The sequence below is a fragment of the Poecilia reticulata genome, chromosome 15 (genome assembly GCF_904066995.2).
Source record: "Poecilia reticulata chromosome 15, P_reticulata-male-v2, whole genome shotgun sequence".
In the NCBI taxonomy this organism is placed as follows: domain Eukaryota; kingdom Metazoa; phylum Chordata; class Actinopteri; order Cyprinodontiformes; family Poeciliidae; genus Poecilia; species Poecilia reticulata.
In genome coordinates, this window is record NC_088844.1 from 12,986,298 (window position 1) to 13,269,072 (window position 282,775).

General features: G+C 38.3%; 8 protein-coding genes and 2 long non-coding RNA genes across 17 annotated transcripts; 3 read left to right on the forward strand and 7 right to left on the reverse strand.

The window, feature by feature from the left end:
- Window positions 1–12,148: 12,148 nt before the first annotated feature.
- Window positions 12,149–13,790, reverse strand: tex36 (testis expressed 36). Its single transcript, XM_008429311.2, has 4 exons — window positions 13,622–13,790; window positions 13,402–13,536; window positions 12,761–12,838; window positions 12,149–12,665 (listed from the first exon to the last, which is right to left on the reverse strand). The coding sequence occupies exons 1-4, from the start codon at window positions 13,670–13,672 to the stop codon at window positions 12,360–12,362; spliced, it is 570 nt and encodes a 189-aa protein (XP_008427533.2). The 5' UTR covers window positions 13,673–13,790; the 3' UTR covers window positions 12,149–12,359.
- Window positions 13,791–16,517: 2,727 nt separating this feature from the next.
- LOC103476758 (autophagy-related protein 16) lies at window positions 16,518–19,885 on the reverse strand. Of its 2 annotated transcripts, none has more exons than XM_008429312.2 (7): window positions 19,632–19,885; window positions 19,504–19,567; window positions 19,333–19,417; window positions 18,781–18,854; window positions 17,538–17,789; window positions 17,244–17,365; window positions 16,518–17,025 (listed from the first exon to the last, which is right to left on the reverse strand). In XM_008429312.2, exons 1-7 carry the CDS (start codon window positions 19,807–19,809, stop codon window positions 16,892–16,894), a joined length of 909 nt encoding a protein of 302 aa, XP_008427534.2. In that variant the 5' UTR covers window positions 19,810–19,885; the 3' UTR covers window positions 16,518–16,891. The 2 variants fall into 2 exon arrangements, 1 of the variants encoding a protein (XP_008427534.2); XR_014091141.1 differs by having other exon boundaries at window positions 16,887–17,025; window positions 17,244–17,382.
- Window positions 19,886–20,534: 649 nt separating this feature from the next.
- Window positions 20,535–32,813, forward strand: edrf1 (erythroid differentiation regulatory factor 1). Its single transcript, XM_008429313.3, has 26 exons — window positions 20,535–20,642; window positions 20,935–21,089; window positions 22,008–22,216; window positions 23,389–23,455; window positions 23,545–23,670; window positions 23,761–23,885; window positions 23,985–24,132; window positions 24,256–24,357; window positions 24,471–24,592; window positions 25,110–25,221; window positions 25,461–25,608; window positions 25,697–25,808; window positions 26,268–26,379; window positions 26,554–26,838; window positions 26,924–26,995; window positions 27,083–27,224; window positions 27,320–27,511; window positions 27,760–27,960; window positions 28,470–28,688; window positions 28,819–29,045; window positions 29,131–29,289; window positions 29,779–29,928; window positions 30,041–30,194; window positions 30,294–30,409; window positions 30,499–30,671; window positions 30,754–32,813. Exons 2-26 carry the CDS (start codon window positions 20,991–20,993, stop codon window positions 30,881–30,883), a joined length of 3,702 nt encoding a protein of 1,233 aa, XP_008427535.1. The 5' UTR covers window positions 20,535–20,642; window positions 20,935–20,990; the 3' UTR covers window positions 30,884–32,813.
- A 967-nt stretch (window positions 32,814–33,780) lies between these two features.
- On the reverse strand, window positions 33,781–43,457 carry dhx32b (DEAH (Asp-Glu-Ala-His) box polypeptide 32b). Its single transcript, XM_081616277.1, has 12 exons — window positions 43,028–43,457; window positions 40,950–41,347; window positions 40,657–40,850; window positions 39,746–40,121; window positions 39,432–39,665; window positions 38,508–38,601; window positions 37,845–37,994; window positions 36,912–37,103; window positions 35,897–36,037; window positions 35,594–35,784; window positions 34,734–34,924; window positions 33,781–34,212 (listed from the first exon to the last, which is right to left on the reverse strand). Exons 2-12 carry the CDS (start codon window positions 41,229–41,231, stop codon window positions 34,041–34,043), a joined length of 2,217 nt encoding a protein of 738 aa, XP_081472403.1. The 5' UTR covers window positions 41,232–41,347; window positions 43,028–43,457; the 3' UTR covers window positions 33,781–34,040.
- A 3,821-nt stretch (window positions 43,458–47,278) lies between these two features.
- On the reverse strand, window positions 47,279–143,232 carry adam12b (ADAM metallopeptidase domain 12b). 2 transcript variants are annotated; one of them, XM_008429319.3, is made up of 23 exons: window positions 142,454–143,232; window positions 127,944–128,065; window positions 122,641–122,714; window positions 99,500–99,578; window positions 96,346–96,422; window positions 95,417–95,606; window positions 93,654–93,719; window positions 92,788–92,859; window positions 92,238–92,407; window positions 91,928–92,012; window positions 89,812–89,960; window positions 74,686–74,863; window positions 71,926–72,015; window positions 70,876–71,071; window positions 70,672–70,780; window positions 70,066–70,264; window positions 67,139–67,216; window positions 64,576–64,684; window positions 64,203–64,341; window positions 59,829–59,937; window positions 58,056–58,310; window positions 49,078–49,253; window positions 47,279–48,823 (listed from the first exon to the last, which is right to left on the reverse strand). In XM_008429319.3, the coding sequence occupies exons 1-23, from the start codon at window positions 142,794–142,796 to the stop codon at window positions 48,775–48,777; spliced, it is 3,114 nt and encodes a 1,037-aa protein (XP_008427541.2). In that variant the 5' UTR covers window positions 142,797–143,232; the 3' UTR covers window positions 47,279–48,774. The 2 variants fall into 2 exon arrangements, with proteins under 2 accessions (XP_008427541.2, XP_008427540.2); XM_008429318.3 differs by having other exon boundaries at window positions 64,203–64,389.
- On the forward strand, window positions 51,478–52,989 carry LOC145555033 (uncharacterized). The gene is made up of 3 exons (XR_014091086.1): window positions 51,478–51,797; window positions 52,287–52,401; window positions 52,496–52,989. It is a non-coding gene; the product is annotated as an uncharacterized LOC145555033 (long non-coding RNA).
- A 2,729-nt stretch (window positions 143,233–145,961) lies between the features above and the next one.
- On the reverse strand, window positions 145,962–163,405 carry LOC103476762 (uncharacterized). 4 transcript variants are annotated; one of them, XM_008429322.3, is made up of 8 exons: window positions 162,152–163,303; window positions 159,476–159,538; window positions 156,156–157,153; window positions 153,104–153,267; window positions 151,999–152,173; window positions 150,463–150,526; window positions 149,855–149,954; window positions 145,962–147,232 (listed from the first exon to the last, which is right to left on the reverse strand). In XM_008429322.3, the coding sequence occupies exons 3-8, from the start codon at window positions 156,874–156,876 to the stop codon at window positions 147,203–147,205; spliced, it is 1,254 nt and encodes a 417-aa protein (XP_008427544.1). In that variant the 5' UTR covers window positions 156,877–157,153; window positions 159,476–159,538; window positions 162,152–163,303; the 3' UTR covers window positions 145,962–147,202. The 4 variants fall into 4 exon arrangements, with proteins under 4 accessions (XP_008427544.1, XP_008427543.1, XP_017164296.1 ...); XM_008429321.3 differs by having other exon boundaries at window positions 159,476–159,587; XM_017308807.2 differs by lacking the exon at window positions 159,476–159,538 and having other exon boundaries at window positions 153,104–153,264; window positions 162,152–163,405.
- Window positions 163,406–172,029: 8,624 nt separating this feature from the next.
- LOC103476763 (uncharacterized) lies at window positions 172,030–175,291 on the reverse strand. Its single transcript, XR_535547.3, has 2 exons — window positions 173,305–175,291; window positions 172,030–172,903 (listed from the first exon to the last, which is right to left on the reverse strand). It is a non-coding gene; the product is annotated as an uncharacterized LOC103476763 (long non-coding RNA).
- A 4,771-nt stretch (window positions 175,292–180,062) lies between these two features.
- On the forward strand, window positions 180,063–187,083 carry LOC103476765 (indoleamine 2,3-dioxygenase 2-like). The gene is made up of 10 exons (XM_008429325.3): window positions 180,063–180,424; window positions 181,897–181,992; window positions 182,146–182,265; window positions 182,926–183,044; window positions 183,665–183,679; window positions 183,775–183,874; window positions 184,967–185,084; window positions 185,178–185,229; window positions 185,388–185,536; window positions 185,716–187,083. Exons 1-10 carry the CDS (start codon window positions 180,335–180,337, stop codon window positions 186,084–186,086), a joined length of 1,230 nt encoding a protein of 409 aa, XP_008427547.1. The 5' UTR covers window positions 180,063–180,334; the 3' UTR covers window positions 186,087–187,083.
- Window positions 187,084–189,821: 2,738 nt separating this feature from the next.
- Window positions 189,822–225,744, reverse strand: insyn2ab (inhibitory synaptic factor 2Ab). Of its 3 annotated transcripts, XM_017308766.2 has the most exons (6): window positions 225,193–225,744; window positions 224,813–224,975; window positions 213,721–214,885; window positions 203,794–203,865; window positions 191,875–192,324; window positions 189,822–191,751 (listed from the first exon to the last, which is right to left on the reverse strand). In XM_017308766.2, the coding sequence occupies exons 3-5, from the start codon at window positions 214,878–214,880 to the stop codon at window positions 192,141–192,143; spliced, it is 1,416 nt and encodes a 471-aa protein (XP_017164255.2). In that variant the 5' UTR covers window positions 214,881–214,885; window positions 224,813–224,975; window positions 225,193–225,744; the 3' UTR covers window positions 189,822–191,751; window positions 191,875–192,140. The 3 variants fall into 3 exon arrangements, with proteins under 3 accessions (XP_017164255.2, XP_081472482.1, XP_081472483.1); XM_081616356.1 differs by lacking the exon at window positions 225,193–225,744 and having other exon boundaries at window positions 224,813–225,186; XM_081616357.1 differs by lacking the exons at window positions 203,794–203,865; window positions 225,193–225,744 and having other exon boundaries at window positions 224,813–225,186.
- Between the last annotated feature and the right edge of the window lie 57,031 nt (window positions 225,745–282,775).

Consider the following 282,775-nt stretch of genomic DNA (forward strand, 5'->3'; position numbering starts at 1 on the left):
ATTATTATTATTATTATTATTATTATTATTATTATTATTATTATTGTCTGTTAACATGTTGATATTTCAGTGCCTTGGAATTTTATTCAAGTGTTATGTGTTACAAAAGGTTTAAGACCACTATTGTACAGCCTTCAGACAACCTTCAGGGAATATAATCCATGATCTCACATTCAAAGGAATTCCCCCAGGTTCCCTGAAGGTTACACTGTTAAAGTTTCATCTCATCTTCAGATAAACTGCAGGAAATGCGTTCCCACAGTTACAATGTAAAAACTTTGTGCTTTATTGGGTTTTTATTATAAATAACACTTGTTATAATGTCTTTTCTTGTTTTTTTTTTGGTTCTTTTTACTGTGGTAGTCCCATAATGTCTAGTTATTTATTCTGAGAGCATAATAAAGATCAAACATCCAACATCAAGAAACTAGCTGCTTTTCAGTCAATGATTAAATCCTACTCCATACCTTCTACTCTTCTGCAGCCTTTTCCTCGCAACAACAAAACTGTTATTGACTTATTAATTTTCACAGCAGTACAAGCCATACACTTTGACACAAATAGCAATGCAACATTTCTCATAAATCTTTTTTTTTCTCTCTTTACCTAGACGCAGGGTTCCTAACACATTTGAGTTCTTATTGAAATTCAAACCTCAATGCATTCATGCTACATGGTAAATGGCTTTGTATTTGTATAGGTTTTTTTTTTTTATCAAGTCCAGAGGACCCCAAAGTGCTTCACACTACAGTCAGTCATTGACCCATTCACATACACACACAAACACTCCCACACTGATGGTGGCAAGCTACTGGATTGTAGCTACAGCTGCCCTGGGGCAAACTGACAGAGGCGATGAAGTGTATGATAAAGTGAATTTCTTGACAACCCTCCAACTAGATTGCCCCAACGCTCTCTCCCCTTTCAATCTTTTTGAATTTGTTTACTAATTGGAAACAAAGTAAATAAGAAATAAAATATTTAAACACCACTTGAACCATGTCAAAAGTTGAATAAGCGAATATTCAATGGGAGCGAGATTGTTTCTTTATTATTTTTGCTCAGTTAAAATTGCCATTCCTCTAAGCCACATATGTCAAAGTCAAGGCCCGCGGGCCACATCCGGCCCGCAAATCAATTATCTATGGCCCCCTGAATGATATTTAATTACTATGAGAACCGGCCCGCAAGCCAGAGCCGCCCGCTCGTGTTTTGCCTGCAAACACTACATTTCCCATAATGCAACGGTAGCCCGCGAAGTGACTACAGCGCGCCCAAACGGCTTCATTATTCATCAGCTCAGAGCCTCACCCCGAACATTGATGAACTTGTACAAAAGATGAGACACCTCCAAGTATCAGGCTCAGCCTCAGACAAGTGAGCATCACAGAGCAGTAACGTATTTTCAGTTTATAAGTTTCAGTTAAATTTTTACATTTGTTTCTACAAGACGTGATTTTTCTTTGAATGAAGTATTGTTTTGTCTTTGTGCCATATATTTTTGTATTTTATTTTATTGTATTTATTTTCAGTTGAATGGATTCAGGTAAAATTGCAGATAAGAGCCATGAGAAAGAATACAACTGATTTGATTTATTTTTTTACTTTACTATTTGAAAGCAGTGATCGGTAGGATCATAGAGCAGCACAGTAATGCATTTTCAGTTTATAATGCATGCACTTTGATTTATGCATTTATCTTGATATTAAGAAACATATTTTGTTTTTAAAAACAATTAAATTTGTTGCTGTTTGCCTCTTGAAAAATGTTTTCCCTTGAAGTTACTGACAGAGCCATAACAAAATATTGCTTTATTCATTTAATCGTTAAATAATATACACTCTGTTAGGTCTTGGTTCAATAGGCTATGTGCAATCATTTCAATATGTTTTAATAAACATTAAACCAGTCCGGCCCTCGGCTTGTAGCAAATTTGTTTTTTTGGCCCTCTGTGTATTTGACTTTGACATCCCTGCTCTAAGCAAACAAAGGAAGCCCAGATGATGATGGCAAGCTTTAGAAACTTCTTATAGGATAATTCAGCATATTTCAGTTAAATGGAGGCATATTTGAGGATATATTTTAAGTCAACTCCTCAAACACTGCCTCCTTGTGTGGCATCATGGAGAAATCAGCATTAATCAGTAAAAGAAAGATGAGACCTCCAGAATCCTGAAGGTACAACATTCATCTGTTCACACAAACATACACAACAATAAATCGCGTGGGAATGTCCTGTTATGCTGCAATTTAGTATGGAGATGGATTTCCTGTGACAGTGATTAATGTGCTTTGTTTGCAAATACTCCTATTAGTCTTAGGGAAAAAAAAGCAAAAGATGCAAGCTGGAGCTGGTGAGAAATTGGCATTACAGCACCATTATAAGTAGATCGCAGTTTACAAATGCATTAAGGGACAAATACCTTAGATTTTTCAGACATGGTCTTGAGTGGCCATTGCAAAGCCCTGGTCTCAGTCCCATATGCGTAAAACTAACCTGGTCTGTGTTAGCAAGGCAGCCTGTACAAACATGACTCAGGTACAGAAGATCTGACCAGAGGAATGGAGGGAAATTCCTGCAAACCATTGTCGGCTTGTCGAAGGACGCCCAAAAACCCAAGTTATACAGTTTAAAAGGAAATTGTACAAAATGCTAAGGGAATGTGTGTGAACTTGAAGAACTTCAGGAAGGTTAAAAAATATTTTAAAAAGTTCTCTCCTTCATTAATCTTGCATTTCACAAACAGAATTAATTTAGATCATATATATATATATATATATATATATTTGCATAAAATCTGATTTCTTGCTTTTGGCGTCTTCAACAGATTGTGTAGAAATGTTCTAAGCTAAACAAACCTTTAAAACATTATTGAAAAACTGATCAGTGTTGTGTTGTGTCACACTGAACTGGTTTCAGAAAGAGAGTTAGAGGTAAAAATAGATGTTCTTCTCTTTGAATAACTAACAATCCCCTGCTGTACATGTAACCTTGACTCTACACATATGGACAAAATGTATCTTAACAGGTGACACTGAGGGACAAATTATTCCTAAAAGCCATGCATTTAATTTATCTGAAGCACTGCAACTTTCATTTTAGACAGTTCTACCTCAGTGGCTTAGTTCAACATCTTTGTCAAATATATTAAACTTCTTTATTTATTTTATTTTATTTTTTTACAAATCTTCTTCTCCTTTTGTTAAATAATAACGTGGCAATGAGATATTGGCACTGCTCATCATTGTAGACCCCATTACCTTATTGCATAAACACAAACCTTCTGAAAACTGTAAAATTTAACTCAAACATGTTGCTTGAAAGTGGGTAAAATTACTCATAATACTCATTTCCTTGATGTTTTTCTATTTGCGTGAATGAAGCTTCTGTACAAAGTGTTTTCTGTGTGTGTGGTCTAGAGAGGTTGGTGGATCTTGGACCTGTGCTGAGATCCTTCCTTTCCTGTAGCCATTTTGTCCCAAACACAGTGTAATACTGGGCACAGGCCCAAAATCTCCAAAGAGCAGGACCAGCCAGCAAGGCACGCCAATGGGAGCATATGTTCACACTGGTGACAGAGAGGAAGGACAGCTTAAGAAGAGAATAAAGAGCCAGAGATCAGAGTTGGATGATGACAGTGAAATTTTACTGTATGTCGTGCTTGATTTTTGACTTTCCTTCAGATCCTGCATGGGGATCTAGATTACACTACTGTACAAAGATTATTTAAAACACAACACGATATTAATGTGAAACTTTTTCTGCTTGAGAAAAACAAAGAAAGGAGTATTTAATGCCTTCTTGGCATTAGGGCAAGCTGGGATGAAACAACCTGATTTAAATACATAGAGTGATCAAACCTGGAAGCAGAGGCGGTCCTAGCCTGTTTAGCGCCCTGGGTGAACCACCTTACCGCCGGGGGCCACGGGGAGTAATGTGGTACATTGTGTTTTGCAGTAGGCACTATTGACATCCAAATCCTCTGGTTGTGAGAGTGGGCGGGTGGATCCCCCCCACGAGATGCTGCCCTGGGCGGTTGGCCATGTCGCCCATATCAGAAACCGCCACTGCCTGGAAGTGAGATAATAGTGTTTTTGCAGATAGGACTTGGTCTTGGGTGTGGGTTTGTGTTAGCCTGTGTGTGTGTGGGGGTGTGGAGTGGCAGAAGGAGGGGCTAACTCAAGGCACTGTTAATGCAAAAACCACCACTGAATGATGTTACGTGTTTTTCTGCAATTTAGCCGAAGTGTTGTTTAAAATCCGCTTTAGAGTCGCAGATTACATCCGACAGAGGGGTTTGTTCTCTAATTATCGGCTTATCCTAGTTGTGTTAATTGTAGGTCACACGTTGCTGAGTAAAACAGCAAACCCAGCTGAAAAAACAAAGCACACTGCTTACAGTGCACGCCTCACACTGTAAATTCAAAGCGCACTGTTGCGTAATTATTAAAACACTCTTCACATTGATGTTTAGGAAAATGATCTGCTGTTGTAGAAACACTTGTTGTCGAAGATGTCAGTCAACACACACTTCTAATCTGCTCACTATACAGTGAGTCTTTGAGAGGATCAGCAGTGTGTGACTGCATATTTCTCCAAAGAGACATTATTTTTCCCTTCAGTTCCTCTTGGCAGAGATCTGAGTGTTTGACCTTTTTAAAATGCAAAGCAATTCTTCTACTCCAGAGATTGAACAGGAGGCTCATGATTGTGCTACGAAATTTGAGCGACCCTAATGCAGTAACTCATAGAGAGGGAGAGCTGTTCTGCACCTGCTGAAGTCTCGACTCGGTTATGGGGATACAATAACACCTCCAAGGGTTATGTTAATCTTTAAAGACGGGTTATTCTTATGCTACTCCACTCTTTACTTCATTTGAATGAATATTTCACCGCAACCTTGAGTCGGTCCCTCGAATCATGTCTCATTGCATGATTGTTCTTTAAGCTAGCCGCTGCATACCAGCTCTGATTAAACTAAACGCTCATGGTCAACATTCGCTAATGTTATACGGGTTATCTGTTCATCAAGCAATCATTTAAAAAAAAAAAAAAAAAACCTCGTTTAACCCCTCCATTAATGACATGCTGTACGGTTTTAAAATAACATCGCACATAATTTGTCGTTCTTGAATCAGTGCAAACAGGAGTGCAGCTAATTTACCAGCTGGTAATTCATGATTCTCCTCGGCTTGAAAGTGCAGACGATGTGAAATTGAGAATTGAATAACTTTCTGAATATAGGATACAATGCTGAGCAGCTCGCGGGAGAGTAATTTACATTTGATAATGACATTAGATTGTGTGCCATTGTTCTGAACGTACCTCCTCCATTAAAGCCACGTATTATGCAACAGCAGAATCTGTTTTACTTTGGACATTTTATAGAGCATCTCATACAAAGCAGCCTCCTCAGAAACACAACTACCAAAAAAAAAGAAAAAAAAATTCATTTAAAAAAAGGTCTGTGTCATTTTTGTCAGCTTTGAGAGGCACTTTCTTTTCTTTATATTTCTACAAATGCCCCCAATAGAATATGATAGAAAGTTAGCGATTAAATTGGAAGGTAAGTATGAAAACAGCTTGTTGGTCTTGCTGAAGCATCTTTAGCTGTGGCTGCTTCCTCCTACAGCTGGAAATAGATTACCGAAGATACTTACGTTCAGCCAGCTGCCCGGACTCATTATTTAAGCAGAGTATGTGCTTTACGTTAGAGCCGAAAGCAGGAGATATCCAAAAATAACAGCAGTCTCCACAGCATTCAGCAAGAAACATAATTTAAACGTGTTCAGCTGCGTGTGCATGTTCCAATTAGAGGAACATGTCAAACGTGATTCACTTCACTCTCTGACATGTTTCTAATCATCTTTCCTGAATTAGCGGCCTTCTCTTGCTTGGGTGAGAGAAAAAAATATAGTGTAATGAAGCTCAGAGAGCTGTGAGGTCATCCTCCTGACTGCAATGCATAGGTGCATGTTAGCTAATGAGATTACAATTATCTTATGGTGTCGTTGTGAATGCAATTGCTGTCGATAAAACCAATAACATGGAGTTTATAATGCACAAATGATTGACTTGAAGCAGAATCTATCGCTTGAGACATGATGTGTTTCTAAAACAACATCCTTTTGATAGTGTTTCTCAAGGCTTTTTGAAAAATGTCCAACTCTTTCAAAGAAACTTTTCATTTACTGATCTGGCAAATAAATAGACATATGAATGTAATCGTTGTTAGTATGAAACAGGGAAGCACAGATGATAAGACACCCGCTGGTTTATGGCATCCAAGAGTGCCTTGCAAAAGAACAGCGAGGAGAGCTGGTAAGGTCACTGGAGTTTCCCTGTCCAATGTCCAGGTTCAGTTTTTAGACACTCCGCCAAAAAATGGTCAACTTAAGAGGTAACGTTTGAAGGAGCTGCAGAGATCCAATTTTGAAAGAAAGTCACATGAAATCTTCTTTACAAAAAACATGGGTAATTCAGCAACCTTCGCTTTAGTTAAATCAAGAATCCTGGTCAGAAAAAAAACCCTTCTGACTGCACTTTTTGATGTCATCTTAATTTACAAATTTAACAGAAATACATGGATGTAAATTGCATGCATTCTTTAAAATCTCCTACATTATCTAAAAAAAAATGTTCAACAATTAGTTTGTTGTAGTTTGGTAACAATTGTAATTTTGTTTGAACATTGTCTAACATTTCCTACACCCTCTTCACCTACTTTTTCATATTTCTCTTTTATTTCCCCTTTAATCATTTGATCACGTTGATTTGTTGAAGGATCCCAGAGTAACAACATCTTACTTTCTCCTGAAATTACAATAAGACGAATAAAACTGACTGCACAATCACAGTATAAAATGTATTCCTCCATTGCTGCAACGGCTGTGGTTGTAAATCCACATCAATTTCCTTCATATATAAACAATGAATTATTAATTCGGCTATCCTTGTATAAGCTATTATCTTGTTATCTCCCTGGTGGGATACTTTAGCAGACTGATGACTTTAAGGTCTGTGTGTACAGAGGTCTAATGTGATTGTTCTCACCACCTACACTCAGATTTGTATTCAATCTGTATATAAGGCTTTAAAAATACATGAAGGAATGTGATTTAATGAAAGGGTAGATCTGGGCTTCCAATACAGTTTGTTCTGTACCCCTTAAAGTCAGACTGGCAGACCTCACAGCTGGAACATGGACAAGGCTACAGCCAACACACTCCGAAGTACTCTGTTTATGCAACACACACACACACACACACACACACACACACACACACACACACACACACACACACACACACACACACACACACACACACACACACACACACACACACACACACACATGCCCCAGCACACGTACAGTCTCCTTGTGAAGTTTTGGCAGGGGAACTCTTATCTCTATTGGACAAACTCCTCGAGTGATGGGAATGTTCTCAGGATGTTATCTAGTCCTCTGTGGAAACGAGATAGCCAGACACCTTTATCACCACCCTCAGACTCTGGAGGGTCTCTGACCACTATGGTAACAAGGACTGTTCAGCTGCTATGGGACCCCAGCCAACTTACGGCCAGAAACCCCCCCCGCAGACTGTGCGGATTTGGAGTGATTGAAAGAGATTAAAGAGAGTCTCCTGGTTTGAGTTTAAACTACCCATAGGAATCAACTCAAAGACCATTTTGGACTCTGCAATTTGAAGGTCTGACTCTTTAAAGCCAGCTACAATAAACAGAGTCAAAACATTTTGATACATTTTTCCACCTTTTTTGGACAAAGTATCATGATCTTATTTGTGATTTTCCAAATGGATAAATTCTGCTATTGTGGAATAGTTTATTTGAGTGAAGTTAGACACTTTTACATATATTCTATTCAGCACTGTTTCGGCTGTTGAACTACAGAGACATTCATTGTTGCTCTCCTATATGTCTGTTAACAATAAAGAATCTGGCAAAGAACACACTCATTCATCCTTTAGTTGTTCAAGACATGCCTAAAAAAAGACACAAATATTCAGGCTAAAACTTTTTACCACGTTACATTTGACATTTACGATTTTTTAGGACTGTAGTTAATGAGGTCGCAGGTAATGAAAAACAATTTAGCTTTTGCTTGTAGGGTTAAATTATATCAAGCATACGTCACTTTGGATAAGTATTTGTCCCTTCTCTACAAAACATTCATTTTGTCTATTTAGTCAATTGGAGAAAGATTTGCTGACTTGCTTTCAATGATTGTCCTGCTGTGTAACAGAAGTATTAGTATATCATGAACTGATAACTGGACATTCTCCTTCAGGATCTTGTGAACTAATCATTGCTCCAGACCATTGTCCTACCAGAGCCATGTTTCACTGTTGGACTTTTCCTATAAAGCTATTTCAGTCTCAAGCCTGATGGAACAAGATGCTAATCAGCCCACAGAATAATTTTCTAAAAGTCATTTAGGAACATGTTTGAGGAAATGTGAGATGGGCCTTAGCAATCTTTTTGGTAATTTGTTGAATTTCTTTAGACCCAGGTATAATAACTTAACACAGAGTGGGTTAATTTGTTGCACAGTAAATTTTGTTCGACAAAGGAAATTATTCAAACGTGACGAGGACAGTAAGTTGTGACAGCAAAAAATTAAAAAAATAGTTGTAATTGGCAGAAAAATAAAGAATAACCACTAAATCGCCAGTCCAATTCTGCTACAAGTCCTATCATTATTGAATAGGTGGATAAATCGCACAACCTAAATCTGTCATATTTGACACAAGTAATTCTGCTGCATACAACAGAGTATGTCAAAACAGCACAGCAGCCTTTTAGAGAGGCACGCACACTAACACACACACACACACACATGCACGCACACACGCAATGTGCCATGGCAACACAAATCTTCTTTCTGTTGGTGTTATTTTGACTGTCTGGCAAATCCACCTCTTGTTTTCAAAGCATTTTTTGTCTCCCTCTAACAGGTGCAAAACCTCTCAACTCAGCACATCAAAGAGGCGCATGCACCTGCGAATAAATCACAGCAAATGGGAAGAATCCAGAGTAGAACCTCCTAACACCAAAGAGGTAGTATTCAAAGTGCCTGATTTAATATTTATGAGGTACAAGGCTTTGGTGGTTGAATGCTTGTTTACTGAGATGTGTCTTTTGTCCTTGGAATGAGGTTTGATATTCCACCAAGTAACTATATTTACATATACTCTTAGTTTCTGCCTCTGGATAACATCACACACACACACAAACAAAGGGAGAGAGAAATATTGAGATCTCACAGAACATATTGCATGCTGGTCCGTATTGACACGTTGTTTCAGCTCTCCAAAGAGCTCTTCTTCCCTTGAGATGTTTTAAAAGCCCTGCTGTTATTCTGACAAAGCTGCACGGTTACTTATAGTGATTTGTTGGAGATTTCTGTGCCAAGAAGAAGTTCTAAGTTACTCTAAGTCCATTCTACTTCACAATATTTCTCGAAAAATTATTTATAACATTTAACTTTCTTACAATTGACAGTCTTACAGCCACAAATGTTAATGTACTTCATTGGGATTTTATGCGATAGACTATCACAAAGTAGTGTATGATTGTTAAGTTGAGAAAAAAAAAAAGAGTTGTACTTTTTCATTCTCCTACACCAAATGCGGAAATCACCTCATTTCTAAATCAAGTTCACTAATCTGTTATTAAATGTAAATGTAAACACAGCTGTTCTCTAAATGTGATGAGGTTCATGAGAAAACATTATAAAGACAGGCTGAAAGGTTTGGGGGTAATGCAAGAATCTATAAAGCAGGGGCATAGTTAGATTATACAACAATTAGAAAAAATGTTATTTCTGAAAGAAAGCAATAAGCAATCCTGTTCACAGTTTCCCATAAGCCATCTGCAGAACAACATTAACATGTGCTCTACTTGGAGGAGACCAAAATTAAACAGTTTCTTGACAACAAATGGAAAATGTTGTGTTGTAAAAAACTAAGATAGTGAACCATCCTAAACACACTGTTAGCTATGGCGGTGGCAGTATCATATTGTGGTGATGCTTTTCTTTGTAGGTTCAGAACAGCTGGTTTAAGCTGATGGCCTGAGGTAATTACAGGGAAACCTTGAAAAATAAATCAGACCTTGCAGACTTCAGACTGGGGCACAGGTTCAGATACACTCACATACACAAAGCATTTTCATTTTGTTAGCATGGCCCAAGCAATGTCCAGATCTAAATGTAAATTAGGAAGCTGTGCAAAGCTTAGAAATCTATCTTTTCATGTGCTTCAAAGACCGGCAGAGTACAAAGCTAGCAGAGACCATAGAAAACTTGAAAGATGGCTACCAAAGATGGCCAAATTAGAAAATGTCACTTTTGTTTTGGTCTGTTACACAAATGCCAAATAAAATGCAAATGATGCTTGTGACTGTAACAAAAACTAAGCAAGTTCTAAAGAACATTTACATAAAATATCTATTTTGCTAGGCAATGTAATTTGCCACTCTTAAGGAGTGATTTGGCCAATGGAAATAAAATGGACATCAAGAGCAAAGCTGACTGATGTTGTCAGTGTTATGATCATTGTCGTACTTTCACTCTTGAGTCCCATGGTAGTTGTGCAGCTGCATTTAGGAATCACTGTTTGGCTCTTCTGAATTTACAAAGGGTCATAGTTCAACACAAATGTAGTTAAATAAAGCTAAAAAAAATTGTCTTAGTGTTTTGTTCTCTTATAGCAAAACAAGCTCCTACAAGGTTAATCTAGTACGCGGATGAGCTAATTACATCAGCTGAAAAAACACTGGTGAGAAAAGCCACCATCCCCAGTGAGCACTTAGAGAAAGAAAGCAGCTGGTCGTAGCGTTCTCTAAAGAAAAGGACTGGTCACAGATTCTTCTGGTTTTTCTTTTCTTTTCTTTTTTTTCTTTTTTCTTTCTTTTTTTTTCCTGTGGAGTGTTTTCCATAACTCTCCCACACTTCCTCTCCTCTTGTGGGAGCTGCAAACATATCCATCCATTTGATCCCCAAGGGTGAAACAAACCCATCCATTATGACTCAAATCAGGCCTAATTTATTTCACATGCTCAAATTTAATGTCGTCATGTTGATACACATTGAATTAAAATAGCTACATTCTTTTGGTAATTATTTTCCACACATGTTCCCTCCCAAAGCGGGCTCATTTCACACAGAGGTTTTGGTTATTAGATCTCTCACGAAGCAAAGGACTTGTGTGCATGAGCACGCCAGATCAGGACTCATGCATATCTACTGCCCCCACCTGGCAAACATGGAAACTATCAACGTAACAGTGTTAAAAGATTATATTATAGGCAGGCTCTTATTTGCTGGAAGTACATTTTGACACTTCCAAGATGAACTTGGGTTTATGGGCCATAAAATAATAAAGAGGGAGAGAGAATGAATTGCTCGGCAAAGGTAATTTAAATTACTGTAAATATAAAGGTGTGTTCAAGAGAACTTTGCATTTTGCACAAGTTTGAAGAAATTAGTTTTAGTGGTAAAAGTGTGAAGAGGTTTATTGCTCATACGTAATTATTCAAGTGACTTTTCTGTGCCCTTTCCAGCGTATTTGGGTAAATGTTTTGTGGACTTTGGACACCATTTAAAGGCTTCAGGAGAGGCCTTAGATTAAAAGGGTATAAGAGATTTTTGGTACATGGGGATTCGAGCAATATTTGAATCTCAAAAGTGTAATGCTATGTAAGATACATTTTTTTAGTAGTTTTGTCAAATATTTAATTATTTACAGTATTACAATTCGGGGGCTGCACAGTGGCGTAGTTGGTAGAGCTGTTGCCTTGCAGCAAGAAGGTTCTGGGTTCAATTCCCAGCCCCTGTCTTTCTGCATGGAGTTTGCATGTTCTCCCTGTGCATGCGTGGGTTTTCTCCGGGTACTCCAGTTTCCTCCCACAGTCCAAAAACATGACTGTCAGGTTAATTGGCCTCTCCAAATTGTCCCTAGGTGTGAGTGAGTGTGTGTGTGTGTCTCTGTGTTGCTCTGCGACAGACTGGCGACCTGTCCAGGGTGTACCCCGCCTCTCGCCCGGCACGCCAGCTGGAGATAGGCACCAGCACCCCTCCTGACCCCACTGAGGGACAAGGGTGTAAGAAAATGGATGGATTACAATTTGGTTCAATTTAAACTTTATTAAAAGACATGGAGTCCTGGTCCATAGTTGAGATAAAATGACACAATAACACATATTTCTTTCTTTGCTATCATCTGAAGTTGTGTTTTTGAACCAACACTTGGTCTGCGTGTCCTAAAATTAAAACTCACTTAATCTTTTATTCCAGCCACCCAAACGTTTTCATCGTATGTCTGGAGGTTTTCACCTTCAGCGTCCTGAAGGTGGCGACAGGTTGGCAGTTATCAGCACATCCAGACCAACTGGGACATGGGCTGTGTCTTGTCCAAACCACATGAATTGCTCCCTTGACTTCTCAAAGGCCTCTTCTGACCTCAGTTTGTGGTTTCGAGGGAACCTCCTGTTCTTGGTAGGTACACTAAAGACCTCCACTGAAGTAAAGTCAGGTTGGCTTGGAGAGAAGCTGCATACAGGCTCTTCACCTGAATCGTGGGTTAGACAGACCTGAGTCTTGGTTTGCATATGATCACCAGAATACTTCCTTCGTCCCACACCCTGATGTACACAAACACAGAAAAGACACACATGTGGAAAGGACATTAGCGTATAGAAGCGCATCCTTCATGTGCTGAAACTAAATAAATACTCACATTAGAGAAGACTGAGATGCTACTTTTTAAGGTGGTCTTATTGTCATGACATGATAATGGATAATCCTCCCTGGAACGCTGGAAAGCAGCAGAAAAAAATCAAATTCCTGTGTTTGTATCGATCGCTGCACAGTTTGGAAGCTTTCCTTTCAGCTTCCAAGAAGAGTAGCTAAACCCCAGATCATTTTTTGCTTGATAAGCTGTCTAAATTGTTATGGGTGCTATTTTTTATGTTTGCATGGAAATTTAATAAAAATTTCCTGTAAATTTGCTTAAATCTTCAATATTTGCCATTCAAGCTTTAATAACATAAAAAAAAGTTGCTATTCACTTTTTTGAGAAACTTGTGAAAGGGGTCTGAAAGGTCACAAAATATAGCAATCAAGTGTTAAGCTGGAAAACAAGATGGTGAGGTTGTGCTTTCCCTGGGGAGTTAACTACACTTTATGTGTCACATCTCTGTGACACATGAATTTCCTCAAACTTATTTTCTCTTGTACATTTTCAAATCGTCTAAGGGAGTAACAGCAATAAACGAAAATATTCACAACACAACAGAACTCAATGTCAAAAATCTGATTTCATTGGCTAATTTGGACAGAACAATGTATTTCAATTCCTAAACACATGAACACACAGACCTGGTGAAATTTACATTTAGGATAGCGCTTCACATGCCAATCCTGAGGCAACAATGTATTAGTCTCACTCAGCATAGCTCCAGTAGTCGTACAGGCTTCACGAGATGCTATCTTTGAACAGTGTGGATGGGCAAACTGAGGACAAAGACAAATAAAACCAGAATGCATTTAGTTTTGAGTGTTTTGCTGCATAAGGTCAATCAAATGTACAGTTCCTTACCCACTGGCCATCCTTGTCCATACCACGGTAGCGTTTTCCACCTTTCACCATTTTGACACAGTTTGAGACGTCACTATTGAGTGGTTTCAGTGGAACCAAACACACACATTATGTTCAGCTTAACAGCTAAATAAAATTGCAGTGACCATGGAAACCTGGAACAGGCAACATGCAATCTGATACCAGATCGCCACGGAGCTGCAGATCTGGAATTCTGACAGCAATACAGAACGGGGAAAGTAGTCCAGTTTATTTGCTCAGGAAATTGAATAATAGCTTGTACAATCTTCTCTCTGAAGTAGTGCTAGCGAGCAATCTGGGACACTTTGCTGTCAAGAAACACATTAAACTGTGGGACAATACAGAATAAAAGATATTTCTATTCTTAAGCAGTTGCAAAAGTCAGAGCAATGTGTAAAATGCAAATGAGAGGACATTTACAAATAATGTTCATAAAATATTGAGATGTGTTTTGTCATTTTCTGACATTAATATAAACACGGTGAACCAAGTGCAGAATTCTGAAACATTTTTACATTAGACAAACTAGTCACTGATTAAATACATTGTATTATTGTATTATTATCAGGGGTGAAAGTAAGAGGGTACGGCAGGGTACTGCGTACCCCTAAAAGAGTTAGAGGGGTTACGGAGTACCTGCAAGAGAGAGGAGCGGCTGTCAGCTGTAAAAAATCAGTGGGTTCACTGTGCAGCCGTGAGTTCACCCACTAATTAGCCGTGACTGATTAGTTTTTCAAGAACAATCTAGAACAGACTTAATCAGTTAATAAATAACTTTTTTCCCATGTCAAATGGTCTCTGAACTGTTCGTGCTTTGCTAGAGCAGGGCTGCAACACGTCGATCGAAGAAGGTTTTGAGTCGATCTCAGCATTAGGTGACAAACTGAACGCTGCCAGGAGGCTGAGAGCAGCACGTCCTCCTCTTACTCCTTATCAAAATGTTAATAACTTTATTAAAGAACAACAACAAAAAATCAACAAAACGTGTTCAAATTAATGATTCAACAACAATAACAATCTCAGTAATTATTGTTTCAACAAGGTGTTGCGCAATTCTGTGCGTTTCGGTTCCATTATCAAAATAACGAGCAGAGCAGGAGTTTAAAATTAAAACTAATCAACCTCCACTGTGTTCAGGGAGCGCTTATTAATACTCGCAAAATAAATATCAAGCCTGAAAACCTGATATCGTAAAGGACTGAATGTTATGTTTTTAACGTAATATTGCCATGGCAACGGGTGTGCTTAAATGACAGAGAGAGACGGACAGTAAAAAGGTGCGAGTGGTTTAGAGTTGATCACCTGCTCGGGTAGTTTTACCTTTGTCTTGGCGCATCACAGCCGCTGTAGTTTCTGAACATTCAATAAACTACAGACTTAGACTAATTACCTCGTTCTTTGTGAGTAGGCCTATACGTCAATCACAACAAACATCAAACACGGTAAATATGTTTCATTAAGTATTTAATAAGCACATGTCTTCTACCGCGATAATTGTGTGAAAATAAATTAATTGTCTAATATAAAAAATTATTTGGTGCTGTCAGGCTCAGAGTCTGAGAGGCTTTTCCTTTATCAAACAATTTTCTTTTTTTACCTCTTATTTAGTGGAAATATTGATGTTGATGAGACTTTCTCCAAAATAATAACGTTTTTCAACCTTTATAGCTCCACTGTTGAAAATGAGAAGCTAACATTTACAAATGACATTGAAATAAAATCTAGTCCAACATCTGGTTTGAGGTGATTCCTCTGGAACCTGTTGGAGGAAAAATATCCCAACTTCAGAAGATGAGCTTTAACCTAACAGAGCTCTGTGGTTCCTCCTATCAGTATGAGAGTCAGGGTGAGGAGGCGCCATGTTAGGAAGAGAAGTGGAAGCAGCAGGATCTTCAGAACAAACAGGTCATGATGCTGGGCTACTGATTGTCCCTCTGTCTGGACACAGGATCAATATAACCAGTTTAAAAGCTAAAATGAATGGTTATATGCCAGACATGGAAAACTGGAACTGGGATGCACTCCATGCCATGATGTTCAGAATTTAGGTCTCATGGCATCTCAAGGTGTCAACATTACAGCCAGTGGGCTGAAGGAAATACAGCTTTATTTTGTAGCAATTCAAGAGCTACCCAACTCATATATATATATATATATATATATATATATATATATATATATATATATATATATATATATATATATATATATATATATATGATGACATTTCTTTAAAAGTAGCTAAATTTCGCTTGAGCACTGACTTTTGAATGTGTGAGTGTTTTATTTTTTTAACAAGATCATTGCCACAGTTACATGCATTTCCAATCACTGCAAAATGATTGGAGTGAAGCATTTCTGGAATTGATATTTGATGCTTTGGGCTAAAACTCTTTTTGTTTACAACTGCCTTTGATTGACAATTGTAAAATAGACTTTTTCTGACATGCTTCACAATTGGACTATTAATTTCCATTATTTCTCTTTATTCTGCCACTGCAATTTAATGCGTTCTTTATTTGCTGTTTTTTTATGCAAAGCACTTAGAACTACCTTCTTGCTGAAGTATGCTACCCATAAACTATTGGTTTCAAAGGTTTTATGTACTGGGAAATGTGGGTTTCTTCCCAAATTTCTTATTTTGTAATTATGTTTATCTTTACTCATTCCTTATTTTATTATCCTAAGTAACAGAATATACACAACCTACATGAATCTTTAAAAAAATATATATATTTCTATTTTCATGCATTAGAGCAAGGGGAAACAATGTTCTATGAAAAATAATGAAACATGTTTGGAAAGAAAGTTTCATACTCATGGTGCGTTAAATAGAAAAAGCACGTGTTTATGCATGATGACAAAAAGAAAAAAAGTATAGCATGTTCCTTTACTTTTATTATGGCTTACAAATAAAAACCCACCAGAATATAATCAATTTAAATCTGGTACAGTTTTTCTGTTTACAAAGCAAGGTTCCTTTTACAAAGACTTAAAATCCTAAGAAGAAACAAAACAAAACAAAAAAAAAATACCAGCAAACAAAAAAATATCATCCTATACCTCTTAAAACAAGAACTTGCATTCAACTAAAGATTTTCAGTGTTTTTATAATTATGTTGAAACACACTTAGCTGAGAATCTGCTCATAATTGGATACTATATTTTAACAAACACATTTTGCAGCTCATAGCTGATATTTAAATACAGCAGACATTTGTTGTCCCATGCATGTTCCATTTTGTGTTATTATTGATGCCTTCCTTTAAACAAACACAGATTGATAAATGTCTCTACTATGAAGTCAGGGTTAGCGATACCAGACATTTTCTGAAGGAGAGATGCTGTTTTAATCTCAACTTCCTGTCTAGAGTCTTGAACTCCTGAGGACAAGAGAAGAAAGTCCACAGTTTAAAGGGCATGTTAAGTGGGTTACCATTAAAACATAGAGTCTGTAGTCCAACATGTTTGGATCAATGGAAGGTTAAATATAAATTTTAACAATATTGAGAATTTTAAGTGAAACAACCAAACGGAAGAAAAAAAAAAGTGAAAACATTTTATATATAAATATACGCATCTAAAAGGAGAGAACTCTTACCCTGAATGACAGACTGAGATGTTTCTCTCACACCATCCGTAGCGTCTGTCACTAAGTGAGTAAAGCGTTTTCCTCTTTCCCCGTGGAAATGCTTCTTCAGCTGTTTGTCCAGATGTTGCCACCTGGTAAAAAGAAGTAACTTCAGGGGAAAAAAGAAACAAAGAAAGAAAGAAAGAAACAAACAAACAAACAAACCAAAAAAACCCATTGACCGCCATTTCATCCTTTCACAATGACTAGATAATTGTTTCTCAAGCTTTGATTACAACATTGATCTCACTTTAATGCTCTTACGTTTGCATTAAGTTGTTGTGTTCATTCAGTCGATCTGCTTCAGCACTCTTTTCCTCTATCCATCGCTGCACGAGTTCCTCTTTGTCTCTGTGGGCCTGCTCCAGCGCCTCCTTCAGTTTGGTCCGCTCCGAGCGCAGGGCCACCAGCTCTTTGGACTGACACTCCATGGTGAACTCAAACTCTTGGAGGACAGCCTTTAAGTTGTTTTTCGCTCTAGCCAGAGTAAGCGCCTCTTGGCGGTGTTGTGACACACTGGAACAGCAAAGTTGTGAAACGGTCATCATGCATTGATCCCTCTGTAGTTCTGTTCCTAAACGCAGATATTTGATTTCAAAGTACAAGTTAAAAAACCTTAACAAGCTTTTTTTTTTCTTAAATGGGTTCAGATGTCATCTCAACCAATTTTTCTGAGTAATATTAAGAAGACACACAGACTAACTCTGATCATACTTGTTCATAGTTCAATATTCTAACCAAGAATGCTCTGAAAAAGAAAAGCTGGTTTGAAAAAAAATAGAAGCCTAATATAGATGTTAAAGTTAAAGGAAAACTAGAACACCCTGTTAAACATTTATTTTTTTTAATCCTAAATGGAAATCCTCTGGTTTGTGTATTCTTCTAAGAGCTGAGTTGGCAATAGAGTGATAAAGAGCGATAATGACGAGATGACCTAAAGAGCCAAAGAGGAGGACAGACTGCGCACGTTCCAAAACAAGATATTGTGCCTTGGTTCAACTTGTTTAAAATTCAATTGACTTGGTTCTTTCACAGAAGCCACTCTTCAATCTTTCAGCAAGAGAATCTTTAAGATTATTTAAAATTCAGTTCAAAAATAGCCAAACACCCAACAACCCTCTGGCCTCAGAAAGTAAACTCCACATTTAAGCCACTGCTGGTGATCCTTGGGCGATTGATTCTGAAAATAAATCAGAAATGTTTTCATCATACACTCCACTCATGCAGTTTAGGTTCCCTGAAACAGAGAACAAACCAGTCCAGATAGCTAGAATGTTAAAAGACATTTTTTGAAACGGATCATTTGTCCAATGAGACTGATATGATTTTTAATAGAAACAGATGCTTCTCATGCATAGTGCTCAAGCTTTAGTAGTCAGATAGTAATCTTAAGTGAAGTAAGTTATTTCATGCAATTTCTGTGCACGTTTCTTTTGTCTAAGAGGCAAAAAAAAAAAGCCTAATATAGATTAGGCTTTTGGTAGGGAATTGCCAGGATGTACGTTACCGTGACTGGCAGTACTGGACCTCAGCTTCTTTTACATACAAGACTGAGGTCATGTCGGAGACAGTTTGAGACAGCTGGGGAGACAAAAAAGGGGATTGGATAATTGAATTATGAGAAGATATCATGAGTTTAAAGGTCAGGAACCGAACAAATCAAATAGCAATGACTTGAAGAGTGTAGTTAGTGCTGCAAGCCGTATTCCATAATAATGCCTGTAAATGATGAAAAATGTGCCCAAACCTTCTAACTTGTGCCCATAGAATATACAGCAGTTCAAGCATTTATTTCTCCCTTTTTTTAATGGATATGACATATGACATAAATTTCTCAGGAGAAATTTAAATATTACATAAACCAATTTCTAATACTGAAATACTGAAACTACTTGTCAAAATGAACAGAACTAAGCTCCGTCTGTAATGACTACATAAATGAGTTTTACTTGCTGAACTCAAACAGCCTAACAAAGAATAATCTTTGGATTTTATGTTAATTTACGCATGTCTACCTGTAGGTTTCAGAACTTTTTAATGCGTTTCCCATTAAACTCACCTTCTCTGCCAAGTGTTCACTTTCTCTCAGCTGGAGTTGAAGGAGTTTGGCGTTTATGTCAACTTCTACTCCTGCTCGTTCCAAACTAAAATAAAATAACAAATACATAAATAACTAAAAAGATAAATGAAATACAACGTCGATGTCTCAAAAAGAATAGGTCATACTAACCTTTTACATTGAAGATCCTCCAAAATCCCTGTGCGAATTTCAAATTGGTCCTCCAGCTGAGAGACTGGAGGGACAAAGCAGTGATTATCATAAACGAGGATCAGTAAATATGTTGAAATTGTTCTTACATCTATTGAAAACGCCAACATATGGTAGTTTTTCTTTATCGTCTCTTATAAGAAGTTGAGATCGCACGTGATTCTTCCAGCTCCCCATTGTTACACGTGAACTGCTCCTCAGTTTATTCCTGTTCAGAAGCCTTGAGCTGTCGACTCTGTTCTGCGGAAAAAATGAACTCTTAGTCATCACCAGGAGAATTTGCGTCCAGCAGCGAAGTGTCGCAACTCGTCCCTGTTCAGTCAGCAGCGTGACATTCCCTGAATGTAGGTTATAATCTAATATAATATAATATCAATGCATCAATGAGCGAAATTCGTTTTAAACTGGATATAAATACATTAAATTAATACTTTAAATTACAAAATACATATTAAATGTGGAAAGATAATTCATTACATGTGTATTCATCATTTTTTAAAAATGGATATATGAGTTTTTATTTTAGTTTAAATGTTCAACATTCCTGTGTTGCAACATATGGACTCTTTATATGTTTCAGCTGTCAGGCTCACCAGCTGAGCGGGGATAATAATGCCACAGGTTATTGGTCTGCTTCGATCCTATGGTGTGTTTTACGAGCGCAGTGGTGGCTTAAGTTATTTAATGACTTAAACCTGCAGCACAAATATAGTAATATTTGTTAAGCAAAGTATGTATTTATATCGAATTGTGGTCCTTGAAAATATAAAAAAGTGTCAAACTGGCCGTAAATTTCAGAATAAAAGCCCTCAGAATAAAAGAGAAAGCGCTCCATTTTTCTAGAAAGAACTCTTCAATGTATTTCCGGTTCACGCCTCTTTTCAAAATGAGGTTTTAAATCAGATATTCTTATTCATAAAGATTGTGTAGCATATTAACAGTCTGATTTTTTTCTTTTTGCTCAATTTCCAAACAGGTTTATTTTTATAAATAGGAAATAAGAATAGTTTTGCAGTTCGTTTTACCGTTAAACAGGAAGTCGTCATTAGCTTGTTGTCAGTGCGAGAACTGCACACAGAGTGACTGCAGATGGGAAAGAGGTAGGCTACAGGCATCTAAAACGTGTTTATTGACTAGTGAGTATTCATTATTTAGACTGTGAAAAGTAATAGCAAGTTGTCATTTGACTGTGGGTTAGCTTTAGTGCTATACTCGTATTGTGAAACCACTTTTTTCCACGTTTTTTCCAGTCAGTTTTTCCACGTTGACTGCTGTTTTCTTGAGCTAGCTTGACAGTCTGAAGTTGCCACTGACTTTGTCTATGCAATTGTGTGTTTACGTACCTTATAAAGCCATTACTTGTGTCGCCTGAGATATATGTTTGTTTTTCAGTTGTTAGAAATAGGTAGAAGACAGCAGAGAGAAGTGGAAAGACTCACTTGTCCAGTATGAGCTTGCCACCTGAGGACAGAGAGCCTGGGGTTCCCATGGATAATTCAAAAGAAGATGTTGGTGGTCCCTCTTGCACAGGAGATTACAGCAAACATGCAAGTTACCAGGCTGATCAGTATTATATTGTATTTGTTGTGTTTAAGATTACATGTTTATTGTCGTGTTTTAATATGCAAAGTGTGTACGTTTGCTAAGTTTCCTGGCGTTATGTTAGTTTAATCACTTATAAAATAAGTGTCGAGACATCCCTCAAAATCATAAAAATCTAGTTTCCTGCGGCCACAGCTTCATTGATAAAAGTATATTAAGAGTAGTAGGTACCACAATTTATGTCCTGCTGTTCAATTTAAAATCTGATAAGTTGCAACCCAGTCACCTAAAACATTTTAATTTAGTAAATTGTTTTAAATATTACCATTAATATTTGAAAGTCACATACACATTTTTGATGTTCGTTTTTCAGTGGCTAGAGAAAATGCAAAGTAATTTACCTATAACTGTTCATTTAATTGCCCCAAAAGTCATGCTTCTCAGGGCACAAACTGCGATACTCACTATGATAAGCAGTTTTAAAGGGTACAACAAAGACAGCAGCAGAAACATGTGTCAAGCTATTGGAGCGAAATAATTTAAAACTGACTACACTATCTTGTTAACTCGCAAAATATGTTACTGTCTCTAGATGGTTTACCCTGTAATATCTTAAGAAATATCTGACATCTACAGAATGAAATTACTCATCATTATTAAATTCATACATTTATTTTGTAAGATTTTCATGTTGCTTTTAAGTTTTTCAATAGTCTGGTTCTATCTCTGTGAAATCTTCCTTTTACTTAGTGACTTTTGACTCAAGTGGACGTGACGTCAAAGTTTTATTCTAAAATCAGTTTGGTTGCTTTGTTGTTTTATTTTTATTAATTGTGTTAAGTAATAAAAAATTAAATAGACTTAGCAGTAACATGACTATTATTGCTAAATTATAATCTGCTATCTAATTGTCTTGTTTACAGGACATGACAGTATGCTTAGGGAATGGAGAAGTAAAGAGCTGCGCCGTGGTCAAGTACTCTGCTGCCCCACCTCCGACCACCTACGCCCTCCTGCAGGAGAAGACGGACCTGAAGCTTCCACCTGCCAACTGGCTGAGAGAAAACCCCCAGCTGGGCAGTGCTGGCACCACTGTGTTAGGCTCCAGCAGCAAGAGCAAGCCGTTCTCTAGGTATTAGCATTCATTAGTGTACAGTGAAAACGCTGCAACTTCACTTAGTTCGAACAAGCAAAATGCGTTTTGAAATTTTCTGTGTGAAAATAACTCTTTAAAATAGGTGAAACAAAAATAATTTCTCCCTGTGCCTCTAAAACATAAAAATCAGATAGAGATCAGTCAAGGGAGAAATAATAATTAAATAAATCATAACAAAGACACCCAGTGCAGTTTGTGTGGAGTTATGAATGACACGAGAGATGCCATTAAGAGGTGTGAAAAAGTTTTGTTTAGTTAGAAGCAGCCTTAGGGGTTTATCCACCTGGCGTCACTTTGACCAATTTGGTTAGACCTGACACACCTTACATAACTATCCTGACAGTGTCAGAATACAGAAGTTTTCTGCTAATCTGAATTGCACATATCTCTTTGATGCCCCTAGACGTAAGCACCAGTTTTGTCGCAGACGCATGAGAAGCAGGGATAGCAAATCTAAAGATGCGGTGCCCGTGTAGCAGCAAACATTCATTGTACATTCATTGAAGAAAAGACTCCTGTGTGTTGCAAGTTTCCTCAAGAGTTGTAAATGCCATTTCCTGTTCTAATTAAGGGTTTAACTTGACCTTGATTTCTGTTAGATGAGAACTTCTTCTGCACGTCTGAGGAATAATTTGGTGCCAGCTCCCTCTTCTTGCAACTAGCCAAACCCTCCTTTTAGCTCATTTGTGTGAAACAAAGTGGCAGAAAACTGTCCTTTGCGATTAAGGTCTTTAATCTCAGTATCTTGAAACTTTTGCAGTAGGCCACAATAATGTAATATTTTGAGCTAAATATTGTATAACTTGTAAGTACTGAAAGTTCCAGATTTAAAAACTACATTACAGTTCTAGACATTTGGTATTTGGGATGATTTCTCTCTGAAAGAAATAAAATGTCTAGGAAGCTCTCAGAAAGACTGATTCCAACATACTGGATTGCCAGTTTCTCCACAGTATGACTTGCCCATAATTAGTTGCAATTGGCATCACTGCAGAACTTATTATTGTATAATTCCAAGAGCATGTAAAGATCTAGCAGCCATGTTTAATAAATTGCCTCAGAGTGGGTGAAGCTTTGAATAAGTGGAGAAAAAAAAACATAAGTGAAAAACTGTATTGGGATCTTTTTTTTTTTTTTCATCCTTACAGTTTTGGGATGGCCTATGACTTCATTGACTGCATTGGCGATGACGTGGATGTCGTATCAGATTCTGAGGTTGGTAGCTCTTTTCCTTATCCTTATCTTTCTAACTTGTTTCTGAAGTATGAACATGGTCAAAGCTTATTCTTTTCTGTTTTCTGCAGAACATCAAGAAGCTTCTGAAAATCCCCTACAGCAAGTCCCATGTTAGTATGGCTGTTCATCGTGTCGGAAGGACGTTGCTTTTGGATGAGCTGGACACTCAGGAACTCCTAAGAAGATCTTCTCAGGTACAGGGAGACGTGTTTTATTCAACTCTGTCAGAACAGTTATACTAATGACAACTTCTGTTAACTAAGTACTGAAATGTTTTGTTGTAGACAGGAGACTGGACGTGGCTCAAAGAGATTTACCAGCGCCTAATAGATCAAAAGTGGCAGAGAAAGAAGAAGAGCAAAGAGCACTGGTATCAGAAAGCCATCCTGTCAAAGTTCCTCTACTACAGGTGAGAGTTTGGGGTTTTTTTTCCTGGCCAAATAAGTTTTGATATGCAGTTTAATTTGACTTCTAAAGATGCTTTAATTTTCACTATTATATTCTGCAGTATAAATGGTGATGGGGCTGCAGAACCTGTAACAGAAGACATGATAGAAGAGGATGAGGAGAATGGAGCCGAAGAGTACAGCTCTTCATGGCCTGCTACTTTCACCAGCGCAATGTCTGAAGCAGAGGAAGCAGATACTCCCAAACGGGTAACTTAGCTACCATGAGATTAAAGACGGTTCCTCAGCTCAAAGTTGGATTTAGGAAGCTTTAAGATACATTTTATAAGGGATGCCTACACAAATTAAGTGCTTATTTTGTTAAATCTTCAGGAAAATGTTCCTGTGGACAGAAACTTTGCTTTAGGTCAGGTGACATCAGTGCCTAAAGAGCAGAATCTTCCTACTCTCTTCAACGAAGGGGAAAACAGTCAGGTAGCATATTTTACTCTTCAAGAATGTAATCGTGCTGCAGCTGTTTACTTGTTTACTTATATATGTATTATGTTTTATATATATATATATATATATATATATATTCCTTACAGGGTTTAAGGAACGACTTTGTGCGAAACATCATGTGGACGTTTGAGGACATCCACATGCTGGTTGGATCCAACATGCCTATTTTTGGAGGTGGTCGATATCCTGCTGTTAGTCTGAGACTAAGGTTTGATGATGAATTCTTATCTTGGTGTTATCTTAGTAATGCATTGCTTTGTGTTGGTATATCAAGTTACATTCCAATAAAATATATTGGAGTTTATGTTTGTAACTTAACAAAATGTGTAAAGTTGAAGGAGTTTACGTCATACATGTTTGTTTGAGCAGGTTTTATACTAATTTCCTTTGTTCTTGTTAAAAGGTACAAATAAATAAAGTTTGAATTCTAATTCGAGTGTTTTGAACAAAAAAACCACAAACCTTTTCAAACATTCATACAGTACATTCAGAGCAGTAGTTGAGTTAGAATAATTGAAATGTGTTCAATTTCTTGCTGACTTCTTCTGGTGTTTGCTAAGATGTGCAGCCTTTGCAAACGACAACAACAACAACAAAAAAACCGAATCAATTTACACAAATGTTTGTTGGACTGCTTCCAAAGATTGCTGCGTCATATTTTGATTTAATGGCCTCAGCGTTGAGCCCAGATTGAACCCTTGCTCTCTGTTTTTTTTTTTTCCCAGGGACAGCAACAAACCAATCAACATTTTAACTGGTATCGACTACTGGCTCGACAATCTCATGTGCAACGTCCCAGAGCTCGTCATGTGTTTTCACGTCAATGGCATTGTTCAGGTAAATTGCCAGAGAGTTAACACATTCAATAACACAAACTTCTAACTGTTTAGAAATGGTGTGCACACTATTACCATGTTAAATCTGGGCATCCAGGACACAAAACTTGAAAACAATATTAAGCTGAGTTTTTTTTGTCTGATTTGTTGGCTTGTGGGGATTTTCGTTCAAAATCACAGCCCCTTGACAATTCTTGAACATTTTTTCAATACTTTTTGCTTTCTTGTGTTTTCATTCAGAAATACGAAATGATAAAAACAGAAGACATCCCTCATCTGGAAAACTCGAATTTCTCTACAAGGGTGGTAAAAGATATTGCCCAAAATATCCTCTCCTTCCTAAAGTCTAACTGCACTAAAGAGGGTCACACCTACTGGCTTTTCAAAGGTGGGGGTGGGGGGGGGACTTCTATTTGCTCTAATTGCTCTCTTTTTGTGGCTCTAACGTCTTCTTCTGTCACATTTTCAATCCACAGCTAGCGGGAGTGACATAGTGAAGCTTTACGATCTCACAACTTTGTGTGAGGAGGCTGAAGAAGAGAAATATCAGAATCCCTTCACTCTTCCTGTTGCTGTTTTACTGTACAGGTGAGTAACTTTATTATTCTATTTATTTATTTATGTATTTATTTATTTATTTATTTATTCATTTATTTTTGTATTTTATTGCTACTTTCTGGATAGGAGCATGTTTGTGGTGATGTTTGGTTCATAATATGGAACAAAAGAAATCTACATAAATTGTAATGTAAGAAATGGGTAGAATAAAGCAAAAGAAGAAAATCTTTCAGTCAATGCGAGGTATGTCAGAAGGAAGGTTCCATCTCAACGTGGCCCAAAGTGATTGATGTTCTGAATGAGCAAATTATGGTAAAAGTTGAATGTTTGAAACAGCACAACGTATGCAGAAGTAGTTAAGTGGTGAAAAGTGTAAGGGGGGAAAAAAAGCAGAGGGACTCAATAATGTGTAAAGTTGAAATATATGTGTGAAGGTAAAATACTAAGAGTTGAGATGAGATTCTGTCGTCGTTTGTCTTTGTGGCGCAGAGTGGCCAGCAACTTGATGCTGAAGGCAAGTCAAAACAGAAAGCACTATGGCAAAATCCGAACTCTGCTCCTAAACTGCGTCAAACTTCTTGATCCAGAGAAACATCCTCAGGTATGTGAAAGAAAAATTCCACTTCCATTTTTACCCGCAGCTTTCAGAGCCGGCGTTTGGGCTGCGCAGTGTGAAACCTCTTGATTCAAAGGGCAACAGCTTTTGGCCTCAAGGAACCCAACCCCTCCTTTGATTGCTTTTTTTTTTTTTTTTTCCCTGATTGCTCGTGCTCAGATCATCGCCTCGGCCTACTACATGCTGTCAGAGCTGTTCCAGCTCGACGAGCTGCCCGACGAAGACGGAGGGGAGTCGTTGCGGGCCGGTGGCTCCGAAGACAGCTACAGCGACGAGGACAGGGAGGAGGAGGGCGACGACGACGATCTGACAGAGGACGGCGAAGACATGGGTTCCTACGGCAACCGCTCCAGGCCTCAGGACGACAGCAAAGCGGTAGCCGTGATCCGCTCCGTGGGGGAGCTGTCGGTCCCTGAGAAATACAAATCAACTCACCAAATCAGAGTAAGAGATGACTTTTAGTTGTTTTCAGATCAAAGCTGGAGAAAGTTTCAAAGCATAAAGCATCGATCTGATTTTATTTCCGCAGCCAAGTTGTGCTTTTCCTGTTTCTCAAGACAAAGAGGAGCGATGCAGACATGTCCTGAGCTACGTACTGAAGGCGAGTTCTTGCATAATGTCATGTCACAGTCTTACTGTTCAGAAGAGCCAAATCAGAGCCGTAAATATGGTCATAATAAATCCACAGGGGTTGAAAGCGGTGGATGGCTGCATCAAGAAGGAGAGCGATCTGCCCGCTGCCGACCCCAACACTCCCATCCCGCTAAAATATGAGGATGGAGGCGCTAACGCAGCTTCTGAGAAAGGCATCTCTCTTCTTATGGAGAGAGGTGAGACTACTCTGCTCACGTCACAAAAAGAAGTTAAAAATGGAAAAACACCATGCCTTAATGGTGAACTTGTGGATTTTCCTGCATGACCCCAGCGGGTGCAGGGCAGGCTGACCAGAAGCACCCGACACGCTCAGGAATGATCCCAGGCTCCTGGCAGCACCGTATGAAACTGCAGCTCTTCCTCAAAGCCTCCAAGGCGTACTACGTCCTGTCGGACGCTGCCACCAACCTGCTGAAGTACGGACGAGCCCTGCGCTACATCAAGCTCTCCCTGCAATGTTACGGTAAGAGGCTTTTCCCTTCTTTTTTTTTTTTCCAAAATGTGAATTTTGAAAATGCGTAGCGTGTAATTTGTATCCACTCAATTCTATATTAACCTAGCATTAAAGTGTAATAAAAAAAAACTACAGCTGAAACTACATTTATCAGATTAAGCAATACCTTTTTAACACCCTAATGAGAATTTTCACAGTTCTTGACCACAGGTCTCTTTATGTTCCTCATTTATTTTGTATTTTATCACCTCCCTCAGATGCTTACTGTTCTGTGAGCGAAACGCTGCACCCGCATTTGCTCCAGTTTCACAGCCAGTGCCTGTCGCTCTGTGGAGACATTCAACTCATGCTGGCCCAGAACGCCAGCAACAGGGCAGCGTACCTGGAGGAGTACAGCTACCAGACCAAAGAGGACCAGGAGATCCTGCACAGTCTGCACAGAGAGAGCAGCTGCCAGGGTTTGTCTTCATTCTGTATCACCTAAACTAGACGTTTCACAGCAGGCCAAAATCACCAAGTCAAAAGAACTTGAGGACAAAAAAAATAAGGGGCAAAAAGGGAAAAGAAATAATGTGTTTTTTTTTACCTGCTCAACTAAATAAACTCAAATAAATCAAGCTGAAATACTTTAATTAAATGAGTTGTCAAATTGTTTGTTGGAAAGGGATGTGTCAATTATTATAGAAAATGGATTGCATTGATTTGCTTATTAAAGGAAAGGGGCCCACTTTGCAAATTTTGAAAGGTCTGAACAATAGACAATAAGATTTAAGTCACTTTTATTTAAAAGCATATAGCCGTATTTAATGGATTCCCTAAAAGCAGATGTGGATGCACCGAAGCCCTGGCCAGACTGACTTAAACAAGAATATAAAAATGATTTTAAGTTTTTATTGTGATTGTTTTTTTTGTTGTTGTTTAATTGGTCTTATTGCTTATATTAATCATCTTTCTTTCTTTTCATTAGACTTCAGCATGGCAACAGATCTGGCTATGGACCCCGAGTACCAGCTGTTTGTTAGCTGCAGATGCTACGAGGCGGCGCATGAGATGCTCACCACCGAGGTGTTGAAAGATCAATCCTCCGACCAGCTGTCCCAGGTCCTCAAGCGGCTGGGAAACATTCGCAATGAGATGGGGGTCTACTACATGAACCAGGCAGCAGCCATGCAGACAGAAAAGCAGGGTAAATTATCAGACCTTCTAGATTTTTTAAACGTGTGTATTTATTTGTTTAGCATTCACGGCATTTTACAGGATCTATTTTCCTAGTGGCGAAAATGTCAAACTAAGCTGCTGTCTTGTTTCTGTTCTAGTGAAGAAGTCTGTGTCTGCAGCAGAGCAGGACTTGTGGAAGAAGAGCTTCAGCTTCTTTGAAAAAGGAATGAAGGACTTTGAAGCCATCAGGGACAGCACCAACACGGCCTTACTGCTGTGCAACACGGGCAGGCTGATGAGGATCTGCGCTCAGGCCCACTGTCCTGCCTGTGCCGACGAGAGCAGAGGAGAGTTCTCTCCAGATGAGGCCCTTTACTACAACAAGGTAATATATATCAAGGAGTTTTTAATGTATCTAATATAAAATAGTTTTTTCCATTTCTCCTTTTTTTTTTCTTTTTTTACCTCAGGCCGTAGACTATTACTTGCAAGCTTTAAGAGCGCTGGGTAGCAGAAAGAGCCACCCAGCTGTATGGGACAGTGTGAACTGGGAGCTGTCCACCACCTACTTCACCCTGGCTACGCTTCTGCAGGACTACGCACCACTGTCCAGGAAGGCACAGGAGCAGGTCGGTCCACACACACACGCACACGCACGCACACACACACACCACAACATTTCTATCATCAAACATCAAAAGTTAATTTATTTAAGGTGCTTTTATTCAAAATGTGAAACTCAAATAATTTATAGATTGATTACCTACCAAAAAAATAAATAAAATTCAATATACATATGTCCTGCTATGGTCAACACTGGATTTTAATGACCGCTGTGGTTGGTTTGCCAACATATTGATCTGACCAAATTAACTGAGAAATTTTAGTTCAATTTTAGTTTTTCATTGGCAGCCATCCATTTGTCCAATTATCAAAATGAACAGAAAGGCAGAGGGTGGAAATTTATGAGATTCACTCTTTGCATTGATACTCTGCAATGATTCAGTTCAAATGATATTCTGATTTATTTAGGTGCACATATTCAGTGCCCAACTTGCTCCCACAACGTTGCGTTTCCTCCACTTCAAAAGCTGCGTTTTTGCGTTTGGATTGTACAGATTGAACGCGAGGTGACCGACGCCATGATGAAGTCCTTGAAATACTGCGACCTGCAAACCGAGTCGGCCCGGCAACCGCTGTACCAGTACAGAGCTGCGACCATCCACCATCGCCTGGCCTCCATGTACCACAGCTGCTTTAGAAACCAAGTGCGACTCAGTTCTGATGATCTTATTTATCTGAAGAACTCCTTTCCTGTGTTGCTGTGTCATCCTTTGCCGCATTTGTGTTCTGAGAAAACCGGCTGCGCTTGTGCCGCAGGTGGGGGACGAACACCTGAGGAAGCAACACCGCAGCCTGGCGGAGCTTCACTACAGCAAAGCCGTCTCTCTGTTCCTCAGCCTCAAAGACGCGCCCTGTGAGCTGCTGCGCACGCTGCTGGAGAGGGTGGCTTTCACCGAGTTCACCATGACGGGTGGGGGGAACCTTTCACCTTCAAAATGTTTTGGACTCGCGTGTGATTATTTCTTTTCCAAAGCCTTCCTACAGTTAGCCACGTTGTGTGTTTTTAAAGGTCAGAGCAGCAGCGTGGCTAAGCTGAAGAGCCTGATTGGAGCGATGGAGATCATGTCAGAAACCCGCCACGCTTTCCAGCTGATCCAGAAGGAGCTGTTGGAGGAGCAGGAAGAAGTCAGTAAAAAACTTGAAATCCCTCTTCAGGTTGCTCACTCTGACCACATATTGTTGCTCACAGCGTAACGCTCTCTTCCTCCCCGCAGCAGACGGAACCATCTGCCGCCGAGTCAGCAGACTCTCCCGATAGGGTCGGCGGCTCCACGTCTGGATTGGACCTCCAGGAGGTGCTGAAGTTAATTGGCGTGTTTGAGCCAAGTTTCTCCTTCCTGCTGTTACAAGTGATCAAACTGATGACGACGACCAAGCGGAAACCAAGGTGAGCGGCGGTCTAAAACCCTGCGTGCGATCTTTTTCGTCCAGCTCATCGCTGACCAGCTCACCTCTGTTTTGCTCCGCAGCAATAAAGACGAGGACATGTTGAAAAACTACAAAGCCGTGTACTCCAAGTTGCTGCGCGCTGAGAAAGACGCGCCCCTCCTCAGTCGTGTTGAGCTCTACATTGAGCTCCTGCAGCAGCTGACCCCGTAAACAGGAAGTGACCACACAGGAATAAATGGAGCTTAAAGCACAGAGAGGACGAGGGGAGTACAGTGTATAGCAACTTTGACTACAATTGTCTCTGCACTCTGAGGTTAAGAGTGTTATGATTAGATGCCTTTTCCACTCAAAACGTACCAAGCAACCATGCGGTTCTTATGGAGAGCAAACCCCTACTTTATCATGACAGAAAGTTTGCTGCATCTATTGTCAAAAGCAGTGGGAGAACATAGCTGGAAATTTGGAGTTTTGTAGTTCAATAGCTACTGTTTAGGTTATGACATAAGCTTTTGAGTTTTGCCTCCACACAGAAGGGTTGATTTATTTATTCTTGCACATAAAAGTCTCAAATCACGTTACTGACCAAGAGCATCGATAAGTTAATTTATTTCATTATGAAATGAAACAGAAAAGCTCGCAACATAACTTATTATACACAGAGTGATATATTTCATTCATTTACTTTTGTTCATTTTAATGTTTCACTCACAACTGATGAAAACCCAAAAATCTGCTTTCCAGAAAGTTGCATTGAATTATTTTTAAACTGAGCTTAATATAATATTGACAATTATATTCATGGAGAACTTCACGGACATAGTTGTCAATATTACCTTAAGCAGTCAGCAGTCTTCATCGTGACATGTAAGCCATAACATTTTTGTATTAAAAAAAAAAAGTATTTTCTGGAGGAAAAAAGTAGATTTTCATCAGACATCAAAATAATCTAGATTTTAAATGCATCACTTCCTGTTTAAAATGAAAATTCTCAGATACTGCAATATATGGAAATACTGAAGTAATATAACTAGCTAACTGTTCTAGTGTACACTAATAAATCTGCAAATGTAGATATATTTTCCAATCCTTGTTAAAATTAATGGAAGTTTGGCATCAATTCTCATAAAATAATAATAATAAAAAAACTGCCCATTTGAAGAGATCAATTTCATTTGCTGTTCGGATGGTGACGTGATGCACTCTGCACTTTTTTCTTTTTCTTTACCTGCCGTCACCAAAAACTGGAGGCTTTTAGATTGAATGCAGTGAGTTATTTATTCTTGAAACACTATGAGTGTCGTCAGGGTTGTTGTTTTTTAATAGTCAAACCAAGAGCCTTTACTTTATGTTGAATTGTAAAGGACTTTAAATACTTCTCACAATGAAAGCCCTAAACTGGACCTCCTCTGAAGCGAAACGTGACTCTTCTGGATAATGATCTGTTGATCTGGTGTCAAACAGATCCACCATCATGATACTGAAAACTCTGACATTCATCTCAATACAGCTGGCTAGGCCATTTATCTTGCTTTGTAGTACAGCCATATGAGTCAGTACTTTGACTAGACCTTCTGAGAAGCATTTAAGTAATCTGTCATTTACAGCTTTGAGGTGTCAGATAACAACAAACTCAGGCAACGCTGTTAATTTATTATTTTTTTTCCAAGGGGCAGGGACTATTATTGTCTCATTTATTTTTAATATCTGCATCGTGGCAGTGGTTTCTGCATCACCACTTTTAAACTTTTTTTGATTAAGGTATTGTACATTTGAATATTTAAATTTGTTACCTAAATACAACCAGAGTGATAGACATTTCTAACTTTCTAGCTAAGAAATAAATTGTTTTCCTCGAGGCTGAGAGAAATTATTTATCATTGGGGTCAGATCGGTTTCAGGTTGTGTGGTGTTCGATTTTTTTTTGTTTTTTTTGTTTATCAATAATGCTGTGAAAAAACAAAAAGTAAAGTGATTTTGGTTAAGTTACAACATTTGCTTTAGAAATTTGTGCAATAGTTGAGCAACACCCAATGCAAAAATCAAAGAGAGCTGGTTGTGTCCATAATGCTGTATGTAAGAAAGTGAATCTATTTTTGGTTTTGCATGGTTGCTCAAAGAAGTAAAGGACTTTTTAATTCTAGTGTGCTGTATTTCTTCAAAGGTCTGTGTTCTCTATGAAAGCGTTAGATCATACATTTAAAAAAGATATGCTTCCTTTGCATGTGAATAACTGATATTTTGATCTAAAATGACTGAATGCCCTTTTTTTTTTTTTTATCCGGGTTTTTAAAGGTACCACCATGTTCTCACAAAGCCAGCAGGTGTCCTTGCACATGCGTTTTGTAGCTGAAGAGAGGACGTCGTATTTACACTGTGGAGCCGGCTGCACTCCGTGACCCTGCTGTCATTAAAGCGAGTCCACAGCAGATGGAGCTGCAGGCGTGTCCAAACTGTTCACGCACCTCATTAATCAAACTCGACCTTCTGTGCTGCAGGGTATAGTTGGACAGTAAGGGCAGAAAAAAATAAAAATGGGAACCGGAGAATGGTTTACTATTTAGAAAATAAACAGGAAAGACACACAAACCATGGCGATATGCTTAAATACACTCACGGGTGCAAATGTAGCAAATTTCAATCTTTCATAGATGTACTTTTTTTTTTTTTTGCATCAATTTGGGATGATATTCAGAAGCATGATTTATCATGAGAGCATGTTTCCAAAGCTCCAGAGTCCAGTGCTGGTGTGTTTTACAACACTGCATTCACCACCAGCTATGGAGACCCAGTCCACAAATCCCTCTATGCACAGCAATTTGCTATTTGACAAACTGCTGTGAATGCTGTCTATATGCTAAGGCTCTGGATGTTATATACTCATGGCCATGGAAGTGATCAGAACAGCTGAATTTAATTGTCCGGATGATTGTCCCAATACATTTGGTAACATATATATTTGACCCTGTATATAGAAGTTTTACCCTAATTAAATTCAAACTTGTGCACCATATTGTGCTTTTTTAATAACTGTATTGTCATTCCACCCAGTAAAAACAATGACTCAAGTGCGTCTTTAGTCTTAAAATTATAACAAATGTATGCAAATATCTCATTTGTACTGAGCAATAATGCCAAGCACATATGTTAAATATTTTATTTTTATATTAGTGCACTGTACATTACTATTTAAAATAAAACACTGACCGATGAAGAAAAGGATGAGGGGCACACATGGAGGGAAAAGTGAATGCTAGAAATGAAAATCGAGGACATTGTGACAACAGCTCAGCTATCCAGATGGTGTCGATGCTAGAAGTGAAGACAAGCTAGTTTGTCCAGCCGTGACTGGCGGCGGCGGGTCTGACAGTCACTGTATGACGCAGCGGTCAGACGTCCGGTCTTCCTGGGGCTCCTCGCTTGACGAGCGCTTGTTCTCCTTATTCTGAGACGCTCCGCGGTTCAGGATATTCTGCAGGAGGTCTTTGCTCTCACTCGACGGCAAGTTGTAGAAAAAGTACTGTGGCGTCATTTGAACAAACCTGCAGTCAAGGAGAACGACGTTAGGTGCTGTGATTCATGAAGTGATTCAATGACACACATCTTCAGTCTTGAGGAATGCCCACTTTTGATGGACTGAAGACACAGGACACCTCTCAGTTTCAAACCCTTAAATCAACATCCAAAGATTATGAAACGCAGAGGAGCATCGGTAAGTCAACAAAGCTTTACATTTACACTCTAAGCTGCTGCTCGGCATTCCTGTGGATCTGGGCAATCCGTAATCCTCTCTCCAGCAAGCAGACACTAAAGAACAGGATTTGTAATTCCTCGCTCCGAACCAAGGCCCTAAATATGGTTCAAAGAGGTCAGAGGAACGTGGCTGTCTGATTAGGTTTGAGCCAAGATTACCGCAGGGTTTCTGCAGGGTGCTTTCAAGCAGTAAGAGAGGCTGCTGCTTGAGTTGCAAATCTGCTACCTAGCCAGTTTTTGGAAAAAATTGAGTGCATGAATAGAACTGCTCAAGGAGGGGGGCTAAAAAAAAAACGCTAACAGGGCTTACTCCTCTGGCGTTATGTGGGTGACGGTACGGAGACAGTTGTCCTCCGAGAACGTGTGCTGGTGGAAGAGCACCCACTCCGGCAGGCCCAGCTTGGGGCTCTTGGCTCCATATCCAGACATCGGATGGATCTGTGCCACGTGTTTATGAGTCAGAATGAAATAGTTCCCCGATCCATCAACATCCCGAGCCACCTGAGGGGAATCGGAGCCAAAGCGAGAGTCACTCTATTGGAAGATTTATGAAGAGAGAGAGAGACATGGAGTATGCAAACAGAAAAGTGCATCATATGATTTTTTTTTTTTTTCCTTTGAGTGGGAAACAAATAGAGGACAAATCTAAGTCAATAAGAAAAGACACGCTGGAATAAAATCCCTGACAGCTGCATCAATCGGGCTATGCCGTGCAGCACCCTAATGTCTGAAGCGTGATTGAATCTCTTAGTATCGAGGTGAATTTGTTGCAGCGGTGTGACAGTAATCAGGCCTGGGCGGCGCAGTGTAATTCAAGTCAGCCTTCCAGAATATGTGGTTAATCACAATTTTTTCATGATGTAAAAGAGAGGCAATTGTGTTGTAAGATATGCTTAGGTTGGTTTTAGACGGACAATGTAAATCTATAAGGTCAGTACTCCTTTACTGCACATTACCTACAGCCAAACCTGAAAATATAGAAGGGAATTTCACTTTGTCCGTCATTTAATTGGTCAGGAAGAGATCATTTAACCTTCCTTCAAGCCAGAAACACCGTCTTATTGCAGGCCAATAAAGAACAGTCAGTATAATTGTGAATGCATACATTACATGAGAAGGTAAATATCCCACAGTGCACCCACCAAGGCAACAATATCTGCAATATCTGACCTGCATGAAAAACCCTGCGAGCAGGGCTCTCTTGATGTTGACCGTGTTGCCTCGGCAGCCAAAGGCGGGCGCTGAGACAGGCAGCTCGATCCTCCTCAGCGTGTCGGTGAGCTCGGTTCGAAGAGCGTCGGCCGTCAGCAGGGCGCTGTGGCTAAAGAAGAAGTCCTGACACCACTTCTCCTCGTCGCAGTCTGACACAGCAGGGAAAGAAAGCGGCGAGGACGGATTTAGAGAGTTAAATGGTGGAATGGGACATGATGCGGCCTAATGTCACTGTTTCATGTTTTCTTTCCCTGCACTGACATTCGTCCTGCTGACACTGTTTGAAAGCCTTGAAGATGTTGATGAGGGTGAAGTGGTCTCCTTCTGGGTGCTGGAACTTCATGCGGCACTGGGCTGCCTCTGGCTTCAGCTCCACAGCTGGGACCGAGAAGCAAGAGGGTGCTGAAAAGATATAATACTTACTTGTTAATACAGTTGGTGCTCAATTAAACATGCTCACATAAGCTGAATGTTTACACATCTGATCATATTTCAAACCACATCAGTGGATTTCATACTGATTTTCTGTGACAGACCAACAAAATAGTCCATCCATCCATCCATCCATCCACGTTGTGGTGCCTATATCTGACTGCTAATAGTGAAGTGAAATTATACATGGTTTTCATATTTAATAAGAATCTGAAAAGTGTTGCATGCATTTGTATTCAGTCCCCCTCAGTCGATACTTTGTAGAAACACTTTCTGCTACAATTACTGCTGTAAATCCTTTGAGATGCGTCTCTGCCAACTTTGCACACCTGAGATCTTTGACAGTCATTCTTTGCAGAATATCCCAAACTCAGTCTGACTGAATGGAGAGTGTCTATGAATATCAATTAAAAAATTTCCACATGCATTCTGACTTGCATTTAGGCCAGAATTTTGACTGGGCCCTTCTGATGCAAGCACTTTGACATGAACTGTTTCACCGTTTCTCTGGCTATCAAGAGACTGTCCCCTCATCTGCAGGACGTGATAAAGTGATAGCCGGTTGCAAATAAATGTATTCAGGGTTTTGAATCAGGTGGGTTAAAATGCACAAGACAATTTTCTAATCCGTCATGCATTTATTTGTGTTGGTATATTTTATCAAATCCCAGTAACATCCATTGACATTTATGGTTGCACTGGAGCAAAAGAAGAAAACTACAGAAAAATACGTTTTTTTGTGAGACTCTTTAAGTGACTGCACGATTTTGCACGTGCCCATTGTTTTTGTTTTTTTGTTTTTTGTTGTTTTTTTTTAGATTGGTGTTAAAACGCCATACATCACCTGTCAGCATGGCTGCAATGATGACCACTTCGTTGACACAGTCAAACTCACAGGAGGCCAGCAAAGTCTTGGCCATCTGAGGCTCCAGTGGGAACTCAGACATGATGATGCCCATCTCAGAAAGGTTCCCGTCGTTATCCAGAGCTGCCAGGTAGTCCAGCTCCTCCAGTGCCTGCATCAGGCCTCCGGGGTCTGGAAAGAGAGATTTCAAAGGAGGCGTGTGGGATAATGTTCAAAATGTCAGACACGAGCAAAGGAAAGTGGATTTATAACTGTATTTAACCGTATTTAAACTGGGTGATCATTAATTCCACACAAATCTACTTTAAGTATTCAAAGTCTAGCACCCTGCTGGGAATGGTGAGAACGAAAGGGCAGCAGCAGATTACAGAGATGTAATCCTTGCCAACATCTGCCTCATACCGCTACGCAAAATAAAAAAAACTGGTTCATGTTATGAGTTAGTTTTCTTTTTTTTTTTTCATAGTGTCAAATGAGAAAGCCGAAACAAGAGGGAAAGAAAGGTTCCCTATTATCTGCTCACCCTCACACCGGCTCAGCCATGCCTGTGCTCTAATCAGCTAATGAGTGTGTGTGCGTGTTTTGTGGTGCTTTGCTGTGCATAAATCCGACGAGAACAAAAGCACACGGAAGGAGGTCAGCGCTGAAAGGATGCTCACAGAACAGGAGCTGTCGGCTCAGCTGAAGCATGGCTCACTGCCTTTCAATAACAACAAAAAGAAAAAAAAAAAAGTTCCTGTCTGCTGGAGCAAAGAGAGAACAAAACCGATTGGATCGAAAGATTCTCTCGTCCAACACTACGTGAATTTTTAGGGATGGACAGAGGCTTACCTGTTGCAAAAGCCTCAGAATATTCAGTGTTTTTTTTTGTATTATTTGTTTGTTTTAAGCCTGTGAACACATAAATCTCACCTGGCCTGTCGATAAAGTGACAGTGACCCAGCCCGGCGATCTCCATCCTCTTTAGGAACAGCACGGTGGAGGTGATGTCAGACTCCACAATACGGGGACGAAACTTAGCAGGAAGCTGTCTCTCTTTCGGGTAAAGGCGAAAACACTTGCCTGCAGGACAGAACGGTAGTCTTACACACAGCTGGATAATCACAACTACAGATTTACATTCGCTCGCTGGCCACTTTATTAGACGCAGATAGATCATTTAGCTGACTAAGGAAAAAACTGGACAATAACAGACTGGAAAACACCGGACTGATGCAATTTGGTTCTGGCTGTTCGCTCAGATGCCGGGTTCATGATTTGGCGTAAACAACATCAGTCCAGTTTGGGTTTTGATGCAGTAGTATGGGACATTTCCTCTTGACACGTTTGAATTGTTGATAAACGTGTACGTTGTTGAAAAGCCGCAGTATGCTCATCTACTTTTATCAATTTGCAAAGTTTAAATGAACTCAAACTGGTTTTATTGAACATGGAGGTACGTTCACTGTCCTCTACTGGCTTGCACAGTCGCCATATCCAAAACAACACCTCTGAGATTTGGCAATCATCGATTCCAGCAGATTTTGAAGGCCAAAAGGTCATCTAACCAGCAAGAAGTACCTAAAACACGCTCACCTGTTGGACCAGCCAGCTGTTTGCGGCACTCGCTTTGACCTGAGCTGATTGGCTGGATGACGACAGAGTTTGTTCGGATTCTCGGGTTGTAAACCTGCAACACAATGACAAAGAGGAGTTAAAAAGATCCACAACTATATATTTATGTCTTCAAAAAAAGTTTTTCTTTTCCCTGCATCACAGAAGCAAGGATATATTTTTTTTCCTTTTTCTTTGATGGATTTTCTTTTAATACACTTGGATACACAAACATACACTCTGACAGAGCATCTCTGCTGAGGCTGTTCGCACAGACATCAGCAGATAACAGGAAGCTAAACAAATGCTGTACGGATAATGCTAGAGACATATAAACAATAATACAGAATGTATAAAATAGCAACTCTGCAATTATTTTTTCTAGTTTAGAAGTAAAAATAAAATACTGTTTAACAGTGGAGATAAAACAGCTGCTACCTCGCTTCCTCACACGGAGTGAAGGTGTCTGTTCCTTATATGAAGAACATTAGATATTAGGATGAATCGAACTGTTGCTTTGTGATATGGTGCATGTTACCGTACATTTTGAAATGTACAGAAAAACAGAAAAGAAAAGAAATTGTGAAATATAATTGAGTTGTGCTGGAAGTTTCCGCAGTTGGATCCTCACCTATTAAAACACCTCCGACCTGAAGCCGGGTTACTTTACTGAAGTTTTTGAGTTTCAGGAATGCAGCTATGCGACGTTGGATGTCTTTTGATATTTTTCTTTTTTTAATTATCGTTTTATTTTACAACAAACTTTGTATCCTTAAGATGTCCAGATGTTTTAAATAGATTCAGAAAGTAGAAAAATAAAAGTTTATAGTTCATAAAGTGCAGCTGGCTGAATTGGCCACACATATCTGATCGATGCGAGATCACAAGAGATAATGCAAAACTTACATATCTTTTTTCCACTCCAGCGTCAATAACAAAGTTAACTGAGCTATAAGCCCAGAAAAAGTCCTCATTTGGACTGCTTGTGAGGAAAACTCGTCTGGTCTGACCCGCCTCCTCCCCAATCGTCGGTAGACTCCCAGGTTGGTCAGGATGTACAGCTATGGGCAGCAGCTCACCCAGACCAGGTGGCAAGCCTCGCTTTTCATGACACAGGATGTCACGGGCCAGATCTATTTCCTAATAGAGGACATACACACAGATAATTCAGCACCAAAACTGCTTTTCGTCAGACTTAGGACAGCGGGGTTGCGTCTTACCTGCATCGTCACCAGAAACACAACCACATCCCCCGGCTCCTTGGAGCGATGGATCTCCAGCACGAGACGGAGAGCAGAACAGAAGTAGTTGTCACCCGTGCCGCTGTACGCCACCTCCCCAACCTCTGGGGCCTCCAGGTGGATGGCTGGCAGTGTTGACCCAGTGAAGAGGTTCAGCTGCTTGGGGTCCGGTTTGGTCGCAGACAGGAGGACCACGCGGAGCTCTGGCCTCTGCAGGGCGACCTCTTTCAGCAGACCCAAAAGCACATCGGTAGCAACGGTCCTCTGGTGGGCCTGGTCTACGATCACCACACCGTAACGCTCAAGCAAAGGGTCTGACATCATTTCCCTCAGCAGCATATCATCTGTGCAATACCTGAGGCAAAATTGATGAAAAAAAAAAAAAAAGTTTGTTTAATCCTTTATTCAAGTTTGCCGTCCAGATGGCAGATCTCGAGGACTGTTGAAGGTATTTTCAGGTCTGCATTGTTGTAAAATAACACAATAAAAGACACACTGCTCACATTTGAATGACCTCCTAATAAGAGAGACTTTATTACCATTTCAGGTTCACTTGTGGTATTTAATTAAATTTAGAAACAGACTTTTATCGCGTTTCTTTTACTACCCCTTGTTTATATCATCTACCAACCCCCCCCCCAACAGGGCAGAGTTCCTTTGTCCCCCGTCTGACTTATGAGGCACCAACATGGAGACTGTGACATATGGGTGGACAGGGAGCGGGGCAGCTGTGACGCACCCGCTGAAAAAAGCCCCTCTAGCCTTTTGTTCTCCTCTCGCCTGAGATTTAATAAAAAGGCCAGTTGATTTAGCAGTGTGTGTAATGAAAAAAAAAAAAAAAGTTGGTCTGTTTTTTTTATTTTCATTTAAAGTACCACTTTTTTCATTACCTGAGGAAAGTTTCACTGGTGCAGCAAGTTTCCAAGGGGATGGTGTACCCGACCTCGTGGCCGATGTTGATGTCCATCTCATCGGCCACTCTCAGAGCGAGGTCAACCGCCTGCTGTGGGTGAATCTGGGTGCACACCACCATCCCGTGCTGGAACCGGACCGAGAGGCAGAACTCGGCACACCACTGAGGAATCTGATGCAAAACAAAAGTGGGATGGATTATACTCCCCAAATGAACATGCTTCACTAAAACTGTGATTGCTTATAGAGAGAAAAGATGTGAGGTACTCACTTGAGAGCTTCTTCCAGTCTTGGCAAAGCCACTAAGAACCACAAACTGTCCTTTGGTCAAAGAATCCATAAATTCATCCTTTGCTCTCCACACCGGCAGCTCTTTCCTTTCTTTTAGCAGTTTGTAAAACCTCGACGAGTAAGGAAGGCCATCAAACTGATTAAGCTCCAGGATATCATCGTATTCTTTGTCTCCCTGACTCAAAGTCTCAGAGTCCGAACAGCACGGGGACTTCCCCTCGACGCAGTATTCTCCACTCAAACTCAGCATGTGTTGCTCCATCTCACTTGAGTTTTCAGTTTTCCTGACCGCCACCTCATGTCCAGGTCCGTACAGGTTTCGCTTGGAGAGGTCCCCGGCTCTCGGCACCCTGCTGGACGGCAACAGAGACCGCGGCTCTGCAAGTGAAGCCAAGTGAAAGGCTCAGTGGGAGCCCAGCCCAGCCCAGCCCTGTCATGTGGCCGTTAATCCCACAGAAGTAGTGTGGTCATCAGCACACGCACACACACACACACACACGCACACACACACACACACACACACACACACACACACACACACACACACACACACACACACACACACACACACACACACACACACACACACACACACACACAGAGAGAGATTGGTTCAGGGGGCCTGGTGTTTACAATGAACAGTATAACAACAACCGCCACAATCTGCCCATTGTGGAATTACACAGTTGTTTTAAATGTGGTGGTATTTAGGAATTGCTCTTTGATGAGAGTAATGCTGGGTGATAAGGTTAAGAGTTAGCTCTGATCTGCTTTTATTCTTTGCCATATTTAGACATAAGTTCACCCTGTAAAACTGGTGTAAAAATACTTCACTGTCTTGGTTTTGTTGACATTATGAATGTTTTTGTGCTCTCATTTGTTGTTGTTTTTCTCATTATTGGATTATTGTATGTCACATCACGTGACCTGTCTAATTGAACACACTCGTGTATAATAAAGGGTGTGTCCTTCAAACAAGGGGGAACAACACGAAAGCAAAACGGTTTGAGTCTCATGATGTCACGTTGAACGCTGTGCCGAAAAGCGATTCTGCTAACAGGTTATGGGCCCAGAATTAATTATGAGACAAGGAAAATGACCACACGAGAAAAGGACATGGCACACAGCCGCTGGTCAAGACTTCTCTTTGATGGAGACGAGAAAAATTACGAACTGTGGGAAACAAAGTTTCTTGGACACCTTCGATTGCAAGGGCTGAAACAGACAATTTTGACAAGCCCCTCTGATGAAGACGATGAAGAGGAAGACGCACAGAAAAACGCCGAGGCTTATGCAGAGCTCATTCAGTTTTTGGATGACAAGAGTCTATCACTAGTCATGCATGATGCGGCAGATGACGGACGTGCGGCGCTTGGAATCCTGCGGGCCCATTACGCCGGCAAAGGAAAGCCCAGAGTGATTAACCTATATACTGAGCTGACTTCACTGCAGAAATCACCCTGTGAGTCGGTTACCGAGTTCATCATCAGAGCTGAAACCGCGATCACCGCTTTAAGGAGTGCAGGTGAGCAGCTGAGCGACGGACTTCTGATCGCCATGGTTCTGAAAGGACTTCCAGAGACATTCAAGCCATTTGCTGTTTATACTACTCAAAGCGAAGATGGTGATAAATTGACTTTTGCAGAGTTTAAGACTAAACTCAGAAGTTTTGAAGACATTGAAAATATGCGTGGCACAGTATCTGAGGACAACGTGATGAAAGCTAAAGCACATTCTGGCTCCAAATGCGCACCAAGAGGCGTAAATGATCCCGGAGCAGGAAGTTCTGAGATCGTATGTTTTAAATGTGGGATGAAAGGCCACATAAGCAGAACCTGCCAGCGGAAGCAGTGGTGCAGTTACTGTAAGAATAACAGTCACAGCAACGCGACCTGCAGACGGAGAAAACAACGGGACAACGCGCGGAAAGTAGCCGAAGAGACGGGCGGCGACAAAGAGTTTGCTTTCCGGGTGAGCGACGCGGACAAGCGAGTGGACGGCATCAAGAGGAGAGGTCTGATGGTGGACGCTGGTGCGACATCGCACATAATCACTGACATCAGTAAGTTTCGGAAGTTTGATGAAAGCTTCCAGGCCGAGACGCACTGCGTGGAATTGGCTGATGGATCCAGGTGTTTTGGAGTTGCTAAGCAACGAGGAGACGCGGAAGTGTGTTTGATCGACAGCAGAGGTCGACGTCTTAAAACAGTGCTGAGGAACGCACTGTACATCCCTTCATACCCGCAAGATATCTTCTCAGTGAAAGCTGCAACATCCAGCGGAGCAACGGTGATTTTCAAAGAAGGAAAGAACGTTCTTCTCAGAGACGACACCCAGTTCCCCATTCACGTATGTAACAAACTGTATTACTTACAAACGATGGACAATGAATGTGGTGATCAGTGTAAAAAATGCTATGACTTACAAAGTTGGCATGAGATTCTTGGACATTGCAATTACAGAGATGTACTGAAGCTAGAAAATGTCGTTCATGGCATGGAAATTAAAGGGAGAAGTTTATTAAAACAGATGTTTTAATAATCGCACAAAGCAAACGCCCTACTTTATGTTGACAGGCAGGAAGCCTAACATTTCTAGGATGCACAAGTTTGGATGTGTTTGTTACACTTATAAACGAGAGAAAGGGAAGCTGGATTCAAGGTGTGAAAAAGGCATTTTTATAGGGTATGACAAGAATAGTCCAGCCTATATGGTCTACTATCCAAACAGCAGGAAAATCCAGAAACACAGGCTTGTGGAATTTGTATCCAAAGAGAAAAATGAGACGGATGTAACTTTGGATGATGATGATGATATGATTAGAATTGGTTCTAGAGCAACCAAAAGTTCAGATGCTGATCCAGTAAATGTTTCTGACCATAAACTGAGGACAGAAGAAGAACCAATAGCGAGTACCAGTCAAACAACAAAACGTGAAGAACCTGAGAGGCGATACCCTGTCAGAGAGAGAAAGAAACCTGGTTATTTAGATGACTATGTATGTAGCATTGATGAAGAGCAGATGGGTAACATTGATTATTGTTACAGACTGATAAGTGGAGTACCTCAAACCTTCCAAGAAGCTGTAACATCTGTGAATGCAAAAGAGTGGGTTACAGCCATGGATGAGGAAATGCAGTCATTAAAGGACAATGTTACTTTTTCCCTGACCAACTTACCTGAGGGTAAAGCTGTAGTGGGGGGTAAATGGGTCTATGCAATCAAAAGGAACAGTGATGGATCAGACAAATACAAGGCTAGATATGTTGCTAAAGGATTCAGTCAAAAGAAAGGTGTGAACTATGATGAAACCTTTTCACCAACTGCTAGCATGACGAGCATCAGAGTGCTGATGCAAAAGGTGGCACAGGAGAACATGTTTGTTCACCAGATGGATGTAAAGACAGCATATTTACATGCCCCAATTGAATGTGAACTTTATATTGAACAACCAGAGGGCTACAAGAAGGAATCCCAAGAAAAAAGACTGGTGTATAAACTGCAAAAATCTCTTTATGGACTTAAACAGTCAGGCAGAAACTGGAACAAAATGCTGCATGACTACCTATGTGAAAACAAATTTGTTCAAAACCCTGCTGATCATTGTGTTTACACAAAGATTACTGATACTGAAACTGTGTTTATCATTATATGGGTCGATGATTTGATTATTGCTGCCAGTGATACGAATATCCTTAGAGATGTAAAAGAGAAACTTGCATCCAAATTTAGGATGAAGGACTTAGGAAAGTTGATACATTTTCTTGGCATTGATTTTGAGAAAGATGCTAACAGTATTAAAATGTCACAATCGAAGTATGTGAGGAAAATACTGGAAAAGTTTGACATGCAGAACTGTAAGCCGCGAACTACCCCTTGTGAGCAGAAACTTAACTATGCTGATAATGCTGAAATAATGAGTGATGCCAGAAAATACAGAGAGGTAGTAGGAAGCTTAATCTATTTGTCAACATGTACAAGACCAGATTTAAGCTATGTAGTAAGTAAACTGGCACAGTACTTTGCAAACCCAACCACAGAGCAGTGGAATACTGTAAAGCATGTTTTCAGGTATCTAAAATGCACACAAGATAAAGAACTATGTTTTAAAAGGGGTGCCTGTGATAACCTTATACATGCATACAGTGATGCAGATTGGGCAGGTGACGCATCAGATCGAAGAAGTACAACAGGTTACTGTATGAGTCTAAATAAAGACGGTCCGTTAGTCTCATGGAAGACTAAAAGACAGCCTACAGTAGCTCTATCTACATGTGAAGCAGAGTACATGGCACTAGCTGCTACTGTACAGGAATGCTTATACTTGAAACAACTGTTGTTCAACATGGATGGTATGGATTACTTAGCTAAGATTTATGAGGACAATCAGGGTACCATATCCTTAGCCAAAAATCCAGTGTATAGACAAAGATGTAAACATATTGATATTAAATATCATTTTGTCAGATCAGTTGTAATAGAAGGAAAAGTCTCTCTAGAGTACTGTCCAACTAATGAAATGGTTGCAGATGTATTAACGAAACCAGCAACAAAGACTAAGTTAAAGAAATATGAAGTGTTTATGTTTGGTGTATCATGAATGTATTTAGGTTGAAATGTTAAGGGTCAGGAAGTTACCCAAATGTGAGCAAGTGGGGGTGTTGACATTATGAATGTTTTTGTGCTCTCATTTGTTGTTGTTTTTCTCATTATTGGATTATTGTATGTCACATCACGTGACCTGTCTAATTGAACACACTCGTGTATAATAAAGGGTGTGTCCTTCAAACAAGGGGGAACAACACGAAAGCAAAACGGTTTGAGTCTCATGATGTCACGTTGAACGCTGTGCCGAAAAGCGATTCTGCTAACAGGTTTTCTCTTATATTAAAGCTATAATAATAATAATAATAATAAGTCAAAAATAAGATGAGTTACGAATACTACTATAAAGAGCCCCGACATGCCATGTATATTTAAACATTTAAAAAAACGATTTAGGTAGATGAACTTTATGACAGGTGCGCCTCAAAATATATGTCATTATAGAAAAAGGAAAGATAATTGCTTGGCGTTGCCAGTAGATGGCGCTGTGACCATGTTGTGTTGAGAGATCAGCGAGAGACAAATGGCGTTTGTTCTGAGTGGAAAAGGCAAGTGTTGTCAAGACCAGGTTTTCTAACCTAAGCACAAAATTCACTTCTTGGTTGTACCTTTTGTTTAAAGACAGTAATATAAAAAAGTTAAAAATTCCTGTCATACACACACCTACCTTGAATAACTGCATCAGAGAAAGCTAATTCTCCATAACAATGTAGGGCAGTATAAATCCGTCTTCATATATTTGTTTTTGTTTTAGCCAAGGATTCTGGGAATTGAAAACTCTAAAATCAGTTCCCATTTTTATTCCTGAAGGTGGGGTCTCTGTGTGCAGGTGAGGTTTTCTGAATCAGGTTACTGTGGGACTGACCACCTGTCTGAGCTCAGGGACGTGGGAGGGGCTCACGGCAGCGTGGGAATTCTGGCTCTTTTTAGAAAACCGGTGTTCTGACTATCAGTGCAATAAAGCTTTGTAAAATTCATTTTTCTTTATCTTTATTTATTTATTCATTTTTTGCAAATATAAGTCAAAAGATCTTAATTAAATGTTCAGCTTGGATGTAATTTAAATGTAAATCATGAACTTCTTGTCGTTTTGATGTTTCTGAACTAAATAAACTTTATTTACTGGTCAGAATCAGGAGCTGTTCAGATCATTACCAACTTCAGCTGTGATCTCTACAGAAACAGAGACGCTCGGCCTTCAGCGAAACCACCAGTCAGATCCACTTTTCTGTCGAAAAATAGCATTTTTTTTAGAAAAATTGTACCAAAAGTACTATTATCTAGTTTAATGACCATGGCATCAAGGTGCTCGATTAGCTAACAAATTCATCTGATTGGAATCCCACTGATAACATTGCCACGATCACAAAATGTATTATTGTTCTGTTAATTCACTTCTTCAACTAAATTAAATTATAAATAACTCAAGATTTCAAATTTTGTAATATTTCACATTGTGATACATGTCAGTGCCTGTGATTTGACTCAAGCATTACAAATTTTAATGTTTTTGTAAATTTCCTCTGTGGCAGTATTAAAATGTAACAGGGTCTTTAGTTGTTGTAATGACATGTATTACCCAGCAGGTGGCAGTATTAATCAACCAGGGTCAAACTTTTGCAACTTGTGGACAGAAACAAGTTATTTGTTGCAGCACAGTTTATGAGTTAAAAATAAAATAAAACCATTTTTTTTTCATTATCACAAAAAAAAAAAAAACTTTATTTGACCTCTGAAATCAACAGTCAGGCCTCAAAGTTCATTTGCGACGCTCAAGTGTTAAATATCAGGTTCTCACTGAGAAGGATAAATGGGGCTCAGCCGCAGAGCAGTTCTTACATCTCTGTGCTTGTAAAACAAAGAGATGAGAACAAAATGAAAATGGCAACAGACACAATAGTTACACTTTACAGTAAACTCGGTGAACAGTCCTTACAAACACATTTACCACATAATTCACACAGTTTTAACGTTTATGTTCCAACAATGAGCCGTCATTCCAACTGTTTCACACTTTAACCAGATCAACACATTTTATTTTATTTTTTTCTTGTAAAGAAACACAAAGCAGGACGTAACTGACTTCCATTGTGTTGCTGTGGACTTTAGGATGAACTGGAAAAGTGCCCGTAAGTGCAACACCGCACTCTAAAAATCCCATGATTAAGTCTGTAAATACACATGGAGAAACAGCAAAGCAATACAAAAATCAAAACTCGTAAAAGAACAAAAGAGTGGGGGGTGGAAAAAACAGCAACAAAGGAACAGTAAAACATGTTGTTTGACTTAGAGTGTGGAACTTGGAGAGCTGACAGCGCTGAGGTCATCTGGCTTGGATCTCAGGAAGGAGGGCGAAGTGAGCGTGAACGTTAAACATACAAACACCGGCGTTAATACTGATGAATTGGTTGCCGGAGGAATTCGCTGGAACGCGATCAGTCTGTGGAATCTGTCAGCGCTCGGTTTCCGACGTCTCGTCTGAATCGGTAAAACATGTTGAGCATCCAGCACTTGTCAGAGCCAGTGAAAGGGAATTTAGGTGCCTTGACGTGAGCCAAATCAGAATCATCTTCCATCTTGGAAATCGTGTTTTCTCATCAGTAATTGCTTATATTTTTGTTTTTTTCAAGCACAATGGCAAATAGAATACAGAGAAAGTGTTGTGATATTGAAAAGCCTATGAACAGAACAACTAAATAAATAACGCTGTTAAACTGACTTGTGCCCCGTTTCCCTTCATCTTTATTCAAGTTCGACTTTGTCTACAGTTCCATCGCTCAATTAAAACCAATTGCTAAAAAACAAAAAGACTCTTCAATTTAAGCACATATTTTTTAAAAAAAGTACAAATAATGTAAAACAAATATTAAAAATGACTCTTGATTTCTCCTTTTGCTCAAGTCATCCTTGTGGAAAATCCTTCCTCATTTGCAGACAGGCTTATAATGTCAGAGTTAAATAGTTAAATAGATAAATAGTTCATCGGTACCTGAGAGAGGACAGCACCTTCTAGAGGCGTAGCACCACGGTGTGACGGTCATCCTCGTTTCTCCCCAGAAACTTTGCAACTCTTCCTGTGGTCCAACATGTCCAACAGAGTCTCGTCTCAAAGATTAGTGCAAAACAAGAAAGTCTTTGTAGTTTCTTCCGTTTCTTTTTTGTGAGATTTTCTCTTTTGATTCATCTGGAAAGTCGACTGCTCAGCAGTCCTGATTCTTTGGTGGTCTGTAGGGCAATGCTGGCACAGGTCTGAAACACAAATAACGGTCTCCGTTTTTAATAAGGCAGAACTAGGTCAACGTGATCGATCAACACAAAGCGTCACATAACTAATAAAATGTCTACACATTTTCCTTAATTTTTCATATTTGGTGGTTTATCAGAAGATACACCACCACTCACCCATTAACCCGCCAAATATACGCAGGAATAAAACAGCCAAAATGTGAAATGAACACTTGAGATTACGCCGACAGACGGGCTTCATTTTGTGTTGAACAGACCTGTTTGGTAAAGGGATGCTGGGCGGCGGTCTAGGAACCTTGGGGATAGGTACTGGGATCGCTCCGGTCCCTGGGATGTGGAGCCCCGACGGTGTGATGCTGTACCCAAGCCGAGAGCTCCGCCCCAACGGATCAGCAGGCAGAGGTTTCTGTGGTGGACTGGGCTTCTCAAAATCCTGAGAAGGAAAGTGAAGATGGATCTACATACTTGATACTGAAACATTTGCTCGGTGTTATGCATACAAACAGAACAAGACCATACAGGATTTTCTATTTTATTATTTTTTTTTAAGGATTTGATGCTCTAATAATGTTTCACTAGAGGGCAGTGTGTTCTCAGCATCTTCTCTGAACAGACACAGCAAACATATGATAACCCCACCTCCACATTCTTTTCTCCGTCACCTCCATGGCAGCGCTGTGTGACGGTGGAAGGTTATCTGGATGAGGTGCCACCGTGTGTTACTAATCTAAGCGAGGAGGCGAGAAAGCGATAAACTTCAGCTACGAGCTGTCCAGCTGCTGTCACGCACACGAGGCTCAGGCTCAAAAATATAAAAATAAATCCCGACATGTACCCAAGACAAAGAGTTTGACAAGCCTAAAGTGATCTGCACTCACACAAAGAGCAACGAAAAATAAAGCTCAACCAAAACAGGGTGATTCTGTCAGCTTGAAAACCTGTTTAGGACCCAGAGGACTCCCAGCACGGCCATGTTTCTGCCAGTAAAACTTTGCCAAGTGATATACGTCTGGGGGATTACTGTGCTTTCCAGATTTCGTGATACACCCATATTCTACTTATAACAGAAGATCCAACTATGCGGCTGCAGTAAACAAGGAGCCTTTCGTGATTCAGATCGTCCCACGTGAGGTTCATGAAGAATTTCTTTGCAGAGTTTAGCGTGAGGGAACCTTGCTGGTCAACACAGGGCATGACCTTAACCTCGCTGAGCCGCTTGGTGATAGAAACGCCAACTCACTGCAAAAACTGAAATCTTAGTAAGATTAAATATCTTAAATTAAGGAGATTTTTCTTGTTTTCTTTCTGACAAGATAATTTTTCTCACCAAGAGGGATTTATGTTAGAATATTTTTCTTATTTTAAGTGTTTTTGTACTTAATTATCTCAGTAAGATATAAAAGCTTAATATTAAGAAAATATTACTTATTATGAGTAAATATGTGCTAGAATCTAGAATATCAATATTTACCAATCAAACTTCAAGTCTAGAACTTATTTTATATAAGTAAAAATTTCTTATTTCAAGCACATAAAGCAAAATCACATACTTAATGAAATGTCTTCAGATAATTAAAACAGACTATGTCCAAATGGAATCCTTTGTGTTTTTGTCAATAAAAAATTTAAAAAAACCCCATGAACTTATACTCTTGTATAAGTTGGCAGAGTGTACTGGAAATTATAATTTAATATTTAAACGGTTGACATTTAACACAACAATTTCAGAGACAATATCAGTTTATATATCAAGATAATTCTTGGCATGTTTCCATCTGCTGTGGACCTTAATCTGATCTTCTTGATGCAAGATGTGGGACCTCTTACTGACATGTCATGACATTTCTATTGATGTGTGATTTGAAATGGCTGGTTTTCCACACAATGAGATTAGAATCAACAATATTGATTAGCTCAATGTCATGATAAATATTTTAACTTTTGGTTTATATTTCAAATTCTTACTTTATATGTTATTAATATTAGTTTGAACAATATTTTATTGTTCAAACTAACAATAACAAGTAGTCCTTGTTTGATTTAATTATGACATCATACAATCCAAATGGGAAAGCGCCCAAAATGGCAGTGAGATAGTATTAATGTTCGATACAACAGATTTTCTTTCCGATCCAATACCGAGTAAAATTTAAGCTGGTATTGGCAATACAGATCCCATACTTTGCGCAAAGACAGTTAATTTGTTTCTTAATTAAATAAAAAAATAAATGTAATCCATATCTTGGCTTCATAAAAAGAACACAATGTACTCTGATGCACTCATTTTAAACTCAGAAGTACATTGAGAACAATCTCGTTTACTATAAACTATTTTAATTAAGCTGAAATATACAAAACATGTGAAAATCGAGTTGCAAACTAAAAAAAAGAAAATTAGTAAAGTAATAACCCTACTAAACACATCCTTGTTTAATTATTAAAACTACTATAAAATGACAGCTGAAATGGCTCCATGTCACTTTTTTAATAATCTGTCAACATGTTCATTTCTGAGTGAGTGAGCGTCAGCAGCACGCTGCGCATGGGCATTACGTCCTTACACATTACATACTTACCAGGCGGAAGAAAAAGTAGTTCCCATTAACAACGTTTCATTTAGGCAAGATCTCAATAATTTCGTTACTTTTTAACTTGCTCTTGTTAATCTACATTATCTCAAATTACTAAAGTGTTGAAAGTATTGATCCTTGGATCTGACAATAGATTTTAAAGAATTAAGTTCTGGTATCGGAAGAATCGATATTTCAGTATCAATCCGCACATCACTAACGGCAACGCCAGAGATCATTTAACTGCCCTGATTAACGGTTAATTCAGTTGTAACAGCCTAACTAAGCTTTTATCTACTGTACTTTTATAAGATTTTCTTTTGGCAAATTCTCTAATCTCGGTTGGACATGAATGACGATGGAGGACTTTTTTACGTGTATAGACCCTACAGCTGCTGTACTGAGAGGTAAGTTTAAAGTCTGTCTTTCTAAGATAAACTAACTGAAGCTAGTTAGCATGTCGTGAAATGCCAATTTTCATCCGCGGTTAAAGAGCCGCTCTTGTGAATATGAGCTTTGAACAGTTATTAACCACAATAGCTGTGGCTTAAAAATAATATCGACACGAGTCTTGGTAGCTTCCGTTTTTTAACATAGCTAAGGTGGCTTCTCATTTAGCTTCTGATTCGGGAAATGGTTAAAGGCCAATTCCGCCTAGTATTTCACTCACTGAGGGTGTTTTATGTGCTGTAATTTAAAAACTTAAATGCAATGAGTCAAAAAGCCTAGGTTAGATATTCCACACTGTTACCAGGATATTTTAAACACTATTTTTGATTGGTGAATTTAAGTAGTCCTTGTTTGATTTAATTAAAATAACTTTCTTGCCATCTTGAATTCATGTAATATTGTAATTGAGCACATAAACTAAAATAAGACTTGTTTTATTTTTCAAGTAAACCAAACTGTTGCCATGGTGAAGCCTATGCCAGACACGTCTCCAATCACGTATTGCACCATCTACAAGAAACTTCGGGAATTGCAAGTGACGCTGTCCTTCACATTCTTGAGGTAAGAAATGTATGATACTGATTCATCATTACACTGATTAGACCCTAAAACATGGTTTGTTTTGTGATTGTTTTTTTGTCTGTGCTCCAATTAGCAGATGACCCAACAACTTCAAACAAGACCACTTTTCAGCTCTGTGGTGATCGTGAAACCAACTTTCTACTGGCCATTGGAACCATGCCTGCCCTGATCTTCTGAAAGGAGGACATCACAGCTACTACACCTTTCAGCATCCGTGTCTGTGGCCACTCCTCTCTGTGCTGCTGACAGATGTCTTGAGAACAGCGTCCGTAACTGAGGCAAGACTTCCACATATAAAAGGCTATGGCTTATTGGAAGAAGTTCATTGTGGAGGAAGCTCCTATTGTTGACATCTAATCCCAAGATTTTTTTTTCCTTTGGACAATTTGGTTTGCTTGACTCTTAGGGCATCTTATGAGTGTGGCAGATGTGTCAGATCGTCATTGTTCTGTCATTTTACAGGATTGTTTCAGAATCAGATGCCCATCCAGACTTTAAATTCTGACCAGTAGTCATGTTTTATTGTGTTTATGTGAAACTTAAACGTAATAAAGATCTTAAAAGTAATTGAACTTATGTCTTCATTTCAGCAAGCCAATAACATCTCTTGTTCCAGTATTCACAGGATAAATTTTTGGATTTTTGTCTTAGCATAAGAACCTTGACTAAAGCTGTGACAAAATATATATTTTAATCCTATGCAACAATAAAAATAAACTAGATTTAGGTATATCACTGTAAAAAGTCCCCTTTCAAAAACAAGGAAAAAAAGTACAAAAATAGGGTATAATTTTCTTAAAATAAGAAAAATTATCTGCCAACAGAACAAGAAAATTTATCTTGTCAAGATTTTCCAAAACAAGAAAAAATATCTAACCAAGATAAACCTACAAATATCTTAAAATTAGTGTATTTGTACTTAAAACAAGCCAATTTTACTAATACAAATAGAATATATGAGATTTATTTTCTTAATACATAGAACATTTTTCTTAAAATAAGAAAATTTTACGCTATTTCAAGAAATTCAGTGTCAAGTAACATTTTCTTTACTTGAGATAATTTTTCTTAAAATAAGATAATATATCTTACTCGTATAAGTAAAATTGGCTTGTTTTAAGTAAAAATACACTAATTTTAAGATATTGTAGGTTTATCTTGGTTAGATATTTTTTCTTGTTTTGGAAAATCTTGACAAGATAAATTTTCTTGTTCTGTTGGCAGATAATTTTTCTTATTTTAAGAAAATTATACCCTATTTTTGTACTTTTTTTTCTTGTTTTTGAAAGGGGACTTTTTACAGTGTGTGAGTCAGACGTTATTGGTGGGTGCTTGTGACTGATTCATCGAAGTTCCCTGGAGGCAAAAGACCTTTACTCCTCTTCAGGTTGTTCACCGAAACGCAATAATCTTGTTGTGGTAGGTTTAAGCAAAAACAGGAATGCAGCTGATCAATTTTTATATCCCTCTATCTGATTCTCTTGATTAGACATGTAAGCCCCCTTTTCTTTTTTGTCACATTTTTTTCTTATTACAGGTAAAAAAAAAAAAAAAAAACTAAACAAAAAACATCAATATATTTGATTGGGATGATTAAAACTGTATGTTCAGGGTTGGATACTGTAAGTTACTCATTAACAATGAGAAGTTTCCCATATTCAGGTACACAGATGGCTAAAAAATAAAAAGTAATGTTTCAGTCAGAGTGAGCTCCATTATCAGCCCAGCAGGTTTGTTTATATATTTTTTTCTCTAAATCTACATCACAGCAAGTGCGCAAGTGGGGAGATGAAAGGTAAACAGTGGGGGTATTCCAGTAATCCAATTATAAAAATCTGTGGAAATATTAACTCGACCAAACAGCAAACAGTATCCCCGGCCCCTGAGTAGGTGATGTAGCTGAACAGATACATCTATCTGAGCGCATTAATTCAAGACCTGAGCTCGTAGCAGCATTGCTTGCTTAAAGCCTCATACGCTGAGAGAAATCTTGGTAATGTTTCTGTATATGTAAATTCAAAATCAGATATTGCATTGTCATCTGAGTAGCTGGGCTTCAATATAGAGAAAATGCAGCTATTTGGTTTGAGATTTTGTTCAACGTTTTCTTTTTCTCCTCAACAAAAATACAGCTTATTTTAATTTATATTTCCAGCATCTGATAAAAAAAGAAAAAAAAAAGAAAAAAAGAAGCATGATAGAAAAAACAGGTCTTTTAGATTCCCTCCCAAGCAGTTTTCTTTAAACTGTAAGAGAGATTTTATAATTTTTTTTTTCCTTTTCCCAGTAAATGCCTTGATATCAGTGGGGCGCAGTCAGTTCGAAGACATTCAGGCAGAACCAGCGGGGGAGCTTGTAATACGGTCTTAAAAATTGATGTTCTGTTTGTCGTTGTTAGCCTGCTGTTAAATACCAGCAGAATCCCTCATGTGCCTGTGACCTACATATGCCGTCTCTTCCCTCTCAATCTGATTAATCGCTACAAAAAATGGCTTCAAGATATTAGCAGGTAACAGGGTTTTATTGTTTGGGCAGCTGGGGAGCCGTCAATGTTTACGGCGCACAGTCACCCCACAAATTTCATACGGAGACGTCGTTATGGGCACCCAGTGGCAATTATTGAGATGGTTAATGTGGCTCACTGCCCAGGGCAGCATCCTGTCAGGGGACAGCAGAGAGGATCCCCCCAAACAAAACCTGTCAGTTGAGTCCAAAATAAGTAATTTATTATCATGCTCATTCATCGGGGAGGAAGGCACTATTAGAGGCTGCTTTACTAGAAATCTGGGCCGCATTTTATCATCTAGTGAATGTACATTTATAACATTCTTTGTGGGGAAAATTAATAATTTTTTTTTGTATTAACAAAAAAAAAAGATTCATTTTTTTTATCAAAAAGTTTAAAATCTTGGCTCATTTCCAAGATCCATTAATTTAAAACCTGTTTTAATTGTGCTTTAACATAATCAGCTTATTATGTTAAAGCACACAACATAATATTGTGTCAAAACATAATAACTTCAGGGAGTGGTTTATTAATAATTCAAGGCACTTTGGCATTAAAATAGAAAGAAAATGCAATTTAAGAGACTAAATTTGGCAGAGTTATTTAGTTATTTCAGCAAATCTGTTGATTTACTGAAATCCTGGACAAAAATGTCTTACCTATAGGTCAGAATTGTTCAACAGGATATGGAAACTACTTTTTTTTTTGTCAGTTTAATCTGTCTGACGTGCTGATTTAATAATAATCATAAAACTGCGCACAGTTGGGCTTAGCCAGAGAATAGTCACGAATGGGAGTTTCGTGGCAACAGCTCGGAAATGCATAACACCTGCATGCGCTCACATTCGGCTGCGGCCGCCAGCATTTTCTGCTGTATTTCACCCGATTCATGGGGAGTGATGGAGAGAGATACAGCGCTGCGTGTGAACAACAGGAAAAGCTGATTCAGACTTGGAATCGTTTTCTTTTCCTCCCCATTGCTGTCTGACTGCATTGATCATGTTGTGATTAAGAGGCTTTTATTTTCTAATGAGTCTGTGGAAGCCTGGGTGGGCTAAACTGAACCAACCTGGAGAAGATCAATTATTTTACTTTTTTTATTTGGGTTTTCTAGTTAAAACAGGTAATACGTTTTTATTTTTATTTTTAAATATTTCATAATTTGTGAGACTGCTGAGAGATTTTTAACATTTCTTTAGTCTTAACAGTATTCAGATTTTTGATGCATTTTTCTCTAAACTGCACTAAAACTACTAAATACATTGGCTTGGCTGGTTTAATGAGGGTACATATAAAATAAAAAGGTTTAATATTGAGCTACCAGCTCTGTTTCACTCTACAAAGTTAAGGTGACCCCATGTGAGCAGTTGTCATTGGGTCACAATATAAAACTAATTAGAGTTTAGAGTCTAATTTAAAGGCTAATTTCCTTTTAGTGGACTGAAATAAAGCCAACTGAGATGTCTACAGGAAAAGTCGATGTTGCGAAGACGCTAACAGAGAAATCCAAAGTGATAATTGGACCCAAACTCCTCGTTTTAAATCCATTAGGACACTCTGTTGATATTTTGCGATATCAACCTTCATTAGAAAATAAAAAGCTAACCTCATGTAATTTTTGGAAAGACTATCTTGTTAAGTGACCATCTCCCTGTGGAAAGAACTCTTTGGATCTCTACTGGAGAAGTTTGGTGTATGACAGAATTGAAGTTGTTATAAATTACTTGTAAAGACCTACTGCTGCTTCCCTCGGACGCTTACGGTGTTTAAAAGAAAAACGGACGTAACGCAATTACGATAACTTTTCCTCTAGTCCCACAATTTCTGAAACGTGTAGCATCACAGTTAAACAAATAAACATTTATTTGTTTAACTGTTTAACATCTGGACAAAATGTAATATTTTTCTATTCCTTTTATTTTATCCTTGGTATCCCACTTAAATTACACAAACACCCTCCTCCAGATGTTATGCTTATGTTTTATAATGGAAATTATTTGCAAGTAGAGTTATAAAATATTTATGTGAGGCAAGAATAATGAGTTAACGCCGGTCATCTGAACGGTTGAAGCCAAACATAAACATAAACAGCATTAATGCAGCTCTAAATCTCATTCGCTGGCCTCACAGCTGCAGCGCTGTTCGGTTCCTTCGCCAAAAGTGAATTAGTTTTGTATCTTCTTTCTTTCTTTCCTTCCTTACCCCAAACCCCCCTCCCTTTCCTGGCATCCAAAGTGTCTCTTTTTGCAGCGTTGGTTCAGGAATGCCTGGTCAAGATTTTGGATCCACCACCTGAGCAGACAGATGGATTTATTATCTCCTCTGCCTCCAACACCACCCGACTCAACAGAAAGCAGAGCTTCATTCAGGAGATGGGGCACAAAGAGGGACACAGATTGAAAATTTTTTTTTGCTGTCGCTGTGCGGGCGGGCACAAACCAACCGCAGCGAGCTTTGCCGCAGCCTTTTAGAAATGGACACACACAGGTGGCAAGTTTTAGATCATTAAGTACAATCTGCATATATTTTACATTACATGGATGTTTTAAACTGCAGCAGCTTTTTAGATTAATTAATACTTTCCAACCTACCGGTACTTGTTACATTTTAGGACATGAAAAGCTGAAGTCTGATGAAATGTTGAGCTTCTACTGGCCTTAGATGATGTTAATATTAAGTTTTGTCATATAATTAAGCTGTATGTTATAAAGAACTTTGTGTACAAGGGGGATAAACCCACATTATTGCTTGAAAAGATTGTGAATTTTTTATCTGTTGTTAATTGCGCTTTGATCTTCTTTAGCCACTAACTATTTTAGGAACTACTCAATTTGAAGATTTCATAGGGAAGGTGTTCATTTAGCTGCTGAATAAAATCTGAGATATACATTAACACTAAACGTTTACTGAAAAATCTAATCTAAACAGGAAAATTAACAATGTTGACATTTATTCTGGCCTATTTTAAGACTTAAACTTTATGGTGGATGGATGGATGTAGTATCTGGACAACAGAACGGAACAGATTCCTTTTCACCAACCTGCAAAAGGTTACATTTCAGAGGATGCTCAGAAACCCAAAGAGATGATCCAATTAATTCACATCGCTGATGTTACTCAAACATACCTGATCCATTCTGTACAAAGACTGCTTGCGCGGCAGGCTGAGGAATGGCAGCACTGGAGCGGGTGAGACCGACGAGTGGGTGGGCAGGACTCGGTGGTCGTGGGTTGGCAGAGGAGGCAGGGCGGGATGGCCCACACTCAGAGACACAGGCATGGGCTGGCTGATGTGCAGCGGCTGGTAGAGGGGCAGCCGGCGCAGGCTGTGGGAGTGGAAGTTGTGAGGAGGGAGGAGAGGCTCTGCGCTCAGGAAAGACGGCTAAAAGGAGAAACGAGAAGTAGCGATATTAAATTAAAAAAAGCTAAATGTGCCAGCATAAGCAAAGATAGTAAGACTAAGCTAAAACATACACATGAGATTAGACGTCTTACCAACTACCTGATATGACTTTGAACCCTCATGAGGACACCGATGTCCTGGTGGACTCAATGATTAACGTGGAAGAGAGTTTTTGGGGTGAGGCATAAGAGTTGAACGCATTAAGCATTCCTGGCTTAATCCGTGGACATTTAGCCGTGTTTATTTCCTGGACAAAGTCATTAACAGAGTTACTGCTGTCATTAACGCCGTATTCTTTGTGTTTTTAGCTCACTGCTTCTGTGTATAGCACTGTTTTACTACTGGAGGAAGCCACTGGCAAGCTGTTGCTCATAGCAACTGTGTATTCTTTGTTTTACGTCATCTAGAAAATACTTTTGACTTTCGCATTTGGCAGTGTTTCTTTCCTGAAAAAACCCCGCCTCAGACAGAGCCTTTTTCCTGCCACTAACTGCATACTTTGTTTTTCCCTTCCACAGAAATTGATCCCAGCTCAGTGTTTTTATGTTTACCCTGTTTTTTTTTCCAAGAGGATACTCCTGAAGGAGCTATTTCTGCCATTAGCTCGGTGTGTAATGCTGATCTCATAAAGCCTGAATATTACTTTGTGGACTTGTAAAAGCCAGAGTCTGGCCAAATGTCCTGACCAGCTGTCACTTCTTCAGTCCAGAGCTTACCAATAAGCATGTTAAATGGTCAGAAAGGATTTGGCTGCCGGACAAAAATTCATAAACACAAATTGCAGCAGTGGAGATGCAGTCAAAGAGCGCTGCTGTGATGCAGGCTGACATGTGCGGCTGGCTGCAAATGTCACAATAATAAGAACAGACAGGCTATTTCAGAGATTCACTCTGCTGAGCTATAAAAAAAGATCAACTGGATGAACTTCTACACTTGATTATGACGTTGGATAGAAGTTTCATTCTCAGCGGTCGCCAACGGAGGCGAGCACAAACTCATATCAGATCAACGCACACTCATGCATATAAATGTCCGCTCCTTTATTTTGAGGCACAAACACAACAATAGGTAATCTCCCTCTGCGCTTATCATTTTCAGCAAACAAATCAAACCCTATTTTCCTCCACTGCCTGAATCAATCAGCTGCGCTCCCCTCGCAGGAAAAAAGAAATCACAAACATTAAAGGGGTTCGAGTTTCGACATCCTACATCTCATTTCTGTGACGCCATCTCTCAATTACAGTTTGGCCATGTCCTGTCAACAACAACACTGTAATTAATATCTCCACCTTCCCGAGATATGGTGAGGCTGAATCAATTTTGCATCTCGCCGTGATCTTATTTGATCAACAAGCCCCGATGCAATAAGACTCAGAAATTAGTTTTGGCTGTGAGTTACCGGAGAGCTCCAAGGAAAAGTTATCAAAAAGTTAAAAATATCCTCAGCTACACGGTCGTGTGCAGTAATTAGGCGAATAAACAGAGTAAGTGACTCACCTTATAAATATTGGCAGTGGAAGGTTTGGGTGGAGGCTTGCGCTGTGGTGTGGGTCTGTACCTGGACTCGGTCCTGATGGGGCTGGTTGGTCTGGTTGCCTCCACAGATCTTGGAGGAGAAAAGAAATTGACTTAATTTTCGTTTTACGTTCAATGTGTGTTTGATTGAATTTTCTTTTCCTTTTAAAATTTTTGAAAATTGCACATGTTTGCACTATCTTTTAATTTGGATAGACTCTTAGGGGATGGAAAAAAAATCAGATATTTTTTTTATTTTGTAAATGCATCAATGACCAGCAGTTTCTATAGTGCTGTTCTTGGTAAAAACGTCCGTCTTGTGAGATAAACACTTCTCTTGTTTGGTATTTTTAGTTCCTTTCTACTTTTCGGGTCATGGTGACCTGTTACACACACGCACGCACGCACGCACGCACGCACGCACACACACACGCACGCACGCACACACACTGTTTGACCAAAGCAACATATACAACATAATTATTTTTTTCCATAATCTCTGTTAGGAAAGCTTCACTGAGTGTCTTCTTCAATGTTTTGTTGCTTAAAACTGGACGTTGGCATCAGCTAGTAAAAGCCTGATCGCTCCTTCGGGAGTTTTAAAACAGTGAGGAAAAAAGTATTGGCAATTTTCCATTTTTTTCTGAAACTGTAGGTGGGAATCCATTTGCCGATAGAAGCTCATGATATGATATGGGTCGGATTAGGTTAATATTGTGTATATTGAGTAATGTCTTAAGATGCAGCAAGTAGCTCTTTTCTTGCTAGTATTTTCTGACTTATGGAGATTACCTGCCTTACTTGAATGTTATGATTTTGTGTCCTTACTCAATTAATAAGATCTGCTCATACACATACACATACACACTGCTGCACACTTAGATAACCATAACCTCATCTCTTAATTTGTCAAGGTTGTGTGAACAAATATAACTCGTGTCTGGTCTCACCTGGAGTAAAGCACTTGGGGTTGATGCAGTAATAAAATATCCAAAAGTAACCTCCTGATTTAAAGACTGGACAAATGGATGGCGATGGTAAACTGCTACAGATGTCATTTGGCAAACAAAGACCACTTTGTGTCATCAAACAATTCTATTCACGACCAAACAAAAATCACATTCACATTGTGATGACACTTTTATTTAACATCTTAATCATTCCCCCTGATCAGACTGTGGAGTAGTACAAGTCTTTTAATATCTATGCTGATGACATGCAACTTTATATTTCTGTTTGACCTGATAGAGATTTTATCATTTTGTTGTTACTTTAGTTCATATTCAGGTTAAAGTGTTCTCTTGTTTAAACTGTATGTGTGAACTGACCTGGAAGTCACAGCTGCCTGTTATCTTCATGTGAAACAGTTTGACCGAGATTTGAACCGGGCTCAGATCAGGGGCCAGATGTTAAATTGTTTTACGACCTTTGCTTTGTTTAGGTAAAATGTTTTACGACCTTTGCTGTTTTTCCTCTGCTGTCTATCTTGCCTATCCTCCCTCTTTGAAGTTTGAGAATAAAAGACAAGCTGTATCCAAAGAGAAGCAGAACGCTCTGTGAACAGCTCTGAGAAGCAGTTGACAGAGTCTTCTCCTTTTGCTTGCAGAAGTTTAGTCATAAATTCATATACGTTGTCTGTGGTTCTTTTATGTAGGTTCTAGGAAAATACCTATCAGACCGCTTGACTACAGTCCATTATTGAATTACAGCACGCAATTTTAAAATGTATTTCCTTTCTTGGGATATGACATTTTACTGTCTTTTTTTTTATTAATGCATTTTGAGTAGTTTATTGTAATTGTCCTGTAATTTCTGGTGAAACACTTTGAATTAACTTGCGTGTGAACGGTGCCATACAAATAAACATGCCTTAGACTAAAACAGTAAAGTATGAATATAAAAATGGCTTAGGTACATTTTTGTTTTATGCTGGACCTGGTGATTATGTTGATAAAAAGGTTCTCAATTAATTGTTTAACTCTTTGCATTTTTTAGTGTGAGATTATACTACGACATAAATAAGGGGGAACAATCCTAATCTTATAGAGTTAAATTGCTGTTTGCCTGTTGACTTTAAGTTCAACATTCGCACTGCAGCCGTGTGAACGTTGGGTGTCTGTGCAGCTGCAGTGGGTGGCACCGTGAGCCTGTGCTATTTATATTCTGGCCCATATGGATTTAAGTAAGGCACATATGCTGAACTTTCTGCTTATTGGTAAGAGAAACTAATGAAATAGATATGTATGACAAACAGAACAGGATTACTTTCGTGTCAAAATGCATTCTTAAAGGAATGAAATCTGTAACTGGATTTAAGTGTGATGAATTTCCTGCCAACGTTGTAGCCAGATCATGATAAATGTTGATTGCTCTGGTCTCCCTTTTTCATTGTACGATAAAATCTTTTCTCATCACCCATCCTTTTACATCAGGCTGTGCAGTGGCCATAAAAAAGGCAGTGAACCTAGTGAAACGATCAGCCTGCTCCACCTTAAGATCTAAACGCTGCTGTTTGTATGCAATGTCAAAAAAGCATTATTTTTTTGAGAACTTCAAAATCTTATTGCAGCTACTGTTACATCACATTGCATAAAGTCTGGTGCTAGTTTTGTTTAAAGCTACATTTTGAGAATAAGCAAATAATGTGATAACCAAAAACACCCCAAGCTTCTCATCATTAAATGTATTAAAACAATCAAAAAAGATCCATATTTGCAAGTCATAAATGCTTAAATGTTTATGTGAAAGAAACATGTGGTACAACAGAAAACATGTTAAGAAGCTGACCATCTTTTATCTGCTACATCTTGAAGACGATCCCCTGTTTATTTGCAGAAAAATATTCCAAACAACTATTTCATTTAGTAATATTCAATGCTTCTCTGTTTTACAGCAGCAACAGAGAAAACATGCAAACAACAGAGAAAACATGCAAACAAAAAAAGAGACGCAAACAAAAAGCAAATGCAGCAAACAAAAAAAAAAGACGCAAAGAAAAAGCAAATGAAGCAAACAAAAAAGAGACGCTAACAAAAAAAAGACGCAAACAAAAAAAGAGACGCAAACAAAAAAGACTACAACCACAAATGAGATGCAGCAAACAAAAGAAAAGATGCAAACAAAAAGTGCTGAAAACGGAAGTGCTCCAAAATCCCGCAGTGCTGATGAGGCATCTTCTGCTGTTTTGGTCAAGCAAAGCAGGAGAGACTTTTGTTTGCGTTCATTTGCTTTTTGTTTGCGTCTCTTTTGTTGTTTGCTGCATTTGATTTGCTTTTTGATTGCGTCATTTCTTCTTGTTTGCTGGATTTCATTTGTTTGCGTCTCTTTTTTTGTTTGCATGTTTTCTCTGTTGCTGCGCATTTGCACCTGTCGGCCACCGTACTGTTTAGATAGGGAACAATTGTATTTTAAGTAAGCAATGCAAATTAAGTTAAAGGCTTATGAAAAATGACCATCTGCAACATGAAAAAAAAAAAAAATCAAGATCATCCATTTGACATTAACGCCTTCTTTACTTTTACTTATTCTTCGCTCGTCCAGAAGTTTAATACGTTGGAAAGAGAAGAAAACAGAAATGATAGCGTCCCCCTGTGAGTCAACCACTATTGATTTGCTACATCTGACAGCTTAGACCAACTGTTACCAATTTTGGCTTCAAGTTAGACAGTCATTTTAAATTGGACAATTGGAGCACTTGAAAAGTCCTGCTTTTATCTCTTGAGGCGGATGGAAGAAGTGGATATTTCTTCTGTCCAGGCAGCTCTTTGAAACACTGATCCAATCTTCCTTTTTTTGTTCTCGTACTGCTTAGATTACAGTAATGGACCTAATGTTGGCGTGAGTCATTCTTTTTCGCTCTCCTGTCTTAAGTTGGTTTAAATCGCTGCTGCACATCTTTTAGCTCACGTAGCTGAAACCACATATTTACATGCACTGAATAAAAATACACATGCATTTTTTTTTTCCACACTGTCTGAAGTTAAATCAGACCAAATTTTTCTTGTTTTGCTTTAGTTAGAGTTGCCAAAATTATTTTTATTTGCAAATTGGCCAGAAAACTTGGCAAGGACATTTATTAGAAATGATTTTGTAACTTTCCTCGAATTCAAAAGTTTACACACATACGGTCAGTGTCAGGGATAACTGTGTTTTAAAATGCATGGCTTGGACCAAACTTTACCGTTACATTACCATTCATTTAATTTCCCTCTGGGATCAATTAAATATTTTTGGATGTAAATTTGAATTCAAGTTTCAAATTTACATTCAAAATTACAGCTGCATTTGCTTTAAAGATCTCTATAAATAAAAATGTCATAGTGTTGTTATATTTCTTTTTTGTCTGAAAGGTATTACCTGAGTTTTTCCAGAGTGGTCTTTTTGTGGCTGAAGAAGAGACGCAGCAGAGTTTTCCTCTTCAGAAAGACGATCACTGTGGCCACCAGCAGACTTACCAGGGTGACCAGCACCACCACGGTAATGAGCACACTGTCGGCTGATGCCACATACGACAACACGCACATTAATACACACACACGCACATCTACAGCACAGAACAGTGACAGGGAATACAGCTGTTACAGCTGGATAATGAGCACAAGAACTACAACATACTTTTTGTACACCTATCTGTCTGCCTGTCTGTCTCTTTGTCTGTCATGTTTTGTTGAAAATGTTCTTGTGATCATGCATATATAAGCAAAGGCAGAGATTAAATTGCCCACTCTACCTGCCAGTCTCATTGGCCCGCTGTCAATGCTCCCTCCGAAGCCAGGTTCCTCGCACAACGGAGGAGCCCACTGCGCTTCACAATGGCAGTTCTTCTTGTTGTTGCACACCTGCAAGAGTGATGGATGTTTATTATGCTATGCATTACACTTACGCATAGCATAAGTGTAATGCATAGCATAAGTGTAATGCATAGCCTCCATCTCTGGAGGCAAACTTATTTGTTTGCCTCCAGAGATGAGCAGAAAATCAACACATCTCGTAACCGTTGCAATCCCAAAAGTTCTAATACCCCGCTGAACGTCTTTGTATTTCCTCATATTAAGGTCTGAAACTTGAATGTGTTTTATTGGTACTTTATGTGACAGATCAAAACAAAGTATGTAATGGAAGGAGATTAATAGGGGACTCTATATCAAGCAAGAAATCCAATTAGCTCAGATGTTTCAGCTAATCTATAGGACGACATCATCATGTGGGTTTTCTCCCGTTGTTTAAAGAGACAGTAATTAATCTGTATGAAAGCTCCTTAATTAAAAAAAAAAAACTCTAAAAAAAATGTTGTCGATAACTTTTCTGGCATTTAGCAAATAGTAATAATTTTTGTGATTTTAACTTAACATTCTGAAGACGTTTAGCTTGATTTAACTTTAGATAACGAGAAAACACGTGCTTGTTTTTAGTCAATGTATGCAAATGTATTTGGTTTCAACAGTAGAGGGAAATCCTGGGAGAAAATCTGTTAGACGCTGCAAAAAAAAAAAAAAGTCGGAGCGGAAAGCAGCACCTGTAAAACTACAGAACCACAACAGAACGGTTTCCATCCGAGGTCCTAAACTCAAAATCCTTGAAGAGTTGGCGTGTCTGCTTCAACACACCTCAAGTGAATAATTAACAGGACTTAGTAGCACTTGACTGCACACTGAGGAGGGACTTCAGCCATTTGGGGTGTGTTGAAGCAGAAACAAATGTAAATGAGGTGGCATGCACTTTTTATCTGCAAAAATAAATAAATAAATAGATAAATAAACGAAACATCAAAACTAGGTATTTTTCTTGAACATCATGGGTATGACCTACTTTTTTGTTGTTCTATCTCAAAATCCAATTATTGAAAGCTTTTTGGTTGTAGGGTAACAAAATGTGAAAACATTCCAGGAATACAAATTGAGTACTTTTTTTTGCAAGACTCTGTTAAAAGTGTGTAAGAGCCCATCCAGCTCTTGCCTCGGGTTTCTGGTCAAAGTATTTTATCCAAGTGGGTTCTCCAGAGAGGCATTAAAATGCAGCTGTCAGTACGAGGGAGAACAGAGGAGAAGGCAGCAAAGCAGATGTGGAGTGGAGTATTTACATTTAGCACAGATGCACAGCCTGAGTGTCTCCCTTGCCTCCGGCATATAGCACCATATCCACTAGGTGATGGGGTTAAGAGGCACTTGGAGGGGATTTCATTGTACGTTTGCTAGAAGAGAAATGTAGCTGACATGAGCGAGCACCGAATCAAATTTAGTTTGTTGGAGAGAAAATCGTTTTTGCTAAAACAGCCACGTATTCCGAAGACATTTAACGTAATTTAGTCTTTATGTAAATAAAGTGATTTTTAGTATCTAAAGTATTTTACGTACTAAAAAAAATTGAAGATGAGACTCACTCAGGAGCACAGGATTTAAGCACATAAGAGCAGGTTACATTGTAATAAAAATGAAATAACATTTGTTGTAGATTTAAACGGTGTTTAAATATACTTTAACGAAATCAAATTGGTTTCATTAAAGTTTATCAAATCTCTTCCAAGAAAAGGAAAGGAAAGTAATGCTGATAATCCCTCCTTTCCCGTCATACGCCACACCACATTGTCAATTTATTTCTTTTCTTGCATTTATTCCCGCTAGAGGAAAGATACATGAGACCACTTTATTGCTCTAAATATTCTTGCAAAGGGAATTCTATTTATCTTTTGGCGGACAGCAAGAGTTTCTTATCGATTGGCTTTTACATTGCAGAAAGGTTTAATAAACGACACAAGGGGATGACCAAGACGAAAGTTTTTGATTTCTCACTGGCCCCCTCGACTTAATGGACGGTAAAGACGAGCGGTCAGAACAGACCGCTTGTCTGTTCTGTAGCGAATGCTGCAATTACAGCACTAAACAACAGAGTACATAAAACATGAAAGTGTCCTTTGTTGAATTATTGAGAAGAGACGCCGAGAGGAATAAAGGTGATCGTTTCGGAGGAGGGAGAGATATAGTGCGGCTGATTTACTGTTCCCATTTCCTTTCTTGTGCAGTTAAAAGAAAAAAAAAAGGCAGAAAACACTTGAAGTTAACATTAAAGTATTGCGGTGGAACAATGAAGACTGATTGAGCGGGCTGCATTGCAAATGCACAGCTACTCTTTTATTATTTACAATTACAGCGTAGAGAGGGAGCTCACCTGATTGTGCGGCTCTTTAGTAAATGTGAATGAACAGATAAATACACAGCCCCCCCACCCCCCTTCGGGCTTTGCTATATTACATAATTTAACACTGAGCGCTGCGCTAAAAGGTACTTTGCACTCACCCCTCGTCCGCTGCATTTCCCGGAGCACTCGAGCACGCCAAAGACGCTGACATTCTGACACTGCCGGTTCAAGCACACCTATGAAGAGAAAAGCATCGTTAGACATCTGCAGAGGAGCTAGACTGCAAACCTCAGTGAAGGAGAAATGCATGCATGTTCTGGGTGAGGACAGCTGTGCTATAACGTAGCAAAACATGGTTATTTATTTTTGCAGAGATAGCACAAACATGTTCCTGTTGATTTGTATTTGCTTAACTATGAGTGAATTCATCAAAATGTTTTGAATTCAAGTTTTGACACACTGAAGCAATGGAATCAGGGAATACACGGAAATCTTTAAATGAAAATAAAGTGAGCATTTGTACTCAGAATTCCTTACTCTGATACCCCAAAATAAAAATGAAAAAAAAAAAACTAAAGTAAATAAATAAATAAATAAAAAATTCAAAACACAACCAACTACCCTTAAAAGTCACATAATTTATAAATCGTGTCCACCCGGGTGCAATAATTTAATCCTAGCTAAACGACTAACTAACAATTTGTGAAGAAATTTAAAACAGACTCAGAGAACTATTTCCTAAGGTTTGAAGATCAAATGGGTCATTGCTTAAATGAAAAAAAGATGAAAACCTACAGCACCATCCAGTAAACTGACAAGCCAGGCACTGTAGCATGTTTTGTCTATAATCCTTAGCTCTATGAAAGAGTGACATGAATATAGGTATTTTTTTTATATAGAAAGCCAAGGAGGTCCTTTGTGGACTTTCCCACACGCCGCGTGGGAGACCGAACAAACTAAGGTTGTTCTGCTCGGACGAGACCAAACTGTAACTTTCTGATTTGCACCGAAAAGAGCAAAAGTATGTGGAGGGAAATGAACACAAGGTGAAGCATGTTACGAGCTGCTTCTCTTCAGCGGCTACGGGAAAGCTGGTCAGCAAAGACAGAGCAGAAGATGAAAGGAGCGAAATATCAGATATTCCTTGAAGAAAACTTGTTAGATGCTGCAATTTGTCTTTTGACCGCGGGGGGAGGTTCACCTTACAGCAGGACGGTAATCGTGAAGATAAAGGCTGAGCTACAACAGTGTGTTTTAGATCAAAGCTTGTTCATGTGTCAGAATGGCTCAGTCAAGGTCTTAACCGAAAGGCAATTCAGAATCTGTGGCAATGGTAACAAACTAATGTGCACTGATGTCCTCCATCCGACTTAATAGATGCGGAGGAATTTTACAGTGAAGAATGGACAAAAAAATAAATCAGTCTCTGGATTGCGACTGATTGCGATTATGTATCCCTTTACTTTCTCATCATTGTGATCTAGTACTTTGTCTGGTAAAGTTCTGAAATTAATATCTGTAATGTTGTAAATAATGTCTAAAGGGGTACAGATACTTTCCATGGATTAAATAAAAGAGGAATTTCAATTAATGTTACAATTTCATAGACTGACAATATGGTCCATAAAATAATTTTCACCAAAGGTTATATCAGAGGTAACCTGAAGTGATTAAACTGTAGTAGTTTGCCACAAACGAAAGAAAGCGCTGCAAAAATGTTGCAAATTTTTAAGAACAAAGAAACATTCCAGTGAAAAACGACTGCATTAAGCAGTGAGCAGCGTTCAGCTCCTATTTTCCCCAAATTACCACAGAACAGCAGGATGTCTACTGTCAGCCTAATGCTCTGATTGATTAAAAAAAAAAAGCACAAAAACCTTTCTGAAAGAACAAGGATGTCAAACACACACCTCCAAACCATTAAAATTTCTAGATAATGGGGTCGTGCAAATTCATGACTCGGGAGTCAGTGACCAGGAGACGAGTCGGTCCGCTTGATGACCATTTCCTGCATGAAGAGGACAAAAGCAGCTAAACACCAGCTATGAGAGCGCTGGTTTGAATGAAACTGACCATGAAGCTCTTGTCACTCGGTTCTTCAATGATTATAATTACACTTTTAAAATCACTAAAGAATTTTAGAATTACTGTTCAGTTTCTGACGTTTTAGCGCCTGAACGGGACAGCTTGTGGAATATTACTGCATCAACTCGACATCTGAGAAACCTTTTCTTACAAACTAATCATTTTCATACTCCGGCTCTTAAATATCTATTCAAGATTAGAAAATCCTTTTTTTTTTTTTTTACAAGCTAGACTCCTAGCCGTGGTGGGCAGGAGGAGATGGGTTGATCTGCATGTCATTTGCACTATAAGGGAGAAAACAAGCAAGTACTTTTGTAGAGCTAATTAAGAGGTAAATAGTTTCATTCCAGGGCCCTTGGCTCTGGAGAAGAGGTTGGGAGGCACAGCTAATAAAATAACTGATCCCACCGTAGAGCTGGCTCAGGCAGAAGCACAAAGTGTACAAATAAATCACCGAATCCACTCAGGAGTTAACTTTATTAGATGCTCTTCTCTGTTCTCGAACCTCCTCAGTGCCTGAATTGATACTAGAGAAGTACACATATTCCTCTTTTATGACAGCGATTCAGCGCTACAAACACTCCACTGCAGATAATGGGAGTTCAGAGAACCAAATAAGAGATCCACCGATCGGACGTTTCCTTGTCTACACAGAAATAAAAGACTTAGCGGCAATTAATGAGGCTTCTTGTTTGAATAAACGAGACAGACGTCAAAAGACACAAAATGATTACAAGTTAATTAATTGAGATTTTACTCTGATCACTAAAAAGGCTGTTTATTCATTCAAGACTGTTTGCTAAAAATTGAAGGCCATGCTTAAAAAGGTTTACTGTTTGATATGGAGTCACGACAACATAGCGAACAATATAATCAGGAAAATGTAACTTTCTTTCTTCGCCACTAAAGCAAACGGCAGAAACACAGTACTGTGACAGAGATGCGCAAATCTAAACTTTTTTTATTATTATTATTATTTTTTGATATATGTGTCGCTCACCATGTTGTCTCCACACTTTGTCCCCGCTAGAACAAGCCCGGGGTCTGGCATGTCATCCCCCAGGTACACGTGTGTGCCCCGACACAGAATGCGTCCTCCTTCCTGTAGCGGGATATTGGTTTCTATGGAGACAGCGTTTGTGCCAATCACTGGCCGGTTTGCTCCGCCTTGGCACTGAATTTTACCACACTTTGCATCCCTGCAGAAATTCAAAGAAATATGCGGTAAGGAACTGTTTGTCTGTCAAGTCACAGACAAACCGAAGTGACTGCGAGGACGGATGAAAGCCCGCTGCTTAGGACGACTGGGCGTCGTTAACGCAATTACATCAATTAACAAGGTTTGATTACAGAATTCCCCCGACGGCAGAATAGTCTTATAACAATTAGATGACAATCCAGCATTAAATTATTCATAAATAACTTCTTAAGGAGTCATTTAGTGCTATCTTTCACAGATTGCAATTTTTCCCAATGTTTGAACACCACACGTCCTTCGCAGCAAATGGATAATGGCAAATGATGCAACTTAAAGCGGATTTCGTTGTGCTTCGCATAGCAATTTCTCTCTACCTTCACTTCCTCATCGAGGCAACAGAATCCTTACCTTGCGTCACATTTGGCGAAGGAGCCTCTGGAGTCCTTCCCACAGTTCCCGTAAGGATCCCCGGCAGAGTTGACTCTCTCGAAGCAAATCCCGGGAGCAGGTTTAGCTCCTGCAAAAAAAAAAAACAAAAACAGCCGCCATATTTTGATGAGGAATTACTCGGTTTGAACACAGACGCGCTTCTTTTAGCGGCGCTTGCTCCACCTGGTCCCCACAGAGTGATGCACTGCTGCTCGTGAGTCTGGCAGATGCCGTTGTAGCAGTAGCCGTCCACGTTGTGGCAAGCGTGTCCGTCATGCAGGTAGACGTTGGCCGGGCAGTGCGGACTGGATCCGGTGCAGAACTCGGGCAGGTCGCACGAGTTGCTGGACTCGCGGCACATGGTGCCGGCCAGTTTGAGCTGCAGACATGCACAGTCCAGTAAACCACTTCCACGTACCCAAACCCTGCTGACCCTGATCTGTCTCTTCACTTGGATGATATTTGGTACGAGTGAAAGCATCTCAGTGAGTGTTTAAGTTTTTATTATCTTCAGATGTCAGACAGCTGTTTCACGTTGGACTAAAATGTTACAAAGGAAAAGTTTGCAGTTTGTTGAAAAATAAATTTGACAGATCCTTTACTGTCTTTTATTTGTAAATGATTAAAATGAGTATTGGTATGAAAAATACCCCATCTCAATATATTTTTCTAGATAAAGTTACATAAAGTTTTTATTTCTCACATTTCTGAATAAACCGGTTTAAGAAAAGGCCTTTGCTTATGCCAAAAAATATCTCTCATGACTGACCTGATTAATTTAAATATGAAAGGTTGAACGCAGTTCAGAGACTGAAAACAAGCATGATGTGTTTTGCTAAGTAATATCGCATCTGTGGGATGAATTATAACTTCATCCTTCACATGGCAGTGAAGGATGAAGTTCCTCCATCTCAGAGATAAAATGTAGTTTAAATTGATAAACTCATACATGTAATAATAATCTGTAAACATTTCATTACAAGGAACTGAATGTTCAATGAGGCGTCATATTTTATATTCAGTATGTGAATGTGTGTATAGCATGACTGAATTTATTTATAGTACTATGAGTGTGTGAAAAACCTTTTCAAGACCATTAAGTCAATTACAGAATCTTTCAAAATGCATCTTTTCAGAATTTCCTTCCATCCAAAGGATTTTTTTAAACATTTTTTTTAGTCGAAATAAAAGTTAAACAAGGTCCAACGTGGAGGGAGACCTAAAACGCGTTACCTTGCAGTCTTCACAGCATTGCCCGTGGGCGCACACAGCATCTCCTTTGAGGGTGCATGTGGTGGCGTTGCAGCAGGGGTTCATGCATTCCTGGAGTGCAGAGAAAAAAACAAAAAAAACAGCTGACAGCATGTGGTCCTGATCACAGGTCTGAGGTTAGCCAGTCCCTGTCAGATGGAGCGCTCCGGGTCATCGGAAAGCACTTCCTGTCCACAGATTCCCACCCTGACCTTCAGATCTTAGTGTGTTTTAGATTTGGCAGTTCTCAAAGACTTTCAGCTTATCTAGTGATGAAAAAGAAGGCTTAGAGAGAAAACAAATGTTGTTAATTACGACCTCTGTGAAGAGTCTGTAGAGATAACAGGAAAAAGGAAAAAAAAAAAAAAAAAAAGAGTTGAGGAGTTCATCCGCTAGTCTTACTGAGGTTCTCTGCAACTTCCGTATGGAGGCATATGATTTGTCAATGCCGTTTAATGAGTCTGACTGTTTACTCTTTGTCTCCCTTTTTCGATTTCTTGTTTATCTCCAGGTCTCCGTGGGTTGCCAGATCAAACAAGCTTTGTGGGGACACCGGGGAGGTCATTTTGAGGTATGGTCAGAAAGTCTAAGCTGCATGCTGGTTCGCTGGTGGTCAAACAGAACGACTCCAACAAAATACCACCTACTGATTTCCAAACAATGGAGTTTCCTTGCTCTGCGCACATAAACAATCATGGATCCTGCTCAGTTTAGCCAAATTGCAAAATCTAATTTCATTTGAGAGGAAATAAACAAACAGCCCTCGACTCCAGCGAAAAGACCGCGCAGCTTTGTAGTTTTAAAAGAATCAACAGAGTGACACGTCTCTCCAGAGGAACCGATCGCATCTTGTTAACGTCAGGAAATCTACATGTTGGCTTTCAAGTTTTATATTTCAGCTCCGTGCTCTTTCAGCGTGACAGACCGATGCTGGTCTCTCAAGAGTACGCGATGCGGGGAAGATAAGTATTAAAATTCATTAGCTTCTAACTGCTATTTAAATCTATCAGATTCATATTTAATCAACTCTTTATATTTTCTGAAAGGCTGTAGCTACAACTGCTAAATGTTAATTAGTGTCAGATCTGCAGCACGCAAAGAGCAAACTCGTCTCCGAGTCTGTTCATCCACTCATTCTAATTTATATGTAAACGAATACAAATTAAATATAAAAGACCACGATTATTTTCAGAATAACAAAATAATCAGTAACAAATAAGAATATTTCCACTGAGTGTGATTCGATTATATTAGGGTTTAAAAGTTGCATTGATCGCAGGTTTTTCTATATATATATTTTTTATTTAGGGTATATGATAAATCCTAATCTAGTGGCTGGACAGGAGTAATTTTGATTCCATGTGATTCTCCGGTCACATTCCGAGGTGTCCCGCGGTGTGCACAAGCGGGAAGGCGGCGGGAATGGATATGTGCTGCAGAGTTTGGAAGGCAAAGCCAAAGAAAGCTGGTTTAAGCTACGACTGCATTCCACTTGTTTGCTTGCTTTGTCACACAGTCGGGGCAGCGGTTTGATTAATGAGCCTCCAAACATATGAATTCACCATGGCACCTGGTCAAAGAAAAACAAGATGTAAACAAAATAAAACACTACCTCAGTGGGGTTTCCCGTTTTTTTATTTTTTTGTGGTAGAATATTCTTGGCTTCATTATGATTTAGTGCTTTAAAATTACAAAAACATTGTCCACAGACGGTGGGAGTTTTGAGTTTGAGGCTGTTATGTTCGGTAGAGGGGATTTTCAGTGCTTCAAGTTGATTCCTTGCTGAACCAGAACCACTGTATTTTTTTTTTTCCCAGATTAAAGTTTAGGCAAAGCTATGGACAAGGACAGCCGCATGTAACTGCAAACTCATTCATAACCATTGAACTTTTCACATTTTGTCACATGACAGCCACAAACCTTTTTGAATTTCAATGGGATTTATTTGATAGACCAACAAATTGGTTCATAATTGTGAAGAGGAAGGAAAAGTATGTTTTTTTAAGGAAGAACAACAATAATAGTTGCATAGTTCTATGGGACAGAAGGAAAGCATTTCTTCAGCCGGGACAGAGAAGGTGGTCAGAGATTATAGGAAGACTGATGGACCTTAAAACAGGACAATCCTAGAGGAAAACCTGTCAGAGGCTGAAAAAAGGCTTAAGATCAGAGCAGAAGTCTACTTCTTAGCAGGACAATAACCCTAGAAATACCGTCACAGCTCCAATGCGATGGTTCAGATCTAAGCATATTCACGTGTCAGAATGCCCCAGTCAAAGTGCAGACCGAAATCCAAATGCAAATTTGTGGCAAGACTTCAAATTGTCGTTCACAGACACTCTCCAACCAAATCCGACTTAAGCTTAAGCTGGTGTGCAGACAAATATTGTAATAATATTGGTCTCTGGAAAGGTTGCAGGAACATACCCCAAATGACTTGCAGCTAAAAATCCACAAATACTGAGTGACGAGGTACAAATACAATTGTATCATTTGCACGCAATGAAAATTTTATCTACAATTTGAAAAACCTGGGTTATTTTTTTTCCTTTCTTTTCACAATCCACTACTCTAGGATTAGGTTACCACACAAAATCAGAACAGAATACTTCAAATTCAAATTAATTTTTTTCTCAGCCACAGAACATGCTTATGTTGTCACACTGAGTTGCACATAAAGCTTCTCTGCATGACCACGGACGAAGAGCGGGTTAAGATGAAGCCGTTTGCTGTCAACTTTACCTCAGGCTCCCCGCAGTCGCACTCCTCTCCCTCCTCCACGTAGCCATTGCCGCACTGCTGTCCGCCGTAAAGCACCTTGACCTCTGGCATGTTGTACAAACACATGCCCACACCTTTCTCCAGACTGGCTGCAAGGTCCTTCTTGCTGCAGGTGCTGAACACCGTCGGGAACGGATACCTTCAAGGTAAAAGGAGGAAAAGAGTGAGACAACTAAAGAGATGTGGTCTTAATAAAGCTAATCTTGCGTGATTATTAGATTTGACAGTGGACAGTAGAAAAATGATGCAAAAAGGTGAACAGATAAAGAACAGAGATAACTTTTACAACAATGACAGACAGATTTGCTCATTCAAAAGGTTTTTTTCACACAAGTTTAATGTTCTAATGGCATTGTACGAGGCGCGCTTCAATGGATTTTCTGTCCTACGCAAAACACAAATGGCTCATTTTCGCCAGCGGCTGCATTTACAAGAGTCGTAATCTGGCTGGACAAGAACAATTTAAGCAGCTCTCTGAACAGGGTCATTGTGGATGAAGGTGATTTCTGAGTGTGTCCATGTATATGTGAATACTTTAGAAAATTGCAACCATGAAAGCAAAGGAATTTCCAATTTAAGTCTTTCCCATATCACTTTTCTGCAAGGCTGACTCATCTTTTGTTTAAAGTGGGAATAAAAATAAAGTCTACACTTATAGAAAGTAATGCCAATGCTATTTTCATTAGCATTATTACTAATAGGTGGAACCTTTTGAAAAGGTAATGAAAACCAAAAATGGTAAAAACTATTTTATTTGTTGGGAACAAATTAAAGCAATAAAGTGATGCAATTTTGATATTCAAAATTGATATTTGATATTCATTCAAATAATACAAATGAAGGCCAGAGAGGAGTTGCCTAGAAACGATGCAAGAAGTGGGGAAAAACGGTCGCCTCCAGTCAGTCAGACCCCAGAGGAGAGCGAGGATAGCAACAGGTATTCGAGGTCCTGACCTGGACTTTTCACACTCAAGCCGACTGCAAAGAGATGGATAAAGACAGCTTTTCCACTTGAGACCACTGAGACAGTTCAAGGTCTCTGATGATGGTGAAACATATTGATGCAGGGGACCACAGAAAGCTCAAAGTTTCTCTTAAAACGTGTGTGTGAATGGGAGAATGCCTGAAAGACTGAATGTAGTGTGACTCATTCTGGGATCATATGGACTTGATGGAGCGTAAGCTATTTACCGTTTCACCGTTAAAGAGTGACTGCAGTGCCTTTATGCCTGGCTGCACCAGAGTCATCAAGGTCAGTTTTCTTCTGTATAGATCCTGGCATCTTACGTCATTGAATCACTTCATATTCAACTGTGACCAGTTACAGTCCATAAAAGATAGATTATCTTCTTTTTCTCACTGACATTACATCAGACTGGATGTTTTCATTGCTTTCTGTTTTGGTTATCCTCACAAAAACGTTTGAAATAGTTTACTGGAACTTACAAACAGAACTGGTGTAATTTAGTGAAGTACGTCAGCCTCCTTTGGTTGGACGCACCATTTCAGTATCATCTTTCTATGGATGTAATTTTGACGATCACTCCAAAATGTGGCCTTTTTATGTCCTTAAGCCACTTTGTACAAACTTGAGAGTACGCTTTGGGGTCTTGCCTTGTAAATCTTTGGTTGTCAACACCTTATCCAATTGGCTGCAGAGAGTTGGGCAGATTTCAACACAGACAGCCAGAGAACAATTGACTGTTAACAGAGGAAGTAAGCCAGATGGAGACAAAGGCTTGGAAGATGCAAGCCTTTGTCATAAAAACAATTTTCTTTTAACAAAGAGGCAATAAGGAGGAAAGAAAGACCTTTAAAGACTCAAATTATTACTAGCAACTTAATTATCTCAAGAGCCGCACCTACCAACAGGTGACTGATCAGTAATCCTGAACCTTTTGAAATTGTTTCTTCCTTTTTATGTAGTTGGACTAATTGACCTTTAACTTTGAATTTATAAAACATAAAGTATATATATGTATATACCCCAGCTTTTATGAATAATTTAGCTTTAGTTAGTAAAAACCAACAACTATGTGGCACCTTAGACTGGAGACGATAGACCAAGAGCTGATCCTTCTTGTGAGCATTATTCAAGACAACCAAGCAGTGCTGCTGTTCTGTCAAAATGCTTAACTAGGACAGGTTCATCTGATGCTTCTCAGGTCAGATACAGGCTGATGGGGATCACTGTAGCACTATTCTTTTTTTATTCTGCGCATTTGGGGTTTTTAAATTACCTAGATCATTGGGTGAAGGAGTCTTCAGGTTATGTCATAGGCTTTAATCACTTTGAATTTCAATTAGACCAAACAGAGGTCTCATCCTAAAAATAATTTGCATATTAATGAGTTGATTCTTAATTCCCTCAAAATGAATCGTTTGCTATTAACTCCCACAGTTTCTTGTTGTACTCGGATAATAAGGCAATAGGTTGCCAATTATAATTCTATCTTGGCAACACACTGGCTGTCAAGGCAGATAAAAACTAAAGAGACAAGTGATAACGCCATGTTCACTTTGGATAACCCAATAACGTAAATATAGCATTTCTAACCTCGTTATCTCTGAGTTGGAGCAGCATATTAATACTATGCTGGCTGGGAAAATATGTAAGTATATAAATTGTATAAATTTCATTAGTGTTAAGGTGGTAGCAGACTGGGAGTCAATATTGTAATCTTAAAATAACTAAGATTGCTATCAGGGAGGAAAAATCTTAATTGGGACTCCGCTATTTTCATTCAACATGCGCATAATGTAGAGAATGTGAGGTGGCAGAGAAAGACGGCAAGACTGGCAGGACGGAGATGTGACATTCAGGTGCTTGGAAAGTTCAAATTCAGACAAAAAAATGTCACACACGTACTTATGAGGTGATGCACTATAAGGTCTTCAAGCGTATTCGGGTGTCGAGACTGCAAAGCCCGAGGCTTGGCAGGATAGATTTGTGAAATTTCTGCACCACACAAAATATGTTTGTTGAGCTTGATGGTGGACAGAGGTTGGGGGAGTTGAAGGGGGAGATGTTTGATGTTTTTTTGCCTTTGCCTAAGGGGGATTTGGTTGCAGCAACTGCATGGATATTTCACTGTTGTTAGTGGACTATAGTCGGGCTTCTCCTGAGGCTGCTAGAGATAATGGTGGGAGCATTCAATGGGAAAGAAATCCTTTTTTCCAAAGGAAAACAGATTTTCAAAGCACACACACAACACAAAAATATCTTCTTCTGACAGCCACTCTTGGGTTAAAGCAGAGCCCCAACTTCAAGCAGATTGTCCATCTCTAAATGTCGACCGCTTTCATCTTCCCGCTGACCAGAAGCCAATCCAACCTGTCCCTGTCCAAACGTGTCCACTCACATAATCCACTGTTAAACCACCGCAACAGACACTCGCACAAAGGAGTGTGTTATGGTCCTCAGCTTAGAGACCCATGCATAACATCGGGAACAGACCATGCAGATTAAACCACCGCAGGGAGCAGAGTGAGGCTACTGTCGATAACACGAACCGCTGCTGATAAGAAACAAAAAAATAAAACATAAAAAAATCTGGTACATATCAGGAGGGGAAGGTGGATTGTCCATGAAAGGTAAACACGGTGCATTTCCAACAAAACATGGTTTCACGGTCCAAAGGGGGGATGCTTGTAGCTTCTGCTGAACAGATCTGCTTTCTTTTGGACATTGTAGAATCAAAAAGAAAACATTCGGAGCATTAACGTGGACATGAATTCGATGTGTTTAAAATCAATATGTATAAAACAACACTGCTTCGGGCAAAAGCAGCAGGCGGCATGTGTCTTGAGGTTGTTGAGAAAAATTATTATTTTGAGTGTTTAACACAGTTTAAACCTTTTAGAACGAATTTCTTAAGTTTGAACAGGTTTGTGTTAGTGATTTAAAACCCAAAGAACTATTGCTCGGTTAAGTATTTAAAGTACAAAGGAGAATAGAGGATTCTGCAAGAGAATTTCGGCTCAGACCCCTGGAGTCTTATCATTAAAGACAGGAGGTCATAAATTAACATATGCAGGGAGGTGGAGGACATTATCACTTGAATTACTCTGAGAAAGGGAACTTTGGTCGGTTCACGTAACCAGGATGAGTAGTCTTCCAAAACTAACATCTGACATGGTGCAAAAAACTGAATATAACATAAAATGTTTTAAATCACTAACATTTAATTTGTAAGACATTTTTCTTAGTTATTAATAACATGTTTTGACTAAAAATTCTATTATCTTGTTTTAGAATTAATTTAGTTAATGATGAATGTATTTGAAATTGTAATATTCCTGACTATATTAGATTCGCATGAAAATGTTTTGTTTAGTATTAGAAAATACTTAGGTTTATGGTGAATGAATGTCTTAATTCTTATTTGTTTCTAATTCCTAATTAGAAACAGGAATTGTACTTCATTATTTTCTGTTGATATTATCTATTGCTTTGGTTTGATATCAGGACTAAACTTTGGAGATGCTGAGTGCAGAAGAACAAATTGGGTTTGTGGAGAACTTTACATTGAATTAAAATAAAGTATTAAAGGTTTGTTCCTGGCAGAGCAGAAGAGAAACCAGAATTTCACAGCTACCTGTGAGGTTTCTGCATCTGTTTCTCTTGGCCCAGATGGCTGTAGAGCCACAGGAGGCCGGATACTGTTAAGAAAATAAATTTAAAATAAGTTAGTTTTAGAATTTATTATGACTTGATTGAAATACCATAATTATAGTTTTAAAATTTATAACATATTCTGACCTATTGATATATTTTACTGTAGTTAAAGCAGATTGTTTGCCAAGATCTTCTGATCTGCTCTTTGTCTGTTGGGAAACAATCAGTAGGAAGTTCTAGCTTTTCACACTGATCTGTGAAAGCCATAAACCACCATGAATTCGGAGAGTCTGCTTCCACCTTATTTAACAAAAGGTGTTTGAACTTGCGACCAAACTGCGGGACTTTTTCTAAAATTTAAAAGGGTCAGAGATGCCTTCCAATTGGTCAAGTAGAGATACGCCTTATTTGAATACATTAAAGAGGTAAACACACCTACAGGTATAAAAGTTTGTGCACAAGGGAAACAATTCAGAAAAAAGCTGATTTATTTTACTTCTGCACCAGCTCTTTCTCCAAGGACGTCCTTGATATTTCTTTGTCTTCTTGTCTCAGGTAACAATGTTTGTATCTGTCTTTCTTTAGTTTCCTGTACTATTTTATATTTTCTTCTGATTGGATTAAATCCTGTAATTCTGTGACGTCAACACGCATTGTTGTGTTTTTGTCCCCGCACGTGGCCACGCGAGAAAACCCGGGATCAAAAGGAAGTATCAGAGCCAGAGTTTTGCTAAATTTAACAGTAATATAAATATTCTTCCTTAACAAGGTGTAACTCCCTCCCTTTTCTTTAAGACTATGCACCTATTTCCAGCATAGCGTAAAGCGAAAGCATGTTTCATCACGGCTTCTTAAGGTTATCCTCTTAAAGCTTGTGTTCTCGAATGCTGTGGTGGTGCAAGGATAGATATAAGTAATTGAGCATGTACATGTAAATGTGACAACCCCAAATTAATGTGGCATGCATGTTTATGGCGACTACATGGTGACTATCGACTGTAACTGTGTATCCTTAATCATCCAAAGCAGACTATACCTCAGCCACGGTGAAACTCAACATACAACTTGAATGGACGTCTGCTGCAAGGCGGTAATTTTGTATCAGTAGAGGTTTGGTGATTGAGCTGCGTCTCTAATCTAAGGCCTGCATTCCTCCAGGTAACAGCTGCTCTCACAGTCCTGGTAACAGATGCGGCCTCAGCCTGCCTGTGTACCCAGAGATGCCGTGACGATCTCTCTGTTGTTGCTGGCTGCAATTTGTCTTTTCACGAAGACAAACCAATACGCAGGAGAAAAATCTTTCCCAAACCCACGTGACGAAGCATCGTCATGTTTTGCGGCGAGCTTTTCTTCCATTGGCTGAATGTTGGCAGTGGTCAGCAGGAAAACACATTCGAATCGAAACAAAGAGTTCAAGGCAAAAAGTTTGATTTAAAACAAATAATAATATTGACATTGTCAATATTAATAATAATAATAAAATAGAATTCTCAGATGACTTTTCTATAAATCTGTTCCAGAGACAACTCCAGAGATGCACAGATTTTAAAGTACAAGAAGCACAATAATCAGTGTGTGTTATCACAGCTGCTGCTACACGGCTGCCCGGCTGTCCAGGAAATTAGCTGAGCGGAGGGTGTAGGATTCCCAGGACGATATTGGGTCTAGAGCTCTGCTCCCTCTCCAGGTATGGTTTGCTGAGGTGGAACTAATTTGACTACGCTCAACAGTTACACAAAATTTAATTAGTCAGACCCATTCTGCCTGTCGTATCTGTTTGAAAGGCAAATAAGTCACTTTTATTGGAAACAACACCCACAAATAAAGATGTTTATCTCATCAGTGATGTATGGGCTCATAAATTTGTGCTCCATAGAGAGGAAAAGCTTTGGTGCCACCTCGCTAACGAAGAGCTTAGTGGAGCTACCATTTCACAGAGAAGAAAGGAAATGATCTATACGTCATCTAATGAAAAACTTAAAATACCCGCGTCCTTTAAATACATTCTTTTAAACGTATCCACAAGGTTTACATGATTTTAGGACATACACAAAAAAGGAAATGATAGTAAAGATCTAACCACTTACTAAAAATTGCCATTTCTGTGTAGGATTGAAAATATGTAACTGTAAAAACCGACATTTAGGGATTAAAAATGTCTAAAATGGCTTTTACATATAGTGAGGACTGATGCTAAAAAGGGCATTTATAACATTTGTGTGAATCTATAAGTGCTGCTTTTTAATCATGTATTTATTTAACTGGTTCATTCAGAGATAAAACACACTGACTCGAGTTGAAAAGCTCAAATTATAAATTTATGATATGCAGTCTATACAAATATGTCACAAATGTAATTTTATAGAATAAAAGACAAAAAATGATGTCTGATTAAACCCTTTTTTATTGCCATTAACGATTTATTACAGGCCTTTGATGTGCATTGTGGCATTCCCTGATGCCAGCTGTGCAACTGAGCCTTATTCTTCTATTGCGCCAAATTACCCCCATCTCTTTTAATCCCAAATTTGTTTTGGTGCAATCTGCATAACACAAAACAGTTTTGTTTTTCAAGAGGTGATTTCCATTACTATACAGTAAAATGAGCTGGTTTTTCATTTAATGCATCTGTAATGTGCCATTTAAATACAGACAAATTGCATCCGTGCAGCGTGATGAGGTATTTCTGAAAAATATCTTCCCTTCTGTCTAGTTTCAGCATTAGCTGCACGCACAAATGTTTCGAACCTGCTAACAGCTTTGTACACCTGTGCCCTTGTGTATAATTGAAAAAAAGAAATGCTAATTTATATTAAACGCTAAAAGATTTAGTCTTTAATTCAATAATTTAATCAAATTTATTATTTATTCATATTAATTTATTCCTGCTCTCAGTTACGTTAATGAAAAAATTGACAACTTTGAAGAACTAACAACAAATGTTTGTATAAAAACACAAAGCTATGTTGGCATTCTTTCTTAAAAATACCAAGTTTTTATCAAGTTAGCAAGACAAAACAAGATCCAGGAAGGTTGGCCCACATGGAAATATGATGCTGCGTTCTTGCTGACTGATTGATCCGGCAACTAAAAGAGGCTTTCTCTTCCTAGTGACTTAGAACCCAATCGTAAAATGTACCGGGACGGAGAGACCAGGCATCTTGTCATGGATTTCCTGTCAGTATCATTTAGAAGCTTAATACAAGTGGGTTGAGAAGATAGGGGGAAAAAAAAATTAGCAGTTTGGATAAAGAGTGGAGCCGCATTGTGAACGAGGCAAGGCACCGAGTACACAAGGGCTATAAAAAGCTCCGCTCTTTGCAGTCCCTCAAACTGACATCAGACTATCTCTATTGTTCTCCAAGACTCACCGCAGACTGACATGCTTTTAGTCCATGCTAAGCAGCCGAGACGTCTGACCTTTTAGCGAAATGTCAGCCTGCAACTCTTCCAGAAGCTTGTAGTGATTAAACATCAGGGGAAAAAAAAAAAATCAAAACAGAACACAAGTTAAATTTTCTGCAAGCCTCTAGTACTTTGCTAACTCTTTAGTTTTTGATAGGAGAAATGAAAACAGTGATGTAGTTTTGTCTCTTACGGCCAGAAATGTTATTGCACTTTTTGGATATTTTTATGACAGGCCAACACAACACAGGGCACATGGTGTAAGGAAAAAGGTAAAATATTTATTTATTTTTACAAAAACAAGTGTGTATTGATTTGTTATGTTTGCAGTGACACCACACACTGTCATTACAGGTGCAAGTCTTCAAGGGTACATCCTACTCATTTTTGCTCATCTACAGACTTAAAGTTTTATCCTTTCATCTTTGAAAATGGATAAATCCCAAGAAAATTGGATGTAAAATTTCTGTGCCACATGAAATTTTTCCAATCTGAACCATTCTTTGGCTGCAAGTAAAAAATTTTTTAGGATGGTTTAAAACTCAAATCTCTAACAGGCCTTCTATTAGGATTGCTTTGTATCTACCTGTATTCATGTTTGTAATCAACTCTGAACAGCTTCCCTGTCCATGTTAATAAAAGACATAATCTCTCACATTAAATCCATGTAAAATAAGCTGAAGTTTGTTGCTATAAAAATGTATTAATAAAATATTAAGTTCCAGAGGTAACTAGCTCCCTGCCTGCTGTTCTTTGCGATTCCACTCGGATACCGAAAAAGACACAGGAAGGGTTTTGTGCTTTTCCTTTTTTTAAACTCCAGTTCCCACTTCAAAATATGTTTGCATACCATTCTTTTGCAAACAATGCAAAAGTTTCCACCTGTTGTTCAACGAAATCTCCCAAGACCAGTCTTTGTGTCTCGCACACCTGTCACCGTTCTCCAGATGAACAAGAAGCTATTCCTCCGCAGCTGATAGCGTTCTACTGTTTTTCTCCCGGTACCACTGTCACCCCTCTTTGTGTTTCTCCTCCCGCGTTGCCATAGGAGGAGATAAAAAGACAAATGAAACCACGGCTTCCACGCTCCGCCTGTCTACCGAGGCACAAAGCACCTCTCTGCGGAACTCTCTCAGTGCGCTCTGGCCCTGATTGCAGCTGGCAGTGTCACTGATAATCACGTCATTTAGATGCAGTCTGTCCTCCACTCCATTAGCAAGTCTAAGCTCTGCGTCTCCAAAATACACACACACACACACGCACACACACACACACACGCACACACACACACACACACACGCACACGCCGTCGAACGAGCTACAATGCTTCACAACTACGTGTTTAACATTCTGAAGACATCTGGACAAAAGAGGGTGGGTCAAAGGGGGCTGCCAATATCAAATAAATACATTAAAAAGAAATGGGGGAAAAAAATGAAAGAAATGCTATTTGTGATGGAGGGAATGAGTCCTAGATTGGATTGAAAATGATTGTTTTTTTTTGTGTGCGTGTGTGTGTGTGTGCGTGTGTGTGTGTCTGTGTCGACAGGAAAGTGAAAATTAGGGCTGATGGCTCTAGAAATTCAATTTTGGAGATACTCGGCTAAGTCAAGCTTGAACCTGTCATGTCCAAAATATTTTATTTTTGAGATAGTTCAAGGGGAAAAAAGTACAGACATGAACCTCCAAAACTAACACGATCCACACACTTGATGAATTGAACCTGTTCACATAAGACCAGGATAGTTTGGGTATTTAGTCCCTTAGTAAAGGAAATAATTTTTTATTCTTTTCCCTGTGGTTTTAATGGGCAATACGGGATCTGGAGACAAGGATTTGCCTCACAACCAGTGGGTTCCTGGTTCAAACTCCTTTTCCCTCCATCTCAGTCGCTTTGTTGTTATGTCATTGTTGTTCACCTGCCGGTCAGAGGAGCCCCATGGTGTGAACTGCAGGTTACATACTAGTTACTTTTGTCTGATTAAAATCTGATAGATGATTTGAAACTTCTAAGTCTGACAAAAATAAATAAAAGCAATTAAGGCGCTGTACTTAAATCTGAGAGCGGACTGCAAGGTAGAATATTTGTTAGCATGGTTATCTTGAGCAAGAAGGTCCTGTGTTCAAATTCAATCTTGCGCCTTTCTGTGAGAGGTTTGCATGTTCTCCCTCTGCATCAGTGAATTTCCTTTCACAATCAAAGAAACGTGCATGCTAGCCTCTCCAAATCGCCTTTGGGTGCTTGTAGTTTGACCTGTTTTGTCTCTGTGTTGACCTGTGATTATATGTCCAAGGTTTACACTGACAACTGGAAACAGGGAACAGTTGCCTCCCCCCTACTCAGCGAGAACTGAGCTGATGTCGAAAATTGATGGATGAAAATCTGCTGCTAAAAAAGTAACTATTTACTGAAAATTATGAAAATTAGGCATGTAACTCTTATCAAACGGCTTGCCTTGTTTCACCAGCTGAAACAAGCTGTTTACATGATCATTATAATCTCGTAGAACCAGGATAATTGTATATTGATTACTGGCCTGGTTGCTGCAATAAACCTGATCAGACCTAGTTTTGTGCAGCATTTCATCATTGTCCTACTTTAATACTTTACTTTCAGAGTTACACATATGCACTTCAATGTGTATTTTATTTCCAGACATGACTAAAATACAAATGAAATGTCAAACAGCTAGAAAATGCAAAGGCTGAAGTAACTTAAATCTAAAGTGGAGTTTAACAGCAGAGTAAGATGATTAGGAATCGTGATTCCCTTCTGATTTGTATCTACCTCTTTTTAAGACCATAAATCAGGAATTTCTATGTCTCATGTAAAGGACATTGGATGTATTTATTTGTACAGAGTAGACACAAGCATTTTGACATTGGCAATATGAATATTTTATAAGCTGCTATCGACACCACTCTTGGGTGTCGATCTCTTCAGAATAGTAATAAAATCCCAAACTGTTGTTTACTACAAAAAAATATGGATAACAGGAGCTGCAAGAAATAGCTTTAGTTTGAATCAACAGACAGGATCAATAATAATAACTGCACCGAAATGCATAAGATTGCGCGGGTTTATATGCGCATAAACATAATAATAAAATTCTCATTTTGTTTCCCTGCCTGGTATGCGGCTGAGCAATGCCAAAACTCAATAAAATCCTGATATCCTGCAGACTGAAATGAACAAATATTGAACATACAATTAGAATGGTATTAGATAAATGGGGAAATATTGATGTTCTGTGTCAGTGTAGAAAGACAAAATTGCTTGCAAAATGTCAGAGCATCATGGCACATTGATTTATTTAGACTTTTTTATTAAGAAACTGTGGAGTGACTGAGAATAAAAGTTCACTAATCATCTCTTTCGGGTGTTATCATGTCTAAACTCTTGATAATGATGCAAAACCAGCAGAAAAAAATGCCCTGAACCTTATTAACCTTTTATGTTACAAAGAATTCAATACCAGCACAATTTATTGTATCCAATTAAGATAGAACTGTCATTTTTCTGCTCTTTGTGCGTTGCATTGTTTGCATTGACCCTGCACTAAAATGAGTGATGCTGCTGTTCAACATTTTCCTCCAAGTCTCTCTGATGCTTTTGTTCAAATAAATGTGCTTCTATTTAAAAAAAAAAAAAAAAAAAAAAAACGGAAACAAAAAGGACTGTTGCCATGGCTGCGAAAACAAGATGTTTTTGACAGCCTATTAAAACACATATTTTAAGAAAACAGCAATTTCTTCTATATTTTTGTTGATCTCTCCAAAAACAACTTTTGGAGTTGTAAATTGTAAATTAACACCTTTAAAGTTCCCATTACATTTGAGGATTTTATGTATGTATATCAAGAGGTATTGTTAGGGTGTTCTTCATTGTTAACAAACCATTACATTTTGCTTCTACCTTAAACACAAATGACATGATGGTATTGTTTGATTAAGGTAAATTTTTTAGATTTTTACAACCCAGTACAGACCAGTAAATGTTAATTTCCAGTGATAATATCCTATGTTGGTTTCATTTGGGTTTCCGTGTTGATCTTTTTTTTTTTTTTTTTGCCGTTTATCAACCGTCTCAGATCTTGCCACATTAGTTAAATCCTGTGTCTTAGTTTGTTCATTCATTAGCTTTGTTCTTTATGATTCTGAATTTTGTTCTCTATGATTAGTGTCATTCATTCCCCCTGATTTATAACTCCTCTATTCCCAGTTCAGCTCTCTGTATTTATCATTTCACCTCCCCTCTGCCTGCCAGTTCGCTCTCCTTCGCAGCTGTCATCTATCTCCTGATTCCTCTCTGCCTGCATTCTCCATCCGCTGTTTACATTTGCCACTGATTAGTCCTTCTGGTTGCTTTGTCGGTTCCATTCTCTCTCCATATATAAGCTCATTGATCCTCACTGTTTTTCGCTGTTACTTTGCCCTTATTATTATTAATTATTATTATTATTATTATTATTATTATTATTATTATTATTATTATTATTATTATTATTATTATTATTATTACTCTGCCTGTTTCCATTCTTCACTCCATGGCCTGGTCTTTGTATGTTTTCTTTTTTAAATTATCATTAAAGAAAACTATTTTATTTAATTTTTTATAAGTTCAAATGGATTCACTTTTTAAAAGAGAAACAACAACAACAAAAAGATCAACTGATTGGTTATGATTCTGGTCCCTGTTTGGTCCAGTTGACTCATATGAAATGTGACAAACAAAAATAACTAAGTTAAAACAACTCCAGTAGTTTGAAATACTGAAATATACGACAATCTATCAACGTGGGTACAACATAAACATTTCATATCAGTCGAAACTGATAATTATTGATTAGTTCTGTATTTTAAATATTTGAAGCACTGCCACACTGTTGGCGTGACCTTTTCCTGTTTTATTCAGCTTTTTCTCTGCACTTCTGTTAATTTTTAAGCAGTTATGAGGGGAAACCTTACTCAACAGGCTGCTGCTGGGTAGTCAGAGTGAGTGAGTTACTTCATGCCACCCACCTGGTTTAACTGGCCATGAGGTTGAGCAAGATAATGTCTGCCTACTTCCCCCAGAACGGTGTGCAGTTCTATATCGGTGTTCAGAGAATATCCTATGTACTGAATATTTTAACAGATGTATTGTTGATATTGATTACAAGTCCATTGCAAGACACATTGTTATTGATTGATTGTCCAGCCTTAGTATAAAATATTACGAAGGTAGTTGGAAATGTAAACATCTTGAATTGTTTTTGGCAATGAAAAAAAAAAAAAAAGCAAAATAATAAAATGTAAAATGACTAGCATCCACTAAGAGTCTGTGCAGATGTCTGTGTCCAACCCTGATTAATCCACACCAAATGTTAACAATAAACTGCAAAGGTGGGGCAAAACTAGAACAGATAAAGTAAGCTGAGCGTCAAAAAGCAGAAACATGCACAGTATTTACATTTAGATTTCTTTAAAAAAAAAAAAATTTTTATGAGTTGCTGTGTTCTCACTTTGGGTTATCTATCCCTCAGGGAGCAAAAACACCACTAAATCTGCACGGTGTAAAAATCACTTTATCCTTTTCTTCATTGTCTTCAACCCCCTCAATTATGCAGCTCTAATGAATCATTTCCTTTCATTACGGCGTGTCTAAGCAACCCTGTCAGGTGTTTCCTATTGTTTATTTTCACAGTAGACGATGGCCCTTAAGATTGCATCTGTAGATCAGAACTGTGGGCAAAGTCTAAGGCTTCACTTTGAGCTAAAACAAAAATGAAGTTTAGTCGGAACTAATGGACGGCTTCAAGACGGGCGAGAAAGTGTAAAATCTGGAAATATTTTCCCCATATGTGTTCCCAAAATTATACAAATCCACAGCTGTGCATGAAATGTGAGAATGATTTAATCCCCCAGCGACATGATTAATGTGTGGGACACATGTAGGCTGAGGTTTAAAGAATACCAGTAACCGTGCCTCTCAGTTTTAGCTTCATGTTCCCTGTGTTGTGGAAATCCTTCTGATTGCCTGCATCTGTGCCTTGCAGGACCCACCAACAAGGCCAACATTACTGGCGTCAGACCAAGGGTGAAATCTGCTTTCTCTGCTGCGGGTTCGTGTTATCTGCTAGCCGTTTACGAGCAGTCACACAGTCCATCGCTCGCAGCAGCCCTGTTATCTTAGAGACCCAGACAACGGGCGGAGAATGCCACAGCAGCTACTTTGTTCCAGTTCCAAACCATGTTTTTTTTTTCTTTTTTTCATTTTGCTCTGTGTGTTCTGAAGCATTCTTTCATACATCAGCACAGAAACTATATGAATTTGTTCAAAAAATGTGATGCAAAATCAGCACCTACTGAAGTTTTTTTTCATTATTATTATCTGTTGCAACACAGCATAAGACACCAGTATGAAGTTATGTAGACATTTCTCTTCGCAAGACATTGTTTGGCCTCGTGTGATATTCTAGATTTTTTTTTAAAGCTGTCAAATAGTAGTGAACAACTATTAAACAAAATGAATTTTCCAAAGACTGGTAGCACAGCAGTTACAGCAATTTTTGTCATGAAAGCGAGTTTCATTAGGGATCTTGCAAATGGAACCTGTTGTTCTGTGTTGTGGCCATCATGTGTAAACAGCAGCCACACAAAACAAAAGTTTTTTTTCCTCATGTTTTTGAATAGCTGGTGTTTTTAACTCATACAGAGTCTTGTAAATGTATTCAAATGCTTTTACAGGGAAAACGTTCTGATTTTCTTGCACTTCAACCACAAACTTCAATTTTATTGGAACTCTGTGTGATTGTACACACAATGGAGTAGGACGGAAAGTAATAGTTTTCATAAAAAAATAAAAACAGAATGTATTCAACCCCTTTTCCATCTGATAGCCCAATACCTTTAGAAGTTACTTTATTTCATCTCTGTGAATTGCCTGGAAGACGAGTCCAAACAGCTTTGTTAATCTTTTCCTCTTAACGAATCATCAATGACACTGACTCCACCTTCCACTTTTGTCTTTTCGCCTCTTGGGAACTTAAAGTTGTAGATGAAAAGCGTGACCGGACCCTTACCCTGTGGAGGGGGTCATGATGCAGCCTCCACGGTCCACAGTCATCCTACAACCACAGCCACGCTCCGGGGTGTCGTGGTTCATGCCGAAGTTGTGTCCCAGCTCATGTGCCAAAGTCACGGCTGCACCCAGCGGGTTCTCCGAGTGATCCTGGTAGAAGAAAGCAACCCAACGTGTCATAAGTTACAAGCTGAAGGACACGAAAAAAAAAAAAAAGAGTGTGAAAATGTTATGCGAACAAACATTTTAAGAAGCGTACAGTTCGACCCTCTCCTTTCAGTTTTCTGCTTTTCAGTTTCTTTATGGAAACTGTATTTGATCTACCAGTTCACTATCACTGCAGAGCCAATCAGTCTGACTTCCTGTAGAGGCAGCTACATAAACCTCTGCATGACTCCACCGATAAGAAAGACAGACGGATAATGACCAAACTGGAAAAGAAACTTCATCTGGACAGTTTTACAGACCGAGGCTGGGAATAGACAGGAAATGAACACAGCATAGTATATATGTGTTGTGCTGCAGTGATTATTTAAACATCCTTCTTACTAAAAGACGGATGGACGGAGTCAGTCAGGATTCTCAGTCATCCTTCATTCCCCCAGGCGGGGGTTCTTCACAGTACCTTAGCCGTACCTACGACTGCCCTCTTCTGGACTGAGGTGTCAAATATGTCTCCAGGTATTCGTTGGCTGGTACTGCCACAACTTTAAAAGGCTATTAAATTTTTTAAATTTTTTTTATTGCGATAGGTCTGTATTTGAGCCTCACTTTTTCAAAAATGAGCCAGTCGTGAAAGGAAATTTCTTTCACGGTGACATTCAGAAAATCCGTACAGAAAGAGGTCTCCTTCGCGTAAATGCAGTATGTATTGCATGGTTTTGCAGATTAAAAACTTAATCTGCAAAACCACGATGGAGAGGGGCAAGGGGGGGCATCAACCCACTGCTGTATATCTTACTGTATTGTGGTTCTCTGGGACTTACATGAGAAAATCACATGCTTCCTTTGAAAGCACAGTCATCAGTGAAACGCTGAGGCCAAGCTGAGCCACTTCCTGCTCTGATTAAAGAGCAGCGTCATGGGAGCTGCACCCCGCCTCCAAACAGGAAGGATGGGAAAACTCTCTGCAGCCTTTGTCATGTTCGTCAGGGTGGCGTGCTTCTAAGTTGCATGAGACTGGGTTGAGTACTAATAATAGTCAGATGAGTGAAATGGGTAGAAAGATTCTATGATCACTATAAAGCAGGAATCCGATCCTTTTTTGATGGTGAATGGTCTAACCATATTTGTGACATGATTTCTATCCCCTTGGGGTGGGGGGGAATAAATACAAGATCCGGGGCAGAACACATGGTGCAGTATGGCTTGAGAAATAGATCATTTCCTCCCTGCCCTCACACAGCTTATTTGGCCTTTTAATCCCAATACAGACCATCTGCTGCATGCAAGTAATGGGGGGAAGACAAACATCTGGAAAAGCCTCATCACAGCGAACCAACCAGCAGAAATCCCACTCATTGATGGGGTGTACACATCTGGGCTTAGTCATAATGGCATTGGGCTGATAACCACTTTACGATTTGGCATCAGTCTCAACAGCTAGAAGCAAATTTACATTGTGTAGTGACACTCCGGTAGAGGTGACGCACAGTTGCGTATACGAATCCATTTTGATTCCAACGCTGCGAAAGAGGCAAACTAAACAATTCATCAGTTCTCATAAAAATGGAAATGCAGTCGTGTTCAATAGCCGCCGGCTCTAATTTGCCAAAGTGCTCCGCGAGATCGACATCCGGCCGCTTGTCTGCCCGCCGCTCCGACACAAAATCCCACCCATTTCCGGGTGACCGTTGCTTTGCTATCTCGCAGCCCGACCGAAGGAGTTCCAAATTAGCGCTTGTTCTTCCTGTATGTGTGGGCGCGATAATGTCAAAGCGGTAAGCCAGCACGCAAATCATGACGTCCTTCAGAACCCTAAAGCGCCTCTAGCAAACGACGAACACCTCGGCTCGTGTAAATCACAGCTGGATCGTGTTAGGCTCTGGACAAAGCCTCCTTCTGACACAGACCGTGCAGAAAAAAGTTGGGGTCAAGGGACAGTGCTTTATACTCACCATGACAATGCCTCCAGACTGCTCCACTGTGCACATGCTCATAATGGGCGCCATGCCGATGGTGGTGCCCTGGAAGTAAACGCCGCTGCAAAGTAACATAGAAGTAGAGACGTGTGTTTTAGTGTTTTGCAGAGCAGATGGTGTTTACACAGGCCTAATGTGCTTAAAGAGCCAGAGTTTCTTGTAATCTCTACTCACTGCATTTGTCTAATTCTCACCTTTGTTGGACGGTTTTTTGTTCTTATAAGGCTTTGATTATTGACTGAGAATTAACATTTTTTCCCACCTTTAATTTTAGGGTTAGGGTTACCTTATGAGCTGAGCGTTGTCGTGAGGCTTCTGGGGCAAAAGCTTCACCTTCCTCCAGTCTAGGAACTCGTGTAAGGTGGTGAAGGGATCTTGAGTGATGGGACATTTATCAGAGTCACTCCACACCTCCAGACCCACCAAAGCCACCCTGATGTTGAGCGCCCTGTAAAACTGAGGCGGAGGATGGCGCAAAACAGAGTCAGATTTAAGTTTTCAGTGTCCTAAATGCAATAATTCATGTTTGCCTTTAGTTGCTTATTATCTAAATCATAACATTACATTTTCTTTCTTGTTTTTTTTAATTTTTTTTACACAATCAGAGTATGTCTTTTCTATTTCTATATCAGTGCTTCCCTAAAATAAACCCATCTGCCTACTGCGCGTTCTAGCGATAGATACGCAGCTCTGGCTCAGGTCGTAGGCAGCTGCTTTAATGAGAAATTAATATATCACGCCATCCCTTCTCATTAATCTCTGCTGCCAACAAAATTTCTATTTTAAAAAAAGTGATTTATTCCTCACCCACAAAGAGGAGGGAGCACATGTTTTACCTTGTCCACATAATTGGCTATCTCTGCAAGCCGCTGTTTGACTTTCTCCAAGTCTCTCCCCTGTTTCTGGAACTGAAAAAAAAGAAAGATATCATGTTAGCCATGGGACAAATTTACATCCGCAAGAAGCCGACGCTTTGTGACAACATAATGGAGGACATCGTTTTATGATCTAAAAACTCTGAAATAAGACAGCACACACTCAAATGCAGGATTTCGCATTAATGGTTGCTTTAAATATTCCAAGTTTGTGTTTTTTTTTTTACTCTGTGTGTTAGGTATGTTTTCAAGCTGTGACCATCTGGATCTAGAAAAATCCCCCAGCATTACAGAGACGAATGGCGCGACTGCAGGGAAGCAGGTCTACTGGCAGACGTAACACGGCATTAAAGCTTTGGACGCAAACTGGAGAAAAGTCCCACCGTCTGTTTCCACCCTGCCGTGGATCCACCTGCACTTCAAATCTGAACAGCATGCTAAATCCCTTATAGTTTTTTTTGCAATTCCCTTTCTTTCCATTCAAGTCAATGGCATCAGCAGAGAGATAAGAAGAGGAAACCACCACAATGAGCTTCTCCGAGCTTACGGGATACTCTCCTATATCCTTGTCCTGTTTCCTGTCTGCCCTGCTGAGGAACTGAAAACAGACGTTCCTGCTGGCAATAAAAAAAATTTAAAAAAATCTGCTGCCACAGGACCACAGTGGGTTGTTGCATACTCACCACATTTAGCAGCTTCCAGAGAGAGACCTGCTCTGCAGCTACAGCAGCTTACTGTGCTTCTTTATGTTTATGGCATGAGGGCATGCTGGGTTTTCAAAGCATTGTGGCTGAACAGTGTCAGGCAGAGAAGAGTGGGCACATTACCTCTCTGTTGTCTGCGACGATAATCAGCTCCACGTATTTGGTCGTCTTCTGAGCATGCCTTTTATGCTGAGGGAGAACAATGAAAGAGGAATGCTAAAAGTTAGAAAAGCACTGCAATTTGAAAGTTTGGCGTGCAGGCTACATCTCAAAGCCTGCAGCATCTGAAAAGCCGTTTCTGCATGAATAATTTGATGATCTATGGAGTTACAGTTTTTGGCTTTCTTGTTGCGAGAGGACTGATATCTGTATGTAAGGGGAACATGACGCTAGTTATTGGGGTGAGTCTACATAGGTGAATTTGAAAAATTATAGCGATTTGAGCTGCATCTTTAATTTCAAAAGTGATAACATGCTTTATATATATTTTTTTTTTTTCATTCAATTTTTGTATAGGATTTGCATACAAAACATTCATGGAACAATAAATATCTTCATTTATTTCGTCTTACTTTCCATAAATATGAACTGGTTTATTTCTAAACTAAAAAAAAATACAAAAAAACAGTTCTTAGATTTTAGTTTGAAAGAAACAAATTTATTTCCAAGGAGCTCAGAATACATTCCTGTTTTGACGACTCAGTTAGGTTTTGTGGCTGTTAGACACACACGTCAGTGTAAAGACGAGGGCAAAAATGTTGCTGCATTAGGTAAAGCGCAAAATCTGTGGGACGGTTGGCGTTCCTCAGCAGGTCTGACTTGCTCTGCATTTGCTGTAAATCCATTCATTTGCATTTGAGTACCAAACATGTAGAAGCCAGGCTGGAGTCCAAGCAATTAGTCTTAGGTTTAAATTGGACATAAATGTTGTAAAGGTGTAATTTCTTTTATCTAAATGAGACACTAAAGAGGAACTGGCTGGGATATAAGGCATGTGCTGTGCAATGTTTTGCATTATGTCCTACTTGTAATTCTAGGAAGATTCTTCAAGGAGTTCCTAACGTTACAAGGAAATTGTCGAAGTTCTTGAAAGCTCAATGGTTGCTTCCATTGAGATCTAAGCAATAAAAATCAGGTCCATTAGTGTGAAACAAAACTGCTTAATTACACTGCATTGGGAAATAAAGAAAAAACAGTGATGAACTATTAGGGCAAGCGACAGGTAAGACTGGAAACAATTGGTGTAAGGAAGCTTTAATCGAGGTTGACAGCAACTGGTTGAGATTAATTGCTTTGCTCTTGAAGAAAGTTCCCTTAAAGTTTTGTAACTGAGAAAGGTTTCTACTCCTGGATTATGTTTTTCATTGATGCCAAAAATAGTTTTAAACTGTATATAAAAAAAAAAAAGCTCAAACGTAAATGGAAAAATCCTAAAGTTGAACTCATTTCCACACAAAATCCCATATTTTCAAGCAGACCCAGTTCTGTTCTATGAACCCCTAAACTGAGATACTGTATAACTCTGGGTTCATTAAGTTCTGCACGAGGGTTAGCCCCACTTCCTGCCTCAAATGGAGTTTTTAATGTTTGGAAATACAAGCAGATGGATGCTGCACCTGCTCCATGCAAATTATCAGCCAAATGTTCTGCACGGGCCCTAGATTCTGGGCTCTTAACACGAATGAAATGAGTGTCAAATCCAAAGCTATCCCCAAAGGAACCTTTCCAAATCCATGTGATAGCCAACACGCTCGTCCTTGGTCAAATGCCTAATATTTAATCATGAGCTCAATAGTAGTTTTGTCAGGGATATTTGATGATGAAATGCTACAAAAATAATGATTTAAGACCTTTGGTTTGCAATAAAAACAACACTGTGAACTCACCCTGGTGTGAAAGGACTGGAAAGGGCTTTTGATGTGGCTTTCAGGGGCAACAGAGGACAAATTAAAGCCATGGCCGCAGGCTCCAGGGGTCACTTTGAGCTCTTCCACTCGGTAAATGAAGTGGGCCCCAGCGTCGTGGCCAGACACGGGCTCGATAATAAATGTCTTGTTTTCAAGTGCAACAAAGCCTCTGTAGAGAGAACATCCCAAGTAAGAAAACAAAACTTCAAAGCACGAGCACTTTCTCAAATGCCGTAAATGATTGAATGTGGCTGTCTCTAATGGAACAACCGAGGCAACTCTGTGTCTACAATCTCACTTTTCCTGAGGCTACAAGGAGAAAAAAAAATTTAAATCTGAATTGTGTTTTTATTGAGCCACATGTTGCTGTGGTTAAAACTTATGACTTTGTAGATAAAAGCTCCAAAATACAAGCAAATCAACTCAGATGCAGTAAAACGTGGGATGCTATATATAAACTTTTTTTTTTGTTGTTTTTACAAATGTAATTTCAACTCTCAAGCTGACACGCAAAACGTTTCATGTTCGTGAGCGGCTCCTGTGTTGTGAAAAGCAAACAGTCTGTTTCAAAGCTAAACGATTCGAGGGAGAGACAAAGCTGTGAATTTTACAACCCGGTAAAACGCTCCTTACAAAGAGACTGCAGAGAGCGATTCATCATTAGCAACAGGCAGATGCAAATTACTGTCAAAATGAGAGCAAATACACCATAAACGCCTCAGTGACAAACACGTTTGTGTGACAATTTTACTCCGTAGTTCACCGACAACAGCCTTAAGGGAAGCTTAAGAATGATTGGCTGCCGCGCTGAGTGACTTAAGTAACTCCAAACTCTGCAGCAGTGCACATTACTGAAAGGGCAGCTTTAAGATGCATCTTGAATACAGAACGATTCAAGCGTCGCTCACCGGAGTCCCAAGCAGGCACTGAGGGTTACATCAGAGTTGGGATGCTCCCGCACTTCGCCGTGGTAGTAGCAGTTGTTCTAAAAAGAGATCGACAGACAACATTTTTGGAGAGAAAACACTTTGCACAAATCCCAACGGATAACATGAAGGGTGTTCAACTTTTCCACATTTGTTAGACAAAACAAAATTATACATGATTTGAAATAATAAGACCAGATTCTCCTACGTGAGCTACAACTCGTGTAGGGATCCATGAGTGACATGAGTGTCAAATCCATTTTGTTCTGTTGTCTCATCTTAGTTAATGCTGTGAGTAAATGCGCCTGAATACTTAGGAGGAGTTGGTCTATCACAACAGTGATTTTATAAACATGGTGTTTGCACTTAAAGCTTGACAAAATGTGAAAGAGTTCAACAGGTAGCAACGAGAGTTGCAGCTCATGTAGGAGAATCTGGGTTTGTAAGTATTGGAGGATTGAGACTATTGGGCAGTGGTTTATTTTCTAACACGACATTGACACTGAGCTGCAATGGAACAATCTAGATCCAACTAAGCTAATCCATTGCAATTCCATTGTAAAGACTATTTTCAAATCATGTGCAATTTTGTTTTGTCTAATAAATGTGGAAAAGTTCGACGCCCTTTATGATTCACTTTTGGTAAAAAAAATTAGAACGATCCTTCAGTGATGCGGTCGCCCCTGCTTGACTTCAAAAGAGCAAAAGACAAAATGACATGATGCTTATGCTGCCATACTCTTTTGTCCATCCTCTCGATTAGTCTGTTCTGTAAAACAGTCTCTCTCCTTCTCCTCGCAATCAGGCACTTTGAAATTAATACAGCCAACACAGTCGAAGGGAGGAGCAGGAAAGCTGACATGCGTGTGAGGCGACAGTAAATATGCTAATAGTTTATCCTGCATCAATCATCCAGTGGAAGCAAAAGGGCTTCCCACATCAAAGAAACAATGTTTGCTTAACATGGAGACAGAAATACGATTTAATGTCTCACCTGCAGTAAACAACTATCTTTGTGTTTTTTTTAACTTTGAGTAAATCCAGATCTGTTTGGAGGTTAAACCTGACAGCTTGTGCGAGAGGGACTGAGACCAAAGTCCACTTCTGCCATTTGAAACCAACCCCAGTGCTAAAAGCATTATACCACTTGATGTGAGTGTTGTTTTATGAACCAATAAATCAGACACGGGCTACTTATTTACAGAATGGATGCTGGGGTTTTATGCAGGAATGCAACGTCAATGCTCTTCCTGTGTGAAAAACGTACTAAAAACCAAAGGTGCCAAGCATTTCTAGTGAAAGTAGAACATAAAAGTAAGACAATTAACATTTTTTGTTCACATTATCTCACTTTTCTATTAGGCAACTGTTGGTACCATTACCTCCTATCTCTGTTTACTGTGTAAGTAATAAATGACTTTGTATAATTAATGTCTTAGTGAAAACATGACAGTAGTTCAAAGATTCATAGAATGGCGTTTGCAAAAACGGAAAAGATATTTGTTGTTTTAAGATGGTAGAAGTTTGCTTTAGTTTTGACCAACTAATCTGAATTTATTCTTAATGTCGACATCAGGAGCAAGTAATTTATCAGCAGCTTTTTAACTGAACTATCCGTCTAACTTCTGCCACCATTTCCCCGTCTCAGACACTGACCTTCAGAGGAAACACTTCTGTTTGAAAAGCTAAGCGGAGGTTAGTGATGCAGGTGCTGCTGTAATGACACCCATTAGTATAAAAGTATTACAGCCACAAAGGCTCTGCTCAGCTTGACCCAGATTAGCTCGGCTCTCCAAATGAAGGAGAAGAAGAAGAAGTAAAAAAAAAACATCAGGCAGATTGTTTTTCAAGAGGTGCAAAAGGAAACTTGACCTCTGACCCCCATCTTGGCTCAACCTTTTTGAAGTCAGAGCAGGAGGATTTTGGATAATTACAGTTTCTTCTTACATCGGACCAGTTCAGACTGAGGCTGAAAAAAAAAGTCCAAGCGGGGAGCAGGATGTGATGGACAAAAACGAGTCTGGCGCAGTATGAATCCCATCATTAGAGGACTATTTCTAGGACATGTTTGAAACACTGTTTTGTAAGGAGAAGCTTTAAGAAATGAAGGCTGCAATTAGACCGCTGCATTGTCTTTGCGGGTGAAATATTTCCGTTAGTTTACGGATATGTTGTTTCCTTTTACTGATTCCTAAAATTGATATGTGACTGGTGACTTCTGCTGAAAGGTTGCGTTTTATGAAGGCCATTTTATACAACACAGCATGTCCAGACGCTGGCACCATCCATCAATTGAATATAAACTGCGAGAGAGAGAGAGAGACAGAGAGAGAGAGAGTATGTCTCTGTGCGGGTAAAAGAAACTCTGTGTATGGCATTCACGTCTAAACTACAAAACTGGCCCTTCAAGCTGTGAGCGACCTGTTAAAATGTCCTCACAGCTGTTCGCTCAAACACTGTCATTTCAGTCCAACTGAGACACAAAAGGCCAACAGACAAATGTTGTTATAAAGAAGGACTTTTGAATGCCATAAATCACAGGTTTCTGTAACGGCAAGGAACTGTTTCTCCCCCGTCGGATGGTGTTTAATAAAAGCAATCTGGAGCCAAGCAGGGTGAAATATCACCAGAGAACAATAGTCTGGCTCCATTATGTGAGCTGATTTCAATCAGCCAAGTACCTCAGTGAGTAAACTTGACAAGTACCATCAATTCAAAATGAAGAACCATCTTTTATATTCAACCTCCCCAAAAAAAAAAAAAAAACCTCAGTCAAGCAGAGCAAAAAACAAGCGCTTCGAGCTAAAAGAGGATTTCATGACAAATCCTGATGGCGATGCTGGCTGAAAAACAACGAGCACGAAACGCAGCTTATCGTCAAATAGGCCACACGATATCTACACCGTGTCCGGTTTGCAACAGCCGGGATGTTAAGTCCACTTGAATTAAGAATGCAGGATTTTTAGTTTGCTTTTATCTAAAATGATTTCCTTCAACCGCCCCTCACCACCAAGATAAAAAAAAGAAAACAAACGAAAAAAACATCTGTCTTTTTGAACATTTTTCGACAATGTCTCTACCGAGCATTGCACCATGTCAACTTGATGTGACCACAAGCCCTGGAGTTTCAGCGTACCGTGAAGTTGTGAGTACCAGTGACTGCACGTCCATCCTCCCTGTAATGTGTCTCGGTGTAGTGGCTCGCAAAAAGACCCCTGAGAAGAGAAGGGAAGAGAAAGAGAACAAAAATAAGATGCTAAGAATTTAAAGGTGAAATTACCAGGAATAACATCATTCATTTTTTTTATTTTTATTTTTGTTCCAAAAATCATTTTACTGATAAAACAGCATTTAGAAAACACAAGTGAATCCCAATTACTCTTTCCATTGGTTTTCAAAGGGCTAGAGTATTTTTAAAAATATGTATTTTTTTTCTGTTGCAACAAAGTTTTTTAAGGTGCACCTAGTTACACATGGTAACATGGCTTCCATAATATTTTGTGAAATCTTTCACAAAATTACTTTTGCAGCATAAAAAAAAAAATAAAACTCATTAATGTGAGCATGCCGAATGGATTTGTGTTTTCAGTGACACAGAAAAGGAATATAATGAGCCCTTTACCTATGGGAAGCTAATCTATGTAGGAAGCACATCAGAGCTCAGAGGAGCTCAGATACAAAACACAGTCACATTGAGAATAACAATTTAAAACACTGTGACTATAAAATGACTCGAGTCTTGGATTTAAGAGACTAGCGACCTGTCCAGGGTGCAAAGCCCCTCTCACCCAGTGAGCACTGGAGATGAGCACCAGCCCACCTGTGTCCCTGCAAGGATAAGCAGGCACAGACAATGGAAGAACCAACCCAAACCTGAAGGAAAAGGACACGACGCAGCTTATGCTTCAGCAAAGACACGTGGTCCAAGCACTGAGTAAACAACCAGACCCCTGATCTGGTTGTCCCAAATAACTGCAGCAGTTATTTGTCCCAATAAAGTTTACCAGGTGAGAAAATGTTTTCTTGTACACCTGTACATTCGCTGATGTCTGAACATCTTGTTAAATCAGTTATCTTCAAATGATCCTCCTGCATGTTTAGCCATAATAATTACCAAATGAAGGAGCTTTTTTGACTGCTTATGGTGCACCTATGGTCAGAAATTGTTGCAAATCATTTTTCAGTGTTTACTCCAACCTTAACTTGTGTCTTAGGACCGTATGGCATGCTGTTGTGAAACAAAGTTATAGAGTTTGATATTGCTAAACTGAGCTAAACAAGGAATGAAGATGTGTAGAAAAATGAGACTTTCAACGTCGGACAGCTTTTAATCCAATTATTTTGGCGAGACAGATGTTGTAACAAATAGGGCTGATATATCTGTGACCATCAGGTTAATAACACTCTACATATATATTTTTTTAATCACTAATTGTGTTTTAGCAATGCAGTGAACTACAAGGTTCACAACAAAGAGCTTTTCAACGCCTCTGCAGGGTTGCGGTTTGTTACGTCTCCAAGCTACTGCGCTCAGACAATTTTTTTTTCTGACTTCTTCCTTCTAACTGGATAAATGAATGTGTAAATCTGTATAGCATAAAAAGAAAGTCAAATTAAAGACATAACTTAATGCTGCAACTCTTCAAATTAATCTTAGCAGCCTTGTGCTATTTTATTTTGCCACACTTTTGAATTTTAGTCATGTAAATTAATTTAACCACGGTGACCTAAAAACCTGGACACAAATGCAAAGTTGTGAACATAATGAGATACGACCTTTAGTGTGCTTAATTCTCAGCATATTCCTTATGTGTTCTTGAGTCCTATCTGGCCTTCAGCAAGAGTCAAATCTTCGCTTTAGCAGTAATCTTGTGCATGTGCATGTCTGTGGACAAACTGTAAAGCCATGTTTATGTATTTTCTCCCTCCTCAGGGCATGAACAGATGGACACAGAGAGCCCCACCCCGAGCGTTGGCAACGGGGCTGGAGGAACACCCATAGTTTGCAGCTGCATGATCACAGTGACATCAGGCATGATGATTTCCGGATGTGTGCGTTACTGACAAAACACATAGAAGAGGTGAAAAAGAATTAAACAACAAAAGATGGACAACCAAAACTTGACCGAAGGGGTTTCCGAGGGAAATTATGCAGTCAGTTGTAGTTTGTTGAGAGCTAAGCAGAACTCACAGACAGAAGAGGAGTTGGAGAGGATTTAGGAGCTGGTATGCAGAGGGAATCACAGATATCCCTCAAAGCTGCTTCATCCAAAACAGCTTCAGTGTCCAAAAAAAAAACAGCATCAGATGAAACTAGATTATTCCAACAAATCGCTTTTTTTAGACTTCTGGACCGGTTAATATCTTTGCTGTATATTTAAAGCTCAATTTTAAGCGTCATGTTCAGAACAGGATCAGTCATTTGCAGTCCAAGCATTAACACATTTAACTTTATTAAATACTTAGTGTGACCTTAATGGGCTTTATCGTCTCATTAGCAACCCCCTAAACCAAATCTGATAAACCTAACAGCCAGTAATCACTTTGATGAGCACTGTATATGTCTCATTAAAAATACATCGACACATCAGAGCTTAGGCATAGATTTAAAAAAGACCAACGCCTAAAAATAATCCAGTTGAAAATAGGACATAAATAGAGCTTTGACAACAATTACTCATGGATATTTAACCTAAAAAAAAAGGGGAAAATCAGAAACCTCTATTAGTAGTAAAGACGGGATTTGTGTCACTTTGGTTAATTCCAACCAAATGCTCATGTTGGGAAAGCCAGCTTAGGGCAGCACGGTCCGTCGTGACAGACTACCAGTCGTAGAGGCATGGCAGGATTTACACGATGGAATCTCCCTGTAATCAACCCCTTGGCAAGGGTACACAGAGTTTATTGGGGCCACAGATGTCTTCGGTGGGTTTGTAAAGAGTTTCCTCTGGCCTCTCTGCTTGTACTCCAGCTCTGTGGTGTGGAACTGTGTTTTATGTCGCTGGGGATCAGATGTTTATGGTTTCCATTTGCTCTAATGTTGCCCCTATCCAACACTACTTGTAGACATTATTAAATCGGGAGTTGCTGGACCAGTGCAAACCTTTTAAATGGGACACGGTTTTCGTTGCAGTTCAGCACGTGTTTGAAAAAGAGGAAATAAGCAAAAGTAACAAATCCAGAGTCATCCACACTTTAAATCAGTATTGCTTTCTTTAAGGTGCTTTAAGAAACACTCTCTCAATTTCTGATTGGTGTAAAGGTAACTACCTGCCTGCATATCCGTCTTTGTCAAGATAAACATGCAGCCAATCAATTCTAATTTAGACTGAAGACACACTATGAATAAAGGCCTGAAAATTACCCAATTTCTCAGCAGAAAACTTGCATCATTTTAATTTACTTTGAACTTACTTTTTTTTTTTACAAGAGACAGGTGATGGAATTTATGAATAGCATTAAAATCCTCACGGCTTGATGGATTTGCAAAGCTTTTGCTTCTTGTTTATTTGTGTCAACATCACTCTATATTTTGTTATTGTGTGAACTATATAGTAACTAAATCTCAGTTATTAGAGTTGTACAGCAAAATATCGTCATACAAATTTTGTGCAAAGCTCTTTTACTCTGTAGCAAAGCTCACACTGAACATAGTTGAAAATCCAATCTTTTTAGTACACAAAAAACAAAAATATGCTATTTAATTTTCTTATTTTTTAATAAAATGATGGATGGATATCTATAATTCTGTTGTCGAAACTGTGCAACACCAGGCTGCCAACAGGATAGAACTTATTCTTCTTCAATAAGATTTCACAAGGTTAGAGCAAACAGAGAGGGATGTTTGACCATTCGTTTTTGCATAATCTCTCCATCCTCCTCTCTCTTTAGCCACCCACAGGTTTCTAATAGGATTTTAGTCTGGAGACTGTAGTGAGTCAGAAAAGAAGGTTGACTTAGTTTCTGGAAAAAATTGCTTCATTGCTCAACTGGTCATGTGTTTCGGATTTAGTCGTTATCCTGCCGAATGACCAAATGACGACCCGTTTCTAATTAAAAGTGGAGTTTATGACTGTTTTTGTTTAAACCTCACCATTTACATCTAGTATTACATAGAGTTCACAAAGCAGTGTGGGAAGCAGGCCACGTCAACAAACTTTCTTTGATTATATCTGTGATGGTAGTTTTTTTTTTGTTTTTTTTTTCGGACATACCTGTAGAAAAGCTGCCTGGTCTGTGGTTAATCTAGTGCAAGGGTCCTCAAGTCCGGGGCCCGAAGGCAACGTTTAGATGTGTACCTGGCCCAAAACACCTGAATCAAATGACTGAATCACCTACTAAGTGCAGTCAAGTCTTCCTAATGGCATAATTATTTGACTCGGGTGTGAAGAACGCACACGGTTGGAGGTACAAACTGTGTTTTTGCCAACTGAATCAATGCACTCAAATTAAATGCTGGATTTTTCCAGAGAGTGACATAATGCTGCTGTAAATTAAAGGCACATTTCTTGAAGTTGATTTTCACATCTTTACAAACGGACCAATTAAATTGCATTCTCATTTCAACACAGGAAGTCCTCCCTTTATTACTGTAGCTTCTCTTCAATAGCTACAACAAATTTTCCGAAATGACACAAGGAAGCGAATGTTAGTCCACATTTCTCATCAAGCGATTCACCTGATCAAGGTTAAGCTCTAACTTAAATTTGAAGCCTTGAAAGAACTGTTTACACATGCAGAGCAGGGTCACCAGATCAGGGTTAATTTTACATTCCCTACGTCTATTTTGGTTTTGCTATCATGATGGCAGTTCTTTGAGTTTTTTTTTTCAATATAGTAGAATATTCATCTTTCAATGTCTTTTTTTCAAAAAGATCACTCATTGGTGTTGTTTTTAAAAGCAAAGTGAAAACCAAGGTAAGTTGTTTCTCTTTTTGCCTCGGACTCGCCATAAGATGGAACAGCACAGCCTTCAACATTCTCTTAACGTAATGGATGAAATGCTTTTCATTAGGTAAGAGCTGAAGATTAAAAAAAAAAAGAAAATCATCATCAGATAGAAGCATTTATCAAGACGCTCTATAAAATATTCAGAATTTTTGCCTACTGGCAATTAATGACTCGTTTTGGATGATGACTAACGGTTATGGTTTAATTTAAAAGCTCCTGCTTTTCAACACCATATAGACTTGTCATGCTTTGCTTCCATGTTTTCCAAGGGCTATCCACTTCATTCCTGAAAAAAACGAATGGCGACACATTTGACTCGATAAATGCAAACAAAACAGATCTCCGTCAAGGTGAGAGCATGCGATCCCTCTTTTGCCAACAGTCATCCTCTCTTTGGACACAAGTGGTTTGGAGAGATAGTGAGACGCATTTCCTTACATCCAAACATCTTAAAGCCTTTAAAGAATCAGCAGCTCATTTGGATTTCACTTAAAATTCTTCATTATTTCTCTGATTAATGCTCTATTTCCTAGGCCTGTGAGTTCAGGTGAACAGCTGTCTCTTAGTAGGTTTGCAAACTCTTGGCAGTTTTATATGATGGATTGAACAGTTTTCTGTAAGATGGAAGCTTAGAAGATCGGTTGGTTGGTTGGTTGATTGATTGATTGATTGATTGATTGATTGATTGATTGATTGATTGATTGATTGATTGATTGATTGATTGATTGATTGATTGATTGATTAGATGCAAATCCACAAAACACTTAAGTTTTTAACACGATATATAACATTCCCCCCATTAGATAAATATGTAAAACTTTGTTGTGGTCTATCATATAAAATCCCTGATAAAATACAATGAGGTTTGCAGTTGCACTGTGATAAATGTTAATAACACTCTCATGATATTAGCACTTTTGCAAAGGCGCTGAAACTAAGCACTTTGGGTCATAAACAAATTATAAAATCTGCAGGTGAGTCATTTCTCATGCATAAAGAATTTGAATCATTCCATGCAAAAATACCCCCACATTTATATAATAGTCTCTATTTATCAATAGGACTCATTGCCTCTGAATGTGCACATTGTTCATTAAGCATGGTCTCGCGTCTAATTAACAATGCACCATTAGTGGCCCAGGTTAATTGTGATAAATGGCAGGCTCATTAGGAGCTTCCTTTGGGAGGCAGCAAATGCAGTTATTTGCCTTAAAAATAATCTCCCATCTCTTTAGTTCCACACCTCACAAATAGCTCCTCAGAGCTCATTTACCTTCTCTGGAAATTTATTTACCACATAAACTATTGATTGTTTTGCAAAAAAAAAAAAAAAGATAGTGGCTAGTAAACAGATGATACTTATGTCATCTGTTTATACATTTAAATATATTTGGAGGCAGATACATCATCCACTCCCTCTGTGCGGTGAAATTCGCAAAGTAACTTAAATGGTTGTTGCAAAACCGCTTTCCTAACTATTAATACTAGGAATGCTAGAGCTCACACTATTCAGCATCAGGGTAGCAAAAAAAAAAAAAAAACTCATTAAAGCGGAGCAGAGTGAGTCCTCCTTCCCATCTCTTTTGCATAAAACAAACTGACAGATCTGACTTGCTGCCATATCCAAAATTATGGCAGCAAGAACTGAACAAAACACATGCTTTTATGAGTCCAATTTGAAGAACACATCGAATCTTGTAGACACTGATTCGCTACAACAGTATAATCGTTGAAGCTTGCTTGCTCAAACGCATCAGTGTGCCTCTCATCATCTCTCTCTCTCTCTCTCTCTCTCTCTCTCTCTCTCTCTCTCTCTCTCTCTCTCTCTCTCTCTCTGTCTCTCTCTGCCTCCCTGGCATTCAGACTGTACAATGTTCAGTGCACATATAAGGTGCGGAGGCATATTTACATATCTGTGGAGCTGCACTCCATGTAATAATTCACCATTACATGAATCTCTTTGAGCATGAAACCATTTGAGAGGAATGTGACTCCTCTCTGCTTCCTTTGAAGACTGTTAACTTCAGCGATTTCATTTAAGCTCCTCTTTCCCCCCACAAGCCTAACCCAGAGCCTTCCTGCATGGCTGCTGCTACTGATGTTAGCATATGCCATTTTAAAATAAGTCTCCCCTAGTACAAGGGAGTGAGATCAAGAGGAGAGGAGTGTCTGAAGAGGTGTGGCTGAAAAAGTCTAATTCTATTTCCGCATACAGCTGCACTCCAAATTGATTTACATACAGCTCAGTGTCCTCTCAGCTTATCCTCAACTGTGGTGGGTGCACCAGGGTGGGTAAAGCCGGCCAAACCACAGCAAAGTGAAAAGAGACAGGGATGAAGACCAAAGGAGCAGAGGAACTGAGACAGAAAAAGAAAACTAAAAATGTAAAGGCATAGACATGTGGTAGTGCTCTACTGCTTGAGTCAATGTTCAACCTTTTCTGTTTCTTTAATTATATGTAAGCAAGAGGAAAATCAGATTCTAGGATGCAAGACTTCCAATTAGATTTGCTCATACAAATAGAAAAAAAAAATCCAACATTGTTTTTGTGAAACCGTTGAGGTTTGGGAAATCTGGATGTAGTTCTTGGTATAAATGCAGCGTAATCCCCCACCTTCACACAGAACCGCACTGCATACTGTAAATGCTCAACACCCACATCCACCAAATGGAAAAAGAGGACCTTTAATGTTTTGGCTTATTTGTCTGTGTGTGTACACTGATGTGTAAGCGTGTGTGTTATGTATTTGGAACAACAGGAGTTGCTAAGCAAGTTGCTAAGTTGCAGCAAAATGCAAGAAAACTTGCCTGGGGTGTAACTGATCTAACTGTTTTCATCCTAACAGGAACCTTCAAGTCATGACACCCTGGGCAGAGAGCCATACTGCTTATAATCAAAAACACTGCCACTGCAGCGATCAATGCAAATCTGTCAAATATATGTTAATTTCTGTAAAAAGCGTCGACCAAATTAGCTGACCAGCTGACTGACCAAACAAGCGTCCTGGCTGCTACCAGCAAAGCTGAAAAGTCACATTAATGAGAGCAGAAGAAAACTCATTAGAAACCCTCCAGCAGGCAGCAGATGAATATCAAACAAGCAAGCTGCTGAGGGAAGCTTATTTAAATACTAACCAAAGCAAAGTTACTGTAGCCCCATAATGAGTTGGGATCTCTTATTGCTAAGCTGAAAGTCACTGAGAAAGTATGTCATTCAGTTTTAAATCCTTCAGCAGCAACTTCACAAAGGTCCAGATTATGATGCTTGTCCTGAAATAACACTTGGATACCAGGAAAATCAAAAAAAGATTAAACCCAGAGAAATGTCTATTAAATTTGCTTCCAGCTATATAAGAAAATAGAAGGGCACTGCGGATATTAATGTGCCAGTGACTCTGTTTCAGCCTGATTATGTTAAATTCAGATGATCAGCAGCGGAGCTCTAACTTGACCTCATTCTACTGATGCTCATATGCAAATAGAAACTTCCCTTTTGCCTTTTTTAGTCCCCAGGAAGGAACAAGCCTGTTCACAAACTTTAGTTTGTCTGTGTGTATAGGCTCAGGCTTGTGACTTCCATACGTGATGCTTTGCTATCACACACAAATCAATTAGCGATCACGTTGATACGGAAATCCACACAGGGAGAAAGGAGGTCCTCTTCTCTAAAGGAACAGAGATGAGTGATAAGTCATGGCACCATGAATACGAGTGACATCTGTCCAAAAATAACAACATCCCAAAGAACAAAACTGTATTTGATAATAAACTGCAGAGACATTTGCTGCATCACTGAGAATACAATGTCTTCTTAAATGCTTGACTTGTTGCCGCAGAAAATGAAACTCTAGGTTGCTGTCAGTTTTGATCGGTGGAGGCTCAATATTGAATGGGGAAGTATGACAATGAAATCAAGGTTGACGTGGCTTTATTTCTGTACTGCAGGCCATGTGCACACCAACACCATTACATGCTGAAGGTCAACTTTCTGCTGTTTATACCCCTGAGTGGTTTACAGGAAGAAATAATGAAACAGGGGATACCAGAAATCAAGAGAGAAGCAATAATTTACACAAACCAAACACCAAAGACAATATATAGTACTAGGGCTGGACAATAAATCAACAGCAATAGATATCACAATTCACAGTGTATCGGTATAAATAGATAATACATCTAATAGAATATTCAATATGGAATATTTACTGAACTCTGATCTAGAACCGCAAAGCATTCTGGGAGATGCAGGCAGAGGAGAGCTGCTCAACCTTTCACAGTGATCAAAGCAAGGTCAGCCAACTCACTCTCTTACTCTTTGGTTACCTAGCAACAACTGCTGAGTAACTTGCACCACCGCAGTATCAGGTTTGGTCACTGTGCCTCATAGCTGCTTAAAAACAAAAATAAACAACGGCATGGAGCAATAATCAATAATTATCAATACTGACAATTGATACTGACTGATACGAAAGAGTTATATCGTAATAAGTTTTTCAGTCCAACCCCATATGGTCAAAATAAATATTTACATAAACCTTACATAAATCAGTCAAAATAATAAAATAAATGTAGCATAACTCTTCCAAGCATTATCCCTCCTAATCTAAGAAGGGATGTAGATGTATAGATGTAGATGCCCATGTAGAACATGTCTCCATTTTCCTGCCCCGCCTTGATGAGGATACGGACCAGGAAGAAGTGAATGCCTGTTCTACTAAAGACTTGATTTGTTAAACTCAAAAGTTAAGCCAACAAAAAAAAATAATTAAAAATTAAACACAAAGTTTTTACAACATTCTCTTCATACAGAAAGGATGCCTAGTTCCTCCACTTCTCAAAAATGTCTCTCCAAATATCAAATAATGAACTGAAATAAATATTTTGTCTGTAACTCAATATCTATTTCAGGAATAACTCCTGTTTTCCATTGCAATTTTTGAGGTACTAAAAGCAGTAGACACCGTGTGACTAACACAAAATGACAGCATCCCTATTAAAGGAGATGCTGGGAGGAAACTGATCTACCGTTGCTATTAATGCTGGACTGCAGCTCCTAACTGCTCACTTTAAAGTCAGAATTAATGCAAACATTTCAATCAGTCCCAAAAGCATGAAACACAAACTCCACTGAATACTAAAATCATTTACAGAACGTCTCATCTAAGATCTGCAATGGGTCCCGGAAAATATTTTTCTAATACATTTAATTGTCAGGATTAACTACGACCTTCAGTATGAATACCATAATAATAAATGACAATGAAAACAAGTACACCATGACACAATTAATTTTAGTAAAGCAGTTACAGCAGAACAATAAAATCATACACATATTTAGAATTACTAAATTCCATGCATATATTCAAGTTATTATTGGCATCCAGGGGCATGTGTAGATGTAATACATTGTGGAAACAATGCTGCTTTTGTTCCAGGACTGAATGAAAATATTGCCAAAAAGAAAAAATTGTCTTTAATGTAAGCTAGGGAAAAGTGTAGTAGCTGCAAACCAAAACATTTTTACTATTCTTTTCTGTAAATGTAAATAGTGGTAAACTGCAGCTCAGAATAGCTGCTGACATTGGTTGCAATAGCTTTTCATCCAGTAATGAAGTCTTGGTGGTCAGTTAGACATCTGCATTTAATTTCATTGTGTCCTCCCCCACTGGTATACAGTCTGCCCATAAAAAGAAACCATCCACTGGTTCCCCCCCCTCTTATTGTGGTAAGAGTCATTTTATTCATGTTTCCAGGTGTGTCTATATCGGCAGTACTTTTATTTTATTTTTTTACGAGCACAGTCTTTTGCTGCTATAAACTGCTTAAAAGTCTTAAAGCTTGACAGCAAAATGTTGATAAAAGGTAGGAGTTCCAGAAAACAAATAAAAATGCCACTAAAATACTGAACTTTTAATGCTTCAAATAAAAGCAAACTCCAGACTGAGGGTGAAGCACTGCAGTTTGTGCGCTAGTGACATCACTATTGCTGATTTCCTTTGTCCTAAGCACACAACAGCAACAACCACCACTGCACAGAGGCGCAGTAGACTTGTTAAAAAGTGAGACGTTTCTAAGCTGCTGGCTGGAATATTTACCATCTTCAAATGATTCCCACTCTGAATATACTTTCCCTTAAAACTGTAAAAAAAAAAAAAAAAAAGAAGTGATGTCATATTTCCCAGCTCTTTTCAAAAGCGAATGTTTTGTCAGAGCAGTAAGAGAGAAATGGCCTCATTTAAATACAGCGCCAGGAAAGCGGCACACAAATTCTGGTTTACCTTCTCACTGCATATGTCTACGGTATTTATGCTGACTCAACCTGCTCATCTAATGTAAAGCTAGCCCCTGGCAATTGTGTCCTGTACACACAGTGCACCACCAAGGCTGTCGTATTTACAGCTCAGAGCTTACGCAGCTAAATGCTACGCTCCTGGTAATATAAAACATGCAGCCATTGATGGGCTGCATGAATTTTTATCAGTCAAACAACTAGGCTCAGTATTTTGTTGCGGCGCAACGTGATGGTGGGAGTAACTCAATAATCTTGGAGGCAAAATCAGCAACGTGAGCAGGCAGTGAACCATGAAATCTTAATATTGTAAGCTATTAGTGTAATACTCACTCGATGCGTGTTTGATCGTTGTTGTCACTGATGCAAACGCCATCTTCGCTCATGCGTGAAAGTCAACCTAAACAATCCCTTGGTAGAAGGATGGAAAGTGTTCTATACTTCTATGGAGAAAGAAAACCAAACATTTGCAGGTTCATCTATTTGTTTTTGTATTTCTAGAATATCTAGGATGTTATTTATTATTCTGCAATGCCACAGGTGCAAGCTTAAATTTATTTTATTTGGGATTTAATGTAATAGACCAAAAAGAAATAAGTTGCTGTGCGTAGTTGTGAAGTGGAAGGCCATTCATACATACATTTTTTACAAGACAGTAAAAGTGTGGGGCATATGGCATATTCGGTCCACTAATTGTGAGGGTACATCTTAAAATGTTAGAACATCATAAAAGAGTTTAATATTTTTTGTCAGTAATTTCAGAAAGTGAAGCCCATACATATATAAATTAATATGGCATGACATATTTCAAGCCATTATTTTTTTGTAATTTTGATCATTCTGGGTCACAGATGTGGAATTGCTTTCTTTGAACTTTCCCACTCTTTCATAAAGGCCAGATTTGTGGAGTTTACAACTTAGTTTTTTTGACAATACATTTCCCCACCTGAACTCATCAAGTGTTAATATGCGCTTCCTGTCTGTTTCTCTCTTTGACCAATCAGCTTATTTTTGGCTGACATGTTTTGGTAGGCCTTCAGTTGGGCCATGCTGTTCCCATTTTAGTGAGATGCTCAAAACATGGGATATGGTTTTGTAACATAACCCTGTGCACATAACATTTCAAAATGTCCCTTTTACGTCACAATTATTGTCTCCCTTGTGCTGGTCTATCGCATGTTTGTTGGTACAACTTGAGAAAAATATGAAGAAGTTCCAAAAGTATACGTAGGGATGTGTCAGAGATGGAACCCTTTACCTTAAAATAAGACAGAAGAATAAGTGTATTGTTCCCTGGCCTCCATCTTCAAATACAATAATGTTCAATGAATTGTTGAATATGACACAACTTGCCAAAGCTGAAGAAACACAGCGATGTTATACCACCTAGCTGCACGTCTTCATTTTACTGTATATTAGCGGCAAGCAAGTTCCCCGTTCCATTTCTTTTCTTTTTTTTTATTAAAATTTAAGCAGTAGCAAATTATCAGCTGCAAACTAATCTACAGCAAAGACATACAACAATATTTCAGGAAAGATGTGATATTTAAGCCTAATTAAGATAAGGTAGCTGGCAGACTGACTTTTATTTGCTGCAAGTTGGAACCATCTGTTGCATTATTTAATCGGGAGTTTTATTCAAGCTTTTTTAAAAATAGCAAATAATGACACCCACATATTACAGGGAAACGTTTCAAAACACCACATTTTCTACATTTTGTGCAATTACTCTGTAAAATAAAATTAAGAAAAGTGTCAAATTACCAACCATAAGGCTCATAACGCAATATTACACATGCAAAATAACTCAAATAGTGCCTGAAAATTGTGCAAAAAAAACCTTTTCTAACTGATTTTTTAAAAATAGTTCTTCTGTTGCAGCACAAAAGTAAAATGTTTATTTATTACCATCCATAATAAGCTACAAAGCGGAACTAATGAGGGACTTGGAATCTTCGAGGGAGGTGGTCTATTATTATTCATTGAAAAAGAGTAAACAAATGCATAAATGTTAATGTCAGAGGGTTTCTATCGGTCCAATTAATCTATGGAAGCTCCCTTGGGCAGGTTCATTGTTCACCCATAGTGTTTGTCTGCAGGGGAAATATGCAATTAGAAGCCAAGCAGAAAAGACATTAAAGTTGTCTTTCATTTTTCTTCCTGTCACGTTTATTTGTGTCCCAATCCGTTACTGTTGTTGGCTTTTTATTTTTTATTTTTTTTACAAGTAGTAATATTTTGGACTTTTTATAAACAGTACACGCAGACATTTTCTAAAACCTGTCCAGAAAGAAAAGTTTTCTATGGTCATAGAAATAGACATTCGCTCTGATTCAACACAAATAAACCTACAGTTTTCCAGCTGACCGCACGAAGCCCACTTCCATTCTTCTTTAAAATATTGCTTCACATCATTAAGCACTCCCTTTACACTTTCACGGATACTGCACTGATTCCCCAATAAGATAATAGCACACAATCTGTCATTCCCCAGCCCATTACCCTGCAAACATGGTGGAGACGGAAGCCTTCACTTGGCACTGATGTATCCGTTTAACATTGGGATAAGGGTGAGCAATCTGTCACCACTGTTGATGTAGTGTAACTTAAGTCATGGCAGTAGAACACAGAGTTGGAGATATTAATTAGTGGATAGGCCACAGGTGGGAATATAAAGTGCTTTTGACTAAATAAGAACTTTAATTTTGAGTTTAATATGCGAGAGTCTGGAGGATGTCACTATCTGGACTATATTTATAATCCCAAATTCCCAGAGACCTCTACATTTTCATTCATCTTCTAGATGTCATTTGCATCAAACTACTTTTAAATCAATACAGTCAGATTAGGAGCTTTATTTTAGGTTGATTCCAAAAATTGACAATGAGATTCAGTGAAACTGTTATTTATTTTCTCTCCGATAATGGTAATTTGAGTTGCTGTGAGTCTTTCAAATATTCTGCTGAAGTAACAGTCTTTTTAAGTTAAATATTGTATCAGAAGTATTAAATTATGCAGAATAACCACTGCAATATCAATTGCTGTTGTGTTGATGGGCTATATTTCATATTCATTCATCAACCAGAAGATAATTTATTTAAATAATTCATGTAAAAAGAGGAACTCATATTAAATTATTCAGTACATAGAATTCTATTTCAAGTTTTTATTTCTAATAATGTGAAGATTATGCCTCAAAGATAACTTATAGCACAAATAAAGTTTCTCAGACAATTTTAATTTTCTAAAAAAGACCTAGAATTTTATTTTTCTGTGTCCATCACCAGCTGGATTCTCAATGGGCAGGCGAGATTAAACCCAAACGCCTAGCGCACTAGTATGTCTCATGCTGGTCTCAAGCACTGATGCTTCTTCTGTTACTCAACCAACAAACTGTGTTATTTGATGCCAGTAGCTCTGACCATATCATGCCATTGTCATATGGACATATATCTAAAGGGGGGGAACAGGGATGCTGTGATACGGATCGGTTGCATGGGCCACATTTACCATGGAAACAAACAAAGCAAAGTACCAAACTGCACAGGCCCATGCTGCACTGCTCACTGCTCAAACGACGCATATGGCATTTGTACTCAAGAGGCTGGTTTGTATGAGTTACTGCTGCGTGTCATCATCTAAGTGATTGACCTGTGGCTCGAAAGGAAGGCCAGGTTCCTTCAGTCCTCCCAAGAATGTGGTCAATGACATTTGTGCTACTTTTTCAACCACATTTTTTCCTTCCCTTAGCGTTCCACAAATATGCGACCCACTAAAGCAAAACCAGGAACAAGTTGCTCAAGCGGAAATACAGAAATAACATAAAACCTGCAAATTTCTGATAAAGTGCAGATGTTTCTTTTTCTTTTTCTTGCTAAATATACCAGTTGAAGTCAGGGAGAAACCTCCCCGTGAGTCGATCTGCAGCGTTACTGATAATGTCAGTCTAAAATAATGCAGCTGCAGAAATCTCAATGCTCTCTCTAATCTGCCTCCATTGACAGATCACATTGAAACTTAACCCAGATAAACACCAGCGAGACTCTCAAAGAAACTTTCCGGGCACAGGTGGAAAAGTTTTTCGTTTCTCGGCTTACTCTTTGTGCTCTGATACCAATGGCGGGTTATGAATCACGCACAAGGGCAGCTCTCGTTTGGAGTTTCTCATTAAAACTTTTACAACGTGGTTTTACTGCTAAAGACTGTGTGAGGCTGAGCGTGAAAAATGATTATCTAACACTTCTTCAGGCTCATTCCTTGGCAGCAGACTGTATATTAACAGCTGCATCTTTTCATAGATAAATGCATTTGGAGAAGGGCGGGTAGTAATGCACCGATCACATATGTATTTTATTATTCATAAAAAGGATTATGCACAGCCACAATCACACCCTGCAGAACATGCTTCTCTGCAGATGACAATAAATGACGCCAACTAAGATCTACAGGTATTACGAAGCATTTAAAAACTCCCCACACATGTAAGATACTTTTTACTCACCTATAACAGCACAGTAGTTCATTTCACTGACCCCATGCTGAGCACATCAAATAGCTTGATGCTAAAAAGCTTTAGCCTTTTAAAGGGAATTTGTGATCAAGGCGGTAAATTAATTCATTTGGTAACTACCAGCTAAAAGCTCCTAAGAGTCATACAAACCTGCACTCCTGACAGTGGGGTGGGTGGCAATGTCTGTAAAGTATATATCAGGTTAAAAGCCGGTGGAAAATGTTCCGACCTGGAATGAATGAGAAATGAACAAATGTGTAGAGAAAAAACATAAAAAAATCCTAAAGTGCAATCTGACCATAGTGGATAAGTGCTGTGGTGAATTGTGGCAATTATTTGTACTGCTGTAGACTAAAAACAGAAGAGAAGCATAATTGATGGCATCTTGATGGATGCCATCAGTGCATCAGTGTGTTGATGCATTTTCTCGAAAATAAATTTCCCTAGTATTCATGTTACATGTAACGCAAAAAAATATCCAAACAAGCATCATGGTTAAAGCTACTTAAGCCCACATAAAGCACCATTCAAATTTATTGATAGGCGTGTTAAGATGTGTTACAAGCTCTTTAAAACACTTAAACATTTTGATTCAAAAATCCACTTGAAAACAAAATATTGGTAATTATTTGTCCACCTGGTTAAATAAAGGTCGCAAACGTACAATAGCACACATTTGGGGTATTTGCTTAATTTTACAGGGATAATTGAAAAAAGTTTGCTTTGGTCAGATGAGACCAAGATTTGATGTTCTGCAACAAATACTCCCTGTGGGTTTGGTGTAAAACATTAGTTGAATTTGTGGAAAACCAACTCATGCCCTCTCTTCCAGCCTAAGCCCTTTACTCTGGGCTTGTGTGTAAATGTGTGTGTGCGTGTGTGTGTTTCAAAGCTCCAGCTAAATCAGTGCTGATTGGAGTTGGAGGAAGCTGGCCACTTTCTCCATAGAAGAGTATAACATCAACCACTTCCTGGGAGAGTCTCTCTCCCTCCCTCCTTTCCTTCAAACAATTAGGTTTTTGTTTGATTTTTGCTTAATAAACCAAATTCTAAGTTATTCCTGTTACCGTTATTTACTTTGGTCTTTGAGCCAGGGCATGACAAACTGGGTGCTCGTCTGGGATCTGGGTGAGGATGATGGTTGGGAGAGTCTGAATAACCTGGAGCAGACATTATGATCTATGGAGAAATGGTGAAGAAAATAGCACCACATTTCTCAAATCCCTCCCAGAGTTTCTGTGGAAAACAATGACTGTGTTTGCCTACTGGCAAAAGGGTAGTAGTAATAACAAAGGTGCTAACAAGTGTGGAACCATTGCTTTCGTCAAAAACAGCTATTCCCTGCCGTACGTTTTATTTTCTGCTGATAAATTATCAAAGGTTGGTTCGTTCCTGCATCTTACCTTTTGCAAACACGCAGCTACAATTAAAGATTAACGTATTTCAAGATATTTTCCGCATCTTTACCAGGGGTTTCAATCGAGATCGTTGTCTGATTTTTATAGAACATTCTTAGCCAACAACTTGGTGAAAAACTAATAATCCCTCTCCCCAGCAAAAAAAAATAAATCAATGTCACATTTAGGGAGTTACGGATATAAACAGAAAAAAGAGAGCAAATGGAACCAAGATGGGTGAGATCTATCCTAAGAGATATTTTGAAGTAATTTGGCACTGATCCCTCTGATCAGGAAACCTCAGACTCTAATCTCTCTTCTAACAACACCTGAGACTATTTTCTCTCTCCCTTGACGTCCTTCAAGGTTGGGCAATATTCCCCAAGGACACTGCATTTTCCTCAAAACCCTTCGGCCAACTAATTAAAGGTGCCAGAAAGCGGACAGTGATTACTGCGTGCTCTCAGCTTAATAAGAACTACAACTACAATGACATCCTGGAAAGAGAGGAGAAATTCACCATAAAATGAATATCTGAAGAGATAAAATGTGTGCTCATGGATTGAAGTCTCAAATATTCTTGCTTCAGAAAAAGAAAATGGGAAAAAAAGTGAATATTTCTGCAGAGTTTAGAGCTTCAACACACAGTAAAACAGTGGGGCAAACAGCACTGGACACAGTGAACCCATGTAAAATAAATAACTGTTTTTTTTTTAGGTAACAGTGCTATAATTATTGGGAGTAAAATGAAACTGTTGCTAACAATAATGCACAGAATCTCAAAGAAGTGACATGTGCATCCATTCACTGTCTGTATGTTTTCAGCACAGCTTCTTGACACATCAGAAAATACTGAAGACGCACGGAGAAGCTGATTTTGTTTGAGACAGAGCCTGACTGTTTGAGACAGTGCTTTGATATTTTTGCCAAATCAAAAAAATCTAAGCACTACTGGGTACCACTGCTACCAGGCAGCACCGACAGCTGCCCTCTTCAATACATTAATTTAACTTCTTTACTGAAACACGCTCAAAATTAGAGGGTCAATCTTGTACATCAATACCAAGCCCATTACCAATGCTGTGCCCAATCAATAGCAATCAGGAGAAAACGACACAATCCGAAAACTCGTAGAAGCTTGGAAGACATGGCGCACCATTTAAACTCCTCCTGCTGTTGTCTCGACTGCTCACCCACATTTTTCTTCAAGAAAGTTTTGCTTGTCGTAGCATTTCATCGAATTCAGACGTTGAACTCGTACGTCACCAGGTGCTTTTCCTCAACTTCAAAGAACAGCAGTTATCAAACCGTTGCTGAAGAAGAATCAGGACATGTCAGGGTTACAGGTCAACCTCCAACCTTCCATTCATTAGCAAATATGCTGAGAAGCATATAAAAAGAAAAAAGACCAATTACTTTGACGTTTTTCAGTCCAATTTTCAATTTTCAGTGCTTACCACTGTAATGTGTTTAATAAAATGAGTCACATCACCTGTTGGTGGCTGAAATGCCGTTCTTATATCGTCTAGGTAGCTGTCATGCATTCAGTTTTCCAAAATGTAACTGTAACTTGACATACAGAAGTACACTAAGGCCTTGCCAAATAAAAAAAATAAAAAAAATATTTGGAGTATGTAGTGAGGCACAGTCCAGCATGATCTGACTCTCCCATGGACACCAGATATTTAGTCTAATAATGCATAAACTGATTGTGACAGCCATAAGAAAAGTTATTGGCATCTGGAGAAAATCCATACAAAGACTTGGCACAGAAGTCCAAGTACACATGGGTTGGCATCAAACACAGGTCCAATGTTTCTCCCGCTCCCTCATCTGGCTTTGACAGGGTCTTAAATTGACAAAAGAGCTGCAGTGACAAAAGAGCCGCAGAGGAAATACACAAGTGCCTGCGTGGAAAGCGTGGGCGGAAAGAAATATATGTTACAGGGAAGGAACGACAGCAAGAGAAAAGGGACATAAGGAGTAAGAAATGCGTAGAGGCATAACAAATAAGCTCAATACCGTACAAATGTACTGGTAATGAAGGAAGAATTGATGCAGCGAGGGGGTAAAATAAGGAAATGTCAAAATGTTGCTTGTTAACTTTGATCCAGCTAAACAAAGTAGAATTTACATGAGTTTATAACTGATAAATCTAGCCTGTACATATCTGCTAGAATCCACATCAAACACTAGTATTGAGCGAAGAAGCGCCTCTTGTCAAGCTTGACAAGGCATCAAAGCCGTTAGAATACGCAACCAAAGAAATCTTTTCATCATGCAGTAAATAGAGTGGCTGAAATTGGGTTACATGCAATTCATTTCATCCCAGCCTCCTAAAAGATCCAATTAAATTCCTCAGAAATCTTAAGATCCTCCTCAGTGTAGCCATCGACTCAGATCCCTCCCAAACAAACTGATTAATAATACTCTCTGCGCAACGCACATGCAGGGACCTGTTGATGTTGTCGGCTCTATTATTGAGATGGGGAGCATCTTCTTCTCCTTAAAAAAAATAAATAAATAAATAAAGCACACTGCAGACGTTGCTATGGGGATTTCTTTTTTTTTTTTTGTCAAAAACATAATGATGTTAGTTAAAAGTGGCCATGGGTTTTCAATAGACCTCTTTCCTCTTTTCTTTCCTGCCACAGAAGAATGAAAGGAAATGTTCTCACTGGGAAACACATGGTCATTTGTAGCAAGCTAGGTAAAGTAGGAACACTACAGTTCTTTGTATTTAGAAAGAAATAATCCTGCATTTTACTGGTTGCAATCTGAACAGGGATTGCAACCAGTAATCCCTGCTGTCTAAAGTGAACAGCAATGACGATGTGTTTTGTTTATTGGGAATTTTATTTCACAAATTTTTCAGTGAGCTCAGACATGGCTGTGATTCAGAGAACGATAACGTCCTTTACTTTGCTTGTACTAATTAAAATAAGAGTATTTTAAATAGTCAAGTATCACACACACAAAGAGAGAAAGAGAGGGAGGGAGACAGTGGAAATATAAAATAAATCTCTAACTCACAGGTCCTTCATTCTTTTTTTGTCACTGATAATATAGTTTTTTTTCTCCTGGAGAGTTCAAGTTAGAGTTTAGATATGTCCTTACTTTCTTACCCATTTGTATAAACAATATTTACTTTGAAATGTACCAAAATGATAACAAAAAAAATCTTTAAAAAAAAATTTTTGGGGGGTCTCATTGTTTTATACTAGGATGCTTCATACCACAAAAACTACGTCTTCAGAAAAGTGCTCAAACTCAGTGGAAACACTCAAAAGCGAAACTCATGCAGTAGTATACATTACTGAAGGCTAACACTGTGTCGTGCAAAGTTAGGTTAGCAATTTCTTTAAAAGTTAAATCCACATATGCATTTATTTAAACTTAACCAAACAAAAAAACATATCAGTCAAGAACCACGTCAGCTATACCAAGCCTAAGAGAAATTATTAAATTAACTTTAATCCACTAAGGAGGATGAGCTGTACATCTTTTCCACTTTCTCTGTCTTCCTTTTCCTCCTAAAACATACACACATAAAGACCTTGGTCGCCCCCCAAAAAATAAAAAATAAAATAATGCTACAGAACTATTTAATCAAGACTAATGTGAAATGTCCCATGCCACCACTATTAATCATTTGAAGTTTGAGGTTTCTGCCACAGATCAATGCATTACTTCAAAGCTGCAGCTGCTGGCACAGTTCTGAATGTCTGTCTTACTTTGTTTGTACTGTACAATATGTCAACCCTTAAGGCATTAAACATGACATGACCATTTCTGTTGGCCTCCTGAAACTAGGAAATGTTAAGTCAATAAATGTAATTATCCAAACAGCAAAGAGGATGACATGAAGGGTGGAGGGCGGGGGGCTAATTGACTTTCTACATAAATCTAAATCACAATTAAAAACATTAAAAAAAACCTGATAGCATAATTTCCATGCTGAATTCTTTGGCTTAAACATTTACAAGCTCTGTAGGGTACTTTGTTAAAAAAGCTGTGGTCGCAGCAGTTGTGGCTAAACGTTGTAAAAGAGAAAGTATGTCAGTAAACTGTACTGGCAGCTCACCCTATAAGACTACATAAAACAGTTTAAGAATGGAATATGGCCCAAAAAGCATAAGGAAAAACCCTTTTTAACTGAAATGAACCCACGACAAAGCCCATGTAAATGGGTAATGAATTTAAATGTATATAATGCATGGAAAAAGACTGATAATCAACCAATGAAAACAAACCTTATGGACCCCAAGTGAATACTTTATTCACTGGGTTTGGAACAAGGGGGCTCCAGTGCAAACTACAGCAGCTCAGCAAAGGCATTCAAACATAAAAACAGTAAATGTAAAATGAACAAAACTTCTAAGTTTTGTTTACATCACAGACCCATTCACCCAGACACAATCTCAAGGCTCACACACACACACAAGGACACTAAGATTGCAAGTTTCTTATCCCAAGACACACCCTGGTGTGGTGGGAGGAGCCAAAATTAAACTAACAACAAAGGATGAACTGCATCACTAATATAATTCACACCCAAGTCAGAAAGTTAAAAAAACAAACAAACCTGGCACTGACTAAATGTCTGTAAACTTTTGAATTTGTGGGAAGTTACAAATAATCTCTAAGGAACGTTCTCGCCACGTTTTCTGGAATCTAGCAAATAGAAATAATTTAAATAATCCTAACTAAGCTAAAACAAGACATGTCTGGTTGGATTTAAATTCAGATAGTGTGAAAAAAAAATGTGTATGTGCCTTTTTATTCAGTGTGTGAATAAAAAGGTATCTGGTTTCAACTGCATGTACATTTTCATAACCATTTGTTATTAAAACGTCAAAACATAAAAATGTTAGAGCAGCATAAAAAAAAAATGTTTATACCCTACACATTGTTGACCCATTGTTACCAAACTGAAAATATTACTGCTAAAACGTATTCTGGACGTTTGCTGTCACGCACACTTTTCCTCCCTCTTTGCTTGCGACTGGACGGATGCGGCCTCGGCACAACAGACACACAGGGGTCAGAGACCACCTGTTCGGCGCTGGCTGAACCGATGAAGCGGTATCAGAGGACACATCCGGCCTGACAGCAAACAGGCCGGATAGGGATGGTAGAACGCTCCCAGGCCGGTGACGCCTGGTGACGGATGACTCATGGCTGATGCGGCAGTCACTTCAGGTGACATGCAGAGCAAGAGGCGGAAGTGTTACCCTGTACCAATGTGTTATGTTTTTGTGTAGTTTTTTTTTTCTTTCTGTGTGATATCAGGCTTATTTTGAGAGAAAAAAAAAACATGGGACTGGATATGAGTGAGTGGAAATGAGACAGGGATGGATTGGAAATTGAATTAATCTACTCTCATGTTACCCCGTTCTTGAATCTTACAAAAAGTAATTTTTTTCTTTGTGAAAATTCAAACTGTACATCCCAAAAATTGTCGGTAGCCGGTGTGTTTCAGCAGTTGCGAATTTAAGTTCATTAATTAAGAGTCAACGTGTGCATGCCGGAACATCGGAGGGAAACATTATGCTTGAACTCCGTCTGAAAAAGAAACGCCGAGAAACTAAGAACCTGAATCGTTTCAGCTTTCATTTGCTTTCACATCAGTGCTTCTTATTTTCTATGACACAGTACGTGCATAAGTGTGTAAGCTCCTATGAATAACTATCAGCTCAACGTGATTCCTATTCCTCATTCCAGAGTTCATTGTGTTATTTTCCACAACATAGAAAGGAGAGAAGTAATGAGAAGTTCAGCAAATATGCTTTTTTTTATTTATTTCTGAACTTGCTTCATCCTTTCGTTCTTTTATCAGCTTTTATCTCTCAGCCCTTCAGAGAGAATGGACCATGAAAAGAGTCCAATCACTATGGGACATATTATTTCTCCTTTCTCGAATGTGCTATCTCAGAACCTAAATCCGCATAGCTTTTCCTCCTTCTCCTAAATTATCTAAACTTTTTTTTTTATAAAAAAATAAAAAATTAAAAAAATAAATAAATAAGTGAGCAGAGCTTTCATCTAGCTTTGTTGAAAACCACGCAGCAGTCGTGATCAGTTTGGAGGAAACCTTGACATGAATCACACAAAATCACAGGAAAACTCACTCATTCTTCTCCAGTGACAGGATCAGCTCTTCACCTTCTGCAAACACCACCAGCTGGAGTGACGCAGGATAAATCTGGAACACAAAACAATACCAACTTTGATGAGGTGGCGCCCTGACCTGGATTTTTTTTTTGGGGGGGAAGCTTTTAAAAAAAAAAAATAATAAAAAAAAAAATAGGCTGCACACGAGAAAGGAAGTGACAGGGCACAATAGTGGAGGAGGAAAAGGAAGAAAGCTTCCACATCCTTCACTTCCTCAGGTTGTGTGTGTCACAAATTAGATAAACTGAGCCCAGACTCTTTCCTTTTATGAAATAAAAAAAAAATCTGTTACAAAAAAAAAGAAAAAAAGAAGTCATCCAAGTCGAAATGACAGCTAGGTACATACCTGTTTTTTTTCCTACAATCTGGTGGGTATTTAATTCAAAGCTGTGTTTTTGCTGCTAGATCAGAGAAGAGACAAGCTTTAACCAGAAATTGTGTCTAAAACTGGCAACCAGTATCAGAGCAGAATTTCGCTGCAAATGTAGCTTCCTTTATAGTCTTTCAAAGCATGTCTGTTCCAGTCTAAAAAAAAAATCACCATATTCGCAAAATAACTCACGTAGAATGGATGGTGAGCATCTGTGAACAGCAATTTTGAAGTCTTGCGAAACATTAACAGTTTTTTTTGTGGGCATAACGATCTGCTGGGCCATGTTATAGCATAGAGAATGGATGTGTTTTGATCTAAACCAGGTAGAGCTTTGGTTGGATGTTCTGGTCTGTTGTTCTAATGAGCCGCTGATGTCGTCTCAACTGTGAATCATTTTCGCTAGTTGGTGTTTGTATGGATAGTTGTCTATCTCTTATGCATTTTATCATTTATTATTTCAGGTTTGCTGAGTAGAGAGCTTGCAGCCTCATCTCAGGTCTTAGAAAGTTTACACCAGGATACCATAAAATTCTCAGAAGTGCCTATGAAAGGAGTTTATTCTTCTGTTTGTAAAGTAAAGCTGAATAATACATCCATCATATTGCGAATCAATACGTTAGTTTATTATCAAACTAAAAGTATCTTCTTTTTTTTCGTATTTCCAGACTTTGCCCTTATTTAGACCAAGGACATCGATCATGAAGCAACAGTGGGTCAGAGCTATTTATAAGCTGGCACACATGCTGTACATGAAGTCTGCACACCATTAAAAACTGTGTGCTCCTGACTACATGTGCCATATGTCCTGCTCTGATCAAGCAGGGAGGCTGGTGTATGCTCACCTTTACCATATGGCTAAGAGAAACATCGGGAGTTTTTCAATGTCAAGATAAGAATTAATAAACAAAGACAGCAAATCTACAGCAGACAAAGAGTTATTTCAGGCTGTGCACTGATGCTCATCATAGTTGGGTCTTTCACCAGCTATTTAGGGAAGAGTCCGGTCTCCTGCAAAATGTCTATATATGATGGATGTATTATTCAACTTTACTTTACTGAGAATTTCATGGTATCCTCGTGTAAACTTTCTCAGACCTGAGAAGAATTTAGCAACGTAACGTTTGCTGTTAAACATAACCTTTTTTTTCCTCATTGGATTAGAATGAAACTGATGTAACTTAATTTTGTTCTGCATTGTCTACTTTGTGGCTAAATGACAGTAAAGCAAATCTTCAATCTCTTGCCCATATCAGAATAATTTATAAAGAAACTCTTCAAAAATATTCTAATTTAATGAATGTGGTTGGTTTGCTTTTTGAACTGAATGACATGGTTCAAACATTCGAGTATCTTTTTCACAAGCTTCTCATGATATGTTACTGCAGTGGTTGTTTTGTGAAGATGGACATGTCTACAACAATCTGTCCCGCAGATCATTTGCAATCTATAATATTTTCCTTTCAGTGGATAATGACCCCCTTTCACCAACAACCTGTATCCTCACCATGCCTGTTTGTATGTCTAGGAGTTGATATGCACATTTACTAACGCAAAACTTTTGTCACTAGAACCTGTCTAATTCCTGGGCAGTGTGATCGCTGAACTGTCCAGTGCAGTTTAAACTTCCACATAAGTCTTTGAGAAGATACATTGTATTTTTCAAGCATCTGGAAATTGTATACAAATATGATCTACAATTCTTGTCCGGATGTTTTCTTTGAGTTATTTAGATTTTTCCATGATGTTAAAATGTATCCACTAGTGTGCCTCCTTTGAACTCTACTGTTATGGATTGTAAAATTCAGGATGTTTTGTGTTTTCTTTATTTTCTATTTTTCTGTAAACTGGTTGAAGTTTATTTCCATGTCCTAATGGAAACAACCCCAAAGCTACAGTGGCTAACTGAGGTCATTCTAGTATGACCTGGTATATTTTAGTCAGTACAGCACCGCACACACGATGCCAAGGTAACTTCCAAGACTCAGACATTCCCACTCACAAAAAAGAAGAGCGGTATTCAACTATTTGGTGAGATGATATAGTAATTCATTGTTTGAGATCCAAATAGAGATTCAAACATAATCAGCTTAGATTTTAGTCCAACTGTTTTGCTGCTTTGCCCTTTGTAAAAGTCATTTGTTTTCTTGTTTGTGTGTATACGGCTAAAGGAGAAGCTATGTGCATTTTGTCCTCCATCCAGCAAAGACAGCAAGTAATGATTCTGCCATACTTCACGACTCACCGATAACCTGCTGGCACACAAAACAAACTTCACAGTATAAATCTGTTCTCCAGAACGGTTTACTGCTATTGCCAATAAGACCATCACCAGTTGCCCTTGTGGTCAGCTTAATTTAGGAGGAGGGGAGGGTCAATTTGTAGATAACCTCCCTTAAAACAAATGTATCCTCTTAACAGAAATGCCTTATGTCAGCAGTGGCCAATGGGATAACACGTCTAATGTAGTGGAAAATGTGTGCATAATTAATCTGTGAAGCTCAAAGTTTCAATTCCCTGCTTGCCTACGTGACATATTTGTGATGTTTATGTAATTAACATCACTAGCCTTCTGCTGCTGTGACAGAGGAGGTTGAAAACAAACAGCTCTCTCAGATGGGGACTTCCCTTCACCAGGAAAAAATCTCAGCGCTCAGGGAGTTCTCAACACCTACACGTTTCCCTTCTGAGCAGAGTTTTCAAAGTGACGAGTGGCAAATGTAAAACTTATTCTTAAAGTGGCAAGAAGCCGGACAGGAATTTAACTGCCAGCAAACAAATCTAGAGATTTTGGGTGAGGAATATTTGACTTTCTTGACTTTTTTTTTCACATTGTTTACACAGGGCATGCAGGTTCCCAGGTTCTCTTATTGTCTCTTCCTACATTGAGCTATTGTCACATAGCTAGGCTGACCAGTGATTATTTGGTGATGAAAGTATTACACTGTGTTTAAAAACTTCAAAATTAAAATTACAGGTAAATAATAAATTTTCCTAAAAATCCAGCGAAAAAGTTTTGAATGAAAATTGTTTTAAATAAAGATTTGAAATAAAATCCAATTGGTTAAATTTTAAAATTAAACTGATTACAGAAATTATTTAAATGGCAGATTACGATCTGCAAAAATTACACATTTTGTGCAAAAATATTTCAAAAAGCCTCTCTCTCTTCTTCCTAATAAAATCAAAGCTGGCACTTGTTTGACAGGGCTTAGTGGCTTCATTGATTATATGCAGTAGAATAATATGTCTAGCTACAATGCTTTTCAGTTTAAGAGTTTAAAGCAAAGGGATACACATCTCTTTAGTCTGACACCCATAAATAAAATCCATAATAAAGCCGTTTTCGCACTGCAAGGAACGGAACGGAATGGAACGGGTTCAAAGGCCGACCGTGTTTGCATTAGAACTTCCGACCCGGTTCCATCAGGCTCCTTGGAACCACAAGAGCTGTGGTTCCAATCGGGCCAGCCAAGCGGTACTACTTAGAATCAGCAGCTGATTGGCTTAGAGTCAGCCGTTGGTTGTTTTGCAGTCAGACGTTGATCGGTTCTAGCTGGCTCTCACTAAACTGTTCTTACTGTATTTTGTAAAGAGTGCTCTTTTTAATATTTTTATTATGATTATGATTATGATTATTATTATTATGATTATAATTATGATTATTATTTTTATTATTATTATTATTATTAATTTGCTATGAATTCCCCTCAATATTCTGCTGTTACCTGGTCCCATGATGAGGTAATGTTTTTCCTCCGCTTACTCGCTGATGAACGAGTACAGAACGAGCTAGATCGGTCAACGAGGAATGAGAAAGTTTTCCGCCGCATCTCTGAGGAAAAGGCTTCGGCCTCTGCATAGAAAAAAACATCGGCCGCTACATTAGTTTAAAAAATAATGACGTTAGTTAGTGGAAATGGTTCCACAGCAAACACAGCAGGGCTGCAGTACGGGTGGAAAAGGACCGAAGCGTGCCGTACCGTTCCATGCCGTGCAGTGCGAAAATGGCTTAAGTAATAAATATCACCTAATCAGTAAAGAAAGTCTGACTGTGTATGATTTAATCTAAATATAAATGCAGCTTCTCTGTAAAATCGTTGGAGACTTTTTTAATAAGTGAACAAACCTCATTATGAAAACCAAGTAAATCTGTAAGACAGAACTGCAGACCTACCAATAAATGGAAGTACAACTAAACTGACAGGTGAAGAGAAACACAACCAAACAGGGTTCAGTAACTCAAGAGGAGCTGCAGCAATCAGGTAGAAGATTGTGTCACCAGAACAATTATTAGTTGCGTACTCAACAAACCCGGTCTTCACTGAAGAGTGAAAAAGAAAGCGATTGTTGAGTAAAAGCCATAAGAAGTCCCACTTTCAGTTTGTCACAAGTTATGTTGCAGAAACAGCAAACGTGTGGAGAAAGGTACTTCAGTACAAAGTTGGCATTGTGCTCTACTTAGTATAGCTCTATGTATTCACAAGCAAATACATTCCTGTTTGTAATTGTAACGAGACGAAACATGGACTGAATACGGTCGCTAAGTGTTGCATGCCACCAAGTCAGTGAACTTGGGAAAACTACTCCAGGACTTAAATTTGTCAAAAACTTCAGAGAGTGCATATTGCCTTCAGGGCAGCACGCAAACAAGAGAACAAAGGGAGCGAGGGTACAGAATAAAACACAACAGGAGCGATAAAACATATCAGGAGCGATAAACAAAGCAAAAAATGAAGGGGCTGTTTGAAGGAACCAATCAAGCGTGGAAGCAATGAGCAGTAGAGGGAATCATCTGCCGCGGCTATAGCAGACAAAAAACGCCAGGCAACTGTACTTGGCTCAGCTTATTGCCAGGGAACATGCGCTGCTAAACAATATTGTGTTTACCCCAGGGGTGAGCTGGCTGAGAGGTCTTCGCTCTTTGCCCTTCAGTATCAGCGGTACCGTGGTCTCATGGTGACGTGGTTTGGCTGCATCCTCCTGCCGCTTAGCCTTGTCTGGAGTACTTCCTGTAAAGAGACGATCTAATTAAGACAAGGTCAAATGTAGAAACACATTGCGAACAATTTGGAAACAAAGCCCTGGCCAGCAATACGGTTCAACAGTATCTCTAAAACGCCCGCAGGACTAATAAAAAAAAAAAAGAAAAAAAAGAGTACTTTGTGGCACTCATGCAGTGAGGCCAACAAACATGAAGAAGGTTCAGACACATTTCATTGCACTATTAAAAATTACAAACACACTGCTGGGGAAGAGTAAAAAGCTCTCTCTTGTTCCTGGGAGTAGATGTGTTGCACCCCACAGGACCTCTGCCACAGACACAGCATCAATAATAGATGTTCTCGCGCAGTTTATAAGTAACTCAGCCACGGTTACATTTCTGAACCGAAATGTTGTTTAGAAAAAGCAAGCAGTATAAAAAATGTCTGTCCAACGCCTTTTTTTATTCTTCCCACTTTTATTTCATGTAGTAAGTAATAAAACACCACAGTTCTGCAAAACCTTGCATCTTGTACTTAATATCCTTGCTGCTTATCCTTCGGCTACTCGGCTTCTACTCTCTATAAAATAAGCAAAGTTTGAAGCCCTGTGTTGTAATTAGCACATAAAAAAAAACTAATCACTTGGCAGGGGAATCCTAAGGCACCTACACAGTATTAAAAAAGGATGAAGCACATTAAACTGAGTTGGACCTTTGGGCAGGATGTGGGAAATGTATTGAGAATTCCCAATCCTCCCTCGACTTTTCTCTCCCACTGACTGCTGGCGATGCCCCTAATGCTCCCTCGACTTTACTGAGCATGTCTGCATTACAGCAGGCTTACCGGGCTTCCTCTGAAGCCCAATGAATGATAAAAAACCCATGGAGCAGCAGTGGAGATGAAGTACTGAGGAAAAGTTGAGCTCAGAGGGAACCAGGTGATGAGATTCTACTCTCCTGCTATGACAAAAGTAACAAAAAAACGAAGGGCAAAGAGAAAATCTGTATATTTAATATCAGCCCACTTATTCTAAGCGCTGGGAGAAATGCAGATGCAGCACGTGAGAGTTCACGCTATGTAGGGTTGCAAATATCAGTTAATTTCTCCAATTAATCAATGAAAAATGTGTTAGATCAATCAGACTTACCAAATACTCCTTCTATTTTACTGCTTCATTATAACAAACTTCAGTAATTACTGCAGAAGCTAACAAAGATTTGCAGAGTAAAGGATGTACTATATAAAGTGCCACATAATTAAATTAAACAATAGCATAATTCTTTTTTTTTAGAAATGCAAATAAAAAAAGCTGACATCAAATATGATGAAATTAAAGAGGAAAAAAAATCAAATATACCTTTTCAATAAAGCATCTTAAGGAAGCTACAACATTTGCACAACTGATTACATTTATGAACTGTTTGTGTAATTTCTGAATTTTTCTGCTTTAAATAGTGGTAATTTAGATATCAGCACCAAGACAATAATATGTGATTAAGACTGGATAATATCAAAATTGTTTCGCTTGTAGCATAAAACCAGCACATTAATGCATCATAAAGGCATAAACACTTATTCAGGGATGAGAACGTAGCATACAGGCAGTGTGTTTAACTTCATTTGTCTCTAGTGTTCGCTCATTATTAGACCCTAGAGGGTCGTCTCTTTACATCCTGATCATGTCTGCCACTACTATGGTTCTGTTGAAACCTTACAGAGCACACAAACGCCGTCACCGGCTTTACACTGATTGAAAAAAAAAAAAAGACATTCCTGAACTCATCTCACTACAGTTGTACTAACCACCATGTTTACTGTAAAGCTCCAGCTCAGACTGAAGCAGAAGTCAAACGGCCATATGCAGCCAGAGGTTTAAGGAAAACAGCTGTTAGTTCTGTTTTAGCAAAATTAAGAGTAGATTAAATATTAGATGTTGATATATTACATTACCATTTATTTAACAAAGGCATATTTACAAAAATGAAAGTTGAGAAGTGTTGTGCATCCAAAGAAAAGGAACATTAAACAAACTTTTTTTTTTTTACCCACTAAAAATATTTATTTCCCCTCCTTTTATAAACTACAACTATTAGAGACAACTAATTAAGAGGCTTTTTTACAATGTTCACCTGTGTGTTTTAAGCGAGATGATGGAGACGATGCAGTCCTCACCTCACAAAACACTTGAAAGCCAAAAGCATGTAATCAGGTGTAAATGGGTGAAAGCAGTTTGTTTATTGCGAGAGCGAGGCTTCTAGTTCTTTGATGACGAACTTAGTCCTGTCGCCCATGTCATCGCAACTGCATTTGTTACGACATCAAACAGTCCGACAACGGCTACCCACTACTCTCGTTTTTTTTATTTTAATCTTCTTCTTTTTCTTTTTTACAGACTCTTTTCCACAGTGCATAATAAGCTAACAAGGGCATAAAAGGGACCTCCTGCATTTTAATGGCAGAACAGAACATGTGCCAACGCTGTTTTCTTGGTTTTAGCAGTCCATGAAAACCACATTAGACAGATGGAACAGCGTGACTAAGACTAAAGGCCGTGGTTAGAGCTTTGCAATAAAAGAGTTACAAAAAAGAAAAGTCAGAGCATCATTATACCGTCCACTTAAAATACTGCATTAAGTGTTGGGTGCTTTTCAGTTTCATCCTTGCATAATGCATACTGTACTGTACTCTGTTCTCAACTACACAATAGAAAGAACGATTGATTAACTACATAAATTAAACAGCGAGTCACATTAAAGAGTTTAAGTGACCGTTGCATATTAATACACGGATACATGCTACTGTGAATGGATGGGGTTTGATACATGTCAGTTGTCTTTTATAATGAGGTGGAGCCCGCTGAGCTGACATCCTGTCCAACTGACTTATGTTTAGAGCTCAGATACTTAATAAGCTTCTTTGCAATTAAATAGCAACATAAAACACAGAAAACACATCAGATCTGACCTTTCACACACATTTAACTGCTCTCACAGTCGCTGTTACAGTTCACCTACATGACTTTCTCTCATGTAAATTGCATCCTGGACTTTTTAAGACCTTGCTATTCCGTGATAATCAAAAATAAATGTTTTGCCTGCCTGTGAGAATATGCTAAAGGTGCCCTTTAAATATTGAAGTTTAAGTCTAAACTATGACAGACTGATTACACAATATTTTGAATGTGGGATGCAGCTTCAGTCAAGGAGGTATGATGCAGTGAAAAAGTCAAGATTTATTTCTCTGTTGCTTTTTTTGGTTACAGTGTAATTCTTCAAATCATTAAGTACATTTCTCTCTAAGCTGGGTTAATAAACAGTTTTTAAATGATAACACCATTTCTAAACCAATTTGGCCCCATAATTATGATTGCCTTCTAAACCTAACAACTGCTTGTGCCCCGCTTTGGCAGAAACGACTGCCGCCAAGTGTTAATGATAATTGAAAATTAGTCTTTCAAATCGCTGAAGGGGAGTTTTGCCCACTTTTCTTTCCACTATTGTTAAAAATCAACCACACTGAAAGGGTTTACAGTATGAACAAACCGTTTGGGGTTTTTCCACAGGACTTCTAGTCAGTCTAAACCACTCCAAAATGTTTTTTGTTGATTTGCTGTTGTGCTTCGGATGACTGTCCTCCCTCATAAACCAAGTGTGCTTACAGTAACTCACACAAGTAGCCTGAGAATGTTCCTCTATCGCCACCAGGTCTGACTGTGAGCACGCTGTGTGAGGTTTTAGCTGGATGAAGCCGTAAATCCACCTTTGAAAGGTTTTACTGTTGTCTAGTCAGTTTAAAAAACGATTTCCCATAACTCTCAGGAGTCATAAGGATTGGAAGAATGAGAGGAGCAGGTTTTTTGGTTTGTTTGTTTGATTTTCTTTCTCATTTTTTTTTTCTTTTTGAAACACTATCCAAGTGATTTGTTGATCCTACAGGTCTGGCAGTAATCAGGTCTTGGTGTGTCTATTGAAATTGAACTCAGCTTACCACCACCACCACCCTTTATAAATGGAAATCTCATTTTAAAACTGCTTCCGGCTTTTACTCAGGTGACCCCTGATTGTTTCTTTAAGAACTAAAACATTTTGGTGAAACAATAAAGCAAAAAGAAGAAACAGGATAAAGACTTTTTTAGAGCACTGCTTTTTTAAATCAATAATGACAGCTTGTTTGCATTCTACTCTCTGTTTGGTTTAAACAATATGGTAAAAAAAATAAAATAAAATTTATAATAATAATTCCACCATTTCTTTCACTGTCTGAGCAGTTCTGATGCCGTCTCCTCTCGTGAAAGCTCCGGCTGCCAGTAGAGCCAGAAATAATGAAAATAGAGTAATTACAACCAGAAAGAGCCTGGCCGAACCAGTCAGAACCAAAACAAATCACCCTCTCAAGAGTTAATGGAAATAAATGGTTTTGGTTGGATCATATGAGGCTACATGTTTAACTCACCACCAAGCACGCTTTCACCTAATAATTTGGTTCCGAATCCAATGTGAGGAACCACCGACATTTTCCAAAAACAATGATAGTGGTTTATTAGGAAAAAAAAAAACTTCTTCGGAAGATTTATTATTATTATTTTTTTAAATAGTTAGAAAATTGATTAGTCTTACAACAATAGAGATAATATTCAGAAAGTTGAGGTGGTATGAAAGTTTCAGTCTCTTTCTACAGAGAGCAACCTTTTTACACAACTAAGCTGTAACTACACCTGTTGCACGGAATCAAGTACACATTAATAGTGGCAAATGCAGAAATCACTGGAGAATTAGGTCTTAAGTTAATCTTCCACTAAGTGGGAATATGTGTGACTTTCTGCCTCTCAAAGAATCTTCTTACTTGAAAAGACACAAGAGTTAAATGAAGTGTAAAATAAAATAATAAAAAAAAAAAAACGATGGTGTATTTGAGAGCAAAGTTTCATCGAGTCAGCTCCCTTTTCTCTGCACCCCGCAGCACTTGCTGGTTGAGGTAAGTGTGCTTTTACGGCTTCGGATCATTTTGGGGGTTTCAAATGCTGTTTGATGTTCAGTTTGTTTGATGATTTATTTATTTTTATTTTTTTTGTGGGAGGGGGCAGGGAGAGGTGTAAGCATGGGGATAGTCATACCAAGCTCTTTAATACGTGTGATGGTAATTATTCTGTGCGTTTGTGAAGTTCAGGTTGACACACCTGTATCAGCTGCCCAAAAAGAAGAGCCGACCTTTCAAAGAGCAAATGCATCCAACATCCATGACCGCGTTGCAGTCAGCTTCATCTTTGTTATTTGAAACCAAAACTGGGTAAACACCATCTGCTTTCTGGAAAGGACAGTAGTTGCCAAGCCAACCACAATTATATTCGACACATACTGCACATGATAGAGGGGGGGGGGGAAATCAGCTGCAGGTCAGACATTTAAAACCCCAGCTCATCTGCCAATCAGATGGTTTCCCTCCCATTTATCAAATAAATACACTGCCGACCAGGGTTTTGCAATAATCACATGTTCTCGTGAGTTCTGCCATGTCAGCAGCGCATCAAGACAAAAAACTGTATTATTCACAAACTCCTGTGAGCTCCAATACTCACTGATTATTACCTTCCCTGGTCCATACATGACACAAACAAGTTGTGAACATAAATTTTAAAAAAACTTACGTACACATTTCAAAGACTGTTCCCCACTAATTTCTTAATTTGTATTTCTCTTTGTTTAGTTCCTGTCTCACAGTGTGAAGATCATTTCTGAGAGCAAATCAGACGAAGAAAATAAAGGATTCAATAGAATAGTAAACAATAATTTGTCAGTCAATTATGATGATTTTCTTTCTTTTACAGCAAATGAAAATAATAAAGATTAAAACATTACGCCCGACTAGTAAAATAAAGTTTAACGGGAAAGGATGTTTAACATCTGCTCAAAGGTTGTCATTTTCAAAATGTACTTCTAATCTGAGAAACGGGCGTCATCAGAATGCATATGCAGATTTACTGAATGCAAATAAAAGCGTGTGAGGAAAAAAAAAAAGCTGAAAATTGAATGAAAAGAAGCACTGAAGTGTTGCTCTTGGAGGAAATCTGAGGATTAAAGGCTCTTTAATATTTCATAACGCTCCATCAACACCTTCGTCAAGGATTCCCATCCGTGGACAAATTCGGTGTGCAAAACACACGTCAGCTAAACGCAGCAGCGGCATGCGTCTGAATTGTACCCTCGAACATAAAAGGCGTCTTAAAAAAAAAAAGAGAATGTCGAATGAGGTCACTTTGAAATGCAGTGCAGCTCAGAGCTGTTCCTCAAAAGCAAAATGAACATATGTAAATGTTTTGAGAGCTTGCATAACTGGGACGTCAGACTCGGTCAAAACGATACTAAAGCGCAAACTATTTTAATAGTTGAGTTATTTACATTACAGGTGATTAAAGTGAGGCTTTATTTTATTAAATTTATTCTGTTTTATATTTTTTCCCAATTTTTTGAGCATGTTAAAAGTGTTGCGTTTCAATTTCTCAAGTTAAATAATAAATCTCTTTTACATAGTGTTTCCAGACTAATCCAAGATATAAGACAGGTCTTATTTAAAAAAAAAAAAAAAAAAAGATGAGGTGTTGCTCTCTGAAGTTCTTTCTACTCTCTAGCTTTTGAATTAATGTGTGACGCCTGAAGCAACTTCAAAGAAAAAAGGACTTTCAACTGGAAATAAGTCATCAGCTCAACATATGAACAGGCTTCGCTTCTACTCTCTGACAAAAAGTACAAATGTATTTTTCATCTCGACCGAGATAACAAAAGACCTGCTTTAGCAATCCATTCTTATTTAGTCCTGGCCTGTCAAATACTGCTACGCTGTTAAAACCCCGTGGCATGTCAGACATAAATAGCACCTCCCGGTTTCAACGCTGTGACAAAACAGCCGCCGCAATACTATTTGGCAAGAGCAAAGACAAGGCACTCCAACACACCTGGAGGTAAGAATGGAGACATGAAACCTGACTTTAAAGTTATTTAATTCGGTTTTTGCCAAAATGTCAAAGTCTTGTCCCGCCCCTTGATTGATTTGATTATTACGACTTATTGTCACACTCAACTTGTAATAATTATAGAACTTGTCAGACTGCCATTGATTGGGGACACTTGTGATAGTTCAAGAGTGTCACTAAATCTTCTTCATAAAAAGTAATGTTGAAAACTGGCGTCATTGTGGGGACATTTCAATATTAAAGGTAAATGCCAAAGCGGTTTTAAAATGCCCTCTATGAAAGATTATGCTAGAAAACCTTTTACACAAGGCGGAGTATCTTGAAAATACAAAAACCCAGCCTGAAATAAACAAGAACATGATATGTGATTAAAAAAAGCTATCTTTTTACAGAAAAAACTATTCGTAACCCTTCATCTGATTTCTGATCTTCCTTATTGCGTAATTTCAGCAAAAAATAAATCCTTCTGCCGGTTCCCACATCACTCAGTTTCCCAATGATGACATACAGGGGTAATTAGTACTGAAGTTGAGAAAGTGCTAATCCTGTACCAGGGTGCTTCCAGTTTCAACGCACACAGGCCATGCACCCACTGTTACCGACCCAACAATCACACTGAAAACACTGGTAACATGAGACGTTTTGGGAAGGGTTGTCGAGGTTTTGCTTGTGTGTCCCATTCCCATCCTGTGGGAGCAACAGAGGAAAAGCCAATTCCCGTCTCGTCTCGCGCAGATTCGTGTATTATGCTGCAGCTCCGCCGGGTTGGGATTTAAGATTGGAGGATTTGGGGATTAACGGGAACTTATCACTCATGCCACCTAAAAGAAATTTGTGAGGAAGATGAGATTCAGTGAAGTTGATTTTAACTGTGCCAGGAGCACAGTTTAGAGATCAGCTTGTCAATCTGTCAGTACAGCTCCGATCAGCTATCTTATTCACATTTTTACTGAAGTCTTTATGCGTCAAATGTGTTGACGTATTGCTGCTGCTTTATCTTATTTATTCACTAGACTGTCATCAGGTTTTCAGCTTAACTTAGTTTATTTCATCTAGGGTGATTGGATGAATACTTTTCTTTCCTTTACCATAATGACTCAATCCTGTATAGTCCAGTTAACAATTAAATCTTTTCACATTTTGAAATCATTTATGTTAATGACAGAGTAAAGTATCAGAGTATTTACTCTTGTTAACTTTGTCTGTAAGAAGGTAAAAACATTTCCACAGCCTTATATTTCCAAAGTGTGTCTAATTTAGAGCATTCTTGACATAAAGCTTTAGGAAGCAAAGACGTGTATGTTTACTCTTGTGCTACGCAGTGTTCAAATTCACTCCTAGCTAGCAGGATTCAACATGTCTGCCTCGTATTATATTCCCTCAAAACAGCTGCTGTCCTGTCCATCAAAAACTTCAATACAAAGGGCAATAGCTGGAGTCCTTGGCTTGATCCAATCAACAACACCTCAAGATAAATACACTGACAGAGGTGTGTGACCTTTCTGTTGTGAAGTTATTGATGTCCGGCAACCCTAGCAGTCCATCCTGCTGTGCCGCAGTGTGAGTCTCAGGTCTGAATCATATTGTTAGCCTTTCTTGTTCTGTCCTCTGTCTCATCCAAGCAAAACCTAATATCTCTTCAGAAAGGCGTCCTGTCAGAGGAGAAGACACAAACTCTGGCTGCTGGTTTGAAGATGATGTGTGCATGTGTGAGAACGCGGCGTCTTCTTTCTGCGGCATCTACAACCTCTCGTTCGTTTTAATTTCAAAAGCGTATGATTGTATATTTATAATTTTCTCAAATCTTCAATCAGTCCACCATGAGCATTTATAAATGCTTTTTACTGATGCGTTGCAGGATGAGGGACTGGGTGGCCTTCTCCTTGACATCAATCCGCTATTTTTTTCCCCCTCTCCGTTAAGTCATATTTTTCCTCTTTCCTACAGCCCAGATTGTCTTACAAAGATACAGAAGCTTCACAACAGCACATTCGATCATGGCTGCAGGAGAAGGTGCCTTCACACCCATCTTTATGTCAGGCTGATGTAGACCGAGGGGAAATAAATCCCTCCTCATCGATCAAACATGACTGACTGGTGTTTGTCAAGGCCCTGTAGGTGGGGTCTGTGGTTCTGTTGTCAAACACCCGGGCTCCTCGTCCACTGTGTTGTTTACTCTTTTCTTCTTCGGGTCTTTAATTCATGCTCAGGCATTAACTCACTCGTTGGAAGCAGTGCATGACTCTTTTTGTTTTGTGTCCTCTCCCGTTGCCATCTCGTTTGTTAAGTCTGTAACTCTGCCACCCAGAGACAGAGCAGTGGAAAGCTAAATCAGTCTGATGGCTATAATGACCACTGATGCTTAACACATGGAGACGTTTCTAACAGTGCATGTCCTTCCCTCATGGCCAGCAAATCAATGCCAGCCTGTCCTCAAAATGTCAAGCAGCAGCCACCCCAAGGGCTGGAAAGATAAACTGGGGTAAGGTTATTTCCTGAATGGTTTTAGCAGAACTTTCTTTCTTTTTTTTTTTTGCACAATCATATATCAGCATTCCACCACACACTGAGTGACGGGTTTGACTCGCTTCTCAGGAAAGCACGCTCAAAGCCGGGCGATAGTCCTCCGAGTCCCAAGAGCGTGTGCTTGAATTTCTCTTTTAGGGAAGTCTCAGGACGAGATTTATTCTGCTCCTCCTCGGTTTGCTTGGACAACAAAGACATTCTAATCTTTTCAATTAATTTTGTCTGCAGATGCAGGCTGACCACCTGATATTATCAAATCTGATCGGGGTCATTCGGTGTGCTCCCTAATTATTTATTGAATTTCCAACCCGGAGAGACAAAAAATAAATAAATAAAAAAATCTGATTCTTGGAAAAATGACTGAAATGGAAGGGAGAAAAAAACAGGGAGCGCTGAGCTGCAAACATAACATAAATGAACGATAATTTCGTCCCAGCGGCATCTTGTGAGAGTTGAGCATTTTAATAACTATTTATCTCAAGTTGTTATTAATGAGTAAGTATTCATAAAATTCATACTTAGCCAGTCAAGCCAAGCCAACTATATGTATAAACACATCAAAAACACCCCGACTGACCAAAGTGCTCAACAAACGTCATATGTAAGCATTAACCTTATTAAAAATAAACCAACGCGGCATAGACTATGAAATGATTGTAGTTTGTTCATACACACGAAATAGTAATGTGTGTGCACAAAACTAAATATCTTCTAAAAGTTGCTCCTTTATCATCTATCAAAACCTTTTTTTTAGAGAAATTTGAATTGTCTAAATCTACATCAGAAAGTAATAGCTTTACAAAAACTGAGGCTAAAAAAAAATCAACCACTAATTGAGTACAGACTGAAGGATTTGTACTCAAACAAAAGTTCTTAATGATACAACTAACTTTTCTGCAAGTCATGAAAGACGGTAGATACTACTACGCTGTGAAAAACACACCAAATATCTTCAACTAAGTTGCAAAACACACAACAGAGACTGAGCCTTTTAAACTCATTATAAGAAGCATGTTCGACTTATTTCTTTGAAACATTTTTTTAACATAACACATTTTTATCGGACTAAGGGAATGGCACAATCAGATATAACAGATTTAAAATGACTACAGACAAAAGTCAATAAATTCTGATGCATCTCTTGCTTGAGTAACTGCTAACACAATCGTATTTGAAATGTGGCCAGGTCTTTGATTGCAGCTGAGTGCTGGCAGTTGAGTGTTGGCACTGAAGAAAATGAATATCAGTCAGCAAAACAGTCTGTCTACTTCTGCTTGGGCTGCAGAACTAACAGTGGTGGTGTGTTGGTGGCAATGAAAGAGAGTTCATCTCTACAAGCTGCAGTGTGTGTGTGCGAGAGTCAATTTTTCTACCACTAGTCCATGTTTGGTTGAGCTTGGCACTCATTAAAAAAAAAAAAAAGTAAATACATATTTGGCTTCATTGAAGTAGCCATTTTTGCCGGTCTTTATGTTCCTGTATGTCTGAAAGAAATAGATATTTAGAAACAGTTCACGTGTGAAAACATCCTTTACAGATTTATCTGCTTTTGTCGTCATTTCCAAAACATGCCACAAATCTGTCAAAATGTAAAATGCGGGATTTTGATATTGGTTATCAGAAAAGCCTGTTTCACGCTTAGAATGCGTAACATTAACACTAAATAGGAGCTGATAATGTAAAGAATAATATGTTTTCTCCCTGCTTAATTAGCTGAGACACCATGAAACCATAGCAGATTGCATGCCAAAATTCACCCACCTTTACCTTTGCACTGTAATCTGGTAAATGCAGCTGCAGAAGTTCACACTATGGATCAGCTAAAAATGCTAAATGTTAGTAGGTCATACGGCTTTGCTAAAAAAAATAAATAAGTGTGCTCATTAAGGTACACAAGCCTTGGGAAAAGATGTTAACACAACAACAACTTTTTCCTGATCTGGCAACTCTTCTACTACACAAAATCTTTTAAAAACAAAATACGCAAGATAATTTTCTCAATAGATGGGCTGAGACTTCGAACAAATCAGAAAATAATACACAAAAAAGTGGTTGGCTAACAAAATGAATTCAGGAAAACAACATGAGTGATGGTAAAACGGAGTCAAACAGCTTTATTAAATGCCAAACCTCAGCACTGAGTATACAGACCTCCGTTGTCATCAGATTTAAATAGATGCTTGAGACACTTGTCTAAAGCAGTTATACTGCCTTGAGAAGGGACATCCAGTTGTTGTGGTGATTTTGGCCTAGATTTCTTTCTTACACTTTTTCAAACCATCAACAGTGTGACTGCAAAATATGGCACTTCATTAGGATGAGCAGCTTATTGTTGTTTAGGCATCAACATGCCAGCTTTCCATACGCACCCTCACTTCAAGTGTTAGTGTTTCAAAAACCCAAATATACCGTATTTTCCGCACTATAAGGCGCACCGGATTATAAGGTGCACCTTCAATGAATGGCCTATTTTAAAACTTTTTTCATATATAAGGCGCACCCCATTAAAATGCGCATAGAATAGACGCTACAGTAGAGGCTGGAGTTACGTTATGCATCCACTAGATGGAGCAGCACTAAACAGAATGTCAACAAAACAGTCCGACTCCGGTCGACGAGGAGAACCTTCTGCGACTGGGCCGGGGCGTGGCCGGACAATGGTGACCTGTCTCCGTCCGCACACAGCATGTTCATGGAGAACGTGGTACTAAATGACCTGCAGATGACCTGATTCTAGACGGTCGGTAGGTAGATAAGTCAGTCAAACTTTATTAACAAACCAGCGTTATGACAACTATCCCAGCATGCACAGCGCGTTTCTTCTTCTACGGGCGAAAATGAAGTCGGCGGCTGCTTACCGTAGTTGCTAGACTTGTTGTGGCTCAACATTGGTCCATATATAAGGTTCACCGTATTATAAGGCGTACTGTCAGCTTTTGAGGAAATTGAAGGTTTTTAGGTGCGCCTTATAGTGCGGAAAATACGGTACTTGTTTTGCTCTTGTAAGGTCAATCGGGAAGCTGACTGACAATAACTTAGAAATTTACTTTTAAGGTATTGTTGCGGGCTGCATAGTGGCGCAGTTGGTAGAGCTGTTGCCTTGCAGCAAGAAGGTTCTGGGTTCAATTCCCAGCTGGGGGTCTTTCTGCATGGAGTTTGCATGTTCTCCCTGTGTATGCGTGGGTTTTCTCCGGGTACTCCAGTTTCCTCCCACAGTCCAAAAACATGACTGTCAGGTTAATTGGCCTCTCCAAATTGCCCCTAGGTGTGAGTGTGTGTGTGTGCGCATGGTTGTTTGTCCTGTGTGTCTCTGTGTTGCCCTGCAACAGACTGGCAACCTGTCCAGGGTGTACCTCACCCCTCACCCAAAACATCAGCTGGAGATAGGCACCAGCAACCCTCCCAACCCCACTGAGGGACAAGGGTGCAAGAAAATGGATGGATGGTATTGTTGCAGGATTACTGACCAGGGTTCCTAATTATGCTTCATTTCAAAACTCCCAACTATCCCACACTCAAATTTTCTGGATGGATGGATAGATAGAACGGAACAAGTCTAAAAATTCAAATATTTCCCATATATTTCTTCGTATTTTTTCTTTTCCTTATTTAGCTCTAAAATAATTCCATACTTTTCCAGACTAGCTGGGAACTCTGAAGAGAGCAATTTCCCTAAATTATCTGCATGTAGAAGAAGAAGGAGAAGAAGAAGAAGAAGAAGAAGAAGGAGAAGAAGAAAAAAAAATCTAATTTATTACATATAAATCCTACTTGACACTTTTATTTAAAGCGCCTGATTGCTGACACTTAAAATCGCAGCATAACATTGGCAGTCTGGCACCATATCCACACAGGTGGGGTGGGGCTGTAATAAACAAGAGTCAACATCCTGCTGACATCAAAGAGGCTGCACTATTTCAGCACTCACGCTGCCCCTTCAAACTGTTTTTGCTCCCTGCATTTTTATACGAGCTAAACCTGTGGATGAAAGCTTTAATGACTCCGCGCTGAGCTGATGTGAGCAGAGAACACCTCCAGAGCTCCATGGTATGTGCGTCTGGTGCCAAAGTGACCAGTATAGGTGATAATGTGGTATAGAGGTTAAACTGGATTCAAAAATAATAGTTTACTTGTATAAACTTGTTTGATTTATATGAAGTACAGCATAGTTTTATTCTCTCATACAGCACACAAAGAATTTGTTGACATTCAAAGACGCCCGTTTCGTCACAGGAAATTGAAATTCGTGTTTATTCTATTTATCAAGCATTTTCTTATTTTCTGTCTGTGTCTTTGACATTTGCTCAGGTTTACCACAGCCACATGAAATATTTGCTCATGTGCCACAATGCTCTCCTCTAGCTCCCCCACACAGTTTACACGGTCCTATCAATTCAGCAGATTAAATTTAGAGCATCTGCCAAAGAAAATATATATATATCCTGTTTTGGTTTATGTTTTGAAAGCCAGAGATGAAGCTGCATCCTCCTGGATGTTAAACTCATCTGTTCGTCTGACAGCAGTCTGACTTCCTTTTATTGTTGCGCAAAGATGGACCTACAAAAACAAACTCTGCATCCTTTCTGCACTTTCTCTAACAGTGAGGTACACAGCACAGCTGCGGGAGTCTGGATATATTCTGAAAAAAAAAAAATAACTTAAATGAGCACAAATTATGCACATATGCCAAAGAATTGGGACTCTGTCTGATGTAGTTTTGATAAGTTTTGATAAGGACCTTAAGTCATTTCTTGAAAACTCAGTTCAATTGAGTCATTCAATTTAGATGATTTATGCAGTCCTGATTCACAACAAATGTTTCCCCAAGGCAGTTTACAAAACAAACTGATTTAATTTATTTACTGAAATACACAGTCAATTCAAGCCAACCACGCAAACAGATTCTTCCCATTCAGACTCACCCTCCTTTAAGCTGAAAACCTCGTTTTTGACATTTTCCAGGGCCGTGGACAGGGACCAGACGTGCAGCGCAAAGCCCAGAAAGACAAAGTTCCTCCGGCGGCTCCAGTGTCTCATCACGCCCGGTGCTCGGATGAAAAAATAAAAAATACAAATCTTCCGATCACACAGCGACAGTTTTATCAGTCCAGCGCCTCCAGGCTCTGCATGCAATTTGACTTGATTTAGAGACGGGTTGAAGCAGCTCACAGTAGTGGGAGAAATACTAAAACAGACTTTAAAGGCATGCAGAAACTTTCCCTTAAAGCAAGTAACATGTTTCAAGCTACAAGGTGGGAGAAACATAGAGATAAACCTGCAAGGTGGATATTATTATTATTGTTGTTTTTGCGTGGAAGTGTCTCTTTTAAAGGATTGAGTTAGAAAGAGGCAGAAAACGAAGACCGACAGAGAGACAGACAGAGAGAGAGAGAGAGAGAGAGAGAGAGGATGTAGGAGCAGAGGACTCGCCGGAGCAGCAACACCGAGCCATGTGCGCTTTGGAGTCTGCTGGGTCCAAAAGCCTGTTAAGTTAACGACTCACCCGGTACCCCGCCTCGAAAAATAGGTGCCACCCTCTTCCCAGCCAACTCTATGTACATGCGATTACATAGAGTAATCGCATGTGCATAATGCAACGATTCCTGTGCATTTTTCTGGTTTTAATCAGCAGTTATTGTTTATATGTGGAAACGTTTAAACCAGGGGTCCCCAAACTTTTTCCTGTGAGGGCCACATAACTTGTCCCTTCTCTGGTGGGGGGCCGGAGTCAGTTTGTAACAGAAAAAGTGTGTGGGGGGAGGGAGGGAGGGAGGGTGCGCGCGTTTCTCGATTGATTCTTACCCAGAAAGCACATGGGCAAAAACCGTTAGTGAAACGGTCACTGGGGCTGACTAGTATATAGCCGGACCAAAGGGACTTATGAATTCCTAATATGTTAACATAAAGGATCGTTTTGAAGTATAAGCTGCTACTTACAGGTATTGCCTCGAAGAATTCGGAATGCGGCGTTCATAACAAGCACATGTGTTCATCTGCTCTACCGCTAGCAAACAACCGTACTGATTAAATAACATAAAAGTCAAGCAGTTCCCTAAAAGTCCAACAGATGGCAGCAATGCGTCATGCAAAACAAAATACCCACAGTTTACAGGACACACCTCCTGCTAAAGAGCCCCCTGGTGGTTGAAGAAAAATCCACATATAAACCGGAAAAAACAATACATGAAGAAAAAAAAACATTTTCTGGGATAGTGGGTTAACACAGGATTGAGTTAGATCTTATACGACTGTATAAGATCATTAAAAAAAAACAGTTGTGAATATATTAAGAAAAAACCACATTAACTAATTCAACTAATGCATTTTTTCTCACTTTGTCACAGAGGCTTTGTTTTGTAAAATTCCTTTTTGGAACAGAAGTTACAAGACTTGTGTGAGGGATCAGAAGTCTGTTTATTATCAGTGGGAATATACCATGGATAGATTGAAGTCATGAGGTTTGGAGAAACAAAAATTCAGACCTGAGTCCATGCCTGTCACTGGCCAATTAGATAAACTCCTAATTAAATAGTTCACAGAGACACAAAACACATTTTCTCTATAAATATGAATGGAAGCTAAACAGAGGACTAATACAGCAAGAGTATTTATTATATAAATTTTTTATATGAAGTAATTTTTTTTTATGAAGTAACAAGAAAATTCACTCTCTGATCCGATTTATGTTGTTGCTTTATTACTGTCGGTTGTTTTTTTAAAATCTTATATAAACATGGCTGACTTGTTCACAAGCTCCCTCATTCTATGGTTTATTGGACACAGCCTCAAGCAGAAGAATAAATAAATAAAATCTTAATAAAAACAGCTTTGAATATGGAAATAGTTTTATATAGGACCGGTCTTGATGCACTTTATGAAGAAATATTAAAATTACTGGCATAGGATGAAATCAATCCATGTTCACTGATGTGTTACACAATTAGTTTTTTTTCTGCAGTGAAGCATTTCCCAGCTGAACTCTGAGATACTGCCTGAGTTTCTTAGAAACATGAACTGCCTTATATTTATGTTAACTGTGCTATTAAAATATTTTTAGAATTACTGTAGGCTATTAATAATGTCAATCAGCCTTTATTGTGAGTTCTTTGGGGATTTTCTTCCCTTTCACTGCTCTTTTCTTGCTTTCCTATTTCTCTGCATCCCTCCTCACCCCCCAACACACACACACACACACGCACGCACACACACATGCCAGCTTCACCCAGGCCCCATCTGTGTCCTGTGGTTGCTACCTAGAATGGTCCACCCTAATCTTTCTTACTTTGTGCACTGCAGGCATAAAGGCCACAGATGTCTCTGTGGAGCCTATATCTCAGTCAGATTGGATATTGTCTGTGATCATCATTTTCCAAGTCTCTCCAAAGATTCTCAATCAGATTTGAGTTTGTACTTTGACTGGACAATTCTAACACACAACTGTGTTTTGATCCAGGCCAGCTTGAATGTAGCTCTGGGTGTTTATCCTGATGGAAGAATAATATAAATCCATCAATTCTGACCAGATTCTCTAAGAAAAAATGTACCCACAGGATTATACTGCCATCACCATGTTTTTTGTACATAGAGAGTCTGTCTACGGTGATGTGCAGTGATGTGCAGTGTTGGTTTTTCATCTAACGCAACATTTAAACAATAGATAAGAATTTAAGTTTTGGTCTCAACTGACATTTCTTTGGGGATTTTTTTCTTTCTATCCCTTACATACTGTAGCTTGTTGCAATTTTTTAAATGTTTTATTGGCTCTAGCGGCCTTTATTTGAGTGTGGTCAGGTAGGAAAGCAGGAAATGAGAGAGGGGGAAGACACGCGGAAAGGATCGTCCGGCCAGGACTCAAACCCGTGACAGTCGTGTCAAGGTCGAAGGCCTCCATACATGGGTTACGCTTCACCCCCGCGCCACCGCAGCACCCCAGCTTGAGGCAAATTTTAAATAAACCTTTCATTCACCAACAACTTTCTTTAAATGCATTATTTGCTTCTATATAGTCACAAATAAAAAGAAAGCCGAGACTCAATGTTTGGATGAAACCCGTGCCAATCTTATCTTATAAGTTTTCTTTGTAAAAGCCACCGCAGCGCGATAACCTGAGGGCAGTTGTCATTCTAGCTTGTGGAGGGACCAAGGAGCACAGTCCACAATATGCAGAGACAGTAATGTGACATACAGACACATGATTCCTCAGAGAGAGGGAAGCTGACTGACAAGAGCCTGTCTTCTCAGATATAACTCTTGTCAGTCAGTGTTCAGCTTCTGAAACCTGCCTACATGGCAACACAAAAATTGCTAACCCAATGTGGAGCGATCCCAAACAGATTTCTTGGTAACACTGGAAGGAGAAACACGAACACATATTAATGTTCTTTGCCATGGCCAAGAGATGGAAATGAAAGCTTTCAACACACCAGGCAGTCTTTTTTATATTACAGCTTTATTTACTGTCGTAGTTTTTGAGGTTCACAAAAGGTTTGTCGCCCCACCTTAGATGTTTATGGTGTGTTTGTTTTAACTCTCTCCAGGTCCCAGTGAGCACGTTTTAAAATGCTTGTCACCCTGACAGACTATAAGCCGATCAAACTCCCGGGTTGCACTGGAGGAGAGGATCCTCCTCTCCTATAACAGAGTCATCTTTGGTTTGGAGCTCTGTGACATATGACCTTTTTCTTCACATGTGTCTCATGAGTTCGATTAGCTTGAAATGCCATCGTTCCAGATTGGTGCTCGCAGAGGCCTTGAAACAGACGTGAAGCCAATGATGAAACACGGTCAGGCTCCCTCACGTCAAGGACAAAGCTGTCCCGCTGATAAAGTCAGGTGGCTCAGGTCAAAACCAACTTTTACCCTTTTTATTGTGTCTTCTTACACTTGCACAACTATGAAGAGCATAACGTTGATGAAAACTTATTTTTAAACATCGAGTTATTTGCAAATGGTTTTACTAGCGATTTATCATTCACATTTGAAAGGTTAAGATCATATGCTTCATCTAAACCTCTAACAGGCATTGACAGTTCATTCTGTGAAAGTTGTTGACACAAAACGATGCCAGAAAAGTTTCATCGATTAAATACTTTACCTTGAATAAATGTTTCTGCTACATCATAGCATTAATATTAATATTTAACAATAAAATGCATTACATGATCTAAATGCTTTTATGCAAAACAAAGAAGCAACAATTGCTCCTAATTGTGCTAAAATAAAAGAATATATAAATAGATCCTTACATCGGTTATTTAGAGTGATTTTAAATGTTGATAGAAAAACGAATGCAAAAATGTTCAAACTATCTGCAGTCGGCTGCTTATCAAACATGCCACCCATATTTTGTCTTCTCTAGGTTTTAACAGTTTTACTTTAGTGATAGAAATAGACAGCACACTTTTAATTTACACACCATAACTGTTTAAATTCTTCTAAGATTTTTATGGTTTTGAATCTGAAACATTTTCAGATCTGGATAACCAGTCCCCACCAAACAGCTACAAGAGATTTAGTCCCCACCAAACAGCTACAAGAGATTTTGGGAACAATGCAAACAAAATCATGTTTAACCGTTTGCAACAAGAGCCAACTAACACTGGACATTCAATAGACACCACCCATATGCAGTCAGTGTTTTTAAATGAAGGTGGCGCCTGATGAGGTTGAGTTCATCTTTGCAGAATCTGGTCCAGAACTCTCTGCAAGACAAGAAAGACACAAACGTTACTGGTAGATCTTCTCAATCGGCTGACCAAAACCCATTTATCAGCACTCAGTTCTTTCCTCTCCTGGTCTGTTAGCAGCTGCTCAGCATCAGACCGCAGCAGCTACCACCGCTAAATTGGCTTTCACACCCATCAGCTTCACCCCCGAGGTGCCCAAGCCTGTGGGTAAAGGGGATAAGTCTGGCCAGCTATCTGACTTCTCTGCAATCATACTCCTACAAATGTACTACCCAGCAGCTGGAATCTCATTTCAGACAGCATTCAGCACCACCCACCCTTCACCTTGTGCTATCAGACCCTTGCTGTGAGTCTTTGCTGGGCTTCCCCGTCAGCGCGCGATAAAAATGAGGTCTCCAAATCACACAGCGTTTGTTCGGGAGGAACTCGTTCTTTTTCTCCTGATCCAGCTAATGGCTTCATTTGAGAGGTGGAGAGGTCACACTTACATCGTAGCTGCAAAAACTTTTTTTTTTTTTCCACCAAGAAATGAACTTTTCTTCTGCAGACCCACAGCTGCCAGCTGTGCTACGGAAGTAAAACCCCAGGTTACTGTTGATAAAAATCTGGCCTCGTGTAAAGCAGGTCTCAGAGTTAAAAATGATTCTCAGATCAGTCACAGACACAATTATGAAATTCAGGGGGGAAAAATAAACACTTTTACATTTAGTTTTGCGTTACTTAAGTACTCAGAGATTTGATACGTCTCTTTACATTTCTTACTTCTTCTCTGGTTGACAGCAAACTCATTGTTCAGGTTATAATAGGAAAGAAAGTGATGGTTCACCACAGGTGAACAGGAGAGGGTCTGACTGACACTGCATGTCCTAAATACATCACTCATTTTCCAAGTTCCTCTATCTGTCTGAAAAGGCAGAAACATAGGCTTAAAATATTCTCCTTATGCGTATTGCTTAGTACCAACTAATACTTCTTATTCTGAAGCTTAATACTACAATTGTTTGTAGTTCTTATACCGAGACAACAAGCAGACTTTGTTGGTCATGTCCTGATATTCATCTTCCAATCTGTAAGCACAATTTACAGATTGCATATATAAAAAAATTAAGATTTTGAATTTTTGAGTAATAAAGAAGCAGAAGTATGTTTTTATAATAGTTCAGACAGAAACAGATGCACAAGGCTTTAACAGCTTAACACTGACCTCTGCTGGACAAAGTAAAAAAATGCATATTCTCAGAAATAAATGTAGTTTATAATCAATCTATCCATCTACCCATATGCCTACCTACCTAGGCATAACTCCACTCATCTAATTTCAAACCTTCTCTGACAAAGTAATACTTATTAAGAATCATGGAACTATAAAATATAAATATGTAAGAGCTTAGAATTGATAGACATTAATGACTCTGGAATACATAGTGTTCATACTGTAGATGCTAAATCAATGTGGACATAAAAAAATTCACCACTTCATTTGCATTGAAGACATGCAATGAATTTAAATATATAAACAGAGCCAGCCTAAGGTACATGCAAGGTAAGCGGCTGCTCAGTTTCCCAACACCACCTGGGGGCCCCCAAGACATCCATCCATTTTCTTTACACCCTTGTGCGGGAGGGCTGCTGGTGCCTATCTCCAGCTAATGTTCCAGGTGAGAGGTGGGGGTCAGCCTGGACAGGTCGCCAGTCTGTCGCAGGGCAACACAGAGACAGAAAGGACAAACAACCATGCACTCACACACTCACACCTTGGGACAATTTGGAGAGGCCAATTAACCTGACAGTCATGTTTTTGGACTGTGGAAGGAAACCAGAGTACCTGGAGAAAACCCACGCATACACAGGGAGAACATGCAAACTCCATGCAGAAAGACTGGGGCCGGGAATTGAACCCAGAACCTTCTTGCTACAAGGCAACAGCTCTACCAACTACGCCACTGTGCAGCCTGCCCCCAAAACAATCATATGATTTTACTTTGTAGTGAAATACAGCACCTTTGGCACATTTCGCATACCTGTTCCAAATTAAAAAAATAAAAAAATACGATGTTAGTCTTGTTGACTGGTTCACTGTAAAAGCTTTTGTTTACAGAAGTTGCAAAGAATATTTTTCCTTGTTTGCTACTCCTGTCCTTTATGGTTAAAATCAATAGCCATAGTTATACTGGTATCATGTTATCAGATTACAAATTGCACCAATAATAGTAGATACGCTACGGCCACAGTGTAGCCTCAGAATGATGAAGTATCTGTTTTTGACATGTTGGTATGAAGGCCCCTGAATTAACATCTGATTAGGGCCCCAAAAATTCCTGATAAGAATCTACGACAAACTCAAACTTGTTTAAAATTCAGCTCTTGTTTTGAAAACGGATTGAAATTGTTTGTGGTATCATCTCTCCACCCTGGAAGTAGAAAAGTTGTAGAAAGTTATTTCAAAGAGAAAAAGTGGCAATGAAGACACATGCAGCTGCTTATGTCAAATATAATAAAATATACTGATGCATTAATCTATTTTGTCTTTTTATTTTCTCTCAGACTGGGCTCAAACAATCGTTGAATTCCCAGCTGATCAATCCGATGTGCTTGTAATCCAACATCCTATCAGAGTTTCACATTGATCCCATTTACCTTTTTGAAGACCTCTGCTCTCAGTCTGTTGGTTTGAGATATAGCCCGTTTTTTCTCCTCCTCCTTTTTCTTTGTCACCTCCGGCAGCTTGTTGTAAATCCTTCAGACGCAAAAAAGAGAAAATTCAGACAGTGCAGAGGAAAATACAATCAGAAATCTAAGGGTGACTGAGCCATGCCAACACACTGGCGTTTTGGAGACAAGGTGTTATCAAGTAAACACTCTGCAAACACACGCTCCCCTTTATCACATGCAGAACTACTGCCAATTTTTTTTCTTCAGGAGATCCACCAAATGAGATAGTGTTGCTTTTGAAAAAAAAGAAAAAAAAACAATTACAATGGGAAACCTTCAACAGATCAGGCGTGTTTTACCAGATAAGCAGAGAGAGAGAGAGAGAAAAAAAGAGATAAGATGTAGAGGTTACCTCATATCTTCTGCCAAAACATTTGAGCATCAAATTTGTTGGGTGTCAACAGCATGTGGATGCATGTGTGTGTGTGTGTTGTGTATGAAAGGGAAACTTGATGGGATCGACTGCAATATGAAAACGAGAATGAAAACCCCACACGACTCTCTTTGAGAGGGGGTTAGTTTAGAGGACTCACCGTCTGGACCTGAGCTGCATCTCTCTGCCTGATATAGACCGCTCTCTCGGCTTGAAAAGGTTATCTAGGACACACACATCCACAGCCCAACAAGCACACAGGAATAACAAACAGGAATTAATATGGAAATCAAGCTTGCATATGTAAATACACACTGATGGATGAGCTTTCCATTTTAGACTGTAACACCATCCTCCATTAGTCCACTGACACAAAAAAAAAACCCCACACAGAGACACTGAGACACTGTCACACACACACACTGTCACACACACACACACACACACACACACACACACACACACACACACACACACACACACACACACACACACACACACACACACACACACACACACACACACACACACTCACTCACACACCATAACTTTTTTGTACTGGCAGATCCAGTTCTGGTACTGTCAATTCTGTCAGACTGAAAGTGAAGTGAAAAGCATTGAGGTATTATTGGACCATAAGCTTTAATTTCTTCTTCATGACACATAAAAAACTATAAGCTTATTGTTCCCTGAGTCTGCTTTTCCAGGGTCGGATAAGCAGAAGAAGATGAATGGATGGATGGATGGATGGATGGATGGATGGATGGATGGATGGATGGATGGATGGATGGATGGATGGATGGATGGATGGATGGATGGATGGATGGATGGATGGATGGATGGATGGATGGATGGATGGAAGGATGGATGGAAGGATGGAAGGATGGTAAGCTAATGTAAATTAGTTACAACGATGATCAAAAAGCAATAAAAGTTTGAAGAACTACTTTTTCAAGAGTCAAAAAACCAAATCAAAAAATATTTTAAGTTGTACAGTTGAATTGTTTTCTTTTTGTAGGGTTTAATTTTATTTTTTGTCTTTTTTCATTTCACATTTTGTATTATCTGGCCAACCTGAATTTATTCAAGATACTTTAGCTCCTCTGTAGTACTCAATGATGGCCACCAGAGAGCAAAGTCAGTGAAATGCTGCTCCACTAACAAGGGGATCACATGTGCTACTCCCTTTTTTTTTTTACCAGCAAGCCTGCTGATACAATAAAATTAAAGATGATTACTAAATAAACAGTGCATCATTCCACCAATTGGTAAAAGAAATGCCATGACATGTTCACAGGTTTATTGTTAACTCGTTACGGTTTCTGTTTTTCTCCAGAAATGCACCTGCTGACGTAGGAGCACTTGACCCAGCAGTCCAGGAATTTGACAAATGTGCCTGTGTTTGCAGAAGTGATGTAACATGATAGAAGATGAATGTAGGAGAGGAAAAGAAAGCATCTGCTCTGAATATGTTATATATCAATTTTCTATCTGTCGTCACCAGGATTAATGCATCACATGTACTTCTTTATTGCAGAAAGTCTTGTGATGACTTGTCATATGATCAAGAGCTGATTGAATGCTTCTGTCAAGACTGATGATCTGACAAAAACTGAGTCTGTTTACTACTGGCTGTTACACATTGTGCTATTTCCTAATGTCTTATTTCTGCTTTTTCTGATTCGGCTGTACTTACCACTAAGTGGATCGGGTGTAGTGCAGTGCCTCTTTTGCTTGCCTTGATCTTCTGTTAGGCCCAGGGCTAAATTTGAGTCCGGCAGAGCTTTCCTTCTCCTGGCCTTCTGCTCTAAGCTTCTGACCCGACCCTGTGATCGGCTGATGAAGTCTGGTCTAAAAAGCTCTAACGCCTCCTGGAAAGGAAAACACCCCTCAAATTATGATTTGTTCTCTTTGCAGGTGCACTTTATTTGAAGGACTGACCATAAAACTGACATAACACTGTCATAAACATGACATAACACCTATTATGAACATGAAGAAGTCTTTATGAATGTTTATGACTGTTGTCACGAAGTGACATTTGGTAAATGATGACACTTTTAATGCAAGGTTGCTTTAAACGTTGCATTAAAAGTCAATTAGCAGTGCCATCTTTGCATTAAAGTGTCATTATTTACCAAATAATGCAAAGTTGACACTTTTAATACATTTTTTTTCTCAACTTTTAAAGCAACTTATTATTTTTTTTTAAATCTACAGTTGAAAACATGGAGATATTTAAGATTTTTTAAGACCTAGAATTGACATGATTACAATTTTTGCAACTTTTGCCTCTTGGTAAAATATCAGTTATTTAGTTGAACAGATTAAATGAGAGCATGACACAGTTTTAACCATTAATTCTGGGGGTGCTGTGGTGGTGCAGGGGTGAAGCACAACCCACATAAGGAGGTCTTAGTCCTCGACACGGCCGTCTCAGGTTTGATTCCTGGTCTAGTGACCTTTGCCACATGTCTTCACGTTCTCTCAATACCATACTTTCCTGTCTGAACACTTTCAAGTACAAGGCCAAAAAAAAAAAAAAAAAAAAGGATGTCATGTTTGGTGTACATATTTTTAAAAGACACATTATTCAGAAAAAGGGCATAAAATGTGCTTCTTTCATGAAATTCTCCTGTCAATAAGTCAACAGTTTTGTTCAACAAATCCTCACAGTTCCAGTTTTCTACTCCATTATGCCAAATGTTCTTGTTCACCTTTCTCAAGAAAGGTATTTAGTATTTTTGCTACTTTAAAAGAGAATTCTTGAGAAAACAAAAGTATAGAAATGTGACTCATACTTTCAGACTCAGGGTTTTAAGAATGCCTCCCACAGAATCGTTCTTCAGTGGTGAGCGGTGACGACAAGTGGAAATTATCTGAGGTTCTGTGGATTTGCCTCCTTCTTGTTCTTCATCTGTCTTTTGACTTTCTCCTTGCTTGCTCATCATGCTCCCTGAATCTACTAGGGAGAAAAAGAAAAAAAAAAAGTTACATCACTCAATACTAGCATTACAGGGAAAATATAATTCCTACTAAGAAGCATATAAAAGCACAATCAATTTTGTGACAAATAGGAATTTAGAAGCATCTGAATGCATTTTTTTTTTTTGCTGTTGCTTTTCCGCCTCTTCGGTTCATTCTCAGTGGCCATGAGCTTCTAGCGAAGCTTTCATTATCTTGAGTAAAACAGTGAAGAACAGACCTCAAAGTGAACCCAGCATACTCTCATGCTTGCAGAAACACACACTACCCCCACAACTCATAAGGAGTAAAAACAATCCAGGGGGAGCAAGAGTGTGGCCGATGAATAATGTAAAAGATAGCATTGCATCTATTCTGCTCCCGTAACCTCTTTCTTGTCCCCCTTTTTTTAGAGCGTATATCTCTCAGCTGAATACCCTGCAGTAATCATTTAGCTTTTTTTTGTTGGACTGCATCACCAGCATGTGGTGTCACTGGTCAAGCTTTTGTTACATGCTATATTTACTGCAACAAAGTAAGTCTGCTTAAAAATTTGAAAATAAAATCAAACCTCCCCCCCAAAAAAACTTACACGTCCCACAGAGAGCTGAGACATTTTAATAATTAAAAAGTATTGTGTGCTGCAGATGTTTTTTCATGAGACAGCAAATATGAAAGGGCAGGTCCTTTCTGCTGCAGCCTTTGCCATCATTACTTTAAGGTTTCGTAAATTAGTGTATAGTCCATTATGTAATCGTGGCTCAGATCAAATAATCATTGTTAATTTGCACCTCTACACCTATATCCTAATGCGCTTATCTTGTTTTATGCCCATTACATCCATAAAGTATATTGTTTTATTTTTTGTGAAGTAAAAATTGAGAGAGTCAACAACTAAACTAAAAGATTAACAACAAAAAAAATTAACTTTACAAACAAATCAAAAACAGAAACATGTGGGACCTGGACAAAAATGTACTTGTGTCAGGAAACATAACATTTTAAGAGTATGTTTGAAGTAAAAACATAGTCCCTTAAAACTCATCGATACCTTAACTGGGCCTAGTGAAAGTCCAAAGCATACTGCTAAAACAACACTCCAGTAGTAAAAGGGGAAATGTGTAAATGTATGGTAAAGTCAAAGCTTAAACCTCAATTTACCTGAGAATTTGTGGTCATATTTTAAGAGTTATGTTTACTGGTGGAAACCATCTAACATGACAGAGTTGGAGCAGTTTTTGCCTTGAAGAACAGGCAAAGACAGCAACACTTTACTCAAAGTAGTGTGCATTAAACTGACACGACAGTGTCATAAACATGACATAACACGAACATGAAGGTGCCTTCATGAATGTTTACGACTGTGGTATTGAAGTGTTATTCAGTAAATAATGGCACTTTTAATGCAAAGTTGCATTCATTCTTGCATTAAAAGTCCATTGCAAGTGCCAACTTTGCATTTGAGTGTCATTATATACCAAATAACACTTCATGACAACATAACCATTCATGAAGACTCCTTCATGTTCATGACAGTTGTTATGTCAGTCTAATGCACACCCCTTCAAATAAAGTGTTACCGCAAAAGCTCATAAAAACTGATCAAAAGTGACTTGCAGAGCCATCTTGAAGCAACAAAATGTCTCTACAAAGTACTGAATTTAGAGGGTGAATATTAAAGCACACCGACGTTTTCTGGTCTGTTGTCCTACTTGTTGCTTGCTTCACAATGAAAAGAAAATGAAATATCCAAAGTTGTTGACATGTTCTGTAAAAGAAATGCTGCAAACCATAAAACAATCCATTTTGATTCCAAGTTGTGGGGAAGCAAAATACAAGAAATGCTTTCTAGATTTTTTTTTGTATTTTGGTGTAAATCTACATCGACATCTTTAGACACAAAAAGAATAAATAAACATATGGATGAAATTTAACTTTCAGACATAACTTTTATCTTTTGTTTTGTAATTTTAATTATTACTTTCAAATAATTAAACTTCAAAGCCCAAGTTTATTAAAATTTGACAATGTCTGTTACTGTTTGCCAAATATTCTAATACACATTGGAATATAGTCAGCATGTTTTGCCTTACTTTTGCTTCTTGGTACAATTAAAAGCCAGTTACAAATCAAAACTTATTTAATTTCAATGTAATTATTATTTTTTTTACTTGTATTTTTTTATCCCCTAATATGTAACATTGTCCTGCTTTAGCTGCATTTGTGAACAAGTTAGGCGGTAAGCATGGCTTCACGGTTAGGATCACACGATCAATGCCACAAAGTAACATTTCTGCTAAGCTGTATTTTTACCTATTCTTTCAATTTTTATGTAAAACACAGTTCTCCCATCTCGTTTAAGGACATCAGGCATTCAGCTTTAAGCTTACTCAGCTTTTTACATTTTTCCCGGGGAATGTTCAACAAAACATGTAAGCCTCTAGCGTTTCCTTGTGCATTCGGTATAAATGTCTGGGAGTCCATTCTGAAACAGTACAATGTCATTTCAATGCACCAGTCATTTCTTATCTTTGCGTGTTATATTTCAGTCTAGAAAGTCAAGACGTATAAAGGGATGTGTTTGCACTTTATGTAACTCTGTTTGAGCTCAGCATGTTTCTTTGCCAACTGGGATTTATCTTAAACAATGTAAAATCGCAGTGGAAACCGTGTGGAAGGCGTGTGTGGGTCTATTAACAATGCATGAGATAAAAAAAAAAGTAAGAGGTGAGAGGCAGAAAGGAAAAAATATATAAATAAAGAGATTATCCATAGTGTAAGACCAGCTTGGCACATAAATATGCTCCTTGACGTTTTAGGATGTTCGAGAAACGTGTGCTTGCTGATCGATCACTCTGAATTTTCAGCTGAAGGTGGCGAAATTCATACCTGGGCTATAAGTGAACGTGTGCTGCATGTGCCTGAAATTGCTCAGAGCAGAGAAGGCTGCCTTATTTGCATTCCCCTTCTGCTTTGCAGCCTTTGTGTTCGAGGCAGATGGCTCTCTGAATGACAATCCCAAAGAAGTGCTGCGGCGCTGCTTTTCTGAGTCATCATCCTTACTGTTGGCGCCACAAGCAGGTGCCTTTTGATTGGCCCTGAGTCCACGACGCTTTGATAGAGGGCTCCCCCTGTGATCCGGTCTCTGCTCTTGGCCATTGCACCTGTTGAAGTTACCTCTTCTGCACGCCTCCTTTGTTTTGGCTGTTTTCTTATCTGCGGCGGATCCAAAGAGAGATTGCACACCCAGCTGACAAGTCAGGGCAGACCTGTGCAGAGGTGCTTGAACTCCTCGTGTTCCTGCTGCAAGTTCTGCGAGCGAAATGCAAAGCGACTTGTCCAAAAACACGGCAGAGCTACAGGACCTCAGAGGCATCTCACGATGGATGCACACCCTGTAGGAAAGCTCTGAGGAAGACGGTTTCATTCTTGAGGAATCAGTCACTCCCTGTTTTTGGTCCTTCTCTGAGCAGTTTGTTTTGCATCCAACAAGTTGTACCTTCATCACTCCTGGGTCAGCTACTGACAATCCGTTAGCTGGTGAGCGGACTTGTCTTGGATTGTTTGACATAAAGACTGCAGGATCCAGCTGGACGTCTGAGACCCTCATTGGTGGTTAGGATGAAGCTCTTCAGATTATTCTAGCGTAGCTGAATAACGTCAGAGGCTGGCTAAAAAAAAACTCCTTGTAAACGGATGAGTGAAAGGAGAAAATGCCTTTCTCTTTTCTTGCCACACCAGGTCAAAAACTCCCCCGAAGGATCATCACCTCCTTCCCACCTCTCCTCTGTCCTCCTTCCCACCTCTCCTCTGTCTCTTCCCCCCACCTCACTCCAGACGACTGGACATTCTTGTGCAGCGAAGCATTGATGTCCTTATTAAGCACTCTGAAAAAAAAGAGAGAAAAAATGTTCTAATGATATCTTTGCAAAATGAAAGATTATGCAACTAAAAACAGTAGACATGCTGAAGACGCAAAGCTCGTAGGTGTTTTTATGTGTTTACAGGGACCTATTACACACTCTTTTGCACAAAATATTTCTGTTTCAATTGGTGTTTCCATGACAAAGGAGAGCATAGGGGAAAATTGTCTTTATAAAATAATAATAATAATAATAATAATAATAATAATAATAATAATAATAATAATAATAATAATAATAATAATCCAGATTTTCTGATGAAGTCTCCAGTTTCTGCCACATTTCAATGTCTTACTTCAGGTGTCAGGAAAGCCCACAGAAAAAAAACTAAACCCAGTCCTCTGCTACTACTGCAGAGCTAGTTTGCATTTTCACCAGTCAACTTTAACTGGACCTTTCTAACATCTGAAAATGCTTTTATTGAAGCCAATATTACCCAACCTTTGCCTCTAACTACTGTTTCTTCTCATCAGTTCTGACCAGTTTTCCTTATCCTGGTTGAGAGACGTTTACCCAAAGTCTGAAGGTGGGACTGTCATGTTTCACCATGAGAATTGTGTGAACAGTAAAGCATTATTTTTATTTTTTTTCAGGTAAAGTCATTTGCAACCTGAAGTATAGAATAACTTATATCAGCATGAAACTAAACATCCATGGGGTTTTTTGGAGAAACAACATTTAACAACTTTCTGGGAAATTATACCTTACCCTTTTTGGTGAGCACCTCGGGCAATCTAGCACACTGTTCAAAGGAATAAACTAGCTTTGAAAAAAATCAACAAACAGCTACACCTACAAAGAGCCACAGAGCCTTTACAGTTCTCACCAAACACAAAACTTCCTTGCATTTATAAAGCTGGTCAGAGCGCACGATAATGTAAAAATCAAGATGATGCACCTGAAAAAGTGCCAAATTTGTTATCAACTCTCCTCCTGTGATGAAATATCTACAGCTTTATTTCTGCCAACACTTCAATATTTGATTATTTACTCCAGCTCATCATTCCATATTTATTCAGAACTCATAGCTCATTCCCACTCATCACGATCCAAAAATAAAAATAAAAGCTCCCTCATTCCGGCTTTCTGCTACTCAGCTCATGGCAGCTTATCAGGCCTAGTTGCAGACGAATTTTGGATAATTCATTAAAATAAAGCTCAGTAAACTGTTCAGGATGTCCAAAAGTCATTGAAGATAAGCACAAACACCCTTGTGACCTGGCAAGGACAAGCATGTATGGATGTATGGATAGATGGGCAGATGAACACGAAACTAAAGCTTGAATATTTCAAACTCTTGTATCAAAGATGCTGCTCTTGTTTGACCACACTCAATGATATCCACTGTGTCCTTTTTAATCCTGGTGGTGATCAACGGTATCCTCAAATGAACTCGTAAGACTACTGCTGCCTTGTATCAGTCAGTAAATTTAGTTTCTAATAAAGACTTTAAGCAAACTTGTCAGATTCACAGAGAATAAATTGGGCTTGGAATCTAGTCAAAGTAAATTCAAGGCCGGCTATCATATTTTCAAGAACATTGCAATGCAAGAACTACGACAGAAGAAGAGTAATCGTGCTTACCCTGCTTGTTCTACTATGAATCAACTACATGGGAATGGAAGCTCAGACAACTCTGTAATGGAAATTTATGGATTCACAGTTTCAGTTAAACTAATTTCCTTCTTGGATGGGATTTTCTCCCCCTCAGCCAGCAAGTTAAACTAATAGCAAATATATCACTTTGTTCCCTAAAAAGTAAATATTAAAAACAAACAGCCCCAGATACAAGCTACTTTTCTTTATTAAATATCAAATTTAAATTTCCATCGTATCTTTCAACAACATGAGCGTGCACTTGCATTTTTGTAAGACCTGCCAAACCACTTCCTTCCCACCAGAAATGACAGAAAAAGTTTTTTTTTTCTAAAGACAGTTGAGCTTCTAAAACAATTGGATCTTGATTAGCCAGTTAAAATATTTGACGCTGACATTTGTTACTTTGAAAGTCCAGCTGTTGCAATTTTTACCCATCCATCCATCCATCCATCCATCCATCCATCCATCCATCCATCCATCCATCCATCCATCCATCCATCCATCCATCCATCCATCCATCCATCCATCCATCCATCCATCCATCCATCCATCCATCCATCCATCCATCCATCCATTGTGAAATAACTGAAAATTTAGTAAAATGTTTTGGATGGTTATTTTCTTGGATAGCTTTCATTTAAGCATTACGTGTAAGCATGTAATACATCCCGTTTTTAAGCCACCTACATTGTGATGTTGGGCCTCTTTTTTACAGCTGTAGCTCCTTCAACTCTTCCAGGAAAAACCTCCCTGAAGGTTTGGAACATTTGTGAGAACAGGAAAAGGGTGAGATTCACTCCTGTTGGAATTATAAAGAATGAATCTTTCAACTGGTCCCAACCAAACCAGAGCATGAAATTATCCAAGATAAGCAAGTTGAATATTTAAGATTTTCTTTCACTGGAATAATTTCTGATAAATTAAACAAGGCTGTTATCTCCTCTGCACTAAATTTTACACATTAGTTAGAGTTGACTGAGAAATGTTTTGTATTTGTTTAACATCCTATTGTTGTACTGCTTTGAAATTCACTGTACCAAATTTTAAAGTGTTTGTAGCAGCACTTAGCATGCTTTGGTACTGGATTTCACACACCTGCAGCCATGAAAGTGGTTGAAAAAGCTGAATTCAATCATTAGGAGGGCTCACACAATGCTTTTAACATCAACATTTTGCTCTTCACATAAACTAGTCTTTTCAAACTATATGATTTATTTGATCAGGAAAATACTTTGGTCCTGTTCCTTATTTCTTATTAGCTTAAAAAACAAATAATGCACCCAAAAATAAGGGCGGAAAATCATGAGAGATGTTGTAAGAGGGGAATATATCAGAAATGCTGGTGGTAATTTTCAGCCTAATCAACCCTGACCAGCTGCCATGTCATGCAGCACTCTTCAGTGCAGACTCTGGTAACGGCAGAAGATTAAAAGTTATGTATTTTCAGTATCAACAAGGCATTTAAAATGAAGTTTGAGGATGTACAAAAGTGCAACGATGAGAAACTTTTCAAAACAACGAGATAATGTTTCATTGCGTCAGTGCTTTACTCATGTTAGCTGCCCTACCGATGCTCATACAGTACTTCAAAATATTACTTTGCTTCCTCTATAAACAATGAACGACCACTTAAGACAGTAAGGCCAGAGAAATAAACAACTTTGAAGGCTTTTTTAAAAGCCTTGCAATAATGTAGTCCTCAACCAAAATCACTTTGTCAAAGCTTTTCAAAAACAGGGATAACAACCAAAACATCTGTGAATAACAGGTTTTGTGTTTGGCCAATGTTGCTGTATCGATATTGACATGAAAATCACTTAATCGATTAAGTCGTCATGTCCTGACTCCAACATGCACTTCATGTGAGGAGGTGAACCTGCATAGCTGTAAAGACATTGAACAGACAGAGAGAGACAACATGTTCGTTCACACGTATATCTTGTTTACTGCATTATTTTCAAACCTACATCTAAAAATAAACAGCGCCTCCTGTCTGAACAATAGTGTCATATTATATAAATTGTAAACCTATTATCAGCCACCTGATGTTGCATCATAGTAGAGGAAAACATGCTGCACAAAGTACGCAGCCCTTGTTATGAAGTTTATCAGTTACATAATGGTTTCTGTGTTAAAGCAATTTGTTCAGTTCAGGCAGACATGCTGTAATGATCCTGACCATGAGTTGCTGGAATGTGGTCACACGGACTATAATCTTCTGGAAATGACAGCAGGAAAACAAACGAGTTGGCTCAAGGGTCTTTAGTGGTGTCATTATCTGAAACACCTGTTTCCTACTCCGGCTACAAGGAGCTGCTATGGAGACTGCAGACAACTGCAGGAAGACGCAGCGGGTTGAAGAAAACCTAAATCTTTACTGTGGCTCATACACCTCAAACCTTTTCTCACTTCACAGCCACAAATCTTGGTGTATTTTATTGAAATTTCACATAGATCAACGCCAAATATCACATAACTGTGGATGGAAGCGGTGGGAAACTAATGCAATGTTTCCATTTTTTCCCACAAATACAACTCTAAAAAGTGTGGCATGCATTTATATTCAGTCTGCTTTACTCTGATACACTAAGAGTCCAACAAAACAAACCGTGTGTGATTTTTATCTTAGTATAAAAGTCGTCTGACGCTTGTTAGAAAGTAGCTGAAGTTTAGGAAGACCACAAAACACGGCAGAAAAGTTAGAATGGATTTGTGTTGAAGGGTAAACCATGGTTAGATTCTAAATCAAAATCCCAAACTTTGAACATCTACTGGAGGGCTGTTCAGTGACGCATGTAAGAATGGAAAGAACATGCCACAAAAAAAATCTATAAATAAAATCTGTCACTATAGAAACAACTGAACACCATCTTTCATTCACAAGGATGCTGTTGGTTATTGCAGCTGTTGCACGATTAAAAGGGAAATGGATGAGTTTTACAGAGTTTTACAGAGTTTGCAAAACTTTGTAAATGATGCAACTCAAAAGCAAACAATGAACTTAAACTACATCTATTGATGGTTATCAGTGGCATTACACAAAAAGACTTGACTGAACTAAACAGAAAAAGCATGTAAACAGAGGCAGATTACAAATTTTGTCAATGTGTCAAAAATCATACACAAAAAAGGATGTATAAAATAAATGCACAAAAACACAAACAAAAATGGCAACCAAACCCTCTATTGTGTGAAGTCTAGATAGAAATAGATTATACCAAATAAACAACTCGTAGGTTTGCTAAAGTAAGGCTGCACAAGAAAAGTCATTTTCAAAGATGACCTTTTTGTATATTTTTGCTGTGTACTTTTAAAAACAGACACCAACCATCAAACTGAAATCATTTCTCTGCAGCCTCTTACCTGAAGCAGCAGCTGTTTCTCTCCACAGAACGAGTTGCGTCCACAGAGGCCACAGTTTGAGCTGTCCTGCTCTCACCTGTGAGCACAACGTGTCGCCAGGGAGTGAGATGTCCTCACTGATCATTTGTCAAGTTTCGGTGGAAGCTCCCCTCAACCCTCAGAGGTTCAGAGAGGAAAGTAAAATCCATCAAACCAGTCAATATGTTTACACAAATTACCTCGGAGCTTAAGTCGCTCACAGAGGACTTCAAAACGAAGCTACAAGAGTAATGAAAATAAAATCCTTGGGTAGAAGTGTAACAACGATGGCTCCCTTTTATAGACCTCACTAACTTTTGATATGTCCCGGTTCATTATTTTCATACTCATGCCTCTGGTTTAGTTGAGCTGGGGTTAAAAAAAAAAAAAACAACCTTCAGGGATTTTTTTCTATGGCTCCCAGTAGCTCCTTATGCCTCTTTCATAAGAGTAGAGTGCTCAGCTAAGTGCAGGCTGCCTGTCCTTCATCCGTCCCCAGGGCCTGAGCTCAGGTAGCAGAACAGGTGACTGGCTCTCAGGTTTCAGGACTTACATAATAAGTCCCCATTGCACCAGATATTAATGGAGCCAGAGGCCTTTAACAGCTCCACTGCTTGTCTCTCTGACACTGGTATGAAAAAAATAAAATAAAATCTATATTTAAAGATGGAGAAAGTACACCTGGATACACCTATTTTTATACATTTTTTTATTCTTTCGGGTGTTTCTTCAAAAAGAAAACTGTCTTCCAAAAAGTTTCCTAAAGCTTCTGAACAACAACGCACTTCCTCCGCTTATTGAAGCAGGTAGACTACGATGAGGACGAAAATACAGGGAACAAACTGTAGAAAGAAACCTATAAATAAACAAACCTATTCTGTACAAGAGGGAAAGTGCTGAATGTTCAGCTTATCGCTTCCCCCTCCATGAATAAAAAGCCCAGCCAAAGTAGGTTGGATTTCAAATTACAATAAAGAACCCAATGTTTACACTTTTTCTGTGATGGATTACTCGGCTATTCAAGCAAAAGAGTAATAAAATTGAAGAATATTTCACTCTTGTCACTTCTTGTGAGTAACAACACTAAAAATCATTAAACACACGCAGAAGTGTAACGCCTCTTTGAATTTAAAGTCATGGAGAATGAATGTAAAAATGTAGGGTTCACAGTGGGTGTACCTTTTTATTTAATTTAGTGGACCTGTATATTAAAAGCCAGATTTGTGTATCATTGTGCAAAAGACAGTCTGTTTGTGGTGCTTGTAGAACTTTAACACCAATTCTGGTCTGTAGTTTTGCCAAAAAAAAAAAAAAAGGGAAAAAAAAAACCTAAATACAACCTTACCAGAAAAACTAAGTCAAAGTCAACAGAATCTTGCCTTTTGTGTTGGGTTTCTGGAAAAAAGGGAAACAGCTGGCTTTTGATGAATCTGATTTCACAATTGTGTTCCTGATTTTATAATTATACTTGATGGATCCACAAAATGCAAATTGGGGTAAAGATGCATGAACACGGCCCTGAATTAGAAAGACGATGGAAGCAACTGTTGGAATGAAGTGCTCAAGACTAAGATCACAATTTAGTTTCCTTATGAGAGAAAGTCTGCAAAACCCCTTCATTGACTTCCTTAAAATCAGCTTTTGAGTAAAATCACATGCAAATGAACGGGCTAAAAATTGTCATCTTCACCTTATCCTCTAAGAAAACTAATTTAGATTCAATCACTAGAGAGTAAAAACAAAAGAGAAGCATTTTCTTCAGCAAACTGAATTTTTTAGTAGTTTGAGGTGTTTTTTTTAACATAAAGTACTGATTTCAATGAATTACAGAATTGAGCAGCTCATATAGTATGAACTATGTAATCTTTGTGTCAGACTTCAATTTACCCTGATGCAAAACTCCTAGAAAAAGCCACAGGAGAAGACCTATCCAATGTCCAATGCACTCATCTCTGTTCTCCATTGTCAATAAAGACAGGGCTCACTCAGTCAGTTTTTAGATACTGTATCTCCGATTTCAAATGTAGGAATATAAAAAAAAAAAATACTCTCCTAATTCTCGTTTAACTTTCTGTTCAACTACTAACAGTAAGAAAGCTATAAAAAGATACAATTTATTTTTAATGATATGTATTTCAACCTTAATAGATCAAATAAAGTCATTTTCAATGTCAACATTTTTTTTCCATTTATTTATGTTGTGTGGACTCTTTTTTAGAGAGAAAATACTTCTCACCTTACTTTCACTTGGTGAAATCCTAAAATTCCTAAACGTTTGCGTCTCTTCTAGGTGGAAAACACAACACTGAAGTTCATGTCTGACTCTTGGCTTTCATTACTGAAGCATGATTTCATCAGACACCAGAAAGTGCTCTAAATTTAGTTAAACTGAAACTTAAGGGAAATTTCACAGGGGATTTTGTGCATCTCCAGAGACTCAGTGGGACTTAATAATGAAACTATGAGGAAAGAACTCTGGATCATCTGACAGAGGCTCATCAGTAGGAAAGAAGATTTTTTGTGGACAGCAACAATAGGTTCCAAAATACTGTGTGTGTGTGTGTGTGTGTGTGTGTGTGTGCGTGTGCGGGTGTGTGTGTGTGTGTGAGGTTTTGTATTTGACACCGTCCCTTTTAAGGCCCATTTTCCCAACATGGGCAGAGCGTCTTACATTGTGAGGACTCACTGTTCATTATGGGGCCCAAAGCCAGGACCTCATAAAAGGAAGTGCTGTTCTGGGGTTAGGTTCAGCGTAACGCTGCTTTCAGAACGAAAACGTTATGCGCGTCAAAAATAAAGTCCAGCACATCAAGCTGGACACTTTAAAGTCAGAGGAGTCTCTTGACTTTTGCTTTTAATTTTTCCACTTCTCTTTGTACAATGGCGGATGAAATATTGAGAGAGTACCTTCGCTACTATATCCAAACCAGGGCTGTGAAGAAGGTGTGCCACTGCAAGAAAATTCAACTGCCTAAGAATCATTTGACCAAAGGAGGCCTGTAGTGTTGGCAGTTTTAGGCAAAAATACTGCTGACCCAAACAAATTATGTCAAAATTCACATAGAATCATAAAAGTAGAACCCTAAATAACCTATTTAGACAGTTTGTCAGCAAAAAACAGTTTGTAAAGTGAAAAATGCAGTTTTGAGCTGTTTGAAGAGACATTTTGGTGGGTGGATAGTTGAAGGCCAAAGGATTCCCTTGGAAAATTTTCTCTTCACTGCCTAAGGCGCCTTAATGTGCCCTCAGGAAAATTTATCTTGAACCAAGCTGACTCTGCTGGTTATTTTCTGCTTCCTGACTCGTCATCTCACACGGAGCATAACACCACCCTCTAAAAACATCTATGTTAAATCGATCAAACAACAGCCTGTATTCACAGTATAAACAGTGACAACGTTAGCTGCTTCGACTTATTAGCCACATTCATAGCAAAGAGTGAGGAAAGACCTTTTAAATCTGCTTACCCATCAGGCATAGCAACAACATTAAAAGGTTCTGCTCAAGGCAGAAGGCAATGTGTAAAATAAATAAATAAATAAAATAAAATAAAAATCCTTTGTGCTTTATCATAATTAAGGTAAATGCTAGCAGGGGCTGCTAATCAAACACTGATAATCTGTCACTTCAAATGCCAGGTAAATTTGCTATTCCAGTAGTTTTGGGTATGAGTTGACATAATAACAAACAAACAAACACAATGTGCTCATTATCTTCCATTTATGGAGAAGAGTTATGGAAACACTTATAATCTAAAGTACAGAACAATACAGTGAAGTTAAAAAAAATAAAGTAATTAGAGTGTGTGTTAATTACGGAAAAACAAGTCCAACGAATCATAGTGATGACTTATGTTTATAAAAGCTTTGGCTATAATCCTTTTTTAATTGGAGTAGTTTAATCTATGCAAACACATAAAACAGATACAGTAAAAGAAAAGTGGAGGATTGTTTTTCATGAATTTTATTGAACGTTTTGCTCCGTTTTGATCTTTAAGACAGCATCCATCTATTTACTCTTTTAATTAAAAGTATTTCTAATTCCCTACTCAAGATATATACAATGTATTTGATGTAAAGAGAAATATACTGAACATTTTTTTCCGATACTCCAGTTTTAATAACAAAACTAGCAGAGGGGATAGGGGCGTAAATGTCATTCATTGCACACCTTTCTCCTTACACAGAGACCCGCACAAGAGCACTGGGAAGTTGGCATAATGCCACACTGACCTGACAACTGTGGCAGGGACAGGCTTATTTAAACATTTCTGGCTGAGAAACAAACACGCAGGACAACAGTCAGTTTTTTTTTAACTATTCCCTAAAAGAAGAAGTAACCGAGGCATAAGTACTACCAGGCCTTTGCTCCAGAAGAAAGCACAATCAGTATGCGTTGTATCCGCTACTTGTGTGTTTTTCCTTCCAGCAGGGTGTGATGGGCGAGATGACTGGATCTAGCTGTTGCTTATTAGTGGCTATCAGGGACTGGAATTTAGAGCGGGTTCCCTGCGACGGATGGTTACCGCGGTTTGTGGTAGCTAGCTTGTCTTGAATCCTAGACAAGCTAACCACCCATGTTGCTTGTCTTCTTCGCAGCTGGAGACCTCGCTGAGTTCCTGGCTGAGTTCCTGGCTGAGTTTCTCTCTGGTTTCTTCTTGGTTCCCCAGATTGCATCCGGTGTCCGCTCTTGCTCCACGATTCCTCTCTGGAAACCTGCCTCTAAAACCTCTCAAAACAACACTCCAGGTATGGTTTTGAAGAGGGAATAACATAATACAACATAAACCTAAAAAATAAAAATAAAAATAAATACATTTACATAATTCCCCCACAACCACTGCCTTCCAATAACATATTGCTGTGGTTTATTTATTTATTTTTTTTACCAATTTTATCCCACTTCATTCTTTTCTTTACAATCAAGTCAGTAACTAACGGAAGAGTAATTGCTTTAACTTTGCAGATTAAACATCGCAGTCCTCCAGTTCTCTGCTGGGAAGTCAAGCATCTGTTGTTAACACAGATAAGAAGCGTGGCACGGTGAACGCCTGACAGGATTGGCTGTCATGCCGGCTCAAGTCACCAGGCATATGCAAGTATGTGTGTTTGACTCGGCTTGACGGGATCTGCTTGTTACACTCTTCACCTGTGACAGTTATGCCTGCAGCACTGAAGACACACACACACATCCACATATATCACACACACACACACCCACTCAGAGCAGCTCCCTAATCCATTCTCAGCTTCTTACTAAGATATAGATCTTTAGTAAGATTTTTTAAATGCATTTTGCAGCACATTTTTGGAACTAGGTTGGCACTTTAAAAATGGTAATCTGCTGCTGAATTAAGACCATTTCAGGTCTACAGTTCTTCTGTGATTTAATGTTATGTTTTTGTGTTTAATTAACCTCTATACTGACCGTCTTTGACTTACCACAGACTGACCCCGGACCTCTTAGATCTCCCATGCCATTGCATTTGGCCGTTCCCCATTATAGGATTCTTAGCAAGAGATATTTGCCTCTGCAGCCCTGAATGTTTAAAACTCCCATCCACATTTGCAAAAGCAATCCTGCAGTTAATAGAAATGTACTTCTCCGCTTGTTTCAGTTGTACTCTTCAAATTCACGTTTGCTCTGCTCATGGGTGAGGACATTTTAGTATCTGTACGGATGTATGTAGGGTAATAAATACAAGCTGCTTAATCTTTACTACTTTATGTAGAAAACTTGATCAGTAAATGTTGTTTATTTCTGCATAAAGTCTGTGTTCCCTGTGTAATTCATTTCAACCTTATGTTATTATTCTGTAATAAGGTTTCAAAGTAGTTTTTAAGAATAGATACAGTTGGTTTTCTAAAATGGAGTCCTTTTGTGAACATCAAATATGTCTACAAACTGTACAAAAAAGAAAATTGAAATCCATTTGGAAGCTACAGTTCACATTTTCTGTCTTTAAGGAGGTCCAGACAGGTTTTGTAGTTTATTCATTTTATTGCCAGACCACAAAAAGAGTTTTAGAATCCTGTGTGTGAAAAGATGTTACAGATGCGTCTGGATTGGATCTATTTAGGCAAACATGTGATGAGATAATGTGGCAGAGAACTGTGGGAAATTATTTATTTTTTTACTTGATTGGCAGTCCTCTGCGGTTGCACAAAGGCTATAGTGTAATCACTTTTGAAGCAGTATGCTGTTATGTAAAAGTAGCCTGAGGTAGGTGATCACAGGCTGGCTACCAGAGAGGATAGTCTGATTAATTAACCAGTGTGTGCTTGATATACTAGTCCTGCTGTGCAAAGAGCAGAACAACAAACATGTAAAACATATTAGTAGTCTCCTCCATTTTGCAAGCTATGAGTGGCGACTATGATGGAGAAATTGGAAAAAAGAAAGCAGTAGCAGAACAGAGCAACAAAAACATTAAAACATTTGCATACTTATTATATATATATAATGTTTTCTGTCCCAAAGCTGCAAGAAAAGATGGCATGGTTCTATTCCTGCAGCTCTGATTTGAGAGTTCTTGAAGCTTGACTGTGACTCATCATCTGGGCAGAATTTTTTTTTTGTGGTGGATCCCAACAACTATCCTGTGACTGCATGGTCAGAAAGTTGAAGTTGGCGTGACAACTATGCTGATATTTGACATATGCTGACCAGTGCAAAGTTCGTACGAGGAGTGCTACACTCACTTTTGCTTATTTGAGGTAAGACATGACATGACTCAGCCAGAAATAACTTTTATCGTTCTATCTACCTTGAGTTAAAAAAAAAAAAGTTTCTCTGTTCTTTCAGAGTATCTGGAGGTTCTACGTTTACAAGAAAACAATACAACATTCAAATAAGTCACACAGAAACTAATAGACACTGATAGGCATATGATGAGTGACAGATAAGCAAACTAAAAGAAGAAAGTCAGGATCAGAAACACTGTCACTGTAAGAACAGTTTTATACATCAGAATCGACGGGGAGACATTTTAATTCAGAAGTTGCCCACATTTTACTGTGCAGCAGTTTCAGTTATCTGTAGCACTATAACTCTCTGAAATGTTGATGCCGTCTTTAGTTTCTGGTGATAATGACGACTGTTATGGACGCCTAGATCTCCCTGCAAGCACTTTTGCTGACATGACCCCCAACATGAAGAGTTGTAATGTAATGTGTGTTCTGTGAGCTGCTGGTATTGAGCTAATTGATCTTAAAGCTAAAGCTGTAAAGAGTTTATGATTTCCAAAAAGCTTTTCTGCACATACGTTAAAACCATTTACCTCAGGTTATTAACATGTAACATGAGTGATATCTTGTGTCATGTATGCAAACATTTCATGACGGTAAAATTAACTTGACACAACCAAGAAGTATGAAAGAAAAAATTGTTAATCCATAAAGGATTTATTAAACAAATTTGAATGAACCTCACATAAAGAGTATATTTCAAGAGTTAACGTCAAAATAAATTTCATCCAACATTTTTTTAAGTTTCCTGCCAACTATCAAATTAGCAAGCAGCAGAACATAAAAACATAAGCAAAAGGGCAAAAGTAATTATACCAGAGGTATAATTGAGGCAGAGAGGCTCAGCTTTAATAAGATCTCTCTCCTGCTGAGAAGAAGTAATCTACTTGGAATTGATGTGACTGATGAACCTTAAAATAAACCACCAAGCCAGTCAATTCCTCAAATCAGACAGCACATTACTCTAGAGATCACCGCAGTGAAAGGCCGTCTTTAAATCTGGTCAGTTTATTGCACTATAAATGTAAATTCATTATAGTACAACGAAATTTGCGAACATCAGAAGCCTGCTCGAATTCAATTTAACTATGGAGAACCAATGGTGTCAAAATTAGGGAAAAAAAATACAGAATTAAATAACTTAATGAACAAATACTCAACCTTAGTGACAACTACAAATACACAAACAAAAAAAAGAAACGTATTCAATAAGTGATCATTTACTTGATTAATTAATTTTTAGGTTTTTAGGCACTTATCCAAAAAGTGTCCACCATGTTTTCTGGTGATGTAGATCTAATGATACAGCTTACTTATGGTTACAGCTTACAATCTACGATTGCCTTGTCGTAAATGACAGCTTCATAATAACATCCCTGTTCCTCTTCTCTTGATCACTCAAAAGTGGAAAACACTGTTTTATTACATCTATAACTGGAATCTACTAATAATAATTCTCTGAACAATAACGTGAAGCGGACCAGGAGAACATGTACAAATTAACGGGCAGCTGAAAGTGCAGTCTAGCATGGCAAACATGCAGTAAAAGGACCATCTGTTTATATGGCTTCCAGTTGCATTACAGCTGTGTTTTAAAGGGTCGATTGAGTATAAAACAGCAACTGAGTGACACCCTTTTTATGACAGGTAAATGTCCCTTTTCTTCAAGATGTTCTAAATGGCTGTAAAACGTTTCTTTCTGAGCCATTGCAACATCAGATTTTCTCTTTTTTTAAAAATAAATATACAAAACCACTGATTTGGAATTTTGCTGTTGCCTCGTGTGAAATCCCACCTAAGCAGAATTGTGTTCTGCTTGGCGGAGGTTTCATTGTTTTCTGTGCAGGAGTGTGGAAAATCCCTCTTGTGTATGCACAGCACTACTGGCCTTTCTTCAGGAGAGCCTCGCCGTTCCGACTGAACGAGACTTATTACAGCGAACATGTCATGTGGCAAACTGACAATAATTCACAGGGAAACGCTTGCCTCTGTCCTGGCGCCGTTCGTCGGGACAGCCATCTGCAGCCCACATGTCAGAGAGCAGCAGGCAACACGCTGCTGCAGGATAATTGGTGTTGGGAAGAGGGTTGGAACAGGAGCTGGGGTTTAAACCTACCTAAATCAATTAGCAGGAGCTGGAACAACAAAGCAGTCTAATTTGGGTGCATGTGCGTACACCCACAATGCTGCGATCGGCTGACAATTTGCATACCCGCCACGCATACCGTCACAGAGTGGGAGAACAGTTTAGATAGACTCCCTGACTGTGAAGGTGCATGATTTATTCATGGCCTGAGGGGGCCATCATACTACACTTTTCATTGCGTGATTTGTGTAAACATCACTTGTGTTGGGCCGACAAAAGTCTGTGCATAAAGAGACGCAAGACATCACCGCCACAGAGCTGCAAGAACACAGTTTTCAATTTACATCAGGAGGTGCTGCGCAACGCATTTTACATTCACACACCTTCATTTTTGTGCTGCTTTGCAATAAACCATTAATGCATATACCACATTACCCACATTGTGTTAAAATGGTTTTCTGTTTTGTTCAGGGTAATGTTAAAAACTCAAATCAATATGCCAGAGGGTGTTTTTTTTTGGACATTACGCATTTATTTCAAGGGGATATTTTCAATTTTCTATGGTAAAGTTAGCAAGACTGTTTCACAACATCAGCAGGCCAGACCCACACTAATTGTGTGTGTTATTCATGCAAGATGCATAACATACACTAACACTTAAGTCTGCCAGAACTTTACATACATTTAATTTGTCCTGAAATTAAAAACAGAGACAACTGAGAAACTTTAGACAGTTTAGTCCTCAGGCAAAATGTCTCAGCTACATGTTGGCAGCTAAAGGATTTTTGCAGTTCTGAATGTATGAATACATTTATCAGGAGCAACTTTCAGCTCAACAGGTTGTCCTTGTAGGAATCAGAGGCTGTTGATTTACATATGAGAAGCTCATCTTAGCTGTGATACAAAAACACATATCTGAAGAAAAAATAGTTTTCCCCTCAAAAAAGAAAAAAAAAAGTTTCTCTTTCATAATAAAAGCAGAACCTGTCACATGTGGTTTCTTGGAGGACCCAAAACATTGGACAGAGTGACAAATAGATAAGGGTTTAATGTTGAACCAAAGAAAAACTTTGTAGGTTTGTCACACAGAGAGAGAACAGTACATGAAAACATCAGAGATCAACGAGAATCGAGGGGCCTAAATACTGAGGTGTGAAAAGTGACATTGAAACCAGGTGAGGCTAATCAGAAGAATGCTGAGCAGCTGAGGGAGCGTCCTGAGCGGGCAGCAGAAGGAAAAAATAACTAATTAGTGCAATGAACAGATGAAGCTGAATACAAAGGGAATACGAGCCAGGGTTTTACAGAGACAACACAGAAACAATAAAATAAAATGCACAGAGATCAGAACACAGAAAATAAGAATAATATACTATCAAGAAATTCTATTGACAATAATACAGTCTCTTTAAAAAAAAAAAAAGTCAACCCCTTTGATGTTTTACCCGTTTTGTTTCTTTTACAAATCAATCCTTAGCAACAGCATTTGGATTTTTGACAAAGTAGCAAAAATACTGATTTCCTCAAAATAATGACATTACATGACACCTCCTTCAGGTCAGTATTGGAGCATGGAGTCTGTAAGGAGGAAAGGAAGTATGTTTTTGTTTGACATTCATGTCTCCCGACTTTTCCTCTTTGCATTTTTCCTCTTTTCTTCTACTTCTTTTGTTTAGTACTGGATTCAAGGTTATTATGCATCGCAAACACACAGAGAGCATAGAGAGCAGTTAGGTCGCATCCAAGCATCCAGTGTGAGAACATGATTCATGGGCTGTGAATTATTCAACCCTGCCATGTGGTGGTGCAGTTTGAGCTGGAGTGCTGAGTGCTGCTGGACTTCTCTGTCCAGTGTATTCCCAGACTTTGGCAATGTTTCATCTAGGCAAATTCCACCGATCCCTGAACTGGGAAAAAAATAACACTTGTAAAGGCACATAATGATTTCAGAAATTCTCTCTCAGAAACGGTCTCTAAAAAAATTATTCCTGCCCCATCCTTTTACCGTAATCAGATAGAAACCTTGGTTTCTATCAGCTTATATATATATATATATATATATATATATAAGCCAATATACGGTCCACTGCATTTCTTCCAGACATGCCAGAGTTGTTGTGACTTGCTTCCAAAGCTCTGGGGCAAAACAGTGCCACTCTTAAAAATCAAGCTGTCATTACTCTCCATCTCAGGGCTGCTTTTCTCAAAAATCTAACTAAAGATCACTGAGCCTATTCATCAACAGCATTGGTTAAATATGCTGAATACAGGCATATGGACACAAACTTTGTATAGTCTCTGACCTTTTGTGGCGTTTGTGGTTGTTCAGCTGCTGCATTCACACCTGGTTTCTCTTGCTATTGATTGCACCTGCCCCTTGCTAGTCTTCAGCTTTCTCAGTGTACGTCGTTCATAGTTTTCTGTTCTTTATATTTCAGTTCCGACTGTAACTTTAGACAATCAGATTACAAAAAAAACCCCCAAAAACGATACACTATGAATATAATTCCAACAAATCATAAAAGCAGCATTTTAAAAGAATAAACCACAACGTGTTAACCGTGAGGTAAAGTTATTTTATTGCAGTGTTATGAGCTACTGCGTATATAACCTTGCAAAAGGAGGAGTTTGCCTAGAGCCACCCGTGATAATATTTGACATTATTTCTGTAACCGTTGATGTTAAGGTAGAAGCCTGCATTGGCTTTGGGACATGACAGGCCCAGTAGGTTTTATTGTTGCTTAAAGTGGGAACAGACGGTTCAAACAGTACACAGCAGGCGCTCATCTGGTATTAAGGTAGCTTTAATCGTCATAATAAACCCAGCATACTGCTTTTCAATAACACTTTTGCTCTACCTTAACTTCCAAAAAATAGAATTGGCGCTTTTACTCTCAGCCTCAATTTCTGTCTGGACAGTTTTTGAATATTTTGTTGTTGCTCATTTTCAACATGCTTCTACTCTGCTGGTAATAGATATGCTCTAGATCTTAGGGTTCCTTTCCAATCTCAAAACCAACATTAAATATCTAAGCACATTCACTTTTATTTTGCTAAAAGGGATATTTTTATCCTGGTGTATATAAATTACACAGGCACTGTCAGTTGCTGTCAACACTGTGGCTTTTTTACGGTGCAAAATATTAATAACATAAAATGAAAACCCACTACTTTCAGTAACAAAATCATTTTGTAACAGAATAAGGAGTCTTTCCGTCTTAATTGCTCATTAATTATTCATGAAGTCGAGACCTTCTGTGAGGGCTGCACAGTGGCGCAGTTGGTAGAGCTGTTGCCTTGCAGCAAGAAGGTTCTGGGTTCGATTCCCGGCCTGGGGTCTTTCTGCATGGAGTTTGCATGTTCTCCCTGTGTATGCGTGGGTTTTCTCCGGGTACTCCGGTTTCCTCCCACAGTCCAAAAACATGACTGTCAGGTTAATTGGCCTCTCCAAATTGCCCCTAGGTATGAGTGTGTGTGTGTGCATGGTTGTGTGTCCTGTGTCTCTGTGTTGCCCTGCGACAGACTGGCGACCTGTCCAGGGTGTACCCCACCTCTCGCCCAAAACGTTGGCTGGAGATGGGCACCAGCACCCCTCCCGACCCCACTGAGGGAAAAAGGGTGCAAGAAAATGGATGGATGGATGGAGACCTTCTGTGGACATGACGGTTTCAGAGAAGTAAAAATAAAACAGGGGAGTGTTGTTATTATGAAACAAAAGCAGAAACATATGCTTGTTGTGATATTTTTCAGTGTTTTCAAAACCTTTGTGAAGACTTAGCACTGTTAGCTTAGTTAGCATAGCAAACTTTAAAAGTAGACTCTTTTTGTATTTCCCTGATGGTAAACATTCCAACTTCATACAAAAATCTTCCAAGATGCCGCCAACATCTCCAAATCCATTATGAACAATGAAAGAAAGAGGTCAAAAGTAAAAAAAAGGGAATAAATAAAACGGCTTCCTGTTTTTAAGCTAGCCTTCTCACTGCTGCTGAAGCTGCTTGTTGCTCCTCTTGTCGACTTTTCTCCTCAGTTAGCTCAACCTAACTTTGAAAACTCTTAATGTTTGCATACAGCACAGAAAAGACAACCCTTTTGTGGAACCATCATCTGCTGTCTAGACCCAGTTGTCTGTGCAGGGCCCCTGGGACTAGGGTGCCTTCTCCATCATCTCCCGGGGTCATTGCAGGAAAAGCTGGAACATCCTAAGTCAGGTTACCAGTTCATCACAGGGCAACATATGTCTTATTTTAGTCCTGGAGTAAACAGACAGCTATGCACACACACACACACACACACACACACACCCCCACACACACAGACTTACTCATGTAGACAATTTATAGTAACCAGTTAATCTAAGAGTAACTTTTAAAATATGTGTTTAAATATCACTTGGGAATTTTTTATGCATATTTTATCACTTAAATGGGCAACATATCCTTTACCTTGTTAGAGTCAGCGAGAGAATGAATTCCAAAAAGGTCGGGATCAGTCAGTCTGGATCAATGGATGAACAGGTGGCCTCGATTAGATATCAAATTCAAGATCAGCTGCAGTATCACATCTAGTGATGGCAGTAGATCAAACCCGTCTCTACTTAGAGACTTCTTCCTGCTGAAAGAAAGATTCCCCTCCAAACTGTCATCAAACAATGATAAGAAAGCAATCGAGACTACAGCAAGTAATAACGCTAATCGACAACCGAATGTTATTTGTTATTTCTGTTATCTCTCAGATTGGGGACCATGATTCTGCAAAATTTAAACACAAGAAATGACGACTGAAACATAACTCCATGATTTTAATTGGACACTCCTGAGTATAAAGTTATGTCATGATTTGCAGAAAAATACTTTTGATATACTAACTATAGTGCTTTGAAGAACTCTCGATGCCCTATTTTTTGTTTTCATCTCTATTAATTATTTAACCAGAAAACGCAACTCTGACCCTCAGGCTGTGACGGCACCCAAGTTTCTCACAACTCAATAGGTCCCCAGAACATGGCCAATTATTCTAGCTGGAACAGCATCATTTTAGGTCTGGCTGGTAACAGGCACTTTTATTTTTTCATTTTTATTTTTTGTCCTTCAAAGTAACAATAGCCACAATCTTTTTTTTTATTGTCTTCATGTGCAGACTAAAACAACACATTCTGTGGTGCTAAACCCGTTCACAAAACAACAGAATGTGGCTTAAGGTGAGTGAAGCATGTGGGAGTGATTTGCTGTGAAATTGACTTTGTTATTAGCGCAGTGATGGCCGGCAGCGAGATGGAGAGAAAAAAAAAAAAAAACTCCTTTGAGGAAGGGACTGTCAGACATGAACAAACTTCTGTCTCACAGTCGATTGTGCATCATTTCATGTGTTTTAGAGAGCATTTAGACCATTTTATAATTTTATTCATATTTTGCCCAGAGCTAGAATGAGTATGCATGAGAAACAATTCCGAATGAATTATAAGAAGACTGCTTGGAAATCTCACCACTCAAGAGAAAAAGACTAAAGACCTTATTGACATTGCTAATAAACAAAAGAATGAAAGAGAATACTTGATTATAGCTTATTTGAAACAACTGATACTGGGATTGTTCCACTAAAAAGAGGTTTAGTTTGTTCACATAAAAAAAATTTAAAAATTAACTAAACATGAAATTGTTCTTTATATCTGTGAAGTCGCTGTAAATATGCACAAAAAACAAAACAAAACAGGATTAGCAAGGGGCTTATATAGTCTGTGCTTTTTGGCTAAGGGCATCAAATATAGAAAATGTTAAATACTTTCCACAAGCTGATAATCTCATTCCTATACAAACCCAACCACAAATAGCACTCGCTGGAACAGTGAGGAAATTCTCATTGGTACATGTGCCAGTTGGACACCAGTCTTTTTGCCTCCAGACAATGTCAATGTGGGAGAGAAAGTAATCCAATTGGGGGGTGTCAGACAGTGAACATGAAACAAGAAATGAAAGATGGCAGCAAGAGAGGGATTTGTGACTCAAGTCTTATACAAATTAACAAACCTTTTCTGCTCTCGGAGCCAACCTTCCCCCATGAAGAAGTGCACATCGTTCCTGATTTCAAGTCTCTCTTGCCAATTTATCTACTTCTCTCCTTGCTTGAGTAAACTTACTGTCTTTGTGCCTGATGACTTGGTTAGTGGTCTTGAAATAAATTTTGGCACCCCCAGTTTGTATCCTGATTTCTTGTCTACCTCACCTACTGGGTTTTTCCTACTGTTTTTGGGGCGCTAAATGCTTTGAAAGATTACTGGCAGCATTTAATGACCAGTCTGTTTTTGTTATTTTTGAATCATGAATATTGACTTTAATAGGGACAAGTGAAGGCTGCAGTGCTTTAGATATTGTTCTGGGTTATTTTTGTCTAGATCAGTCATTGATGCACTTTTTGCAGTACTTATGGTCGGCCAGCAACAACTTTTAAGTCTCACCATTTAATTAAGGGGAATTACATGGAACCTGAGTTCAGTATTATGAGCCTGTCTCTCACTCAGGTTCACTAGAGTGCCAAAGCCTTGGAAACAGTTTTGTAACCCTTTCCTGACTGGTGGATGTGAGTCATTGTGTTATTTTTGTTTTCTTGAATTTCTTTAACCCGCGGCAGGCTGTGGTGCTTTTTTAAGATTTTCTTCATCTGTTGTATGCTGTCAGCTGAGTTCTGTTCACATGATTTCTTGAGACCACAGGTATGGGTGTGAACATGGCTTGTGAAAATGATGTCAGCTTTTAAAAAAATGTGTTTAACACAATGAAAGCATGACTTAAAAAAAGAGAAATTTCTTATTTTTCAAATGGGGCTTTCCAGATTGGTTTGGATGATTCTTATATGCTTTTTATTTTTATATACTGCTCATTTTTGTCATATGACTTATTAATGGTGTGAAACAAGTAAGCAGATAAAATTATAAAACAAACCACTAGCGACTGTTTATCAACTCAGTCGAGTTTTAAGTACATTTTCAGAGTTAAGTCGACTCACTAGGGTCTTGAAACAAATCCCTGTTCAAACTGAAATGAAACTGAGTCTGAGTTTCAGTTCTGGCTCATTTCATTGGATGTTCTTTTGCTTCCTCGCTTTGAAATGGATACTGGGATGGACAAGAAAGAAAAATATGTATACATATTATAGAAAGTATGTTGTGGACACACTTCCAAGCTGTAGAGGACAAAAAATTATTTTCAAAGCTTTCGACAACAACAAAAAAAACTCCAAATCATCAACTGAATCTGGAAATGATGATCTGTGATCTGAGTCACTGCAGCAGAGCACATATGTAGCTTCAATGGTTCTGTATGACTGAATCATCCATCGTGCATTCAGCACGGGGAAACATCAGAAGAACCTGATCAGCCAATAAGAGGCAGAAACCTGCAGGCTCATCACATTAATCAGGCAAGGCAAAGTGACTTCTATTATTATCTTCCAAAGCACATTGCTTTAATAAGAGACTGAAAAGGTCAGGAAACTAACATAGCAGATAAAATAACTCTTTCATGGCCAGATTTATATTTCCATTCAAGGCAATTATGGTATAATTCTACTGAATTAAATAAAAAAAAGATACAATTTAAAGGTGATCTGAATTCTTTCACACCTTTCTGTCTGAGAAGGTGTGAAAGTTATCGTCTTCTGTGGGTTCCTAGAGAGCCTGCAGCATAAAGTATTGATTCATTAATTATGAATTAATGTTCATAATTATTAGGTGATTTTCATGTAATTTTGTCTTTGCAACATTTTCTGAAATAAAAGTAAAATGTTTAGCATGTGGTTTTGATTTTAATCAGAAATAAACGTTTGACGGCCATCTAAAATCTACCATGAATTTAGAGTTGAAAACACCAGTTATGTAAAATGAAAATGCTCTGACAGCTCTGTGCTTAAAAAATAAAAAGTCGTTTTGTCTAAAACCCACAATAACAGTTATCTCTGCAGGACTGTGAAGTGGAAAAAATGCCATATCTGTCTGCACTGTTATTTTCATAGATGTGTCTGTTTTATTTCTTTTTATAAGTCTGTATCTAAGCAGGTTTTAGGCACATAGTGCCAGAAGTAGGTGGATTTCAAAGATCAGATAACATAGGTGATGACCACAGGTTGCAAGTAAGGTTCTTTCCGATATATGTGTGTGTGTGTGGGTGGGGGGGGGGGGGTGCGTGTGTGGGTGTGTGTGTGTCAAGACAGGATGTGGTTTTAACTAAAGTGTATAAGAATTGTGTACAGCTGCACCTCTGGGCTCTGGCCTTCTTGTTTGCCTTTCAGTGACAGAGCCTTGAACGCTTCCAGCCTTCGAAAGAAAACATTTAAAGACAAAGTTCTATCTTTCTCATTTCTTAACAAATTTTTTCTACCCCTTTAAGAATTTCCAAAGCAACTGTTTTAGGTTAAAAATTGACCTTTAAGCAAATCTGTAACCTGTGAAAAAATGTTGACTGAAATGCAAACAATTCCCACAGATCAATTGAAATCATGCCTTCCTTAGACATTAGGATAAACTTTAACACAGATTACTTTATATTTATAACTATAGGGCTTTTATTGTCTTGCTGAGATGGATTTGAAAGTGAAACTGATTTGGAAAGTTTACTTTTTGTTTTCTTTAACCTTTTAGCAAAATTGCTATGATTCGTAAACATAATCAAAGAAATAACAGAAAGGTCAGTCCCAGTAGTTAAAGTAGTTAAATCACACTTAACTCTGACTCCAGCATAATCACCAAACACAAATACACATATGGTACACCTTTCTGTTATTTTTAAAATAACAGAGGAGAGGTGTGAAACTCATTTTCATTTTGGGCCATATCAATATTATGAATGCCGTCAAAGGGTCAGTTGTGGCAGAATGTATTTTTAAAACCCATCAACAAACTGTTAAAATATAAATAAATAGCTGTCTCTGTACTCGACTTTACTCCTTAAAGTTAAATTAAGCCCTAACCCCCCCAAGCTCTGAGTTTCACACGTGAGCTAAAATATTTCACCTATTTCTCTGCAGTTGTTCTTCCATCTGCTGCTCCCATCAGCTGCTGTAAAATAGGAAGGTATAATGCAGACAACACAAAACAGAGTTTCTGCTTCTTCTGTTTTTTTGTTTGTTTTTTTTTTGCTCTGTGAACCCCTGACATTTCTGCACGAGAAATCTGATTGGCTCTTTGAGTTAGAGAGAGTGCAATAAAAAGGGATGTGACAAAAGTAGTGGAAGCAAGCTCAGAGCAAGTTTAACAATTGCTGTGTTTGAGTCAGACACACACACGCGGAGGGAGTTTTCTTTCAAAGCCAAACTGCTTCGGTGGAGTTCAGGGTAGAGCATATGGAGACAAACTATAGAGAAACACTGCAGGCGGACTTTGATGCATTTGATATATCTGAAGAGCTCGGATTTATCCTTGAAGAGCCACTGGTAATATTTCTTGTCATCTTTTCTTTTCTAAAATGGCAGGCATTCAACAAATGCTCTAAGAAGAACGATATTATCCGTTGTGTAGGAGCAGGGTTATTTTTATTAAATTTTGAGGCCAAATATTCCTTCTGTCTCCTCAGCCTAAATGTTTGGTCAGCAGCACATGTAATCCCTGCAGACTGAAACAGATAAGTTTGACTTGGCTTGTGTAACGTTAGGGAAGGTTATTGATTCGATGGAAGCTTGTTGTTTCTAGCCTTAGTTGAATCTTTCACATGACTGTGACTGTGCAGTAATGTACAAAAATAAGGTCATTACAAAAGAAATGATCAAACATCTGTCAGTTTTTTGTTTTAACCTCTGTCTTCTAAGACATTTTAAAGACTGCAGTACTTAACAAACATACTCATGCTGTATGAGATTTTATATATTTTGTCAAATCATAACCACAAAGATTCAATGCATCTTGCTGGGATTTTGCATCAACCAACAACAACAGTGCATAATTGTCACGTGAAAAGAAACCATATATATATATATATATATTTTTTTTTTACATTGAAAAACTTGAAGAATGTGACTTGCACTTATATTTCCCTTTACAGTGACAGCTCTAAAAAATATGTGCATTCAAATATTTTTCAAAAGTCACCATATTGTCAAAAAGAGTTTACCTGTGTATCATTTTGGCACACCTGCAAACCTACCAAGACATGACCATCCAGCTAAACCAACAGGCAAAAATTAATAAATCAGAGAAGCAACCAATAAGTACTATTTACAATTTGTCACAAGCTGTTTAAGGATCAAAGCAAACTTGTACCAAACTGTGCTTTGGTGAGATTGAACTTATTGACCTAACTACAAAAAGGCATTTAAGGTGAAAAACTAATACTGCACATAACCCTGAAGGTACCACACCTTTTGTGGTGGTGACACTAGGCTATGGTGGGTTTAGGCTTTTCTTCTACAGAGAGAGAGATTGTAGAAGAGTCGTTGTGTTGTTGAGGATGTGGAGCCAAACACAGGATGATCATGGAAGGAAAACTTGTTGCAGGCTTCAAAAGACTTGAGACTGAGCTCAGCTTCCAATAGGACTGTAATCATAGCACCACAGCTACAAGATTCAGATCAAAGCATATCAAGCACTAGAATGGCCAAATCAAAGTCCAGGAAACAATCATTTCTTCATAGCTCAGGGTCCAGAGACAGAACAAAGCAAAGCGTCGAACAAGAGGCTGGTTTTTAACACGTTATCTTGCAAAAGAAAAAAGTTGTATTTCCTTCCCAAAGACAAATTAACAGCTTATCTTCTAATAACATCCCTCCTCCCTCGTCTCTTAGTTAGCTGATTTTCTTTTATTTCTCCACAGCAGACGTGAAGTGATGATCTACATGAACATCTTCAACAAATACAATCACAAACAAAGGAAAATCAATGAATAACTCATTTTATTCTTATTATCTTCCAGACTCACCTTCCAGATTATTATCGGGTGTGGTTGGACTTGGCAAATAACCTGACACATCTGATTGAGTCTCGTAAACTGCGAGATGTCGTTCATAAGGTAAGAGCGTGGAAGTCTGTTGCAATAAGAATTAAGAAATTGCACAGTCAGATTCATTTCCATCCCCCTTTCCTCCGCAAGCTCCAGCAAGCAATGAATACAGTGTTTACTGTCACCAAAAAGTAACTACAGGTAAATCTAATCTCCATTCAGATGCCAATTTTGAGTCCCCATCATTTAAGTAACCATCGGGAGCTCCGGCTGGCCCATCTTGCCCTGGGGTTCATCAGTATGGGATATGTATGGCAGGAGGGACAACATGAGCCTGCAAAGGTAAAGCACCACTGCACTCGAGAAAGATAGTGGAAAGGCTATGATTTATTTACTGGTGACACGGGAGGGTAAAGCAAGGCCACCAGCCACACATTTATATCCAAGCTAAAACATCCACAGGGCCTCTTAACGGGATCGCCTTAAGGTAAATGCTGAAGTCGAAACATGAAATTTGGTGATAGTTTTGAAAAATTTACTGTTTCATGCAGTGTGGATTATTGTTTGGACAAATTTTCTTGATGGTGTTTTATTGCAGCTTCTTAAAAAGCCAAAACGTGAACTTTTTTTTTTTCAAAGTGAAAGCATTACAAGTTATAAAGATGAGGATTTCTTCACAAAATAGGTCAGGAATATCAAGAACTGAAATAATGTTGGAAGATAAATACCAAATTTTAATATAGCTCTCTGCGTAAATGTGTAATATTTAAGAGTAAAAGTGAAAACTTCGCTCAAGTCATAGTTAGTGAGAAAAAAGAAAAAAAATCAAAGGAGTCATCAGGGTCAGATTCGTCCTGCTGGAACAACCCAATCTGCTGATTGGATATCTTTTTTATTGATTGGTTGTGAACCAACTGAAAGGAGCTAACTGGGATCCTCAGAAGCATGCTGTTTTGTAAGTTAGCCTTTTGACTGAACTTTAGTATACTGATTTCTTGGCAGATTCTTCCCAAAGCCCTGGCCTGGCCTTACTGGCTCATATCTCGCAGGATCGGCCTTCCACCCATTCTGACCTATGCAGATTCAGTTTTAGCCAACTGGAAATTAAAGGATCCCACAAGGTGAGTAGTATCTTTTTTTTTTTTTACACGTTTGACCTCACATGTGTACACTAGGAACCTTCATTATATTAATCAGGCATGTCCCAACTGGAACTTTTTGTCCCAAACATCAATCAAAGTCAATTAGGACTAGGCATCAGCAGACACCAAGTCACACCTATTCATCTAAGTTATAAAAATAGCAAGACAAAAACTACAGTAAAGGTTTTTATGAAATGAAACCAATAGTATATCTCTCAGCTACACAATACCAGCTGGCTGTAGCAGGCAGAGTAGGTCACATAACACAGATATCAGGAATTCACTTCAGCCTCTCTTTCTCTCTCTCTTTTATTCTCTGTATCTTTCTTTCTCTCTGAATGTCTTTGTAAAAGGCGAGGAAAGAGAGGCAGAAAACCCAGGTTTGATCTGAAAAAGAAATTGCAGGAACTAGGATTTTGCATTTGTAAGCTCAGCACATGCATATAGGCAATGGTTGATAACGATCCTTTAGAAATGTCTTGGCGGGGTTTTGGAGCTGTTACTTGGGATCACGTTGGGACATCCCTACTAGCTTTTGCTCAAATACCAAAAATCTTCCTGAAACAAATGTTCCACTGATGTCTCACTTTTTGTTTTAGGGATATGGAAATTGGGTAAGTATAGAACATTTTCTTGCATCATCCACGTTGCATTTTTGTTTGGTGATCATTTCATGTGGGTTGTTATATCACGATTTTTTTTTAAACAGGAACATGGATTTAATATTTTCCTTTCCTGGAGGGGAGACTTGCAGAGGGTTTTTTATGGTGTCGTTGCTGGTGGAGATGGCTGCCAGCTCAGGCATAACGGTCAGTGGTTTTTTGATCAGACTTCCTTTTTCCCACGTGAGCCGAAAACCATTTGCAGTTGAAATCGGGTATTTTAATACACTGTATTGAAGAACGATAACAATTTTTGTCACTTCTTTGATAATAATTTATTTATTTATTTTTTCATTTTTAGGTTAGTTAGCATTATCAAAATTATTTGCAAAAACCAGAATGTTAGGAGAATTTTGTAGATACTTTTTTTTTATGTTTGGTTCAAATGTTTTAGGTTTACTTCCATGAGCTTCTAACCATAGGTTTCTGGAATTTTGTCCCATTCCTCTTGACAGAACTGGTGTAACAGAGTCAGGTTTGCAGACCATCCTAGGTTTTCTAAAGGTGCTCCAGTCCAGTCACATTATGATGCTGCCAACTCCAAACCTCAGTGTTACAATGTCATTCTCACGTTTGCAAGCTTCTTCCTTTTTCCCCTAAATGTAGCGACAGATCTTGTGGCCAACACTTTACTTTTAGTTTTCATCAAACTTTACTTTTAGTTTTCATCAAACCAATCCTAAAATAAAGGTTGTGGTTTTTTTTTTCACTTTTGCAGTAATGAGTTCTTACTCACTCAATGGCAGACGCTATTTAGACAATGCCGCTCTCTGTCTGACTTTAACCACTGTCTTCACAAGGTCTTTTGTTTTTGTTCTGAGGTTGATACACAACCGTCCTCTAGATTTCTTGGTTCATTTTTTCAGTTTTCCCATGATGTCACAAAAGATATGCGTGTATTTGAGGTTTTGAATCAAAGTACATCCACATATTTGCCTCAGTAAAACTCAAATGTGATAAGATAACAATTGAAACTTTAAAAACAGTTATTACATTACCGTCCGCGTTTTCCAAGATGGTTTAAAGTTATACTTGTTTTAGTGTATCTGACTGAGAAAAGAAGTCAGACTGAGGAAAGAAGAAAAAAAACTGTGGTCTCTATTGTGTTTTTATAAACAGTGTATGTAAAATCTGGTTTCAGTTTCATCTTTTCCCTTCCGTGTTTTATTCTGTTGCAGACTCTGTGTTATTTTCTCTTGTAACTTAGCAGTTCATTTCTGAACTCTCAACTCTAACCAGGGATCCCTGGAGGTGATGCACGCCGTGAAAATTTCCGACCTAATTGGCATACAGAAAGGCCTAATCAAAGTAACACAGTCTCTGAAGAAGATGAAGGAAACATTCCAACTCATGCACAGTAATTTTCAGTTAAAGCTACATCAATATGATTTCCTAATTTAACGGTAAAATCGAGGTTAATTAAAATAACTTGGATTTGTGCTCGATCCAGATCATGTCGAGGCAAACACATTTCATGGAACATTGAGGATTTTTGTCTCAGGGTGAGTTTTTTGCAGCTGTCCCAATGTCCCAACTACCTGAGATATTAATGATTCAGATCTTATTAAATATTTCCTTTTGATCTCATTTACTTCACTTTGTCATTAGAAGAAGAATTTGTGTCGAATAAGCTGGATCTGGACTTTTCAATACTTGTTAGGTGGCGAGATAACCCCATGCTTCCAAGAGGGCTCCTGTACGAAGGCGTTAGCAACGAGCCGGTTTTGCTGTCAGGTGGAAGTGCAGCGCAGAGCTCAGCCATTCAGTGCTTTGATGCTTTGCTATGCATTCAACATGAAGGCGAGACAGGTAAAGAAGCATTTCTATTGACCTTTAACCTGCTTAGATACCCTCCATGAACTACTATTGCCTTTTGTGATGTCAGTAGATAACCCAGGTGAGAAATCTTTCCAGAAGAGGTTGTTATTTTTATTCTGCTTCCTCTCTGTTGTTTTTTTTTTTTTTTCTCATTGATTTGTCCTATCTAGGAGCCTTCCTGACACGCATGAGAGATTACATGCCCCCTGCACATCGGCAGCTGATTGAAACTCTGTCTGTCTGTCCGTCGCTACGAGATTTCATTACGACTTGCTCCGACTCTGACCTCTGCCAGGCCTACAACTCCTGCGTCTCTGCTCTGGTGGATTTACGGAGCTATCATCTCAACACCGTGGCCAAGTATGTCACTGTGCCTGGTAACCGTGCCAGAGCCATGGGCTGCCCTCTCAGAGGAGCGGGTACTGCCCTCAACACCACTGGAACTGGCGGCTCGAATCTCATGGTTTTCCTCAAGACTGTCCGTAACACCACCCAGAAAGCGCTGATCTTAGAAAGACCCACGACAACAAGAGAAACATAAACTGGGATATTTATATTGTCGTCTGCAGGGACGCGTAAAACATTTTTATGAACTGTATTTATGAAAAGTTTACTAAAAGATATGTATGTGCAATTATTTTCAGCAATTTTTAAACGTGACAGTAATATTTGTCAGTTCTTGCTTCAGTAAACTCGTGTTGCAGAACATTAAAGTAAACTGTAATAACTGTACGGTTCTAAAAGAGGAACCAAACAGTTGGACTTCTCTTTTAGCAACCGCAAGCTGAACAGCCGGTTAGGTTGCATTGTGTCGTCACTGTGGAGAAAGAGTGGGGAGACACCAACATTAAAACAGAAATCATTCAGATAAAGCCTTTCAGCTTCCCTGTTTATGCTTGATTTCAGCCGCTGTTATGTTTTTTTTCCAAGCTAACCCACTCCAGCGTACATGAAATAAACCTCAGAAAGAGAGATAATCATTAAGCATTGATTTCAAAGCAATTTTCTGCTAACTTTTCTTAATAAAAACATCAACAGTATTTTTCTGTGATCTGTGGTTAACTTGAAAAAAGTATTTATGATCAAGTGATGGGACAGAGTTAACTTTAAAAGAGTCAAATTTTGCTTTTGCCATTGATTTCTTCCTGTTTGAACTGTGAGACTCGGAGTCGTCTTCTCCCTCATTAATGGATATGTATGCACAGAAGCTTTCAACATTTCACAAATCTTTCAAATTTTTTGTGATGCAAAGAACAGGTCAGAACATATCATTTCAAAGCTTTTTCTATTTTACATGATGCATATGTCTTGCAACACCCAATGTCTCAAATCCAGCTGAAGAAAAATGACCTCAGATGCTGATATTCTGTTGGGGATGTGCTGTGTTGCTTTTATATCAAGTATTCCTATTTTAATTATGGTTGAATTTGTTATTTTTTTTCCCCATCAGACTGTAGGACATTCTCTTACTTTCATAAGGGGGAATTTTAGCTTGGCTGATTTTTCTCTGAAGAATAAAATTCTGTTTTTTAACCCAACTTACTTATCTCTTTGTACCTTCTATTGGCTGATACCTTTTTGCAATATTTTTGATCCTTTGTAACTTTTGTTAGCAAGTTGTACTCAGATATCTGCACCTTGTTTCATATTAAACAGATCCACATGATTCCAGGGTTAAGCTCATGATGGGGGAAATCTTCAACAAGGTCCTTGTTTTAGAGTTTACACATAGTCAACCGGGTTATTACGGCTTTTTATTGATCATCATTTTTTTGGTTGTTAATTTTTCACTGGATTATTGTCACATTAAAATGTCTGCTGTACGTTTTTCTTTTAGTGGGATTTTACTTAAAGTAGAAAGAAATAACAGTGTGTTTCTTGAAAAGTGAAATAAATCCTTTGAGAGATGGAGACTAGCAAACTAGGAAAACTAAAACGTATTGTGTTTGACTCATACAATCCTCACAAGGTCAGGAAAATGCTATATTTGATGTTTCTTAGAATTAATGCAAAATACAAAAGATCTTAGCAGAGCTAGTTTGCACTGATGACTCACAGCAGGATGTATGCAGCCGACATGGTCGTATTAGAACCATCTCATGCTTTAACTCCTAAAAGAAGATGATTTTCATTTGGTTAGCTAGACTTTAACCAGTCCAGGATTTAGTTACCTTGCCAACAAGCTCATAGTTATATGACCCCCTTCTACTGCAGGTAAGTGAACAATTACTAATAATAACTTTAAAGAACATTAATTCAAAAAAAAAGATTGGAACTAATGTTTTCAATGTGGAAAAAGTTTCACGTCTCAATTTTTTTTTATTACATTATTTTAGATTTATTTGTTTGAATGAGGTTCTGTCAAATATGGAGAACACTATGTATAATGATGTAAAATGTAAAATATTGGTAAGAAAGTGGAATGACTTTAAAAAGAAAAAGAGCAAAGGCAAAAAAGTTGGAAAATGAAAGAAGACACTGTTAAAGCAAAGACTAAAGCAATATCCTGGAGGGAATGAAAGAGTCACAGCAGTCGTGACAGGGGCTGCGAATAGATGCTGGATGGGGTCAGTCAGTTTGATGGACTGGAACTGCTGCTCCCCTCCAAGACTTGAAGGTTGTGTCTCTTCTCTCTATTGAAGACTAATCACATTTGAAGAGAGTGGGGAGGGAGCCCGACTGCTAAGCCCTTGTCATGGTCCAGATCCATTTCACTTGAAGCACAAAAGACTGAAAATGTGAATATAGCCTAAGCCCCGCACTATGTGGTGAAGTGGTCACACATTGATGTGTGTATGTATATATGACAGCTTAAACTCAGTTGGATTAGAGAGAGTATTTCTAAAAAAAATGTCTTCTTGTGTATCACAAATTCTCAGTTGGATTCAGGTTTAAATGCTTCCTCTTGAATTTGAGTTCAGTATTTTGCAGCCTGCGTTTGTTCTTGTTTAGCACAATGCATCTTCCCATCAGCAGCATAATCTCCTTGCTGAAGAAGAGCATCCCCTCAGTGTGGAAGGTGTGTTCAGGTTAATTTGCACTGCTTGTTTTGCTCCAGACACAGCTAAAATCTCTCAAGGGATTTTTGTGAATTAGATTATATAAAATATAATCTGGTACCATGGATCAAAGGGTGAGATTCATGTTGGAGCTGTACATTGTTCTTTTGTTCTTTTTAAAGTTAATTATCCTAAAAAAAACTAACAATATTGGTTCTTTGGTAATATTGTGATGAAATGGGAAAATATTCAAGGAGAAATTAAGTGTTTTGGAAGTCACTATGAAATGCATAACATTGTAATTATACACACAAAAGTCATGCACAATCTTTACAACCCATCTTCATTAGAGGTCAAACGCATCCTTTGGTGTCAGTCTGTGATGCACCTGTTATGGCTGCATGGGACACTTGGAGCAAATGCTGTCATGTAAACGAACAGAGGCTGCCCATTTAGGACAGCTGGCCATGGCAGGTCACATGACTTTTGTCCTTGCAGTGCTGTGAGTCCCATGTGCGAGGCCAACGTTCTTCTGTAATTTCTACTCCCTTTTTGTTTGGTGAGGAATTGACAATAAAACGGGTTTTAAGTTAACAAGGTCACAATTTGTTGAAACAGTTTAAGCTCAATGCTTCAAAAGAGCATTAGCTAAAAAAAAGTGAATGTACTACAATTCAAGGCTACAGGAAGGGGTGTCAGGATGTAATACAAGGCAGCGCATGATTACTTATCCAGGGACCAAGTGAGCTTTATGACTACATGTGAATATAGGTTTGTTTTGTGCTAAGAGCCGAGGTGAGATTATCTGCATTTGGACACTTGTGTTGTCAGGATATCCACAGACTTTTTCATGAGGCTTGCTCAGAGACATACTGTCACAAGTATATAGCTTCGCAGCTGCACAAATTAGCTTTCCGGAAATGCACTGTAGCTCTTCACGGCACAACTTTCTCGTGTTGTTTAGACTATCTGTCTTTCTCATTGCTGTCTTAAAGGGAATGTCCTTTGGTTTTCATTTGTAACGGATCTAAGCGTTGAGCTGTCCTTCTTGCTTCACTAGGCCGATGATACATCAAAATGTAGTATGTCTGGGGGAATCCTTGCAGGGATTCAGTGTTTTGTCTGCACAGAACCAGTACACGCTTTGAAATTTCCCATCGATAGGCTTAGACATGGCTACCTGGAGCTATGACCTGAATACGAAGGAATCAAGACACCGATTCAGGGTAAAAGACAAACTTGCATTCAGTATGTGACAGCACCACACTGCAACACTGTCCAGATGAAATATTTTAATTGTATTTAAAAAAAAAAAAAAACAATAGAAAAATCCATTATATTGCACTTGGTCACTAAATTGCACTTTCTCGTAGTACAGCTCTTTACTATGACCCTGGTTAATGAGTGAGTGAGCTCTTTGTTGCAGGTTGCAACCCACGTGGCAATCGGTTGTGTGATTCTTTACTAGATTGCTTTATTTCAAGACGAGTTCAGAAAAATCCTTTCAAAATAAAAGCCCCCAATTTCAAATACCTAAATCAAACCTGAATCAGAAGTAAAAGTTTTAGTGACAGACATTTTGAAAGGTCCCTCACCCCCAGATTTTATGTGTTACATATGTAGGAACTGTACACGACTAGTAGCCATGTTGGACGCTACCAGCATAAAAGTAGCATCCAACATGGATACTAGTTGGACCTCTCCAAAGGCAGGATTTTCCACATTTATTGTTACATCCAGTAAAGATGTGTGAAACTTTAAATGTACGTTAAGTAACTATAATACCTTGTGTAACCTTAACAGATACAAAGTGACTCTATTCTCTCTTTGCCGCTCTTCAAAATGGGAAAGACGAGTGAATATCTCATTTACGTAACACAGAAGTGTGTTGATCTTCACAAAATGAGAAACTATTGTAAAAAGTAACAACATCTCAACCAGACTTGCTAATATGTGCATCCAGAGTGAAAATACACAGACAGTGGGGAGTGTATTTGCAAAGAAGGGGATTTTCTAAGGCTTTTTGCACATCTTTATCTGAGGTACTAATAAATGTGGAAGGTGTTTTATGTTGTTTCATGATGGGAGGCCTGTATGCATTTTGGACATTTCTTGTACATTTCAAAACATACATTTGGGGGTTTCAAAGTCAGTGTGAAGCATCACTAAATACCCGCTTAGTAACAAGTTCCCTGTCACTACTACATCATGAGTGTTTCATTTCTTCATTTATGTGACCCAAGCTGGTGGTTACAAAGTGTTTTTTTGTTTTTTTTCACTTATGGATTACTATTATATACCTTTAGCTCTGTATGTATATATCTATATAGCCCTTCTGCTTTTGCTGCAAGTTCAGTGCACAGTTGTTTTGGGTGCTTCCTGAATAAGCAGAGTTGCCTGATGGGGCTTGCAGCAGAATGACAAGGTAGATCAAAGACACAAAACATCTCTGGAAGCATTAGATGGACATTAAACAAGGCTGATTTTGCTACTTTTTGTCAGAGCTCCACTGCGACACGTCAAGTGACAGAGAGGCAAGGCAAACTCTTATTTGACTTTGAGAGAAATGTGAAAATATAATTTACTTTGAAATAATAATAATAAAAAAACAAATGTTTAAACTTTGTTTTTTGTAGAAAATACTGCAGAAATATTCAAACATCGCCCATGTTGATAAAAAACGAGAATACACTTGAGAATACTTGTTCTATACTTTAAAATATTATACCTGCTTTATCAAGAGATTCCCAAGTATTAGGCTGTAAGATTTCACAGTACTTTGTTATAAAAATGGTTATTATTTTTCTAAAATATAGTTTGGGAACATTAGGAGTCGGTCAGATCAGTAATCACAACTGGATGGGGGAAATTGGCTACACATAAAGCTACATTAGAAACAAACAGACAAAAAAGATACACAGAGGGTGACGATGTGACGATGTGACTGTGCTAAGCAGACTTTCAGCCAGGGGCGAAAGGTGAGCAGCATGTCGACAAATATGGCAGAATGGGAGAGGATAGTACAGAGTTACAATAACAGTGCTGATTCTCTGGTGATTACTGTACTGACAGTCTTTTTATGTTTCTCCTCTTTTTCAAATATCTGTGCTCTACTGAAAGTGGAGTTGATGTCCCATCAAAGATTACAGCTTCCTTCAGGCAGGACCCCTCTGCATGTCTCCTCCACTTGATGCAAAGAAAATGGCTCTAAAGTAGAAGAAGAAGAAAAAAAAGACAAAGTGCATACCACTGACTGGAAGATTCAAAAGAAGAAAATTAATTAAAAAAAGTAGCTTCATATTTACAGAAAAGGGTGTAAAAACTGCTTACCTAGAGTTTGAAGCTGCCGATAATGTCCAGGAAACGCGTCAAAAAAGATTAGGCTGAAATGAAAACATTTTGTGTCTCTGCTCCCCCCCAGCTGACGTGACAGTCTACGTTCAAAGCCTTATGTCAACTGGTGTCCGACAGCATCCATTCACCCTGCTCGTTGGTCCTCCGTCTGGATATTCCTTTAACTGCTCCATGAATAACTGGAGATGTCGATGTGCTCCCAAAAAAGATGGCTTTTTTTTTTCAAAGGCTTTACATTTGATTCAAAGGAACCAAAGTTTCCAGCGAGCGTGCTTCTTGGACTCAGACTTGGACTTGCGCTTTGGGGTGGAGGTGAACACCTCGTTGGAATAAGGCAGAGCAGGGCACTGTCGACTGTCCATGGGGCAAAGTCGCTTCATCAAGGGCTGCAGCTTATCCTCCTGTTGCTTAAAGTCCAGCTCCACGCTGCAAGACAAACACAAGGAGTAGAATGTAAATACCAGCCTGATATAAATACACACACACTAAGATAAATTGGATGTAGAAATAGCCTTTGTTTCATTTGATTCCATTTCATCTATTTTATAGATGAAAATAGAAGGCGTCAATTATATACGCCTTCTATTTTTTTTAATATAGTATTTTTACTTTGCTTAAGTTATAAGTTATAAGTTATAATTAAAAAAACAACAACTTGTGTGTTCATTGTCAGACATGTACTTGTTGCTCGTTTTCATCTTGTGCAGGTTTTTTTGTGGAGTGCTTGCTTCTGCGTATGTTGATGCAGACTTCCTGTACTTTTTGCCTTCTTTACTTTTTTCAGTGCCGGTTTTTATCTGTTTTATGGATAACCTTTTCTGTTAGAGCAGAATTGTGTTCTGAGTTTTAACCTTCTGATGCAAAGTGTTCCTGTCAGATGAAGGAATATTGTTATGCTGAACAGGAAGTGAGTCGAGGAACAACAAAGGCAAAATGTTTACTGTCATGACCTGCAAACTAATGAAATACCATTATCACTGTCCAGTACGAAGCACATTTTCACATAGCCAGTAAGAGAAGCCCTTGAGAGTCTTGTTAGGAGTCACAGTGGGTATTTCCAACCTAAGAACCTTGTATTAAACAGTGACTGACTTGACAACTGATTTCTTGTCAGCTCTAATTAGCTGCACTAAAAGGGAACAATGACGGCAAGGGAATAACCAAAAAATTCTCTGATCCTATTTTAAAGCAACAAATGGCTAGTTTGGAAACTTTTGAGAATTTCACCAGGGACAATAATCTGGTTTTGAAATAGTTCAAGCAGGTTAACATCAGGCTTTTGGAAACCAGTAAGCTTAACTACGCAAAACATTTGCGGACTTTGCTTAAAAGTTTTTCTGCAATGTTCAATGTATATTCTATAACTGATTGTTATTTGGGTTGAGTGTGTATAATACGTAGCCTATTTTGATAGAACTTTATTCTGTATAGTTTAGAGAAAATCCACTTAATTAAAAATGCATCTTGCAACATTCCAGCCTGAAAGAACTACTGTTCAAGCAACACAACGAGAAGTCCAAAGTTATGGTGGATATTATCCCCATAATGAGTGTAAGTAAACCACTGCATGTGGGATATTTAACACTAATGTTTGTGGTCTTAGTAATTAGTAACTTTAATTTTATCAATTCACTGCTGTTTGAATAGAGGCAACTGGTTCAAATGAACTGACAGATCCCAGCAGAACATACTGGCTGCAGCTCAACGTTTCAGAGACTCCTTTGAAGTAAGAGAGTTTCTCTGCATTCTCCAACACCAATGGGCTTTTCCTGCATATATTATATTTGCATAATAATAATATAAAAAAAAAAAGCCAGGATTTTGGTTGCTCCTGACATCAGACCTCAACAGCCGCGAGTGTAATCCCAGTCTGGTCATCGTCTGATTTTGTTGCGGCGCCGTAGCTGAACTATCTCTCCGATTAAATCTCCCAGGGCTGGGAGAAATGTGGGACTTAATCTCATCCAAATGAAACTATGGAGAGCCTGAGCAGTCCCTGATTAACTGGCTGTATTCAAGCAAGGGGAAAATACACCATTGTTCACCACTTCCTCTCTCTTTATTGCTATTGATTTCTTGTATATTGCTGGTTTGCCTAATCTTGCTATGTGCAATTTATGCCTTACAGTGGAGATAATAAAGAATTAGCTATCTGCTTGCTATGTGCACTGGAAAAGTGATGACCATAAATAAAGTTTACCCGATAATCAAATTTCTGTTTTGGATATTTCAATTGATTGCCGTTTGCTTAATTTTCTCCATTAATGCTAAACATTTTACACAACAGACTGGAGTGACTTCAAGGACTTACAGACCTCACCCCTGACATTCTGAGGAATAAGAGGAGGCGAACAAACAGAAATAAAGAAAAGACAGCGCAAGGTCAAACATGCAGTCCTCTTCTCATCTGCAGACGGAGAAACGGACATTAACGTGCGAAGATTGCCCTGATAGGGCAGCCGCTTTGATAGGCACAGTAATTAGTTTGCTAAAGGATATGCTTGACTCAAAGTGATATAATGAAACTGGAAACTGTCCTCACCCCCCGACAATAAGTGTCAGTTAAGAGCAGAGCTCTATTAAAGCCTCCAGACGAGCGACCTCATTGAGGGCTGGATTGGCAGGCTGAGACCTGCTTTTCACTGTGTTAGGTGATATGAAAAAGTGAGACAAAAATCGTGTAAAGGCCAATTTATTGCTGCTTTAACCTCGACGTCACTCCTGGTTTAAAGGAGCCTTTTCACGTAACTCGATTTGATCAGAATTAAGCCCGTTCTCCTGTAATTTCATGTTCACTTCAAATGAAAGTCAATTCTCGTAGGTCTCCTGACAAGTGAGTCCTCGGAAATGAGAAACTACGTTTTTTTGGCGATGCCTGTATCTCGCCTGTTCATTGCTCATCTCTTAATAATACGCGCATTATGCCCCCTTGCACCTTCTCTCGCTTTCATGGCTGCGGATGTTTCCCCTCTGTCACACCAGCCGTGCACATTTATAACGACATTCAAATGATGTTGACTTGACATGCAAGTCAAGTTTAGAGTAACATCGGTGTGATGCAGTGCAGAATAAGCTCAACAATTATTCAGCAGTTAATCACTTGGCAGATCAATGCGATTTTTCTACACCGGGTGCAAACTTCTGAGAGAGAAGCCCAGAACAGCGCTGCATGCTTCATTTAACACCAGAGGGCAGATGCTTCGGCAAACAAAAGCCTCATATCTAAGATCATCTCTGTGCACAGACAAATAGAAGCAGTTGGAGACGGGAAACCTTCCAGGGCACTCCGAAAACCATATTAATCATCCCCTTATCTATGCAATGCGAGGGGCTATTGCTGTGATCAGTGGTGAGTTGTTTGTTTGTCTGAGCACCATTCAATAATTGCTGCTCCTGGGAGGGATTTTGCTACCGGGTGTCTTTGTAAAACATCCCGCCAACTATTTTCTATTCTCAGTGCTTTAAACCTAAAGCTGCCTTCCTTCCCATTATCCTCTCTCTTCCTTTGCCATTTTCAGTCCGAGCTCCACGCTTGACAAAAAAATAAAAAAATAAAAATAAAATAAATGAGCGCTGAGAGCACCAGTTTCCTGGTGGGTTATTTGAAATAAACTGCCAGGAAATTACAGTGATTTCCCTCGCGGGTTGTCATGTAGATACAGGACATCTAATAGAAAAAACCTCTTTTGTATGTTACGTAGAGAAAAATAAACCTATATTTATCAATGAGAGAATAATTTAATGTGCTTTCTCAATAAACCAAAACGTTTTATAACAGGGGTGTCCAAAGTCGGTCCTCGAGGGCCGGCGTCCTGCACGTTTTGGTTCTCTCCCTGGTGGTGATAACCACCTTTTCAGCAGGTCAATGTTCCTCTTAGGCCTCTAACAAGCCATCATTTGATCCAGGTGTGTTAAACCAGGGAGAGAACTAAAACATGCAGGATGCCGGTCCTCGAGGACCGACTTTGGGCACCCCTGTTTTATAACATAAGCTTGTGATTGTGCTATAAAATTATACTCTGTGCCTGGAAGATACATAATACCATAGCTTTTATCATATGTGAACTGTCTTTCTCTTTGTCATAATTTTTTACTGCTCTGCTTTGAGGTTTCTATTTGACCTAAAGCTCTGTTTAACCAGTTATTTTGACAAATATGAACTACATTTGATCTGCTTTATTTCAAAATATTAACAAAGCACAAATTAAAAATGGTGGAAGCTATCTCCATATACAAGATGCAACATACTCCTTATTTTTGACCTATTGGAACGTTTTTTTTTATTTTTATCCAACATTCATATGTAAAATTAATCTAGCAGCTGAAAACTGTAATGGTGAGTTCCCAAAATAATATTTTTCATTTCTGCATATTGACATCACAAGAAAGTAGTAATTACGTTTGCAATGGACTTTTCCCTCCACTTTACTGAACACCGTCATAATAGTTATCCAAGTAATATTTGTCCTATAGTCTCATCCTATCCATCCTTATCTCACCTGCCAAATGCTTGCCCTATTTGTTGCGATGATTAATGCGACACTACTCAATAACAAAGGTAGGAGGAGGCTGTCAGGGGAGAGCCGGAGTCTGGACGACCCACAGATTGACTGCTTTAGTTCTGCGGCTGCCAGATTCCTGAATTTATTGGACGTTTTACATGCACGACTTCTTTAAAATTCAACATCATCCTCTAAATTGAGTGACACACTTGGTGGTCACAATAACAACGTAGAGTCCCCGTCTAACTTAAAGGAGAAATTGTCATTAAGTCTCTGTTTTGGACTGGTTCTAATACGGCCCACCTTATTAGTAGCCGGTCCTCCTTATTAGTGTCACAGAGCAGTTTGTCCAAGGTTGCTGCCCTGCCAGCAGTTTAACCGAGTCAGTAAAGAAAACTTTAATAAGAGGGCCACTGGTGATGGGCCCTCTTATTAATAACAGAGCAAAGCAGAGTAAAACTGAAGAAGAAAAAAAAAAAGACACAATAGAGATGTATCCGTACACCACAAGTGTGTATGCATGCATACACACTTGGAACACCAGCATTAAGTCTTTGCAGCTGGGTTGTGCAGCACTATCTGCAGAATTTTGCTACTTGTGACAGTCATTTTGGCAGAGAGAGAACTGTGATGGATTACCACCCTGGTTGCAAAATGCTCAATTTTGTTCAGTGACTGTAAAAGTCATTCCGTTAGACTGTAATAAACAATTATTTAATGATACATGGAACAGATAAAATGATTATCTCATCCTTTATTAGTCCTCTGCGGAGAGCATCTGTAGTTTCGTTATATAAATGGCTTCCATTTAGAGAGAGTAAACCAAGGGTGTAGTTTTTGCTGCCACGCAGTCTGTTCCCAGTTAAACATAACATAAACATTCACTACACTGACACATTTAGTCTTACCAGCATCCTATTGGTTAAACAAAAGAGAGAAACCGCAACACTTTACAGGAAACTAGTCCTCTATCTAGTCAGAGATAGTGTGTTGGTGTGACAAATCTCCATCATATGGCATCCACACATTCCTTTGGTAACCCCATTTGCCGTTTCTGTATCTGTAAAAAAGGTTCGCCATGTCTTACAAAAATTAAACAAAATCCTATGACACAAATAATACACCTCAGTGGCTTTTCTCAAGAGTGGAGATATTTTCCTTAATGTATTTGCCATTGCCTGACTATTTAAAGCCTAGTTGCTGAAAGCTACATTAATTGCTAAACTCTTAAAAAATAAAAAAATCACAAATCAATAGAGCCATGTTTAGTCAATAAGAACTGAAATTTCACAAACAAGCTGCTTCTGTGTCACAATGTGCATCTTGATCAAGTCTTACTCTGCTTTGCTGCAATAATGCATTATGATTATTGCTCAGTTTATCACATTGACATCATAGCAGCTGAATGCTAGCTGAAAAAGAACTCACATATTGCCATATTTAAAGAGAGATTATTTAGCTTTCCTTTGTAGCATTTTGCTGGGATTAATAAAGTTCATTAAACCGAGCAGGGGGGACCTCCAAACAAGCATGGGCCACTTTAAACTTGATTTATTTTGGTGCTATTTAACTTTGCTTTCTAAAAAGTCATATTTAGGAAAATTGCAGTAAATGAAATAAGAACCACTTTTTTTTTGTCCACCTGTTCATTAACCTGCTTGCACACAAAGTTAATCAGCAACTCACAATGCACCACACAATGTATTTAGGCTCCAGGACACGGTGAAGGAAACTTGCCAAAAGTCAAACAGAACATTAAAATGGCAAAAAAACAAACAAAAACAAAAAACAAAACAGGAATTAAAGCGACTTTGAACAAATGTGGTATATGGTTATTGTTACCAGCCGAGCTGGTCTAAGCATTTCTAGAAACTGCTGACATTGTGGGATTTCAATGGTCAGCCACCTCTTGGGTTGACAGAGAACAGAGTGAAAGCACATCCAGTAAGCGCCTGATATGTGGACAAATATGCCTTGTTGATGTCAGCGACCTCACAATCACCTCGGATGGGTTTCAACAGAATGCAGTGCAACTTGGTGAGGGGCCGCAAAGCAAAAGCAAAGCATACACTGGGATCTAAACAAGACAAAATAAAGGATCTTACTGACCCAAAATTTAAACTTTAGCACTGAAATAAGATTTCCAATGAGTATATAGAGAACAGAATACAAAGAAGAAACAAAGAATCTCAAATTGAAATAGTAAGTAATGTGCAGAGGACAATGAGTGACATCAAAAATATCAACTCAAAACGATCTGAATACATCACCAAGGTGACTGACAAAGCACAAGGAGCCTTAGATCATAACACTCAGAGGACTGTTTTCATCATCTTTTTCAGTCTGTGGTGTAGAGATCTAAAGCAGTTGTGAAGGCAAGTGAGAGGATAATCCAGTATAAGTAAGGCACACAGAGTAAAGAGACAGATGCATATAAATTCTGTATGCAACCAGCGAGAGAGGCTTTCTAATTTTTTATTTTTTTTTAGTTCAAACCTTTATCTATTTTTTCCAACCCTTTGTTTTACCAAAGTCCTAGAGGTTTGCTGCTAACTTTGAGTCAGAAACAGCAAAGATGCAATTAGGCAACATAAAGAAATACTATGACATACCTTTCTGGTATAACAATCAATTCTGATATGATTTGCTGCTCGAGAGGGGAGCCAGCTACGAGGTCTGCCGTCTCAATTTCCTCTACCATTTTCTAGCTCATTGAAGAGCTCGCGGTTCAGAGTTGGGCTTTGGTTTGGCAGAAAGAGGTAGAGGGTGTTTGGGACAACTCGCTTTACTGCCTTTGGTCTTGTTGACTCCGACTTCACGAGTTGGGCGAACATCTGGATGGCTGACCGCCTCATGCTAACAAGTGAACTGCTTACTGTTGGCTCTTAATTCAGGAAAGTCCATCTGTTTAAAAGCTTTATTTAGTTCAACATGTACAATGTCCTAATGACTGGATAAGCAGATCCAGAACTTAATGCTTAATGCTTTGCTTTGGTCAGACAAAAGGCAAGTCCTCTAATATTAATCTTGTGACATTAGTGATGGAAAAAAAAAAAAAAAGATCGGACTTAGATGTAACATGCTGTTCAAATCTGATATTTATTGCATTTCGGGGTCAGCCATCCCGTCTCTCTGGGGAAAGAGGAGGGCTGCTTTTAGATCCGCTGTCGGTGCCTGTTGAACATCATTCTCTTATGATGACTCAGGCTCATTTTTCAGAGCCTCGAGTCCGTTTCAAATTTTTTATTGACTATAGTACAGCATCTCTGTTTAGTACTGACATGGAGGTGTGGCTGTCACTCCGCAGATCCAAGTCTCTGCCAAGTTTTTAAGAGCTATCGACAGAGAACAGCGTTTCAAGTCTTCTTCTGCTGCCAACTTCACACTAAAGCTTCTGAACAACAACACAGCACAAAAAAGGTCTTTAGTCATGCATCTTTATTAAATCATCATTCCTTATCTGTTCTGATTCGCATTGAGATTTTCATTTAGACCCAGCTCAGATCAGGCTCTCAAGTGTGAAAACTACAAGGATGTTGTACTTTTACATTTATTTTTTTTTTTCCTGCTCTTTAGGACTTTTTGGGCGCAACATTCCAACATGCAAACAATCTGAGTACACTTCCATTTTAGTATAAGCAGAGAGTTAAAAAGTATAGCAATACAGAACAATTGTTTAGAGCAATTGTGTCAGAGCTACACAAATTACTTTAACAAATTGAATGACCAACAAATATTTGTGCGCAACATCCTCCAACTCGTAGGATGAGAGGACACCCAACACTAGGTCTACAGTTTTTAAGAAAATAAACATTTTTGTTTTTACAAATAGAGCAATAGTGTCCCAAATCACACACTTTTTAAAAAATTAGTTGCTATATAATCTTCCAGTTTCATGTTACCAATGCCAAAAACAATCTGAAAATTTTCTCTTGCAGTGCAATTGGAATGAATTTCATAAATCTCAGAATACAAAAAAAAATAAAAATCCAGTGAGCAATTATCCATTTTAATTTCAGTCTGTTTAACTTAGATTTCAAACAAGACTTGATAACATTCAGTCCAAATTAATTAAAATGTTGAATAGTCATTTTGCCAGCGTTATCTGGTGTTTTGTACCTGCTTCATTTTACTACCAAGCACCCAAAGGCAGCCATATTAAAAGTGGAGAATCCCTCAATGATTATGCAGCCGAATACTTTTGGCCAGCTTGACAACATCCATGAAGGCAGCACATTGCATATGCTACTTTCACATTTGCAATCTGCACTTAAATTACATTTTGACAGATTATTTTCTTTTTATGCAAATGAAAATATTTCCACCCCTTAAATACTTAAACATCCTTTTAGTCAGTTATTTCACTTTTTACTTGTTTTTCTTGCAAGTTTTATGCAAGAAAGACAAGCAGACTCATGAAAACCTGCATCAAAGAACATATGAGGCTTTGATGGAAGGACCTTAATGCAGACAAAAACAGTTTCACTGAAACAGGGAATCCTCAACCTTAGAAAAACTAAGATCCAATTGGAGTAAAAGTAACACAAAATAAATAAATCACAGGAGAAGCACAAGCAAACATTGTGTGAATAATAGAATGATCTGACTAACAGCGATATTTGCTGGAGAGTTAATTACTAAACAAGGAGCAGGTGGTTGATTAGAAACAGCGTGCAGCTGTGAGGGAAGGCGAGTTACTTGATGAAGAACTGAGAAAATGGGAGAAATGTCTGATGAAAAACACAGAAGATAATACAAATACACAAGAACTAAAATAAAGCACATTAAAAAAAACTAAAGTCTCAAAGATCGTGACCATAGCATCATATTCTGTGACATGAAATCATCCTATTTTGTCTTTAAGATATATTAAAGATAAAAAAATCTTAAAGACATTTAAGATGACCTTTTGCAACAATTGCAAAAGGTCAATCTTCCTCCACTGAGACAGCATGGATGCTTTACTTACATTACTGGATTCACCATTCATTAAGTTTTTCCCAACATAACCTCAACATCAGCTTTGAACTAAATGTTGTCTACAGTGTACATTTTTCAATGTTTCTGCATAAAGCTACTTACTCATTTTGGCAGTGAACTTAAAATAATGTATTTGAACTTTATTTTGGTTTTCTGGGTACTTTGCATTGATTTAGATGGACTGAATGAAAGTTAACATTTTTCCCTATCCTCAGGTGAGGATTAGTTTTTGTATCAAGTAACAAGACTTTCAATTCGGAAACAATTTTTTTAAATGTCAAATGCACAATTTTTTAGTAATCGGCCTCTCAGTCGTTTTTGTGTGCTTTATTTATTTTTTTTATTATTTTACAAGATTATTTTGAGATCATTCTAATATCTACTATGATGTTTGTTTTTGCTTAATTTGTATGTATTTAACAGCAAAGCCTATCTAATTAGGATTTCTTTTAACCTATAAATTCAGGAACCCGGGACATTCCTTAATTTTGCACCACATTCTTCCCCCAGGACGACTTAGTTTTTCAAAAGCAGTAGCCTGTGAGAAATCAGTGGTTTGTCATTCCCTTCAAGCTTGTATGAAATAGAACTTTTGCTTTCAAGTTGCACAAGGATCTTTCGCAACAATCTGGGTTAGTTTGACATAACTGACTTTTGACATAATCATGGTAAAAGCCTGAATGTGTGGTTTGAGGTTTTTGAGGTAATTTTAAATACGTTTTTCCTCTTACAGAACTACACTGTAAATCGTCCTTTCATCTTTGGGCTTGAGAGAGCAGCCCAAACAATTTTTTTGTTTACAGTTTAGATACAACCGATTACGTCAAAGCTTTTATCCCGCAAGATTACTCCGAGCTTATGTTGGTTAAAAACTCACACTATTAGATTAAACTTTTTTTTAAATGCAAAATAAAGCATTATTTTAAAATGACAAAGACATTACAGATAAAGGTCAATTCAAATCTAACTGTAAATATTTAAAGAGCCTTATGGGACCTGATGATTTACACCGTGGTCACAAAACTTCCTACTTTATCTATATAACTTCCCACTTCTCTGTAAATTTATGTTTCTGTCACATTGAGGCCATGCAATCCTCAGAAAGCAACACAGCAGTCATTATTTATCTCACCAGAGACAGGAGTAGTGCTGAACATTAAGTTCCAATATTTTCCATAATTTTACAGGAGAAATTTGAATAACATGTGCTCACACATACAAATATTTCTACTTTAAATATGTTCAACTGGTTACTATTTGTGTTGCTACTTTAATCGACCAGTACATTTTATCATTTTATAAATTTCTCACTTTGTGGTAAAGTGTATCCATTTCCTTCACATCATTCAGAGTCTATTCAGTATATTTCTCAAAAATGTGAGAAATTTGAGGCGCCGATCTATGTTTTCGCATCCACCTGAGTAATGTGTAGTTGCGCCACTGCATCTGTCTGTCCCCAATGTTGATTGATTGTAGCTACAAGCTTCTTTAACTAAAAAGGCTGCATGTTGCTCAATATATTTATTATCTATAAAATTATATATTTTACTAAGAATGTATGCAATACACACACAGAAAGTAGTGCATAATATTAAAAAAATTGAAAAAATTACTGACTTTTTTTTTTACATTAAGTAAAAAAAACCTCTTTTTTTTCTTTCTTTTTTTAGAAATTAGCAGAAGTCTGTGGCATGGAGTTGTCAGTGTGCGTGATCAGGTTTCCGCCTGTTTTTCGACACAACTGCCTTTAGGAGACCAGGCTCTAAATGTTGTGGTAATGCGTTTATGCTGCAGAGTCAGGGCATTTAGTCAAAGATGATGTGAGGCTGGATGGAACATAATACAGGGCGAACATTGACAAAAAACAGATCCAGGCTTTTCAAGACCTCCTGGCAGGACAATGACCCCAAACATACAGCCAGAGCTACAATGGAATAGATTTGATCATGGCATAGTCATGGGTTAGAATGGCTTAAAGTTCTCATGGAAATCCTGTTGAAAAGCTGTGGCAAGATCCATTGTGTTACAAAGTATTATGTCAGGTGACCTGAATGCAGGCAATGCCACAGTTCAAATTTCTATATTTGTTAAAAGTAAACAAATAAAAAACACACTTTTTTATATAATACGACTTATGCCACTTTGTAAGGGTTTATCGGGAATTCTATGTAAAATGTAAAATTGTTCAAGGGTATGAATACTTCCAATAGCCATTGTACATAAAATAGTGGAACCATTTTGCCCAAAAAACAATCCCAGATACATTAAAATAGCTTTTAGAGTGCTTTTGTTAAAGTCAGTCCATTATGCAAAGACGACAGCTTAGCCGTTTGAGAATGGAAGAACCTTAATGTAGCACACAGACAATGGTTTAGATTTAATGCAGCGTTAATGTATGTATGACTGGGCGAACCTGTAAATGATGCAGGCGCTGTTTCGACACGTATCACAGTTGGCCGTGTCTTGTCCCGTTTTGTATGAGAGCCTGCAAAAAGAAAGAGAAATGTTTCTGTGAATTACAGTCGCATTTCCATATGTCAACAGCGATGGGCGTGAGCAATCAGATTTGTTCTAGTTACAGCTGAACTAAAACACACTGCACTGTTGATCTCTTAGATTTGGTTTATTGATGTGCAGATTTGCTAATTTTATCTGGTTGAGTTATCTTGCTTCGCAATGGCAGTGCGTTATCATTTCTGCAGCACAACTTGCATAATAGAAATCTTCACAGTCTGTGCTACTCCAGACTTTTCTCTCATCTAGCAATGCAATCACTGTGCTAAAAGCCCTCTACAAATCACCTGCAGCAATTCAGGTCTTCTCCCCGAAAGAAAGAATCTCCTATGCACTACACGACTGTAATTGCTTTAACAGTCTCCATCTTTCAAACTCATATTATTCATAACCTCGAATATAAATTTCCTTAACCAAGTGCAATCATTGTTACTGGCACAGCATGCGAGTTACTGCAGTAGTCTTTAGCAACATCGGAAACATCCAAGAACGGTCGCGTTCAGGCCCTACATGTAACTGCATGCTGTCACGGCGGCCCTTCGCCCTGATGGATGACATGTGGCGGAGGTCGACCCCGCCTGCTTACGATGGCATGGGAGGTGACCTCATTGAAGAGGGGAACAGATCTGCTCCTGCGCAGATCGAAAATGCTGATGAGCGCTGAAGGGCGACAGGTTTATTCGCCCTGCCCGGTTCTCAAATGAAGGGTTCTCCAACAGCTGTGAGCAAGGACAGGAACTCGGCGCAAAGACAAGGACTGCTCCAGAGATGCGCAACCTGGATTTATCTTTAGATTTGTGTCATTTAAACAGCCTCTCTCCGCTACTCACCACAAATAATAGTCACTACACGTGAATGTAACACAGCCATTCACAAAAGGATGTCCATGACCGAATCTACTGACAATGAATTGAAACCCAGAATGATGTACTGCTGAGGTGTTTGTTCGTATCAGTTGTCCTGGGACACGGTTTGCGCTCAAGACCCCCCGCCTATATACCTGCTGCTCCGCCTGCCTGAGCACTGCATAATGTGAGAACAAAGGTCACCATCTTGAGTGGCCCTTCATGTTTCATTTATAGTGCAATGCAGTGTACACTTACAATTTTTGTAGCAGAATTGTTGTCATCTATCTATCTATCTATCTATCTATCTATCTATCTATCTATCTTTGCACCATCTTTGATAATAATATTTCAAGGAACATAGCCCCTATAAAAACCTCATTTAGTTTTCCCCTTCACGTATTTTGCTTCTCAAATTAAACCTTGCGTGTAATTGATATACTTTTACCCAGGGGTGAAAGTAGTTTTAAATTCTTGGGGGTACTATGACATATATATATATATCTTTGTGTGCTTTGGAGTTTCTGTGCTGATGAATTTTTTTGTGAAGCGATAAAAGCTGGTAGCTCTTGAATTGCTACAAAATAAAGCTGTATTTCCTTCAGCCCACTGGCTGTAATGTTGACACCTTGAGATGCCATGAGACCTAAATCCTGAACATCAGGGCATGGAGTGCATCCCAGTTCCAGTTTTCCATGTCTGGCATATAACCATTCATTTTAGCTTTTAAATTGGTTATATTGATCCTGTGTCCAGACAGAGGGACAATCAGTAGCCCAGCATCATGACCTGTTTGTTCTGAAGATCCTGCAGCTTCCACTTCTCTTCCTAACATGGTGCCTCCTCACCGATTTAACAAACAAGTATTTGTTTATTAAATACTTAATGAAACATATTTACTGTATTTGATGTGTGTTGTAAATGACGTATAGGCTACTCACAAAGAACGAGGTAATTAGTTCAAGTTTATCGTTTATTGAACGTTCAGAAACTACAGGGGCAAGACAAAAGTAAAAAAAGATAAAACAACCTGAACAGGTGGTCAACTCTAAACCACTCGCACCTTTTTACTCTCCGTCTCTCATTTAAGCACACCCGTTGCTATGGCAACCTCCTGCGCTCCACAAACCGACCCGAGATTACGTTACGATATTAGGTTTGCAGGCTTGATATTTATTTTTGCGAACATTAATAAGCGCTCCCTGAACACAGCTGTGGTTGATTAATTTTAAACTCCTGCTCTGCTCGTTATTTTGATAATGGAACCGAAACGCACAGAATTGCGCAACACCTTGTTGAAACTATAATCACTGAGATTATTATCGTTGTTGGGTCATTAATTTGAGTACGTTTTGTTGATTTTTTGTCGTTGTTCTTTAATTAAGTTATGAACGTTTTGATAAGGAGTCAGAGGAGGACGTGCTGCTCTCAGCGTCCAGGCGGCGTTCAGTTTGTCACCTAATGCTGAGATCGACTCAAAACCTTCCGCGTTCGACAGTCTGCGCCCCTTCTCTAGCAAAGCACGAACAGTTCAGAAACAATATGAAATGAGGAAAAAAGCTATTTATTAACTGATTAAGTCGTATTTTAGATTGTTCTTGAAAAACTAATCAGTTACGGCTGATTAGTGGCTCTACTCACAGCTGCACAGTGAATCCATTGATTTTTTTTTACAGCAGAGAGCCGCTCCTCTCTTGAGGGTACTGCGTACCCCCGCTAAATCTTTTAGGGGTACGCAGTACCCTGCCGTACCCCCTTACTTTCATCCCTGCTTTTACCCCAAAAATTCTAAGGAAAATCCTAAAAGAAGTGAAACATGCAACAAATAAATGGGTTGTTTGTGCTTCCTATTCTTGGGATCTCGCAGAAAACCTCCACAAGAAAGTCTGACTTCACTAAATTTAAGGAGATGCGAAACATATGGTGAGCACCAATCTCCTAATCAGTTTCTTGCTTTCAGAAAGTTTTGTTTTTATAACAAAAGAAGGGGGGGGGAGCACCTATTGATTCACTGACATATGATGGACCAGTGGTAAATATTAAAAACTACAAGAAATTTCACCATCACATGGTGCTGTGAGTACAGTCAGCTGCTGTTTGCGGATGATTCGATGTTGTGCCAGAGCAGTCAATGTCTGTTAACTTTGCCATTAAATCCACAAGGCTAAGCAATATCAGGCATGATAATCCAGACTATGGTGAAGATAAAAGCTAAAAGTTATGATTTAAGTTATTTACATCTTAATCGAACCACTCAGTGACTGATCCAAATAGCTGAAATACCTCCTTGGTATGCAGCCAAAGTCCTGCTAATGACCTGATTATTTGCCTCAGGTGTGTTGAAGCAGACACACATCTAAATTATTTACCAGCATTTCAATCAATAGTAGCTTTATATTTCAAAATTTTAAAAATAATTTTGGCAGAAAGTCAAAATTACTGAGGAAAGATTGTTTTTCCAGATCTGGTTCTCAACAGAAAAACACTGATTAATCATATGTTGTCTTCTCGTTAATTGACCAAAACAATTGTTATGATTTTAGTCATAATCAAGCAGCAGCAGCTTGCATCCACACCCAACATTTAACCACTTGTTAAATTTGCTCCTCAGGCTTTTTTTTTTTTCCATTAATTTTTGATACAAAATCAGGACCAACTGAAATAGGCACATTTAAAACAAGATTGAAAGCTAATTACTGAACTCTTCTGTAAATTGCAGACATTTTTTTTTTTAATTCTGCTCAAGCACTGCAATGACTGCAGTAGACAATGACAAACAGGAAGGTTTCTATAAAGAAATGTCAAAATATTTATTGCACCCTTTTCTCTAAAATAAGGAGAACAATGGAATAGATGGTATGATATGTTGGTAAAAAAAATAATGACAAAAAAATCATTTTACTTTTTAAAGACTTGCTTAGAATCACTATCTGGATCTTGTTCCTGGTCACGTATGAAAACATAGCTTTTTATGTGCAGATTGTCTTCAGTTAAATGCAGTTAAGACTAAAATATTCTGCTTAGCCCAGTTTTTACAAGAGCTACCGTCCATTCTGGCCTGAACCGAGGAAGCTCAGATGAAGTTTTGCTCCCGTCTGGAATTTTGTACGCAGCAGCTGCTTGGCTACAGATGACCTTTCCCTTTGACTGGTTCATCGATATAAGTCTTATTGCAGTGAAACCGTGAGAACTTTTACTTCCTTTAGTCTAGAATCTGGAGATATTACTCATTAACTAAGAACATTTGTTCCCACTGGGTTCATGCAACGTGCCACACAGGGAATTTAAGATTCAGAGTTTTTATACGGAGCAGCTGTAATAAGGAATGAGTCAGCGGCTTTGAAAAGTACAACCTGTCTTGTTATTCTTTTTCATTTCCTTTTTACTATACACCAAGCCAGAATATCCGTTTAGGATTAAATGCAACTATGTATTGCCCTACAAAAATATGTATGAACACAGGACTTATTTTTGTAAATGTTTGTGTGTTTTAGCTATTCATGTGTGGCTGTGATCCTTAAGTCCACCAAATGCCGTCTGCTCCAGTCTTTTGCTGTATGTATCGACCAGCTTTCAGCCGGCCATTCTACCACATAAATATGTTTTGAGTTAAACCACACCAACATAGCTCTGCCTATGTGTTGTGGATCATTGTCCTATTGTAAGTCTTTTGCAGGCTTTAACAGGTGTTGCTCCGATATAGCCCTTCATGGATTTTATCCAAGTATATTAGATCAGAAGAGCCTGAACACATGACCACAATTTTCAGATTTGTATGTTTTGATCCAGTTATGAACTACTGTGTTGTTCTTACACAAACAATTGCAATAAAATACATCAGATTTTAGATTGTATATTTTACAATTGCTAAAAAAAAAAAAGAAGAAAAAAAAAAAAAGAAAATCAACAATCAACTTCTGGCACTCTTAAAAACAAGAGTTGTTTTTACAAAACCTAATAAAGTCACATCACCAGCCTCTGAACGACAATGTTCAAAACTGGATTTCCTATAAATATAGGTTAATTTTGTGTATAGGATGTTCTGATGCTCCAGTAAGTCGGCCAATGTATAAAATATGATGCTAACTTCAGAAAGATGTTTTAGCGTTCAGCAGAGATTTAGAAAAGCCTATCCGACTGTCCAGCCTTGTCAAAGCAGAAAATGCGGTTTGTGAATGTACCAGAGAAAGTAATCCAGCAACGCCGGCTCACAATGTCCAAACACCGCACACCGCAGATGCTAAAAGCAGGCAGAGTTTTGTAGAGATGAAAGGCAGGGTTATGAGGTCACACTAATTGGGCCTTTAAAACAAAGTCTCACAGTGGCACCAGGGTGCCTTCTTCTGTAGTGGGAATGAGTAACTCTTAAATAAAATTTGCCCTGGATTCATTTGGATTTTATATTGGTGTTGTTTTAAGAGCCTGGCTGTGAACAAAGTTCTAGAACTTTAGTTAGCCAATATAAATTTCACTCTTGATATGTAGAACACATTTAATGAGATTAGGGTATTAGAGAAGGATTACAGTCAACTGACAATGTGGAGAAAAGTAACCTGTTATTGCCAACAATACCAAAATCAAAATCAGCTTTATTGGTCAAGTTCGTGCATACAAATAATTTCACTTCAATTCAACTTTACTCCCAATCTATAATTTAAATATAAATATGTACACTTCATGTGGAATTTCACAACTCACACATTCAACTAGACAGGTTTTCATGTTGTGATTGTAAAATCTGTATTCTGGTATTTACTCAAGCATAACTATGAAATATCACCAAACTAAATCCACTATTGTTTTGTGATAGCCTCTTTCCCAATAAAACAGCTTTTGGCCTTGTAAAACAAACTCAGGAATACCTTGAAGATCATGATGAGGGGCTCAAAAAGGTTTCTGACGCCCGTCTGATAAGATGTGAAAACATAAACAGTGGACAAGAAGCAAAAATATCTTGCCCTTCACTTAAAGTTTCCCAATAGCTTTGTTAGTTTCTCACTCCCCCTAATTGCAACAGAGCGTCATGCTTTTATCTTTCAGGAAATAAGAAATATTTTCTTGCAGTTTTGCAACAATATGTTGGTTTGTTTCTTGCTTGCTTAATATTCAGGTTTCAGTTCAAGAACAGCTTGAGGTTGTCCTTTTCAGATTCTCGAGGCATCGTATATTTTTAACCACTGCCAGTGACTTTTACACCTTTTACTGATTAAGCTTTCACAATTTTACGTTGGACCAGTTGTTTGCTAATTTGCAAACAACTGGTTTGCAGCCACAGTAGAGGGGCCTCCTCTACTGTGGCTGCTGTTTTTTTTTGTCCGTTTGTCAAAATAGAATTGCCCGACTTCTGTACAGATCGTAAACATGTTTTTTTTTTTTTTCTGATTTATTTTGAAATGCTGTAGGAGACGATCCTGTTTGCAGTGGCACACACAATTTTTTTCAACTACTGTCATTTCAAATTCATTATCCTGGTGAAGCGTTGTTTCTGGTGAAAGTTATTTTCTATATGGAAAAAAAAGTTACGGCCAGATGTAGTGCATGATTAGTAGGCTCCTGCAGTACTTGATGGCATGCAGAGAAGATCATGCGATGATTTGAATCAGTTGTTCTGAAACAGAGATATAGCTAAAATATGCAGGGCACGAGTCCCTGAGGACTGAAGTTGTTAAACACTGGTCTAGAGCAATGATTAGAAGATAGCAAAGTGAAGCTGAGCTTTTGTGAAGAAGCACCTAAAAAGCAAAATTATTGAAAACCAACATGGATTGAAACAGCTACAAGTTGCCAAAAAACAAAAACAGACAAAAAAAAACTCATTGTCAGGCCTAAAGATTAATGTTTATACGTTGAAGAATAGATTACTTTTTTTCCCCTTACAAATGCCAAACAGATCATTTAAAAGCATTTTGGTATTTAAGTGTATTTGTTGTATATCAGGACTCATAAATCAATTTAACTACATCTAAATACTTGAATAGGTCATGTTTTCTTATGCTGATGAGAAAATTACAAAAAGGGAGTTTCAACAAGACAACAACTCCAAACGCACCAGTAAGTGAACAGCATCGTGACGACTTAATGAAATGAAGAGGTCTGGCCAATTCTGTAACTTTAATCCAATAGAAAACCAGAGGGCTGGCTTCTAACACACCGTTTCTGAGCCAAAACCAAGAAATGCTGAGGTACTGTGGAATGTAGTCCAATCGTCCATGTCCAGAATACATGTTCGTAAATCCCAGAGGATGATTGACTCTATGAGCTGCAGATTTAAAGCTTCTTTCATAGAACATGGTTCTGAAGCTAAATATTAACTCAGAAACTAAATAATTTAGCATTTAATCACACAGGAAATGTTTGATTCTGAAAAGAATTAATGCTGATGCAGCTGTTTTCTTTTTTTGTGTTTTGGTTTGTTTTGATTTTACCAGCTTAACCTCTTTGCTCTATTTCTCTTGAGGGATGCGTTTCATTCTAACGCTTTTATAATGTTTAACCTTTTGACTTTTGCTTTTATGTTTCTCTCTGGGACAGTGCCTGTATTCATCGTAGGAAAGCCTACAGTCTTTGCAGCCTTGCATTTTGATGCGGTTTTGAAATTATCTTTAGGTCTGTGTGCCAAAAACAGGACAGGTCAAAGAAATGAGCATGCAAAATAATCAGATCTCCAGAGGCAGTTGTGGTGAACAATGTCTAAAGAAATTAAAGCAAAAGGAGCCCTGAAAGCAGAATCAACAAAATAAGGTATAATAACATCTTCCCGGACAAAAAGAAGTTAATGAAGGCAGGAAGCCATTACAATATGATGAATGGACGATGGAAAAATGAAATTTTACCTGAGCTATTATAAACATGAGAAACAGATGCATCGATCCAGGACACGTGTGACAAATGGACAGGGAATCAGGACTAAGTCGCCGATACTAAAAACTAAGTAAATGAAAAAGGCAAAGTGGGTTTGGGCAAAAATAAAGGCAAGAACCTGAAGAACCAACAAAAAAATCTAAGTACAACACAAAATTCAGGAAGGAAAGAAAAAGCCCAATTCTGAAACCCTCACCCTTCACCAGTTAATTGGAGAGTGGTGCAGTTTCTTTTATCTAGCTTCCCCAGAAATCCCTGCATGTAAGGAAAAAAAAAATGTTGATTGCTACTTTTTGTAGGGTTTAAAACTGATCCTTTTTTTATGCAAACTGTTTAGCCTTTTCTGTAGCTCAAAATATTTCATATAGCCTTGAAGCTAACAGTGACATTAATTTAGTAATGTGGTTTAAATCCAACTGCAGTTTTACAATGTAGTAAAAACAGGTTAAATAACATAGGACGCACCTATGCTGTGAAAAATGATGTAACTATGTGAAACGTCACAGTCATGATGACGACTGTGAACAAATTCATCGTCGTTAGGCTTTATAAAATGTGTTGAAATAAAAAAAAAATAATGCTGGCTGAAGTTTATGAGTAGCATTTCCCAATTTTATTTGTGTTTTTCTGCACCCCAAACACACATTGTATCCAGCATTCACAAGCATCGAGTTTCTATGAGTGAAAAAAGATTACTATTATTATTTTATTTTTTGACTTAAACATTTTACACAGGGAAGTTTTGAAAGTTATGACTTCAAGCCTCTAACCAAACAGATTCTCACCCAAGGCTTGTGCTTTATTGTTGTCTCTAAACCCTGCGCTTCTTAAGGATAAAGTGTCCCAGCTGTTTTATAGGACTGCAGGAACTACTATGGGAAATAATCTTTTAGCCCTTAAAAAGTGTGGTTTTCAAAAGTAAGCACATTCAAAAGTAAGTGTAGTAGAAGTTGAGCTTGCTTTTCTCTTAGGATATTCAAATATAAATACATTATCATTAGAATGGTTTCATTTACAGAATGAAACACCAAGAGATAGGAGGAGTGGGAATCATGAGGGATATCTTTGGAATTGGCATTCAGGCGATTACAGGCAAAAATCTCTGCTGAGTTTGAGCAGATCCCCTTCGATACAATGCCAAAAAAACCCAATAAATCTTGTTTTATGTTTAATTTGTAGCAAATTAAACAGATAAAACAGATCAATCTGAAGATAAGTAAAAGTTAACTTAAGTAGAATTAGCTGCTAGACAACTAAAGACTGGTATGACAGGGAGAGGGTTTCATTTCACCATAAAATGATACAAAAATATGTTCAAAAAGCCTTCTTTGCTTGGTTTTAAATTCTATAATACAGTAAAATATGAGCTTTTGAATTGGGTGGTTGAAATAATCCTGCTACCTTCTGCTTTCTTTTGTTTTTCTCTGCAGGAAGGCTCTGGAATGTGATCATATAAACATAATGTTTTGCATGTATTAAAATTGAGATTCATCCATAATCCAGGTCTAATATTCCCTTACAGGAAATCCCATGAAATTATTGTTCCGTCACATGAGAAGTGACTGTATATTTCACACAAGTGAACACATATGAAAATATATGAAAACACGGGGATCACAAGTTTTGTTTTTTTGTCACCATGAAAAATTCCAAATCCACAATTATACATGTGGTTTTTAAAATGACTCAAATCATTACACATGGCTTTCATGTGATTTCTGCATGTCACATTCCTGGGATTTTTCTGTAAGGGTTGTCGGTGATATAATTCTTTATTTTTCTCTTCTGAAACAAGTTCTAATTATGTCGGTTTATGCAGTTATTAGTCATGATGAGAAAATAGTGTGTCATTTACACGCTTCCCGGTTGGGTTTTGTGCCCTTGTGAAAGTCTTGATTGATGCTTTTCTGTGTCTTGATACCAGAAATGACTTGGAGGTATCATTCATGTTCATTTCAAGTGGCACATGGCAATAAGAAGTAAGCAGTAAATCCTTAACATTTCAGTATGATCCTGCTTTAAAAATTCTCTGTGCGTTGCACAGAATTTGCATAAACTTAATTTAATCAGTACTTTGCTGCTTTTGTATAGAATTACACAATTAATTGCACTATACTTACCCTTCCCTCTGTGCTTCTCCTTTCTCCAGCTCCTGAATAACTCCAAGAAGAACCTTGATGGTCTCCTGGCTTGAGCTGATGAGATTCTCCATGGCCTGCAGCTGTGCTTTCATATCCTTGTCTCCAGATAAGGGTATTATCTGCTGGCTGCTCCCCAAGCCTGGAGCTTGTATGCCTCCTGGTGGAAAGCTCTCATCCCCCTCAGCAGTTCTCTGCAGTTTAGAGGATGCTGACGCATGCCTCGTCCGACACTGCCCTTGCGACTGCACAGAGCATTTAACGCTATGAGGAAAAGTCTGCGATTGCCGCTCATTCAGCTGTGCACCCTTTTTCCGCTTACAGCTCACCGAGGGACTTCCTATGGCCTCCACTTGTGTCAGAGAGTTCCACGCTACAGGGCCCATGCTCCTTGGCTTGTGTTCTGAGAACTCGGAGTCCCCCAGCTGGCGCTTTGAGGATGAACCGGGGTCAGTGTCGTCTTTGAGTAATCCTATGTGTTTAGTCCACTTCCCACATGCTTGATACTCCGGTTCATTTTTAGAAGACTGCTCACTCGAATGTCCCTCTTCTGTAAAACGTGAGGAGTCTGGATACGAAGGTCCATCCACGCAGTTGGCACTTGACAGCAAATCCTCCGTGCCGCTGCTGTCATCCGTGTGATGAAGCAGGGCTTTTGTCTGTCCTATAATCTTACCCTTATACTTGGAGGATTCTCCAACCGGCTGCCCATCGTCTCCCCCTGTCTTTATGTCACTCAAAAAACCATTGTTTTGTCGTCTGTAATCTTCTACCATGGCTGTATGTTTAAACGTGTGTCCTTTTTTCCTCTCGAAAGGAAATGTTTTGTATCGCTTAGTGAGGTCTGGTGAGGTCTGGACACCAGTGCTCCTGGTTACATTCGGAATCGAGCGCCTAGCCGGCATGGTCATGTACTTCCTGTGTGTTACCTTGCAGGAAATAGACCTTGAGTGTCTTCCCCGCTGCTCTTTCTGAGCTTCACAGATATCTTTGAAACGTACTTGTAAGGCCTTGTTTCTCTTTTTCACCTCTTGCCCGCTTGAATCTGGTCCAGAGTGCGATGTGTGTGAAGGTCCCTCGTCTGAGTCTGAATCATCTGAATTTGACAAAACAATGCATGTGGTGTCCTCTTTGCTCACCATATTTCCTGAAATAAGAAGAAAAAGTAGTTTGAGTGTTGCATGTTACTTCATAAGCAAAAAAATTATCTTTTTGTAAAATAGAGTGAACATGTGTTCATGGTTTTATGGAACAAAGACAAACTAAGTAAGAACCCTTGAAGTTTACAGCTGAACAAACTCTGTAAAACCAGAGTTTGTCTTTATTTTGTTTCCTTTTCATACGCCTCTTTATATCTTTATATTATAAATTTTGGTGTCTTTTGAAAACAAGAGACTTTTGGCTACACAGCAATTTTTTGCTATATATATCTTTTTTTTTGGATTGGATGCTTACATGTCATCACTTCAAAAACCTTTCCACGTCTTGTCTTGTTGAAACCACACATTTTAATGTATTTTAATGAAAACATATTCAGAAAAACACAGGAAAGACAGCATACAAAATACGTATGCATGCCACACATTTTAAATATCTATTTGCAAAGCCTTTTTAAAGGTGGACATCTGTCTTTTTTCCAGCCATACATGCCTTTATGTTGGTCTATCACTTAGAGCTGCTCGTGTTAAGAAGCCAGTCTGACCTAAGACTTAAACCTAAATGCATTTGATCACCCACATAATATTTAGTTTCCACCACGTCTTTATGGGGACACAAAACAGAGACAAAAGAGTTTTTCTCTTCACCGCTGGCATTGTTGTTCTGTTCCGCTCAACTCCACAAACACTTATAGCCTTTGCCCATGCGGTGGCATCTCACAATGTAGCTTTCTTGCCAACTGTTTGATGATTTGCTTCGAGACCTTTCTGGAATAATAATTGCCTCCACCCTGCCATCCGCGCTGGTTCTGCTGTTATTTAAAAACTGTTTATAGACTCCTATGCACAACTCGGGTTAGGAGGAGCGTTTGCTGCTATCGCCGTCTAACTCCGCTAAATCCGTTAACTGTTAAGATAACATGCAATATGAGCAGGTATAGCTATGTGTGCTTCAGTGTATCATTAATTCATAGCACCGCCAAAGTGAATAATTTAGCTTTTGAATGTGATTACACTGTGACACATTTGTTTTACTTATTAATGCTGTTGTGAAAGAGCAGTATTTACATGTCTGAAGCAGCACTGACTCTGATGATGTGGTCTGTGGGGATCCCCTGCTGGATCACTGTAAAATCTGACCTCTCTGAAGTAATGGTGTACCAATTACTTCATGATTTAATGTGACATCGACCTGAAAATATGTATAAATGCATATCTAGCTTCACATGAAATGTACGTGAGGGAACACATTAGATAAACGATCAGGCTCAAATCTAGGAGCTTATAAGATGTTTGCTTTGCTGATTTTTATATTTTATATGCATCTGACTTACTTCTCACCGCTGTGCTACAGTACAATCAGCCACCTATTGCTTACATTTCACTCCAGCATCCACTTGCTTTTCAATAAACCTTCTTAGCGTTTTTTATGCCTTGTGAGCTGCTACGTTGAGCTTTCTAATGGTATATCCGCCATAGTGGTTCGAGGTGTTTTGCTAAGAAATGGCTGGAGGGTGCTTGGTGCTTAGCCTCCTAGCTAAAGGTGTTTACTATATAATATATTCCTCCTGTGGTTTCAGGTGCCCGCCAGCAGAAGAAATGGCCTGGGAGCAGCTGTGGCCCACACATGCTACACTCTACAATAATAACTGGTGTTGAGCTCCTCCATCTGTATCCACCTGTAGGCGCTGAAAGTCCCCGAGGGGAAATTTATTATCATCACTCCCTGGACCTCAGCTGTGCTGAGTGGAGTGGTGAGGTCAAAAACTAGACACAAAATATGAACGGTGCATGCTCAGTGATCACATTTTAAAGGGAGCTGGATGAATGAAATCACCTGAATATCTGTAAAAAAAAAAAAAAAAAAATTAAAATAAAAAAAGAACAAGAAAATATATGGATCAATTGAAAGATTAAGAAACACTTAGCAACAAAGAGCTACTCCCCAGCACCCAAAGCATTATTTATTTTTTACATAAAAAAGTAACATGTTTAAAAGTTCATATATATGTTAATGGAGCTTGATAAAGAGCTAAAACTGAAGTGCAAAGCTCAATCTACATCTTTAGTGTCAAACTCATTTTCCTTTTGGGCCAAACCAAGATAATGACTATTCTCAAGAATGTATGAATAAAAGTACCTATTAAACTGTTAAAAATATTATAGCTTTCTCTGCATTTAATGAGTACTTCTTAAAATTAAATAATATTGAACACTGATATTATTTGACACTATACAAATAAGAATTGATTTAATTTGACTAGTAAAATAATATTTAAGCACACAACAGTAATCTTAAAGTTCTGTTTTTGTGACCCTCTACAGCCTTGAGGTTCACATAAACAGCTATGGAGGGTCACTATCATCTATTTTGCTCCAGATCCAGATGCAGATTTCAAGGTTACGGTCAGCTGAGGCCAACCAGACTGCCAAGTGGAAGTGACCTGAAGAAGGCACTGAAAGCTCCTGTAATTGCAATTCTTTTAGAGAAAAGCACTTGCATCATGGAGCAAGAAAAAGCTCTTGTGTAAGTCAGTTGTCTTTACACACAGTTAACGAATCATGAAGAAAACTGAACTGAATTATCAAAGAAGTAGGAAGCAAACGTTAGCTGAGCACTTTGGTAAACTCCTCAAACATTAAAGATCCTAAAAAGTCCAAAATGTATGTTTAGTGAAGATATATATCTTCACTTATTTATTTATTTATTTATTTATTTATTTATTTATTTGCAGCCAAGTATGCCAAAGTCATGAAATCCTTCAGAGCTAAAAGATAAAGCTATGCATGGTGGGTGCTGCAATGTTTGGGCGTCATAGTAGCTTTTTGAAACCCAGTTAACCCTGTGTTGGAGCAAAGATGAGTGTCCAGAAACTCCAGAAGAACAAAATATGTGTCACTGTCTAAAATAAATCATCACAAGTAGTGCACAGTCACAATAATATTGGAAACCATGTAGTACTAATAACTTGTAGATAGGTAGCAGATAGACTGATATTTCTTTTAGAATATTAAAATCCTTTAAAAAGCAACATAGAAAGCCTGATGGTAAACATATTCAGAATTTTCCAAAAGAAAAAAAAAACTTGCCTGCTGTTGTACCCAGTATATGATGCTCAAAAGATTCCTTGTGTCTTCTTAAAAATAGCTGAGCGTCGTTATTGACAAAAATCAACATTTTAAAGCTCATGTTGAGAGTCATTTGAAAAAACAGAGATGAAAATTGGGTTTCTTTTACATCGACGGGTCATGTTTTCTTCTTTAATGCAAGAAATCAACTTGTTACTCCAGCATTCCTGCCTCTTCTAGACTATGGAGACATTTTATATGTGATTACTTCCATCTTCTTCAGTTATTGGATTAGCATGAAGTTAGTTATTTTGCCATGTCTATAGACATGCAGTTTTCATTGGTACACTTTTATTTACAAATCAATTCTTGGTACGCTTGCCTTCCTATGTCACCCAAACACACCAGTCACAACCTTCAATCCCAAGATACCATCACTCTCTGTGTTCCTTCAGTCTGTACAAAATAGGGGGGAGGCAGTTTTCTCTTTCTCTGCACCATCACCATTCTAATCATCTCCAAAAGGAGACTAAACTGTTTGATTCCTTTGGGGCTAACTTAATATGCGGGTCAAAAATATCATGCTTTTGCTTAATCATAGCTTTATAATTAATTATTATCTTACACATTTTGACATTTTTGTACTGTTGCTTTGTATATATCTTTTATGATTATATGCAGTGTTGGAACATATTGCTCCTGTAGCTGAGAATTAATTTTCTCAGTAGGACATAACCTGCATAAATTAAGATCAAACAAAAGTAAAAGTTATAGAACTTCAGAGCGATAACAATAAATCATAAACACATTTGGTATCATAAAATAACTACAAAAAGCCACTCATAGACAATTCTGAGAAGTTGTTTTATTTTTTGTTTTGCTGTCACCCATACCTAAAAAAATAATAAAAAAATAAAAATTTCTGACTCAGCTGGTATGAAGTATTTCCTATTGCAAGTGCATGAAATATATCAAGCAGCATAAGGAAATGAAATGATGTCTGATATGGTTGAAGGGAAACACCCGAAAGAGCTGGTTAATCATTTTCATATGACATGACAGCACGCGATAAATAAACCCCAATGAATCATTTATAACCACACAAAAGCCAGCTATTCATGGTGTTGCTGCTCCCCCGAAAGTAATTATGTTCTATCATCCCGCGACATTGTAAATCCATCAATGTGATTGTTCTGATGAGACACTGACACTGAAGAGATGTTTTCCTTACTGTCCATTTTACCATCTCTTAGAAAGTTATAAAAAGACAACTAGATTGCCATAATGTTAATTTCTAATAAGCGGGACATTTAAAAAGAAACTGCTTAGTCGAGATCGTTTTAAAAGGAGGCACGCTCTGTGATGTTGTCCAAACTGACTTTGTTCTTTATAACTCTGTTGCTTTTATATTCGTGTGTGGGTGTTTTTTCTTTTTTTTTCTTCTTCATATGGCAGCTCTGACTATGAGAGAGGGAAGAAACGAAAAGGAAGTGTTGGTGTGTGTGGGCCTTGTAGTCACCTTTTCAAAGAGACACCTTTCCCGGCATCTCAAGGCGCGCCCGCTCACACGAGGCATAAACACACACAAAAGCAGAACCGGAGCAGATAACAAAAGGCAGGGGGGCTGTACTTTTTGCAGGACGCCTGCCTTCTGGATCACCGTGCAATCTGCCCATGCCAACCTAACTCTTAGCTCGGACTTTTGAAGGCACCGTATATATATAGCGTCTTGAAAAAACACTGATGTTCCCAAAACTTATTTTTTACATTTTATCATTTGACAACCACAAACTTATGCTACTGAGATTGTTCGCTATGGACCAACACAAAACTGTGAAGAGAACGAAAAGTGCTACATAGGATCCAAAGTGTTTTGCAAATAACAATCTTAATAGTGTGGTATGCATATGTATTCGTCTTCCTTTTTTTTGATGCCCTTGAAACAATGCTATTCAGCCAGTTTCCTTCAGCCAACAGTCTCTGGGTAAGTTAGTTCTGAGAAGAAATAGAGGTGTTCAGTGAAGATCTCAGAGGTTTGTTTGAAGATCGTACAAAATACCAAAGAAAAAACCAGACGGTTCAGTTGGGAAGTTGAAAGCAGCGTGAGGTCATCCTAAGCTTTGAACTTACTACAAAGCACACTTTAATCCATCATGTCAAAATGTAATAAATTCAGACCAACGGCAAACCTACAGATGCATTATTTGTGCCCAACCATACCAGGTCCAGCAAAGACACCATTAATAAGAGAAGCAACCACAAGATGTGGATCTCTGGAGGAGCTGCAGAGATCCACAGCTTATGTGGGAGATTCTATGAACAGCACAGTTGTTGCACACTCTATTAGCCTGGCTAATATATTGGCCACGCTTCCAAATATCAAATTAACATTAATGGCTCAGTTTAGCACCTCTCGCTTCACAGTGTGGGATGGTTGTTTATCTCGCAGGCAATTCCCAGCAAGTTTCATACCGTCGAACTGGCGCATTAGATATGTCATGGCCAAATGTTAGCCACAGGGTAAAATTTAAAACCTTAACAGAGTCCAAGCAATCGTTTCTCAATAGTTGAGAGTCCAGAACATCTGTATGATGCAAAGTGTAGAACAAGGAGTTGGTTTTTACCAGGCTAACACCACAAACATCTGGCCTTAATTAAAGTGTCAGTTGTTGAATTATTGACAGGAAGCAAATAAACCCTCTCTGTAGTTTGCTGTAAGATTGATCTCTGGTCAATCTACATTCTTAAATTAATCTAGAGCTAATTGGCCTCACCGACAAAACTCTTTAATACAATACCATGGGCTTTAAGCATACATATTTATAGCACATTGTGATAGTACAATAAATTATTCTATGGGTTATTTCATGTTATATTCATCACATATTTCTAGTGTTGTGGGAAGAATACACAACATATTTTGGTGTAAATGAAGGTTAATTAGTTATAATGAATAAAGACACTCCACATTCCTCATCAACAAAATCTGGTCCCTTAATACATGCCATTCACAGTGAAGTGTGACATCATTACACAGGTTATATTTTAAGATTTTTTTTTTCCTTAGAGGTTTTAGCATCATGATTTAATGTTATTTTCTCACTAGCTTAATGACTTTGTTCAGCAAACTATTTGACTGTAAGGTTGAATTATGTTTAAATAAACTTATGTAAAGAAGAAAAGTTGTCTGTATGTACTGTATGTCTACCAGACTACCAGGAAAACTGACTACCTGACTACCAGTAAAAAAAAAAAAATTGTCCAATCACCATTTTTTTAAAATCCCAGTCTTTGTAAGGTAATAAAAGGTTTTATGCACTTACTTTGTCTCTTCCCAAAAATGTGTTATTACTGATAAATGCAATTTTTATGAATTAGGAAAAGGTACATACAAAAGTCCCACCCATTCACATGTGGTATCATTGAAAAGCCCTAAATGTCCTCTCTAGATATCAAAAGGAATTAATTCAGTAGAATGTAGGGGGTGGGGGATATTCAAGTTTAGAAATGTCCTCTACAGAGGACAAAAATGAACTACTGGTAGTCAGGAGGATATATATATACACACAGATATATGTGTATGCGGGGGTGTGTGTGCGGGGGTGTGTGTGTGTGTGTTGTATCTTTCATGTTTTAAAAACTAAGCTTTATCAGTAAGTTATTCATAAAGAACTGACACAGAACAATTTTTAGGTATTAGGTAAATGTCATTTCAATCTAATTTACTAGTTTTATAAATAATTACCCTAAACAGTTATTTATAGTTAATCAGAGCTGAGACATGACATCTTCTAGCACAACACTTCAAATGTGAAGCTCAAAGTCACTCCTTATCCAAGCTGACTAAGCTTGAGGCATTTTGAAAATAAAAATTCACAATAAAAAATCATTTAAATGTGTAAAGCAATTGAAAGCATATCTACAGTGAAGGGTGGTTCTAAAAAGGATTTATTCACATGTGTAACTTAGCAATTATGCACAATTTTATGTTGCTCTGTTACAAAAGATCCCAATGCATAATGTATTGTGGTTCTGATGTAACAAAATGTGAAAATATTTTAAAACATAAGACTACTTTTGCACGAAGGCAACTGTTAGTCCCAATTGTAGCCAAACTTCAGGAACTGCAATACTTTAAAGTCAGAAAATGCGTGTATGTGAACAAATGAACCAGCTCATGCTTATCATGCAAAAACAATATGGTGTCCCATGACTTTACATACAGTGGTCTCGAAATATGGTGCAGATGAATTTTGTTGCCGTGGTGTGGCTGCTTGATTTGCACTTTGATTTGTCAAGTTGCTTGTTGAAGTGGTTACACAGATTAAAAATAAAAAAAATGTTCAAGGCTGATTCACATGAGAACATACTATTTCATACTCAGAAACCCCAATCTCACACCACTGAAAAGGTAATCACATCTGCAGGAAGTCTTCTTTGAGCACACACAATTCCCTTATGCAGCCATGTCGCACGTAAAGAAGCTAAACGACAGTTCAATAAAACAAAAAAAAGGAAAAGAAGAAAAGCTCCTTAATGAGTTAATATTGTTGGAAGTCAGACACAGAGAGGGCGTGAGAGACTATCATGATACGTGGATGTTTTCAGACTGTTTAAAGAGAATTTCCTTTTTTCCTCCTCAGATGCCTTCTTTTCTCCTCCTCACAGCAAGTGATCTCTGCTAATGACCTGAGGTCCTTCCCTGATTTGGCCCCAGCTATCCAAAGGATTATGAATAATGCATTGAGTCTAAAATTGCAAAAGTAATCCTCTGAAATCTCCTTATGTACCCTGACAGACCACGTTGTCTGCTCCAATTGCCCCTCAGTTCTTCAAACTGCAGTGCTGAATGTGTGTGTGTGTGTGTGTGTGTGCGTGTGTGTGTGTGTGTGTGTGTGTGTGTGTGTGCGTGTGTGTGTGTGTGTGTGTGTGTGTGTGCTTAGGGTAATAAAAGCATCTTTAGCCACAGCAACGTCATCCATTATCGTGGCCGGAATGCTGTAGAAACATATCTGTTTATGAGGACATTTAGTGTTGGCTTGGATCAATTTTCAATGCAATAGCGAGCCTGCAACAGTGCTGACTCATGATTTCTTCCTCATCACGAACCAGAGAAAATTGATGCAGCTTCGCTTGGTTCGGCTTGTATTCCTGTCTGGTTGCATCAACATAATAAATACTGAACTGTATCACTAGGATATTTACATATGATAGCCCCGTCTAGCCACTCTCATTAATGGTTAAGTAACGATGGTGGCTATACACTTCTTAATATTCTCACGGCATGCTGAACGCTTCATAAGCACGACTCAGTCTTGAGTGTTTCAGTTCATTGTCTTAGTAAAACGCTTTAAGACATCTGTTTATTCAAATGGAGAATGCTTCTTCGTCATCATGCGAATCATCCAATATGCATTCTGCTGTGCAATGACTCGTCTTTGCAGAGGGAATCTTTATTTGAAGTTTTTTTGCATTCATTTCTCCTTTCACCAGACGAGCAATTTAAGGAATCTGATGACAGTGCATCGTACTTCCTCCTTCTCTTGTACATGATCAGCATGTACTACATTTTGCGTAGTTGCCCCAGTGTGGGGTTTGTGCAGCGATTAGATTGCGCCCGTTGCAGTGATATATTTTCCCCTACATGTTTGGTTCAAAGCAGTGCCAACTGTAGCTTTAAGAGAAGACATGCACATCATCTTCATTCCAGCTGTTGCTTAGAGCTATATGTATCTATCTGGGCCGCGAGCAAGACCTGTGAAAGTTTGCTTTATGACTTTATTAGCTTTAAACATTTATCACCGAGTTGCAGTATCCATTATGGGGGACGGGGATGAAAGAAGCTTCAATCTCCTTAGTCTTGAATGAGAGCACAGACTGTGAAATAGATCCTTTAGGAGAGTGGGCTCAAAATGTAGATATGAGAAATTATTTTTTCCCCCTCATATATAAGCATAGAGCTATGAACTGAGTTTTTTAATGTATGTTTAGTTATGTACATTGGGGTGAATGCACATTTAGCAAACTCATACTAAGCATAGGGGAATAGGAGAGTGGCACCATAAAACTGCATGATATTAGGTAGTAAAGGAATGATCTGCAAAAAGCAGAGGGGTTTTGGGTGGCGGTAACAGCTGAGACCAAAGACAAGTGCAGCCCTGTGTGCAATGCTGTACCCTAGAGTCCTCCGGATCAAACATATTAGCCATGATAAGTCTGAAACTAGCTTTCATCACATTTGAGCTCAAAAATCACATCAGGTAATTTCTGTAGTTCACAGAACTTGATGTAAAAAAAAAAAAAAAAAAAGAAAGAAATAAAGAAAAAAGGGGTGGAGGGTTTCTCCTACCGTACATCCTCTGTCTGCTACAGTTGAATACACAATAGTCTATTAGCAAGCTCTCATCAATAGTCTTCTCTATCAAGCCCTGGCAATCCACAAGTATAGCAATCTCAATAATCAGCCTTTGCCTCAGATGCTGCAGGTCTGTCAGCAGCTACAAAGTCATGCATCATGTTGAGTTGATATTAATCAAAGTCAAATGACTCCGACACTCGTCATTTTTCCTCATTTGGCTGTGAAGGAAAATCTAAACCTGTCTTTGTTTTTTGAGAGTATCTGTTTAATCTTTAAATGTCTTTCTGCAAGCATTCCTCTTGCAACAAGATTTGTCACAAAAATCGAGCATATGCAGTGAGTTTAGCAGAAATCTGTTAAATTATTATGGATGCTTCTTCTTTACACTTTCATCTAGTTGCAATTTTAGTAGTCAGAGCAAATAACTCTTACTGCAGTGCACAAGAAAATGTGTGCAACTCCCACAAATGCATGCAAGAAAGTGTCTTACCTTGGAAAACAGATCAAAGGTGAAACGGACAAGAAAGCTCAGATCCCCTGTAGCTCCGTTGCTCATCCATGAATTTACCGGGTGCCAGGGTGCCGTCCAGCCTCTGGAGCAGGGCTCGCAGGGTAGGGGAGGACCGAGAGAGAGGCAGCCAGTGCAGTGACAGCTGGAGTAGTTGTAGCACATCCGGCAAAGATTCAGGTTATCGAGATGGGAGAGGGGGAAAAGCAGACAGACATCGTCTCCAATGCACAGTGATATATTCCCCCCTTTTCTTCCTCTTGCCTTTTTACTCCAATCTCCTCCCCACCCCCCCTCTGCTCTCCCTCAAACACCTTATTCAAGCATCACTGACACTCATCCACTCTCGTCCCCGCACTCACCAGGAACAGGCACTCACACACGCAGCGGAGATCTCCATCTCACATTGCTGCTGTTGCTGCAATCCCTGTGCACTCAAGATTCAGTGCGTGCATGCGTGCGTGTGCGTGCGTGTGTGTGTGTGTGGGAAGAGCAGAGAGAGAGGGGTGGGCTTGTGGGTGGGTGGGTGGAAGGGGAAGGTAGGACGAGGTGGAGCAGGGAGGGGTGGTATGCAAGCTGCTGGGGAAAGTCCGGAGTTGGTGAGCCGCATCGTCGGCAAAGACCCCCTCAACTTGTCCTCCACAGGCTGGCTCCCCTGACACCGAGCTGTTATATAATCTGAAGGGCTTCGGGAAATGGCAGAGAGGGGGAGCTGAGAAATAATAATGCATTGTGTTTTTAATTGGATGTCTTCTGCCCTCCTGTTACTTTAGTACATCTGACACATTGTTTATTAGAAGTGGTGAAGGATGTGGGGGGGGATGAACTGAGCAAAAGAAAAGGGTCGCCACGCCGCTTCGTATGAGAGGGAGAGAGAGAGAGAGAGAGAGAGAGAGAGAGAGGAGACAAAGCGCCAACAGGGCAGAAGTGTTAATGAGAAGATGAGACAGAAGAGAGAATGAAATGACGAGACTGAATAAAGGGAATTGTAAAACAGAAAGAAAAAGGCAAAGGGAGAAAAAGTACGGAAACGAAGCGGTTTTTGTTTCTCACTTAGTTTTTTCTTTAAATCTAAAGTTTGTCAAGTCAGCTTTTTTTTATAGTCCATTTCATTTAATGGAGTGTATTTTGTGAGTGTTAGAGAAATATAAAAAACAACTAAGACCACAGTTGTAGATTATACAAAAGATCACATGCAGATAATTTTCCCCCAAAGCAGAGAAAGGACATGAATCTATAAAACTTTGGAAAAGAGACGTGCCTGTGGATCTCAGGGGTGTAGGAATTAACATGTAAAACTTTCTAAACAAAAACAAGTACTTTTAAAATCTTTGTTTAATTTAAAGCCAGAGGAAAGATTTTAATTTGGGAGAAATATGTTCAAATCCTTTTATGTTGGTTAAAGACCAAGCACCTGGATTCTGATAATTAAAACAATGTGTTGATAATTCGGGAAAAAGTGCATTGCTGTAATTGCTGCAATCCTGTCTTCCAGAACTAAAAACATTCCTAATTTTAATTTTTTCTATGTCAGATTGCATTAATAATAATGTGAATGATGTATCACAGCATGGATTCAGCTGAAGTAAAAAAAAAAAAAAAAAGATGGGTCAAGTTATCCACACTGAAAAGAATAATTTCTGCTTATGTTATAATTTATCTTGAAGATGCTGGACAATCAGTGTTTGACTTTAGTAAGGTAGCTGACAAGATTGCATGTGAGGTTAACTTTAGCAGGAAATAGATGTTAAATATGTCCAAAATTCAAAACTGCTAGATTTTATTTGGACAGTCATTAAAGGTTTTCATAATGCCATAATATTAAATTTTAAAATGTGCAAGGCAAAGGCAAAAGCATCACTTGTATTGTGTTCAGCTAATGTAAGTAATCTAGGTCAAATTTAGCAAATGTCGCTAGTTATTGTCCATCTGCAGCATGACTTAATTTAAAGACTGTTGTTGAGAACTGAAAGGTTTTAGTTAATTGGGTGCCTGTCTGTTAGATATACAAGTTAATGGCTCTTTTGTTCCCTCTTCATTTTCTCCTGTGCCAGAAGATTTATTAGTAATTTTATGGAACCTCAATCAACCTGGACATTACTTTAACTACAGTGCTTTCCTTTGGGGTGACCATGACTTATGCATCGAATTTGTAAGTTTGGATTCCCTGTTGTGGCATTATTACTCTTTTGCAACTTTTGACAGGATGCTTAGCTGTCTTTTTTTTTTATTATTTGTTTTTTTTTTCATTTCTGCTTTGAACATAAAACGGCACCAAAAGTTCTTTAAATCTAAAATGTAGATGTATAGTAAGTGTAACAGTAGAAACAACTGAAAGTCTCATCTCTTGGAACATTTTTTTTTTGTTTAAAAATGTTCCACTGAAATAACATAGCTATTGAAGTATTATTATGCTACTCTGTAAATGTGTTTACAGTTCATTTTGTGTTTTTATATATGCTATGTTCTATCTTTGTGAGAACAGAGCATATATGAATACATGCTTTAATTTTCTGTCACTTCGCTGCAGTTGCACAGAAATGTCCCCTTTGTGGGACAATAAAGGATATTTCTATTTTATTCTGCAGCCTTCCAGAGTAAAGTCCATTGCGGAGTAGTTGACACATCACACAAGCTACCTTTTGTAGAGGTGACATGAACTGTATTGTTTCCCTGTACCTCAGTCTTGTGTTGTTCAAACATTGAAACTGATATTTAGCTTAATTTTTGGGCTTTCCATTTTCAGAGAAAAAGTGAGATAGAACTACAGCACTGAGAAAAACATTTAGTGCACAAGAGTTGGAGTACATTTTTACTCAGCCTAAACTAAAAAAAAAAATATCAGTCAGTACAAACAATGTCAACAACCTTGGGATTTGTGAATAAACCTCATCACAGAGAATGAGTCAGCAATTCACTTCCATTGTCAGGTCTTGCTATTTTTTTCCTCCCCAATGTAGCTTATAGCTGCATTAAATTGTATCCCAATATTTGGTTTTAGTTAACACAAAGACAAAATATTGTCACAATTTCTCATTTATTTCAGCTTGCTCACCCCTGCTTTCTTCATGTCTATTTAGCCTACATTAAGGTCTTTCTCCAATGTTTTCACTATCAATGCTGATGCACAGCATTAACTGCAAGACCACTGAAGCAAGTCGATACGTGAGGAAGCACATTAAATCCAGACAGCTTAAGGTGATCTGAGTGTGGGATGTGGAAAAATACAAGAAAATGAACTGGTGAGCTGAAAGATGTTGAAGTTTTAGGGAAAATTAATGTCCTCTCATGTTAAAAAACATCTTAGTAAAACTACCAAGACAAAGTTGCCCCTCTGATGGAGCTATCAGAAAAGCTTTGACCAACAATGAATGCAGTGCATGTAACAAATTGCACCCTAATAATCCATCCATCCATCCATCCATCCATTTTCTTTACACCCTTGTCCCTTAGTGGGGTCGGGAGGGTTGCTGGTGCCTATCTCCAGCTAATGTTCCGGGCGAGAGGCGGGGTCACCCTGGACAGGTCGCCAGTCTGTCGCAGACCAATAAAATCATGCAGATAAAATGATAATAGTGGAGTCCTGTGGACTAGATAAAGTGTTGTACAAGTACAAGCCATTTCATGAGTAGAACTAGCACAATCTTGCTGACTTTAGCTAAAGAGTCAGCAGTAGACTGTCATTAAAATGTTTGTCTCTGTTTTTGGAGATGAGCCTCTCACATTTGAATTTTGTCCTATAATATTTACCATCAATTTTTAGAGTAAATACTATATGAATAATTATAGGCACAGGTAACAGGTTCTGGAAATATAAATACTTTTCTATTTTTCTTTTTCCATACTTACTCAGACCTGGAAAGTACTTGTCAGACTGCTCATTGCGAGAGGAATCTAACAATACATTAAATAGATACAAAGTAAATAATCATTGTCACTTTTACCTCATTTCAGAAGAGGCTCTGAAGAACCCTCCCCCTTCTGGACGAGCCCCCACTTGCAAACCCCTGCCCCAACTTTGAGAACTACTTCTGTATCTTATTGAACATTTTAGAATAAAGGGAGAGGTTTTCTCTTTCTCAATGTCAACAGCTTGAGCTCCAAAAATGTGTTTTCTTTCTAAAAGGGGATAAGAACCAAAGCCAGAACAGAGATTTGCTGACTGCTGGCTTATTGATTTGATTGTCTGTTTTTCTCCCAGCTCCGCCTGTTCATAGACCGATGTCAAACTTCTCACTGCTCCCACACCATGCATGGAAATTCCACCTGCCAAAAAAACCCCTCAACCCTGCCCCCCTTCCCCTTCAGTCACAACACCAGTTTAATCTCTGTGTGCTTAATGAGTGGAACAACACTGATTTGACAAGTACAAAAATCCTCCCTCTCCCCATCACTTTCCACAATCCCTTCTCAACTACGCTCTTTATTGACCTGCCAAAGGCTGTGAGGGGAGTGTCCAGATTTATGCAAAAAAAAAAGAAAAACAGTCCTACTACTTGCCGATGACTGTCAGCTTAGTCGTTCATTACAGTTGGATCCCCGAGGACAACTTGAGCCTCTGAGCCACTGCAGACAGATTCAAAGTGCCTCAACGAGGTGTAAATGTGCAAGCAAGAAAACAGCAGACACTGCATGTAAAAGACTCATGGAAAATGTTAGATTTCAGAAATAAACACCGCTCCCTTTCTTTTCTGGTAATATTTTTGGGTCTCTACTGAGTTCTCAAGCATCTCAAAGGTAAGGAAAGTGTGCTCTGCCAAATGCTTTCTCAGATCCACACATGATCCCCAAGTAAAAAAAGAAAAGAAAAAATAACTCTGCATTAGCATATGAAACAGTCAACGCTGTAAACATACATTTTTATCTTTTATCTAAATTATTCATGAAGAATTTCCCACTGTATGCAGAAAACACATAGGGATGATAACTGGATTTAGCCACAAACATGAATAAACAAGGGTTTCATCCTATTCCCAGGGCACCTGCTGGAAAAAGGAGAAAACTTTCAGGTGAATAATGTGCGGAGCCTGCAGGAAGCAAAACTGCCTAAACTTGCTCCTTTGCTTCAAAGATGTGGAACATATTGATTGTATCTGATGACATTACAACAGATGGCAGGTTTTAGTCATGCTGCTGGGGTGGCCAATGGCGTAGCAGTATCACAGTTGGTCCACCACTGCAGACGGTAATAACTGTTGAATAAATTGCCATGACACTTTCTAAAGACGTGTCCTTAGGATAAAGCCTATTTACTCGAGCAACTCTCTTCACTTAAATGTGGCACTGTAGAGGCAGATTGACATTTTTGTCATTGAAAAGTATTTTAACTCGATGTTGTAGAACAGCTATTCAAGGTTTTTTAATTTTTCACATCACTGTTTTTTAAATTGTGAAAACATAAGACTGGATGGAAAATTGCTTGGTTACCAGAATTTACCTCCAAATAACTTCTGATGGAACAATATTAGGTGTATTTGCGCCTATGTGAGAAAATATTTCCATGACTATTGAATGGATCTTCATTTGGTACAGATATCCCCATTCTGACCTGAATGAAAACGCAATATAGGCATCTGATTGTATGACACTACCAATATATTGCCATTACTATATTGGACCAAATGAATTCAATGTTGTACCTATATACCAAACTGTTGTATACTGTCTTGGTAGAGTTTACTGAGAGAAAACCTTAAAAATGCATTTAAGTATAAAATCTAATATATCCATTGATTGTTTTGAACTTTGTTGACTAATTGACTATAGTTGACTAGTATATGATTATGAAGTTGGGTCATTTTGTATTACAAATAAAAACAAAATATGAAAATTTGAAAATACTTTTCAATTTATATTCAATTCAATGCACTGCAAAGATATGTATTGTTCAAATGGAAAACTTTATTGTAGTTTCATGTGTTAGTGCCCATGGCTTAGATAACTTGCATATCTGTTGAAACACAGATATGCAATCTCGGGTCAAAATGACCGAGATTTGTATATGTTTTTCCTATACACAGAAAATGAGGACAACAGGAGGGTTAATGATGAAAAGCACATACAGGTTCTGAAGCAACATAAGAAATTTATTTTTCAAGGACATTCCTGCTTATTCCAGCATGATAATGCCAAACCGCATTCTGCAGGTGTTGTGGCTGGCTTCGTAGTCCAAGAGTGCAAAAACTAGATATGCTTGCTGGCAGTGCAGACCTGTCTCCCTTTGAAAATGTGTGTCGCAATATGAACGTACAACAACGGAGACCCGGAACAATGAGCAACTGAAGTTGTACATCAAGCAAGAATAGGAAAGACTTCAGTAATTAGTGTCGTCAGTTTTCAAACATTTATTGAGCGCTAGAAAAGTGATGCAACGCAGTGGTAAACCTGCCCATGTCACGGTATTTTTGGAACGTGTTGCAAGGATCAAAATTCAAATAGAGAAATCTACAAACTTTATATCTGTTTGAACATTAAATATCTTGTTTTTGTAGTGGATTAAATTGACTATAGATTGAAAACGATTTGTAAAGCATTGTATTCTGTTTTCATCGACGTGATACACAATGCTTCAACTTCACTGGAAGTAGGGTTGAATATATGGCCGCCTGATAGTACATAGTATTTACTTCTGTGTGATTTCCATATTTTTTATGGTAAGTAGTCATATTAAATATGTAAGAATATCTGAAGAAGCTCATTTGTCTTATTAAAAGTATATTTAAAAACTACTTTTAAGCAGGCATTAAAGTTACTTTTCAACAGGGCCTCATTTTTGTATTGAAAATGTTTTTTTGTTTTTTTTATCTTAAATGCCATGTTTCCATTAGCTGTAAGCAGAAAATCATCAGATAACAGAAATAAAAGCTTGAAAACATGACTGTTCACTTTGTGAACTGAATTATGAAATATAGACACTTTTTCAACAATATTACATATTTTTACTGCTGTAATTGCTTTTATTTAAAACAAAAATATCTGCCAATTTCCTCCTATTGCTAAAATAATTAATTGCTATAATAATAATATATGGCGGTTTTCAAGTGCATATTGCACTGCATATTATCCCTTTTGGCTATTCTGCTCTTTGTAGAGTATAGTGAAGGTGAAAGAAGCTCGTGTTAGCTGGTTAATGAGTCGGTGCTTGACAGCCAGTCGGCAGTTTGTTGTTTGACTTCGTGACTGGAAATACACTGAAGTGCATACAGTATTCTCTGGAGAGACAAATCATGCCTCTCCGTCTGTCAGTCCAATGGATGAGTTTGAGTGAGGCAGTTACCAAGAGAAAGAGACTTGCCTGATTGTATTGTGTTAAGTGTAAAGTTTGATACAAGTGTTTTTCAGGAGTTATGCTTGACTCTCTTGACCCATTGAAAGGAACTATTTAATTGTTTCGCACATCAAGGCATTTTGGACAACTTAATGCTCCAGCTGGGAGTATGGCCCCGTCCCATGGTGATAATGGTTGTAGAAGTTCATCCAGCAGTGGGTGGGTTGCCGGTTTGATTTCTGCTGGCCTCTGTTATTGTGTCTTTGGGTAAGACACATCCCGCCTTGCCTGCTGGTGGTGGCTCCACCTCTTGTCAGGTTTTCCTAGTTTATTTATATTTGTATGTGTGTTGCCAGTATGAAGATAAATGTGGTAAATTGTTTAAACAATTAAGGATTAAAATCATGAAAAACATTAGGTTTGATGCTCCGTAGCTTAAATAATGCTGGATGGAGTCAGATTTCAGTGAGAAAGTGTAGTGTAAGTGGAGAATTTATTTTTGGTGCTTTGTAGTATTATTGTCCTCAGAAAATTTTCACGGCAGGTAAAAAGTTTACATACATGTACGTAAACTTTCACACCACATTTATTTTATAAATGCCAACTTCTCTGTAACATTTGCACATGAGGCCCCGGGATAAGATAATTTTGTGTGGAATCCTAAACCTTCAGAACCTCCCAAAATAGTTAATTTACTGGCAAGGACTATTAATGTTTAAAGATTTATTGATGTTTAAAGATTTATTGATGAATGGATGAGGCATGAAGGGATGAAGGAAAGAGGGACAAAATGGAGAGGGGAGAGAGGAGGGATGAAGGGTTTATGCATGTTAAAAGGATGCTGTATGTGGACAGAAGAAGAAGAGAATGAAAGAGATGGTTAACAGGTTTTGTAAAATAAAATGAAAACTAATGTAAATCACCACTGTTCAGACTGGTTTCACTTTTCTTTAAGACAAATGAAGATGTCCTACTGTAGTTGATACAACATCTTTCTGAAATAATGAGCGTATACGTCGGTTGCTATTACGAGTTGAGGAGAAACAGATTTGACCAACTTCAAGTTTAGTTGGATCAAAAGGAAACAAGAGTTGGATTTTTTCCTATTAAACTTTTAAATAAAATAACTACTCCAGCAGGGATCGCATTTGTTACAGTGTTAAATTCACTACTAGGATTTACAGTGGCGTATTTTGTAATAAAATCTTGACATGACATTAAAGATCCATCACAGTTGAGCAACTTATGAACTAAAACTATGTTGTGAGTGACTTTGACGAGTTGAGACGCAATGATGTTGGTGTTGTTTGACTGAGTGACTCCGGAAGGCGGCGGTGGCCCGGAAGAACGAGCCTGATAGCTGATGCCTCTAAGCGGTCTACGGCCATGGGACTGAACCTCGGACGGATTTTGGTTTGATTAATGAGGTGCGAGACGGAGCTCGAGTATCAAAGATGACACAGCGCAGGTGTTTGTGACTTGGAGCTTGTCTAGTTACTGGAAGAGGAGAATGTTGGGCAGCAGATGAAGTATTGAAGATCATCGTCTGAATCAGAAGGCTAGAGCTGGATAGCCACGTCGCATCCCGTGGTGAGTTGAATTTAAAGAATTGTTATTGTAGCAAGAATCACGGGTCATAACAGACTGAGATGAGTGGGAGAGCAGAGTATAAATAGGCTGCCTGGAAAATTAGAGGTGTAGTTTGGGCGTGGCCCAGCTCCCGAACCTAAGTTAACACATTAACTTCATAAGATGTTATAGATGCAAAGAATGGGCAACATCATGTTGAACCCTATGGATTGAGAATGGGATGTCATTATAGCAAATGTGTGTGTAAAGAAAGATTAGCCAACGCCTTTGGCAAAAAAAGTTTATTTTCAGACTTTCAGATTTGTCTTTCTTATAAAAACGGGAGAAGGTAGAGACTACCATCGGATGACTTACTGTGTTTTGTAGCAGGAGGGGTAGAGCTGCATCATTATGCTCTATCCAGCTTTAGAAAACACCATTAACTCTCTGTATACCTTGAGAGAAATGACCTGCCCATGCCCTAGGCAGACTGAATAGATGGTGTAAATATTCCCAACCAGCACTTTTGTTTCTGACAAGGTTAATATTAAATCCAGAAAAGATTTTTTAAAAAGTGACAAGAGGAGCTCACACACATTCTGAACTGTGCACCCCATTGAACAGAAATGGCACTCATTCTCCTGCTACAAGGCTAAATTATAATGTCCTTCCTAAGGTGATGACAAGTATTTAATGCATTGACTCCTGCTCTATTTCAGGAGCCTTTCCACCCAACTGCCCTCATTTGTATCCCATAAATAGCTTTAATAACACAGTATCATCATTAATCACCATTAATGTCTCTGGAAAATTGGCTTAGCAATCTGTAAAAACTCCCACAGAGAAGCCCACCCTTCTTGCCATTTAACTTGTTTTCATTTAGCAACACCAGCAAGGAAACAAATAACTTATGTTGTAGAGAAACATTACATAATCTGTAATTTCTCAGTTGGCTGTAGATGATTACTGGGCAACTATTTATCATGGTGTGTAAACACAGGAACAAATCACCAGCTTTAGTGTCTCCTTTCCCTATACAGCAGCCTGACCCTGTCATGTTCCCACTGCAAAGCAGGGAATCTCTGTCTACACGTGTTCTCATCCTTGATCTTTACATCATATGACAACCGTTTATACGATCTACTCCCAGCCCACAGGGGGATAGGCCGGGTCCCCAAAGATGAACTGTGCTGAGTGTGAAGTTGTCTGACAGGAAGACTGCGAGCCACACTTGCCCTGCTCCAAACAAGCGCATGACCTAAAACTTTATAATTAAATCGTCGACACACTGTGACTCTGACTCTTTGGGTCTCTGTTCTCTGTGTGTTTTCCTTCCAGCTGTGACAGGTCTCTCCTTTGCAGCCCCCCTTTTGTTTGAAGGGTTTCCGTTTTAATTGGTTGCCTGTAAATCTATTTGCATATGCACTGTGTGTCCGGTCCTCCTGAGATCACTTTCAAACACAGCTAAGCTGGCTCTGGGGAACAACAGCAAGTTTGATGGATCACCGCACAGTAGTAGAGGAAAAATGAATCACTAGTACATTTAAAACAAACAACAACAAAAAAAAAACACAAATATTGTGTTTATTGTGTATTATTTGCCAGTCATCTCAGAAAGTCAAATGGTCCTTTTTATAGAGGTCCAATACACATAGAGGAAAATGTTTCAAACTTTTAGATTTTGAAATGTTGATGAATATGACTTACGGGGGAAGAAAATCCGAAATTTTGTATTACCAAAAGTTAGTAACCAATCAAAAAATGCATGTAGCATGAAATGCTCTAGAATGTCTTAGTTGACGGCTGCATTGACTGTGGGCTTCAGAAAACAGTGCACCAACATTAGCTGATGACATGGCATCACTGACTGTGGAAGCTTCACACTGAACTCTTAGGAACGTTGATTCTGTGCTTTTCCACTCTTCTTCCAGACCAAGAATTTACTTTAATTTTAAAACCAAATTCTGTCAAGTCAGCAGTCTTTCCCGTGATTGTTTAGCGTACTGACCCAGTGTGAGAGACCTTTCAAAGGCTCTGCAAACCTTTCGACATGCTGGAGGGTGTGGCACCATGGTACATGGTCACAGTATTCCGATTTTCCAAGACAAATATAAAGAAACCCCGGCAAACGGCCATCTTCTTTTTAGCGACTGTTTTCAGTCACAGTGCAGAACAGCTAATATTTCCCCATTAACAGCATGACAATATCTGGTTGCTTTTAAGCCCCTGCGTTACCGCTGAGAAAAAAATAAGTAACACTTGTGATCTCCAGGGAATCACTTCCGCCATTAAATAAATAACGGTCCACATTTTGTTTGCCCCTGGTCTGTGACAACACTGCAGACCGCAGCTGAAGCGCACATCAAAGAGAGAAATGATCTCTGGGCCGCAGCGATGCTCGGTGGGCTGGATTCCATCCCCACCTTCAAACTGTCAGATGTTTCAAGGACAGCTCCTATTACAACATTTACCAAACCATCTCACATATTATCAGAACAAGATAACACGGCGTGATACTCGGAATTAGTGTGATGTTTTCTGCTCAGCTAACACAAAAGGCGTCAAACGTTAAGGACTCGGTGATCTAACGATAATATTAATCACATCTTCCATTGAAATTCGGACTCATTTTGTCTGAAGCGAGAATTTAAGAAAATACTTTGCGGCTCCAGCTGATCAGATGCCGTTTGGCAGTTTCCTGGTGCATGAAAATATCATCAAAGCATATTCAAATTAAATAAGTTTTATTCATGAACTTCACCCATTTTCTGTACCCTTCTCATCCTGTTTGGAATCAAGAGGTGGGGTTGTGTGCACAAGAGAAGGGGCAGGGTACACCTTGATGTTAGTGCCAACACAGACTCCATGGACACAGACAGTTTTACACTAAACTACTGTGAAGGCGTTAGAAAAACGACCTATGCATGAAGAACATACAGTCCACAGAGGTGGAGAGTGCAAAAAAAAAATACTTGAAAGTACTACTGCTTCAACATATTTTTATCCTCATAAAAGTAAGTAGCATCTCAAGAAGTGACTAAAATAAGAGTATTTCATGAAACAGGCTACTTAAGTTGTGACATCTGAATTAATGTTTTAAATGTGACGTTATCGGACAGACAAACATATAAAACTATTTGCAAAGTCTGGTATTTTTAAGGACTAAAATTCTCTAAAAATGATTTACAAAGATAAAATCAGGCAGATACCTGCAGAACGTAAAGTGCATGTAAATATACTGCAACAGGGTATGTATGGTACTTGCATTTACAATATCTGATGTACCTTCACTTGATATCTGTGTGGCACAAAAATCACAGCAGATTGAGAATAATATCAGATGAACAAACCTGTCTATTTACAAGATGTTGCAGTGTAACAGAAACTTTTAGTTTTTGTCAAAAATAATAAAAATAATTTCAAATAATAATTAAAATATTATCTAAATCTGTATTTTATATGAACAGCTTTGGCTTAACTGTGAGCCAAATTTGTACCAGTCTTGGTTTTATTTAATTGTTTTTGGATTGTTATTTTGAAAACTAGGAAGTAAACCCTCCTTCTCGTGTGTCTGTTAAAGACATTCTGACAGATTTGCGTCATCAGTGTTATTGGTCAGTCTGGCAAGTTAACTTCAAAGGCACTGAGGGGCTACGGCTGTATGAGAGTGCAGCAGTACTTGTCATGAAATTATTGTCCTTGCTTATCAAGCACCAGTTTTGCTATTATAAAAATAAGTTGAGACACACCTTGGAAGATATCTAGAAAGCATCAGACACAGAGTAGAAGAAATTCAGGCGTACCAGCAGCAAGGTTGAAGGCTAACGCAAATTCACACAAGAGTAAAATATGATAAGAAAAAAAAATAACACAGTGCTTTACAACAAGGGCAAATTTACAACATAATTGTACAGCGGCATACTCGAGTTCTAAATAATTACATACACAATGTTTAATACCAAAAAGTGTGAGTTGCTTTCATGCACCAGTGCAGAAAAAAAGGCTGTAAATATGTCACTGTTATGAAGTGTGTGAGCTCATGTTTATCCATCCATCCATTTTCTTTCACCCTTGTCCCTCAGTGGGGTCGGGAGGGTTGCTGGTGCCCATCTCCAGCTAACGTTCCGGGTGAGAGGCGGGGTACACCCTGGACAGGGCAACACAAAGACACACAGGACAAACAACCATGCACACACACACTCACACGTAGGGACAATTTTAGAGATGCCAATTAACCTGACAGTCATGTTTTTGGACTGTGGGAGGAAACCGGAGTACCCGGAGAAAACCCACGCATGCACAGGGAGAACATGCAAACTCCATGCAGAAAGACCCCAGGCCTGGAATTGAACCCAGAACCTTCTTGCTGCAAGGCAACAGCTCTGCCAACTGCGCCACTGTGCAGCCGAGCTCATGTTTATCTCTCCAGAAATGCAGGTCTTTCACCTACAACGCGACACTGAATACTGTAGCTACACCTGACAGGAATCTGCTTATTGTGCTTGGTAGGTTGAAGGAGATGTCTGGCAATCATGCTGTGCCTGATGGTCAGCTATTATTGAATGAACCTAGTGAACACTTACCTGACCAGGGTTTTGGTCAGCGTTACTGGTTACTCCTGGCCCTTCAAACCAAACTCACACTTCCCATAAGCTCCTCCAGAATCTTAATCGGTCTCCATCAGCCATCACAGCGTCTTACAGACCTTCACTGCTGGGACCCAACAAACACCAAACAGTGTTTTTCTTAACTCATCAATTTTAAGAATGAATAAAAAGGCTGAGGGTGGTTTTTTCACACTTGAAATATTTTTTGGGTTTCCAGCTCTAAAATAGGAGACGCACCCCTTAAAATAATAATAATAACAACATCACTCAAACCAAATCAAATCTGTGTATCCTATTTCCAGGTGGTTCGCTTTCATCGTGTTGGAAAACTCACCAGTTGTGTTGTGAATGTAGCCTGTCACAGTTTCTTCCATCACTTCATGTAGTCCCAGACTAACAAGATCAAGGGGACAGACCATCTGTTCATCTTCTTATACTTGCTGAAGGCGAGTTTTTTGTTTTTTTTTTGACAACATGTAGCACGTTTACAGTATGTTTGCGTTGTTGGCATCTGGGAAGGAATTGATTCAAGGTTATATGCAATGGATAATGAATGTATTGCATGATAGATAATGGATGGATAACATCTGTGTGCCTAAGGGTTCTTTTTTTTTGTACATTATTCTAATTTGATTGAAAGAGAGAAAAGGGAAAAGTCTTCTAAAGTGTCCTCACTGCAATAATCAAGATTTTCAGCTCACCATATGGCCGTCTGCTCTAAACTGACAAATAACATGAGACCGTCTGTCACCATGAATGGAGATCTGCTTTGCAGGTGGCACATGCACATGTACTTTCACCTGTAGAGGCCTTTTAATCACACAAGATGAATATGAAAGCAGAATTAAACTGAATTTCATAATTTTCAAGTTTAAACCGCAATAAATATCATAACAGCAAACAAACACATTTGAAGTTGTGAGTTCCCTCAAGAGCTAACTTTAATATTAGCAAAATAATTTAATCTGCACACAAAAAACAGTATATAATTTAATTTCTAAAATATATATTTTTTACCTATTAAAACCTAAAAATTAGAAGTTTATATAATGCTAAAATGCCTAAAAATAAGCTTTTGAAGAATTGAATTCATATTCCTTAGATGTGTCTCTAATTGAAATGATTGCATTTTCCCAGCATGCCATCAAGTGCTGCAGAAAGCCTGTTAATCACCCATTTATTCAAGTCAGGTGTGTGGTAGGAGGGCAACCCCAAAAACATGCAGGGCATTGGTCCCTGAGGACCATAACTGAGAAACGCTGCTCTAGGTCAAAGTCAAAATATAAGTTTATTGCCATAAGAACAATGTCAGCTGTGCAACAGACATTTTCCGGCAGAATGAGAATTTAATGCAAACAGAATGTCAGCGCAGCAGATGGCAGAGATTAATTTGGATTTTTTTTCCAATAGCAATGCAATCACAACAATAACAGATTATATGATTTTGTACATATTTTATATGATATGCGTTAACATCTCCTAACTTGTTTGATTGCAGAATTATAAAAGCATATGAGTTTTGTGACTTTACTGCTTATAAGCTGTTAGATTGACTAGTAGAAAACAACAAAAAAACAACACCACGGTTCCTCTGGGTCAAAGTTCACAACCAGATCTTTTAATGAAGATCTGGGTTCACTACGGTCTAGATGTGATGATGCATTTTGCTGAGCTCCTCTCACTCAAAATCTCTGGAATGCTTTTAAAATATTATGGAACCTTTAGGAAAAAACTATTTAGATTAAAAACCTCTTTTTCAAGGGAGTCCTGACCAAGAAGCAGCAAAAGTTAAAGGTTGTTAAGAACCAGAGAGATAACGTGATTCTTCCTTTAATAAAGGATTTTAGAAACGCAGGCTTTTTTTTGTTTTGGCTTGAATAACTTATTTCTATCATTCAGTTACACATAAATGTATTTCCATTTATTACGTCAATGGTTTCTATGTAGCTTATTGAAAATAGTTTTACACACAGTTTTACAAATGCTTCAGAAATTTCCATCACTTACAATTTTTGTTTTTTTACTTTGAAGTTGTGGTGAGCAACTGGCTATTTGAAAAAGCTTACAAACCCTTATAACTTCTTATTCTGAATCTTAACTGCTATAGGTTTTCTAGTGCTGCAGCCTCTCCACCACAAATGTTCACATAACTAACTATCTTGGTTTTTATTTTCTTATTTTTTTTATCTGTTTTTTATTTATTTATTTATTTATGTATTTATTTATTTATTTATTTATTTATTTATTTATTTATTTATTTGTGTTTTGCAAGTCCTGACTTTTGGGAACTTTTGGGAGTGGTATGCAGAGAGCTGTATTTTTCCAAACGGAAATAAAAGAAAAAAAGCAGATCGATGCAGGTTCATCCAACTGTAACATGTTGCACTGAGTATTTTATAATGACGCCCCTGAATTTGTCTCAATTCACACACCCCTGAGACGAAGCTCCAGCTTTGTGTTAGTAGAGAGAAGCTGTCAGATCTGTCAGGAGTAACACTGGAAGTGCTTAGTCATCACTTGGTTTACACACTGTGGTCTTGGGAACTCGCTGTTTATCTCCCAGAATGGAGGGATACTGCTTGTTGAATGTTTTAGTCTTGCTCCAAACTCTGTTGGGTTTTCCTTTGCCAAAGTAGACCATTTGAGATGAGTAATATTATTCCTGTTGTTTTGGCTTTGTCAATTATCTCAGAATAACTGACAAAAACAAAAACAAAACGACCACTTTATACCTTTTCTCAGCCTTCTAGACATCCAGTTTGAAGGTATTTTTAAGTGGGAGCAATGAAGTGTAATTTTGATGGAAGTCTAAACTTGAAAACCAAGAGAAGTATTTCTTGCAACATGAACTTAAGGTAGCGGGTGGAAGCTGAGCTAAAGATCTGTGTTTAATTGGATGGAGGGTCTTGTAGCTGTGTTACACAGGCCAACAGTAAATTGGCTATTCTTGCACTGAGACAGGAGGTTTCCAATTATATATAAAAAACCACATGCTGCTCAGCCTCTTACTCATGTTTTCCCATCCTTATTTATACAAAAAAAGTATATTTTCATGTATGACATTTGTGTTTTTCTAAACTAATTTCTTGCTATGCATTAGAACCATCGTCTGCATTCATTTTTATGCATGAGCCATGTTCTATCCTTAGGATTTAATGCTGTAAAAAAAAACAGAACTACATGAAAATACATGAAAATATACTTTGAAAATATACATGAAAATATAAATGTGCTCAGTTAAGCATTACAAGTGCAATGCATATATCAGCTTAGAAGATTCGAGCTTCAGACAGCATACTGATGTTACCTGAATAGTACTGAGAAGCAAACCTAAGAGTTGTGTTTCAGCTATAATTGCATCTCTTGCAGAAAGCTCTTCATTTAAACATCATGTTTTAAATTGCAGCATTTTTGGGGGGGATCAAACTGGCTTAAGTGTATCCCTTGAGATGCAAAAATTAGACAGTACAAAAAGTGACTGTAGGTGATGAAAAGATTCTAATTTCGTCACAGTTTGTAAAATATGATTTGAAAATACTTGACTGAAAATGAAGGTGGCAGATTAAAGGTTTAAGAATCCAGCACTATATACCCCTGCACAATGAATAAGTACTTTTGCTCTTAGAATATAAGCGGGGGAAAATTTAGTGTGCTGAAATTTTGGGGACAAAGAAATAAGCAGCTGAACGAAAACCAAAGTTTACTGAAGTCTGATGATGCAGGGCCAGAGGAAAACACCAATAGCCAAAAAACGTGCTGCAGCTGCTGTATTTTACAATATTATAATAAAAATTTGTACAGAAATCCAGGTTAAAACCATGCCACAAACTGCTTTCATTTTATATGACAAAAATCATTAAGCAATTCAAGTCCATCAGTTTGCAACAATACAGTCTCTGAAAAATATTTCCTGTAATTCTTCTATACAATATAGTCACAACTTTATTGTGGATTAATGTTACGCTAATTAACATGGAATTGTTAAAGATGGTTAAAAATCATAGGTGAATAAGTTACAAAGATTTACAATGTAAATTAAAACTCACTTTATAATCCGAAAGAACAAGTGAGGAGAGACAGTCGGGTTCCTAGAAGATAAGTGTCCACATTCCAGGCACGAACCTCTTAAAGGCCCTCTGTTACGATTTCTTGAACAATCTTGAGTAGGTCTGTGTGCGATAGATACAAAGCATGTTCGTTACTTTTAATACACGCAATCCTCCTCATATATTGAGATTTCACCCGATCAGTTCTGCCTGTTTTGAGCTCATTAAGGAATGCGTTTTAGAGGTACATCACAATTATGCAAATGAGTTGCTGCTGGCCACACCCTCCCAACTCAGTGTTTACATTAGCATCTCAGACACGTGAACACAGCTACCAGCAGATGCAGAGTGGTTCAACCATGCCTCTTTGACCCAGCAGACCAAGAAGCAGGAGAAGTGGGACAACCATCACGCTACAACCACTGACAAATTATATGCTGTGGATCTGACACACATTTGTAGCACTTTTAATTTCTAACTCTGAGGACTCTGGTTCACTTTGGGACAGGTTGGCACGATTCATGCTTTAGTGTGTGAAGATTTGTGCAGAAAGATGTAGGAGGGCTCACTGGATGTCAACAGCCAATGGCTATAGGTGTGAGCTCCCTGTCCTTTGGCCATCCGGTGATATATCATCAATTTGTTCATATTTGCTGTTCATTTCTCTGCTACTGATGATTTATTCTGCTATTTGTACAGAAAAATATCGGCTTCACTGTGTATGACATGGAAGAGTGGGCGGTGATGGCTGACAGATTTCCTCATGGATTTGGGGGCGCTTTTGGATCACACAGTAATTTTTCTAAAAATATTCAGATTGTAAGGAGAAGGGATGAGCACTAAGGAGAAATATATACTTTTTTTTTTTTTAGCAATTTTACAATTTTATTCAATTTTTGTTTGCTCCATGCAACAATCCTCCTGTCACACATTCCTTTATGTATTCACCTGTGTTAAAATTAAAGTTGAGCTACTTTTGCATGAATTACCTCGAGCATTAACACGCCAAAACAACATCTCATCACAAACATACCTAGAGTGTAGCTTCAATTCTTTCAAGCATGTTTGATGAATCTTTAAATCTCCTGCACTTGGTGCACCTAAACCTCTATGCCTATTTATTCAAAGCTCCTCCTTGGAGCTGGAGTCTCCAGCCGAGCTGCCGCCAGCACTCCGGTTCACCAGACTAGCGGCAGCAGCAATCAGCAAACGCCCGTTGTAGCTGCAAGTCTGCTGAGCTCATCATATATGATGAGCTGCATGGTTTGGTTATTATTATTATTATTATTATTATTATTATTATTATTATTATTATTATTATTATTATTCATTACAAACTACAAACACTCCTAGGAAAGGTTGTAAAAGGCATAATGGAGGAGCATTGTTGTGACGAGGTGGAGTGTTGGAAATAGTAGGAGCTCCTGAAGGAGGCAGAGACTATTATCAAGGTGTGAAGTCAAATTTCTTTTTAAGTTATGTTTGATATAAAGAGTATTTTTACAAAAACTGAAGACTGTGCTATAAAAACAGCACTACATAATGTCCTCCCTTTAAAGCTCACTAATGAACACATTTGTTTAATGAGCATTCCTTAGTGAACTATTTCTTGACTGGACACAACGACTTCTTGGAGCCTTTACAGGTTGCTTGGCAACCTCTTGACGACAAGACTTTTTTTTTTTCCCCCTCTCCGTATGGATTTTTCTAAAGTCTATGTTTTATCTCAGCTAAGGCTTATTTCTAGAGGTGACTTGTCAAACATGATAGTAACTTAAATATAATTTCCTAAGATTAGAATAAGTCTATAAAGGCTACTTTCTTATCTACGTTGTGAGATGATGGGGACAGATTTTTTAAGAGAAAACAGTTGAAGGTGGGAGTGATCATAATCTTAGAGGGAACCAGGAGGGGTGGAATTGTGCTTTTGTAGGAGCAGGTAATAATAGAAGAAAATCCTGCAGGAGCATGTGGGAGTGGGATTAAACAAAATCAGACCTCTATCTCCTCTGGCTCCTGTAGCTTTACAATAAATGGACAGATTCCTGATCAGTTTTTTGCAAAGAGATGTTGTCACTGTGACCTTAATGCTTCGTCTCTGTCGAGCTACTGAACAAACAGAATACATCGGTACCAGTCTAATCAGCTGTCAGCATACTTTGTGTGTTTTTTTTTTTTTGATCTGTTAATTTATTCAGCAGATGTGAGGGAGAGAGAGCTGCTGGAATCCCCTCGCTGCTGCATTTGCACGTGACCCATCGGGCCAGCCCTGAAATGCTGCAGCTGCTCTAATTACCTCACTCTCTGCACTGTCCTGTTTGGAGACTTTTATCTACCTACTCTCGCTCTCAGGAAAGACATGCCGAGAGAAAATTGCTAGGTGAAGAGAATGACATTTGATGTGTGCAGAGGATCATCGTATAGCAATGGTTTTGCAACGATATCTACTGATTGTCATTGTACCTGAAAGTATACATGCTTTTACTAATTAATATCACATTCCTCTGATATTAATTAGTAATAAGCTTTGTCAGAATGTATTAAATGCACCCTTTCTCAACACCGCGAGATATAATGTACAATTCCAATTTTAATGCAGATGACGGAGATATATCCAGATGAGTGTAAGTGTTTTAGAATATTTTAGTTCTAAAATAATTATCAGTTCAGATCCTCTTTTAAGTTGCTAATGGAATTTCTGGTCGCTAATGAAAATGATTCCTTTCCTGCTACATTTCCAATATTCCCCTCCATCTCTCCAATAATGTCAATGAAAGGCAAGGGTTTCGTTTTGAGTGTATTGAGTAATAGCCGACCCAGCATTCCTTTCTAATTGTTCCTGTCAGGCTTGTAAATCATGAAAGTCTGCCCTCCTCTCCATCACATGCAGCCTCTTCTTGCATAATCCTATTAGCCTCAACACTATCAAACAGAAGGGAGCTGTATTACATACAGGGGGTGGAGCAGATTTTTCATCTTGTAAATAGCCTTCAGTCATGGCATGCAGAAGCATTTCTCCCATGTGGGGCTTTGCAAAGAGTTAATCTACCTTTATACATACATATGTATCTAGTTGAAGCCTGCTAACATGCGCTGGGTGATAAACCTTTGAAATAATGAAGTGCAAGGAAGATTTCTATTGAACTGAAACTGTCCTCACCCAGATGCTGTTAATGAAATCAACTGTGTGAATAAAGTTCATTAAGTCCACATAGGCTGGTTACAACTTAAGATAATTTGTGCAGTTGTAACTTAACCACTAAAAGGTTGTAAAGATCATTAATTAAAGACTAGCAAATGTTTTGCTACAGTTTTCTCAAAAATGTGTTATTTGGGAATTCATTTGACTCACTCCCCTTAATTCTTGATAAAACAGTAGGTTATGTTTTTGGAGCACTGGCCTAACCACACCAAACCCATAAAAATTTAATATCATGCTCCAGCATATTGCTAGATAAAGCTGTGGACTTATTCTGTACAGTATGAATTTATTCTTTCTGCTCAAGATGCCAGGTGTGTGTCTTGAAAGCACAAACCGGGCATCTCAGTTGTTTGTCATAGTAAGTTTTTTTGTTTTTTTTTGCAAGTTCTTGTGGAACCATGTCTTTATTCAAAGCAAATTATTTTCTTCACTGGTGAATACCTAGTATTATTTTTGATGTGTTAGATACTCTCTTAAACCCACATATAGTTTTTATTTAGTATCCCTGGTTATAATATGTCACCAGAAGTCAACGCCCTTCTGATATGAAGTATGTTGATTCAATTCACGACTCAGACAAAAGGTAATGGTAATGAAGGTTTTAAGGTATGAGTATCCTTGTTAGATGGCGTTCTAACTAAAACCTTGAGGTTTTAATGTTTTTATTTTTTTTGTTTTTATTTGTTTTAATCTTTTTCAAAATCTTTTTTCTCTTTCTCACTGTTTATTCCTGTTTTTATTTTAATTATGTAAAGCACTTTGAAATGCCTTGCTGCTGAAATGTGCTATACAAATAACATTTTATTTATTTATATATATATATAAGTATTTCTGATTACTTCAGCCACCCTTTGTTTGACAGGATTTGTGCAGACTTGGTTTCGTTATAGAAGGAGAAGGAATCTCTCTCATCAGCGATTCCTCCCAGATTTGACACAAATCGACCTTAAATATTGGGCTCAGTTGAGGTTCTTATCGTCTGTAGGTGGAGTCTCATCGTGTCGTGACCCATAGCTGGCTCCAAGTGTTTGCTATTGTACTGGCCTACAATAAGTTTAATTGATGCAATCCCACTTTGATCGGCAGTCAGGAAATTAAGTTAGGCAGTGGGTCACCTCGGATAGTTTGCGGCAGGTCAGTTTTTGTCTCCAATCAGTTAACCTACTAACCTCATTTTTGTTTGGACAACCGGGATATATTACACAATCATTTAGTTTTCTCATTACAGGTTCCCTTCCCCGCTCAGTTTCATCATCTATTTTGTCATTATGTCCTCAGTAGGAGACAGGCTAAAAAGATTTTCCTCTAGACATCTAGATAACTGGCAAGTGCTTGAATAGCCAAGGACCAAATAGCTTCATTTCTGGCCTATTTGATACAACTGTAGAAAAAATATATATATATTGAATAGATGTGTAACCAAAATAGATCGGTGCAGTAGTTACTGGGATAACAAGAAAAAACATTTAAATACAAAACTATTTTAATGTCCAAAATACTATGGTTACAATAGCAACAATATAAAGAAAGAGTGTTCAATGGTAGCATTAGTAGTAACGTTTGGGGCAACCGAGAAGAATACAGGAAGCACCTAACTCCTTTCATTATGTTCTGTGAGGTATTTATATCCATAGTGACATAGATTAACACTAATATCATTTCTCACAGGCACAAAGGCCCCATCTAACAAGACCGAATGATGACACGTTTCTTTGAGATGAGAATCTAGACAGGAAATTAGCCACTTCCCTTTCACAATACTCAAAATGGCAGCTCCGTTTACAGCGTGATTAAACTGTAATTATATGACAGCACCACTGAAATGTATACTAAGGGAAGTTTAATCTGCAGAACATAAAAGCATATGAGCAGTAATGAAATGAAGTGTCATTGATGGCATTAATCAGAGACAATCAAAGTACATTTTCATACATTAGGATATCATCAAAAAGTTAATTCAACATCACAACACTTTATTTCTTGTTGCTTCTGTACGTCTCACAGCAAACGAAAATCTAAAATCCTATCAGTAAATTAAAATAAGATCTTAAAAAAAAAATGTAAACAAAAAGAAGTTTCTGATGCAGAAATATCAACCTGTTTAGGAATGTTCATGAACTGCAGTGTTTATATATTGATATTTTGGTGGATGCTTCTTTGGCATGAATTTATAGTGATGTAAACATAACAGAGGTTTTTTTTATGTTCCAAGAAATAAATATTACTTTAAATAATAAACAAAGTCAGTGAATTTGCAGAAAATTGTAAATTGTTAACTGAATGGCTTCATCCTCAGCGTTTTATATTTTATGGCTACTCTATAACAACAGAAGCAATTTTCAATTCCCTGTTCACTGTTGGATTATTTGCTTCACGTTCTGTGTAATAGAATTATGTCAGCCTAAGAGTCTGTTGATGGATTGATTATCTGCATATAGTTCTGCTGCTTCTCCTGTGTAAGACACCAGATGTCACACACTGCGTTGACTGCAACCACTCAGACTTTTTCTCACAGTCAAATTGGAAATGCAGAATTGATGATTGCCTTATTGCTTAAAACTGCACCGATGCATGTGTCACAAGGACAATGAATCTATGGGGACTTGCATGTGGACAATGATGGATGTGTGCGCCCATGAAAAGGACTAACTCTCAATTATGAATTGATTTCCGCTCCAACATAAAAACATCTTTCAATACATGGAAGAGGCACATTAAGAAACTCATGCATACTTACAGCAGGAACAAAGACATGTATTTGCAAATCAAAGACGTTTTCATCAATTCTGAATGACTATTGGTTAATTCAAAGAGCTCTCATGAAACACTAGACTCATCAAGCAGTACTCGCAACATAGGAAACAAAGAAAAATCTAATAAATCTATTAAGGAGTTCTGTCCAGCTTAACTTGCTTTTGGCTGAATGAGTTCTGTGTATATTCTACAACCATACAAACTGTTATGAAAAAAATTCTAAAAGTCTCATGTCGTGATTCACCGATGTGTGTGTAAAACAGAATCGTGTTTGTTTGTGTTGCACCTTTTATATTCAACTGACACATCAAACCGATTGTGATTAGCGCATTCATCTTCGACCCAATTACTTTTTTATTATAATTTTTTATTGCCGTAATAAAAACAAAATTGGTTGGTGGGAAACCGTCAAAATATGGATGCATTTACAAATCAAACAATCCACATTTGCACAATACAACTTTGTCTGATCATCTTACGTTACACTTTTAACAGTTGTTTAATATGGATGAAATGATAAGAAAGCTGTCATAGGAGCACTTATGCACAAAAAAGACTTGGTGCCTTTTGTACTCATTTGGATGAGGTGTGTATGCAAGGCAAATTACACACCAGAAAAAGATAAATACTTGATTATCCATAACAAATTCACACACACACACACACACACGAAAAACAATTAATAAATTCCACAACACCATTGGTTTAAATGACATTAAAATTTACTCCTCATCACACCAGGGCTTATCCGGTATTCCAGATACCATTCAGAAAATAGCCATCTTTGATAAAGTTAATAGACAAATCAATAACATATGGAGACGTGAAGAAATTTATGTGCAGCTAAAGTGAATTCAATACTTTAAAACTGAAACCAGAAAGATGTGATACAAAATGGAAAACTGCCACTCAGCTGAATGAAAGAAAAACTACAATGGCAGACACTGCAAGAATGGGAGGAGGACTATGACAACCAAACTATTGGGAAGGAGCTCCTGCAAAGTGCCATTGTTGAAATAAATTCCACAAGTTCAAGTGGTTACAAGTTTCCAAGAAACTTGAGTGATGAAAGCGACATTGCTCTTTTTCTAGTCTAGGGGGCATAGACAGTTTACAAGATGACCCTGGACCTTTCATCTCTCTACAGGGTGAGGTCAGCCAGCGGAGACGCAGTCAGAGAAGTAAGAAAAATAACATACCGTAAAGTTGAATGGCTTCTGAAAGAGAAGAAACGGGGTTGTTGCTTTAACCTTTTTTTCCTACATTCAAAGGTGGTGACAATTATTAAACTGTGCAATGTTAAGAGTTCGTGACAAATTAAACACACATCATAGGAGTCATAACCAATTGCAAGTCAGAGGGCAGAAAACAAAGGATTTCAGAATCCAGATCAAACAGAATACTGAGAAAGTAAAACATGACCATGCAGCAACATGTTTAGATTTCATGAACAACTTTAAAAACTCAAGAAGTGTTTGAAGTGAGCATGACTACTGTATGTTTAAATTCGAGCTGCAGTTGTTACATGTAGGAAAAAAAAAAAGAAAGCAATACAATTTGTAGACGTGTTTTTTTTCATCTTAGTTTCATGCTGAGTAATTAGTCATTATAGTCTATACCATTCCTTGGGAAAATCTTCGCAGTCATCAGGTGAGAGGTGAGGTTTGTCCTGGATGTCACAGGCTAACACAGAGTCACACAATGCACACGCACACTATTACCTAAGGACAGTAAAGAGTTACAGTGAATGTATTTAACCTAAATAACTTAAACAGCGATGATCCAATCAGATCTGCTGTAGGCCTCAGTCATGAAGTGGCACAGTGGGAGGAGGGCTGCACGCAACTCCCACAGTGGAGCCAGCAGGTAGGAAGCTGTAACCATACAGAAGAGAAAAAAGAAAAGCATACATAATCTTTTTTTTTTTTTTATGATGTGGTGCAAATAGATTTAAACCCCAAATAAATTAGTGCCTTTCATATTTCATATATATTTCTTCCATTTTAAAATTCTTCCATATTAAAATGCAGTTCTAGACCTGTATAGTGTTAAAAGTCCTTTGATTTGTTCAAGGACTTTGCAATCTTCACAGTGAAAAATAAGCACATTTTAAAGGCTGTTGGTGTAGAGTACAGGGTGGCTCAGCCAGGCAGCAAGAGCAGCTGCAGGTTATCAAGTTGATTAGCAGCCTGATACAAAGGAGCCTGATAAATATGTTCTCCTTTGGCAGGCCTGCAAGCATACTAACACAACCAGTAGCTGAGGAGCAAAATGACTCCAAACATGGCAATATCTTGGGATTGGTTGCTTGTGTGAACAGAGAGAGCGTGCTGTGCAACATTTGATAAATTGTGTGTACAGCCATATATAGTTATGCATACAACAGGAAAATAAGATAAGCTTTTGGTTTTAGGCATCAGAAAAGCATTAAAGCACGAGTGCACACACATATAATCTTTAGTTTCCTACTTAGACTCTGTTAGACTAAAGTCGGGTGACTAACTGGATGTCTGTGAAACTTTATTTTACTTTCAGTCAGATGAAACAGACAAGTAAAGTAAACCAGTATGGGAGATTTTGGAAAAACCAATGCAATCTTCAAAAAAGAAAAAAGTAAACTGTATTTTGATTTATTTTTGTTTTCTTCAGATTTGAATGGACTGTATTTGTATTTCACTACAATATATGTAATATTGTAACATCATTACTAAACCAACAGCCATGAACCATGTCTGATGTGAACATCTTCTTTTTATTAAATAAAGAGATGCTCGCAGTCTTTGATGATTTTATCTGACTTTTAAGTAATTTTAAGCACAAAAATGTTAAATTAGTTTATAAGTACTCATAATACTTATTTTAGGTAACCCTGACCTATCTGTTTCTTGAAAAATGGCTTCATTTTGGGAAGTGGCAGTTAATCACTTTTGACCCTGACATTTAAGCCTTTTTCCAGAGCATTTAAATCAGTTCCACAAACCTAATGATTTCTTGTGGAACAAATCAATTTCTCCACTGATTCACTAAATGAGAGACAGAGCTTACAAGTGAAACACAAGCAAAGATACTGTTATTTACAAAGACCCCAAAGTACTTCAATACTGTTACTGGGTGCAGAAGCTCAATGCTCACCAACCAGAGCAATCCACTGTTTTCATTTTCTAATGTAGCTGTCTAAGTACTCATAAAATCTTATCTGGACTTTATTAAGTCAGGACAATGGAATAAGTTACATAATTAGTGGACTGCATGATCAGGTAATGCCCGCTATTAATAATTAATAATTCATGAGACGTTTCCTTCTTCATTGCTGTAACATTTCCACTGCTTGGCTGCAGTAAGTCACGTGTTTTAATAAGTTATTCTGAGAAAATAGCATTGGAAAATCAGACTAAGAAAGATGTTAAGACAGAAGGCAGTTCCAAACTGAGAGAAACTGAAAACTAACTGCAGAGATAATGAACGGTGAAGAGGCAACTGTTCAGAGCTCGGGTCACACAGACCAAAAAAGGCCCCGGATGAGACTGCATAGAGGTTGCTAAAGTTGGAGTCTGCAGCTTAAAAAGGTTTCTGTGCTCCTTTCCATCATAAATCCCTACCTTTTCCATTTAGAGAGCACTTCTGCCCGCACTTCAAGCTGTTGCTATGAAGTGCCTGCCTTCACCGCAGCTTTTATCGATCCTGCACAGACACAAACTTCCAGCTGTGGATGTTGGGTCAAAGAGCAGGATCTCAAGCAAGAGTCATAAAGGAATAATAAAAGGCTTGTGGGAGCTGCGGTTCACGCTCAGCTGGTGAGAAATGTCATAGGAATTACTCCAAAACACTTCCAAAAATGAAGTAGAGAATCAAATGTAAGACATTATTGTCACATTGACAAGTCCAAAGCGCCGCAATGAAACAAGCACAGCACAGAAAAACAACCATGTGTTTTTCTCTTTTGCAGTATCACCTTAGGAGAAGGCATTAATGTGAGTGCACTTGTAGGCAAAGATGATGTGACCTTGTAAATTTAATCCAGCTGAAACCAGATATTTACATTCAAGTAAATACCCTAACTAACATTATTATGGGTTTCAAATAATTTGAGAAACCCCAGACAATAATTAAAAACATATTTTAATGGACACAGACATGTGGATGTACTGGAAGGCAATACCTTAAATTCATGTCTTCCTTGCGTGACATCTTGTGAGAATGTTAAAAAAAATTATCCATGGAAAAGAACTGTGAACCTCTACAACTCTGGTTCATTCTTGGTTCTAATTCCCAGATTGTGACTTGGAGGTGCCACATTTATCTCTTCCGACAATTATATTCACAATTATATGCACATATCCAGCCAAGCACCTGGATACGTCCAACCATCATATATTTTAGGAAGCAGATAGGTTGTCCCAGACATGAATCTGTGTTTGACGCAAACCATCAACCCCAGAAGAAAATCAAAGGATTTTGTGAAGATTCTGATTGGAGCTCGTAAGAAAGTGTTATCCACTGGGAAACGAGTCATGTACTGGGAGAGGAAGAAGCTCCTACTTCAAAACACAAAAACACAAAAAATCAGACACAAGAAATCTGATTGCTGTTTGCTAATGCAGACAGAAAGAAATACACCTCATAACGGATATTAATACAAATTGTGTCCATCTTATCTCCATGCTCAGTTTAAAGACATTAAAATATTATTTAAGGACAATGTTAGTGTCAACCATTCAAAGTTTAAAAGATGTTTTTACAACATGATGACCACTGAAAGGGCAACCCGACTTTATGCACAGCTGCAGTGTTTGGAAGATGGCTGAAAAACATTCATTTAAATTTTTTCAACTCTGAATCTTTCAATTTGATCAAAAATAGCCAAGACGTGTTTGTGCATATTTGGCTGTAAAATTCAATATGCAAATATTGGCTAAAAAGACCACAAAACAAAAGCTGACAATCACATTTGAAAAAAAAACAAAAACAAAAAAAAAAAAACATATCATCCGAATAATAAATACGATTTCTTCAAAGTTCTTTAGATGGTTTACTTTGAAATATAAATGGTAAATCCTTTTTAATTTATTTATTTTCTTCAGAATACCTGTATTTTATTTCTCTTGCCCAACAACAGAACAACAAACGCGAACAGAGCGGGGATTGAACCGGCAACCCACCGATTGCAGTCAAACTCTAAACTCCTACCTCAGTCGCTGACACAATTATATAATATATTAGATCACTCACCACTTTGCCATTATGTTAAATTTGTCAGATGCCTCAGTAAATCCCTGGGGAGGAATATGTATCTAATTTAAAATAAAACCCAATTGGCCAGTTATGTATTCTTAATCTGAAAAAGGCAGTAATATAGCCTTGTACTAGTAAATGACGGATATTATTGGCAAATCAAATTAAATTGTGTTTACAGCTTGTAGACCGATTCAGAGCGTGTCGTAAAAGGATGTTTCATTTTATTAATCAGTTACAAAAATTCCTACGTTCAAAAGAATGAATCCAACCAAGCGTGATCTGTTTTATGGTCAGTGAGCAGAGAAAAAAGGAGAAACGACGAATCAGTGGCAGGTTCATGGAGAGCCAGTGTAGGAGGTCAGTACAACAACGCAGTCCCTGTGGAAATGCACATTGCCAGAGATCTCTGCAGCTCATAGTCGGCGGCTTATTAAAAACCAGCACCAGGCGAGTCTCTGCTGAATATCACAATCCTTTATCTTTTAATGTCCTAGCTGAGCAATATACCACATTTAGCGAGTTCAGCCAAAAAGCTGTCACTTGGTGTCCATTTTAACAAGCAATTTTGTTTATTTATTCTTGTATTCAAAACCTTCTTATCGCTTTGAAACACAAGACTGCAGAATCCTGAAATTAGAAGCTGTTCAACTCATTTAAATAATGAAGCTCATGATGAGAATTGCAAAGGGATATTTTTAATGCAACATGTTCTTTGTTGGGGTTTTTTTTCTGAAGTACTCAGTTTGATGAATAACCAGCTGGGTATTATAATTGGTGCAATTTTATGACTCAAAATACAGATTCACAAAACAAAGCAATAGACTTTAGTGTGGTTTACAACTGATGTTGTGAACTGCAGGTATCTTAATGGTTGTCAACAACTCTTCTACACCGTAATAATTGATCGGCATTCAGGTTGACAAAAGGACTATTGCAAAGAGGCCATTTGGAGAGCAGCCACATGGTAAATCACTCAAGCCTTTAGATAATGTGATGAGTCTAATGTGAAAGTTATTTGAATGTTATTCATGTGAAAACTTGTTAATTTTCATTAGTTCTTGTATTGTGATGTCTGAGCTAAACCTACTTAGATATTTAAGTCTTGAGATGAAAATAAAACTGAGAAAAAATTCAAAGAAAAACACTCCTACATGACAAAACAATTCGACTCTTGTTATAAATCTGTAAGTAAGCTAAAACATACGCTAGATTTATTGCTATTCACTTTCAAATTTAGAGACAAAACTGTAAATCAGCAAATGTTTATACATTTCTAAACATGTAAAGATTCATATCTTAAGCAAAGCACAAATATGCTGTTGCTATACTGACACAATAAAAACATGATCGGTTTTGTAATATGTAATTATTGTATTATATATAATTATCCTACTATACCTAATTAAGTCCTGGCAGCACTTTGTAATTATTGGATTACCTCAGAATTATAAATATGCAGTTGAAGTGTTTTTTCCCCCAAAGATCAGGTAATATATTTAAATGTTCTAAATGAAACTCGGGCTTATTTCTCAAGATAAGAGAAAGATAAATTCTTGTTCCCAGATGAATGGCAGACATTCTCTGCAACCGAAAGATTTTTATTAATACCCATTTGATAGCCATCGAAAGTAGGTCAAAAACATAAAGCCCGTAGTCAGTGTGACAAACACACAACTATTCCATTGTGAATTTTTGTTTGGAAGTATTTTGCGTGTTCTTTCTCTTCTAGAAATACGAGAAGATGTTTTATTTGAAAATAAATAAAAGTTAGACAGACAAATATTTACAGGCCACCATCTTCTTAATTCTGGATCGCTTGAAAATCCATGAAAACTTTAAAGCCCATTATATTTGGAAGACAACAATATTCCTGGTATTACTTTATTTGCTTCTGAAATATGACTTTGTCCTTTCTAGCTGTCATGGTAACTCAAGGCGGAAGCAAGAAAGCAGCATTTAGCTCATGTGGATATGACGTCAGCGCCGTACGTGCAAAGAGCCCATTCCAGAAGCTACGCCATCCTGTTGTCCTGTATTTTAAGGTTAGTATCTAGTGAAAAATAGCATAAGTAGCATAAAACCATGTTCTGCTGTGTATGAACTATTTTGGTCAAATAGTTTTGTGTTGTAGGGTGCTGTTTTATCAATGTGACTTTTTTAAGAGTTGTGACTTGCCGATTAGCCTTTCCAGGCGATTAGCCTAGCTAGCCGCTAGCTACATGAGCAGACCAGTGTATGCGTGTTAATAAGGTCCAAGTATAGCGACACAGAGGTACTCACTCCAGGGCTAACAAATAAAGGTTTATCTTTGATAAATATGCTGACTTTTGGGAAAACCATGATACCATCAGATTCAATCTGACAGATTAGTAACAGCAATTAAACTGTGAAGATGATTCTTTGCATTTTTACATAATAAACTTGTCAATTAAATCATAACTGTAAATGCAATTTTAAATCTTTTCATTTACCTTTATAGATAGATTTGTAAACTACTAAATAAAAAAGATATTTCAACTTTGCAATTAATTTAATTTAAGGAGGTGTAATGTATCACAATTCATGCTGTTTTAGTAAATGACAGATACTCATTCTAACATTTTTTTTCTCATTTCAAAGCAGCAGGTAGTTCAGTACATTACTGTGAAGTCTCTCATCAACTACCTTGCACCATTCACATATAGGCTCATCGGATATAATGGGCCTTTTCCTCCAATACTCAGCCTTTTACTGTCCAGTTTGACTGATTTCATCATTTGCATTTCCACATACAGCTCCTCTGGGTTATGTCTTAAAGTTCAAGGCTGCAGTAAATCTGTGAAAAAAACTTAAATCATTTTCCTTGTAAATCTGTCATTGTTCATTGGTGCCTCTCTCTGACCTCTGGTACAGGTTCCATATCCAACTCCACAAAAAAAATGTTGTAAAAAAAAAAACTACCCTGGACTTGTGTTGTCTTAGAATTACGCTTGAACTCTGAAATGATGTTGTAAATTAAATATTTAGCTATGATGTTGCTGCACTAAAAAGTCCTACAATTTTAAAATCAAAACCCATTTTTAATAACTTACCGGTTTACTTAAGATGCTTAAAAGTACAAAAAACAATATTAAAGCGTATTTTAGTTTAAATATCAGAGGAAACATTAAGCCTACAGGAGGAGAAAAACATGCTTGCAAACAAGGCAATGTTGCACAAGGAGTACAGATTGTAAATGAATTCTATTCCACCAGTGTGGCAGAGCTTTAATTTTAAAGGCAGGAGAAAATGTAATGTTGAAGCAAACTCCTTATTTTGTTTTCAGGCTGTCCAATTCGTTCGCCCTGTTTTTCATGATGAAGAATGAAAATGGGGAAAAGTGTAATGGTGTTCTCCACCGTTGCAGGCAATCATTCATGGAGCATGAGAGCCCATTAAGTGAAAGGTTTGTAGTGCTTTCCAGGTCCTCATTTTGTCTTTCTTGCTGAGGTCACAGTAATAATACACAAACATTTCCATGATGATATATATATATATATATATATATATATATATATATATACCAACTTTATTTATAAAGCACTTTAAAACAACCACAGCTGATACAAAGTGCTTTAAAACATAACATAATAAAAAAAAACCAACTCTTACAGTTTATATATATATATATATATATTGTGATTCCTTCATTTTAAACATTTGAGACTTTGTGAGGGTACAGTGACTTTCACTGTTTGATGCTTATTAAATACTAATGCTAATAAAAGACTAATATTTAATAAATATCTGATTTATTTTTCTACATTGTTAAAATCCTGTTGCCAGACAAGTATTGTGAAAATAACTGACAATTTGAAGACTGCCGATATTAAGACAACACACATATATTTAATAGTACTGAAAACAGTGTATGTAAAAGCAGTAGTTATTTATTGTAGTTTACATTTATTTTTTTTTTCTTTAGTGCCTGAGCAAACTCAACTCAAATTTGTTTCAAAATAAAAACAACAAATGACCTACTGCTCTGCAGGAGCAAAGCACAAAGTTACTAAATTGTGTGTTTTATTTTTATTTCTAATGTGAAATCATAATTCCTTTACTTTGAAAACCCCATTTCTATTGTGCAAATCTTTGCACTGCCACAGACACGGAGCCCTTTCAGGAGATGGTGAAGGAGCAGGCATTGGTTGAACAATATGAGATAATTGACCCTCAGGAGACCTTACTTGTTGTACTGTGTCAGCCACTATGGAGGCAAAATTCCCATGAGAACCATATAAATTTTAAAACTTCTGGTAGAAGCGATTGTCCTTCAATTAGCTCTTTTACATTTAGAAATATGTGAGAGTTGCATTGTGGGGAAAAAAAAAAAGGAATACATTAAAATCTCATCTCTGGCTTTTAAAGCATGTAAGAAAACGGTCCCGCTCCCTTCTGTTTTATGTTGAGCTACTTTCCCTTAAATAAGGTTATAGAAGTGTTGCTGCAGCCGGGCTGTTGCCTTCTTGTGCAATTTTGCTAAAAAAAAAAATAATTCTGCCAAAAATTCCAGCACAGTCTGAGCTTTCTCCCATTAACTTGAATTGTCTCCCGTACATTTTCTACCAGGCCAATCAGAGAACAGAAGGAGAAGTTGTGAATGATGATGTCAATTGTCTGCGCCGTTTAAGAATTTTATTCTGCCTGGAATTTTAGCAATTGCAGTGGAGGAAGTGGAATAGCTTCATTCGCTACGCCACTTCCTCCAAAGGCAATGGAGTAATATTTGGCCATGCTTTCAACTATGATGCATAGATAATACCTGCTGGGCTTAAATCCAAGCGCTCGATGTTGATTAACGTGAGGGATTGGTGAGAGTTGGCCCACTTTCGTGATGCTCCCAGTGTGCCCATAATGAAGACATGCAGCACGGTGCTTTGTAAAAGCCACACACTGGGAGACAGAGTCCTGATTGTCCCTGTCACTCATCATTTCAGGGCTGACCTCTGTGCCTGTTGAAGCCTATTTTCTTTCTTTCTGTACAGTTTTCAGATGTGGTTGATGACATTCTTCAATCTCAGATATTAACATGTTAAATGTAGCTTTTTCTCTTTTGCAGTTTCAAAGCTACTCATGCACATTAGTATACATCTGTAACATTTTGGTGGGAGTTTTCAATCTGGGCTGAAAAAGAGGAGCATGTTTGGTATTTGCAAAATGAGCCCCATGTGTTGCAGTATCCCAGTGTGCAGGTAAAAACACCAATTGTATGTTGATGAGAAAAATGCTGTGCATAATGTGATTACAAGTCTCTACAGAGATGGATTTGGGAACAAATCGTACAGCTTTATTAGGTCCTGTAATCAAAATAGTAAGCTAGAATAATTTCTACAGCCTAAAATAGCCTTTTTTCCCCCTTTTTTACTACTTCCATGTTGTTGAAGAGCTCTTGTGAAAGCAGCAGGTGTGTCTTGATCCGAGCACCACTGCTGCTTCTGCTCCTCATGGTGTTGCCTGTCAGAACGACTCTTTACCTCTGCTTTTTGTTCTCTCTCTCTTCTTAACTCTGACAAAAAGGTAATATGAGTCATCTGCTATACTTTTTAACCTGCTATAAAAGTCTGTTTGGCTCCTGTGCTTGAACTAAAGCTCCTTTTTTTATATATAGATTTAATGGCAATGACGGAAAGATGCATTTCAATTAAAGGTATCAGTTTATGGCGCAATCTTGACAGTGAGATAAAACAATCTAAATCTCTTTCTGCTTTTAGAAGATATGTGAAAATCATTATGGATGAGGCACTCTTAAGCTGATGATTTGTTGTGCATTTTTTGGTGTTTTGGAAATATGTCCATAATAGTCTACTGAGTTGAACACCTATTCACATCCTTTTATGTGAGTAGGGGGCAGAAATTATAAGTTTATACTTCTTTCTGCTCATTTTTATTCGTGATTTCTTTTAGTTGTTACATGAACTATTCATATTTGAGTGAAATAAATCAGATAAAATAGAACTTTCCCCAATCAAATACGTCAATATTCCAAGACTCGACATGATTCAGTTTTATGTCTGATTTTACAGTTCAGACAATGATTTTGCACAAAACACATTTTGATATTCATCTGATGTTTTTGGTTTCTCTTATTACTGTTTGGATTTGTTTCCACCCTGGTTTGGTTTAATGTAGTGCAGCAGGATCCTTGCTCTGTGTGAATAATAATGACAGCAGACAATGTGTTAGTATCTCTTATTGCGTACAGCTCCAGTGTCTTGATTTTTTTTCAAACAGCTTTTTAGTGAAATATTTTCTCATAATGAGCAAAACGATTTTAATTTCTTGACGATTATTACAGTAAAGTTTTAAAGCTTGTCAAAGTAGTTCAATGAAACCGTAACTTGTTTACCTCTGTTTTAATAAATCTACTTATTTTGTAAATTGCAATAAGAATTTCAAGCACAAACTGGCTCACAAAAGTTTTAAAATTAAATTATGAAAATAAATAATGCATTGGTGAAACAACTTTTGATTCAATCTAGGCATTCAATCTTTTGTGGTAGGATTTGGCCATAATTGCTAACTCTACCTTGTAAAGATTCTCAAAATCTAACAAACTGAGATGACGAATCTTGTCCACTTATCTTTTTAAGAATCCCCACAGGGTTTTGGATGGATTTAGTTTTGGAATATCTGCATGGTGCCACAGTTGTTAACTCTGATTCAAGAATATTTTAAAGCTAATAAATGCATCATGTAAACCAAGGTGATTTTTATTGGCTTTTTTGTTCCAACAGATAGAATCTTGAAAGTCAAAATCCTTTTCAATTGGTAAATAAAAGTCTGCACACGTCTACCTCAGTGTTCTGTAAATCAGGGCCTACTATTTAAAGAAACAGCATTCTGATGTACTCTTAACTAAACCGAGCATACAAACACTAGATCTGAATGGTTTTTGCCGTTTTCATCGACTGGATAGGTTTTGGGAGAAGAAACATAAACTCCCCTTCTAACTTATGTAGGGTAAGCATCAATGCAGATGGATAGTGGCAATTTGAGGTCATCTGGTAAAGCATCAAACATCAGAGCACTTATTCATTCAGTCTGGATGAATCAATAGTAAGCCTCCAAATTGGTAACAAGGGTGCATGGGTTTTATTTCAAGACAAAATAGAAAGTTGAATTCAAGACTTGGCAAAGAACCATTTTTTATTTTTATTTTTTATCTTTAACACCAAATAATCACTCACAACCATTCGTGACAAGATTTATTTGAAAGTCTTTTTTAAAATGACTATAGTGAGCATGCAACATTTATCAATGAGTTGTGTTCTGCTTGATTTACCTCAAAGTCTTTTGGTCCTTTGTCAGATTTCAAATTAATATTTAATTGCTGATATCACAAGAATCAGTTGCCTTGAGTTCAACTGAAGTACATGACAAGGGCTCTTGTCTGGTCATTAGTTCTCTTCTTTGAAGGGAGGGTCTAATAGTGAAGTATAGCTTTCATTTCAGTCTTCCTTACAAGAGTGTTTTGCTTATAGTGGGCGCATGACACACAGAAGCCATTTAAAGAACAAATGTACTGTTCAATATTGCACTAAGTAGCAGCTTGGAAGCTAACATTTTTATCAAATAAAAACATTTTGTGTTTGTTTAGAGTTACATCATGTGCTAATTTTACATTTGCAGAGCTATATGGCTGCTGTGGCGGACCAAAAGCAACAGCATCTTCTCAGCGATCAATCCCAGCTTTAGTCCTCTAATCGATACAGCTCATGTTCCAGTTGAAAGGGAATGTTGAGACAGGAGTAATGGTTAGATGCTTGAGGAAAATATTGACTCACAAATGGACATAAGTGAAACAAAGGTGCAATCTGAACAATCCCTGCATCTCTGAAGTAAAGCACATTTCCAAACAAAATTTGATTTTGAGTGGCATGAATGAATATTTTGCCCATGTTTTGTTTTCAACAAGGGGGCACTAAAGCAGGTTCCATGTCTCCCATGTCCATTACATGCAATCTTAATTTGCTTTATAACTTCAGGTAAGCTATAAATTATGTTTTACCACCTGTAGACTTGGGTTCAACATTTTCAATAAACCAAGACGTTTGCTTTTATATAGAGCATGAAACGCACACCTCTCAAGATATATTAAAACAATGTAAAATGAGTTCACATTGTATATGTACCCTTCTCATTGATCAATCAATGAATCTACAGCGATAATTCAGTCATCAACATCTTATGATGCCGCAGCAGCTTTTTTTTCTCACTGGTATTTTGACACTATCTAACGAGCTCAATGTCTTTGTGGTTGAAAGACTTCCTTGTCATTGGCTTAATCTTTATCGCACCCCCTCAGATTCTCTCTCGGATTTAAATTAGAACTGTAATTGGACTTCTCAACGTATTATTACTTCTAGTCAGAAGAAACATTGGCAAATTTAAAGGGTATAGCTATTAAAGAGTGCAATTGTAGCTTACTCCCGATAAAAGAAATGTATTGCTATTGGTTTTGCTCTTTTATTTTAAGGAATTTGTAACCAGATGGAATTTCCTTTTATAACAAAGGATTATTGGTAGAGATAGGAATAGCTTGTGTGTTTACAATATGACTAATTGTTTTTTCTTTTGTTTTTTTTTCCCTGAGTTTTATTAGCGTTTGTCCTTTAATGAGCTGTGTTTATATTCTGTGTGGCTGCAGCAAAGCCCTTGAGCGTTATGTGAGAGCACTGCGTATGTTTCTGGGCCATTCAACAACAAAAATGCAAGAGGCAGTTCAGGGCAAACTAGACTAGACAAATTTGATTTTAAAGCACCAGCCAGATATTGTTGTGGGACCTCCAGAACAAAACCATTATCCTCCACTATTGCCAAGAATAATCATCAAGCCAACAGACGTTTGATGAACTAGTTGGCTCTGTAGTGCTTCCACTTGCAGTTGCCTTTACCATCAGAACAAGCAACAACAGAGCAATGAAATGTGAGGAAACATGCTAACTTGTTCAGTACAAGTTGTACATGTGCCACAATAGCAATCTAGTTTTGGTTATAAATAGGCCTGTCACGATAAATGATAAATCATTTAATCGGACGATAAACCTATCGACCTCATTTTAATTATCGTCTTTATCGTCTCTTCCGGCCTTTTTTCTTTCTGTTGATGACGCTGAATGAAAAAAGGCTCAGCTCCGGTGCTCTCCACTGACCCTCCCTTCCTCATTTCCTTAGTCTAATGTCCAGCGCACATTACACAAGTTGTCGGCCCATTTTCAAACCCTGAGAGAGACCACACCTTAGCCGAGAGAAATCCCAGGTATAACGGTTCGATCGGGTTCGTCGTGCCCTGTGGTGTCCAGCTACATGGGCATAAAATAATGGCTACAAGTCCAGTTAACTAATTTTAAAATCAGGCATTAATCAATGCTTTACTAGAATCTATCTGTGATGCATGTGGCTAGAGTCGGCATAAAGTCCTGACTGAATGAAAATCATTATAACCTATTTATGTCACGTTAACGAAGAACAGCTGAAAACTTACCGGGTTTGACTACCTGTCACATTCAACAGCGCGTTAAGCTCCCAGACGGGGAAAACCCCTGATTTAGATCGGAGCGGCCACGACGACCTACCGTAACCCACCACACACTGCAGGATGATTGGTTATGAAACCACCAGCGACAATCTTAGATCGGCCAACGACCTACGATTGTCATAAGGGGAAAATAGGGGCAAAAAATTGTGTAGTGTGAACTACTGCATTAGGTGGTCGGATGTGCCCGTTTTCTCTATTTAAATCTCGTGATTACTGAAGGGCAATATAGTATACAGACTTCATAATCTGCACTCTTTTGGTTGAATGCAGTATTTATTTCCACTTTGGCTTTATGTTGTTTAGTTTTTATTCAAGCACGTTTTTTGTTAATGGAGACTGAGAATCCATTTTATTTTTGTGTTTGGTTGTTTTGTTTATTTAGTTTATCAGTTGTTACTTGTTCTTTTGAAAATAAAGTGTATCTATCAGGAAATCGCATGTATTATTAGTCATTTCCATTAAATCAGTGTCAAAAGGCCTTGAAACAATATTATCGTTTATCGCAATAATCTTTTAGACAATCATCCAGCAAAATTTGTTATCATGACAGGCCTAGTTATAAATAACTGTATAAATAGCTGCTTATGCAATTATTAATAAAACTTGAAATTTAGATTAAAATTAATAAGATGGGACACCACTTGAGGCTGTGTCCCCGCCACTTGGGACACAACCTAATAGTTCAATCACAGTTATTGTTTATAAAGCCTTATCAATCTCAATACTTTTCATTTCATCAATGAAAGTATTTATTATCCTTTGCTTATATATGACACACAAAGTCCTGCGGACAGCTGTGTTGAAGCAGTCTTGGAAATCCCCGTCATGCTGATGAGAGTTTCTGACAAAATGGCTCATATAATAGGGTGATCCTGGGTGACTTATCCAAATCCCTCTCTCATCTTCTTTTATTGCTGTTCACTTTGTCTCTGGTGGCCAATCCACACACAGTGGGTGAACAATGCTGAAGAAATCCTCAGAGTATTGCTTGTTAATTTGATCTGTTCAGGTTGCGCCTCACTAGAGCAGTCAGGCATTTATCAAGAGCACATTTTTGAAGGCAGACTTTGAGTGCCCATTTTTGCAATGACTGAAAATGTGAAGAACTGGATATATCCTATTGGGCATTGTACAACAAACAAAATGCATTTGTTCACATTTAAACTGGAGAGCTTGAAAAACCTCGATGTTTCATTTGATGGTGGGTAGATTTGTTTTCTGTGTTTAGGTTGAAAGATATTTTTTATGTTACCCATTGAGTTGTTAAGGATACCAAACATTGAAAATTTATTTTTTTTCTTTTTAGTATCCCATATTGATTCATTCTTTTTATTAATTTATTTTTGCTTTTGCCTAATATTTACCACAACTAGTCAGGTTTGGTCTTTTAAAGTAGAAGATGGTATACATTGCATATATATACACGCACACACATGTATGTAGTCTGGCTAAAAGGCTTAGGATGCTTAAATATCCTTGTTTGTAAGTCTACATTATTTGTGTGATTTTCAGTGTAATATTTCCATATGTCGTATAAAAAAATATCTAGCTAATTGTGAAAATACAGCTAATGGTACTAAAAGAACATTCAGTGCCACGTAAGACTGCAAAATTAAAGAGCTTTAGTGAACAAACAGGAAGTCTTGATGATCTATTCTGATTTTTTGCTGGAATCCATTTTGTGTGTGTGTGTGTGTGTGTTTGTGTGTGCGTGTTCATGTTGCTACTTAAACGTGACTGCAATGAGACTTCAGTGTAAGCCACATTTGGGCAAAGAAGTTAATTTGGTTTGTATGTGCTGTGAGCATAGCCAAATTGGCTCATAGATCCACAGATGATGTCGGACAATTAGAAGGTTTTTTTTGCAGTTTGCCAAAAGGACACACCAGTCACATTTGGCCAAATATAACTTTTGGCCAGAAGTTATATTTTGGCCAAATGTGGCTAAAATGCAACTTTTTGTGTGTTGACAGACTAACACTGCATATTACCCTAATGATGTCATGCCAACAGTGAAGCATGTTTGTGGCAGCCTTGATCTGTGCTCATCTTCACAGGCCAAGGAAAATCTGAGTTGTTGAAAAGATTTGAAAAAAGTGGCAGAAAATCTGTTTAAAGTTCAAAAAGACAAGAGTCTGGATTGGAGACTGATCTACTAGCAGGACAACAACCTAAACATACAAGTAGAAAGTGAGTAGTGAGTTTGCATTGATTCATGTTCTGTTTCTCTCAATGACTCCCACTAGTGCATCAGCTAAAGTGTATAATGGTGACCCCAATGTGTAGGATTACAAGTACACAAATACTGCCTTGCAGTACAACTAAAGGTCATTAAACAAACATGATTTACATAGCAATAATCAAATTGTCATGTACTGTAAACTTTGAAATGCATTCTTAGACAGGGATTTTGGGTTTTCATGAGCTGTATGTCAAAATCATCAGAATTAAAACAATAAAAGACCTGAAATATTTCAGTTGGTGTGCAATGAATCTAAAATATATGACAGTTTAGTTTTTATCATTGCATTATGAAAAATAATGAACATTATCACAATATGCTAATTTTTTTAGAAGGACCTGTATAATTGAATCAGTACTAATGTCAATATCATACAAAGAAAACAAAAAATAAGTGATTACATAAAAAGAAAAACTGCTCTACCATCAATGTATCCGCTGCAGTCTGAATGCAAAGCAACGTTATATTTAGCTCTAAGTGAAACAGATACATTACTAAAGTCTAGAGGCAGGCATTCCTTGGAGGAAGACCTAACTTTGAAGCTAAACCCAAACTTGGAATAATTAATTCATCTCAGCTCTGCCCTGCAAAAATATCAAATGACTATCCTCCGTTTCCACCCCAGCATGCACAAGCGCGCATGGGAGGGTTGTGCACAGCAAGGCATGCAAATGTCAGTGTGTGTGTACGTCTTGCAGCTTCTGTGAATTTGCTTTCTCTTGAAACAGACCTTTGTCTGTAAGTGCCATTTGTGAGCCACAAGAAAAATGGCAATGGATTTAGTATATTAAACATGTACGCATACAGATTTTGACCTTAAGTGCGGTCTTGCAACTTTTGAGCTGAGTGCCTTTGACGTTCTGACCAAACTGTTTCTACAACAGTTTTCTTCCAATTAGACAAAGTAGGATCAATGTGAGTGGGAGTCGGATTCATAGAAATACTCTCCTGCTGTTTACTTATTGTTGACACAACCTGTAAGTAAGTCATGCATTGGCTAAGTTGTTTGTGGAGATGAAGATTTGCTCCAAAATGATTACATATGAAATCTTACTGAATATATTCAATGCTTATAGCACACTGGGATTGCGCTGTCGAATATGCTAATCATAAATAATTTTAAAAAAACCAATTAGACTGGCAAGTTAAAATGACCAGCAACTGCCTTTGTATTCTTTGGTGTTCCTGTGATGCAAAACCAAGAAAGAGGTAGAAGCCATATGTGAGTGCTGATGTAATATTGTGTGCACATGGATTTTCTATACTTATGTGTACATGAGAGCAAAATATGGATGTTTCATACTGTATAAGGTGGTATTAAGAGCCTGAGGCCAATTGTTGCTTATTGTTGAGGCAATTCCATAGTTTGCAATTTTTACACAACAGGGGGACAGCATTGTGTTTATGAATCTATTCTAATGAAAGCCAAGAGCCAGCAACATTGTTATCCTGATAAAGAATATTTTCCTCTTCCGGTTATGGTACTTTTTATGAAGATTAATGATAGGGCTGTAATGATAAGGCAAAAATGCTTTTCAGGGTAGAATAAGTTTCACTAATCAAGTGCTGTTTAAACACTGCTTAAATCATTTCCACACAAATAATGCAGACCTCTCGGAGCTCTACTGTGCATTTGTCTCATCACCACCTCAGATGTCTTGCTTATAAAAAGCTGACTGTAAAATGGATCTGAGGGAAGGGAAGAGAAGTCGTAGGCCAGTCGGTTTTATTAGAGGCAGACAGAGATGGAACAAGGGGAAGAGAATGACGGGGTGAGAAGAAGAGATATTGTCATATCTTCTACTTTGTCATTGATTTATTCACACGTGGAAATTGGGCGAGGGCAGTGTTTCATCAGATTTGTTAAAACTGGAAAAAAGACAGAGGCCTTCCATCTTTTTCATGCATATTCATTTTTGCTTCCCTTTGACAGAATAATTGCATATTGATTATCTGTGTCCAACACCAATCACTCCTTTGTAAGGAGTAGCAGGGTCTCTTACAGCCTAATGGCTTCAGACCCCAATTACGTCCTTATCAGTATAGAGATGGTTTCATTTTTATATGTTATATAATTGAGCCTTAAGTCCCTAAATATTATCAGCTACCTTTTTTTGGAGTTTTGCAAATGAATGAAATTCAAACAGCACATTGGCCAGTCACATGAGAAGCAAATTAAGCATTTCACTTGCAGACATAACATCAGAATGGGGGTCGGGGGTATTAAAAGTTATTTTAATTATGGCATTGTTGTTGATGGCTAATGGACTGCTTTAAGTATATCAGGAAGTGCTTGTCTTCTGAAATTTTTGCAGCCATCTCTGAGGTTTACAAAGAATGACCAGGAAAAAGCAAATATCCAATGAGTGAATCTCTGGGGAATGTTTCCCACTTTGCTGAATCTGTGTGGCAAAGCGCTAAAGCAGTTAGCTCTAAAGGCAAAAAGTGGTCCAACTCGGTACTGGAGAGGTGCACATGGTCATTTTTAAGTATTTTTTAATACCAGTATGGGTATTAATGTGGTCTCTTATGGTCTTAGTTGGACCATAAGAATGGATCATGTCTCTGCCCTTGCTGAAGTTATGAGATGCTCATGGGCGTTTGGCTGTCCAACCCTTCTGAGGTTAGTGAATCTGAAGAAAGCTGTCCATCATGTCCCTTGAGGCATTTTGTGGAAGTTTCTATAGAAGTATGTGGTACCTGAGCTGCTTTTAATGGATGTGGTTCTTGTGTACACAATGTCAGAGCTGTGTCTGCATTCTTAGTGCAAGTGTGAGCCTGTTGCCAAGGTGTGATATATAATGTCTGGGCAGTCCCTCGTCACCAGTCCTCTGTTGTTCATGGACCGGATCTCAGTGTGTGATCATGGACGTCTGCATTCCAGTCCGCACTGATGATTACAAGTTTTGGATTGATGGAAGGTAGAGTCCAGTCCTTTATGATCCTGAGAAGAACGGAGCGGGGAGAGACGGACAGACAGATGGACCGGTAGATGGACAGGTGGATTATTCCTACAGCAATATTTAGTTCAGCACTTGGCGTCTTCAAAAGTTGTTCCTTCAAAAGTTGAAGGAACTCCTACAGAAGGAAGCATACAATAACAAAAGATAGCGAAGAATAAATAAAACGTAATTGTTCATGTAAATTAATACGTGCTTGTCTTTTGAGTAGCTGTGTTTTTGTATTTCATTAAAAGTAAGGTTGAGCTATGCTGCAACCAGAACAACTCTGTGGCGTAAAATGCAAACTTCTGAAGCTGGTCACACTCCAGGCTCTTGCAATTAAAAAGCTGTTTATCACAGCTCACAGTCATTGTACTGAAAAGCAAAACAATGAGCTGCGGCACTTTTTTTTTTTTTTAACGGCAAGACAGTTCTGAGAATCTGAACAATCGTAGGTTAAAGGTGATGAGCTACAACACTTTTTACTATGGCTTTATGACACACGTTGAGCTCCAACTGTGATGATTAAAAGCTTAAATTTAATTTTACAAATTAGAAAATATTTCATTTATTCTATTTTTTTGAGTAGCCTTGACATTTCTGAGAAGACTGAGATGTAAGTGACATCAGTAATGAAATGAATGTCTTAAAGAAGGTAAAAGACAGTCACAGCAACAAACATTATCAGTGTAAAGATTCCTCAGTTCAGTTGGTTTGTAAAGAGTTTTAAGTCAGTGGTTAAGGTTGAAAGGGTTCTGAGAAATCTGGTGTTAGCTTGTGATCATAAGTTCTCATTTTATGAACACCAAACAATACTTTAAAATAATGAAGCACTCATGTATGTGTGTGCAGGCCATGCGCAAACTGTGCTCATGCAAATCGCTGTGTGACATTACGTGAGCATAAACTTTATAGTAATTTATTTTATTGAAAATCAGGTCCTTGTCCTGTGCAACATGTCCTTTTGCATGAATTACTGAGGACCAGAGAGTCAGTTGAGTTGGTATTTGTGAAAGACGATGGAGCTCTTTGCATTGTCTTCAAATCCAACCCAGTCACCTGATGGCGGAGGCCCATTTCTGTAATTTCCAGTAATCTTGCAAAATGTTATACATTCACAGATTAGAATATCTTTAAAGCTAATAATCACTAAGACGAGGTGTGCATCATAGCAACAAAATAAATGACTTTTCAACGTAGAGTTTCTTTACAACAGGAGAGAAATGTTTAGTTCTGGACTGGAACTAAACTTGATTCTTCAGCTTGATCATCCTCTTTTCTGCAGCTCATCCAATCTGACACTGCAGACATTTTTGAATGTCAAAAGTGATGTAACACTCCCTGTGTGATTTGTTCACAAAATGCAGTGACTGTTTTCCTGTTTCATCTTTGTTTTGTGCCTATAGCACATAAGAGCTGAAAAAATAAGTCTGTGGGAAGTAAAGAACACAATTTTATGATTATTTTCTTTTTCAGTTTTATCATGAGATTTGTGAATTTGGCTTTCAGATGAAATAAGGGCAAATTTGTTATTCAAGTACTGAAAAGAACTTCCAAACACTTCCAGTTTGCTTTCACACTGTTAAAGCCAAATACTTTATCATGACTAATTATCATGACTTTCATTATTTTTCCCTGAGACTTATCACTATACTCCAGATCCTCTGACTTGCAGCGTATTCAGTTTTCCTCTGCTTTACCAATGGCGTGAATGTCATCTGATGTGTGTGTTTGTGTTTGTCTGCATTAAGATTGTCTATGAGAAACAATTTTTTTTTTTTTTTTGCAAAAGTCATTTGCGGCACTTTAGTTTTGTTTACTCTGTTTCGGTATCTTTATTTTTAGCACTGTCGTCTCCGCCTCACTTTGTCACAAAAACTCTGCAGGGTTCTCTCTCAGCTGGTATGCTTCATTCCTCCACTTCCCTTCAGCTAATTTTACCCTCCAGATGTCTTTGTCTTCTAACCTGGATTGCCCTGAATTCTTTTGCATTTCTTTGAGCCACAGCAGTATAACTTTTAAGGGATAATTTATAGTTCATTTCAAGGCAAAAAGAAGAAATTATGTTTTTTACTGATGCCAAATTTACCGCATCACACGACTTGGGCTGTCCAATGTGGTTTCCATCCATTTCAGTGTCACATTATTTTACAATGTGACACACCTACTCTGATAATGCCTGTCTTTTATGACAGCCAAAAGTATGTAGTAGACGTGTTGCATAAGCAGCCTACAGCAACATCTATTTAAATTATATTTGGCAAATACCACATAAGAAGAAGGAGATGCAGGTTTACAACACGTAGGGGAACATGATGCTGTTTTACATTACAAAGGGAGCACAACCAAAATTAGTTTGCTTTGCTTCACATCAAGCAAATCCAGTTCCAGCTGCATTAATATCAAGTCTTGTGCCTTCAGAGAATGTTTCCAAACTATGAAATGTGATATTGTTAAAGTCACGAGAAATTGCTTGGTCACACAAAGCAACTGACGTTTAAACCCAGTGTTTGAGATATTGAATTAATGCAGATTTAGACGCCTGGCCAAATGATTCACATCCTTTTTGGGAGTGGGCTTTTGAATATAAATGACAAAATTTAACGTCCCAAATATTTGTGACTGACCATGACAACAAGTCTTCCTGGGTGCGTATTTGAGTTATTTACAGTTTCTGAAAGCGTGATTTCTAAGCTTTCCTAATGATGTCAAACACATAGAAAAAAAAAAAAAACAAATGAGAAAATATGGCTGGTTTAATCCTGGCACTCCTTAAACAAAGTTAGTGAGTTTCCGTAGAATTGTCTTCAAATCTGATGATCTACCGGGGAGTGTTGGCAAAAGCTGATCATTTACTTTACTGAGCATTGGCTGTCAACAGGTATGCCTGTCAAGGTGTGCGGACAGAAGTGAGCTTTTGTCTTGCTTATCTATTTATAAATAAATATTTTATAGAAGTTTTCAGGTTTTGTTCCATTTTCCAATAAAGCTGTGGGGTTTCTGTCTTGTGAGCCTTTCGTTACGGAGTCGTCTGTGAACTCTGAAGTTTAGTCAGATTAAACTATTCCTAAATGCAGCATGCTTGATGATGTTTTCTTTCAGCCTGAAGAAAGCCAAACATACACAAAAATATTTTATAGTAGGAGTTACAAGTATTAGTTGGCGCTGCGTGCATCACTGCTCAAGAAAGAGCCTCCTGGTTACAGACAAAATGCACACAGCACATCTACAGCAGCGTAGGGTTGGTTGTTGATATGTTCCCCAACAGTGGCCATCTATCCAACCATCAATCTGAAGCTGTACTTTTTAGAATCGCAAAGGACTGCAGTCCTACCCTGGATGTCATTCGGTTCATCAGCTGAGCACAGCATAACAAAAAATCATGCATTCTTACCCCTACTCCTCCTGAGAACTATCTCAAACTAGAATTTCCTCCAACATCCAACACATCATTTTAATGTGTAGGAGAAAATTCACTAAGAAAATTGAACAGAGAAGTCTGAATATCTCTACTGTGTGGGAATTGAAAAAGAAATTATAAAAATGATTTTGTATATTCTCTATGAGAAAATACAGAAAGGTTTCTTTGTAAAATGTTTTTTTTTTTTTTTTTGCTTAAGGTTGTTGTTTCTTTTATGCTTTATAAAACACAGCCCCAAAAATGTCAATGGGTGTCTTATTTTCAGAATTTTCTGAAATGTTTTGTCTTGATGTCTTTTTCCCCTATAAAAATGCAATCAATTTGTGAAGGTCGAAATGTGAATGTATGAAATGGCATTTAACATGAAGTGCTTTTTTATTATGAATGACTTCTTTCTCCGTCTCTCTCACTTACACACACGTAAATAAAAGATCTGTGAATCTAAAAATGCAGCTATAAAGCCGGGTAGTTATATATATATATATATATATATATATATATCTTAACACATATAGCCAACATACTATAGGGCACTACTCTGGGTACTGTTTCTGCCTATTTCAGCATTTCCTCTTTCCATCAAATGACTTTGTAAAGTATAACAGAAGCCATCAAAGTGTCATTAAAAATATGTGACAGTATCCTGCAGCATATAGAGGCAATTTTGGCCCTTCATGTTCAGGATGTCTGTGCTGGTGCACCAATTCATCTTGATATGTAAAACCAATTCGGCTTTATGCTCAGTCAGTAGTGTAGGTTCTGGAGGTGGGCTGCCTTTAGAACTTCATTTTCAGCCTATTTTTCCTTTGTTCATTCATCCAGAAGCTTGCTAAAGTATTCATAGCTCCCACACTTGTTCCCATTGTCAACAAATGTCAGTGTATTTTATTGGTATTTATATTTGTTTGACAGCAACTGCATAGGTGGAAGAAAATGGTTATGGGTGGGTGCAAGCCTATAAGAGTTGAAGTCCAAGAAAAATTATAGATGGCAATAAAAAAGAATCACCAGTAGAAAACAAGCATAGCTACAGAAAAGACTGGAATGAATGCTGTCGGCATTATGGGTGCCAGGTGAGTTCAACGAGCAGAAGGGATGACGTCTACACAGAAGAAAACTGTTGGAGTGACTAAAGGGAAATTGATTAGCAAAGCTGAACCTTAATGATCATATGCAAATACAAGTACTTAAATTAGTACTGTAATTTCCAAGGAAAGCTTTTTGACCCACAGTAAGTCCCAGATATTAACCAGAGTCTTTTTGTAGGCAACTTTATGGTTCTCTTGTGAGGTCCAGATGTTCCAGGGGCAAACTTGGTGGAGAATAAGCAGGCAGCGATTCTGTGGAGCTTGACTGAGCAACTGCAGAGCGAGGGATCCTTGATGCATTCTGTCAAGGTAAGCTTAGATGAGGAAAAACCTGGACAGGAGACGTGAAAGTAGAACTAGAAGTTTCTCAAAGAGCCGTTCAGTTGGCTTTGCTCTGCTGGTCATCAGGTTGTCCAACAGCTCCTTACAAAGCTCCGGCAGCCGGAGTAGATTACCGACAGGTGTGAAAGCAGCAGCAGCAGGTGTGCTGCATGAATCATCAAGGAGCCCCAGTGGTAAGACCTCACGAACACACACAAGACAAACACAAGACAGAGAATCCTAATAAGTAAGGAGACAAATGGGAGGGGTATCAAAGAATGAGCCAAATATGGAACACATATCTGTAAAGGTGACAAAAATATCCCAATGAAAACACAAGTAAAACTTATTTGCTTGTTAGGTGGATTTTAGTTTTTGAAGTTAGGGTATGGTCGAATACCCTGTCTTTTCAGGATTTTGTACCTAACCCCTGCTAATTCTCAGGTTTGTTTATGTAATTTGGGATAAGTCATTATATTTTTATATTCCCCCAATATTGTGGATGTTCATGAAGGCAGATATGCTAAATTTATTTTGTGTGCAATTCTCCTCATTTTGCTACACAAGTTTCTATGTTGTTTGTAGATCAGGTTTTTACGCATGATATCAAGTCTGTACCTGCTTTTATTTGCGTAAACTTTAGAACATCAGATCCTAGGCGGTCTAAAGTTGCTATCAAATCGTGGAGGTTGATCTTAAACACAGCCAAACCTCTTCATTCAGGCTACTAACAGAGTAACTTCAGTTACAGATTTAGGTCATGGTGACAAGATAACTGATGGATGGGGTGATTTTATCCCTCTGTCACATCACTTGAGGACATTCCCCACTTACTAATTGGTAAGAGAACTGGCAACAAAGGGGAGAGATGCTCCCTCTTCCCCCTCCCATGAATCCCGTCGTTCTTCCCCAGTTCCCAGTCATTTAACTAATCTTGTTTTATCCCCTTGTCGACAGACACAGGACTCTAGCAGTAAAATGGAGTGCAGTGGAGATAACGTGCAAGGCAGGGCCACTGTAATTTAATGGGAACAGATGTTTCCCCTGCCAGAGTGACAGCAGATCCTTCTCTGGCTCCCTGAAGGGAGGAGCAGACACATTACAGATGGTTGTTGTGCCTCTGGTCATCATTACTCAGGCCCAGGTTTAGACCAGGCTCCAGTTGGGCTCGAGATTGGAGAGCAGTGGTGTACAGAGGAGCCCCTGGATGCGATGGCTTTAAAGACCATTAGATTAAAACTGCCAGTGCACAGCCACGACATCCAAAAGAAACAAGACGGTGGTTTGTAAATACACTGCCCGTGCAGGTGTCCTCGGGTCTATGAAGCCATTTTCCGATTTTGCCTAGTATGTGTACGTGTGGGTTTTCTGCTAGTTCAGCATAGCGGCATGTGTGGGCATTTGACAGTGTGCAATATTAGAAAATAGCCTTCAAAAACATGTTCAGGCTGGACAGTGCACGACAAACAAAGGCAGCAGTACAAAGCATTAATGTTCTCCCACAGAGAGGGCGAGAGAGAGAAGTGACTGAAATGTATTCCTCTGGGATTTTTCTCTCTCTCTCTCTGTCTCTGAACACTCGATGAATCCCTCTCTGTAACCTCCTCAGATTGAATTCTTCCCTCTCGTGTCATAGAGAAATGAGAACACATTTCATCAGGGCTTTGCTTTTGCAGCATGCTTGTAAATGGACATGCTGGTTGTGCATCAACTTCACACTCGCTTCTCGAGGCCATATATCTGTCATTCATAATCCTTTTCACCGTGTTAGTAAGAGTATAGTTTAAATCAAATCATTTTCACTTACTTGATGCTTTATGAGCACTAAAAAGTGATGCACTTGCTTATTGGGAAATCCTTGATAGCGAATTAGAAACAATTGCCATGCAATTATGGAAAATGTGTAGGGATTTTTATTTATTTTTGTTAAACCTGCTTTTTAAATCAGGACTGTGAAAAAAAAATTGTCCCTTCACAGATTTTTTTTTTTTTTTTTTTTTGCTAGTTTCACTTACAAGTTTTGTATAATCAGATAAAATCATATCTAAAAGAAACAAAAGTGGGACACATAGCATCTAAGAGACTTGGGGAAGCTCCTTATTGTTACAATATTGTTTTTGGGGTCTTTTTATGTTTGTTTTTTTTTAGAATAATTGCTTCTCCCTGTGATTTACTGGAGTCCCACAGCCTTAGAAATAGATTTGTTACCTTTTCCAGACAGATTTCAGATACTGTATGTTTTTTTTTTTAATAGGAGGCATAACGTTTTTCACAACACATTAAACCTACCAGTAACTATTACTCTATAAGTTCCATGGCCCCGATACCATTTCCATCTGCACATAATTGATTTGCTTTTTCATGCCTCCTAGAGTTACTACACACACACACATATTTCCCGGAGATTGCACATCCTAGGAGAGCTTCTGAAATATAACGCATTGAAGCAAACAATTTTGGCTATAATTCCCCGTGCTTCTGTCCAATCCAGCGTCTAAACAGAACATTTTATGATCCAATCTAACTCATGTGATTGGCCACTGAGATTGGCCATTTTCATGGTGTAGCTTGTAAAAGCTGTGTTGTGTCTGAAATCTCCCATGTGCGTATTTTGTTCTCTCACTATAAAGAGAGCAGAAAGTAGGGAATATTTGTGCTACTCCACATGTTCTTGTATGTTATAGGGCTCCACAATATTATGAACATATTCTCACCTTTTTTTTTTTTTTTCTTTAGTGGCAGTTGTACAAAGTCCTTTTGGTATGTTTCTATATTCAGTCGGTTAAAATCGCATTCTTAGTTTGAGGAGCATCTGAGAAAAAATAATGTACTGATCCGACTAGGGAAGTGAAAATGAAAGGTATGCTAATGTAATTGCTACTATATCCCTTTAACCACACACTTTCATATATTTTTATATTTTGTAATTCTACTTTACATTTGAGATCATAGTGGGGTTTAACTTGACTATATTGAGTTTAAGTTGGTGCTTTCTCAATGTTTGTTTTGGGCATAACTTGGATGACATACAGAACATTTCCAGATGTTTAAGGAACATCAAAGCATACTATTAACAAAAGATTTTTTTATGGTGAAATCTGTCTTTTATGTTGTATATTCATGTTTTTTTTCCATTTCCTTGCATGAGTGTACAGTTATGGAGAAAATTAAGAGATGACTTAAAATTTATCTGATTTTACTTTTTATAGGTAAATGTTTGAGTAAAATTAACATTGCTCTCTTATTCTATGAACTTCTGATTACATGTCTCCGAAATTCCAAGCAAAAAAAAAAAAGCATTTATTTGTAAAAAAAACAAAAGAGAAATGGTCAAAATAACAAAAAAGATGCAGTGCTTTCAGACCTAAAATAATGCAAAGAAAATAACTTTATATTTATTTAGAAACAACAATACTAATGTTTCAACTCAGGAAGAGTTCAGAAATCAATATTTGGTGGAATAACCAGGAGGCCTTCAATGGGGTTCAGCGCAGTGGGCTTTTATATTTTTTCCAAAGCTATATTTTCATTTTACTAGATATTAAATTGGGTCACATTCCAGCATCGAAATGATGGACTTTCACCAACAACAGACAAATCTGATGTCAAAAAGCAACCCCACCGTGACCGTTCAGTGTCTTCCAGCTCTAAACTTCCCACTAGGCGCAGGTGCAATTCTTATGCATATTAAATGCAAACTCACTGCATGTTTCCGGGAAAGAAAAGCTGTCATATTCGTAAGAGGGTGTGCCAATTGGAAAGGTCACAACTGTCTATCGAGAACAAATGAGGCCGGTAATCGTTTTTCCTGCCAGCGTTCTACAGGCACATAAAGGACCAGGTGCTTGTCTGAATCTTGATGATCCCCCTCTAAGTGAAATCACCGACGCACATCCAGCTCAATTAAGCAGCGCTATCGTGAGGGGGGAGAGCACTGATCACACTCTGTGCTAGACGGCGAGGAAACTCACAGTATGCAACGAGCATCACGAGGTTAAGTTAAATTACTGGTTATGATTGGGTGTAATGTGACAGACGGCTCAGGGAGGGAATCGTGGAGTTAACAGAAAATCTTTTGGAATAATTCACTCACCCAGGAGATCCGGTATCCAAAGTAAGAGCGACACCGACTGTTCTGCGGTGGCGACCTAGGAGTTGACAAAACAGTACATGCTGTTCCACCTCAAGGTCATGTGTTGCAATGAATGAGGAGAATGACTGGGGCTAATAGACGGAGCTCAAGTTTAATGAAGAGTCCTGATGAGGAGGCAGATTGGTCCCCACCGACAGATCAGCTGCTGCCATTTCCATTTTCATGGGCAACAGAGATGCTTCGCCAGAGGAGTGTCACAACTGACTGCTGATCCCTGTGGACTAAATAAGCCTTTGTACATACAGCATGACTGCGTGTGTGTGTGTGTCTTTTCCTTTTTTTTTTAAAGCATGTCAGTCAAGGCTGATCCATTTCAGATACAGTGCAGAGTTCTTTGATCCTGCGCCAGCATTCACACTCCATCTATGTCCAGAATTCACATCATGCGGCGCATTCAGAAACACAATGTGCTGGCAGTGGATTTCAGACCGCAAGTTAGGCAGCTTTACACACTCATGAATGTCGCACTGAAAGAGTGATCAAAAAGCTGTTGGCACTTCCATTTCAGTTCAGGGAAAGGACTTTTTCTTGCACTTCGCAGAGCAGCGGAGATCGTGAGCTGGATCCAGTCCACGAGCCGTAATCATTTTCTTATCGGTGGTTTCTGCGGGTCAGAGCCCTACAAAGGAATAACCCCTAAAGAGAAAGAGGAGAAATGAAAGGCAAAGAAGCGCGTGGCTTTCGCTATGCAGCCAGTTGTCTTTGAGCTCACTCGTACAGATGTTAGTTGACACCAGCGCTGATTTCCACCTAAAAAGCCTTCCTCGTGTTAACTCTGCGTAGGTTAATGGGAGGATAAAGCATTTTGTCATAAAGCGACACAGAAGCACCTTCTCTCTTAGGCTGGCACAGGAGCCAACGGGCACAGCAGAGGGATAAAATAAAAAATAAAAATCTCACTGCCAGCGGTCACTGCTGAACAACTTGTCATCGTGGCCTATTTTAGAATAATACCCCCCAGCACCAAGTTGTGGATGTTTTGAGTACACTGGCACAGTGTAGTAGGTTGAGTTAATTTTGCTTCCAAAAGTCTATATATATATATATATATATATATATATATATTTTTTTTTTTTTATCATTGTTCACTTAGAATCCCAAAAAAATCAGTGACATTAGAATCAAATACCTGCGATGATAAGAATTCCCTTTCCCTGAAAGGATGTAAAAGGGAGTGATGAAGGTCAGCTCATGGTGTTTTTCAGGACAGAAATCTATTTGACATGCAGGTTGAAGAAAAAAAAAAATCCTCCCAAAAGGTCTTCTGAGCCTTGAGGAAGTGAGCATACCTACAGCATTGCTCCTCGCTCTCAATGCGCACACTGACCTTAACAGTAAGCCTCTGTGCAGCGTCACTTTAAGAGCGCAAAATGTTAATGTAAACAAAGAACAAAGCTGTCAGGTACAGTAGTATTACACACATGAATGTGAGCCGAAGTGTAAATGTTGCTTCTCTGAAGACGAAAACCACACGATTCCGCCAAAATGGGTTCGACTTAAATACGGATTTGCTCTAAAATACTTACATAAAAGTCTCAGATAGAGAAGACAACGGGTCATTATTGCACAGAAACGTACATAAATCTTTTTGAATTGCTAAACAGAGATTAGCATGTGCACAGACTGCAGCTGCATTTTCAGAGCAACACTGCCCTCAGCTGACATATGGTGTTACCCAGAGGTACCACGAGATTAGGATGCAGCTTGAAAGAAGAGCTTGATTCTCAAAAGTAAAAGTTGTATGGCCAACACAATGTTCTTTATACATTCTCCCTTTAGTCCCCCTCCCCCGACCTACGCCTTGCTCAAACACAAAAGTCAGATTTGTACACAAACAAAAGTTGCTAAAATATTTCATGAAAATATCTGTTCTGAATAAGTTTCCATTTTTAGCATATAGGGAAGTAAAGGAACATGCAGAAAAAAGCACTTTTGATCCTTCTCTCTTTAATGCTTCTATCAAATTCAAGAAATTCCAGTATTTCTCCAAAACCACTTAATCAGTTTCAATCACTCTTTCTTTATTCCTAAGCACTTTTCAAACACACTGAGGGCATCTAAATTATCTGAATGCAGATTAACTTTTTTGAAAATCAGCGGTTTCTACTTGTCCTATCTGCAGGATGCTTCTCTGTAGATGAGCACTGTAATAAGACAATGGTACATCACCATTAAAATGTGTAAAAAAAACTCAATATGTACTTTTTCTTTGGTTATTGCTTAAATAATTTTTGGCCCGTGTTTAGAAATTTGTATTGTTGAAACATAACGCCATTCACCCCCAATTGTCTCAGCAATGAAAGACATGAATTCAGTAAATTAGCAATTTCTGCATCCAAACATAACCCAACATTTTTTTTGTTGTTGTATTTAGAGGTTTTTGGGGTTTTTTTCTGCTAGCAGCCTGTTATAAAAACACCACAACCTGCTTCTGATCCTTGGTTTTCTGTGGAAAAAAAACATGATTTGCAAAGATCCATTAGCTAGAGACTTGGCATATCAGTTTTTTTCTTAACAAAATTAAGGAAACAAGACAAGTTGAACATAAGCAAATTCTTATCCACCATCTAATACAATCAGGAAAGCATCTGACTGAGAACAGCTTCGTTTGGCCAAATCCAGCAAGAGTGTATCTGAATACGAACACAGACAAAGCAGTACCGTCACTGGGAATGGCCTTTCTCAGAGCCTGAATATTAACTTCATTGAAGCTGTATGGGATTTATTTATTTATTTTTTTTTTACGGATAACTAAACAAAAAGCTGCCAACATAAGAAAAAGTATTGGATGTCTTTTGGGATGCCTGGAAATCATATACCGAGGCTACTTAAATAAATTAAATGAAAGCCTGCCAACAAACGTTTCTAGTGTGCTTTAGAAATAAAAAAATAACAGGTTGCATTTTAATTTAACCTTATAGTTAATAGTTGCTTTTGTATGAAGCTCAAAACTTTATGTAAAAAACATTAAAAAAAACACGGGGAAAGTACCTTAAAACGCCCATATGCTTGGATCAACTTTACAAGATATTTTAAAAGGTTGAAAAAATTATGTTTAGAAAATGTGTCAGTATCCTCTTTATGAAACAACAATAAAAAAATGTTTTGCCTTTCCCTCTGAGATATGACTAATTATTGTTTATGTTTTGGTCTCTAAACTTGAACATCTTTTTCTATTTGATCATTTATTCCTCTTGTTCTACCTTGTTCAGTTCTTGTCAGAACTTTGACTCTACTCATCACAGACATTGAACATCTTGCCCTTTTGGAAAGTGGAAAAAAATTATGCAAAACTATATTATCGCTGGCTTTTTCTCTTACCCACACGGTCAAAATTACACAACGCTCACAGCCTCAAATTTGAACACACAATCCCACAGATAAAAGATCCCTATGCCTGTGGCAAGACGGCAAGTCTGGGAGGATAGTTGACTTCTCTTCCGTTCATAAATGGTATGGGTCATTTAAACTGTTTGGGTTCTTGTTGTGGACTTATCTTTTAGGCATAGTCTGCAAATGTATAGCAGGTTATCCAAAAGAAACCAACATCAGTGAGGTGTTTCACACCGGGTGGCAGTAACTTTTGCCTGTTGCCTGTTGCTGTTCTTCATGAAAGCTTCCTACACTCAGGGTGCATGGGATGCAATAGTGACTGCATGAAAATGTCACAATTCACACGGAAAACATAAAGACAGAACTCTAGGTAAAACTTTTTAAACAGTTTATCAATAAAACTTCACTTGGGGATTAGTTGTATTTTAATCTTTCTTCTCTTGCATTGCTAGCCCACATATTCACGTCCGTGTTCATGTGCTCAAACTTTAACATTCTCAAATTTCACTCGTCACACAGCTGTAAGAGGGAAATTGTTTTTTTTAAAATCTGTTTTTGAGTTTGTAAGTACAGAATTAGAGTAAATTCAGAACAAATTACATTAAGTGCACCCATTTTGTGTGTTTAAATTTGACAGAAATCAAATCTTATATAATCGTTCCAGCCTAAAAAGAAAGCACCAAATTATCATAAAATGCATACCCGGGATGAGTGTGTTTAGCTATTCAGTGGAACTGTCTGATTCAAAATTGAGCTTTTGGAAATGTAATTATCTTGAATTCTACAAAAACACTCATTTTTATTTCAGTGTCAGTAAAAAAAGCAAACAAAACAACAAAAAACGAACAGCATATTAATGCATTAATACACATCCGTACAGAGTAATTGTCTTTATAAGTCTAGTTGTTTTGCAGGAGGGTTTGGTTCATCTGAAAACAACCTGTTTCTGCAGTCACCACAAGAGGTCAGCAAAGCCGTATGTTTATACAAATTGTGTTTTTATGTCGTGAGGCCACAGGGGATTATCTCGTATGCTCTGGAGCATATTTGTTTATAATTTTCCAGCTGTCACAAACCATCCTCACCATATTTATCAGTTTCTACAAACCTCAACCATGCCTTCAGGGTCTCATAGCGCAAAAAAAACTTGAGTTTTTTTGTTTGTTTTTTCCCGCAGATGCCCTTTAACAAAATTGCCCAGGAGTGTTTCGTGTGAGCTGATATTTCAAATTTGTGAGTTTCATGTAAAGGCCACTTGGTCTGCAGCAGTCTGTTTGGTACTCGGGGAATGTGACTGTGAAGATTATCTAAAAAACAGTGTAATTAGGACACAGACAGAACAATGGCTTGCAAAATTATTTGAAGTCCTTGAACTACAACACAGTTTGCCACGTTCCAGGCTCAGACTTCAAACTTTGTACAGGAATTCTATGTTTTAGACCAACCGGACGTATTGCTCGACTGTGAAGCATAGAAGGGAATTATAAGGTTTTCACAAGTAGCAAATTTAAATATGTGTTGTGCATTTTTTATCCAGCCTCTTTTTATCTTGGTAAACTTAAATTCAGTACATACAACTGGCTTCAGAAGTTACCTAATTAGTAAACGCAGTCCTCTTCAGTTGGTTGGTTTAGAAAAAGCATAATTTTGATTATCATGGCCCAATTAAAAAAAAAAAAAAAAAGATAATTTTTGTCTCTTTGGTGAAAAATCCATGGTCACAGACTCCTTCCAATGATTCAAAAAAAAAGACTGAGCCATATTGCAAAAAAAATAAAAATAAAATCAGGCACTCAGTGATTCTTGAGAATAGGGACAAAAAAGGTCCTATGGATAAAGCACAACATAAAATGTACACAAAATATAATTTTTTCAAATATCTGACTCAACTAACCTGGGTCATGTGAGCACAATAATGTATATTTTCCTGGTATTTGCTGAATATTTTTTTTATTTTAAACATTGTAGTTGGTGGATGATGCCTGTAAATGCCCTTGTCCAGGAGCAGAACTCAATACATTATAATAGATTAAGGAAATACTAAAATTATATATTCTGACAATGAAGCATAAGTAGTCATATAAATAATTATAAAAGTATCAATAAATTGAATTAAAAATCATTTTTATATATTTTCCAACTCCATTGAAATGTGTCCCTAGTTTTTGTCAACACTGTCAGACATGAAAAGAATGTAAAAAAATCAGGC

What these genes read in the sequence shown, in the direction of transcription:
- edrf1 (XM_008429313.3), top strand. Translation starts at nt 20,991, where the DNA reads ATGAGCTTGCCACCTGAGGACAGAGAGCCTGGGGTTCCCATGGATAAT. An exon ending in GCTGTTAGTCTGAGACTAAG is followed by an intron (nt 24,593 to 25,109) that starts GTTTGATGATGA and finishes TTTTTTTCCCAG; the next exon opens with GGACAGCAACAAACCAATCA. An exon ending in GCTCTCCCTGCAATGTTACG is followed by an intron (nt 27,512 to 27,759) that starts GTAAGAGGCTTT and finishes CACCTCCCTCAG; the next exon opens with ATGCTTACTGTTCTGTGAGC.
- dhx32b (XM_081616277.1), bottom strand. Translation starts at nt 41,231, where the DNA reads ATGGAGCAACACATGCTGAGTTTGAGTGGAGAATACTGCGTCGAGGGG. An exon ending in CTGGAGTGGAAAAAAGATAT is followed by an intron (nt 38,602 to 39,431) that starts GTAAGTTTTGCA and finishes ATTGTGTTGCAG; the next exon opens with GTTTACAACCCGAGAATCCG. An exon ending in TCACTTTATCGACAGGCCAG is followed by an intron (nt 37,104 to 37,844) that starts GTGAGATTTATG and finishes CTCTCTTTCCAG; the next exon opens with ACCCCGGAGGCCTGATGCAG.
- insyn2ab (XM_017308766.2), bottom strand. Translation starts at nt 214,880, where the DNA reads ATGGTGAGCAAAGAGGACACCACATGCATTGTTTTGTCAAATTCAGAT. An exon ending in GGAGAAGCACAGAGGGAAGG is followed by an intron (nt 203,866 to 213,720) that starts GTAAGTATAGTG and finishes TTCTTTTTGCAG; the next exon opens with GCTCTCATACAAAACGGGAC. An exon ending in AGCGCCTGCATCATTTACAG is followed by an intron (nt 192,325 to 203,793) that starts GTTCGCCCAGTC and finishes TTTGTCTTGCAG; the next exon opens with CGTGGAGCTGGACTTTAAGC.
- LOC103476762 (XM_008429323.3), bottom strand. Translation starts at nt 156,876, where the DNA reads ATGAGGGTCTCAGACGTCCAGCTGGATCCTGCAGTCTTTATGTCAAAC. An exon ending in CACGTTCACTTATAGCCCAG is followed by an intron (nt 153,268 to 156,155) that starts GTATGAATTTCG and finishes TTTTCTCCCTAG; the next exon opens with TAGATTCAGGGAGCATGATG. An exon ending in TACACCCGATCCACTTAGTG is followed by an intron (nt 150,527 to 151,998) that starts GTAAGTACAGCC and finishes TGTGTGTCCTAG; the next exon opens with ATAACCTTTTCAAGCCGAGA.
- adam12b (XM_008429318.3), bottom strand. Translation starts at nt 142,796, where the DNA reads ATGTTTCTCCCACCTTGTAGCTTGAAACATGTTACTTGCTTTAAGGGA. An exon ending in CATCACTCTGTGGGGACCAG is followed by an intron (nt 70,781 to 70,875) that starts GTGGAGCAAGCG and finishes TTTTTTTTGCAG; the next exon opens with GAGCTAAACCTGCTCCCGGG. An exon ending in CGGGCCAATGAGACTGGCAG is followed by an intron (nt 64,390 to 64,575) that starts GTAGAGTGGGCA and finishes TCTGTGCTGTAG; the next exon opens with ATGTGCGTGTGTGTGTATTA.
- LOC103476758 (XM_008429312.2), bottom strand. Translation starts at nt 19,809, where the DNA reads ATGACTAAGAGTTCATTTTTTCCGCAGAACAGAGTCGACAGCTCAAGG. An exon ending in TGTTGGCGTTTTCAATAGAT is followed by an intron (nt 19,568 to 19,631) that starts GTAAGAACAATT and finishes TTGTCCCTCCAG; the next exon opens with TCTCTCAGCTGGAGGACCAA. An exon ending in GAGGATCTTCAATGTAAAAG is followed by an intron (nt 19,418 to 19,503) that starts GTTAGTATGACC and finishes ATTTTATTTTAG; the next exon opens with TTTGGAACGAGCAGGAGTAG.
- LOC103476765 (XM_008429325.3), top strand. Translation starts at nt 180,335, where the DNA reads ATGGAGACAAACTATAGAGAAACACTGCAGGCGGACTTTGATGCATTT. An exon ending in GACAACATGAGCCTGCAAAG is followed by an intron (nt 182,266 to 182,925) that starts GTAAAGCACCAC and finishes ATTTCTTGGCAG; the next exon opens with ATTCTTCCCAAAGCCCTGGC. An exon ending in CTGCCAGCTCAGGCATAACG is followed by an intron (nt 183,875 to 184,966) that starts GTCAGTGGTTTT and finishes AACTCTAACCAG; the next exon opens with GGATCCCTGGAGGTGATGCA.
- tex36 (XM_008429311.2), bottom strand. Translation starts at nt 13,672, where the DNA reads ATGGTGAAAGGTGGAAAACGCTACCGTGGTATGGACAAGGATGGCCAG. An exon ending in TGGACAAGGATGGCCAGTGG is followed by an intron (nt 13,537 to 13,621) that starts GTAAGGAACTGT and finishes CTTTGTCCTCAG; the next exon opens with TTTGCCCATCCACACTGTTC. An exon ending in GCATCTCAGTCTTCTCTAAT is followed by an intron (nt 12,666 to 12,760) that starts GTGAGTATTTAT and finishes TGTGTACATCAG; the next exon opens with GGTGTGGGACGAAGGAAGTA.